This window comes from Musa acuminata, chromosome BXJ2-5 (genome assembly GCF_036884655.1).
Source record: "Musa acuminata AAA Group cultivar baxijiao chromosome BXJ2-5, Cavendish_Baxijiao_AAA, whole genome shotgun sequence".
Classification (NCBI taxonomy): domain Eukaryota; kingdom Viridiplantae; phylum Streptophyta; class Magnoliopsida; order Zingiberales; family Musaceae; genus Musa; species Musa acuminata.
In genome coordinates, this window is record NC_088342.1 from 26,589,692 (window position 1) to 26,878,049 (window position 288,358).

Sequence of the window (288,358 nt, forward strand, 5' to 3'; positions counted from 1 at the left end):
TGGGCGAACCTACCAATAGAAGATGCCACTTGGGAGAACTATGATGACTTGAAGATCAAATTCCCAGAATTCACGAATCATCAGCCTCGAGTACAAGGCTGATTTGAAGAGGGCTGGTCTGTTAGGACTCTAGCTTGGAGAGTCCTAATTGAGAGGGACAGTCATGTAAAACTGTTAGGACTCTAGCTAGGAGAGTCCTAATTGAGAGGGACATTCTGTTAGGACTCTAGCTAGGAGAGTCCTAATTGAGAGGGGCATTCATGTAGGAGTTTTTTTCTTATAAAAGAATTAGGAGTTGTAAGGGAATAGGAGTCTTGAGTAGGAGTCCTATTAGGAGTTGGTTAGAAGTAAGAGTCTTAAGTAGGAGTCCTATTAGGAGTTAGGGTTTAGAAGCCCTATAAATAGCCATGTATTCCTTCTCTTTTCATAAGCAATAGATGAATCTTTTCTGCAGCCTTTGAGCAGCAACTTGGAGGGAGGAACCCCTATAGAGTTCCAAGGAGGCCGATCCCCTAAAGAGATCAACCCCAAGTTTAGAATCTGCAAGGGTTCTAACACAAGAATAGCTAGGATAAGTTTATAAATAAAAATATGATTGGAAATGAATCTGAAAGTGATAACAATAGGGTCAAGACATTTGGATTTGAAAAGGGAAGTCACCACAAAAGACTCAATTATGTGTGATACAAGTTAAATTATGAAACAAGTTTATGTTTGTTGGGTGACTAGAGTCTATTTTGCTTGTGGAAAGTTGGATCATAAAATAAAATACTGCCCTTTGAACTTATCCTCTAAGATTGATTTGAGGTCAGGTTACTATTAGTTGAAGACCGAGGAGGAGGATATTCCAAAAATAGCTTTCAAAACTCGATATGGTCACTATGAATTCTTGGTGATGCCTTTTGGTTTGACTAATGCCCCTGTAGCTTTTATGGAACTAATGAATAAGATATTTCAACCGCTCTTGGATGATTGTGTAATTATATTCATTGATGACATATTGGTGTATTCAAGGAGTAATCAGGAGCATGAGGAACACTTGAGAAATGTATTGTCCATACTAAGGGAAAAGAAGTTGTTTGTAAAGTTTAGCAAATATGAATTTTGGTTGAATGAAGTTGCTTTCTTAGGCCATGTGATTTCACGGAAGGGTATATCTATTGATCCAAAGAAAGTGGAAGCTGTAGTTGAATGGGATGTACCAACAAATGTAACATAAGTTTGAAGCTTCTTGGGCATGATAGATTATTACAGGAGATTTGTGGAGGGATTTTCTCGAATCTCTTAATCTCTCACCAAACCCACTATGAAGAATGTGAAATTTGTATAGGGTGATGATTGTGAGCAAAGTTTTCAAGAGTTAAAAAGAAGATTTACTAGTGCCCCTATTCTCACTATTCCAAGTGGTAGTGAGGGATTTGTAGTTTATACTGATGCTTCAAGAAAGGGCCTTGGATGTGTTTTGATGGAGGAAGAGAGAGTAATTGCTTATGCTTATAGGCAACTAAAAGGTTATGAATTGAATTATCCAACTCATGATTTGGAATTGGCAGCAATTATTTTTGCTCTAAAGATTTGGAGACATTATTTGTATGGTCGACAATTTGAAATCTTTACTGATCACAAGAGTTTAAAATATATTTTCACTTAGAAAGAGTTAAACATGAGGGATAGAACTTCTGAAGGATTATGATTGTGCCATCCGTTATCACCCGGGCAAAGCCAATGTTGTAGTTGATGCACTCAGTAGAAAATCTACAAGTTTTATGGCTAGTCTGGTCGTGAAGCAATGGAAGTTATTAGAAGAAAATTTTGATTTGAAAGCTTTGAGGAAAGAGCAAGACTCGATGATATTGATGGCCTCCATTCAAGTGCAATCTAAACCTATTCAACAAATTAAGGAAGGACAATTACGAGATCCACATTTAATCTACTTGAGGAATGAAGTAGAAAAGGAATTGAAGCCAAAATTTCAAGTTTCAAAGGATGGCCTATTGAGATTTGGGGAGAGAGTATGTGTACCAAATGAACCAGATATCAAGAATCAAATCCTAAAGGAAAGTCATACTTCAAAGTACACCATGCATCCTGGGAGCACTAAGATGTATAGAGATCTTCAAAGTCATTATTGGTGGGAAAGCATGAAGAAGGAAATTGCAATATATGTTTCAAAATATTTGACTTGTCAGCAAATCAAAGTAAAACACCAAAGACCGGGAGGGTTGTTGCAACTTTTAGATATTCCTGAATGGAAATGGGAATGTGTTACCATGGATTTTGTTTCAGGACTACCCAGAACCTCTAGAAAGCATGATGCTATTTGGGTTATCATTGATAGGTTAACAAAATCTGCACATTTCCTACCGATTAATATGACTTATTCGCTTGATAGACTTGCCGATCTATATGTCAATGAAATAGTAAGACTTCATGGTATTCCAAAGGAGATCATCTCTAATAGAGACTCCAGATTTCTCTCTAGATTTTGGAGAAGATTACAAGAATCTATGGGCACTAAAGTCAAGTTTAGTACTGCATATCATCCTCAGACTGATGATCAGTCAGAAAGAACAATTCAAACACTTGAGGATTTGCTTAGAGCCTATATTATGGATTGGAAAGGTGAATGGGATAAAGATATTTCACTTTTTGAGTTCACTTATAATAATATTTATCATTCAAGTATTCAGATGGCTCCTTATGAAGCTTTATATGGGCGAAAGTGCATAACACTTATATGTTGGGAGGAAGTTGTTAGGACTCTAGCTAGGAGAGTCCTAATTGAGAGGGACATCCATGTAAAACTGTTAGGACTCTAGCTAGGAGAGTCCTAATTGAGAGGGACATTCTATTAGGACTCTAACTATGAGAGTCCAAATTGAGAGGGGCATTCATGTAGGAGGTGTTTTCTTAGAGAAGAATTAGGAGTTGTAAGGGAATAGGAGTCTTGACTAGGAGTCCTATTAGGAGTTGGTTAGAAGTAAGAGTCTTAAGTAGGAGTCCTATTAGGAGTTAGGGTTTAGAAGCCCTATAAATAGCCATGTATTCCTTCTCTTTTCATAAGAAATAGATGAATCTTTTCTGCAGCCTTTGAGCAGCAACTTGGAGGGAGGAACCCATATAGAGTTCCAAGGAGGCCGATCCCCTAAAGAGATCAACCCCAAGTTTAGAATCTGCAAGGGTTCTAGCACTGGTATCAGAGCAACGTTCTTGGCAGCCCTTCCAAAGCCATCCATCAACCCTCTACAACCATCCAAAGCAATTCCCACAATTGCTTAAAAGATCGTCACCGAATTCCGCCATCATCTCCACCACCGCGGATCATCCTTTGATCTCCCCGTGAATTGCAACAGGTTCTGGTTTCCTACCTTACTGCTGCTGAAATTTAGTTATCCTTATTTGAAAATCCAAAAAAAAAAAAATTTGTTCCTATATTGCTGCATAAACTTTTCGTCACAAAGTTTTCATCTCTACGATGAAAGATACATTGCAGAATTCTAACCGCATAGCACCATCTGTTTGATCTTGCTACTGTGCTTTTTCTATCCAAATTTCTACGAAATTTTTATGACATCTTTGACACTTCCTAGCAGTGGATTTCCCTTTCGTTTCATCAAAAAATTCTCAATATAAACTACTGATCTTTTATGTCCAATCTGCTGCACTTGATTTGCAAAATTCAAGCCGCATAGCACCATCTGTTTGATCTTGCTACTGTGCTTTTTCTATCCAAATTTCTACGAAATTTTTATGACATCTTTGATACTTCCTAATAGTAGATTTCCCTTTGGTTTCATCGAAAAATTCTCAATATAAACTACTGATCTTTTATGTCAAATCTGCTGCACTTGAAAATCTATGCTACTGAAAATTTCAGCTGCATATCGTTGCCTTAACCCATCTATTTGCAATCTTTTTTGAATGAAATTTCTTATACACTTTATAGATCATCTTGGCTTCCATCTAAGATTGATCTATTAAGAAATTCATCTCTAAAAATGATTTTATGTTGCTGCCAATTTTCATCGTAACCCACTGAAAATTTTTGACGATAATTCTACAATTACAACTTGCACCAATTTCCTTGCTGTTATACTGCCGAAATTTTCTTGATTAAATTAGATATCCTTGCTGTCATATAAACTATGATTTTGCTATCAATTCCCTCCTCAATTCTGTCACGCCCCCCCTGAATTATCACATTCAGGAAGTGTGACCCTGTCTAAAAATCAATAATATTATAATTCATCAATCAATTCAATCCAGGATCCAATCTAACAATTTGAGGATACTAAGAATCATTCAAAAAATCTCTATTCACAATTCATAAACCTGTACATTACATAATCATAATCCACTTCACTCAGAGATTTACAAAATCCAAAGACAACTCAACTAAACATCAACCACACCACAAATCCATAATCATAGAAGTATATACAATCACAAAAAGATAATTGTTTACCATGAGTTCTTATCCTTACACATATTAAACTTATCATTCCATACACATGAGCGGTCCTTTGACATTTTACAACACATAAGTATCAATAGATCCTTAACATTACATCAGAAGTAAAGTTTACTATACAACAAAAACCATCATCTTACAAAGATTAGCTCAAAAATCTTCTAGCCTTTCATTGCTTTAACTCCATTTTTAGCTTTACAGTGCGTGACAAGCTACCCTGAAAAATTTATATAGCAACGGGGTGAGCATAAAGAGCTCAGCAAGCGTCTAACATATCCATGGCGATAGGAGAAGTTCAAGCAAGCTTAGTATCAAGATACAAAAGTAGAAATACAAGTCTTCATTTGAAGTCATCTCATTTGATATAAAATCACAAAGGTTTACCTCGTTCAAAAACAGGCATTAGACATAACAATAGGAGAAAGGAAATTGGAGCATATCATTGGCATAAGGAGCATATCGATGACATATGGTAATTTCAAGGCATAACAAGGACGTAAAGAGCATTTTAGATATCAATGGCATATGAAAATATTCGGAACATATCAATGGTGAATGAAATGCTTCAGAACATATCAATGGCATATGGAAATATTTCGGAAGCATAAGAAGCATTTTAGAATATATCAAAGAACAAATACGAAATAGAAGCTCAGACGTCGTACTCTAGCATACTGCATGTGAGGATTAACTCAGTGGTGGCTCCACGCCGTGATGAGTTCTCGACTCCATCCACGGGTAGCCCTTTCCTACTCGAGCCCTCTCACCCTGCCCAAGTGCTAGGTCGGCTCTGAATTTTATATCAAACAGATAGAAGGTGAAGTGGGATCATAACATAATATGGTCCATCCATTTCTGGATGACCACGCATAAGTCTCCCACGTCTGGGAGCTCCATCCACCCACGTCTGAGTGAAGTCAATGGGGCCGGCAGAGCAATCGCGGGCTCTAAGCATAACTCCCTTTACCATTTCTGGCAAAGGTTCACAATATCCCACAAGACACCAGAGTACAAAAAGGTAGTACGAACAATAACATTGACATATATCAGAAGCACATGCGGAACAACGAAATGTACATATGCCTTTCGAGTCAATACGATACAAACAGAATCTTTCACAAATGTATTCAGATTTAAAAGGAAACAAAAGCAGGAGTGTACAAGGATTTCAAGAAATCACATATGGCTCAATTGAAATAAGAAAGTTAGATGAATTCAATATCCAAAGAAATGAAACTGGAAGAGGCACATATCGAAAGCAAATGCGGAACAATGGGATGCATGTGCCGAATCATTACGCTGAAAACATGAACTTTAGATGATAGCTGCAGACAAATAAATAAAGGACAAAAGTATACAGGAATTTAAGGTAATAATGTAAAGCTTAACTGAAGAGTGTTTGCCGAAATCGATTTCCAAAGAGAAGAAACAAGGAGAGCCGAAATCGACCAAAGCTCGATTCTGGCAGAATTTGATAGGGACATTGTATGAACTATTTAGATAACCAATTATGCTCCAATTTATACAAAATAGGTGTCATTAGAAAGCTTTGTCAATCTAGTTTTATGCAAATCAAGCTTTACAAGATTTGGAATTTACAACCGGGAGTTACAGATAATTTCGTAGCGAAAGGTCAGAAAATATTAGCTCTGTTTTACTGAATCCATAGGGTCGATGAAAGCAGATGTTTCAGTTAGCAATTCTAATCCAAAAATTTCAAATCAGGTATATACAGAAAGCATTTTGAGTCTATCTTCGAATAAATCATACTTTGTATGAATCTGAGTTCATAGCAGAAAGTTATAAGTAGTTAAGCAACAAGAGGTCAGAAATTTCAGTCCCTGTTTTGCAGAATCTGTAGGGTTAATTTAGACAGAAGTTTTAGTAGGCATTTAAACTCCAAATCATTCAATCTTAGTGTCAAAATAAAGATATTTGAGTCTAATTTCAAATGGAATAGGTTTTACCTAATTCAGAGTTTAGTGCTAAAAGTTAGATCGAAAACAATGTACAGAAGTCAGATTACCGAAAAATTTCAGATTCATGGCTTTGTATCAAAAGGAAAGAACGGTTTGGTACTAAGCTGAAATCTTTTGCATTATGAAGAATTAAAAGGAAAACAGAGATTAGGAATTCTGTAGGAAGAGGTTAGAACACTTGCCTTAAACAAATTTGATTCCCAAATGGGGGGAGTTGATGCAAAACCTCAATCAAATCTTCTTCTTCAATTCCTCTTCTTCTTCTTCTTCTTCCCTTCTCTTCTCAAACTCACGTTGGCTGCAACTCTTCAGGTTTGTTTTCTTTAACTTTTCATCTAATTATTTGGGTTTTGGCTAATGCAAAAGTTGCAAGGTGTCATGCATGCATGAAAGGGGCTAGGTGTCATCTTTAGAGCAAAGATAAGTGGCACCAACCTTAGGTTAGCTAGTGACACATGTCCACTATATTTTTTTTTTGTTTTATTTTGTTTTTTATTTACTCAATTCTGAATATTCTATAAATCATATCAAAATTTTAATATTTACTCTTAGGTCCTTAGCCATAAACTTTCATATAATATTATTTAATATAAAATAATTATTAAATAATCCTTATTTTTACAAACAAATATTTTACTAAATTTTCAAAAATGGGGGATGTTACACTCTCCCCTCCTTAGAATAAAATTTAGTCCTCTAAATTTGTCATATCTCTTTCGGCGAAAAGATGAGGATAAACCAGATTTGTTGTCAAGGAATCCCCAACAATAGTAGTTATGTGTAGCAAATAATCTAGTGGTTTAGGTTGAATGCCCAAGTGACAAGCAAAATATTGTGAAACAAAAGACAAGTTGGAGCCAGGATCAAACAAAACTTTTGCATTTCTATTAGAAACATGTAGAATACCTTCAACCACTGATTTAGAGGCTCTGGAATCTTGTTCTGTGATAGCATATACTCTAGCATGGGCTGTAGGCTTAGGGAGTAGTGGCTCTTTCTTCTTGTTTAGTGGGCAGTCTCTGACTTTATGATCTAACTTTCCACAGGCAAAACAGGCTCCAGTCACCCAAAAACACTTACTTGTTTCATGATTACGTCCACATTTTGTACACGATAGAGTTCTTTGCGATAGAGTTCCTTTCTCAAATCTAGGTACCTTTACCTTCTCGTTACTTCTTTCTGCTTCATTTCCTCTCTTACTTTTACCAACAAACTTATCCTTGCTATTCTTGTCCCTGATTTCTTGGATCTCCGCCAAGTCTTTTTCAAGTATGAAAGCTCTTTCTACTACATCAGTGTATACTTGGAGTTTCAAAGCTGATATCCGGCTTCTTATTGCCGGCCTTAATCCTCTTTCAAGTCTTCTTGCTTTCCTATATTCATCATCAATCATATGTGTGGCAAATCTAGAGAGCTCGGTGAATTTAGACTCATATTTGGCTACTGTCAAATTTCCCTGGATGAGATTCAGGAACTCCAATTCTTTCTGCTCTCTGATACAATCCGGAAAATATTTATCATTGAACTTTTCTATAAATACCTTCCAAGTGATTGGCTCTTGTCGAGCTTCAGAAATCCTCTTCATGGTTCGCCACCAGTGCTCAGCCTCTCCTTCTAGCATGAAGGTAGCAAGAGAAACCTTCTTATCATCTGGGCAATTTAAAACATCAAATATTTTCTCCATCCGCATCATCCATTGTTCTGCTACCATTGGATCAGGCTCACCACTAAAACTGGGAGGACTAAGCTTCTTAAACTGTTCAATTCCCAACCCAGTCTAGTTTGAATTCCCCAACTTCATCATTTCTTCCTTGTCGGACTTGTTGTTGCATTACTTGTGTCATCGACTCTAGAGTTTTCATAATTCCACTCAATTGATCAGAAGTAGATGCAACAGGAGTACCAGATGACCTCGTCATCCTTGCTTCCTAAAAATAACAAAAGAAAACTTTTGATCAATCTCTAAATAGAAATCACTAAACCTCAAAATTTATTACACATCTAGCATATCAAAATTCTTAGAAATCCTCAAATCATGCTCTGATACCACTCTGTCACGCCCCCCCTGAATTATCACATTCAGGAAGTGTGACCCTGTCTAAAAATCAATAATATTATAATTCATCAATCAATTCAATCCAGGATCCAATCTAACAATTTGAGGATACTAAGAATCATTCAAAAAATCTCTATTCACAATTCATAAACCTGTACATTACATAATCATAATCCTCTTCACTCAGAGATTTACAAAATCCAAAGACAACTCAACTAAACATCAACCACACCACAAATCCATAATCATAGAAGTATATACAATCACAAAAAGATAATTGTTTACCATGAGTTCTTATCCTTACACATATTAAACTTATCATTCCATACACATGAGCGGTCCTTTGACATTTTACAACACATAAGTATCAATAGATCCTTAACATTACATCAGAAGTAAAGTTTACTATACAACAAAAACCATCATCTTACAAAGATTAGCTCAAAAATCTTCTAGCCTTTCATTGCTTTAACTCCATTTTTAGCTTTACAGTGCGTGACAAGCTACCCTGAAAAATTTATATAGCAACGGGGTGAGCATAAAGAGCTCAGCAAGCGTCTAACATATCCATGGCGATAGGAGAAGTTCAAGCAAGCTTAGTATCAAGATACAAAAGTAGAAATACAAGTCTTCATTTGAAGTCATCTCATTTGATATAAAATCACAAAGGTTTACCTCGTTCAAAAACAGGCATTAGACATAACAATAGGAGAAAGGAAATTGGAGCATATCATTGGCATAAGGAGCATATCGATGACATATGGTAATTTCAAGGCATAACAAGGACGTAAAGAGCATTTTAGATATCAATGGCATATGAAAATATTCGGAACATATCAATGGTGAATGAAATGCTTCAGAACATATCAATGGCATATGGAAATATTTCGGAAGCATAAGAAGCATTTTAGAATATATCAAAGAACAAATACGAAATAGAAGCTCAGACGTCGTACTCTAGCATACTGCATGTGAGGATTAACTCAGTGGTGGCTCCACGCCGTGATGAGTTCTCGACTCCATCCACGGGTAGCCCTTTCCTACTCGAGCCCTCTCACCCTGCCCAAGTGCTAGGTCGGCTCTGAATTTTATATCAAACAGATAGAAGGTGAAGTGGGATCATAACATAATATGGTCCATCCATTTCTGGATGACCACGCATAAGTCTCCCACGTCTGGGAGCTCCATCCACCCACGTCTGAGTGAAGTCAATGGGGCCGGCAGAGCAATCGCGGGCTCTAAGCATAACTCCCTTTACCATTTCTGGCAAAGGTTCACAATATCCCACAAGACACCAGAGTACAAAAAGGTAGTACGAACAATAACATTGACATATATCAGAAGCACATGCGGAACAACGAAATGTACATATGCCTTTCGAGTCAATACGATACAAACAGAATCTTTCACAAATGTATTCAGATTTAAAAGGAAACAAAAGCAGGAGTGTACAAGGATTTCAAGAAATCACATATGGCTCAATTGAAATAAGAAAGTTAGATGAATTCAATATCCAAAGAAATGAAACTGGAAGAGGCACATATCGAAAGCAAATGCGGAACAATGGGATGCATGTGCCGAATCATTACGCTGAAAACATGAACTTTAGATGATAGCTGCAGACAAATAAATAAAGGACAAAAGTATACAGGAATTTAAGGTAATAATGTAAAGCTTAACTGAAGAGTGTTTGCCGAAATTGATTTCCAAAGAGAAGAAACAAGGAGAGCCGAAATCGACCAAAGCTCGATTCTGGCAGAATTTGATAGGGACATTGTATGAACTATTTAGATAACCAATTATGCTCCAATTTATACAAAATAGGTGTCATTAGAAAGCTTTGTCAATCTAGTTTTATGCAAATCAAGCTTTACAAGATTTGGAATTTACAACCGGGAGTTACAGATAATTTCGTAGCGAAAGGTCAGAAAATATTAGCTCTGTTTTACTGAATCCATAGGGTCGATGAAAGCAGATGTTTCAGTTAGCAATTCTAATCCAAAAATTTCAAATCAGGTATATACAGAAAGCATTTTGAGTCTATCTTCGAATAAATCATACTTTGTATGAATCTGAGTTCATAGCAGAAAGTTATAAGTAGTTAAGCAACAAGAGGTCAGAAATTTCAGTCCCTGTTTTGCAGAATCTGTAGGGTTAATTTAGACAGAAGTTTTAGTAGGCATTTAAACTCCAAATCATTCAATCTTAGTGTCAAAATAAAGATATTTGAGTCTAATTTCAAATGGAATAGGTTTTACCTAATTCAGAGTTTAGTGCTAAAAGTTAGATCGAAAACAATGTACAGAAGTCAGATTACCGAAAAATTTCAGATTCATGGCTTTGTATCAAAAGGAAAGAACGGTTTGGTACTAAGCTGAAATCTTTTGTATTATGAAGAATTAAAAGGAAAACAGAGATTAGGAATTCTGTAGGAAGAGGTTAGAACACTTGCCTTAAACAAATTTGATTCCCAAATGGGGGGAGTTGATGCAAAACCTCAATCAAATCTTCTTCTTCAATTCCTCTTCTTCTTCTTCTTCTTCCCTTCTCTTCTCAAACTCACGTTGGCTGCAACTCTTCAGGTTTGTTTTCTTTAACTTTTCATCTAATTATTTGGGTTTTGGCTAATGCAAAAGTTGCAAGGTGTCATGCATGCATGAAAGGGGCTAGGTGTCATCTTTAGAGCAAAGATAAGTGGCACCAACCTTAGGTTAGCTAGTGACACATGTCCACTATATTTTTTTTTTGTTTTATTTTGTTTTTTATTTACTCAATTCTGAATATTCTATAAATCATATCAAAATTTTAATATTTACTCTTAGGTCCTTAGCCATAAACTTTCATATAATATTATTTAATATAAAATAATTATTAAATAATCCTTATTTTTACAAACAAATATTTTACTAAATTTTCAAAAATGGGGGATGTTACAAATTCTCTCAAGTTTTTAGTGGAAATTACGTTAAGCAACCGTTGTTTCTTCGACGACAATTCTACTCTTACAAGTCAGCACATACTTGCTGCAACTTCCACGGATTTCTGTCAAACCTTTGCTACCATCTACCACAGATCCAAAACTTTCATCCACAGCCCTAAAACTCTACTAAACCACACCCTCCAATTGCACCCAAAACAGCCACAAAACAAGCCTAAACCGCAGCCTACATCCATCAATCCACCAACACTTTAGACCATCACTTCTCTCAACCTATACATGCGTTTAACCCAACAGCAAAAGAGAGATCTTAACATCATTGATTTGGGGCCATATACTATGGCATCTAAGGAGGCAATCAATGCTAAATTCGAAGCCTTGGAGGCGCGAATGGAGGATAAGATTCGGACGCTCTTTACCGAACTCAGATTGGGCCGACCACTAAGCCCGAAGAAATCATATCAAGGAGAGAGCTTTGCCCAATCACACCAAGCCCAAAGAGATGACTTCCAAGGGAGGGTAGACTCTATGACCAACCCCAACTATCCATGCATGAGAGTGGACTTCCCTAGATGGGAAGAAGGAGACCCGATTGGTTGGATCTCGCGCGCGGAGCGATATTTTCGGTACCACAAAACCGCGGATGTATCTATGGTGAAAATTGCAGCTATACATCTTGAAGGGGATGCTATATAGTGGTTGGACTGGTTTGAACATACTTATGGAGTCCTTTCATGGCGACAATTCAAAGAAGGACTGCTGATTCGCTTCAGACCAACCGATTACGAGAATATTGACGAACAACTAGCAAAGATCCGACAAACCTCTACCATTCAGGCGTACCAAACTTGGTTTGAAAGGTTATCTAATCAAACTCATGATTGGTCTCAAAAACAGCTATTGAGGACCTTCATTTAGGGCTTGAAGCCGGAGATCCAAGGAGAAGTTAAAGCGCGACAACCGTATACGCTTATGGCAGCCATCTCTTTCGCACAACATCAAGAGGAGCAATTGAACCATGAAGCTCGGAGGACTAGGGTCGCTCCTCAACTAGTAATATTGAAGCCCTTAGCCCCCCCTACTATTGACCAAGTCCCTACACCAAAGAGTTTAACAAGAGAAGAGCTTCGGGAGCGATATGCGAAGGGGTTATGTTGGCATTGTGACGAGCCGTGGAGCCGTGAGCATCGCTGTAGTAAAGGGGGACTTCTTATGATTGAACCGATAGAAGAAGAGGTCATTGAACATCCAAAAGAGAGCCTTGAATATGAAGAACAAGATGTAGAAGAAAGCCACAACCGACCGAAGTTACGGTACATACACTAGCTGGCTACTCAAACCCGCAAACGATGAAAGTTGGAAGCCTTCTCAAACAACAACTGATCACTGTTCTCATCGACACGGGCAGCACTAATAACTTCCTAAATAGTAAGGTTGCTGTCCATATGAACTTACCTATTGAGAATTGCAGCAGGTTTGTCGTTAAGGTCGCCAACAGACGGATTTTGAAGTGTGATCATAGGTGCCGGCAAGTGAAATTATTGCTACAAGACCAAGAGATAATTGCATATTTCTTCCTCCTCCCTCTTGATGATCATGAGGCCATACTCAGAATTAAATGGTTGATGACATTAGGTGATATTTCTTGGAATTTTACGCAACTAATTATAAAATTTTATAATAAGGAGAAACAGGTGATACTGCACGGGAAACATGAGGGCGACGTAACGACGATTTACACACAACAAATGGAGAAGGTTTTGCATAAAGCATGCAGCAGCTTTTTGGTACAACTTGAGCAGCAAACTAAGGGAGAGCCAACAAAATTTGAAGATCCAAATCTACTTCCTTTGCTTGCTGAATTTTCTGATATATTTGACGAACCGCGCAACCTACCTCTTACTCGTCGGCATGATCATTGTATAACAATTCTTCCAGGCAAATCTCCAGCAAATGCTCAGCCATATCAGTATTCACATCTCCAGAAGGATGAAATAGAAAGGATTGTAAATGAGATGCTCAAAACAGGAGTTATTCGGCCATGTTGCAGCCCCTACTCTTCACCGGTGCTCCTCATACGAAAGAAGGATGGAATATGGCGATTATGTGTTGATTACCGAGCTCTCAATGGCATAACCATCAAGGATAAATACCCTATTCTAGTAGTATATGAGTTGCTAAGGGAGCACAAATCTTCACAAAGCTGGACCTTCGATCCGGGTATCATCAAATACGAGTATGCGAAGAAGACATACCGAAAACCACCTTTTGAACACACAACAACCACTATGAATTTTTGCTTTCTTCAAAAGAAGGTGGAATATCTTGGGCATATCATATCAGAGGAAGGTATGGCAGTAGACCCCTTCAAAATTGGAGCAATGCAAAACTGGCTGACCCCGAGGAACATAAAATTGCTACATGGCTTTCTGGGTTTAACAGACTACTACTACAAGTTCATGAAAAACTATGGAGAGATTAGTGCACCAGTTACTTCCTTACTAAAAAAAGATGTCTTCCAATGGTCGGACAGAGCCTCCGCTGTCTTCGACAAACTTAAGATAGCCATGATGACGACGCCGGTGCTAACACTACCAGATTTCAACTGATCCTTCATTATTGAGGCCGACGCATCTGGAGACGGAATTGGAGCCATTCTCATGCAAGATGGTCAACCACTCACATACACTAGCAAGGCATTATATCTCTCCCATCAAAATTGTTGAATCTTGGATTTTGATGATGAAACTAATTGATTGTGTTTAAATGTTTGACTACATTTTGAGTGATACAGGTCTACTCGATCAGGATTAGACAATTAACGCAGGAGGAATTGACGTTGCGTCGGAGGAGATCACGTCAGGATATTGGATGGCAGAAGGCTTCGGGCGTCGGGCATCGGGCCAAGGAGAGCGAAATTGCGCCAAGGATATCGGGGTTGCGGAGGTCAACCGCCGATTGGGCAACAAGCTGCAAGAGAGGACGATGCACCGAAGAATCGGATGAAGCGCCAACCAATGACGTGTCGGGCAACAGAATGTCAATTTGCGTTATAATAATTGTCTAGATCGGAGTAGAGTGTTTGCTTGTGTGTGCAGGATTAACTACGATAACCAAAAAACACAAAGCGAGAATACCGGAGTCAAGTTCGATGGACGTTTAAGAGTCCGAAGAATCGTCGGAGATGCTGCCAGAACCAACCGAGAAGAAATCGGGAACCTGTCGGAATTTTCGGAAGTTCGCCGAAGAGATCGTCGGAGGTTCACGGAGATCACCGAGAAGGCTCGGCTACTCATTAAAGTCATCACAAGTTCGGGAGCTTGCTAGAAGCCCGTCGGCAGAAAGTTCGTCGGAAAGCTCGCCAGAACAAGACTCGACGTTCGCGGTTGAAAATTTGCTTAGGATGTGTTTTGGTTATGTAGTCCACTTGTAATTAGGATTAGGATTAAGAGATAATCCTATATCCTGGTTAGGGGCCAACTGGGCCCAAAGTCAGAGTTGGTTTAGGCTAAACCAGCGAACTAGAGAGCCAAGATTGAAGCCCAACTAGTGGCTGAAAACACTGTAGTCGGGCTGAAAACACTGTAGTCGGGCTGAAAACACTGTAGGCGGTGGCACCGCCTAGCTGGGCGGTGGCACCGCCCACCACCCGAGAGCCAAGCGGTGACACCTCCTGGCTGGGCGGTGGCACCGCCCAGCACCCGAGCCCTGGGCGGTGGCACCGCCTGGCTGGGCGGTGGAACCGCCAGCACCGGGAACCCTAAGATAATTCAAATTTTGGAGCCCAAAATTTGAATCCTCTTGAGGCCTATAAATACCCCTCAAATCTCAGCTGAGGTTACAACTTTTGAGAAGCATTTTGATTGAGAGAAAAGTCTTAGAAAGTCTTAGCAAGTCTTGTTTTCAATTTGCTAGAGAGTTCTCCTCCTTCTTTCTTATTGAAAATTTGTAAGAGGTTGAGCTGCTTGTAAAAGGTTGTAAGAGGGGTGTTTACCCTTCCATTTCAAGAGACTTGCTAGTGGAAGGTGGGAGCCTCATCGAAGAGGGGCCTCGCAAGTGGAGTAGGTCATTTGACCGAACCACTCTAAAAATCGGCGTAATCTCTGGTTTGCTTTTTATTATTGTCATTTACATTACTGCAAATCTTCTTACTGCTTTAGTTCCTTATTACTCTTGCTGCGCAACTTTAAGAATACGCCTTCAAGTTAAATTTCTCAAGTTTCATTCTTAACGTACGAAAGATTTTGTTAAAATCGAAGTTTTAATCCGCTGCACTAATTCACCCCCCCCTCTTAGTGCCGCTCCGATCCTAACAAGTGGTATCAGAGCCACGGTTTTCTACTTTGGTTTAACACCCAAATAGAAATGGCTCTTTATGGCTTTCAAGAGGGTCACTCTCTCATTCGTCCTCCCTTTTTCAATGGGACGGACTACACTTGTTGGAAAACTCGAATGAGAGTTTTCTTACTTTCTTTGGATTTGAATTTATGGGACATAGTCGAAAATGGATTTGAAATGTCTTCTCTCCCAATGAACCATTGGAATGATTTGGAGAAGAAGATGTTTTCTTTAAATGCAAAGGCTATGAATGCCTTATATTGTGCACTTGACAAAAGTGAATTTCATCGCGTTTCGATGTGTGACTCGGCTTTTGATATTTGGAGAACTCTAGAGGTCACTCATGAAGGCACTAGCCGAGTGAAAGAGTCCAAAATCAATATTCTTGTGCATTCTTATGAACTTTTCCGGATGAAACCAAGTGAGTCCATCGGAGACATGTACACCCGGTTCACGGATGTCATCAATGGACTCAAAGCTCTTGGTAAAAGTTTTTCTAATTTTGAACTAGTCACTAAAATCTTAAGATCCCTTCCAAAAAGTTGGGATCCAAAAGTTACGGCCATTCAAGAGGCCAAGGACCTTAAAACATTCCCTCTCGAAGAACTTATTGGGTCTCTAATGACCTACGAAATGAACAATGTGGAAAAAAAGAAACTCGAGAACAACCTTCCAAATGATAGGAAGGATTTGGGACATAGAACACATGAATACCACTCGAGCATAAGCTCAAGTGATGGTGAACTTAAACTACAAATGAAACAAAAATTAAAAAGCAAAAAGAATGGAACTACTTGCTTTGAACGCAAGAAGAACAAAAGTTGGGATGAATTGAGCTCTTCCGAAGACGAGGAGAAAATCAAGAAAGGCGAGGTGGCAAACTATGCCTCACCCTCTTTCAACAATGAGGTAATCAAAATCCCACTAATTCATTTCGAAATTACATAATACTTTCTTGAGTTATTTTTAATTTAGTTTAGGATTAATTTTCTTGAAAATTGCTTGTGTTATGTTAATGCAATAAAATGTTAGATATAAATATAATGCTTATACACCTAGTAAGATTAATCTTATATATGTGCTTGAGAAGCAAGAATTTGTACTTTGACGATTTCCATATTGATTTTCAATGTCGATGCATGACTTTTGAATGGAAGGTTTTATGATTTTTTTTATGAACCTTATCTTTGGTTTTCAAACATGATGTATAGTTTTGACATAAGAACAAAAATTTGAAGCATGCTAATATAAAGTCAATCATATAAAGTAAAACTAAAGAAATTTTAAATATCTATAAGAATCATTCAAAATTATGTTCAATAAAACCTTACTTGATGTTGTAATGAAACTATTGAAAGTTTTGATGCTATGATTTGATGATTTTATGCATGAGATTGTAAAGTTATACATGATGATTTTTTGGTCTTGATGGTTTTTATGACAAAATTCATTTTTCGATCCTAAATGTTGATGCACATTTTTATCTAGCATAAATGACATGAATTTAAATAACTAAAAAGAGAAAAGCATTGTTCTTGAAAATTATTTTTCTCTATCTTGTTGATTTATATGAATCCCTTGAAAATGATTTTGGTTTGATGATTTGAATTACAAATGAGTTATATCAAAATCATGATATTGATTTGACTTGAAGTAATGAGTTGAAATCATTTTTTTTTGGAATTATGTGTTGCACTTTTTTATCTTGATGATCTTTGATTTTTTTTGTTTTAAAACGATGATGCATGGATTTGAAAGAAAAGGAGATGCATGCATGGAATCAATCAATAAGTTGAAACAAAAGGAGGAAAGATTTTTTATTGAAAATTTTCTTTTTCTCTATCTTATTGATTTATACCTAAGAGACCAATAAAATTATTTATGTCATTTTGAATCTCTTGAAAGAAATGTTGAGATTTTGATGATTTAGACGATTTGAATTTGAATGAGTTTTATCTAAAATCATGATCTTGATTCCGTGATATTTACAAATGAAGATTTATTATGAATCAAGATTTTTCATTAATCGATCTCCTAAGATTTTCTTTTGATTATTAATGAGTAGGTTTTTCAAAAAGAAATCATGTCTTCTAGTATTCACATGTTCTAATTCTTCATGATAAAATTTTTATGTAATTCCTTAAATTCATGAAATGTTTATCGCATCACCAATTATTTTCTTCTTGATATTCCTTTTTTGGTGATATAAAATCATGCATGAAATACTCTTGAGATTATTTTGATGCATACAAATGAAAAGTTATGATCATGCATGGTAGGATGCAATTTGACAAATTAATACCATTATGATTTGAAATATTTATAATTTGGAATGATGCATGCAATACTTATGCCTTTTATTATGATAATATATGTGATGTATTGCATATGATGTGAATCATGAATGCTTTAAATGATAAATGTCTTGATATCATGATTGATGATTTTGTTCTATGCATAAGATTTTTAAAATTATGCATAATGAATCTTGTAATTTACAGATTATCGATTTTCTTTTTACCATAATGAAAGTGCCTTATTGATCCTTGTCATAATAAATCTAGCACTTTCGGTTTTAAACATGATACATGTTTTTATTTGACATAAAAAAAAAGGGAGGCATGCTTGAATGAAATAAATTACATGAATTGAAGCAACTAAAAGAGAAGAACATTTTTCTTCTTGAAAATTATTTTTTTCTATATTATTGATTTTGATGAATCTATTTGTATTATTTTTATGAATCTCATAGATTATGAAAATGATTTGAATTTAATGGATTTTATTGAAATCATGATCTTGATTTCTCACAATTTTCTATTGAATGAATCAAGTTTGTTTTCTATTTAAAAGGATATTTATCAAAATTTTCATGGTCTTTTAGTATTCATGATATTGATAATTATATTTTGAAACTCTATGTAAATCAAGATTCTTCATCATGATTCTCTCGTTTTATAAAAGAGGAGATGTTCTATGTGAATCATAAGATTTTATATGCATGAATTGAGATTCTTTTTGCTATTAACTAGCAAGAAACTTGTTTTTGTAAACCATGACATGCTACTTGACATCTTGATAATTTATAACTTGAGTTTTCTTTTTGAATCAAGATTGTTTCCTATCATGTTTTCTATCTACAAAAGAAGAAATTTGTCAAAAATGTTATATGTCTTTTGACATTCATTTTTCATCTTTATTATTTACCCTTATCATGATTTGAATATTATAGTAAAGAGAAATGAATTACATGATTGTATTGTTATTCCCTTCTATTTGACACTGACAAAGGGGGAGCAAAACTTGCTAGATAGCAAATTTGCTAGCTTGCACAATTTGAAAAGAGGCAAAATAGTCCATCTTGCACATCTCAAAAGATGTAAAATTTTGCTAACTTTTTATGTGCAAAAGTTGATAGCTTGTATACTATAAATTTGCATACCAAAAATACAATCTTGTTTATCTCAAGATGCAAAACATACTAACTTGCACTTTGCAACGGAAGCAAAATTGCTAGCTCAAACATTGCAAAGGAAGCAAAAATTTGCTAGCTTACAATTTGCATATTTCAAGAAGCAAGAGTTGCTTTCTTGAACATCTCAATATTGCTAGCTTGCATGATGTAGAACTTGCTATCTTGAACATTACCAAAAGTGCTATCTTATATGCTGTAAAACTTGTATATCTAAAACTTGATAGCTTGAATGTCCCAAGCATGATGCATTACTTGCTAAATTTTCTATCTTCAAAATTGCATGATGATAAAAATTTAATATTATGTTTTTCATGCAATGGTTTGAACCCATATAATAAACACATAAGAGTAGCTACTTCTCCTTTTTGTTGATGACATAGGGGGAGAAGTATATTGATGACTTCATGCATTGAATTAAATATTTTATATATTTGCATGATAGTTTAAATGTTTTTCATAACATGTGATGAATGTTACTTGGATTTGGGATAATCCAAGTGTTCTATCAATGGCATATTGATAGGGGGAGTTTAGTTAAACTCCGGGGAGTTAAGGTTAACTCTGTTAGTCATCAATTAGTTGTCATCATCAAAAAGGGGGAGATTGTTGAATCTCGGATTTTGATGATGAAACTAATTGATTGTGTTTAAATGTTTGACTACATTTTGAGTGATACAGGTCTACTCGATCAGGATTAGACAATTAACGCAGGAGGAATTGACGTTGCGTCGGAGGAGATCACGTCAGGATATTGGATGGCAGAAGGCTTCGGGCGTCGGGCATCGGGCCAAGGAGAGCGAAATTGCGCCAAGGATATCGGGGTTGCGGAGGTCAACCGCCGATTGGGCAACAAGCTGCAAGAGAGGACGATGCACCGAAGAATCGGATGAAGCGCCAACCAATGACGTGCCGGGCAACAGAATGTCAATTTGCGTTATAATAATTGTCTAGATCGGAGTAGAGTGTTTGCTTGTGTGTGCAGGATTAACTACGATAACCAAAAAACACAAAGCGAGAATACCGGAGTCAAGTTCGATGGACGTTTAAGAGTCCGAAGAATCGTCGGAGATGCTGCCAGAACCAACCGAGAAGAAATCGGGAACCTGTCGGAATTTTCGGAAGTTCGCCGAAGAGATCGTCGGAGGTTCACGGAGATCACCGAGAAGGCTCGGCTACTCATTAAAGTCATCACAAGTTCGGGAGCTTGCTAGAAGCCCGTCGGCAGAAAGTTCGTCGGAAAGCTCGCCAGAACAAGACTCGACGTTCGCGGTTGAAAATTTGCTTAGGATGTGTTTTGGTTATGTAGTCCACTTGTAATTAGGATTAGGATTAAGAGATAATCCTATATCCTGGTTAGGGGCCAACTGGGCCCAAAGTCAGAGTTGGTTTAGGCTAAACCAGCGAACTAGAGAGCCAAGATTGAAGCCCAACTAGTGGCTGAAAACACTGTAGTCGGGCTGAAAACACTGTAGTCGGGCTGAAAACACTGTAGGCGGTGGCACCGCCTAGCTGGGCGGTGGCACCGCCCAGCACCCGAGCCCTGGGCGGTGGCACCGCCTGGCTGGGCGGTGGAACCGCCAGCACCGGGAACCCTAAGAGAATTCAAATTTTGGAGCCCAAAATTTGAATCCTCTTGAGGCCTATAAATACCCCTCAAATCTCAGCTGAGGTTACAACTTTTGAGAAGCATTTTGATTGAGAGAAAAGTCTTAGAAAGTCTTAGCAAGTCTTGTTTTCAATTTGCTAGAGAGTTCTCCTCCTTCTTTCTTATTGAAAATTTGTAAGAGGTTGAGCTGCTTGTAAAAGGTTGTAAGAGGGGTGTTTACCCTTCCATTTCAAGAGACTTGCTAGTGGAAGGTGGGAGCCTCATCGAAGAGGGGCCTCGCAAGTGGAGTAGGTCATTTGACCGAACCACTCTAAAAATCGGCGTAATCTCTGGTTTGCTTTTTATTATTGTCATTTACATTACTGCAAATCTTCTTACTGCTTTAGTTCCTTATTACTCTTGCTGCGCAACTTTAAGAATACGCCTTCAAGTTAAATTTCTCAAGTTTCATTCTTAACGTACGATAGATTTTGTTAAAATCGAAGTTTTAATCCGCTGCACTAATTCACCCCCCCTCTTAGTGCCGCTCCGATCCTAACAATTAGGACTCTCCTAGCTAGCGTCCTAACAGTTTTACATGAATGTCCCTCTCAATTAGGACTCTCCAAGCTAGAGTCCTAATATCTTGTCCTTAATCTCCATAAATTCTTTTCATTGTTCCCATTAATAATAAATATTTACTTCCGATATAAGGTGGCAAAAGAAATCTTTTGATCATCAGAATAATTTTGTACATCATATATCTGCTCCGTTTGCATCATCCATTTTTCTACCACCAATAAAATTAGGTCCACCATGCTTTCATTGCGCTACTCTGATTTAATATCCTCGATCAACCCTTTTATCCACCATAATTAATCAGGAACAAATGAAATAGGAGGACCCAAATGTCCTCATAATCCTAGATTCCTAAAATGCATCAAAGAAAATTTCCACCAATTATTAAAGTTTACTAGACCTCATTATATTTTGCACGTCAACATATCAAATATTTCAGTGATCCTCAAACCATGCTCTGATACCACCTCTGACACGCCCCTCAAAATATAGATAATATTAAAATTCAAGAAAACAAATCAATCCAGGATCCAAACTAACATTTGAGGTTACTAAGAAAATATTCAGATTAAAATTTTACCTCTATAATCTATAAAATTTTAAACCCTGTGCAGTTCATAAACATACAACACATCGCTCGATGATTCATAAAATCTGAACCCAACTCACCAAAATAATAACCACAACATAAATTCACAAATTTATAAACCTTATGCAGTTCATAAACATATAACACATCGCTCGATGATTCATAAAATCTGAACCCAACTCACCAAAATAATAATCACAACATAAATTCACAAGTGTGGGAGTTTGTACAATCATAAAACCAACATTTATCATAAGTTCATATCGTTACACGAATTAAACTTAACATTCCATAATCTTAAACATGAGAGGTCCTTTAAACTTTTACAAAATCCACAAGTTTAGATTCATCGTCAACATTTTATTAGATGCAGCGTGTGCTTATACAACAAAAACATATACACTAATAAAGATCTGCCCAAAATCTTTTAGCTTTCCACTGCCTCAGCCCAATCTTAAGATTTAAGCAAGCGACAAGCTATCCTGAAAAATTTATACAACAACGGGGTGAGCATATAAAGCTCAGCAAGTGACCAACATATCCATGTCAAAAGAGGATAATTTCCAAAGAGATAAAGTTTCAAAATGCAAGGCAGAATATAAGAATTCATAGACGTAATATCATTAGGTGCAGAATCAAAATTGTCATTTCAATCAAACATATTTGGTTCATAACAGATAGGGCATAGAGTAATTGGAGCATATCAACCACGAATGAAACGTTTCGGAGCATATCAATAACAAATGAAACATTTCGGAGCTTATCCATGACGTATGAAATGTTCCGGAGCATATCACGGCATATGGAACATTTTGAAGCATATCAACAATAAATGAAACATTTTGGAGCTTATCAATGGCATATGAAATGTTCAGGAGCATATCAACGGCATATGGAACATTTCGAAGCATATCAACAATGAATGAAATATTTCGGAGCTTATCAATGGCGTATGAAATGTTCCGGAGCATATCAACGGCATATGGAACATTTCGAAGCATATCAACAATGAATGAAACATTTCGGAGCTTATCAATGGCGTATGAAATGTTTCGGAGCATATCAACGGCATATGGAACATTTCGAAGCATATCAACAATGAATGAAACATTTCGGAGCATATAAATAACAAATGAAATGATTCGGAGCTTATTAGTGGCATATGAAATGTTCCGGAGCATATCAATGACGTATGGAACATTTCGGAGCATATCAATAACAAATACCAAACAGAAGCTCATACGTCGTCTTTGACGTTGCATTCATATCATTCTTATCCAAAGCATGTATAGAAACACATAACCAAAGCTCTGAATATCATATCAAACATACAGAAGGTGAAGTGGGACCATAACATAATATGGTACATCCATTTCTGAATGACCACCAAACATAAGTCTCCCATGTCTGGGAGGTCTCTCACGTCTGGGAGCTCCATCCACCCACGTCTGAGTGAAGTCATAGGGGCCGGCAGAGCATCTCAAGCTCTATGCATAACTCCCTTCACCATTTCTGGCGAAGGTTCACAATATCCCATAAACACCATAGTACAAAAGGATAGTATGAACAATGAATAGCACATATCGGAAGCACACGCGGAACAACAAAATGTACATGTGCCTTTACGAGTCAATCCGAAGTAAGCAATAATCTTTCACAATTATATTCAGATTTGAAAGGAATTGAAAGCAAGGGCACATATGGAATCCAAGCAATCACATACAACTCAATTCAAATAAGAAGGTTAGATGAATTCGATATCCAAAGAAATGAAACTAGAATAGGCACACATCGAAAGCAAATGCGGAACAATGGGTTATACATGTGCCTATATAAGTCAATGTGATATAGCATAAACGTTACACAATATGTTCAGGAATGGTAATAATTTATAGACAAGAGGAAACGAGAATTCAAACATTAATATAAGCCACAATTGAGTGAAGGGAACTGAACAAAATCTATTTCCAAACGAATGAAAACAGAAGATACGAAATCGATCAAAGCTCGATTTCTGACAGAATTCGAGTGGCTCATTGGATAAATACTTTAGATTGTCAATTATACTCTAATACCCTCAAGAAGGCTATTGTTGAAAGATATATCAATCTATTTTCTGTTGAAACAAGTTTCGTACAAATCATGGTTTCCAACAAGGAGTTACCTTTGATTTGGTAACACAAGGTCAAAAACAAAATCACTGTTTTGTAGAATTCATAGGGTCGGATTCAACAGATAATAGGGTAGGCATTTGAATTCCAAATTTTTCAATCTATATGTCAAAAGAAAGGTCTACAAGTCTAGTTTATAACAAAATCAGTTTGGTACAAAGCAGAATTTCCAACAGGGACTTATTAGTATTTTAGTATCAAAAGGTCAGAAATTTTGATCCCTGTTCTGCAGCATCTATTGGCTCATTTGAAACAGGCCTTTGGGTAATTATTCGGTGTCTAAAATCTACAAAATCAGTGTCAAAAGAAAGATATAGGAGTCTAATTTCATACGAGCTAGGTCTTGCCTGAATCCATATTTGGTGCTAAAAATTATAGCTGAAAGAGTGTATAGGGGTTAGTTTTCCAAAAAAATTTCAGATCATTGGTTTTATGTCCAAAGAGAGACATATCAGGTTCTAAGCATAAATCTTTCAGAATCAATATAGGAACATAGACTAATTGATACCGGAGAGGGTAAAAATGCAGAATGCATTTCCAAATAACACCGATGGAAAATTTGTTCAGATAGAAAATGTCACAGTAGACAAGGAAGAACTTATACCAGAAGCACTAACGAAGCAGCTTAGATAAAAACGAAAAGTAGCTCACCACCAAGTTTAAAATCGCAACGGGATACAGAAAGTTCACCACCCAATGGAAATTAAACGAGGATACAGAACTAGAAAATAAAAGACTCACCACTCAAGGACGCATCCAAGAGATACAGAGTTTAAGGGGGTCTCTAAGAGCTTCTGCCCAAATATCATCAGTTTCTAAAATCCTTTCTAAGTCCTAAACACCAAAATAAATACTAGTGCATGAAACAACCCTTCATGCATAGGAAATTTCGAAATTAAGTGTTTACAGCTACTAACCAACTATTTTAATGCACTCATTGGTAATGAAGAAATGTTCACAGCTGCCAACCAACTCCTTTAATGCATTCCTTTGTCTTGAAGAAAAGCACCTTGAAACAGCGTTAACTTTGTGCAGAGAATATGCTGATGAGCTGTCATATTTGAGTGTGCTGAGATAAAGATTATGAGGCATCATTATTGACTGAAAAAGATACTAGATCATAATCAAGGCTCATATAATCAGATTGTAGTAAATTAGACACTCCCGTGTCAATATCCCCCGGTTGAATGAGACTTGTCCTCAAGTCTTCGTTTGATTCTTTTTTTTGGTAAGTAAAAATAAATTGATTATGTGTAAAGTTTCTACAAATAGCTTTATCTATACAAGTCATAAACAAAGCCAAGTAACTCATAGAGTGCGAATGCGATAGTTATGACTACACATGCTATAGACTATAACTACTTATAGGTACATTATTTGGCAATACAAGTCTTCGTTTGATTCATCAACATGATTATAAAAAGGACTCAAATCAGCCACATTAAATGCTGGGGATACTCCGTAATCTTCAGGTAGCTCTATCTCATAAGCATTTCTGCCAATTCTCTTAAGCACCTTGAATGGACCATCAGACTTTGGTTTCAATTTTCCAAATTTGCCCGGTGGAAACCTCTCCTTCCTTAGATGAATCCAGACCCAATCACCTGCATTAAACCCCACATGTTTTCTATGTTTGTTGGCAGCATGCATGTACCTCTCATTTTGCTTCTCAATGGTTGCTTTCACACCCTCATGCAGCTTCTTTATCTGCTTAGCTCTTTCATCAGCATCTCCACTAAATTGCTTTGTTGTAGAATGAGGGATTAAGTCCAAAGGACTAGCAGGATTAGCACCATAAACAACCTCAAAAGGACTCTTACCGATACCATGATGCATAGAACGATTGTAGGCAAACTCAATTTGTGGAAGAATGACATCCCATTGCTTAATATTCTTGCCAACATAGCTTCTAAGCAAATTTCCCAAGCTTCGGTTTGTTACCTCAGTTTGCCCATCGGTTTGTGGATGATGCGAGCTGCTGAAATTCAAAGAAGTACCCAGCTTCCTCCAAAGAGTTCTCCAAAAATGACTAACAAATTTTGAATCTCGATCAGACACCATAGTTCTTGGAATACCATGCAATTTAATAATCTCCTTAAAATATAAATCAGCAATATGAGATGCATCATTTGATTTATTGCATGGCACAAAGTGAGACATTTTTGAAAATCTGTCAACAACAACCATGATAGAATCCTTGTTCCTTTTAGTTCTTGGCAGTCCCAAAATGAAATCAAGACTCACATCCTCCTAGGGAGCATTTGGCACTGGCAATGGAGTGTACAAACCAGAATTTTGAATTCTTGTTTTTGCCAAATGACACACTCGACATTGCTTTACATGTCTTTCCACATCTCGAAACATCTTAGGCCAATAGAAGTTTGATTGAATAAGAGCTAAAGTTTTATCTCTACCGAAATGTTCACCCAAAACACCACCATGAGCTTCAGCCAGAATTACTTGTCTCCAAGAACAAGATGGAACACATAAAGCATTAGCTCGAAAAAGAAAACCATCAAAGATCGAAAATTGTTGAAAGGTACCTGATTTGCAATTCTGCCATATTGAGCTGAAATCCACATCAATCTCATAGAGATCTTTGAATGTCTCAAATCCAACAACTTTGACTTCCATTGCTGATAATAAAGAATGCTTTCTGCTCAATGCATCAGCAACCACATTTTGAACACCAGATTTGTGCTTAATTGTAAAGTTATAAGATTGCAAAAACTCCTCCCAAGCTGCATGCCTCTTGTTTAGCTTGTATTGGTGATTTATGAACTTTAATGCTTCATGATATGAATATAGCACAAATGGCTTGGCAAGAAGGTACTGACTCCAATGAGATAAAGCTCGATATATGGCATAGAACTCCTTATCATAGGTAGAGTATTTTCTTTTTGTATCATTCAGCTTTTCACTAAAAAATGCAATCGGCTTTTTGTTTTGACTCAAAACAGCACCAATTCCCACATTAGATGCATCACATTCAATCTCAAACACATTGTCAAAATTTGGTAGAACTAAGATAGGAGCTTCGGTCACCTTTCTTTTTAAAAGCTCAAAAGCATCATTAGCCTCATTAGTCCATTTGAATTTATCACATTTCAGACATTCGGTGATTGGAGTGACAATAGAGCTGAAACTCTTGATGAATCTTCTATAAAAAGATGTTAAGCCATGGAAACTCCTCACATCATGTAATGAAGCAGGTGTTGGCCAATTGAGAATAGCTTCAACCTTACTTTGATCCATCATGATTCCATCCTTTGAAACAACATACCCCAAAAACACCACACTAGAAGTAAAGAAATCACATTTCTTTAGATTAGCATAAAGTTTTTGCTGCCTCAAAATAAGAAAGATCTCTTTCAGATGACTCATATGCTTCTCTTCACTCTTGCTGTACACCAATATATCATCAAAATAAACTATAACAAACATTCCAATGCATGGCTTAAGTATGTGATTCATAAATCTCATGAATGTGCTAGGAGCATTAGATAGTCCAAATGACATAACCAACCATTCATATAAGCCTTCTCTAGTTTTAAACGCTGTTTTCCACTCATCTCCGGGCCTCATTCTTATTTGGTGATAGCCACTCCTCAAATCGATTTTAGAGAAAATACAAGCACCACACAATTGATCAACTAATCATCTAACCTTGGAATAGGAAAGCGATAGTCTACTGTGATTTTGTTGATGGTTCGACTGTCCACGCATATTCTCCAAGAACCATCTTTCTTAGGCACCAACAAGGCTGGAACTGTACAAGGACTCATGCTCTCCCGAATTAACCCCTTTTTCACTAATTCATCAACTTGCCTTTGAAGTTCTTCATGTTCTTTAGGACTCATTCTGTACGCAGCCTTATTAGATAGAACAGCCCCCGGAATAAGATCAATGTGATGTTGAATGTCTCTCAAAGGTGGAAGGCCATGTGGAATCTCTTCCGGTATAACATATTGAAATTCTTCTAGGATTGGTTGCATGATTTTTGGTGTCTCCTTATATTGTTCGTTCTCCTCTACTACCATTAGGGCCAAAACATGACCGCCCTTGTCCAATTCATATCTGCATTCTCTATAAGAAATAAAAGCACTAACTTCCTTCTTTGGCGCACTAATTTCGGAAGGTTGTAATGGAGCTAAGATAATATTCTTTTCATTCACTTTAAAAGAATAAGTATGTTTATAACCATCATACAACATTCTTCTATCACAATACCAAGGTCTTCCCAATAGTAAATGACAAGCATCCATAGGGGCAACATCACACCACACTTTATCTTTATAATACTTGCCAATAGAAAATGAAACTAAACATCTTTTAGTTACCTTGATGTCATTTCCTTTTTGCAACCAACATAATTGGTATGGATGTGGATGAGGGATCGTATCCAACTTCAGCTTCTGCACCATCTCCAAAGAAACCACGTTCTCAAAACTGCCACTGTCGATGATCACCAAGCACACCTTGCCAAGAGAAGTGCATTTTGTGTGAAACACATTTTTTCTCACCCAACTTTCATCGTCGGCCACATATGACACTTGTAAACTACGTTGCAATACAATAGACAAACCATGATCAGCATAAGTAATCTCTTCCTCATCATCATCGTATTTTGGTTCGTCGTCAGCTTCATCTTCGTCTCCATCACTATGATCTTCAACCAAAGTTACAATCCTCCTATTTGTACAATCCGAAGCAATATGCCCAAAACCATGACATTTGAAGCATTTTCGGCCACTTGGGGTAGAAGAATTAGGTGTTTTTTTGTTGCCAGCAGACTCTTTACCCTTTTCTTGCACCTTCGATATCACCTTGCTTTGGACAGTAGGCTTGGAACTTCCTCCTTTTGTGTAACCTTCTTTTGAGCCATACCGAAAACTCTTTTCAAACTTCTGTTGCTTTTCAACTTTTAATGCCAGCTTGCTCACATCATTTAAAGACCAATATGGTTGTAGTTGAACAACTTTAGCAATCTCATACTTCAGACCTCCTAAGTATCTTGCAATTGTTTGCTCTTCCGGTTCCACAAGCTCTCCTTTTAACATCAAATTATCAAATTCTACAGTGTACTCCTCCACACTAAGATCTTTTTGCTTGAAATCATGTATTTTGAGAAAGATCTCTTATCTATAATTATCAGGTAAATATTTTCTCTTTAGCTCTCTTTTCATTTTCTCCCATGTCACGACCTTACTCTTTCCCTCACGTTCTCTTTGTTTCTTCAGATTTTCCCACCAAAAAGATGCATTCCGCTTGAGTTTGAGTGCCACAAGTTTGACCTTCTTTTGTTCTGGTGGTTCATGAAAATCGAAGATTCTTTCTACTGTATTAAGCCAATCGATAAAGTCATCAACATTTATTTTCCCTTCAAATTCTGGAATATCAAATCTGGGATTATATTTATTCTGCCACTCGTCTTGGACTTCATTTCTTCTCCGACATCTTCTTGACTCCCTTGGAAGATGAGGTGTTTCATCGTCAAAAGTAAACTCTCGAGCATCATTTTCATGCTGGTTGTGTCTACTTTGAAATTCATCGATTATTTCATTTTTTCTTGTAGGCTACGCAGCAATTTTTGTAGCTACAGCCTGAACGACTCAGCGTCATCTCCATGGTCGCTACCTTCACCAACTACATCTTTTCCATTCCGCCTTTAGCTCTGATACCAAACTGATACCGGGGAGGGTAAAAATGCAGAATGGATTTCCAAATAACACCTATGGAAAATTTGTTCAGATAGAAAATGTCACAGTAGACAAGGAAGAACTGATACCAGAAGCACTAATGAAGCAGCTTAGATAAAAACGAAAAGTAGCTCACCACCAAGTTTAAAATCGCAATGGGATACAGAAAGTTCACCACCCAACGGAAATTAAACGAGGATACAGAACTAGAAAATAAAAGACTCACCACTCAAGGACGCATCCAAAAGATACAGAGTTTAAGGGGTTCTCTAAGAGTTTCTGCCCAGATATCATCAGTTTCTAAAATCCTTTCTAAGTCCTAAACACCAAAATAAATACTAGTGCATGAAACAACCCTTCATGCATAGGAAATTTAGAAATTAAGTGTTTACAGCTACTAACCAACTATTTTAATGCACTCATTGGTAATGAAGAAATGTTCACAGCTGCCAACCAACTCCTTTAATGCATTCCTTTGTCTTGAAGAAAAGCACCTTGAAACAGCTTTAACTTTGTGCAGAGAATATGCTGATGAGCTGTCATATTTGAGTGTGCTGAGATAAAGATTATGAGGCATCATTATTGACTGAAAAAGATAATAGATCATAATCAAGGCTCATATAATCAGATTGTAGTAAATTAGACACTCCCGTGTCACTAATACTTCTGTAGGATGGTGTTAGAATACTTGCCTTTGAGAATTATGACCCCAATTGAGAAGATTTGAATACGAAACCTCAAAGCCCCAATTTTTTCTTCTTCTTCTTCCCCCTTTTTTTTCCTCTTCTTCTTTCTTTCTTTCTCTGTTCATCCACATAGCTGCCTTCTCTGGTTCCTTAAGAACGAAGGCAGAGAGGCTTAAACGGTGGGATTTGTATTTTTGTGCATTTTGCAGTTTAGTCCTTGTATTATTATATTTACGATTAGGTCCTCAGGGTTCACATATTGGTCCTTAGATTTTTTTTTTTGAAGAAATCCTCCAAATCATATGAATAAGTTCTCAGATTCATACTTTGGCTCTTTTATCAAATTTAAAATAGATACTTACATTATAACTAGAAACTTATACGAAAATTCAAAAATGAGGGATGTTACACCAACACCCGAGTCATATCTTGACCAAATCCAGGATCCGAGCCACGCACATTGGCCATCCAATGTTTGAGCTACACATCTCGGCCAAATCCAGCATCCGAGCCACGCACATTAGCCATCCAACGGCCGAGTCGCATCTTGGCCAAATCCAACATCTAAGCCATGCACCTCGGCCATCCAACGCCCGAATCGTATCTCGGCCAAATCCAACATCTGAGCCACACACATCGGCCATCCAATGCCCGAGCCACGCATCTTGGCCAAATCTAGCATCCAAGCCATGCAAATCGGCCATCCAATGCTCGAATCACATCTCGGCCAAATCCAACATCCGAGCCATGCACATCGGCCATCCAACGCTCGAGTCGCACATCTCGACCAATCCAACTCCCGAACTACGCCTCAGTGCACCTTGGCCAATCCAATGCCCGAGCCACAGCCTCAGCGCACTACGGCCAATCCAACATCTGAGCCACGCCCCAGTCGCATCTCGGCAATCGTAACTTGGGCAGTGCCAAACCCATTATCCGACCTACGACACGTTGGTTTCGCCTCGACAAGCCCCTACCATTCGATCGGTAGAGTCAATCCTGCTCGAAGCACGGTGCACCGCCCCTCTAAAACACCCTCCAATGAGTCAATCCAGCTTCACCGCATAGGTCTCGCCTTGTTGGTTTTGACGCTTCGGTTTCGCCTCGACAGGCCCCTACCGTTCGATCGGCAAAGTCAATCCTGCCCGAAGCGCGGGGCACCACCCCTCTAAAACACCCCTCGATGAGTCAATCCAGCCTTGTCGCGTAGGTCTCGCCTCGCCGGTTTCGATGCTTTGGTTTTACCTTGATAGGCCTCTATCGTTCGACCGGTAGGGTCAGTCTTGCCCGAATCATTGGGCACCGCCCCCCTAATTTACCTCCGACAAATCAATTTTTCCTCCCACAAAAATCCTAGCACTGTCATATCCCTCAAACCCAAGCAAGCCTCCCCGGACCATCAGTGATCCGTCGGCATGCCTCGGATGGGGGGGGGGGGGGGGGGGGGGAGTAATAGGGCGTATTTTGGCCCTATGTGAACCACTGACAAATGTTGCAGACCGATGCAACACCGTACGCCTCCAGAACCATGGGGTGCATGCCACGTCAAGCCCAACGGTGTGACTGTGCAGCCTGACCACCTCAAGGGCTGGGGATGGTGCCGTTTGCTATTAGGGCAATGCCTTCTGATGCCGCTCAAGCACTCTCGAAGATGCCACCTCCTTTGAGAGGTTGTTCCGCCCCCAGAGTCAACTACCATGCCGGACCAGGGCCTGACCAATTCCTGCACGCAAGTATAAATACTCCCGACCTGATCCAGGTAGGGAGGGGGGGGGGAGTTGAATCTCGTATTTTGATGTTGAAACTACTTGATATATGTTTATGATTTAATCTACGTTTTGAGTGATGAAGGATGCTTCGATCAAGATGAGACAATTAAAGTAGGAAAATCATGTTGTGCCGGAGGAACATGTCAAAAGATTGGACATCGGGCCGGTGGATCGGTCGACGTATCGACAGAAGGCTTCGGGCCGTGGACTCGAGCATCGGGCCAAGAAGAGCAGGTATTGTGCCAAGGATATTGGAGTTGTAGAGTCAACTGGCCGATTGGGCAATAGGCTGCAGGAAAGGATGATGCGCCGAAGAATCGGACGAAGCGTCGAGGGACCAATGACATGCCGGACAACTTGGTTAATTGCTTAGGATTAATTGTCTCAATCGAAGTTTTGTTTTAAGTGTGCAGGATTAACTACAATGAAAGTAAGACATGCAGCAAGAGTTGCGCCGGAGTCAAGACAATGATCACGTTGGGAGTTCGAGAGTTCGACGGAAGTTCGGACAGTCGTCGGAGGTTCTGCGGGAACAAATCCGAGAAGTCCATGAGCTTGCCAAAGAAGCTCGTCGGAACTCGCCAAGTGGATCGTCGCAAGTCTAGGAGTTTGCCGGAAGTCCACAGGAGCATCACCGAGGGTTCATCGGATGATCGACGGAAGTTCGCCGGAAGCTCACCGGAAGAAGCGATTGACACACCGGAGCAAGTTGTAGTAAATGTCTTAGGAAATATCGTAATTAGCACAATGATTATGTTGGAAATGGGAGGTGATCCCATTAACTTAATCTTGGGGCAATTGGGCCCCTAGAAAACCCAAATTGGGCCGAATGGATCAACCCATTCGGACCCTGATTTCTACCAAGCGGTTGAACCGCCCAAGGCAGGAGGTTGCACCACCTGGGCTCAGTCTTCGAGCGAGACTGGGAGGTGCAACCGCTCCAGCCAGGCGGTGGCACCGCCTAGGCTCAGTCTCCAAGCGAGATTGGGCGGTGCAACCTCCCCTGACAAGAGGTGGCACCGCTTGGGCTCGGTCTCTGAGCACTGGTTGAGCGGTGCAACCGCCTCAGTCAGGAGGTTGCACCACCTGAGCTCGGTCTTCAAGCTCTGGCAGGAGGTGCAACCGCCCCTGACAGGAGGTGGCACCGCCTAGAGGCTCAGTCTTCGAGCTCTGCCAGGCGGTGCAACCACTCTTGTCAGGAGTTGCAACCGCCTGATCCCGTAATTCCGGGAATTGACAGTTTTGAGCTCCAAATTTGAACTGGGTTGGCGCCTATAAATACCCCACCCATTCAGCACTAAAAGAGCACCGAATACACCCTGAAATCTTGATCTTGTTATGTGATTTTTAGAGCTCAAAATTGTTGTAAAGGCCAAAAGTTCTTCTCCCTCTTTTCTTCCAAGTTTTGAGCTGTAAAGAGAGGAGAGAAAATTCTGTAAGGATTGTCTCCTAAGCCTGTCAAAAGGAGTGAAACTGTAAAAGGGTGGTTGGCCTTCGCCTATTGAAGGAAGGCCTCTAGTTAACGTCGGTGGAGGAAGCCAAAAGTGGAGTAGGTCAAGATTGACCGAACCACTAACAATCTCGGTTTGCATTTACTTTGATCATATTATCTTTACTGCAAACCTCCTCTAAAGCTTACTGCTTTCTGCGCATATACGATCGGGTTTCAAGGTTTGCTCTTTCCGAATCAGCGTTTAGACGTAAATCTGTTTTTTCGTACGATCATCATGTTTCAGTTTGCGTTTATGTTTTGATTTCTATCATAACTGCAAACTGCCTTTATATCCTTGCTTAAACTGCATCTCGCCTAATCAAGTGATTTATGAATCAGCATTTAGACGTAAATCAGTTTCTTCGTACGAACGTCGTATTTCAGTTTGCGCTTATATTCTGGTTTTCATCATAACTACAAACTGCCTTCATAGATTGACTTTAACATCATCTCGCTTGATCTTAAGTTAAAGTAATCTTAGAATCGACTTTCACACCGAAATCGTTTTTATCGTTCGAGCGTTTTTTTATCGTTGAAAGATTTCCGCTGCACTAATTCACCCCCCCTCTTAGTGCTCTTGATCCTAACAATTGGTATCAGAGCGGGGTTAACTCTCGAACGGATTAAAACCCAAGAGAGATGGCATACGCCGGAAACCAAGAGAGCCATTCTATTACACGTCCACCCTTGTTCAATGGGACGGACTACACTTATTGGAAAACTCAAATGAGAGTTTTTTTGATTTCTATGAATTTGGATTTCTATGAATTTGGATTTATGGAATATCATTGAAAATGATTTTCAACTTCCCTCTAAACCGATGAACGAATGGTCGGATTTGGAGAAGAAGTATTTTTCTTTATATGCAAAGGTTATGAATGCCTTATTTTGCGCTTTGGACAAAAATGAGTTCAATCGGATTTCTATGTGCGGCTTTTGACATTTGGCGAGCACTTGAAATCACACACGAGGGAACTAGTAGAGTCAAAGACTCGAAAGTTAACATTTTATTGCATGATTTTGAGCTTTTTCGAATGCAACCAAGCGAGGCTATAGGCGACATGTACACCCGTTTCACGGATGTCGTCAATAGTTTAAGAACTCATGGAAAATGTTTTTCGGATTTTGAACTCGTAAACAAGATTTTGCGTTCTCTTTCTAAGAAGTGGGATTCAAAAGTAACTGCAATACAAGAAGCTAAAAACCTAAACAACTTACCACTTGAAGAACTAATTGGTTCGTTGATGACATATGAAATGGTGCACAATGCAAATGATGAACATGATGAACAAAATCACCTTCCAAAGAACAGGAAGGATTTGGAACTCCGGAGAAATGAATACCACTTGAGCGATGACTCAAGTGATGATAACAATGATGAACTTGAACTTCGAACATTAAATCTTAATAAGTTTATTAAACAAAAATCTAAAATAAATAATAAACTTGAATGAAGAAAGAGGCCAAATAAGAAGAACACAAAGTGGGATGAATCGAGCTCCTCCGAAGACGATGAGAAAATCAAGAAAGACAAGGTGGCAAACTATGCCTTAATCGCTTTCAATGATGAGGTAATCGAAATCCCCCTAATTTATTTTGAAATTACTTGATGCTTTCATGATGTATTTTCTCTTTTAGTTTAGAATTAATTTTCTTAAAAATTACATGTTTAAAAAAAAATATATGATCATGCTAAGTAATTTTAAAAATAATAATATTGTAAATAAAAAGATCTTGATTGAAAATATGAAATCATGGTTAAGAAGTAATCATGTGTATTACGTTGATTTTCATTATTATTTCTTGATTTTGATTAAAAAAAAATCATGTTTGATTTGAAGAAATGCATAATGATGAAATTAAATATTTTGATTAACAATTTTATGCATGAGATTTTAAGCTGATGATAAGCATGTGTTATTTTCATGAGTGTATTTGAAAAACTACGGCAAAAATGTGCTCAAATGCATGAACTTGTTAAGATTATTTTTCGGACTTTCCAGATTCAATGTTCAAATCACTTAATTGCCATGATGATTTTACACTATTACATGCCTTAATAACATGTTGAAAATTATATGTTTTGGATACAAAATTTTTATGATCATGAGCATGTTTTATCTTCAAGATTGAACTTGAAAATCTATAGCAAAACCTTGTCCGAATGCATGAAAGTGTTAATTTCATTTTCGGATTCGCTTAACATTTGGTATCCTAACAATCGGATTTTCTCATACACTTATTATATGAAAAATATTTTTCTGAAAGGGATTTGATGAAATGATTCCTGCTTTTAAATTCCATCTTGAAATATGAATGATAGTGTTTTTACTTGCAAAGATTTGTTTCACATACATATCTCCTATGATTATGTGTAGAGAAAGAATTTATAAATCATAATACAATGAGATTTCTTATGCAAAAATAAAGTGCTTTTGTGATTCTTTGATAAAGAAATTAATTATTAAAATCATGATCTTGATAATTATAACATGAAGCTCTTTATAAATCAAGATCGTTCATTATGCTCCCTACATTTATCAAAAAGGAATTCTTCAAATGAAATGTAACTTGTCTTTTGATTTCTCAGAATTCAATGAAGTGTCATATTGATATCTTGATACTTGGAATATTTTAAAATGTGATCTTGATAAGAATGTTTCAAGTTGCTCTTTGTGCTATATCTTTTCAAATGAATCATGAGCCTTGATATCATATATTTCATAATATAGAAATAACAAGATTTCTTTGCCTTGTATGTCTTGTGTGATGATTGTACATCAATTTGCTTTATTAAGAATTATATGAATCTTGATCGTGAACTTGTTAAGAAGAATTTTAATGAACCATGAATCATATCTTTGGTATTCACGAATTGATCCTCATTGATATCTTTCATTGATATGATAAATTATCATCTCATGATATATCGCATAATTATATCATGCTTTGCGATTGTATCATGTGATCTTTGCTGAATTTTCACATTGATATTCTTCATGACATGATTTCTTTGCATTGTTGTCTTGTATGCTTCATGTGATAATATGAATACATGAAATACTTATGATATGATTTTTATGCAATTCCTTGTATTCATGAAAGGTTTATCTCATCACCCAATAATTCTTCTTGATATTCCTTATGTGATGATAAGAATACATGAAATATTCATTAATTTGTTTTGACGTATACAAATAAGAAGTTTCGATCATGCATGATAGGATGTAATGAATTTTGACATTTAGATACCATCATTTGAATAGCTATGATCATGTTGCCAAAATGATATATCATGAATGCTTAAATATCATGTTTGATATGCTCATAATGATGATTGATTTTTCGGTATCGTGCATAAAAAAATAAAATGTTAATGAATTTATGCATTAAAACTATAATGATGAATAAGAATGATTACTTACCTTTGTCATGATTTAGAAATTGATGTAAACGTTTTTTCCTTTTTTTGACAATGACAAAGGGAGAGATAGATTGCTAGCACAATTCAAGAAAAAGACAAAATTTACAAAAGAGAAGAAATTGATATCTTGAACATCACCGATAATTGCTAGCTTGAAATGTCAAGAAAATGCAAAAACTTGTCTATTTTCTTGCACATCTAAAGAGAAGATGTAAATGTAACACTTGCAAAATTATTTGCTTGCCTCATGTAAAATATTATCTCTTGCTAGTTTTGTCACGCCCCTCAAAAAAATATCCATGATTTTAAAATTTTCATCAAAAACCAATTCATCCAGGATCCAATCACACATTTGAGGTCACTAAGAAAACATTCAGATCAAAATTTCACCTCTATAATCTACAAATTTATAAACCCTGTGCAGTTCATAAACATACAACATATCGTTCGATGATTCATAAAATCTGAACCCAACTCACCAAAATAATAACCAAAACATAAATTCACCAGTATGGGAATCTATACAGTCACCAAACCAACATTTACCATAAGTTCATATCATTACACGAATTAAACTTAACATTCCAAAATCCTAGACATAAAAAGGAGTCTTTTAAACTTATACAAAATCCACAAGGTTAGATTCATCGTCAACATTTCATTAGATGCAGAGTGTACTTATACAACAAAAATATATATACTATTAAATATCTGCCCAAAGTCTTTTAGCTCTCCACTGCCTCAGCCCAATCTTAATCATTTAAGCGAGCGACAGGCTATCCTGAAAAATTTATACAGCAACGAAGTGAGCATATAGAGCTCAGCAAGTGACTAACATATCCATGGTAAAAGAGGGAAATTTCCAAACAAATAAGGTTTCATAATGAAAGGCAGAATATAAGAATCCATAAATCTAACCTCATTAGGTTAGAATCACACATATCATTTCAATCGACATTTTTTGTTCTTAACAGACAGATCATAGAGTAATTGGAGCATATCAATAGAGTATAAAATGTTCCGGAGCATATCAACGGCATATGGAACATTTCGGAGCATGCCAATAACAGATGAAATCTTTCGGAGCATATCAACAACGAATGAAACGTTTCAGAGTATAACAACAACAAATGAAACGTTTCGGAGCTTATCAGTGGCGTATAAAATGTTCCGAAGTATATCAACGGCGTATGGAACATTTCGGAGCATATCAATATCAAATACCAAACATAAGCTCAAACGTCGTATTTGACATTGCATTCATATAATTCTTATCCAAAGCATGTACAGAAACATATAACCAAAGCTCTGGATATTATATCAAACATACAGAAGGTGCAGTGGGACCGCAGACAGAATGTGAATCATCCATTTCTGAATGACCACCAGACAGAAGTCTCCCACGTCTGGGAGCTCCATCCACCCACATCTAGGTGAAGTCAGAGGGGGGCCGGCAGAGCATCTCAAGCTCTATGCACATACCATTTACCATTTCTGGCAAAGGTCCAGATAATCCCACAAACACCAGAGTACAAAAGGTAGTATGAACAATAAATAGCACATATCCGATGCATACGCGGAACAACAAAACGTACATGTGCCTTTACGAGTCAGTGTGATATAGCATAAAAGTTACACAATATGTTCAAGAATGGAAATAGTTTATAGACAAGAGCAAATGAGAATTCAAGCATTAGTATAAGCCTCAATTGAGTGACGGGAACTGAATGAAATCTATTCCCAAGCGAATGAAAACAAGAGATGCGAAATCGATCAAAGTTTGATTTATGGCCTAAGGATGGTGGCAGGGCAATCTTATAAGCGACAGAACCAACCCTCTCAAGAACCTCAAAAGGTCCAATAAACCTCGGGCTTAACTTTCCTTTCTTCCCAAACCTTATAATGCCTTTGGAAGGGGAAACCTTTAAAAACACAAAATCTCCAATTTCGAACTCGTTATCTCGCCTTCTATTGTCAACATAACTCTTTTGATGACTTTGAGCAGTTTTTAACCTTTTCCTTATAACTTGAATTTTCTCAGTAGTATCTTGCACTTTGTCTGGTGCTAACATCTTTCTGTCACCAACTTCCTCCCAACATATAGGTGTTATGCATCTTTGCCTATATAAAGCTTCGTAAGGAGCCATTTGAATACTTGAATGATAACTATTATTATAAGTGAACTCAATAAGTGAAATATCTTTATCCCATTCACTCTTCCAATCCATAACATAGGCTCTAAGTAGATCCTCAAGTGTTTGAATTGTTCTTTCTGACTGACCATCAGTCTGAGGATGATATGCAATACTAAACTTAACCTTAGTGCCCATCGACTCCTGCAATCTTCTCCAGAATCTAGAGAGAAATCTGGAGTCTCTATCAGAGATGATCTCCTTTGGAATACCATGAAGTCTTACTATTTCATTGACATATAAATCTGCAAGTCTATCAAGCGAATAAGTCATATTAATCGGTAGGAAATGCGCATATTTTGTTAACCTATCAATGATAACCCAAATAGCATCATGCTTCCTAGAGGTTCTGGGCAGTCCCGAAACAAAATCCATGGTAATACATTCTCATTTCCATTCAGGAATATCTAAAGGTTACAACAACCCTCCAGGTCTTTGGTGTTCTACTTTGATTTGCTGACAAGTCAAGCATTTTGAAACATACATTGCAATTTCCTTCTTCATGCCTTCCCACCAATAATGACTTTGGATATCCCTATACATCTTAGTGCTCCCTGGATGCATGGTGTACTTTGAAGTATGACTTTCCTTTATGATTTGATTCTTGATATCTAGCTCATTTGGCACACATACCCTCTCCCCAAATCTCAATAGGCCATCCTTTGAAACTTGAAATTTTGGCTTCAATTCCTTTTCTACTTCATTCCTCAAGTAGATTAAACGTGGATCTCGTAATTGTCCTTCCTTAATTTGTTGAATAAGATCAGATTGCACTTGAATGGAGGCCATCAATATCATCGAGTCTTGCTCTTTCCCCAAAGCTTTCAAATCAGAATTTTCTTCTAATAACTTCCATTGCTTCACCACCAGACTAGCCATAAAACTTGTAGATTTTCTACTAAGTGCATCAGTAACAACATTGGCTTTGCCCGGGTGATAACGGATGGCACAATCATAATCCTTTAGAAGTTCTATCCATCTTCGCTGCCTCATGTTTAACTCTTTCTGAGTGAAAATATATTTTAAACTCTTGTGATCAGTAAAGATTTCAAATTATCGACCATACAAATAATGTCTCCAAATCTTTAGAGCAAAAACAATTGCTGCCAATTCCAAATCATGAGTTGGATAATTCAATTCATAAGTTTTTAGTTGCCTAGAAGCATAAGCAATCACTCTCCCTTCTTGCATCAAAACACATCCAAGGCCCTTTCTTGAAGCATCAGTATAAACTACAAATCCCTCACTACCACTTGGAATAGTGAGAATAGGGGCACTAGTCAATCTTCTTTTTAACTCTTGAAAACTTTGCTCACAATCATCACCCCATACAAATTTCATATTCCTTTTAGTTAGTAACATTGCTAGCTTGCATGTTCTAAAAGTGATATCTTATATGCTGTAAAACTTGCATATCTAAAACTTGATAGCTTGAATGTTCTAAGCATGATGTAACATTTGCTAAATCTTTTGGCTTCAAAACTACATGATGATAAAACTTGATATTATGTTTTTCATGCAATAAGTCAAACTAATATTCCAAACACAAGAATAGTTGGACTTCTCCTTTTTGTTGATGACAAAGGGGGAGAAGTATGATGTTATGCATAAGTTTATGCATAAGCTCATGATGATATGTTGCAAGTATTCATGATGAATATTGCAATGACTTGAATTCAGTTTGAATTCAAGATTCTATCAATATGGCATATTGATAGGGGGAGTTTGTTTAAACTCCGGGAGTTAAGTTTAACTCTGTCATCAAGTGGTTGTCATCATCAAAAAGGGGGAGATTGTTGAATCTCGTATTTTGATGATGAAACTACTTGATATATGTTTATGATTTAATCTGTGTTTTGAGTGACGCAGGATGAGACAATTAAAGCAGGAAAATCATGTTGTGCAGGAGGAACATGTCAAAAGATTGGACATCGGGCCGATGGATCGGTCGACGTATCGATAAAAGGCTTCGGGCCATGGACTCGGGCATCGGGCCAAGAAGAGCAGGTATTGTGCCAAGGATATCGGAGTTGCGGAGTCAACTGGCCAATTGGGTAATAGGTTGCAGGAAAGGATGATGCGCCGAAGAATCGGACGAAGCGTCGAGGGACCAATGACATGCCGGACAACTTGGTTAATTGCTTAGGATTAATTGTCTCAATCGAAGTTTTGTTTTAAGTGTGCAGGATTAACTACGATGAAAGTAAGACATGCAGTAGGAGTTATGCCGGAGTCAAGACAATGATCAAGTTAGGAGTTCGAGAGTTCGACGGAAGTTCGGACAATCGTCGAAGGTTCTGCGGGAACAAATCCGAGAAGTCCATGAGCTTACCAAAGAAGCTCGTCGGAACTCGCCAAGTGGATCGTCACAAGTCCAAGAGTTTGCCGGAAGTCCACAGGAGCATCACCGAGGGTTCATCGGATGATCGACGGAAGTTCACCGGAAGCTCGCTAGAAGAAGCGATTAATGCACCGGAGCAAGTTGTAGTAAATGTCTTAGGAAATATCGTAATTAGCACAATGATTAAGTTAGAAATGGGAGGTGATCCCATTAACTTAATCTTGGGGCAATTGGGCCCCTGAAAAACTCAAATTGGGCCGAATGGATCAACCCATTCGGACCCTGATTTCTGCCAAGCGGTTGAACCGCCCAAGGCAGGAGGTTGCACTGCCTGGGCTCAATCTCCGAGCGAGACTGGGAGGTGCAACCGCTCCAGCCAGGCGGTGGCACTGCTTGGGCTCAGTCTCCAAACGAGATTGGGCGGTGCAACCTCACCTGACAGGAGGTGGCACCCCTTGGGCTCGGTCTCCGAGCACTGGCTGAGTGGTTCAACCACCTCAGTCAGGAGGTTGCGCCGTCTGAGCTCAATCTTCGAGATCTAGCAGGAGGTGCAACCGCCCTTGACAGGAGGTGGTACCGCCCAGAGGCTCAGTCTTCGAGCTCTGCCAAGCGGTGCATCCGCTCTAGTCAAGAGGTGCAACTGCCTGATCCCGAAATTCCGAGAATTGACAATTTTGAGCTCCAAATTTGAACTGGGTTGGGGTCTATAAATACCCCACCCATTCAGCATTGAAAGAGCACTGAATACACACCGAAATCTTGATCTTGTTCTGTGATTTTTAGAGCTCAAAATTGTTGTAAAGGCCAAAAGTTCTTCTCCCTCTTTTCTTCCAAGTTCTGAGCTGTAAAGAGATGAGAGAAAATTCTGTAAGGGTTGTCTCCTACGCCCGTTAAAAGGAGTGAAACTGTAAAAGGGTGGTTGGCCTTCGCCTATTGAAGGAAGGCCTCTAGTTGACGTCGGTGACCTCATCGGTGGAGGAAGCTAAAAGTGGAGTAGGTCAAGAATGATCGAACCACTCTAAATCTCGGTTTGCATTCTCTTTTAGCATATTATCTTCACTGCAAACCTCCTCTAAAGCTTACTGCTTTCTGCGCATATACGATCGGGTTTCAAGCGTTGCACTTTCTGAATCAGCGTTTAGACGTAAATCTGTTTTTTCGTACGATCATCATATTTCAGTTTGCGTTTACGTTTTGATTTCTATCATAACTGCAAACTGCCTTTATATCCTTGCTTAAACTGCATCTTGCCGAATCAAGTGATTTACGAATCAGCATTTAGACGTAAATCAGTTTCTTCGTACGAACGTCGTATTTCAGTTTGCGCTTATATTCTGGTTTTCATCATAAATGCAAACTGCCTTCATAGATTGACTTTAACGTCATCTCGCTTGATCTTAAGTTAAAGTAATCTTAGTATCGGCTTTCACACCGAAATTGTTTTTATCGTTCGAACGTTTTTTAATCGTTGAAAGATTTCCGCTGCACTAATTCACTCCTCTTAGTGCTCTTGATCCTAATAGGGGAGGGGGGGGGGGAGAAAAATTAATTGATCACTTCACTGACTTGCTCATCGGAGGGGCCTCGTTGGGTGATCCCGACGAGGGCCATTTTTGTAGGAAAACATGGCCATCTCACAAAGACGAGCTGCCAACCACCCTGGAGAAGGAGAGACGTAGCACGGCATATATAGCACCCGTATCAGCACATCAAGGAATGCTGATCAGTACCCCGTCGTGAGGGCCCGGTCGACCTCGGCATCCAGCTCAACTGGTAGAAGACTCCCGACATTGACCCGTGGACCAGGCCATGCTGACTCATTAGCCACAGCACATTTGTTTACTAACACTTCCAAAGAGTTGGGACCCTAAAGTCATAGCCATTCAAGAGGCCAAATATTTAAATAATTTTCCTCTCGAAAAACTAATTGGGTCACTAATGATTTATGAGATGACTTGTAAAGCTCATAAAGAGCTTGAGGACACCCTTCCAAAAAATAGGAAGGATATGGCATTAAGAACCCAAGAAGACCACTTGAAAGAAAACTCAAGTGATGAGAACCTTGATGAAGATTTGACATTTTTAACAAAGAAATTTAAAAAATTCATAAGAATGAATAAATTTAAAAATGACACTAAAAATAAATTTGAACCCAAGAAAGATCAAGTAATATGTTATGAATGCAAGAAACCGGGACACTACAAGAACTTATGTCCCCAAGCCAAGAAGAGGACACCAAAGAAGAAGGCTTTCAAAGCAATATGGAACGACTCAAGTGCATCCGAAGAAGAGGAGCCAACCAACACCGAGGAAGTAGCTCACTATGCACTAATGGCCATTGGAGATGAGATTCCAAGTTCAATTGATGCAAATTTATCATTTGATGAACTATTAAATGCATTTCATGATTTATTTGATGAATGAAAATCATGAATGACTACTATTATGAATGACTTTGGTATGGTTTCTGGACTTCAGTTAAATCATGCGAAAAGTAAAGTATATATGAGCCCTTACGTTGAGGATAAGGTCTTTATTGCACAAATTTTGGGGGTTAGTGAAGGAAGCCTGCCAGTTCCTTATTTGTGTCTCCCGCTCATATCCACAGGCATTCACAAAACCCACTGTCAGCCTATCCTGCAAAAAATAAAGAATAGAATTTCTTCTTGGAAAAATAGGCTTCTATCAAAAGTAGGACGACTCGAACTCATCCGTTCTGTATTGCACTCCTACTCTATATATTGGTGTAATGCATTTCTTTTGCCTGCTGGAGTTCTCCAAGATATTGAACGGTTATTAATGAACTTCTTCTGGAATGGCACAAATGATAAGGCAATGCATATGGTAAATTGGGATAGCATTTGCAAACCGAAAGATGAAGGGGGGCTAAACTTGAGAAATACTAGAGATTGGAATCAAGCATGCCTGGTACAACAATTGTGGGATCTTTTGCAAAACAAATGTTCCTTATGGTCACAATGGGTTTCTGCTAGGTATCTTTCAAAGGAATCAATCTGGGAAATTTCAACAAGAACATACCACTCTGCAGCTTGGAAAGGAATTTTAAAGGCAAGGAATTGGCTAATCAAACACATTTCGTATGCAATCTCTTCTGGAACTAGTACTAATATGTGGTACGATCCTTGGGTGAATGGGAAGAGTATATTTCAATTATATGGCGACAGAATACGAAAAGATCTTGGGGCTCCCAAAGATTGGAAGGTTTCCGAGTTCATTGCTAACGGTACTTGGTGTCTCCCTAATCCTATTTCTCCCGAAATGTTATCACTTTGGCCGACTATCATAGCTATTCCAATCAGGAACAACTCTTCAGATACACTTATTTGGCCTCATGACAATGGCAAATTTAGTGCCACATCCGCATGGAATCAAATTAGGCAAAGAAATAACAAGTGGGTCCCAAGCAGTTGGACATGGGATCGACCGGGATCACAAAGACACTCCTTATGTACATGGCAGGCCCTTCTCAATAAAGTACCTACAATAGATAATATGAAAAGAAGAGGTATCTATCATGTTAACCGATGCTCCCTTTGTTTGCAACAAGAAGAAACTATTGACCACCTCTATTTTGCTTGTGATTATACAAAATGGATATGGAAGGAGATTCTCCAGCGATTTGAACTCAATAGACTGCCGCAACCAAACTTGCACCAAGAACTAGGCGACCTTATGCAATGTTTCTCAAGAAAATGGCCTCTTACACAACTGGCAAAGGTTACTTTCAGATGCGCTATTTGGTGGATGTGGAAGGAGAGATGTAATAGAATCTTTGAATGTCAACACACAAACAATGCTCAGCTCTTGAAAGAGATTATTAGAGACTCAAGATCCTGTATGGAGCATGATCTCAAAACCGAGCACTTCACCCGAAGAGAAAAAGATATTTTTATCAAATTTAATTTTGCTATTAGCTAAAGATCTTGGGAATGATGCCAAATAATGTACCCACAGGTAGTTATAGTCTACAGCATGTGTAGTCAAACTATCGCATTCGCACTCTATGAGTTACTTGGCTTTGTCTATGACTTGTATAGATAAAGCTAGTTGTAGAAACTTTACACATAATCAATTTACTTTTACTTACAAAAAAAAAAAAAATCAATTAGTAAAAAATATAAATTATTAAAAAAGGAGCATGATTCTCTTGTTAGTGATTACAATAGATTAAAAGTTGAGCATAATGATAGTTTAACTCCATGTATGAAATGCCATGAAATAGAAACACTTAGAGAGGAAAACTGGCTACTCAAAGAAACATTAGAAAAATTTGACATTGGTAGTAAGTTCTTGAACTTGATCCTTGCCAATAAGGGTCACATTAATAAAAGAAGTGGAATCCGATTTGTGAGTAGCTCTCACAAAAATCTAACTACCTTTATTAAAGACCCTATCTTGCATATTTCACCCCAAAACAAATGCAACATTTGTTGCAAACTTGGACATATAGTTTATCATTGTCCATTTAAGAAGTATAGTCCACACAAATTGATTTAGGTTCCTAAAGGAACCGTAAAGAATTCTATGCAAAATAATAAGTTAAGCCGATCGATTTTTGGGGCACCCAAGGTCAAATGGGTACCTAAAAATCCTCCTCCTTTGTAGAAACATATGCCATCACAAGCTAGGAGCAAGAGATGGTACCTTGATAGTGGATACTCAAGGCATATGACCGGAGATCCATCTCAATTCTCTAAGCTCACTAGCTTAGACGAAGGATATGCCACTTTCGAAGACAACAATAAGGGTAAAATCATTGGCAAAAGAACTATAGGTAACACATCAAACCTTTTTATTGAAGATGTGTTATTAGTTGATGGCTTAAAGCATAACCTTCCTTTAGAGCATTAGTCAATTGTGTGATAAAGGATATATTGTTAGATTTGAATCTAATGCTTGTATTATAGAAAAATCATACAAAAACATATCTATGATTACTCTAAAATAAAATAATATATACACTATCGATATTAATGATCTTTGTAATAAAATGTGTTTTTTGATTTTAAATAACGATGCTTGGTAAGAGGAATTAAAGAAATTGTAAGAGGAATTCCTCATATTAAGTTCATTAAAGATAATGTGTGTGATGCATATCAACTAGGAAAACAAATAAAAGGTAGCTTAAAACCTAAGAACCAAATAAATACCTCTAGACCTTTGCAATTGATCCATACGGACAAGTTCGGATCAATTTCTATATCAAGCCTAGGAGGTAGCAAATACGCATTTGTCATCATGGATGATTATAGTAGATACATATGGACTTATTTTTTGATATGCAAAAGTGAATACTTTAGGTATTTCTCTAATTTTTATAAACTTGTTCAAAATGAAAAGGGTTTTATGATTTTGTCAATTCGAAGTGATCACGGTGGTGAATTTCAAAATTATGATTTCCAAGAATTTTGCGAATCTAATGGATACAACCACAACTTCTCTACTCCAAGAAATCCTCAACAAAATGGAGTAGTAGAAAGAAATAATAGAAATTTACAAGAAATGGAAAGAACCATGTTGAATGAACATAGCCTACCCAAATATATTTGAGCCGAAGCTGTAAATATGGCATACTATATTATGAATAGGGCTCTAGTAAGACCACTACTTTCCAAGACTCGTCATGAGTTGTGGAACAATAGAAAACCCAATGTTTCATACATAAAATTTTCGGATGTAAATATTTTATTTTGAATGAAAAAGATACCTTAGGTAAATTTGATGCAAAATCCGATGAAGAAATTTTTCCTAGCTATTCTTTTGTTTCTAAAGTATTTCGTATCTTTAACAAAAGAACTTTGATTATAGAAGAATCTATTCATGTTGTTTTTAATAAAATATTTGAAGTTAAGAAAAATAATTTTGATGATGATCTTAATTTTGATACTTTGAATTTAAATGATTCCCCTTCTCCATCGAATAACTTGGATGCATCTTCTTCCGAACCTTCTTTACCGAAAGAATGGAAGTATCTAGATGCTCATCCTAAGGAGCTAATTATAGGAGACATATCGAAAGGTATTCAAAATCGTTTTTCTCTTAAAAATTTTTGTGCAAATGCCGCTTTTCTCTCCCAAATTGAACCTAAATGCATTGATGAGGCCATGAAAGATGATTGATGGGTCATCGCAATGCAAGAATAATTAAATCAATTTGAGAGAAATAAGGTGTAGAAGATTGTTCCAAGGCCAAATGATCATTTAGTCATTGGTACTAAATGGGTCTTCAGAAATAAGCAAGATTAATATGGTATCGTGGTTCGAAACAAGGCTATATTAATGACCAAAGGTTTCAACCAAGAAGAATGTATCGATTTTGAAGAAACCTTTGCTCCCGTGGCATGATTAGAAGCCATAAGGATGCTCCTTGCCTATGCTAGTAGTAATAATTTCAAGTTATTTCAAATGGATGTTAAAAGTACTTTTCTTAATGGCTTTATCTCCGAAGAAGTTTATATTGAACAACCTCTCGGATTTGAAAATGATAATTTTCCTAATCATGTGTTGAATTGACTAAAGCTCTCTATGGATTGAAACAAGCCCCAAGGGCTTGGTATGAGAGACTTAGTTCATTTCTAATTCATAATAATTTCTCTAAAGGTAATGTCGATACTACATTATTTATTAAAAATTTTGAAAATAATTTTCTTATTATTGAAATTTATGTTGATGAAATTATCTTTGGTTCTACAAATGAATCTTTATGTGAATCATTTGCCAAAAGCATGAGTCTAGAATTTGAAATGAGCCTAATGGGGGAACTAACCTTCTTTTTAGGCTTACAAATTAAATAACTTAGCAATGGTATTTTTCTTAATCAAATAAAATATGCTTTAGACTTGCTAAAAAGATTTAACATGGATAGTTAAAAAGCTATCAATACTCCTATGAGTACCTCCACTAAGTTTGACATTGACGAAAGTGGAGAAAGCTTTGATCAAAAAGCTTATAGGGGTATGATAGGTAGTTTTTTTTTTGGTAAGTAAAAGTAAATTGGTTATGTGTAAAGTTTCTACAAATAGCTTTATCTATACAAATCATAGACAAAGCCAAGTAACTCATAGAGTGCGAATGCGATAGTTATGACTACACATGCTGTAGACTATAACTACCTGTGGGTACATTATTTGGCATCATTCCCAAGATCTTTAGCTAATAGCAAAATTAAATTTGATAAAAATATCTTTTTCTCTTCGGGTGAAGTGCTCAGTTTTGAGATAATGCTCCATACAGGATCTTGAATCTCTAATAATCTCTTTCAAAAGCTTAGCATTGTTTGTGTGTTGACATTCAAAGATTCTATTACATCTCTCCTTCCACATCCACCAAATAGCGCATCTGAAAGTAACCTTTGCCGGTTGTGTAAGAGGCCCTTTTCTTAAGAAACATTGCATAAGGTCGCCTAGTTCTTGGTGCAAGTTTGGTTGCGGCAGTCTATTGAGTTCAAAACGCTGGAGAATCTCCTTCCATATCCATTTTGTATAATCACAAGCAAAATAGAGGTGGTCAACAGTTTCTTCTTGTTGCAAACAAAGGGAGCATCGGTTAACATGATAGATACCTCTTCTTTTCATATTGTCTATTGTAGGTACTTTATTGAGAAGGGCCTGCCATGTACATAAGGAGTGTCTTTGTGATCCCGGTCGATCCCATGTCCAACTGCTTGGGACCCACTTGTTATTTCTTTGCCTAATTTGATTCCATGCGGATGTGGCACTAAATTTACCATTGTCATGAAGCCAAATAAGTATATCTGAAGAGTTGTTCCTGATTGGAATAGCTATGATAGTCGGCCAAAGTGATAACATTTCGGGAGAAATAGGATTAGGGAGACACCAGGTACTATTAGCAATGAACTCGGAAACCTTCCAATCTTTGGGAGCCCCAAGATCTTTGGGAGCCCCAAGTATGATAGGTAGTTTGCTTTACCTCACCGCAACTAGACCGGATATCATGTTTAGTATAGGACTTTGTGCTAGATTTCAATCTAACCCTAAGCAATCTCATCTTAAAGCTATTAAAATGATATTTAGATACCTAAAATGAACTCCTAAACTAGGATTATGGTATCTAAAATCTAAGAACTTTGAATTGCTTAGTTATGCTGATGTTGATTTTGCTAGATGTAGTTTAGATAGAAAAAAAGCACAACTGGAACGTGTCAATTTTTAGGACATGCACTCGTTTCTTGGTCTTCCAAGAAACAAAACTCGGTTACATTATCTATACCCGAAGTTGAGTACATAGTTGCAGGTGCATGCTGTGCTCAAGTTATATGGATGAAAAACACTTTAAAGGATTATGAAATTGACCTAAAAAACATACCTACAAAGTGTGATAATACTAGTGCAATATGTTGGGATCAAGAGCATTAAGAGGGGGGGGGGGGGAGGGGGGGGGTGAATTAGTGTAGAGAAAAAACTTTCAACGATTAAAACTGCGTTCGTATGATGAAATCATTTCCGACGTAAAACTATTTTCGGAAACTTAACTTGAAAGCGAGTTCGTAAGGGAGTGTAGCAAAAGTAATAAGGAAGTAAAGCACATATGGAGGTTTGCAATAAGGTAAGCAGCAAGAAGAAATGCAAACCAGAGAGCACCATAATTTTAGAGTGGTTCGGTCAATCTTGACCTACATCCACTTTTGGCTTCCTCCTCCGATGAGGTAACCGACGTCCACTAGAGGCCTACCTTCAATAAGCGAAGGCCAACCACCCTTTTATAGTTTCACTCCTTTTGACGGGCTTAGAGACAAACCTTACAGAATTTTCACTCCTCTCTTAAATGATCGAAACTTGGAAGAAAAGAGGGAGGAGAACTTTTAGCTTATACAACACTTTTGAGCTCTAAAAATCACAGAGTAAGATTGGATTTTCGGTGCCCTTTGATGTAGGAAAGGGTGGGGTATATATTGGCCCTAAACTGGTTTGAATTTGGAGCTAAAAAATGTAATCTCCTGGATTTCCGGGGTCCTGGCGGTACGATTGCTAGACTCTGTAGTACGACCGCCTGATAGAGCTTGGAGATCGAGCTCTAGTGGTGCCATCGCCTGACTGGGGCAGTTCCACCTCCCAATCTTGCTCGGAGACTGAGCTCAAGCGGTGCCACCACCTGACTGGGGCGGTTCCACTATCTAGTTTTCCAGGGAAACTGAGCTCCTAAGCGGTGCCACCGTCGGCCAGGAAATCTGGGTCCGAATGGGCTGATCCATTTGGCCCAATTTGGGTCTATCAAGAGCCCAATTGCCCCGAGATTAAGTTAATGGGATCACCTCCCATTCTTAGCTTAATCTACATGCTAACTACGATATTTCTTAAGACATTTACTGCCACTTGCTCTAGTGTGTCAATCGCTTCTTCCGACGAGCTTCCGGTAAACTTCCGACGAACATCCGACGAACCCTCGGCGATGCTCTAACGGACTTCCGGCAAATCTCTTGGACTTGCAACGATCTACTTGGCGAGTTCCGATGAGCTTCTTTGGTAAACTCCTAGACTTCTCGGGTTTGTTCCCGTAGAACCTCTAACGAATGTCCAGACTTACGTCGAACTCTCGAACCCCCAACGTGATCATGGTCTTGACTCCAGCGCAACTCCTGCTACATGTCTTATTGCCATCGTATGTAATCCTGCACACTTATCTCAACATATGGATTAGGTAAAAAATGATAATTGACTTCATCATTAAAATCTAAGATTTAACAATCTCCCCCTTTTTAATGATGACAATCAATTGATAACGGAGTTAACCTTAACTCCCCTATCTATATGCCATACTTGAGATAAGTCATTCTTGAATTCAAAGCCTTTGAATTCAAGAGATATATTGATAAGTTAATATCATTTATCCTTATCAATACTCCCATCATGATTCCTATCATGATGTATTTCTCTGAAAATGATGTCAAGGCTTGACATCCATTTTCAGGTTTTACATTTCAAAAGTGAAAGATAGCAATTGTAGCAATTCATCATATGACAAGATATCAATATGTAAAATTACGATATAAGTTCATGATATCTTAACATAATGCAAATATTTCAAGTGTTTAGCAATCATAGCATTTCATCACTTGACAAGATATCAATTTGTACAATTACGATGTAAGCTCTAGATATCATAACATAGTACAAATATGATAATCATAGCAATTCTATCACCAATTTATCATATATTTTGATGCAAGCTTTTGATATCTCAACATAATTCAAATTTAAGTATGGCACTCATAGCATCAATTTATATAGCATTAAATTCAAATATGGCACTCGTAACATCAATTCAAATATTTCTTATTCAAATATGGCACTCATAGTATCAATTCATATATTTTTTCCCCTTTGTCATCAACAAAAAGAGAACGATATAGACAAATTTTAACTAGGTTTATGTCATTTTTCAACAATGCGTGATAGGATACCAATTATACAAACATCTCAAGGAAAACATGACATGGAGATAACTTTCATTACTTCTTCCACTTTATTTGTTATTATCTTTTTGCATGAAGGAGGAAAGTCATTTGTGAGCTTACACGAATGAAGTTAAAATTGATAAGATATTAAAGCACGCTTCATTTTTACAAGGATCAAGATATTTGTGTGAATCAAATCCTTGCACGTAAAACTATTTCTCAAAATATATGAGAAGGAATCATCAAATCCATTTCTCGAAAGATATTTTTCACATGATAAGTCTATGAGAGATGCATTCGCTAGTTGATTTCATATGTCAAAAATCAATAATGTGAATCAAACTTGATATGACATATGTTTATTAAGTCCGGAAGAGAATAATGTATTGAAAAAATCTAATTGTTAGGATCAAGAAGGTCCGAAAATAAAATTTAACACTTTCATGCATTCGGATAAGGTTTAGCTATAGATTTTCAAATTCAATCATGAAGATAAAACATGCTTATTATCATGAAAATTTTTGTATCCAAAACACATAATTTCTAACATGTAATTAAGGCATATAATTGTGTAAAATCATCATGGCAATTAAGTGATTTAATCATTAAATAAAAAAAGTCCAAAAAATAATCTTAACAAGTTCATGCATTCGGACATATTAAAATTTCTAATTCTCTTCTAATGTAATCAAATTGTTCTTCACTTAGAGGTTTTGTAAAAATATTAGCTAGTTGATGCTTAGTATCAATGAACTCTATGATTACATCATGATTAGTGACATGATCTTGTATAAAGTGATGTCTAATATCAATATGTTTTGTTCTTGAGTGTTGAATGAGATTTTTTGTTAAACATATTGCACTTGTGTTATCACATTTAATGGAAATATTTTTAAGATGGACTTTATAATCTTCTAAGGTGTTTTTCATCCATACAACTTGTGCACAGCATGCACTAACTACAATATACTCAGCTTCGGTTGTTGATAGTGCAACCGAGTTTTGTTTCTTAGATGACCAGGAAATAAGGGAATGTCCCAAAAATTGGCATGTTCCTGATGTGCTTTTTCTATCTAGTCTACATCCAGCAAAATCCGCATCAGCATAAGCAATTAACTCAAAATTCTCAGTTTTTGGATACCATAATTTTAGATTTGTGGTACCTTTAAGATATCTAAGTATTCTTTTAACCACTTTGAGATGAGATATCTTAGGGTTCGATTGAAACCTAGGCTAGAGTCCTACACTGAACATGATATCTGGTCTAGTTGCAGTAAGGTAAAGTAAACTTCCTATCATACCCCTATAAGTTTTTTGATCGAAGCTTTCTTCACTTTCATCAACTTCTAACTTAGTGGAGGTGCTCATAGGAGTGTTAATAGCTTTTGAGCTATCCATATTAAATCTTTTCAACAGATCTAAAGCATATTTAGTTTGACTAATAAATATGTCATTGCTTAGTTACTTAATTTGTAAGCCTAAAAAAAAGGTTAATTCTCCCATCAAACTCATTTCAAATTCGAGACTCATGGTTTTAGCAAAAGATTCAAAAAGAGATTCATTCGTAGAACCAAAGATAATATCATCAACATAAATCTGAACAATGAGAAAATTATTTTCAAAATTCCTAATAAACAATATAGTATCGACCTTACCTTTTATGAAATTATTATCAATAAGAAAAGTACTAAGTCTCTCATACCAAGCCCTTAGGGCTTGTTTTAAACCATAGAAAGTTTTCGTTAATTTAAATACATGATTAGGGAGGCTATTATTTTCAAATCCAAGAGGTTGGTCAACATAAACTTCTTCAGAAATAAAGCCATTAAGAAAAGCACTTTTAACATCCATTTGAAACAACTTAAAATTATTATATTAGCATAGGCAAGTGTTAGGATCAATAGCACTAAGAGGGGGGGTGGGGGGGGGGGGGGGGGGGGGTGAATTAGTGCAGCGGAAAACTTTCTGCGATTAAAATCGAAAGCTGCGTTTGAACGATAAAAACGATTTACATCTAAATGCCAATTTTGAAGATACTAAACTTTGAGATACGTTTTATAAATGCACAGAAGGCAGTTTGCAGTTATGATTGAAATCAAAATGTAAACGTAAACTGAAATGTAATGATCATACGAAAAAGCCGATTTACATCTAAACGCAGATTCGGAAAGCTCTGAACTTAGAAATTCGTTCGTAAAAGCGTAGAAGGCAGTAGCTATTTAGGAGGTTTGTAGTAAAGATAAAATGCTCAAAGTAAATGTAAACCGAGATTTAGAGTGGTTCGGTCAATCTTGACCTACTCCACTTTTGACTTCCTCCACCGACGTCAACTAGAGGCCTTCCTTCAATAGGCGAAGGACAACCACCCTTTTATAGTTTCAATCCTTTTGACGGGCTTAGGAGACAACCCTTACAAAAATTTTCTCTCCTCTCTTTACAACTCAGAACTTGGAAGAAAAGAGGAAGAAGAACTTTTGGCCTTTACAACAATTTTGAGCTCTAAGAATCATAGAAAGATGTCAAGATTTCGAGTGTTAGTTTATGTTCTTTCAGTGCTGAATGGGTGGGGTATTTATAGGCCCCAACCCAGTTCAAATTTGGAGCTCAAACTTGTCAATTCCCGGAATTCCGGGATCAGGCGGTTGCACCTCCTGACTAGGGCAGTTGCACCGCCTGGCAGAGCTCGAAGACTAAGGCTCTGGGCGGTGCCACCTCTGTCAGGGGTAGTTGTACCTCTCTGCCAGAGCTCGAAGACCGAGCTCAGGCGGTTGCACCGCCTGCCAGAGCTTGAAGACTGAGCTCAAGCGGTGCTACCTCCTGTCAGGAGAGGTTGCACCGCCCAGTCTCGCTCGGAGACTGAGCCCAGGCGGTGCTACCTCCTGGCTGGGGCGATTGCACCGCCCAGTCTCGCTCGGAGACTGCCTCCTGGGCGGTGCTACCTCCTACCCTAGCGGTGCTACCTCCTAGCACTATTTCAAGTCCGATTGGGTTGATTCATTCGACCCAATTTGGGTCTTTCAGGGGCCCGATTGCCCTAAGATTAAGTTAATGGGGTCACCTCCCATTTCTAACTTAATCATTGTGCTAACTACGATTATTTCCTAAGACATTTACTGCAACTTGCTCCGGTACGTCAATCGCTTCTTCCGGCGAACTTTCGTCGATTATCCGATGAACCCTCGGTGATGCTCCTGCGGACTTCCGGTAAACTCCTGGACTTGCGACGATCCACTTGGCGAGTTCCGATGAGCTTCTTTGGCAAGCTCCTGGACTTCTCGGATTTGTTCCCGCAGAACCTCCGACGACCGTCCGAACTTCCGTAGAACTCTCGAACTCCCAACGTGATCATTGTCTTGACTCCGGCGCAACTCCTGCTGCATGTCTTTCTTCCATCGTAGTTAATCCTGCACACTCAAAACAAAAACTTCGATCGAGACAATTAATCCTAAGCAAATAACCAAGTTGTCCGGCATGTCATTGGTCCCTCGACGCTTCGTCCGATTCTTCGGCGCATCATCCTTTCCTGCAACCTATTACCCAATCGGCCAGTTGACTCCGCAACTCCGATATCCTTGGCACAATACCCGCTCTTCTTGGCCCGATGCCCGAGTCCACGGCCCGAAGCCTTCTGTCGATACGTCGACCGATCCACCGGCCCGACGTCCAATCTTCTGACATGTTCCTCCGGCACAACATGATTTCCCTGCTTTAATTGTCTCATTCTGATCGAAGCATCCTGCGTCACTCAAAACACAGATTAAATCATAAACATATATCAAGTAGTGTCATAATCAAAATACGAGATTCAACAATCTCCCCCTTTTTGATGATGACAACTACTTGATGACGGAGTTAACCTTAACTCCCGGAGTTTAAACAAACTCCCCCTATCAATATGCCATATTGATAGAATCTTGAATTCAAACTGAATTCAAGTCATTGCAATATTCATCATGAATACTTGCAACACGTCATCATGAACTTATGCATAAACTTATGCATAACATATCATGTCATCAACATACTTCTCCCCCTTTGTCATCAACAAAAAGGAGAAGTACCACAATCAAGTGTTTGTGATATTGGTTCAACTCATTGCATGAAAAACATAATATCAAGTTTTATCATCATGCACTTTTGAAGCCAGAAAATTTAGCAAATGTTACATTATGCTTAGAACATTCAAGCTATCAAGTTTTAGATATGCAAGTTTTACAGCATACAAGATAGCACTTTTATAACATGCAAGCTAGCAATGTTGCAACATTTTAGAACTTGCAAGCTAGCAATTTTGCAACATTTTAGAACTTGCAAGCTAGCAATTTAGAGATGTTCAAGAAGGCAACTCTTGCTTCTTGAAATATGCAAGTTGCAAGCTAGCAAATTTTTACGATATGCAAGTTTTGCTTCTTCAGATAGGCAAGATAGCACTTTTGTAATTTTTGTTTGGCAAGCTTGTGATGTTCAAGATAACAAGCTCTTTCTTCTCTTTTGAGAAGTGTCATTTTTGCTTTCTTTGCAAAGTGCAAGCTAGCAAAATGCCAAACTAGCAAGAGATAATGTTTTACATGAGGCAAGCAAACAATTTGGCAAGTGTTACATTTGCATCTTCTCTTTAGATGTGCAAGAAAATAAACAAGTTTTTGTATTTTCTTGACATTTCAAGCTAGCAATTATCAGTGATGTTCAAGATAGCAATTTCTTCTCTTTTGTAATTTTTGCCTTTTTCTTGAATTGTGCTAGCAATCTATCTCCCCCTTTGTCATTGTCAAAAAGAAGGGAAAAACCCTTTACATCAATTTCTAAATCATGACAAAGGTAAGTAATCATTCTTATTTGTGCATCATTATAGTTTCAATGCACAAATTCATTAACATTACATTTCATTTTTTTTTATGCATGATACCGAAAAATCAATCAATTTTGTTTTTTTTGTAAGTAAAAGTAAATTGATTATGTGTAAAGTTTCTACAAATAGCTTTGTCTATACAAGTCATAGACAAAGTCAGGTAACTCATTGAGTACACATGTGGTAGTTATGACTACACATGTTGTAGACTTTAACTCCTAACTGTAGAGCATGTTAAGATGTGCCAAGACTACCAGTGGTTACAGCATTTAACATCATTGCCAAGATCTTTAGCTAATAGTAAAATTGAATTTGACAAAAATATCTCTTTCTCTTCGTGTAAAGTGCTCTATTTTGAGATTATGCTTCATGCATGATCTTGAGTCTCTAATAATCTCTGTCAAGAGCTGGGCATTGTTTGTGTGTTGACACTCAAAGATTCTGCTAAATCTCTCCTTCCACATCCACCAAATAGCACATCTGAAAGTAACCTTTGCCAATTGTGTAAGAGGTCCTTTTCTTGAGAAACTTTGCATGAGGTCACCTAATTCTTGATGCAAGTTTGGTTGCGACAACCTATTGAGTTCAAATCGCTGGAGAATCTCCTTCCATATCCATTTAGTATATTCACAAGCAAAATAGAGGTGGTCAATAGTTTCTTCTTGTTGCAAACAAAGGGAGCATCGGTTAACATGATAGATACCTCTTCTCTTAATATTATCTATTGTAGGTAGTTTATTCAGAAGGGCCTACCATGTACATAAGGAATGTCTCTGTGATCTCGGTCGATCCTATGTCCAACTGCTTGAGAGCCACTTGTTATTTCTTTGCCTAATTTGATTCCATGCGGATGTGGCACTAAATTTACCATTGTCATGAAGTCAAATAAGTACATCTGAAGGGTTGTTTCTGATTGGAATAGCTGTGATAGTCGGCCAAAGTGATAACATTTCAGGAGAAATAGGAGTAGGGAGACACCAGGTACCATTAGCAATGAACTCGGAAACCTTCCAATCTTTGGGAGCCCCAAGATCTTTTCGTATTCTGTCACCATATAATTGAAATATTCTTTTCCCATTCACCCAAGGATCGTACCACATAATAGTATTAGTTCCAGTAGAGATTGCATAAGAAATGTGTTTGATTATCCAATTCCTTACCTTTAAAATTCCTTTCCAAGCTGCAGAGTGGTATGTTCTTGTTGAAATTTCCCAAATCGATTCCTTCGAAAGATATCTAGCAGAAACCCATTGTGACCATAAGGAACATTTGTTTTGCAAAAGGTCCCACAATTGTTGTACCAAACATGCATTATTCCACTCTCTAATATTTCTCAAGTTCAGCCCCCCTTCATCTTTCGGTTTACAGATATTGTCCCAATTTACCATATGCATTGCCTTATCATCCGTACCATTCCAGAAGAAGTTCATTAATAGCCGTTCAATATCTTGGATAAGTCCAACAGGCAGAAGAAAAGCATTAGACCAATATATAGAGTAAGAGTACAACACCGAACGGATGAGTTCAAGTCGTCCTGCTTTTGATAGAAGCCTATTTTTCCAGGAAGAAATTCTATTCTTTATTTTTTGCAGGATAGGCTGACAGTGGGTTTTATGAATGCTAGTGGATATGAGTGGGAGACCTAGATAAGGAACTGGCAGACTTCCCTCATTAACCCCCAGAGTGTGTGTAATAAAGTCCTTGTCCTCAATGCAAGGACCCATATAGACTTTACTTTTTGCATGATTTAACTGAAGGCCAGAAACCATATCAAAGTCATTTAGAATAGTAGCTAGGTTCCTAAGTTGAATCATTCTGGAGAAATATAAGTAAATCATCTGCAAATGTTATGTGTGATATGCGAATAGAACCAGCATTGGGTACCTTAATACCGCCATTCAAGACGGTCTGTTCCAACATACAACTAAGTCCTTCCATTGCAATAGTAAAGAGATACGGAGAAAGTGGATCACCTTGTCGGATGTCATTCGTGCTCCCAAAAAAACCAATAAGTGAGCCATTAAAGAGTATCGAAAACTTTGGAGTTTCCAAGCAACTTTGAATCCAATTTACCCATTTCTGTGGGAAATTCATATCGATGAGCATCTTATAGATAAAATTCCTATTAACTGAATCAAAGGCTTTCCGTAAATCAGCTTTAAAACATATTTTCGTCCCTCTCGCATTTGAGTGCAGGTCCTTTATCAAGTCATTGACAAGCAGAATATTATGATGTATACTTCTCCCTTTGATGAAAGCTGCCTGATTTGGACTAATGATCTTGTGTATTACCTTTTGCATTCTATCTGCCAACACTTTGGAGATGATCTTGTAAATAAAGTTGCATAATGATATGGGTCGATAGTTTTCTAGTGAATCAGCCCCTGCATTCTTGGGAATTAAAGAAATAAAAGTGCAGTTCATCTCTCTAATAATATGGCCTGAAGAGAAAAAATGTTGGCAAGCCTTAATCACATCATTTCCAATAATAGACCATGCAGTTTGGTAAAATTCAGCTGGAAATCCATCTGGGCCAGGGCTTTTATCCTTTGGTGTCTTAAAGACAACTCTTGCAATTTCATCATCTGTAACTGGGGCACTGAGGATTGAAATGTCATCCGAATCAAGCTTTCTAGTTGGCTCCACATGAATGTTATTAGGTTGCACCGCTTGATTGAGTAAGGAATAAAAAATTCGCTCAGTATATGCTTTAACTTCATCTAAATTCTCAATAAGATTACTATATTTGTCTTTGCATTTTCTGATGCGATTAACGGCCCTTCGAGTAGCAATGGATGCATAGAAAAACTTAGTATTGGAATCTCCTAGAGTTAGCCAATGCTGTCGAGACTTCTGCTTTGCAAAACTTTCCTCCTGCTTTAAGGCTTGCATGAAGTTACTTATGGCTTCTGTCTCTTTGTAGATAAGATTCTCATCTTGGGGCTGAAGTTGTAGCTCATATTATATCGCCATTAGTTCCTTTCTGTAAATTTGAACCCGAGTGGTAATATTTCCAAAGGTGTTTGTATTCCACTCCTTCAGTGCCGCTTTGCAAACTTTGAGCTTTTGGCATAAGATGTAAAGTGGCGAACCATGTATATTAATATTCCAAGCCGATCTGATAATATCAAGGAACTGAGGATGAGTACTCCACATGTTAAAGAATCTAAATGGTTTCTTGCCTCTAGGTGTTGCTTTCTCTGCGTGTATATACATTAAGGAATGATCAGAAAACAATGGTGCATCATACTCAAGAAGTGAATCAGGGTAAACTGTTAACCATTCTTGGTTAATCAAACACCTGTCTAGTCGAGCCATTATTTTTCTGTTACCATCGCCTTGATTACTCCAGGAGAGCCAATTGCCTACAGATTTCATATCAATCAATGCGGCAGTGTCTATATAATCATTAAATCTTTGAAGCTGACTTTCAGAATGATGTCTACCCCCCACTTTTTCATTGGTGTATCGAACAGTATTAAAGTCACCAAGAACAATCCACGGCATATTAAGACAGTTATTTGCAATGTTAGTCAGATCGGTCCAAAGTATATTTCTTTCTTGCATACTATTTGAAGCATATATACCAATAAAATTGAATTGACAGCCATTCTTTTTGTCCTCCACCTTAAGATGAATGAATTGATCGGTAGCAGAAATAAACCAAGCATTAATGGAGTTAGGATGCTATAAGACCCATATTCTACCAAATGTTTTACTAGAGTCATTGGTAAACAGTTCTGCGTCCGGCCATATTAAATTCTTTTGAGCAAGAACGAGCGATTTTTTAATTTTTGTTTCCATGAGAATAGCAATATCACATGCGGCAGACTTGATTATTCTGTTGAGCTCCCGACATTTTTCAGGCTTATTAAGTCCACGAACATTCCAGCAAATTATCTTCATCAGAAAAAGAAAGTAAGGTATTCATTCTACGACTTTGAATGGATAGTACCATCCTTTTTCTTATCCTTAGGTTTTGCATTTTCCTCCCGCACAATATCTTTACCTTTTAAGGCTTTATTTCTATATTTATCCACTTCATCCACAGCTATCAAATTTTAAACTTTATACCTTGAGTCAAGTAGTCTGATTGTTGAGGCGTAATATCCTGGTTAGTATGATTTATTGAGGCATGAGATAGTTGAGGCAGAATATCCTTACTAACAAGGTTTGTTGGGGCCTGTGTTTGTTGTGGCAGAATATCCTTGCTGGCGATGTTTGTTGGTGCTTGAGTTTGTTGAGTCACAATGTCTTGGTTAGCATGTTGAGTGGATATTGGAATTCCTGTTGTGGATGAATCCGGTAATATAGTAAGAGATGAAGTTTCCAACTTTTGCTTCTCCTATCCATGAGTACCATGGACTATTGTGGAAAGCTCTGACATAATAGGGAGAGATAAAGTTCCTGATTTGTCTTGTCTATGGCGCTGTCCCTGGGAGTCGAAATGCTCACTCGTTTGCATCACCACCGGTTCTACTACCATTAGGGGAGGTTCGCCTTGTTGTTGAGGCATCTCACGTGGCCTGTAGATCTTATTTATTTGTTTCGGGGTTTGTTGACAGGCTCCATTTACATGACCAAAAGATAAGCAACTCTTGCATCGTTGTGGCTTCCAAGAATATGAGACATGTACCTTACGAGTGTTCCCTTCAAGATCGCGATAAAAAACCTCATTAGGGAGATCTTCGTCAGAGGAAACCAGTACACATGCTCGGGCAAATTTTAATCTCGTCTGCGCAGCTGTTGCTTTATCAATATAGAGTGGCTGTCCCAAAGTGCTGCATAACTTTGCAATAAAACGTCGACTCCAAAGATGTAGAGGGAGACATTGAAATGATACCCATAAGGGAATAGACTGTAGACTGTCTAACTCCAAACGGACATCAGGGGACCAGCGTCGTAGAATCATTAGATGGCCACGAATAGTCCAGAACCCTTCAAGGACCCGTTGCAAATCTTCTTCAAAGTATAGCTTGCAAACAAAGAAACCGTTCTCCAGCATATGGAGGTCAAATGCCGATGTTCCCCATCTAGTTTTTATAAATGACGATAGTGGGAAAAAGGATGTTTTGAGACCTACCACATAACCAACAATCGCCATAGACCATGTCTCAATTAACTCTGCGGAATCATCTATCTCATACACAGCAATCTTCTTTTCAGCTTGAACTTCTGGAGCAAAGAATTCCAAACTGAGGTCCGGGCTTCCAATTGGAGCCTTGAAGAGGCTAGTCCATTTGTGTGTCTTGAGATTTGCAAGATAGCACTTCTTGGTGATGTTCAAGATAGTAATTTCTTCTCTTATGAGAAGTGCAATTTTTGCTTTCTTCTTGAATTGTGCAAGCTAGCTATCTCCCCTTTTGTCATTGTCAAAAGGAAGGGAAAAACCCTTTACATCAATTTTTAAATCATGACAAAGGTTAGTATCAATCTTATTTGTGCATCAATATATTTTCAAATTAAAACATGCACATTTTCAAAACATATAAACTCATTATTATATGCATGATTCCAAATCATCATTCATATTATTTCAATCATTGTTTCACTCATCAGTATAGCTTATCATGCATAATATGTAAAACCATCTAACATGATATAAACATTTATTTATTTATTTTTTTTTTAAGCATTCATGATATATCATTTTGGCAACATGATCATAGATATTCAAACGATGGTATCTAAATGTCCGAATTCATTATATCCTATTATGCATGATCATTAACTCCTCATTTGTATTTCATGCATTATTTCATTTCATCTCATAAGGAATATCAAGAAGAGTTATTGGATGATGAGATAAATATTTTATGAATACACGGAATATCATAAGTGTTTCATGTATTCATATTATCACATGAAGCATATTATCATTTTTAAGATTCATAACATGAATAACGTTATTACGATTTCATCAAAGTCAATTTCGAGATTCACACAATATCATGAAATCATTAATCTCAATAAGATGGGAAAAGCATTTTCTTTTTAAGTGATTCTTTTAACACATCATAAAAAAAAACTCATTCATAATTCAAGTAATTTACAAGATATCATAAATGAATTTATCACTTGTATTTCATCAAAATCGAGAACTCTAGAGATAGAAAATGATTGAAGCATTTAATCTGATTGAAGCATGATTCATATTTAAAGTGTATCTTATGTCATAAATACGAATCAAGCATTTGTCAAATCTGAAATCATCCTTAAAATTACATTCAATAAATTCATATATGACAAGCATATATTTATTGAAAAATCAATAAGATAGAGGATTACATTTCAAGTGTTCATCAATTGTAGCATTTCATCACAAGGTAAGATATCAATGCATAAAATTACGATACAAGTTCTTGATATCTTAACGCATGATGCAAACGTGGCATAATGCAAATTTGGCAATCATAGCATCAATTCATATAAGCATTGTAAATATGGCAATCATATCAATTCATATATCTCTTGATGATGCAAGCATGGGATAATCATAGCATAGTGTTTATAGCATCAATTCATATATTTCTCCCCTTTTTTAAGTGTTTCATCTTAAGTGATCGATTTCATGTTAGCATGCCTTTTCATTTATGTAAAATGAAAACATGCATCAACGTTTAGGATCGTAAAATGAATTTTGTCATAAAACTATCAATCACAAAAATCATCATGTATAACTTTAAAATCTCATGCATAAAATCATCAAATTATAGTATCAAAACTTTAATATTTTCGTTGCAACATTAAGCAAGGTTTCATTGAACATAATTTTGAATGATTCTTATAAATGCCTAAAACTTCTTTAGTTTTAATTTATATGATTGACTTTATAATAGCATGCTCAAATCTTTATTCTTATGTCAAAACCATACATCATATTTAACAAACAAAGACAATGAAAAATATCAAGCCTTCCAGACAAAAGCCATGTATCGTCATTGAAAAGCAATATGAAAATCATCAAAATATACATTCTTGCTTCTGAAGCGCATAAATAAGATTAATCTCACTAGGTGTACAATCATTAGATTTCTATTTTGCATTAACATAAGACATGCAATTTTCATTATCATTTTCAAAATTACAAGCATGATCATATTTTTGCATTTTTATTATTAAATTATTAAAAATGTAATTTTTAAGAAAATTTAAAGAAAAAGAAAAATGCATCATGAAAAGCATCATGTAATTTCGAAGTAAATTAAAGGCATTTTGATTACCTCGGCGTCGAAAGGCGTAAAGGCGTAGTTTGCCACCTCGCCTTTGTTGATTTTCTCCTCGTCTTCAGAGAAGCTCGATTCATCCCAATTTTTGTTCTTCTTCTTGCGTTCAAAGCAAGTAGTTCCGTTCTTCTTACTTTTTAATTTTTGTTTCATTTGTAGTTTAAGTTCACCATCACTTGAGCTTATGCTCGAGTGGTCTTCAAATGTTCTATGTTCCGAATCCTTCCTATTTTTTGGAAGGTGGTTCTCAAGTTCTACACATACATTGCACGTCATTTCATATGTGATCAGGGAACCAATTAGTTCTTCAAGTGGAAATTGGTTCAAGTTTTTCGATTCTTGAATAGCAGTTACTTTTGAATCCCAAGGTTTAGAAAGTGAGCGCAAAATCTTGTTTACGAGTTCAAAATCCGAAAAACATTTTCCAAGAGCTCTTAAACTATTGACGACATCCGTGAAACGGGTGTACATGTCGCCTATAGTCTCACTTGGTTGCATTCAAAAAAGCTCAAAATCATGCAATAAAATATTAACTTTCGAGTCTTTGACTCTACTAGTTCCCTCGTGCGTGATTTCAAGTGTTCGCCAAATGTCAAAAGTCGTTTCGCACATAGAAATCCGATTGAACTCATTTTTGTCTAAAGCGCAAAATAAGGCATTCATAGCCTTCGCGTTTAAAGAAAAATACTTCTTCTCCAAATCCGACAATTCGTTCATTGATTTAGAGGGAAGTTAAAAATCATTTTCAACGATATTCCATAAATCCAAATTCATAGAAGTCAAGAAAACTCTCATTCGAGTTTTCCAATAAGTGTAGTCCAATCCGTTAAACAACGGTGGACGAAAAACGATAAACCCTCTTGAAAGCCATGAAGAGCCATTTCTCTCGGGCGTAAATCCGAAATGAGAAATACCGGGCTCTGATACCAATTGTTAGGATCAATAGCACTAAGAGGGGGGGGTGAATTAGTGCAGCGGAAAACTTTCTGCGATTAAAATCGAAAGCTGCGTTCGAACGATAAAAACGATTTACGTCTAAATGCCAATTTTGAAGATACTGAACTTTGAGATACGTTTTATAAATGCGCAGACGGCAGTTTGCAGTTATGATTGAAATCAAAACGTAAACGTAAACTGAAATGTAATGATCGTACGAAAAAGTCGATTTACATCAAAATGCAGATTCGGAAAGCTCTGAACTTACAAACTCGTTCGTAAAAGCGCATAAGGCAGTAGCTATTTAGGAGGTTTGTAGTAAAGATAAAATACTCAAAGTAAATGCAAACTGAGATTTAGAGTGGTTCGGTCAATCTTGACCTACTCCACTTTTGGCTTCCTCCACCAACGAGGTCACCGACGTCAACTAGAGGCCTTCCTTCAATAGACGAAGGCCAACCACCCTTTTATAGTTTCACTCCTTTTGACGGGCTTAGGAGACAACCCTTACAGAAATTTTCTCTCCTCTCTTTACAACTCAGAACTTGGAAGAAAAGAGGAAGAAGAACTTTTGGCCTTTACAACAATTTTGAGTTCTAAGAATCATAGAAAGATGTCAAGATTTCGAGTGTTATTTTATGCTCTTTCAGTGCAGAATGGGTGGGGTATTTATAGGCCCCAACCCAGTTCAAATTTGTAGCTCAAAACTGTCAATTCCCGGAATTTCGGGATCAGGCGGTTGCACCTCCTGACTGGGGCGGTTGCACCGCCTAGCAGAGCTCGAAGACTGAGCCTCTGGGCGGTGCCACCAATGTCAGGGGTAGTTGCACCTCTCTGCCAGAGCTCGAAGACCGAGCTCAGGCAGTTGCACTTCCTGACTGGGGTGGTTGCACCGCCTGCCAGAGCTCAAAGACTGAGCTCAAGCGGTGCTACCTCCTGTCAGGAGAGGTTGCACCGCCCAGTCTCACTCGGAGACTGAGCCCTAGCGGTGCTACCTCCTGGCTGGGGCGGTTGCACTGCCCAGCCTCGCTCGGAGACTGCCTCCTGGGCCGTGCTACCTCCTACCGTGGCAGTGCTACCTCTTAGCACTATTTCAGGTCCGAATGAGTTGATTCATTCGGCCCAATTTGGGTATTTCAAGGGCCCGATTGCCCCAAGATTAAGTTAATGGGATCACCTCTCATTTCTAACTTAATCATTATGCTAACTACGATTATTTCCTAAGAAATTTACTGCAACTTGCTCCGGTACGTCAATCGCTTCTTCCGACGAGCTTCCGGCGAACTTCCGTCGATCATCCGATGAACCCTCGGTGATGCTCCTGCGGACTTCCGGCAAACTCCTGGACTTGTGACGATCCACTTGGCGAGTTCCGACGAGCTTCTTTGGCAAGCTCCTGGACTTCTCGGATTTGTTCTCGCATAACCTCCGACGACCATCCGAACTTCCGTAGAACTCTCGAACTCCCAACGTGATCTTCGTCTTGACTCTGGCGCAACTCCTGCTGCATGTCTTTCTTCCATCGTAGTTATTCATACACACTCAAAACAAAAACTTCGATCGAGACAATTAATCCTAAGCAATTAACCAAGTTGTTTGGCATGTCATTGGTCCCTCGACGCTTCGTCCGATTCTTCGGCGCATCATCCTTTCCTGCAGCCTATTGCCCAATCGGCCAGTTGACTCCACAACTCCAATATCCTTGGCACAATACCCGCTCTTCTTAGCCCGATGCCCGAGTCCACGGCCTGAAGCCTTCTATCGACACGTCGACCGATCCACTGGCCCGACGTCCAATCTTCTGACATGTTCCTCCGGCACAACATGATTTTCCTGCTTTAATTGTCTCATCCTGATCGAAGCATCCTGCGTCACTCAAAACGCAGATTAAATCATAAACATATATCAAGTAGTTTCATCATTAAAATACGAGATTCAACAGCAAGGAGCATTCTTATGGCTTCTAATCTAGCCACAAGAGCGAAGGTTTCTTCGTAATGGATACCTTCTTCTTGGTTGAAACCTTTGGCCACTAATCTAGCTTTGTTTCTAACCATGATGCCATATTCATCTTGCTTATTTCTAAAGACCCATTTAGTACCAATAACTAAATAGTCATTTGGCCTAGGAACAAGCTTCCACATCTCATTTCTCTCAAATTGATTTAACTCATCTTGCATTGCGATAATCCATGAATCATCTTTCATTGCTTCGTCAATACATTTAGGTTCAATTTGGGAGAGAAAAGCGGTGTTGGCACAAAAATTTTTAAGAGAATAACGTGTTTGAACCCCCTTAGATGTGTCTCCTAGAAATAGCTCCCTAGGATTAGCATCTACATACTTCCAATCTATGGGTAAGGATATTTCGGAAGTAGATGTATCCAAGTTGCTAGTTGGAGAAGGGGTTTCATTTAAATTCAAAGAATTGAAATTAACATCCTCATCAAAATCATTTTTCATGATTTTGAAAATCTCATTGAAAACAACATGAATGGATTCTTCTATAATTAAAGTTCTTTTGTTGAAGATACAAAAGGCTTTAGAAATTAAAGAATAACCAAGAAAAATTCCTTCATCGAATTTAGCATCAAATTTTCCTAAGGCATATTTTTCATTCAAGATAAAACACTTACACCCAAAAACTTTAAAATATGAAACATTGGGTTTTTTATTGTTCCACAACTCATAGGGAGTTTTGGTGAGTAAGAGTCTTACTAGAACTCTATTCAATATATAGCATGTAGTGTTTACGGCTTCGGCCCAAAAATATTTGAGTAAGCAATGTTCATTCAACATGGTTCTTGCCATTTCTTATAAATTTCTATTCTTTCTTTCTACTACATTTTGTTGAGGATTTCTTGGAGTAGAGAAGTTGTGGTTGTATCCATTAGATTTACAAAATTCTTAGAAATCATGGTTTTGAAATTCACCACCATGATCACTTCGAATTGATGAAATCATAAAACCCTTTTCATTTTGAACAAGTTTACAAAACATGGTGAAATATCTAAAGCATTCATTTTTGTGTTTCAAGAAATAAGCCCATGTGTATTGATACCGGGGAGGGTAAAAATGCAGAATGGATTTCCAAATAACACTGATGGAAAATTTGTTCAAATAGAAAATGTCACAGTAGACAATGAAGAACTGATACTAGAAGCACTAACGAAACAGCTTAGATAAAAATGAAAAGTAGCTCACCACCAAGTTTAAAATCGCAATGGGATACAGAAAGTTCACCACCCAACGGAAATTAAACGAGGATACAGAACTAGAAAATAAAAGACTCACCACTCAAGGATGCATCCAAGAGATACAGAGTTTAAGGGGTTCTCTAAGAGCTTCTGCCCAGATATCATCAGTTTCTAAAATCATTTCTAAGTCCTAAACACCAAAATAAATACTAGTGCATGAAATAACCCTTCATGCATAGGGAATTTCGAAATTAAGTGTTTACAGCTACTAACCAACTATTTTAATGCACTCATTGGTAATGAAGAAATGTTCACAGCTGCCAACCAACTCCTTTAATGCATTCCTTTGTCTTAAAGAAAAGCACCTTGAAACAGCTTTAACTTTGTGCAGAGAATATGCTGATGAGCTGTCATATTTGAGTGTGCTGAGATAAAGATTATGAGGCATCATTATTAATTGAAAAAGATACTAGATCATAATCAAGGCTCATATAATCAGATTGTAGTAAATTAGACACTCCCGTGTCAATATCCCCCGGTTGAATGAGACTTGTCCTCAAGTCTTCGTTTGATTCTTTTTTTTGGTAAGTAAAAGTAAATTGATTATGTGTAAAATTTCTACAAATAGTTTTATCTATACAAGTAATAAACAAAGCCAAGTAACTCATAGAGTGCGAATGCGATAGTTATGACTACACATGCTGTAGACTATAACTACCTGTGGGTACATTATTTGGCTATACAAGTCTTCGTTTGATTCATCAACATGATTATAAAAAAGACTCAAATAAGCCACATTAAATATTGGGGATACTCCGTAATCTTCAGGTAGCTCTATCTCATAAGCATTTCTGCCAATTCTCTTAAGCACCTTGAATGGACCATCAGCCTTTGGTTTCAATTTTCCAAATTTGCTCGGTGGAAACCTCTCCTTCCTTAGATGAATCCAGACCCAATCACCTACATTAAACTCCACATGTTTTCTGTGTTTGTTGGCAGCATGCATGTACCTCTCATTTTGCTTCTCAATGGTTGCTTTCACACCCTCATGCAGCTTCTTTATCTACTTAGCTCTTTCATCAGCATCTCCACTAAATTGCTTTGTTATAGAATGAGGGATTAAGTCCAAAGGACTAGCAGGATTAGCACCATAAACAACCTCAAAAGGACTCTTACCGATACCATGATGCATAGAACGATTGTAGGCAAACTCAATTTGTGGAAGAATGACATCCCATTGCTTAATATTCTTGCCAACATAGCTTCTAAGCAAATTTCCCAAGCTTCAGTTTGTTACCTCAGTTTGCCCATCGGTTTGTGGATGATGCGAGTTGCTGAAATTCAAAGAAGTACCCAGCTTCCTCCAAAGAGTTCTCCAAAAATGACTAACAAATTATGAATCTCGATCAGACACCATAGTTCTTGGAATACCATGCAATTTAATAATCTCCTTAAAATATAAATCAGCAATATGAGATGCATCATTTGATTTATTGCATGGAATAAAGTGAGACATTTTTGAAAATCTGTCAACAACAACCATGATAGAATCCTTGTTCCTTTGAATTCTTGGCAGTCCCAAAATGAAATCAAGACTTACATCCTCCCAAGAAGCATTTGGCACTGGCAATGGAGTGTACAAACCAGAATTTTGAGTTCTTGTTTTTGCCAAATGACACACTCGACATTGCTTTACATGTCTTTCCACATCTCTAAACATCTTAGGCCAATAGAAGTTTGATTGAATAAGAGCTAAAGTTTTATCTCTACCGAAATGTCCACCCAAAACACCACCATGAGCTTCAGCCAGAATTACTTGTCTCAAAGAACAAGATGGAACACATAAAGCATTAGCTCGAAAAAGAAAACCATCAAAGATCGAAAATTATTGAAAGGAACCTGATTTGTAATTCTGCCATATTGAGCCGAAATCCACATCAATCTCATAGAGATCTTTGAATGTCTCAAATCCAACAACTTTGACTTCCATTGCTGATAATAAAGAATGCTTTCTGCTCAATGCATCAGCAACCACATTTTGAACACCAGATTTGTGCTTAATTGTAAAGTTATAAGATTGCAAAAACTCCACCCAAGCTGCATGCCTCTTGTTTAGCTTGTATTGGTAATTTATGAACTTTAATGCTTCATGATCTGAATATAGCACAAATGGCTTAGCAAGAAGGTACTGACTCCAATGAGATAAAGCTCGATATATGGCATAGAACTCCTTATCATAGGTAGAGTATTTTCTTTTTGTATGATTCAGCTTTTCACTAAAAAATGCAATCGGCTTTTTGTCTTGACTCAAAACAGCACCAATTCCCACATTAGATGCATCACATTCAATCTCAAATACATTGTCAAAATTTGGTAGAACTAAGATAGGAGCTTCGGTCACCTTTCTTTTCAAAAGCTCAAAAGCATCATTAGTCTCATTAGTCCATTTGAATTTATTACATTTCAGACATTCGGTGATTGGAGCGACAATAGAGCTGAAACTCTTGATGAATCTTCTATAAAAAGATGTTAAGCCATGGAAACTCCTCACATCATGTAATGAAGCAAGTGATGGCCAATTGAGAATAGCTTCAACCTTACTTTGATCCATCATGATTCCATCTTTTGAAACAACATACCCCAAAAACACCACACTAGAAGTAAAGAAATCACATTTCTTTAGATTAGCATAAAGTTTTTGCTGCCTCAAAATAAGAAAGATCTCTTTCAGATGACTCATATGCTCCTCTTCACTCTTGTTGTACACCAATACATCGTCAAAATAAACTACAACAAATATTCCAATGCATGGCTTAAGTATGTGATTCATAAATCTCATGAATGTGCTAGGAGCATTAGATAGTCCAAATGGCATAACTAACCATTCATATAAGCCTTCTCTAGTTTTAAACGCTGTTTTCCACTCATCTCCGGGCCTCATTCTTATTTGGTGATAGCCACTCCTCAAATCGATTTTAGAGAAAATATAAGCACCACACAATTGATCAAGTAAATCATCTAACCTTGGAATAGGAAAGCGATAGTCTACTGTGATTTTGTTGATGGTTCGACTGTCCACGCACATTCTCCAAGAACCATCTTTCTTAGGCACCAACAAGGCTGGAACTGCACAAGGACTCATGCTCTCCCGAATTAACCCCTTTTTCACTAATTCATCAACTTGCCTTTGAAGTTCTTCATGTTCTTTAGGACTCATTCTGTATGCAGCCTTATTAGATAGAACAGCCCCTGGAATAAGATCAATGTGATGTTGAATGTCTCTCAAAGGTGGAAGGCCATATGGAATCTCTTCCGGTATAACATCTTGAAATTCTTCTAGGATTGGTTGCATGATTTTTGGTGTCTCCTTATGTTGTTCGTTCTCCTCTACTACCATTAGGGCCAAAACATGACCGCCCTTGTCCAATTCATATCTGCATTCTCTATAAGAAATAAAAGCACTAACTTCCTTCTTTGGCGCACTGATTTCGGAAGGTTGTAATGGAGCTAAGATAATCTTCTTTTCATTCACTTTAAAAGAATAAGTATGTTTATAACCATCATACATCACTCTTCTATCATAATGCCAAGGTCTTCCCAATAGTAAATGACAAGCATCCATAGGGGCAACATCACACCACACTTTATCTTTATAATACTTGCCAATAGAAAATGAAACTAAACATCTTTTAGTTACCTTGACGTCATTTCCTTTTTGCAACCAACATAATTGGTATGGATGTGGACGAGGGATCGTATCCAACTTCAGCTTCTGCACCATCTCCAAAGAAACCACGTTCTCAAAACTGCCACTGTCGATGATCACCAAGCACACCTTGCCAAGAGAAGTGCATTTAGTCTGAAACACATTTTTTCTCACCCAACTTTCATCGTCGGCCACATATGACACTTGTAAACTCCGTTGCAATACAATAGACAAACCATGATCAGCATAAGTAATCTCTTCCTCATCATCATCGTATTTTGGTTCGTCGTCAGCTTCATCTTCGCCTCCATCATTATGATCTTCAACCAAAGTTACAATCCTCCTATTTGGACAATCCAAAGCAATATGCCCAAAACCATGACATTTGAAGCATTTTCGGCCACTTGGGGTAGAAGAATTAGGTGTTTTTTTGTTGCCAGCAGACTCTTCACCCTTTTCTTGCACCTTCGATATCACCTTGCTTTGGACAGTAGGCTTGGAACTTCCTCCTTTTGTGTAGCCTTCTTTTGAGCCATACCGAAAACTCTTTTCAAACTTCTGTTGCTTTTCAACTTTTAATGCCAGCTTGCTCACATCATTTAAAGACCAATATGGCTATAGCTGAACAACTTTAGCAATCTCATACTTCAGACCTCCTAAGTATCTTGCAATTGTTTGCTCTTCCGGTTCCACAAGCTCTCCTTTTAACATCAAATTATCAAATTCTGTAGTGTACTCCCTTTTCAGTTTCTCCCATGTAACGATCTTACTCTTCCCCTCACGTTCTCTTTGTTTCTTTAGATTTTCCCACCAAAAAGATGCATTCCGCCTGAGTTTGAGTGCCACAAGTTTGACCTTCTTTTGTTCTGGTGATTCATGAAAATCGAAGATTCTTTCTACTGTATTAAGCCAATCGATAAAGTCATCAACATTTATTTTCCCTTCAAATTCTGGAATATCAAATATGGGATTATATTTATTCTATCACTCGTCTTGGACTTCATTTCTTCTCCGACATCTTCTTGACTCCCTTGGAAGATGAGGTGTTTCATCGTCAGAAGTAAACTCTCGAGCGTCATTTTCATGCTGGTTGTGTCTACTTTGAAGTTCGTCGATTATTTCATTTTTTTCTTGTAGGCTACGCAGCAATTTTTGTAGCTGCAGCCTCAACGACTCAGCGTCATCTCCATGGTCGCTACCTTCACCAACTACATCTTTTCCATTCCGCCTTGCCATGATCTCTAGCCTTTAGCTCTGATACCAAACTGATACCGGGGAGGGTAAAAATGCAGAATGGATTTTCAAATACAACCGATGGAAAATTTGTTCAGATAGAAAATGTCACAGTAGACAAGGAAGAACTGATACCAGAAGCACTAACGAAGCAGCTTAGATAAAAACAAAAAGTAGCTCAGCACCAAGTTTAAAATCGCAATGGGATACAGAAAGTTCACCACCCAACGGAAATTAAACGAGGATACAGAACTAGAAAATAAAAGACTCACCACTTAAGGATGCATCCAAGAGATACAGAGTTTAAGGGGTTCTCTAAGAGCTTCTACCCAGATATCATCAGTTTCTAAAATCCTTTCTAAGTCCTAAACACCAAAATAAATACTAGTGCATGAAACAACCCTTCATGCATAGGGAATTTCGAAATTAAGTGTTTACAGCTACTAACCAACTATTTTAATGCACTCATTGGTAATGAAGAAATGTTCACAGCCGCCAACCAACTCCTTTAATGCATTCCTTTGTCTTGAAGAAAGGCACCTTGAAATAGCTTTAACTTTGTGCAGAGAATATGCTGATAAGCTATCATATTTGAGTATACTAAGATAAAGATTATGAGGCATCATTATTGACTGAAAAAGATACTAGATCATAATCAAGGCTCATATAATCAGATTGTAGTAAATTAGACACTCCCGTGTCATGTATCTACTATAGTCATCTATAATGACGAAGGCATATTTGCTATCTTTTAGGCTTGATGTAGAGATTCGTCCGAACCAGTCCATATGGATCAATTGTAAGGGTCTAGATGTGCTTATTTGATTCTTAGATTTGAAACTACCCTTAATTTGTTTTCCTAATTGACAAGCATCACACACATTATCTTTAATGAACTTGATACGAGGAATTCCTCGTACAAGTTCTTTGGATGATATTTGAGTGATTAGTTTCATACTAGCATGACCTAATCTCCTATGCCAAAGCCAAGAATCCTCATTCAAAACCGAGAAACACATTTCATTGTAAAGATCATTAATGTCAATGGTGTATATGTTATTCTGCTTTAATACAATCATAGATGTGTTTTTGTGTAGTTTTTCAATGATGCAAGCATTAGATTCGAATTTGATGATATATCCTTTATCACATAATTGACTAATGCTCAAGAGGTTATGTTTTAAACCATCAACTAACAAAACATCTTCAATAAAGAAGTTGGATTTGTTACCTATGGTTCCTTTGCCAATGATTTTACCCTTGTTGTTGTCTCCGAATGTGACATAGCATTCGTCTATGCTAGTGAGCTTAGAGAATTGAGATGGATCTCCGGTCATATGCCTTGAGCATCCACTATCAAGGTACCATCCCTTACTCCTAGCTTGTAATGGTGTATGTCTCTACAAGAAAGGATAATTTTTAGGTACCCATTTATTTTTGGGTGCCTCAAAAATTGATCTATATTATTTATTATGTTACATAGAGTTTATCATGGTTCCTTTAGGAACCCAAATCAGTTTGTTCGGACTAATTTTCTTGAATGGACAATGATACGTTTTATGTCCATGTTTACAACAAAAGTTGCATTTGCTTTGGTGCTGAACATGTAAGATAGGGCCTTTTATAAAGGTGGTTGGATTTTGGTGAGGACTTCTAACAAATCCGATTCCACTTCTTTTGGAAATGTGACCCTTATTTGTGAGGATCATGTTTAAAGACTTGCTACCAACCTCAAATTTCTTCAAGGCGTCCTTAAGTAGCAAATTCTCCTTTTGGAGAGTTTCTAGATCATGACATTTTTCATATTGAGCTAAGCTATCATGATATTCAGTTTTTAATTTATCAAAATTACTAACAATACTATCACGCTTATTTTTCAGCAATTTATATTTTCTACTGATTGTTTTACATTCATCAACTAAGTCATGGAAGGCATTTAATAATTCATCAAATGATAAATATGCATCAATTAAATTTGTTACCTCCTCTCCAATGGCCATTAGGGCATAATGAGCAACTTGCTTGGTGTTGGACTCATCTTCTTCGGACGCACTTGAGTCATCCCATGTTGCTTTGAGCGCCTTCTTCTTTGATGTTTCTTCTTGGCTTGGGAACAATCACTTTTGTATTGTCCCGACTTTTTGCACTCGTAGCAAATGACTTGGTCCTTTTAGGGTTCAAATTTATTTTTTATGTCATTTTTAAACTTGTTTCTCTTAATGAATTTTTTGAATTTCCGTATTAGAAGTGCCAAGTCATCGTCATAGTCCTCATCACTTGAGTTTTCTCTCAAGTGGTCATCTAAAGTTCTAAGTATCATATCCTTCCTATTCTTTGGAAGGATGTCTTCTTGCTCTTCATGAGCCTTACAAGTCATTTCATAGGTCATTAATGAACCGATTAGTTCTTTAAAAGGAAAGTTGTTTAAATCTTTAGCCTCTTGAATAGTAGTGACTTTAGGGTCCCAACTCTTAGGAAGGGATCTTAGAATCTTATTTACGAGCTCAAAATCCGAATAACTTTTGCTGAGTCCTTTTAGACCATTGACAACATCCGTGAAACGGGTATACATGTCGTCAATAGTCTCGCTCAGTTTCATTCGGAAAAGTTCAAAAAAATGTATCAAAAGATTAATTTTTTACTCTTTCACTCTACTTGTGCCTTCGTAAGTCACTTTGAGTGTATGCCAAATATCAAACATGGTTTTACAAACCAAAACACGATTGAACTCATTTTTATCAAGTGCACAAAATAAGGCATTCATAACCTTTGCATTAAGAGCGAAAGTCTTCTTCTCCAATTCATTCCAATCGATCATTGGAAGAGAAGACTTTGAAAATCCATTTTTGACAAGATTCCAAAGTTCAAAATCCATTGAAATAATGAAGATCCTCATTCGGGTCTTCCAATAGGTGTAGTCCATCCCATTGAACATGGGTGGACGTGTAATAGAGTGGCCCTCTTGGTTTCCGGCGTATGCCATCTCTCTTAGGTTTTAATCCATTTGAGAGTTAACCCCACTCTGATATCAATTGTTAGGATTAAGAGCACTAAGAGGGGGTGGGGGGGGGGGGGAATTAGTGTAGCGAAAAAACTTTCGACGATTAAAACTGTGTTCGTACGTTGAAATCGTTTCTGACATAAAACCGTTTTCGGAAACTTAACTTGAAAGAGAGTTCGTAAGGGAGTGCAGCAAATGCAATATGGAAGTAAAGCACATATGGAGGTATGCAGTAAGGTAAGCAGCAAGAAGAAATGCAAACCAGAGAGCACCGTAATTTTAGAGTGGTTCGGTCAATCTTGACCTACATCCACTTTTAGCTTCCTCCTCTAATGAGGTCACCGACGTCTACTAGAGGCCTTCTTTCAATAGGCAAAGGCCAACTACCCTTTTACAGTTTCACTCCTTTTGATGGGCTCAGGAGACAACCCTTATAGAATTTTCACTCGTTTCTTAAATGATCAAAACTTGGAAGAAAAGAGGGAGGAGAACTTTTAGCTTATATAACACTTTTGAGCTCTAAAAATCACAGAGTAAGATTGGATTTTCGGTGCACTTTCATGTAGGAAAGGTATTAGGACTCTAGCTAGGAGAGTCCTAATTGAGAGGGACATTCATGTAAAACCTACCTAAGCCAACCCCTATTAAAGAGGTGAAGAGGCCGGCTAGGGTTAGGAGGTTGTTTCTTAGAGATGAATTAAGAGTTGTAAAAGAATAGGAGTCTTGAGTAGAAGTCCTATTAGGAGTTGGTTAGAAGTAGGAGTCTTGAGTAGGAGTCCTATTAGGAGTTAGGGTTTAGAAACCCTATAAATAGCCATGTATTCCTACTCTTTTGATAAGTAATAGATGAATCTTTTCTGTAGCCTTTGAGCAGCAACTTGGAGGGAGGAACCCCTTTAGAGTTCCAAGGAGGCCGATCCCCTAAAGAGATCAACCCCAAGTTTCGAATCTGCAAGGGTTCTAACACCTGGTATCAGAGCAACGTTCTTGGCATCTCGCTGCCCTTGCACAGCCATCCATCAACCCTCCACAGCCGCCCAAAGCAATTCCCACAATTGCTTAAGAGATCGTTGCCAAATTCCGCCATCATCTCCACCACCACGGATCATCCTTTGATCTCCCCGTGAATTACAATAGGTTCTGGTTTTCTACCTTACTGCTGCTATAATTTAGTTATCCTTATTTGAAAATCCCAAAAAAATTATTCCTATATTGCTGCATAAACTTTTCGTCATAAAGTTTTCATCTCTACGACGAAAAATACATTGCAGAATTACAACCATATAGCACTATCTTTTTGATCATGCTACTTTATTTTTTTTGTCCAAATCTCTATAAAATTTTTATAATATCTTTGACATTTCCTAACATCAGATTTCCTTTAGTTTTGTCAAAAAATTCTCAATATAAACCATTGATATTTTACGGCAATCTGCTATACTTGAACATCTGCACTGTAAAATTTTAGCCACATAGCACTGTTTGTTTGATCTTGATACTATGTTGTTTCTATCTAACTCTCTACAAAATTTTTATGATAGCTTTGACACTTCCTAATAGTAGAATTCCCTTTGGTTTCATCAAAAAATTCTCAATATAAACCACTGATCTTTTATGTCCAATCTGCTATACTTAAAAATCTGTGCTGCAGAAAATTTCAACCGCATATTGTTGCCTTAACCCATCTGTTTGCAATCTATTTTGAATGAAATTTCTTATACACTTCATATATCATCTTGGCTTCCATCTATGATTGATCTATTAAGAAATTCATCTCTAAAAACGATTTTGTGTTGCTGCAAATTTTCGTCATAACCTGTTGAAATTTCTTGACGAGAATTCTGCAATCGCAACTTGCACCAATTTCCTTGCTGTTATACTGCCAAAATTTTCTTGATTAAATTAGATATCCTTACTGTCATATAAACTGTGATTTTGCTATCAATTCCCTCCTCAATTCTCTCAAGTTTTTCGTGGAAATTATGTCGAGAAACCGTTGTTTCTTTGACGATAATTCTACTCTTACAAGACAGCACATATTTGCTGCAACTTCCACTTATAAACCTTTGCTACCATCTACCAAAGATCCAAAACTTTCATCTACAGCCCTAAAACTCCACCAGACCACACCCTCAAACTGCACCCAAAATAGCCACAAAACAAGCCTAAACCGTAGCCTACATCCACCAATCTACCAACCCTTTCGACAATCACCTCTCTCAACCAATATATGCCTTTAACCCGACAACAAAAGAGAGATTTTAACATCACAGATTTGGCGGCATATACTATGGCATCTGAGGGAGGAGGTAATCAATGCTAAATTTGAAGCCTTCGAGGTGCGAATGGAGGATAAGATTCGGACGCTCTTTACCGAACTCAGATTGGGCCGACAACTAAGCCCGAAGAAATCACATCAAGGAGAGAGCTTTGCCCAATCGCACCAAGCCCAAAGATATGACTTCCAAGAGAGGGGAAACTCTATGACCAACCCTAACTATCCATGCATTAGAGTGGACTTCCCTAGATGGGAAGAAGGAGACCTGATTGGTTGGATCTCGGGCGTAGAGCGATATTTTCGGTACCATAAAACCGCGGATGCATCTATGGTGAAAATTATAGCTATACATCTTGAAGGGGATGCTATATAGTAGTTTGACTGGTTTAAACATACTTATGGAGTCATTTGAATCCTCTTGAGGCCTATAAATACCCCTCGAATCTCAACTGAGATAACAACTTTTTGAGAAGCAATTGATTGAGAGAAAGGTCTTAGAAAAGTCTTTGCTAGTCTTGTTTTTAATTTGCTAGTGTTCACCTCCTTCTTTCTTGTTGAAAATCTGTAAGAGAGTGAACCGCTTGTAAAAAGTTGTAAGAGGGGTATTTACCCTTCCCCTTCAAGAGATTTGCTAGTGGAAGGTGGGAGCCTCATCGAAGAGGAGCCTCGCAAGTGGATGTAGGTCATTTGACCGAACCACTGTAAAATCGGCGTGATCTCTGGTTTGCATTTACTTATTGTCATTTACATTACTGCAAACCATTTGCACTTTAATGCTCTACTTCTTTGTCTCCGTCATACTTATCCCTTCAAGTTAAAACGCAATCGAAACAGTTTGAAACGAAAACATTACTTTTATCGTACGAAGTTTCCGAAAGTGTTTAAATCGTCAAAAGTTTATCGCACTTTACCACTGCACTAATTCACCCCCCCTTCTTAGTGCCGCTCCGATCCTAACAATTGGTATCGGAGCTAGGCTCACTCTCGTATTTGGTTTAATACCCAAGAGAGATGGCTTACTCCGGCATGCATGAGGGTCATTCTATCACACGTCCACCCTTGTTTAATGGGTCGGATTATACTTATTGGAAGACTCGTATGAGGATCTTCCTCATTTCTATGGATTTCGAGCTTTGGACTATTGTTGAAAATGGATTTCAAAAATCTTTTCTTCCGATGAGCGAATGGTATGAATCGGAGAAGAAGATTTTTGCTTTAAACGCAAAGGCTATGAATGCCTTGTTTTGTGCACTAGACAAAAATAAATTTAATCGTGTTTCAATTTATGATTCGGCTTTTGATATTTGGAGAACTCTTGAGGTCACTCATGAAGGCACTAGCCGAGTGAAAGAGTCCAAAATCAACATCCTTGTGCACACTTACGAACTTTTTCGAATGAAACCAAGTGAGTCCATCGGAGACATGTACACCCGATTCACGGATGTCATCAATGGACTCAAAGCTCTTGGTAAAGATTTTACTAACTTTGAACTAGTAACTAAAATCTTAAGATCCCTCCCTAAAAGTTGGGATCCAAAAGTTACGGCAATTCAATAGGCCAAAGACCTTAAAACATTCCCTCATGAAGAACTTATTGGGTCTCTAATGACCTATGAAATGACATGTCAAGCTCATGACGAGCTCGAGAACCTCCTTCCAATGAACAGGAAGGATATGGCACTCACATCACAAGAAGACCACTTGAAAGGAACATCAAGTGATGAGGACAGTGACAATGACAATGCACTTTTGACTGAATAAGTTCGAACACAAGTTCGAACTTTAAAAAATATTTAAGAAAGAACAAATTTAAAAATAATACAAAAAATAAGTTCGAACACAAGAACGACCAAGTGATTTGCTATGAATGCAAAAAACCGGGACACTACAAGAACGATTGTCCTCAAGCCAAAAAGTGAACATCAAAGAAGAAGGCGCTCAAGGCAACGTGGGATGATTCAAGCGCGTCCAAAGAAGAGGAGTCCAACACCGAGCAAGTTTCTCATTACGCCCTAATGGCCATCGGAGAAGAAGTAACATATTTAATTGATGCAGATTTAACTTATCATGAATTATTAAATGCTTTTCATGAGTTATTTGATGAATGTAAGACAATTAGTAGAAAATACAAATTGCTAAAAAAGGAGCATGATAGTCTCACTTGTGATATCGATAAATTAAAAACTGAATATCATGATAGTTTAGCTCCATGTATAAAATGCCATGATCTAGAATCTCTCCAAAAAGAGAACTTGCTACTTAAGGACACCTTGAAGAAATTCGAGATTGGTAGCAAATCTTTGAACATGATCCTTATAAATAAGGGTCATGTTCCTAAAAGAAGTGGAATCGGATTTGTGAGAAGTCCTCACCAAAATCCAACCACTTTCATTAAAGGCCCTTCTTACATGTTCGACACCAAAGCAATTGCAACTTTTGTTGCAAATATGGACATAAAACTTATAAATGTCCATTCAAGAAAATTAGTCCAAACAAACTAATTTGGGTTCCTAAAGGAACCATGATCAATTCTATGCAATATGATGAACAAGTTAAATCAGTTTTTAAGGCACCCAAAAGAAAATGAGTACCTAAAAATAATCCCTTCTTGATGATGATCTTGGTTTTGATAATTTGAATTTAAATGAACCCCCTCCTCAAAATAGCAACTTGGATGCACCTTCTTCCGAATTTTCCTTACCTAAGGAATGGAAGTATATAGATGCTCATCCAAAGGAGCTAATTATAGGAGATACATCAAAAGGGGTTCAAACTCATTCCTCTTTTAAGAATTTTTGTGCTAACGCCGCCTTCCTTTCTCAAATCGAACCTAAATGCATTGACGAGACCATAAAAGATGATTTTTGGATTATTGCAATGCAAGAGGAAGTGAATCAATTTGAAAGGAATAAGGTATGGAAGCTTGTTCCTAGACCTAGTGACAATTTAGTCATTGGTACTAAATGGGTCTTTAGAAACAAGCAAGACGAAAATGGTATCGTGGTTAGAAACAAGGCTAGATTAGTGGCCAAAGGTTTCAACCAAGAAGAAGGTATCGATTACGAAGAAACCTTCGCTCCCGTGGCTCGATTAGAAGCCATAAGGATGCTCCTTGCCTATGCTAGTAGTAATAATTTTAAACTATTTCAAATGGATGTCAAAAGTGCCTTCTTGAATGGTTTTATTTCCAAAAAAGCATATGTCGAACAACCTCCCGGATTTGAAAATTCTCTTCTTCCTAATCATGTATTCAAATTGACTAAGGCTCTCTATGGCTTGAAACAAGCTCCTAGAGCTTGATATTAAAGGCTTAGTTCATTTCTTATTTTAAATAATTTTACCAAAGGCAAGGTTGATACTACATTGTTTATTAAACATTTTGAAAATAATTTTCTTATTATGCAAATTTATGTTGACGATATTATTTTTGGCTCTTCTGATGAATCACTATGTGAATCATTTGGCAAATGTATGAGTCATGAATTTGAAATGAGTTTAATGGGTGAATTAACTTTCTTTTTAGGATTAGAAATCAAACAACTTAGGGATGGTATATTTCTTAACCAATCTAAATATACATTAGAATTGTTAAAACGATTTAACATGGATAATTCAAAAGCAATAAACACCCCTATGAGTACTGCGACTAAGTTAGATATGGATGAAAATAGTAAAAATTTCGATCAAAAAACATATAGGGGAATGATAGGTAGTCTACTCTACCTCACCGTAACTAGACCAGATATTATGTTTAGTGTAGGACTTTGCACTAGGTTTCAATCAAATCCTAAATTATCTCATCTTAAAAGTGTTAAAAGAATATTTAGGTATCTTAAAGGAACTCTAAATTTAGGATTATGGTATCCAAAATCTGAAAAATTCGATTTAATAGCTTATGCAGATGCCGATTTTGGCGGATGTAGGATAGATAGAAAAAGTACATCCAGAACATACCAATTTTTAGGACATGCACTTGTTTCTTGGACTTCCAATAAACAAAATTCAGTTGCACTATCTACGGCGGAAGCCGAATACATTGCTGCAAGTGCATGCTATGCACAAGTTGTTTGGATGAAAAATACATTAGAAGACTATGGAATTCACTTTAAAAACATTCCCATAAAATGTGATAATACTATTGCCATATGTCTTACTAAAAATCCAATTCAGCACTCTAGAACTAAGCACATCGATGTTATGTATCATTTCATACGCGATCATGTCCTTAACAATGATGTTGTTCTAGAATTCATTAACACAAAGCATCAATTAGCAGATATATTTACAAAAGCTTTGAATGAAGACCAATTTGAATTCATTAGAAGGGAATTAGGTATGTTAAATTGTCCCTAAGAATAAACTTGTTTGAATGAATTTTCCGTAAAGTTTTTCATCCTCTCTCCGTTCCTCGGTGAATCTGATCCTCCTCTTTCAATTCTAAATGACATGTTAAATTATCTTATCCTATCTTGAGTCAAACACCGCTCCCATTTGATCAAGATTAATGATTTTATGATATTTTATAAATCTCGAAATTGATTTTGATGGCTTGATTATGAGTTTCAAGTTGACGAATTGAATTTGAATGGATTTGTATTCGAATTATGATCTTGACTTATTGGAGTTACTACTTGAATTTTTTTTTTATCACTATCTCTTCCTTGTACATCTACAATTTTTATTATTTATAGAAAGAAGAGATTTGATAAAATGGATGAATGCTGAATTTTCCTTTAAGATGAACTCTGCGTAATTATTTTAGCATACTTACTTTTGAATGATAAAATTTTTATGATCAATGCTGAATTCCAGATGTTATAATCATAAATTATGTGCTTCAAGTCTCATTCCCTTTTTATTGAGGACAAAGGGGGAGAAAAGTGATGACTTGTACCATTTTAATAGCATGACTTATATGAATTGCAAAAGCTTGTGTGATATGAATGTTTTATATGCCTTGCAAAATCTTTGAGAATATCGCAAGAATGATTATATTGAAAGCATGTCTAACATGTATATCATGAAATTCATGTTAAAAATCTTTATCTCTTGTCGTAGTAAAAATTGACTCTTATCATTCGACTTGAAAATGATTTTCATCAAAGTTTCGCATTTACTTATGCTTAATGAGAATAACGATAAGTTCTATGGTTAGAACTTATCAGTTTATGCTTGAATTCAATGGGATGGAATTCAAGTGTTTTTATCTTCTCATAATATGGCATATAGATAGGGGGAGTTATGTTTAACTCTGTCATCAATTAATTTTCATCATAAAAAAGGAGGAGATTGTTGAATCTCGGATTTTGATGATAAAATCAATTGATGGGTTAATTGTTCTAATCCATATTATTGAGTTAAGTGTGCAGGATTAACTACGATAACCAGAAAACACAAAACAAGAATACTGGAGTCAAGTTCGATGGATGTTTAAGAGTCCGAAGAATCGTCGGAGATGCTGCCGGAACCAACCGAGAAGAAATCGGGAACTTGTCGGAATTTTAGAAAGTTCGCTGAAGAGATCGTCGGAGGTTCACGGAGATCACCGAGAAGGCTCGGCTACTCGTTAAAGTCATCACAAGTTCGGGAGCTTGCTGAGAGTCTGTCGGAAGAAGTTCGTTGGAAAGCTCGCCGGAACAAGACTCGACGTTCGCGGTTGAAAACTTGCTTAGGAGGTTTTTTTGTTCTGTAGTTCACTTGTAATTAGGATTAGGATTAAGAGATAATCCTATATCCTGGTTAGGGGCCAACTAGGCCCAAACTTAGACTTGGTTTGGGCTAAATTTGAAGCCCAACCAATGAACCGAAGGGTATGACGGTGGCACCACCCAACACCCAAGAGCCAGGCGGTGGCACCGCTTGGCTAGGCGGTGGCACCGCTCGTCCACTATCAGTGTCTGACACTGACAGGCGGTGGCACCGTCAGCATCGGGAACCCAAAGAGAATTCAAAATTTGGAGCCCAAATTTGAATCCTCTTGAGGCTTATAAATACCCCTCAAATCTCAACTGAGATAACAACTTTTTGAGAAGCAATTGATTAAGAGAAAAGTTTTAGAAAAGTCTTTGATAGTCTTGTTTTCAATTTGCTAGTGTTCACCTCCTTCTTTCTTGCTGAAAATCTGTAAGAGAGTGAACCGCTTGTAAAAAGTTGTAAGAGGGGTATTTACCCTTCCCCTTCAAGAGATTTGCTAGTGGAAGGTGGTAGCCTCATCGAAGAGGAGCCTCGCAAGTGGATGTAGGTCATTTGACCGAACCACTATAAAATCGGGGTGATCTCTGGTTTGCATTTACTTATTGTCATTTACATTACTGTGAACCATTTGCACTTTAATGCTCTACTTCTTTGTCTCCATCATACTCATCCCTTCAAGTTAAAATGCAATCGAAACAGTTTCAAACGAAAACGTTACTTTTATCGTACGAAGTTTTCAAAAGTGTTTAAATCGTCAAAAGTTTATCGAACTTTACCGCTGCACTAATTCACCCCCCCTCTTAGTGCCGCTCCGATCCTAACACTAATAACTTTCTAAATAGTAAGGTTACTATCCAGATGGCCTTACCTATCGAGAATTGCAATAGGTTTGACGTTAAGGTCACCGATGGATGGATTTTGAAGTATGATCATAGGCGTCCGCAAGTGAAACTGTTGCTGATCATAAGGCCTTACCACGAGATAATTGCATATTTCTTCCTTCTCCCTCTTGATGATCATGAGGCCATGCTCATAATTAAATGGTTGACAACATTATGTGATATTTCTTGGAATTTTATGCAACTAATTATGAAATTTTACAGTAAGGAGAAACAGGTGATACTGAACGGGAAACGTGGGGGCGACGTAACGACGATTTACACACAACAAATGGAGAAGGTTTTGCATAAAGCATGTAGTAGATTTTTGGTACAACTTGAGCATCAAACTAAGGGAGAGCCAATAGAATTTGAAGATCCAAACCTACTTCCTTTGCTTGCTGAATTTTCAGATATATTTGATGAACCGTACAACCTACCTCTTATCCGTCGGCATGATCATTATATAATGATTCTTTCAGACAAACCTCCAGAAAACACTTGGCCATATCAATATCTATATCTTCAGAAGGATGAAATAGAAACGATTGTAAAAGAGATGCTCGAAACAGGAGTTATTCGGCCAAGTTGCAACCTCTACTCTTCACCGGTGCTACTTGTACGCAAGAAGGACGGAACATGACGAATATGCATTTATTACCGTGCTCTCAATGGCATAACCATCAAGGACAAATACCTTATTCCAATAGCAGATGAATTACTAGATGAAAGGGAGCACAAATCTTCACAAAGCTAGACCTTTGATCCGGGTATCATCAAATATGAGTGTGCAAAGAAGACATATACCGAAAACCATCTTTTGAACACACAACAACCACTATGAATTTTTGCTTTCTTCAACAGAAGGTGGAATATCTTGGGCATATCATATCAGAGGAAGGTATGGCAGTGGACCTCTTTAAAATTGAAGCAATGCAAAACTGGCCTACCCCGAGGAACATAAAATTGCTACATGGCTTTTTGGGTTTAACAGGCTACTATCGTAAGTTCGTGAAAAACTATGGAAAGATCAATGCACCACTTACTTTCTTACTAGAAAAAGATGCCTTTCAATGGTTAGACAGAGCCTCCGCTGCCTTCGATAAACTTAAGGCAATCATGACGACGACGCTGGTGCTAACACTATCAGATTTCAATCGACCCTTCATTATTGAGGCCGACGCATCTGGAGTCAGAATTGGAGCCATTCTCATGCAAGATGGTCGACCACTCACATATACTAGTAAGGCATTATCTCCCTCCCATCAAAATAAGTCAATATATGATAAGGAGATGCTCGTCATTGTGCGCGCAACAACGAGGTGGAGACCCTACTTGATTGGTCGACGATTTCAAATTAAAACCAATCATAAAAGCCTCAAGTACTTTTTGGAGCGAAAGATATCATCTCCTGAGCAGCAAAAATGGGTAACAAAACTTCTTGGATTTGATTATGAAATAACTTACAAAAAGGGGAAAGAGAATGTTCTTGTAGATGCGCTTTCGCAGCTACTCGAGCAAGCTGAAGTTTCGGCCATTTCACTTCCGACCAGTGACTTCCTTGAGGATATTAAGATGGAATGGCAGGAAGATTTAGAGACTAGTAATATTATAAAAAAAATTGGAGGAAGCACCAAGCTCCATGGCTCATTATAATTGGGACTCAAAAGAATTACATTATAAGGGACGCATTGTGCTTATGATAAATTCTACTTGCATCTTCACGAGCAGATTTTGGACAAAGTTATTCCATATGTAGGGTACTAAATTGAAAAGGAGTATGGCATATCACTCATAAATCAACGACCAGACAAAAGTTGTAAATAGGTGCTTGGAGACATCCCAAAGCCACCCACCAAATATGACTATCCAAGAAGAACTCCAGACCCAGCCAAGTGCCATTATTGATCGACGGATCGTGACTCCACGACGACAACCCACTAATAAAGTGCTAATACAGTGGGTGAACCTACCAACAGAAGATGCCGCTTGGGAGAACTATGATGACTTGAAGATCAAATTCCCAAAATTCATAAATCGTCAGCCTCGAGGACAAGGCTGATTTGAAGAGGACGGGTCTGTTAGGACTCTAGCTAAGAGAGTCCTAATTGAGAGGGACATTCATGTAAAACCTACCTAAGCCGACCCCTATTAAAGAGGTGAAGAGGTCGGCTAGGGTTAGGAGGTTGTTTCTTAGAGATGAATTAGGAGTTGTAAAAGAATAGGAGTCTTGAGTAGAAGTCCTATTAGGAGTTGGTTAGAAGTAGGAGTCTTGAGTAGGAGTCCTATTAGGAGTTAGGGTTTAGAAACCCTATAAATAGCCATGTATCCCTCCTCTTTTGATAAGCGATAGATGAATCTTTTCTACAGCCTTTGAGCAGCAACTTGGAGGGAGGAACCCCTATAGAGTTCCAAGGAGGCCGATCCTCTAAAGAGATCAACCCCAAGTTTAGAATCTGCAAGGGTTCTATTAGTCCTACCTGTCAGAACTCCTTCTAACTCAGTGAATTATTATCTTTGTAATAATTCACTCGACTCATCGACTACGGATGTACTAGGCCACTATGCCGTCGTCCCCAGATGATACAGGGGAATCCAATCTATTGGACCTGTCTATCCTCAGTTACCGTATACCTATAGTCCCTCATCCATCTAATATCCCAGAGACTGTATATCGAGCATGGTGCTATAAGACCCATACAGTTTCTACTCAAGTCTCGCTCTAATCGGATTCTCCCGGAGAACTCTTTTCTCTCAACCCGAATAACCTTGGCCAGGGATTTGTCTCAGTAACAACACATGGGATATTCCTCTCATGACGCCGAGAGTGGATGATCCTCTATTGACACTCAATAGCCCTCGTAAGGTCGACTACCACTCCCAATGACTAGCTATATTAGATTTGGGACAGCCAAACCTATAAGTCTAGTATCAAAGAGTGGAGCACTCATACAGGACATCCTTGATGTTTTAAGTCTAAGGACCAGATACACTACTAGGTCTATGGAATCGCTGTTTGACAATAAGGCATCATCAACCTTCCAGCATTCTATAAGTGGATCAATCAGTGAACTCATTCTCCAATGAGCACTTGTACCGTATCCCTAGTGTCCCTACACGAGCAGCTATGAGACCAGCTGCATCCATCATATGGACAAGTATACAGCACACCAGTCTGTCCGGTTATCACGATGTCCCTCTCGAGTAATCTATGACTGAGATTATTTAGGATCTATGTTTAAAGTTGAATCGATCTCATTATCGTGATCTCATCACGATCTGATTCCCATTGCACAAATCCAAGGACATCACAATATATATATATATATATATATATATATATATATATATATATATATATATATATATATATATATATATATATATATATATATATATATATGTAATACTTATAAAGCGATCTATGCCAAAATATAATAAGTAAAAAGATTTTGTATCAAGTCACACATGCCATCACTCACGTGATTGGCTTACTGGGCACCTATGACTAGCAATCTCCCACTTGACCTAAAGCCAATCACTTATGTGTCTGATCCCATCAGGCTCTTGTGACGCTCAAAGACAATCTAAGACAACAACTTTGTTAGTGGATCTGCAATGTTATCTTCGGATGGAACTCTTTCCACTGCTACATCTCCTCGGGTTACGATCTCTCTAATAAGGCGGAACCTCCTCAGAACATGCTTAAATTTCTGATGAGACCTAGGTTCCTTCGCTTGAGCAATCGCCCCATTGTTGTCGCAATATAAGGAGATCGGCTCCTCGCTACCTGGCATGACTCCCAAATCTGTGATGAACTTCTTCAACCAGACTCCCTCCTTTGCTGCATCTGATGTAGCAATGTACTCCGCCTCTGTGGTTGAGTCAGCAATAGTATATTTCTTGGAACTCTTCCAACACACTACTCCTCCATTCAAGGTGTACACATACCCTGAATTCGACTTGCTATCATTGACATCAGACTGAAAACTTGAGTCTATGTAGCCTTCAACCTTAAGGCTACTACCTCCATATACTAGTAAAAGATCCTTAGGCTCAAGTACTTAAGATACACTTTACTGCTTTCTAGTGCTTCAAGCCTAGATCCGCCTAATACATGCTCGTGACACTCAAAGCATGTGCTATATCAGGACTAGTACAATGCTTGGCATACATGATAGACCCTATTGCTGAGGCATAAGATATCATATCCATGTTCGCCCTTTCTTCTTGAGTCTTTGGGGACATACTCGTAGAAAGCGATATCCCATGTCTCATCGGTATAAGACCTCTCTTGGAATTTTCCATGCCAAACCTTTTGACAATGGTTTCTATATACCTGGACTGGGACAAGCCAAGCATCCTCTTGGATCTATCTCTATAGATTCTAATCTCCAAGATATATGATGCTTCCCCTAAGTCCTTCATTGAGAAGTGTCTGGATAACCAAGTCGTTACTGTGGATAGCATTCCTACATCATTCCCAATGATCAGGATGTCATCCACAAATAACACCAAAAAGGTGATAGCGCTCCCACTTACCTTCTTGTACACACAAGGCTCATCTTCATTCTTAACGAAGTCATAAGATCTGATTGCCACATCAAATCTTATGTTCCAACTTCGGGAAACTTGCTTTAGTCCATAAATAGATCTAAGCAACCTACGCACCTTATCTGGGTAGTTCTTGGACACGAATCCCTCAGGTTGCATCATATACACCTCCTCCTCGAGGTTCCCATTGAGGAATGCGGTTTTCACATCCATCTGCCAGATCTCATAATCATAGTGTGCTGCAATAGCCAATAGACTTCTGATGGATTTTAGTATTGCTACGGGTGAGAAGGTTTCGTCGTAGTCAACACCTTGCCTTTGACGATACCCCTTAGCCACTAGCCTTGCTTTATAGGTCTCTACCTTTCTATCTACTCTGATCTTTTTCTTAAAGATCCACTTGCAACCGATGGGTACAATACCTTCGGGCGCATCAACTAGGTTCCAAACCTTGTTGGAGTACATAGAATCCATCTCAGAATTCATGGCTTCTTGCCACTTCCCGAAGTCTATACTCATAATAGTCTCCTTGTAGGTCTGAGGATCAATATCCTCAACATCTTCTCCTCTAATATGTCCCACATATATCTCAGGAGGATGGGATACTCTATCAGACCTACGTAAAGTTGAAACTTGTGTATTAGGTACCTGAACAGACTCGGGTTGTAGAGTGATGCTTGAGTTTGGTTCTCCAACCTCGCTCAACTTTATCATTCTCCCACTATCTCCGTCAAGAATGTGTTCCTTCTCAAGGAACACTGCTCTCTTAGCTACAAAGACCTTTTTGGTCCTTGAGATGATAGAAATAATACCCACAAGTTTCCTTGGGGTATCCCACAAATTTGCATCGCTCTATCCTCGATTCTAACTTATCGGGGTTGTGTCTTTTAACATGGGCAGGGCAGCCCCAAATCTTAACAACCTTAAGATCAGGCTTTTTCCCTTTCCATATCTCATATGGTGTAGACATTACTGACTTAGTTGGAGCTCTGTTCAAAAGGTAAGCTACGGTTTCCAGGGCATATCCCTAGAATGAGATGGGTAGGTCAGCAAAACTCATCATAGACCGTACCATGTCTAATAGCCTACGATTTCTCCTTTCAAAAACACCATTGAGCTGAGGTGTATAAGGAGGTGTCCATTGGCATAATATCCCATGGTCATTGAGGAACCGAGTAAACTCTGTACTTAAGTACTCACCTCCTCGATCTGATCGAAGAGTTTTGATACTCTTTCCAGTCTGGTTCTCCACCTCATTTTTATATACTCTGAATTTCTTAAAGGCCTCGGACTTGTACTTCATTAAGTACACATATCCATACCTTGAGAAATCATCAGTAAAGGTAATGAAGTAGGAGTATCCACCAATGACATGAGTTGACATGGGTCCACATACATCAATATGTATGAGTTCCAATAGATCAATGACTCTCTCTCCAGTTCCACTAAATGGAGAGTTGGTCAGTTTTCCACGAAGGCAAGACTTACAAGTTGCATATGACACATAGTCGAATGGATCTAGATATCTATCATTTAGCAACTTTTGAATCGTTCTTTCATGGATGTGACCTAGCCTACAATGCCACAGGTATGCACTGTTCATCTCTTCTCGTTTCCTCTTGGACACATTTACATTCATGATATGTGGAGTAGTGTCTAGCATAAACAAACCTTTATGCAATATTTCTCTTGCTAATCTCCCCTCGGCTTTGATAAAATTTACAATAAATTGTAAAAGTTATAAGCAATACTGGTATCCAATACCAATGCACTATCACAAAAATCTGACAATTGGAGATTGATCATGAATGTACTTGAAGTTTCTCCAAGCTTCTATTTCGCCCTCTCTGTAAGGTACTCTTTGCAGTTCCTCTTCCAGTGCCCATCTTTGCCATAGTGGAAGCACTGGTCTTTGTCCTTTGCTAAGTCTTTCTTAGCAACCTTTCCTTTACCTGGTCTGCCCTTGCCCTTTCCTTTCTTAAGGGATCTTTTTGCTTTCCTTTTCTTTCTGGTCTCACCAGTATAGAGAACTGGCTTCTCTTTCTTAATAGTACTCTCTAACTCCCTCAACATATTGAGGAGTTCTGTGAGAGTCACCTCAAGCTTGTTCATATTAAAATTTATTATGAACTGTGAAAAGAAATATAGTAGGGACTGAAGCACAATGTCCACACACAAGTTATCCTCTAGGACCATTCTTAGACCTGTGAGTTTCTCTATCCACTCAATTATCTTTAGGACATGGTTCTGAACCGGTGTCCCCTCAGTCATCCTAGCGCGGAAGAGACTCTTGGATATCTCATTTCGCTAAGTCCTTCCCTATTCCTCAAACAATTTATGGGCATATAGGAGAATGGATCTGGTATATATCTTTTCATGTTGTCTCTACAACTCAGGAGTCATAGAGCTCAATATATAGCACTGAGCAAGAGTGGAGTCATCAATGTACTTCACGTAGCAAGTGATCTCATCCTCGCTTGCCCCTTCTTCGAGTGTAGGCATCACTATATCAAGGACGTACACGATTTTCTCCACTGTGAGAAAAATTCTCAAGTTACAGAGCCAATCCATATAATTTGGATTAGTGAGGCGGTTAACATCAAGTATGCCACGTAAGGGATTTGAAAGCAACATTTTCTAAAAATAAAGATGCAGCAGAAATGAATAACATGCAGATTTTGTAAGAAATAAACTATCAAGATATGAACTTCTATCTTAATATTCTCCCACTATTTTACTAACAAGTCACACCCTCAGCACGTGAAACGGAAGTCTCCGGTAGACTTCTAGTGGGGATGAGGATCCAATCAGTGTCTTAGTGTAACCTCGAGGGACTCGACCAATCACACTAAGCCTAAAAGGTAGTCAACTCTTGCTGATCACAAGTCCTTGTGATTCCTGTCCTATTCGGTCTCCGAATCACCATGGTCTTAAGGGACTCGACCAACTATGATGATCGGTTAAGTCAATACCTTCGTTACAAGATGAGTCTGATTTAATGATATACCCTTGAGAGACTTGACCAAGCATACCATGTCCTCAGGTCACCGTTGACATCTCTATGTCATAAGCAAGATAGCGAATTGTGATATAGGTGAGTCTCGAGGGACTCTATCAACTCAACCTATACTAGGAATCGGTTTCTACTTATAACGATGGAAGGCCACGTGGGTCAATCTAATTGCCTCACATTTACCGACTTAATATTATCGAGAGAGATGTTTCTATGATTTGGTCTCCTAATATGACATGTCACACATATACATATTTAATATATATCTACATCGCATGCAAATATATATACATATCTAGTATTTGTATAAGCAATCACACCAGATGATCATGGACCACAACTTAATGTGATTAGGCCCGAGCCAGTAGGCCTAATCAATCACATCAAGATCTATGTGTGCAACGGTACATCTCCATGCCCTGTGATCGTCCATCTCTTCCTCATCGGTTCCGTCGACATCTTGATGTATCTTCAAGCATCGCGATCGTCCATCTTGTGGGTCCCGCTATCGCATCCACGCTCTCGTTGCGCCTCCTTATGTGATTACAACTTAATCATAGGCATATAGGCCTGACAATAAACAAGAAATATAATGGAGGCTCGCAGACTCCAATAATAATAATCACAAGTACACACATCACACGGTCCATGATCATCCGTTCACACATCAAACATCACATGTATAAATAATCATCATCATATAGGACTACTAGATAATGATAAAAATAATAATCAACTAAACCTTTTAATTAATTAGTATTTAATGAAATCAGGGACATATAGGGAATTTCTAAATTCATAGGGGTATTTCCATAATTTGGATAAAAGGACATAATTTAAATTTCTGAAATTCATAGGGGTAAAACTACCTTTTTGCCCAAGAATGCCCTAATGCCCTACTCCCTTATTATTGCCGCCGTCGCCACCCTGTTGGCGGTGGCTTGTGCGGCGAGGCGAGGGCGCTGTCCTCGCCTACAGGCGGCACGCCCACTAGCGGCGCTACCACTGTAGGTGGGCGCTCCTACGGGCGGTTCTATCGGAGAGGCAACGCCCGCCGGTGGTGCTGCCCCTACAGGTGGGCGTCCCTACGGGCGCCGCCGCCTCCGCGGGTGGTTCTGCCCTCGGGGCAACGCCCGTAGGCGGTGCTGTCCCGCCGAACGACCGCGCCCTACAGGGGGGTTTCACCCATGGGAGCAGCGGTGGCAAGCGCCGCTGCCCTGCGGTGCCTCACCCCGCGGGAGAAGCGACCACAAGCGCCTCTGCCCACGGGCTGCCAACCTTGTCGGCCGCAAGCCTGCTACAAGCAGGCCGCGGGCCGGCTGCTGTAGACGCAGCCCCTGTACGACCTACTTGCGGCTGTGCTGAACGCATGCAGATCAAGGGCTGCAACTGTTGCTGCCCTTTCTCGCTTTTGCGTTAACGATTTTGACGTCAAAAGTTTCTTAAAAAAACAACACACTCTGTTCAAAACCAATCTATCGCACGAACAATCCGGTTCTGAGACCACTGTCGGGAAATCTTGGGAGCGACATCACATACGCAGCGGAAGAACAAGAAAACAAAATCCCCGATTCCCAAAGAGATGTTCGTCGTCATGCGAAGATTGGTGCGCAAAATCCGCGAAACTGAAAAAACTGCGTATAGAGTAGATTGTGTTACCTAGGGAGATCGTATATCTCTGTTTCCTTACAGATCTTTAGGAGAGGGTGAAGGAGATCAAGCGTCCTCCTCTCTAGTAGTGATCCACACAACAGGGCTGTGATGACGCTCCTCAAAACTCCAAGCCTACTCTGAGGTGGAGAGGGGAAGGAGAATAGGAGAGGCAAGCAAAGGCTCTAGCCTATCAGGCTCTAAAACCCTCCTATTTATAGAGGTCCCCTGTCAAACCCTAATGGATCCTCCCTTAGTAGGTATTGGATCTACGTCCAATAACCTAAGCCTTTTAGATTAGTGAATCTCTATCCAATAATCTCTCATGGGCTCTTATTGGATATCGTCCAAGGGATCCAATAATTCAAGGGCTTATTGGATATCCAATAAGACAAGGGTTCCATCGGATATCTTATATCCGAACCTCTACTCATCGCAATGCCTACCACATTTGTGTGACCCTCTAGGCCCAATATCAAGCTGGCTGTGAGTCATACCTGTTAGAACTCCTTCTAACTCAATGAATTATTATCTCTGTAATAATTCACTCGACTCATTGACTACGGATGTAGTAGGCTACTACGCCGTAGTCCCCAGACGATACAGAGGAATCCAATCCATTGGACCTGTCTGTCCTCAATTACCGTGTACCTATAGTCTCTCATCCATCTAATATCCCAGAGACTGTATATCGAGCATGGTGCTATAAGACGCATACAGTTTCTACTCAAGTCTCGCTCTAATCGGATTCTCCCGGAGAACTCTTTTCTCTCAACCCGAATGACCTTGGCCAGGGATTTGTCTTAGTAAGAACACATGGGATATTCCTCTCATGACGCCGAGAGTGGATGATCCTCTATTGATACTCAATAGCCCTCGTAAGGTCGACTACCACTCCCAATGACCAGTTGTACTAGATCTGGGACAACTAAACCTATAAGTTTGGTATCAAAAAGTGGAGCACTCATACAGGACATCCTTGATGTCTTAAGTCTAAGGACTAGATACACCACTAGGACTACGGAATTGCTGTCTGACAATAAGGCATCATCAACCATCCAGCATTTCGTAAGTGGATCAATCAGTGAACTCATTCTCCAATGAGCGCTTGTATTGTATCCCTAGTGTCCCTACACGAGCAGCTATGAGACCAGCTGCATCCATCATATGGACGGGTATACAGCACACTAGTCTGTCCGGTTATCACGATGTCCCTCTTGAGGAACCTATGACCGGGATTATTTAGGATATGTGTTTAAAGGTGAATCAATCTCATTATCATGATCTTATCACGATCCGATTCCCATTGCATAAATCCAAGAACATCACAATATATATATGCATATATGCAATAGTTATAAAGTGATATATGCCAAAATATAATAAGCAAAAAGATTCTGTATCAAGTCACATGTGCCATTACTCACGTGATTGGCTTGCTGGGCACCTATGACTAGCAAGCGGTGGTACCGCCCGTGCCCAGGGAACCCAAGATTGGAAAGTTTTATTGAATCTCGTATTTTTATGATAAAACCACTTGATATGTGTTTATGATTTAATCTATGTTTTGAGTGGCATAGGATGCTTCGATAAGGATGAGATAATTAAAGCAAGAAAATCATGTTGGGTCGGAGGAACATGTCAGAAGATCGGACATCGGGCCGGTGGATCGGTCGACGTATCGATAGAAGGCTTCGAGCCGTGGATTCGGGCATTGGACGAAGAAGAGCAGACATTGTGCCAACTATATTGGAGTTGCGGAGTCAACTGGCCGATTGGGTAATACACCATAGGAGAGGATGATTCGCCGAAGAATCGGACGAAGCGTCGAGGGACCAATGACATGCCGGACAACTTGATTAGATGCTTAGGATTAATTATCTAGATCAAATTATGTTTTACATATGTAGGATTAACTACGATAGCATGAAGACATAAAGCAAGTTTACTAGAGTCAAGTTCGATGGGTGTTCGAGAGTCCGTCGAAAGTCCGAAGAATCGTCGGAAGTGCTGCCAGAACCAACCGAGAAAGAATCGGGGACTTGCTGAAGTTTTCGAAAGTCCGCCGAAAATATCATCGAAGGTTCGTGGAGATCATCGAGAAGGTTCGGATACTTGCCAAAGACTCGTTGAACTTGCCACAAGACTGGGAGCCTGTTGGGAGTCCGTTGGAAGTTCGTCGGAAGGAAACTCGACGTTGCTAGTTAAAATTTGTTTAGGGCTATGTCTTAATTGTGTACTTTACATATAATTTGGGTTCAGATTAAGGGTTAATCCTATAAACCGGTTAGGGGCCAATTGGGCCTGAGTTTGGACTGGTTTGGGCCAAGTTTGGAGTGGGCTAGGCGATGGCATTGCCGGACTGGGCGGTGGCACTGCCCAGAACCTAAGAGGTCCGGTGGTGGTACCGCCAGTACACTACCAGACTGGGTGGTGGTACCACCCAGAACCCGAGAGGTACGGCGGTGACACCGGTAGTAAACTATTGGACTAGGCGATGGCACCGCCCAGAACTAGAGAGGTCTGGTGGTGGCACCGCTAATACATTGTTAGTGTTAGACATTGACAGGCGGTGGCACCGCCACTGACAGGTGGTGGCACCATCACTGATAGGCGGTGGCACTGTTAGGATCAAGAGCACTAAGAGGGGGAGGTGAATTAGTGCAGCGAAAAACCTTCTACGATTAAAAGAGAAACTGCATTCGTTCGTTAAAAGTGATTTTGGTATGAAAGCCGATTCGTAAATCACTTTAACTTTTGTTTAAGCGAGATGCAGCAAAGATGTAAATGCAGTTTGTAGTTATGATTCTAATCAGATAGTAGGCGCAAACTAAAATATGATATTCGTATGAAAAAACTGATTTACGTCTAGATGCTGATTCGTAAATCGCTTGACTAAGTGAGTTTCAGTTTAAGCAAGGATATAATGGTAGTTTGCAGTTATGATAGAAATCAAAACGTAAACGCAAACCGAAATATGATGATCGTACGATGAAACTGATTTATGTCTAAACGCCGATTCGGAAAGTGCAAAGCTTGAAACCCGATCGTATATGTGCAGAAATCAGTAAGCTTTTGAGGAGGTTTGCAGTAAAGATAATATGCTCAAAGTAAATGCAAACTGAGATTTAGAGTGGTTCGGTCAATCTTGACCTACTCCACTTTTGGCTTCCTCCACCGACGAAGTCACTGATGTCAACTAGAGGCCTTCCTTCAATAGGCGAAGGCCAACCACCCTTTTATAGTTTCACTCCTTTTGACGGGCTTAGGAGACAACCCTTATAGAATTTTCTCTCCTCTCTTTAAAGCTCAGAACTTGGAAGAAAAGAGGGAGAAGAACTTTTGGCCTTTACAACAATTTTGAGCTCTAAAAATCACAAAACAAGATCAGGATTTCGGTGTATATGAGTGCCCTTTCAGTGCTGAATGGGTGGGGTATTTATAGGCCCCAACCCAGTTTGAATTTGGAGCTCAAAACTGTCAATTCCCGGAATTCCGAGATCTAGCGGTTGCACCTCCTGACTAAGGCGGTTGCACCGCCTAGCAGAGCTCGAAGACTAAGCCTCTAGGCGGTGCCACCTTCTGTCAGGGGTGGTTGCACCTCCTGCTAGAGCTCGAAGACCGAGCTCAGGCAGTGCCACCGCTTGACTGAGGCGGTTGCACCTCCTGGCAAAGCTCGAAGACCGAGCTCAAGCGGTGCCACCTCCTATCAGGGGAGGTTGCACCGCCCAGTCTCGCTCGGAGACTGAGCCCAGGCAGTGCCACCTCCTGGCTAGGGTAGTTGCACCGCCCAACCTCGCTCGGAGACTAAGCCCAGGCGGTGCCACCTCCTGGCTTGGGCAGTTCAATAGCCTGGCAGAAATCAGGGTCCGAATGGGTAGATCCATTCGGCACAATTTGGGTTTTTCAGGGGCCCAATTGCCCCAAGATTAAGTTAATGGGATCACCTCCCATTTCCAACTTAATCATTGTGCGAACTACGATATTTCCTAAGACATTTACTGCAACTTGATCCGATGTGTCAATCGCTTCTTCCTGGGAGCTTCCAGCGAACTTTCGTCGATCATCCGATGAACCCTCGGTGATGCTCCTGCGAACTTCCAGCAAACTCATGGACTTGCGACGATCCACTTGGCGAGTTCTGATGAGCTTCTTTGGCAAGCTCATGGACTTCTCGGATTTGTTCCCGCAGAACCCCCGACGTCTGTCCGAACTTCCGTCGAACTCTCGAACTCCCAACGTGATCATTGTCTTGACTCCGGCGCAACTCCTGCTGCATATCTTACTTTCATTGTTGTTAATCCTGCACACTTATCTCAACATATAGATGAGATAACAAATGACAATTGACTTCATCATCAAAATCCGAGATTCAACAATCTCCCCCTTTTTGATGATGACAATCAATTGATAATGGAGTTAACCTTAACTCCCCCTGTCTATATGCCATACTTGAGATAAGTCATTTTTGAATTAAAAACCTTTGAATTCAAGAGACATATTGATAAGTTAATATCATTTAAACTTATCAATACTCCCATCATTATTCCCATCATGATGTTTCTTTCTGAAGATGATGTCAAGGCTTGACATTCATTTTCAAATTTTACATAACAAGTTTGAATGATGGTAATAGTAGCAATTCATCAGATTGTAAGATATCAACATGTAAAACTGCGAAGTAAGATTTTGATATCATTACATGATACAAACAAGGCATAATGCAAATTATAGCAATCATAGCATCAATTCATATATCTCTTAGTGATGCAAGCATGGCATTAATACTCTTATATTTCTCCCCCTTTGTCATCAACAAAAACCATGGTAATTGTGATACCAGGAGAACAATATAAGCGAATTTTCAGCATAAGTGTGATAGTCGTTCATGCCTTTACTAGATTCAAGTTATTTTTCAATAGTAAGTGATAGGAAATCAATTGTACAAGCATGATATGTAGATCACTTTGAATACTTCTTCCTTTTTATTAGTTATAATCTTTTTGCATGAAGGAGGAAGGCCATTTGTGATACCAGCTATTTGTGAGTTTACTTTGAGTGAAGTTAAAACCGACGAGAGATTAAATCATGCTTCATTTTTACAGGTATCAAGATATGTATGAGAAACAAATCCTTGCAAGTAAAAACACTATCTTCCATATTTCAAGATGAAATTCTTAAGCAGGAATCATTTCATCAAATCCATTTCTGAAAAATATTTTTCATAAGTGTTTGAGAAAATCCGATTTTTAGGATACCAATTGTTAAGTCAATCCGAAAATGAAATTAACACTTTCATGCATTTGTACAAGACTATGCTATACAATCATGAAGACAAAACATGCTTATTGTTATGAAAATTTTTATATTCAACACATAATTTCCAATATGTTATTTAGGCATGTAATGGCAGTCAAGTGATTTGTGTTGAATCTCGGATTTTGATGATGAAACTAATTGATTGTGTTTAAATGTTTGACTACATTTTGAGTGATACAGGTCTACTCGATCAGGATTAGACAATTAACGCAGGAGGAATTGACGTTGCGTCGGAGGAGATCACGTCAGGATATTGGATGGCAGAAGGCTTCGGGCGTCGGGCATCGGGCCAAGGAGAGCGAAATTGCGCCAAGGATATCGGGGTTGCGGAGGTCAACCGCCGATTGGGCAACAAGCTGCAAGAGAGGACGATGCACCGAAGAATCGGATGAAGCGCCAACCAATGACGTGCCGGGCAACAGAATGTCAATTTGCGTTATAATAATTGTCTAGATCGGAGTAGAGTGTTTGCTTGTGTGTGCAGGATTAACTACGATAACCAAAAAACACAAAGCGAGAATACCGGAGTCAAGTTCGATGGACGTTTAAGAGTCCGAAGAATCGTCGGAGATGCTGCCAGAACCAACCGAGAAGAAATCGGGAACCTGTCGGAATTTTCGGAAGTTCGCCGAAGAGATCGTCGGAGGTTCACGGAGATCACCGAGAAGGCTCGGCTACTCATTAAAGTCATCACAAGTTCGGGAGCTTGCTAGAAGCCCGTCAGCAGAAAGTTCGTCGGAAAGCTCGCCGGAACAAGACTCGACGTTCGCGGTTGAAAATTTGCTTAGGGTGTGTTTTGGTTATGTAGTCCACTTGTAATTAGGATTAGGATTAAGAGATAATCCTATATCCTGGTTAGGGGCCAACTGGGCCCAAAGTCAGAGTTGGTTTAGGCTAAAAATTAAGCTAAACCAGCGAACTAGAGAGCCAAGATTGAAGCCCAACTAGTGGCTGAAAACACTGTAGTCGGGCTGAAAACACTGTAGGCGGTGGCACCGCCTAGCTGGGCGGTGGCACCGCCCACCACCCGAGAGCTGGGCGGTGACACCTCCTGGCTGGGCGGTGGCACCGCCCAGCACCCGAGCCCTGGGCGGTGGCACCGCTTGGCTGGGCGGTGGCACCTCCAACAGCGGGAACCCAAAGAGAATTCAAATTTTGAAGCCCAAATTTGAATCCTCTTGAGGCCTATAAATACCCCTCAAATCTCAGCTGAGAGAACAACTTTTTGAGCAGCAAGTGTTTGAGAGAAAAGCCTTAGAAAAGTGTTAGCTTGTCTTGTTTTCAATTTGCTAGTGTTCACCTCCTTCTTTCTTGTTGAAAATCTGTAAGAGAGTGAACCGCTTGTAAAAGTTGTAAGAGGGGTATTCACCCTTCACATTTCAAGAGACTTGCTAGTGGAAGGTGGGAGCCTCATCGAAGAGGGGCCTCGCAAGTGGAGTAGGTCATTTGACCGAACCACTCTAAAATCGGCGTGATTCTTGGTTTGCATTTCATTATTGCTATTTACATTATTGCAAACCTTCTTATATGCTTTAAGTTCCTTATTACTTTTGCTGCACATATTTAAGAATACGTTTTCAAGATTAAAGCTTTTCAAGTTCCGTTCTTATTGTACGAAAGATTTTACTAAAACCGAAGTTTTAATCCGCTGCACTAATTCACCCCCCCCTCTTAGTGCCACTCCGATCCTAACAATTGGTATCAGAGCCACGGTTTTCTACTTTGGTTTAACACCCAAATAGAAATGGCTCTTTATGGCTTTCAAGAGGGTCATTCTCTCATTCGTCCTCCCTTTTTCAATGGGACGGACTACACTTGTTGGAAAACTCAAATGAGAGTTTTCTTACTTTCTTTGGATTTGAATTTATGGCACATAGTCGAAAATGGATTTGAAATGTCTTCTCTCCCAATGAACCATTGGAATGATTTGGAGAAGAAGATGTTTTCTCTAAATGCAAAGGTTATGAATGCCTTATATTGTGCACTTGACAAAAATGAATTTAATCGTGTTTCGATGTGTGACTCGGCTTTTGATATTTGGAGAACTCTAGAGGTCACTCATGAAGGCACTAGCCGAGTGAAAGAGTCCAAAATCAATATTCTTGTGCATTCTTACGAACTTTTCCGGATGAAACCAAGTGAGTCCATCGGAGACATGTACACCCGGTTCACGGATGTCATCAATGGACTCAAAGCTCTTGGTAAAAGTTTTTCTAATTTTGAACTAGTCACTAAAATCTTAAGATCCCTTCCAAAAAGTTGGGATCCAAAAGTTACGGCCATTCAAGAGGCCAAGGACCTTAAAACATTCCCTCTCGAAGAACTTATTGGGTCTCTAATGACCTACGAAATGAACAATGTGACAAAAAAGAAACTCGAGAACAACCTTCCAAATGATAGGAAGGATTTGGGACATAGAACACATGAAGACCACTCGAGCATAAGCTCAAGTGATGGTGAACTTAAACTACTAATGAAACAAAAATTAAAAAGCAAAAAGAATGGAACTACTTGCTTTGAACGCAAGAAGAACAAAAGTTGGGATGAATTGAGCTCTTCCGAAGACGAGGAGAAAATCAAGAAAGGCGAGGTGGCAAACTATGCCTCACCCTCTTTCAACAATGAGGTAATCAAAATCCCACTAATTTATTTCGAAATTACATAATACTTTCTTGAGTTATTTTTAATTTAGTTTAGGATTAATTTTCTTGAAAATTGCTTGTGTTATGTTAATGCAATAAAATGTTAGATATAAATATAATGCTTATACACCTAGTAAGATTAATCTTATATATGTGCTTGAGAAGCAAGAATTTGTACTTTGACGATTTCCATATTGATTTTCAATGACGATGCATGACTTTTGAATGGAAGGTTTGATGATTTTTTTATGAACCTTATCTTTGGTTTTCAAACATGCTGTATAGTTTTGACATAAGAACAAAAATTTGAAGCATGCTAATATAAAGTCAATCATATAAAGTAAAACTAAAGAAATTTTAAATATCTATAAGAATCATTCAAAATTATGTTCAATAAAACCTTACTTGATGTTGTAATGAAACTATTGAAAGTTTTGATGCTATGATTTGATGATTTTATGCACGAGATTGTAAAGTTATACATGATGATTTTTTGGTCTTGATGGTTTTTATGACAAAATTCATTTTTCGATCCTAAATGTTGATGCACATTTTTATCTAGCATAAATGACATGAATTTAAATAACTAAAAAGAGAAAAGCATTGTTCTTGAAAATTATTTTTCTCTATCTTGTTGATTTATATGAATCCCTTGAAAATGATTTTGGTTTGATGATTTGAATTACAAATGAGTTATATCAAAATCATGATATTGATTTGACTTGAAGTAATGAGTTGAAATCATTTTTTTTGGAATTATGTGTTGCACTTTTTTATCTTGATGATCTTTGATTTTTTTTTTTTTTGTTTTAAAACGATGATGCATGGATTTGAAAGAAAAGGAGATGCATGCATGGAATCAATCAATAAGTTGAAACAAAAGAAGGAAAGATTTTTTATTGAAAATTTTCTTTTTCTCTATCTTATTGATTTATACCTAAGAGACCAATAAAATTATTTATGTCATTTTGAATCTCTTGAAAGAAATGTTGAGATTTTGATGATTTAGACGATTTGAATTTGAATGAGTTTTATCTAAAATCATGATCTTGATTCCGTGATATTTACAAATTAAGATTTATTATGAATCAAGATTTTTCATTAATCGATCTCCTAAGATTTTCTTTTGATTATTAATGAGTAGGTTTTTCAAAAAGAAATCATGTCTTCTGGTATTCACATGTTCTAATCCTTCATGATAAAATTTTTATGTAATTCCTTATATTCATGAAATGTTTATCTCATCACCAATTATTTTCTTCTTGATATTCCTTATTTGGTGATATAAAATCATGCATGAAATACTCTTGAGATTATTTTGATGCATACAAATGAAAAGTTATGATCATGCATGGTAGGATGCAATTTGACAAATTAATACCATTATGATTTGAAATATTTATAATTTGGAATGATGCATGCAATACTTATGCCTTTTATTATGATAATATATGTGATGTATTGCATATGATGTGAATCATGAATGCTTTAAATGATAAATGTCTTGATATCATGATTGATGATTTTGTTCTATGCATAAGATTTTTAAAATTATGCATAATGAATCTTGTAATTTACAGATTATCGATTTTCTTTTTACCATAATGAAAGTGCCTTATTGATCCTTGTCATAATAAATCGAGCACTTTCGGTTTTAAACATGATACATGTTTTTATTTGACATAAAAAAAAAAAGGGAGGCATGCTTGAATGAAATAAATCACATGAATTGAAGCAACTAAAAGAGAAGAACATTTTTCTTCTTGAAAATTATTTTTTCTATATTATTGATTTTGATGAATCTATTTGTTTTATTTTTATGAATCTCATGGATTATGAAAATGATTTGAATTTAATGGATTTTATTGAAATCATGATTCTCTCGTTTTATAAAAGAGGAGATGTTCTATGTGAATCATAAGATTTTATATGCATGAATTGAGATTCTTTTTGCTATTAACTAGCAAGAAACTTGTTTTTGTAAACCATGATATGCTACTTGACATCTTGATAATTTATAACTTGAGTTTTCTTTTTGAATCAAGATTGTTTCCTATCATGTTTTCTATCTACAAAAGAAGAAATTTGTCAAAAATGATATATGTCTTTTGACATTCATTTTTCATCTTTATTATTTACCCTTATCATGATTTGAATATTATAGTAAAGAGAAATGAATTACATGATTGTATTGTTATTCCCTTCTATTTGACACTGACAAAGGGGGAGCAAAACTTGCTAGATAGCAAATTTGCTAGCTTGCACAATTTGAAAAGAGGCAAAATAGTCCATCTTGCACATCTCAAAAGATGTAAAATTTTGCTAACTTTTTATGTGCAAAAGTTGATAGCTTGTATACTATAAATTTGCATACCAAAAATACAATCTTGTTTATCTCAAGATGCAAAACATACTAACTTGCACTTTGCAACGGAAGCAAAATTGCTAGCTCAAACATTGCAAAGGAAGCAAAAATTTGCTAGCTTACAATTTGCATATTTCAAGAAGCAAGAGTTGCTTTCTTGAACATCTCAATATTGCTAGCTTGCATGATGTAGAACTTGCTATCTTGAACATTACCAAAAGTGCTATCTTATATGCTATAAAACTTGTATATCTAAAACTTGATAGCTTGAATGTCCCAAGCATGATGCATTACTTGCTAAATTTTCTATCTTCAAAATTGCATGATGATAAAAATTTAATATTATGTTTTTCATGCAATGGTTTGAACCCATATAATAAACACATAAGAGTAGCTACTTCTCCTTTTTGTTGATGACATAGGGGGAGAAGTATATTGATGACTTCATGCATTGAATTAAATATTTTATATATTTGCATGATAGTTTAAATGTTTTTCATAACATGTGATGAATGTTACTTGGATTTGGGATAATCCAAGTGTTCTATCAATGGCATATTGATAGGGGGAGTTTAGTTAAACTCCGGGGAGTTAAGGTTAACTCCGTTAGTCATCAATTAGTTGTCATCATCAAAAAGGGGGAGATTGTTGAATCTCGGATTTTGATGATGAAACTAATTGATTGTGTTTAAATGTTTGACTACATTTTGAGTGATACAGGTCTACTCGATCAGGATTAGACAATTAACGCAGGAGGAATTGACGTTGCGTCGGAGGAGATCACGTCAGGATATTGGATGGCAGAAGGCTTCGGGCGTCGGGCATCGGGCCAAGGAGAGCGAAATTGCGCCAAGGATATCGGGGTTGCGGAGGTCAACCGCCGATTGGGCAACAAGCTGCAAGAGAGGACGATGCACCGAAGAATCGGATGAAGCGCCAACCAATGACGTGCCGGGCAACAGAATGTCAATTTGCGTTATAATAATTGTCTAGATCGGAGTAGAGTGTTTGCTTGTGTGTGCAGGATTAACTACGATAACCAAAAAACACAAAGCGAGAATACCGGAGTCAAGTTCGATGGACGTTTAAGAGTCCGAAGAATCGTCGGAGATGCTGCCAGAACCAACCGAGAAGAAATCGGGAACCTGTCGGAATTTTCGGAAGTTCGCCGAAGAGATCGTCGGAGGTTCACGGAGATCACCGAGAAGGCTCGGCTACTCATTAAAGTCATCACAAGTTCGGGAGCTTGCTAGAAGCCCGTCAGCAGAAAGTTCGTCGGAAAGCTCGCCGGAACAAGACTCGACGTTCGCGGTTGAAAATTTGCTTAGGGTGTGTTTTGGTTATGTAGTCCACTTGTAATTAGGATTAGGATTAAGAGATAATCCTATATCCTGGTTAGGGGCCAACTGGGCCCAAAGTCAGAGTTGGTTTAGGCTAAAAATTAAGCTAAACCAGCGAACTAGAGAGCCAAGATTGAAGCCCAACTAGTGGCTGAAAACACTGTAGTCGGGCTGAAAACACTGTAGGCGGTGGCACCGCCCACCACCCGAGAGCTGGGCGGTGACACCTCCTGGCTGGGCGGTGGCACCGCCCAGCACCCGAGCCCTGGGCGGTGGCACCGCTTGGCTGGGCGGTGGCACCTCCAACAGCGGGAACCCAAAGAGAATTCAAATTTTGAAGCCCAAATTTGAATCCTCTTGAGGCCTATAAATACCCCTCAAATCTCAGCTGAGAGAACAACTTTTTGAGCAGCAAGTGTTTGAGAGAAAAGCCTTAGAAAAGTGTTAGCTTGTCTTGTTTTCAATTTGCTAGTGTTCACCTCCTTCTTTCTTGTTGAAAATCTGTAAGAGAGTGAACCGCTTGTAAAAGTTGTAAGAGGGGTATTCACCCTTCACATTTCAAGAGACTTGCTAGTGGAAGGTGGGAGCCTCATCGAAGAGGGGCCTCGCAAGTGGAGTAGGTCATTTGACCGAACCACTCTAAAATCGGCGTGATTCTTGGTTTGCATTTCATTATTGCTATTTACATTATTGCAAACCTTCTTATATGCTTTAAGTTCCTTATTACTTTTGCTGCACATATTTAAGAATACGTTTTCAAGATTAAAGCTTTTCAAGTTCCGTTCTTATTGTACGAAAGATTTTACTAAAACCGAAGTTTTAATCCGCTGCACTAATTCACCCCCCCCTCTTAGTGCCACTCCGATCCTAACAATTTGATCATTCAATAAAGTCCGAAAAATAATTTTGACTAGTTTATGTATTCGGACACATAAACATTCCTAATTCTCTTCTTATGAAATCAAATTGTTCTTCACTTAGAGGTTTTGTAAAAATATCAGCTAGTTGATGTTTATTATTATGGCAATAACATGACGCATCAACTGCATTGGTATATCATTTTCACAAATCATATTTATCATGGAAACCAAGACATAAGGTTTTCAAAAACATTTAGTTTTGATGTAAAATCCGACAGTGAGTAACAAGATTAAACAATGAGTGATGTTTGTAACTCTGCTCACAAATAAATACATCAGGTAACCATATCAAAGATCAAGGCACAAGGCATTGTGATCATAGTGAGTAACATAAAGAGTTTACAATACACATATAAGCTCATTCAGGAGGTGGAAAATTAAAATGCCTAAATAAAGAGTCAAATTGTCGATGAATTTGCTGCAGCTCAAATAGGATTTGATCTTGTCGATGTTCAAGTCGTTCTTGTCTTTGTTCAAATCGGTCCATCCGAATCCCAATATCTTTGACAGATGATGCAGGAGCTTGCTCAAATGAATGTGTTTCCTCAAAGGGACAAATCGGAGGAGCTTGAGTACCCCTAAAGACTGGTGTTTCCGCTTCAGGTTCAGGTTGAGGGGGATCGGTTCTTCTAGGCATTCTAACCCAGTTACTGTTTCTATACACACATCTTAATCGGTGAAGTAGATTTTTATTTATTATGCTAAACCTATCTACTTTTATTACTTCTTCTTCCGGTGGTATTGGAATATCATAGGCTTTCAGTATTCTAGTGATTATACCACCATATGGAAGCATCATGTCTTTCTTAGATAGTTCTAAGATGTTTTGCTGGATAAGATAACCAAGACAGATGTCATGTCCTTTCATGATCCAATACATAGTTCCTAATTCTAATTGGCTTACTTCATCATGATGGTATTGTTTAGGGAGAATGATGCTAGTAAGGATATTATGAAGTACCTTAGTGTTTAGTGGCAGTAGATGTTCACAACTTTTAGGAACAAATGCTAAGTTAGGATGGGCGAAAATTATTGCTCAGGCTTCAACATATGTTGTCCCAATAGTTTCATCATCCCATGATCCTCTAAAGCAGAGTCCTCTATTTTTTAAGGGAATGCCTATCATATCGCAAATGAATTTATCTGTAATGGAGATGTGTTTGTTGAATCTCGGATTTTGATGATAAAATCAATTGATCTAATCCATATTATTAAGTGTGCAGGATTAACTACGATAACAAGAAAACACAAAGCAAGAATACCGGAGTCAAGCTTGATGGACGTTTAAAAGTCCGAAGAATTGTCGGAGATGCTGCCGGAACCAACCGAGAAGAAATCGGGAACCTGTCGGAATTTTCAGAAGTTCGCCGAAGAGATCATCGGAGGTTCACGGAGATCACTGAGAAGGCTCGGCTACTCGTTAAAGTCATCACAAGATCGTGAGCTTGCTGGGAGTCCGTCGGAAGAAGTTCGTCGGAAAGCTTGCTGGAACAAGACTCGACGCTAGCGGTTGAAAACTTGCTTAGGATGTTTTTTTGTTATGTAGTTCACTTGTAATTAGGATTAGGATTAAGAGATAATCCTATATCCTGGTTAGGGGCCAATTGGGCCCAAAATTAGACTTGGTTTGGGCTAAATTTGAATCCCAACCAGTGAACCGAAGGGTTTGGCGGTGGCACTGCCAGACTGGGCAGTTGCACCGCCCAGCACCCGAGAGCTGGGCGGTGGCACCGCCCGTCCACTATCAGTGTCTGACATTGACAGGCGGTGGCACCGCCAGCATCGGGAACCCAAAGAGAATTAAAATTTTGGAGCCCAAATTTGAATCCTCTTGAGGCCTATAAATACCCCTCAAATCTCAACTGAGATTACAACTTTTTGAGAATCAATTATTTGAGAGAAAGGCCTTAGAAAAGTCTTAGCTAGTCTTGTTTTCAATTTGCTAGTGTTCACCTCCTTCTTTCTTGCTGAAAATCTATAAGAGAGTGAACCACTTGTAAAAAGTTGTAAGAGGGGTATTTACCCTTCCATTTCAAGAGATTTGCTAGTGGAAGGTGGGAGCTGTTGAATCTCGGATTTTGATGATGAAATCAATTGATGGGTTAATTGATCTAATCCATATTATTGAGTTAAGTGTGCAGGATTAACTACGATAACCAGAAAACACAAAGCAAGAATACCGGAGTCAAGATCGATGGACGTTTAAGAGTCCGAAGAATCGTCGGAGATGCTGCCGGAACCAACCGAGAAGAAATCGGGAACCTATCGAAATTTTCGGAAGTTCACTGAAGATATCGTCGGAGGTTCACGGAGATCACCGAGAAGGCTCGGCTACTCGTTAAAGTCATCACAAGATCGAGAGATTGATGGGAGTCCGTCGGAAGAAGCTCGTCGGAAAGCTCGCCGAAACAAGACTCGACGTTCGCGGTTGAAAGCTTGCTTAGGATGTGTTTTTGTTATGTAGTTCACTTGTAATTAGGATTAGGATTAAGAGATAATCCTATATCCTGGTTAGGGGCCAACTGGGCCCAAAGTCAGATATGGTTTGGGCTTAAATTAAGCCAAACCAGTGAAATCGGAGAGCCAGGCGGTGCCTCTGCCCAGCTGGGCAGTTGCATCGTCCAGCACCCGAGCGCTGGGCGGTGGCACCTCCAGCATTCGGGAACCTAAAGAGAATTCAAATTTTGGAGCCCAAATTTGAATCCTCTTGAGGCCTATAAATACCCCTCAAATCTCAGCTGAGGTTACAACTTTTGAGAAGCATTTTGATTGAGAGAAAAGTCTTAGAAAGTCTTAGCAAGTCTTGTTTTCAATTTGCTAGATAGTTCTCCTCCTTCTTTCTTACTGAAAATTTGTAAGAGTTTGAGCTATTTGTAAAAAGTTGTAAGAGGGGTATTGACCCTTCCATTTCAAGAGATTTGCTAGTGGAAGGTGGGAGCCTCATCGAAGAGGGGCCTCGCAAGTGGATGTAGGTCATTTGACCGAACGACTCTAAAATCGGCGTAATCTCTGGTTTGCATTTCAATATTACCATTTACATTACTGCAAATCTTCTTACTGCTTTAGTTCCTTATTACCCTTGCTGCGCAACTTCAAGAATACGCCTTCAAGTTAAGCTTTTCAAGTTCCGTTCTTATCGTACGAAAGATTTTTCTAAAACCGAAGTTTTAATCCGCTGCACTAATTCACCCCCCCCTCTTAGTGCCGCTCCGATCCTAACAAGTGGTATCAAAGTGAGGTTATCTCTCATATTTGGTTTAATACCCAAGAGAGATGGCTTACTCCGGCATGCAAGAGGGCCACTCTATTGCACGACCACCTTTGTTTAATGGGTTAGATTACACATATTGGAAGACTCGCATGAGAATCTTCCTCATTTCTATGGACTTTGAGCTTTGGTCTATTGTTGAAAACGGATTTCAAAAATCCTCTCTTCCGATGAGTGAATGGAATGAATCGGAGAAGAAGGTTTTTGCTTTAAATGCAAAGGCTATGAATGCCTTGTTTTGTGCACTAGACAAAAATGAATTTAATCGTGTTTCAATTTGTGATTCGGCCTTTGATATTTGGAGAACTCTTGAGATCACTCATGAAGGCATTAGCCGAGTGAAAGAGTCCAAAATCAACATCCTTGTGCACTCTTATGAACTTTTCCGAATGAAACCAAGTGAGTCCATCGGAGACATGTACACCCGATTTACGGATGTCATTAATGGACTCAAAGCTCTTGGTAAAGATTTTACTAACTTTGAACTAGTAACTAAAATCTTAAGATCTCTCCCTAAAAGTTGGGATCCAAAAGTTACGGTCATTCAAGAGGCCAAAGACCTTAAAGCATTCCCTCTTGAAGAACTCATTGGGTCTCTAATGACCTACGAAATGACATATCAAGCTCATGATGAGCTCGAGAACCCCCTTCCAAAGAACAGGAAGGATATGGCACTCAAATCACAAGAAGACCACTTGAAAGGAGCATCAAGTGATGAGGACAGTGACAATGACATTGCACTTTTGACTCAAAAATTTAAGAAATACTTAAGAAAGAACAAATTTAAAAACAAATTTGAACAAAAGAAGGACCAAGTGATTTGCTATGAATGCAAAAAACCGGGACACTACAAGAACGATTGTCCTCAAGCCAAAAAGAGAACATCAAAGAAGAAGGCGCTCAAGGCAACGTGGGATGATTCAAGCGCGTCCGAAGAAGAGGAGTCCAACACCGAGCAAGTTGCTCATTACGCGCTAATGGCTTTAGGAGAAGAGGTATGTGATTTATTTAATGAAGATTTATCTTTTGAAGAACTCTCTATCGCTTTTCATGAATTATTTGATGAATGTAGAATTGTTAGCAAGAAGTTAAGTATCTTAAAGAAAGAGCATGCTTTGCTACAAGATATGTTTGAGAATCTTCAAATTCCTCCATGCTCTAAGTGTGAGCATTTAGAAGCAATAAAAAATAAAAATTTGCTTCTTAAAGAAACCTTAAACAAGTTTAAGGTTGGTAGCAAAGGATTAGATATAATCCTTGCACACAAGGGTCACATCGCAAATAGAAATGGAATTGGATTTGTAAAAGGATTACATCAAAATCCTACCACTTTCATAAAAGGACCTACATTACATATTTCCTCTTATATGAAATGCAACTTCTGTTGCAAATCCGGACATATTGCCTACAAATGTCCATTTAGGAAAATTAGTTCACGAAAATTAATATGGGTTCCTAAAGGAACTATAAAGGATTCAATAATAAATAACAAAATTAGTGGGTCAATTTTTGAGGCACCCAAAATCAAATGGGTACCTAAAAATCATCCTCTTTTGTAGACAAACCCACAAGCTAGGAGCAAGAGATGGTATCTCGATAGTGGATGCTCAAGACATATGACTGGAGATCCATCTCATTTCTCTATGCTCACTAGCAAAGAAGAAGGGTACGTCACCTTCGGAGACAACAACAAAGGCAAAATCATTGGCAAGGGAACTATTGGTAACAAATTTAGTTTTTCCATTGATGATGTTTTACTAGTTGATGGATTGAAACACAATCTCTTAAGTATTAGTCAACTATGCGATAAAGGTTATATCGTTAGATTTGAATCAAATATGTGCATTATTGAAAAACCAAATCATAACATGACTATGATTGCTTTAAAACAAAATAATGTCTATACCATCAATCTTGATGAACTAGGTAATGAAATGTGTTTCTCCGTCGTAAATAATGATGCTTGGCTTTCGCATAGGAGATTAGGTCACGCAAGCATGAAAACAATATCTAAAATCTCATCTCAAGAATTAGTACGAGGGATTCCAAATATGAAGTTTATTAAGGATAAGGTATGCGATGCATGTCAACTAGGCAAACAAATAAAAACAAGCTTCAAACCAAAAAATCAAATTAGCACCACTAGACCATTACAATTGATCCATTTTGACTTATTTGGACCAATTGATACAACAAGTCTAGGTGGAAGCAAATATGCTTTTGTGATTGTGGATGACTACTCTAGATACACTTGGACATATTTCTTAGCTCACAAAAGTGATTGCTTCAAGTGTTTCTCTAAGTTTTGTAAACTCACTCAAAACGAAAAAGGCTTCATGATTTCATCAATTCGGAGTGATCACGATGGTGAATTCCAAAATCGTGACTTTCAAAATTTTTCCGAAGTTAATGGGTACAATCATAACTTCTCAACTCCAAGAAATCCTCAACAAAATGGAGTAGTTTAAAGGAAAAATAGAAACCTACAAGAAATGGCAAGAACTATGTTAAATGAACATAGTTTACCCAAATATTTTTGGGCCAAAGCCGTAAATACGGCTTGTTACATCATGAATAGGGTCCTAATAAGACCATCTCTATCAAAAACTCCCTATGAATTATGGAATAACAAAAAATCAAATATTTTTTATTTTAAAGTTTTTGGTTGTAAATGCTTCATTTTAAATGAAAAGGATGCCCTAGGTAAATTTGATGCTAAATCCGATGAAGGCATTTTTCTTGGTTACTCCTCCGTTTCTAAGGCCTTTCGTGTCTTTAACAAAAGGACCTTAGTAATAGAAGAGTCTATTCATGTAGTTTTTAATGAAATTTCTGATTTAAAGAAAAATGATTTTGATGATGATCTTGGTTTTGATAATTTCAATTTAAACGAACCCCCTCCTCAAAATAGCCATTTGAATGCATCTTCTTCCGAAATTTCTTTACCCAAAGAATAGAAGTATGTAGATGCTCATCCAAAGGAGCTAATTATAGGAGATACAACAAAAGGGGTTCAAACTCGTTCTTCTTTCAAGAATTTTTGTGCTAACGCCGCTTTCCTTTCTTAAATTGAACCTAAATGCATTTACGAAGCCTTAAAAGATGATTTTTGGGTCATTGCAATGCAAGAAGAATTGAACCAATTTGAGAGGAATGAGGTATGGAAGCTTATTCCTAGACCAAGTGAATTGCAACAGGTTCTGGTATGATCAATGATAAAATCTTTGTATGATAAATTATGTGCTTCAAGTCTCATTCTCTTTTTGTTGATGACAAAGGGGGAGAAAATTGATGACTTGTATTATTTTAATAGCATGACTTATATGAATTGCAAAAGCTTGTGTGATATGAATGTCTTATATGCCTTGCAAAATCCTTGAGAATATCACAAGATTGATTGATCATATTGAAAGCATGCCTTACATCGATATCATGAAATTCATGTTGAAAATCTTTATCTCCTATCGTAGTAAAAATTGTCCCATATCATTTGACTTATGATTTTCATCGAAGTTTCGCATTTACTATTGCTTAATGAGAATAACGATAAGCTCTACGGTTAGAACTTATCGGTTTATGCTTGAATTCAATAGATGAAATTCAAGTGTTTTCATCTTCTCATAATATGGCATATAGATAGGGGGAGTTATGTTTAACTCCGTCATCAATTGATTGTCATCATCAAAAAGGGGGAGATTGTTGAATCTCAGATTTTGATGATGAAATCAATTAATGGGTTAATTGATCTAATCCATATTATTGAGTTAAGTGTGCAGGATTCACTACGATAACCAGAAAACACAAAGCAAGAATACCGGAGTCAAGATCGATGGACGTTTAAGAGTCCGAAGAATCGTCGGAGATACTACCGGAACCAACCGAGAAGAAATCGGGAACCTATCGGAATTTTCGGAAGTTCGCCGAAGAGATCGTCGGAGGTTCACGGAGATCACCGAGAAGGCTCGGCTACTCGTTAAAGTCATCACAAGATCGGGAGCTTGATGGGAGTCCGTCGGAAGAAGCTCGTCGGAAAGCTCGCCGAAACAAGACTCGACGTTCGCGGTTGAAAGCTTGCTTAGGATGTGTTTTTGTTATGTAGTTCACTTGTAATTAGGATTATGATTAAGAGATAATCCTATATCCTGGTTATGGGCCAACTGGGCCCAAAGTCAGATATGGTTTGGGCTTAAATTAAGCCAAACCAGTGAAATCGGAGAGCCAGGCGGTGGCACCGCCCAGCACCCGAGAGCTGGGCGGTGACACCTCCTTGGCTGGGCGGTTGCACCGTCCAGCACCCGAGCGCTGGGCGGTGGCACGTCCAGCATTCGGGAACCTAAAGAGAATTCAAAATTTGGAGCCCAAATTTGAATCCTCTTGAGGCCTATAAATACCCCTCAAATCTCAACTGAGGTTACAACTTTTGAGAAGCATTTTGATTGAGAGAAAAGTCTTAGAAAGTCTTAGCAAGTCTTGTTTTCAATTTGCTAGAGAGTTCTCCTCCTTCTTTCTTATTGAAAATTTGTAAGAGGTTGAGCTGTTTGTAAAAAGTTGTAAGAGGGGTATTGACCCTTCCATTTCAAGAGATTTGCTAGTGGAAGGTGGGAGCCTCATCGAAGAGGGGCCTCGTAAGTGGATGTAGGTCATTTGACCGAACCACTCTAAAATCGGCGTAATCTCTGGTTTGTATTTCAATATTGCTATTTACATTACTGCAAATCTTCTTACTACTTTAGTTCCTTATTACCCTTGCTGCGCAACTTCAAGAATACGCCTTCAAGTTAAGCTTTTCAAGTTCCGTTCTTATCGTACGAAAGATTTTTCTAAAACCGAAGTTTTAATCCGCTGCACTAATTCACCCCCCCCTCTTAGTGCCGCTCTGATCCTAACAGGAGCCTCATTGAAGAGGGGCCTCGCAAGTGGATGTAGGTCATTTGACCGAACTACTTTAAAATCGGCGCAATCTCTGGTTTGCATTTCATTACTACTATTTACATTACTGCAAACCTTCTTACTTGCTTTATTTCATTACTGCTATTTCCTCATTTCCTATTTACATTACTGGAAGGTGGGAGCCTCATGATGTAGGTCATTTGACCGAACCACTTTCCTCTATTTTCAGTACAACTTTGCGAATACGCTTTCAGGTTAAGCACTTCGGATTCCGATTTTTATCGTACGAAAGATTTGTCGAAACCAACGTTTTAATCCACTTCACAAATTCACCCTCCCCCTCTTAGTGCCGCTCCGATCCTAACAGTGTTGTCCTAAGAGATAGGTAGACATTCTTTCTTCTTCATCTACTTATATATTGTTGTAAAATAATCTAACAAGTCTTGGATAGATGGGTTCACTAATTTGTAAAATAAAGAGTAGATCTAAGTTTGCAAACCATTGGATTGTCTCTAAGTCTCTTAGTTCATTTAAATCTACATGTTTTCCCTTATTGACACCCCTAAGTTCGAAAGAGGAAAACTTTTCAGCATAATATTTTGAATCAAAAAGGGTAAGATCAAAATCCTCCACTAATCTCCTCTTCCCTTTGTCCCTTGAGGATCTTCTAGACCCCATAACTACTGCTATTTAAGAGGATAGTAAGGAGCAAGAGTAAATGAATCAAAAACAGAATTTAAGGGGTTCTTAGAGAATACCTTAGTGAGATCTTCAATAGAAGGAGAGATTGTTGATATTTTGCTTAAAAATAAGGAGTATTTGGGATGCTATAAGGGGTGAAATGGAGGTGGCGAAGCTTTGGAAGAGTAAAGAGGGGAAGGGAGTGAGTTGGGGTCCGTTCCACCACCGGCCCTAGCTCGGGTTAAAAAGAGGCAGAGTTGCGGGCGGTTGCACCTCTTGCTGGGGCGGTGCAACCGCTTGCAACACATGACAGCCGGAGGTGCTACCTCCAGTTGGGGCGGTGCCACTGCTTACAGGCGGTGAGCACTTGTTCTGACTACAGTGTGATATGATTTGAATGTTTTTGATTTGAGAAGAATTTTTATTTACAGCAATCAACTTTACTTACGTAATTACGTAAGAATTTTTCATTGTAAGATAAGAAATTTTGCATGATCAAGATAGATCTTGTGACGTGCATACTCTAAATGTTGTACACATGTTTGTGACAGATTGTTCAGGTCTTGCAAGTTCATGACAAACTTAGTAAGTTCATGATATAGTTGGATTTGAAAGTAACGAACGGATGAAATCAATGAGTTCGAAAATCTAGAGGATATGTGAAGTGAGAATCATGGGTTTCCAATTTTGAGAGATCGAATAGGATTGTATCTATATCACATTTGTAATTTTAATTTTCTAATCCTCTTCTGTTATTTAGGCTAGAGAGCATCGCAAGTTCTTTTTGGATCTCGGGTCATGAATATCGATAATCCAAAGAGCAGGATATTATTTCTTGCTCCCAGCTTAAAATGTTTTATGTCTTTACAAGAAAGGATGATCTTTAGGTATCCATATGCTTTTTGGTGCCTCACAAATAGATCTACATTGTTTATCATGTTGCATAGAATTTATCATGGTTCCTTTAGGAACCCAAATTAATTTGTTCGGACTAATTTTCTTGAATGGACAATAATGCGTCTTGTGTCCAAGTTTGCAACAAAAGTTGCATTTGCTTTAGTGTCGAACATGTAAGATGGGGCCTTTTATGAAGGTGGTTGGATTTTGGTGAGGACTTCTCACAAATCCGATTCCACTTCTTTTGGGAACGTGACCCTTGTTTGCAAGGATCATGTTCAAGGACTTGCTACCAACCTCGAATTTCTTCAAGGTGTCCTTAAGTAGCAAGTTTTCCTTTTGGATAGTTTCTATATCATGGCATTTTATGTATGAACCTAAACTATCATGATATTCAGCTTTTAACTTATCGAAATTACAAGTAAGACTATCATGCTCCTTTTTTAGCAATTTGTATTTTCTACTAATAATCTTGCATTCATCAAATAAGTCATGGAAGACATTTAATAATTCATCAAATGATAAATCTGCATCTATTAAATTCGTTACCTCCTCTCCGATGGCTGTTAAGGCGTAATGAGCAACTTGCTCAGTGTTGGACTCCTCTTCTTCGGACACGCTCGAGTCATCCCATGTTGCTTTGAGCGCCTTCTTCTTTGATGTTCTCTTTTTGACTTGGGGACAATCACTCTTGTAGTGTCCCAGCTTTTTGCACTCATAGCAAATAACTTGGTCCTTTTTGGGTTCAAGTTTATTTTTTGTGTAATTCTTAAACTTGTTTCTTTTAATGAATTTTTTAAATTTTCTTGTTAGAAGTGTCAAGTCATCGTCACAGTCCTCTTCACTTGAGTTTTCTCTCAAGTGGTCTTCTGAAGTTCTAAGTGCCATATCCTTCCTGTTCTTTGGAAGGATGTCTTCTTGCTCTTCATGAGTTTTGCAAGTCATCTCGTAGGTCATTAATGACCCGATTAGTTCTTCAAGAGGGAAGTTGTTTAGATCTTTCGCCTCTTGAATAGCAGTGACTTTAGGATCCCAACTTTTAGGAAGATATCTTAGAATCTTATTTACGAGCTCAAAATCCGAAAAACTTTTTCCGAGTCCTTTTAGACCGTTGACTACATCCGTGAAACGGGTAAACATATCGCCAATGGTTTCACTCGGCTTCATCCGGAAAAGTTCGAAAGAATGTAACAGAAGATTGATTTTTGACTCTTTCACTCTACTTGTGCCGTCGTGAGTCACTTCGAGTGTGTGCCAAATATCAAATGCGATTTCACAAGTTGAAACATGGTTAAACTCGTTTTTATCAAGTACACAAAATAAGGCATTCATGGCCTTTGCATTAAGAGCGAAAGCCTTTTTCTCCAAATCATTCCAATCGATCATTGGAAGAGAAGACTTCGAAAAACCGTTTTTGACAAGATTCCAAAGTTCAAAATCCATAGAAATAAGAACCTCATTCGGGTCTTCCAATAGGTATAGTCCGTCCCACTGAACATGGGTGGACGTGTAATAGAATGGCCCTCTTGGTTTCCGGCGTATGCCATCTCTCTTGAGTTTTAATCCGTTTGATAGTTAACCCCGCTCTGATACCAATTGTTAGGATTAAGAGCACTAAGAGGGGGGGGGGGAGTGAATTAGTGCAGCGGAAAACCTTCTACGATTAAAAGAGAAACTGCGTTCGTTCGTTAAAAGTGATTTTGGTAAGAAAACCGATTCGTAAATCACTTTAACTTTTGTTTAAGCGAGATGCAGCAAAGATGTAAATACAATTTGCAGTTATGATTCTAATCAGATAGTAGGCGAAACTGAAATATGATATTCATACGAAAAAACTGATTTACGTCTAGATGCTGATTCGTAAATCACTTGATTAAGCGAGATGCAGTTTAAGCAAGGATATAATGGTAGTTTGCAGTTATGATAGAAATCAAAACGTAAACGCAAACCGAAATATGATGATCGTACGATGAAACTGATTTAAGTCTAAACGCCGATTCGGAAAGTGCAAAGCTTGAAACCCGATCGTATATGCGCAGAAAGCAGTAAGCTTTTGAGGAGGTTTGCAGTAAAGATTATATGCTCAAAGTAAATGCAAACCGAGATTTAGAGTGGTTCGGTCAATCTTAACCTACTCCACTTTTGGCTTCCTCCACCGACGAGGTCACCGATGTCAACTAGAGGCCTTCCTTCAATAAGCGAAGGCCAACCACCCTTTTATAGTTTCACTCCTTTTGACGGGCTTAAGAGACAACCCTTACAGAATTTTCTCTCCTCTCTTTAAAGCTCAGAACTTGGAAGAAAAGAGGGAGAAGAACTTTTGGCCTTTACAACAATTTTGAGCTCTAAAAATCACAGAACAAGATTAGGATTTCGGTGTATATGAGTGCCCTTTCAGTGCTCAATGGGTGGGGTATTTATAGGCCCCAACCCAGTTTGAATTTGGATCTCAAAACTATCAATTCCCAAAATTTCGGGATCTAGCGGTTGCACCTCCTGATTGAGGCGGTTGCACCGCATGGCAGAGCTCGAAGACTGAGCCTTTGGGCGTTGTCACCTCCTGTCAAGGGCGGTTGCACCTCCTGCCAGAGCTCGAAGACCGAGCTCAAGCGGTGCCACCGCCTGACTGAGGTGGTTGCACCTCCTGGTAGAGCTCGAAGACTGAGCTCAGGCGGTGCCACCTCCTATCAGGGGAGGTTGCACCGCCCAATCTCTCTCGGAGACTGAGCTCAGGTGGTGCCACCTCCTGGCTGGGGCGGTTGCACCGCCCAGTCTCGCTCAGAGACTCAGCCCAAGCAGTGCCTCCTCCTGGCTTGGGCGGTTCAACCGCTTGGCAGAAATCAGGGTCCGAATGGGTTGATCCATTCGACCCAATTTGGATTTTTCAGGGGCCCAATTGCCCCAAGATTAAGTTAATGGGATCACCTCCCATTTCCAACTTAATCATTGTGCTAACTACGATATTTCCTAAGACATTTACTGCAACTTGCTCTGGTGCGTCAATCGCTTCTTCCGGCGAGCTTCCGGCGAACTTCCGTCGATCATCCGATGAACCCTCGGTGATGCTCCTGCGGACTTCCGACAAACTCCTGGACTTGCGACGATCCACTTGGCGAGTTCCGACGAGCTTCTTTGGCAAGCTCATGGACTTCTCGGATTTGTTCCCGTAGAACCTCTAACGACTATCCGAACTTCCGTCGAACTCTCGAACTCCCAACGTGATCATTGTCTTGACTCCGGCGCAACTCCTGCTGCATATCTTACTTTCATCATAGTTAATCCTGCACACTTATCTCAACATATAGATTAGATAACAAATGACAATTGACTTCATCATCAAAATCCGAGATTCAACAGGCACCACAACACCGGGTAACCCAAAAGCAATTCAAATTTGGAGCCTAAATTTGAATCCTCTTGGGGCCTATAAATACCCCTCAATTCTCGTTAGAGACAACACCTTTTTGACAAGTTAGAAAGTGAGAAAAAGCTCTAGCAAAGTCCTGTTTCCAATAACTTAAGTACTCCCTCCCTCTTTCTCTTTGAAAAATCTATAAGAGTGTGAACCACTTGTAAGAAGATTGTAAGAGGGGTATTTGGTCCTTCCCCTTTAAAGTGATTTGCTAGTGGAAGTTAGGAGCCTCATCGAAAAAGGCTTCGAAAGTGGATGTAGGTCATTTGACCGAACCACTATACATCGTGGTATTCCTTGAATGTGTGTATTTAATTTTCTGAACCATTTCTTTACTTAGCTACAAATCATTTGGTTTTCATATCCCTACTCTTGATTACCTTTACTCGAGCTATTTTAGCTAAGTCATCATTCATCAAATCGAAATCTCTACATATTTATGAAATCGATTCAAAATTATAAGTTTTAATCTGCTACACTAATTCACCCCCCCCTTTTAGTGCCACTCCAATCCTAACAATTGGTATCAAAGCAAGGCTCACCCTCATATTTAGTTTAATCCCCAAGAGAAATGGCTTACTTCAGCATGCAAGAGAGTCACTCTATTACACGTCCGCCTATGTTTAATGGGTTGGATTACATGTATTAGAAGACTCGTATGAGGATCTTCCTTATATCCATGAATTTTGAGCTTTGGAATATTATTAAAAATGGATTTAAAAAATCTTCTCTTCCGATGAGCGAATGGGATAAATCTGAGAAGAAGGTTTTTGCTTTAAATGCAAAGGCTATGAATGCCTTGTTTTGTGCACTTGACAAAAATGAATTTAATCGCATTTCGATTTGTGATTTGGCTTTTGATATTTAGAAAACTCTTGAGGTCACTCATGAAGGCACTAGCCGAGTGAAAGAGTCCAAAATCAAGATTCTTGTGCATTCTTATGAACTTTTCCGGATGAAACCAAGTGAGTCCATCGGAGACATGAACACTCATTTCACGGATGTCATCAATGGACTCAAAGCTCTTGGTAAAGGTTTTTCTAACTTTAAACTAGTAACTAAAATTTTAAGATCCGTTCTAAAGAGTTGGGATCCAAAGTTTATGGTCATTCAAGAGGCCAAGGACCTTAAAACATTTTCTCTCGAAGAACTTATTTGATCTCTAATGACCTACAAAATAAACAATATGGCAAAAAGGGAACTTGAGAATAACTTTCCAAAGAACAGGAAGGATTTGGGACATAGAACATTTGAAGACCACTCGAGCATAAGCTCAAGTGATGGTGAACTTCAATTACAATTGAAACAAAAATTAAAAAACAAAAAAAACGAAATTACTTGCTTTGAATGCAAGAAGAAGAACAAAAATTGGGATGAATCAAGCTCCTCTGAAGACGAGGAGAAAATAAAAAAAGGCGAGGTGGCAAACTACGCCTTAACCACTTTCAATGAAGAGGTAATCGAAACCCCCTTAATTTATTTTGAAATTACTTGATGTTTTCCATGATGTATTTTCTTTTTTTTAGAATAATTATTTTTCTTAAAAATTATATGTTTAAAAAATTAAAAATGTAAAAATATGATCATGATCGTAATTTTAAAAAAAATAATAATAATTGCATATTTTATGTTAATGGTATAAAATATTAGATTTAAATCTAATGATCATATGTTTGTTTTCTTAAGAAGAAAAAATATGTATATTGATGATTTCCGATTTTGATTGAAACGATACTTGATGTCTTAATGAAAATATTAAGAAGTTTAATATCATGCTTAATGATGATACATGACTTTTGTATGGAAAACTAAGTATGAAAAGATAGATTCACCTAAAAAGAAAAATGCATGACTACAACAAATAACAAAATTATTTTGGTTGAAAATACTGTTAGGATCGAGAGCACTAAGAGGGGGGGGGGGGGGGGGTGAATTAGTGCAGCGGAAAACTTTCTGCGATTAAAATCGAAAGCTGCGTTCGAACGATAAAAATAACTTCTATATGAAAGTTGATACTAATCAAGGTTAAAGTCAAACTAAGCAGGCAGTTTGCAGCTATGGTGAAAACCAGAATATCGGCGTAAACTGAAATCCGGCGTTCGTACGAAGAAACTGATTTACGTCTAAATGCTGATTCGTAAATCACTTGATTAGATAAGATGCAGTTTAAGCAGGAGTATAAAGGCAGTGTGCAGTGTTGGTAAAGCTCAAAACGTAAATGCAATCTACAATATGATGATCATGCGAAAAAGCAGATTTATGTCTAAACGCAGATTTACGTCTAAACGTAGATTTACGTCTAAACATTGAAACTTGTTCGTAAAATCACATAGGGCAGTAGCTATTGAGAAGTTTGCAGTGAAGGTAAAATGCTCAAAGGAAATGCAAACCAAGATTTAGAGTGGTTCGGTCAATCTTGACCTACTCCACTTTTGGCTTCCTCCACCGACGAGGTCACCGACGTCAACTAGAGGCCTTCCTTCAATAGGCAAAGGCCAACCACCTTCTTACAGATTCACTCCTTTTGACGGGCTTAGGAGACAACCCTTACAGAAGTTTTCTCTCCTCTCTTTACAACTCAAACTTTGAAGAACAGAAAGAGGAGAACTAGCAGATTTGAGCTCTAAGAACCACAGAAAGACAGTAAGATTTCGAGTGTGTGTTCTGTGCTTTCAGTGCTAAATGGGTGGGGTATTTATAGGCCCTAACCCAGTTCAAATTTGGAGCTCAAATCTGTCAATTCCCGGAATTCCGGGATCAGGCGGTTGCACCTCCTGACTGGGGCGGTTGCACCGCTTGGCAGAGCTCGAAGACTGAGCCTTTGGGCGGTGCCACCTCTGTCAGGGGCAGTTGCACCTCTCTGCCATAGCTCGAAGACCGAGCTCAGGCGGTTGCACCGCCTGACTGGGGAGGTTGCACCGCCTGGCAGAGCTCGAAACTTGAGCTCTGACGGTGCTACCTCTTGACAGAAGAGGTTGCACCGCCCAGTCTCGCTCGGAGACTGAGCCCGGGGCGGTGCCACCTCTTGGCTAGGGCAGTTGCACCACCCAGTCTCACTGGGAGACATAGCCTGGGCGGTGCTACCTCCTGGCTTGGACGGTTGCACCTCCCACAGCACTCAGGGTCCGAATGGGTTAATCCATTCGGCCCAATTTGATTCTTTCAGGGGCCCAATTGACACGGGAGTGTCTAATTTGCTACAATCTGCTCATATGGATTATACTGATAATATGATATTTTTTTCAGCCAACAATATTGCTACATAATCTTCAACTCAGCCTACTCAGATAAGACAGCTCATCAGCATATCCCCAACACAAAGGAATACATTAATGGAGTTGGTTGGCAGTTGTAAAGCTGTATCATGGTACTTTTCTTCATGGCTAAGGAATTCATTAATGGAGTTGGTTGGCAGCTGTAAAGCACTTAATTTCGAAATTTCCTATGCCTGAAGGGTTGTTTCATGCACTAGTATTTATTTTGGGGTTTAGGGCTTAGAAAAGAATTTAGAAAACTGAGGATATTGGCAGAAGCTCTCTTGGAGTGCTCTTTTGAACTCTGTATCTCTTGGATGCGTCCTTGAGTGGTGAGTCTTTCGCTTTCAGTTCTGTATCCTTGTTTATTATCATTAGGGTGGTGATCTTCTATATCCCTTTTGATTTTTAAACTTGGTGGTGAGCTATATATCGTTTTATCAAAGTTTCTTCAAAAGTGCGTTCCTTGCCTTTTGTGACATTTTCTATCTGAACAACTGTTATATCGGTTTTCTATCGACATCCATTCTGCATTTTTTCCCTCCCCGGTATCACGGTGCCACCTCTTGGCTGGGGCGGTTGCACCGCCCAGTCTCGCTGGGAGACATAGCCTGGGCGGTGCTACCTCCTGGCTTGGGCGGTTGCACCTCCCACAGCAATCAGGGTCTGAATGGGTTAATCCATTCGGCCCAATTTGATTCTTTCAGGGGCCCAATTGCCCCAAGATTAAGCTAATGGGATCACCTCCCATTTCTAACTTAATTAATGTGCTAACTACAATTATTTCCTAAGACATATTCTGCAGATTGCTTCGGTGCGTCAATCGCTTCTTCCGACGAGTTTCCGGCGAACTTCCGTCGATCATTCGACGAACCCTCGGTGATCCTCCTGCGGACTTCCGGCAAACTCCTGGACTTGTGACGATCCACTTGGCAGGTTCCGACGAGCTCCTTTGGCAGGTTTCGACGAGCTCTTTTGGCAAGCTTCTGGACTTCTCGGATTTGTTCCCGCAGAACCTCCGACGACTGTCCAAACTTCCGTCGAGCTCTTGAACTCCCAACGATCATTGTCATGACTCTAGCGCAACTCCTGCTGCATGTCTTACTTTCATCGTAGTTAATCCTGCACACTTATCTCAACACACAGATTAGACAAACAATTGACAATTGATTTCATCATCAAAATCCGAGATTCAACAAATACCTTATGCTCAATGAAACCATGATTGATGAATACGCTTTATGTTTAATGATTTCTTTGTTTTGAATGTCCTATCATGATGAATATTTTGAAAATAAATGAAATCATATTTGATTTGAAGTAATGCATAATGATCATGCTTAATGAGTTTTCTTTCGAAATAATGCATAATGAGCTTTGTGATTTATGGATTATCGATTTCCATGATAATAAAAGTGGCTTTTTTGGTTAAAAAATTATGCATGTTTTAATTTGACATAAATGAAATAGGCATGCTTATATGAAATAGTGTAAGTGTCATGCTTGACGATTGTACACTTAATGACGCATAAAGTTATAATGAAAATATTAAAATTTTGATACCAAGATTTTACGATTTTATGCATGAGATTTTAAAGTTATACATGATGATTTTTGTGGTTTATTGATCATGATGATTTTCATGACAAAATTTATTTTTCGATCCTAAACGTTGATGCATGGTTTGAACATAAGAACAAATATTTGAGCATGCTAATATAAAATCAATCATATAAATTGAAACAACTAAAAACAGGAAAGTATTTTTCTTAAAAAAAAATTTTCTCTATCTTATTGACTTTAATGAATCTATTTGATCATCTTAAAAGTGATTTTGATGATTTGAATGAGTTTCATCTAACCATGGTTTTTATGTTGATTTTTGAAAAATATAACTTGAAAATTTATTTTATAAATCAAGATTGTCTATTATGATTCTTTCTTTTCACTATTTGAGTTATTCAAAAAGAATCATAATATGTCTCTTGATATTTAAAATTTATGTTCACTATTTATGCATCTTATCACCAAAATTCTTTTTGATATTCTTCATGTGATGATACGAATGCATGAAACACTTATGACATGATTTTTATACAATTCCGTGTATTCATGAAATATATATCTCATCACCCAATTAATTCTTCTTGATGTTTCTAATGTGATGAAATGAAATTATGCATGAAATACATATGAGAAGTTAATGATCATGCATGATAGGATGTAATGAACTTTGACATTTAGATACCATCAATTGAAAAGCTATGATCACGTTGCCAAAATGATGTATCATGAATGCTTGAATTTCATGTATGATATGCTCATAATGATGATTGATTGATTTGTATCATGCATGAAAAATGAAATATATGGTTTTGAAATTGTGCATGTTTGACTTTGAAAATATGATGATGCATAATGATGATATTATGTAATGAAAATATTAAACATTTTGAAACCATGTTTTAATGTCATGCATAATGATCATGCTTAATAAATTTCAAAATTATGCAAAGTGATTTTTAAGTAATTTATGGATTATCGATTTTTATCATGATAAAATGTTACATTTTCGGTTTTAAGTATGATGTATGTTTTCACACAAAAAACTTGAGCATATTGATTTGAAATCATGTTTAATGGTTTTATAATTTAAAATTATGCATGATGAATCTTGCGATTTACGGATTAATGATATTTACTATAATGAAAGTGCCTTATTGATCTTTGTCATAATAAATCTTACACTTTTGGTTTTAAACATTATACATGTTTTTATTTGACATAAATAAAATAAAATCATATGATTTGAAACAACTAAAAAAAGGAAACTATTTTTTTTGAAAATTATTTTTCTCTATCTTATTGATCTTGATGATTATTATGATAAATATATGTATACCATTTTGAATCTCTTGAAAGTAATGTTGAGATTTTGATGAATTTGATGATTTGAATTTGAATGAGTTTGTATTCAAATCATGATCTTGATTTCTTGGATTTACTACTTGAGATTTATTTTTAATCACGATCTCTTCTTTGTATACCTACAATTTTTGTTATTTATAAAAAGAAGAGAATTGATAAAATGAATCAGGTCTTTTGTAATTCAAGAGGTTTTATCTTTTATGACATGATGCCATTGGATTTATGGCTTGTATGCCTTGAAATAATCGAAATATTTTGCACTATTTTTGTTCTTCCCTTATTCTTTCTTGTTTATAAGATAAAATGGAGAAAAGTTATGATCATATATGGCAGGATGCAATTTGATAGATTAAAACAATGATGATTTGAAATATTTATAATTTAATATGATGCATATTTTTTTATTATGATGATGTATGTGATGTATTACATATGATGTGTCTCATGAATGCTTTAAATGATAAATGTTTGGTACCAACAATTATGAAGTGGTAAATACTTAAAAATATTGATTTAATGTTCGGTATCATGAATACTTTATTACCATACATGAAAATAGTGATAAATATTTTGAAAATAAATATTTGTATCATATTAGATGATTTTATATTTTGTGCATGATGAGTTATAGCGATAATTGAAACAATGATTGAAATAATATGAATGATGATTTGAAATTATGCATATAATAATGAGTTTATATGTTTTGAAAATATATATGATGATTTAGTATTATGCATGCAATACTTTAACGTATGATAATGATGCACGCAATGATGAAATATTTACGATAAAATAATTATTTTGACATTCAAGACTTGAATTTTCATCTATGCTATTTACCTTTGTCATAATTTAGAAATTAATATAAAGCATCTTTCCTTCTTTTTGACAATGACAAATGGGGAGCAAAACATGCTAGAAAGCTAATTTGCTCGCTCGCACAATTCAAGAAAAAAACAAAAATTACACTTCTCAAAAGAGAATAAATTGCTATCTTGAACATCACCAAGGAGCGCTATCTTGCCTATCTCAAGAAGCAAAAAGTTAACTTGCACATCTAGCAAAACTTATATTTCAAGAAGAAGAGTTACTTTCTTGAACATCTCAAAATTGCTAGCTTGCGTGTCTTAAAATGTTAAAAAAATTTTGCTAGCTTGTATATTGTAAACTTGCTATCATACTACCATATATATCTATGATGATAGCAAACTTGCATGATAATAAAAATGGATATTATGTTTTTCATGCAATGAGTTGAACTTGTATTTCCAAACACATGATAGTGGAACTTCTCCTTTTTGTTGATGACAAAGGGGGAGAAGTATGATCATGTTATGCATGATGATGTGTTATAAATATTCATGATCAATAATTGCAATGACTTGAATTCTGTTTGAATTCAAGGTTTTATCAATATGGCATGCTGATAGGGGGAGTTTGTTTAAACTCCGAGAGTTAAGGTTAACTCTGTCATCAAGTGGTTGTCATCATAAAAAAGGGAGAGATTGTTGAATCTCGTATTTTGATGATGAAACCACTTGATATGTATTTATGATTTAATCTACGTTTTGAGTGACGCAAGATGCTTTGATCAGGATGAGACAATTAAAGCAGAAAAATCATGGTGGGCCGGAGGAACATGTCAGAAGAATGGATGTCGGGTCGGTGGATCGGTCGACGTATCGACATAAGGCTTCGAGCCGTGGATTCGGGCATTGGGCCAAGAAGAGTAAACATTGCACCAAGGATATTGGAGTTGCGGAGTCAACTGGCCGATTGAGCAATAGGCTGCAGGAGAGGACGATGCGCCGAAGAATCGGATGAAGCGTCGAGGGACCAATGACATGTTAGACAACTTGTTTAGATGCTTAGGATTAATTTTTTATTCCTTACTCAATCAAGCTGGGAAAACTAATAACATTCATGTGGAGCCGACTAGAAAACTTGATTCGGAAGCTATTTCAATCCTCAATGCCCCAATCACAGACGACGAAATTGTATGTGTTGTCTTTAAGTCACAAAAGCACAAAAGCCCAGGTCCAGATGGATTTCCAACTGAATTTTACCAAACTGCTTGGTCTATTATTGGAATTGATGTGATCAAGGCTTGCCAACATTTTTTCTCTTCAGGTCATATTCTTAGAGAGATGAATTGTACTTTTATTTCTTTAATTCCGAAGAATGCAAGGGCTGATTCACTAGAGAACTATCGACCCATATCATTATGCAACTTTATTTACAAGATCATCTCCAAAGTATTGGCAAATAGAATGCAAAAGGTAATACATAAGATCATTAGCCCAAATCAAGCTGCTTTCATCAAAGGGAGAAGTATACATCATAACATTTTGCTTGCCAATGACTTGGTCAAAGATTTGCATTCAAAAGCAAGAGGGACAAAAATATGTTTTAAAGCTGATTTACGGAAAGCCTTTGATTCAGTTAATAGGAAATTTATCTATAAGATGCTCCTTGATATGAACTTCCCACAACAATGGGTTAATTGGATTCAATCTTGCCTGGAAACTCCAAAGTTTTCGATACTCTTTAATGGCTCACCTATTGGTTTTTTTGAGAGCACGAATGGCATCCGACAAGGTGATCCACTCTCTCCGTATCTCTTTACTATTGCGATGGAAGGACTTAGCTGTATGTTGGAACATGCAGTCTTAAATGGCAGCATTAAGGTACCCAATGCTAGCTCTATTCATATATCACATATAACATTTGCAGATGATTTACTTATCTTTCTCCAAAATGATCCAACTTCAGTAAAGAACCTGGCTACTATTATGAATGACTTTAGTATGGTTTCTGGACTTCAGTTAAATCATGCGAAAAGTAAAGTATATATGAGCCCTTACGTTGAGGATAAGGTCTTTATTGCACAAACTTTGGGGGTTAGTGAGGGAAGCCTGCCAGTTCCTTATTTGGATCTCCCGCTCATATCCACAAGCATTCACAAAACCCACTATCAGCCTATCCTACAAAAAATAAAGAATAGAATTTCTTCTTGGAAAAATAGGCTTCTATCAAAAGCAGGACGACTCGAACTCATCCGTTCTGTATTGCACTCCTACTCTATATATTGGTGTAATGCATTTCTTCTGCCTGCTGGACTTCTCCAAGATATTGAACGGTTATTAATGAACTTCTTCTGGAATGGCACAAATGATAAGGCAATGCATATGGTAAATTGGGATAGCATTTGCAAACCGAAAGATGAAGGGGGGCTAAACTTGAGAAATACTAGAGATTGGAATCAAGCATGCCTGGTACAACAATTATGGGATCTTTTGCAAAACAAATGTTCCTTATGGTCACAATGGGTTTCTACTATGTATCTTTCAAAGGAATCAATCTGGAAAATTTCAACAAGAACATACCACTCTGCAGCTTGGAAAAGAATTTTAAAGGCAAGGAATTGGCTAATCAAACACATTTCGTATGCAATCTCTTCTGGAACTAGTACTAATATGTGGTACGATCCTTGGGTGAATGGGAAGAGTATATTTCAATTATATGGCGACAAAATACGAAAAGATCTTGGGGCTCCCAAAGATTGGAAGGTTTCCGAGTTCATTGCTAACGGTACTTGGTGTCTCCCTAATCCTATTTCTCCCGAAATGTTATCACTTTGGCCGACTATCATAGCTATTCCAATCAGGAACAACTCTTCAGATATACTTATTTGGCCTCATAACAATGGCAAATTTAGTGCCACATCCGCATGGAATCAAATTAGGCAAAGAAATAACAAGTGGGTCCCAAGCAGTTGGACATGGGATCGATCGGGATCACAAAGACACTCCTTATGTACATGGCAGGCCCTTCTCAATAAACTACCAACAATACACAATATGAAAAGAAGAGGTATCTATCATGTTAACCGATGCTCCCTTTGTTTGCAACAAGAAGAAACTGTAGACCACCTCTATTTTGCTTGTGATTATACAAAATGGATATGGAAGGAGATTCTCCAGCGATTTGAACTCAATAGACTGTCGCAACCAAAAAACTAGGCGACCTTATGCAATGTTTCTCAAGAAAAGGGCCGCTTACACAACTGGCAAAGGTTACTTTCAGATGCGCTATTTGGTGGATGTGGAAGGAGAGATGTAATAGAATCTTTGAATGTCAACACACAAACAATGCTCAGCTCTTGAAAGAGATTATTAGAGACTCAAGATCCTTTATGGAACATGATCTCAAAACCGAGCACTTCACCCGAAGAGAAAAAGATATTTTTATCAAATTTAATTTTGCTATTAGCTAAAGATCTTGGGAATGATGCCAAATAATGTACCCACAGGTAGTTATAGTCTACAGCATGTGTAGTCATAACTATCGCATTCGTACTCTATGAGTTACTTGGATTTGTCTATGACTTGTATAGATAAAGCTATTTGTAGAAACTTTACATATAATCAATTTACTTTTACTTACAAAAAAAAAAGGATTAATTGTCTAGATAGAAGTGTGTTTTACATGTGCAGGATTAACTACGATAGCATGAAGACATAAAGCAAGTTTACTGGAGTCAAGTTCGATGGGTGTTCGAAAGTTTATCGAAAGTCCAAAGAATCGTCGGAAGTGCTACCAGAACCAACCGAGAAAGAATCGAGGACTTGCCGAAGTTTTCGGAAGTCTACTGGAAAGATCGCCGGAGGTTCGTAGAGATCACCGAGAAGGTTTAGATACTTGCCAAAGACTCATTGAACTTGCCACAAGACCGGGATCCTATTGGGAGTCTGTTGGAAGAAATCCGAGGGTGTATCAGAAGTCCGCTAGAAGTTCGCTCGAAGGAAACTCGACATTACCGGTTAAAATTTTCTTAGGGCTATGTCTTAATTTCATAGTTTATATATAATTTGGGTTAGGATTAAGGGTTAATCCTATAACCCAGTTAGGGGCCAATTGGGACCAAGTTTGGATTGGTTTGGGTCAAGTTTGGAGCCCAACCAGTAAGTTGGAATAGTCCAAGCGATGGCACCACTGGACTGGGCGGTGGCACTGCTAGTACACTATCGGACTAGGTGGTGGTATCACCCAGAACCCGAGAGATCCGGTGGTGGCACCGCTAGTACACTGTTGGACTGGGCGATGGCACTGCCCAGAACCCGAGAGGTCTGGCGGTGGCATCGCTAGTACACTGTCAGTGCTAGACACTGACAGGCGGTAGCACCGCTAGTACCGGGAAACCCAAAAGGAATTCAAATTTAGAGCCCAAATTTAAATCCTCTTGGGGCCTATAAATACCCCTCAATTCTCAATAGAGACAACACCTTTTGGACAAGTTAGAAAGTGAGAAAAAGCTCCAGCAAAGTATTGTTTTAAATAGCTTAAGTGTTCACCTCCCTCTTTCTCTTTGAAAAATCTATAAGAGTGTGAACCATTTATAAGAAGGTTGTAAGAGGGGTATTTGGTCCTTCCCCTTCAAAGTGATTTGCTAGTGGAATTGGGAGCCTCATCGAAGAAGGCTTCGAAAGTGGATGTAGGTTATTTAACTGAACCACTATACATCGTGGTGTTCCTTGAATGTGAGAGTGTTTAATTTTCTAAACCATTTCTTTATTTAGCTACAAATCATTCGGTTTTCATCTCCCTACTCTTGACTACCTTTACTCGAGCTATTTTGGCTAAGTCATCTTTCGTCAAATCAAAATCTCTAAATATTTATGAAATTGATTTAAACTTATGAGTTTTAATCCGCTGCTCTAATTCACCCCCCCCCCCCCCCCCCCCCTCTTAGTGCCGCTCCGATCCTAACAAGTTTTAGGCTCTAAGTTTGAATCAACTTAAAGGCTATAAATACCCCTCTCATCCCTGGTTAAATCACATAAGCACAAAGAGTCTAAAAGCAAAGAAACGCTATAGAAATCACTTGAGAGATCCCTCCTCTAGCCTTAAAATTAGAATTCTATTTAGAGAGAAGTGAGTGCTTGTAAAGGTTGTCTCCTAAACCTGGTAAAAGGAGAAGAGGGGTGTAAAAGGTGATTGACCTTCGCCTATTGAAGGAAGGCCTCTAGTGGATGCTAATGATCTCATCGGAGGAGGAAGCCGAAAGTGGATGTAGGTCACGTTGACCGAACCACTTTAAAATCTGGTTTGCATGTACATTTGTGTAATATATCTTTACTGCAAACCTCTTGAAGTGCTTACTGCCTTTAATACTTTTACAAACTCGCTTTCAAGTTAAGCTTTCGAAAATGATTTTACGTGGGAAACGGTTTTATCGTACGAAAGTTTTTAGACCATCGTTATCTTACCACTGCATTAATTCACACCCCCCCCCCCCCCCCCACTTTCTAAGTGCCAACTCTTGATCCTAACAATTGGTATCAGAGCCTTGTGATTTCTCATTTGGTTTAACACCTAAGAGAAATGGCTCATTTTGGCTTTCAAGAGGGTCATTCTCTTATTCGTTCTCCCTTCTTTAATGGAACGAACTACACTTATTGGAAAACTCGAATGAAAGTTTTCTTGCTTTCGTTGGATTTAAATTTATGGAACAATGTTGAAAATGGTTTTCGAATGTCTTCTCTTCCAATGAACCATTGGAATGATTTGGAGAAGAAGACATTTTCTTTAAATGCTAGAGCTATGAATGCTCTATTTTGTACTTTAGATAAAACCGAGTTTAATCGAATTTCTATGTGCGAAACGACTTTTAACATATAGCGCACTCTGGAAATTACACACGAAGGCACTAGCAAAGTTAAGGATTCTAAAGTCAACTTTTTAATGCATGATTTTGAACTTTTTCATATGAAACCAAACGAAACCGTTGTTGACATGTACACCCATTTTACGGATGTCATCAATAATTTAAAAGCACTTGGTAGAAGTTTTTCGGATTTTGAACTTGTAAACAAGATTTTGCGTTCTCTTAATAAAAGTTGGGATTCAAAAGTAACGGCAATTCAAGAATCAAAAAATTTGAATATCTTTCCGATTGAAGAACTATTAGGGTCTTTAATGACCTATGAAATGACGTGCAAAGCATGTAGATAACTCAAGATCAACCTTCCAAAGAACAGAAAAGATTTGGGATATGGAACAATTGAAGACCACTAGAGTATAAGCTCAAGTGATGGTGAATTTGAACTACTTATGAAATTAAAAAAGTTCATTAAACAAAAATTAAAGAACAAAAAGAATGGAACTACTTACTTTGAACGCAAGAAGAAGAACATAAATTAGGATGAATCGAGCTCCTCCTAAGACAGAGGAGAAAATGAACAAAGGCGAGGTGACAAACTACGCCTTAATGGTTTTCGATGATGAGGTAATCAAAATGTCTTTAATTTATTTCAAAATTACATAATGCTTTACATGATATTTTTTTTTTCCATTTAGAAAATTTATTTATTTTTTAATTACATGTTTAAAAATATAATGAAAATGCAAAAATTAGGATCATGATAGTAATTTCAAAATGATAATAAAAATTACATGTTTAATAACAAAATAATTTTGGTTGAAAATGTCTTATGCTCAATTAAACCATGATTGATGAATATGCTTTATGTTTAATGATTTCTTTGGCTTGTATGCCTTATCATAATGAATGTTTGTATCATGTTTGATGATTTTTATGCATGAGGACTTGAAGTAATAATTTGAAATCATATGTCTTGGAATTGTGTTACACTTTTTGATCTTGATGATTTTTTATCTTTCCGTTTTAAACGTTGATGCATAGTTTTAACATAAGAACAAATATTTGAGCATACTAATATAAAATCTATCACACAAATTAAAACTAAAGAAGTTTAGATATCTTTAAGAATCATTCTGTTAGTATCAAGAGCACTAAGAGTGGGGGGTGAATTAATGCAGCGAAAAAACTTTCAACGATTAAAACTGCATTCGTACGATGAAATCATTTCTGACGTAAAACCATTTTTGGAAACTTAACTCGAAAGCGAGTTTGTAAGGGAGTGCATCAAAAGTAATAAGGAAGTAAAGCACATATGGAGGTTTGCAGTAAGAAAAAATGCAAACCATAGAGCACCGTAATTTTAGAGTGGTTCGGTCAATCTTGACCTACATCCACTTTTGGCTTCCTCCTCTGACGAGGTCACTGACGTCCACTAGAGGCCTTCCTTCAGTAGGTGAAGGCCAACCATCCTTTTACAGTTTCACTCCTTTTGACGGGCTTAAGAGACAACCCATATAGAATTTTCACTCCTCTCTTGAATGATCGAAACTTGGAAGAAAAGAGGGAGGAGAACTTTTAACTTATACAACATGTTTGAGCTCTAAAAATCACAGAGTAAGATTGGATTTTCGATGCCCTTTCATATAGGAAAGGGTGAGATTTATATAGGCCCCAAACTGGTTTGAATTTGGAGCTCAAAAATGTCAACTCCCATATTTCTTGGGTCCTGGCAATACTACCGCCATAATTGGACGGTACTACCTCTCGGAGACCGAGCTCAGGCGGTACCACCGCCTGATAGGGGCAGTACCACCGCCTAGTCTTGCTCAGAGACTGAGCTTAGGCAGTACCACTACCTGACAATGGTGGTACCAACGCCCAACCTCGCTCGGAGACAGAACCCAGGCGGTACCACCGACTAACCTGGGCAGTTGCACCGCCCAGCATTCTTAGCTCTTGGACAGTGCCACCGCCAGCCAAAAAATATGGGTCCGAATGGGCTGATCCATTCGGCCCAATTTGGGTCTGTCAAGGGCCCAATTGCCCGCAGATCAAGTTAATGGGATCACCTCCAATTCCTAGCTTAATCTACATGCTAACTCTGATATTTCTTAAGACATTTACTACAACTTGCTCTGGTGCATCAATCACTTCTTCTGGCGAGCTTCCAGCGAACTTCCGACGAACATTCGACGAACCCTCGGCGATGCTCCGACGGACTTCCAACAAACTCATGGACTTACGACGATCCACTTAGCGAGTTCCGACGAGCTTCTTTGGCAAACTCCTAGACTTCTTAGATTTGTTCCCGCAGAACCTCCGATGACCATCCAGATTTCCGTCGAACTCTCGAACCCCCAACGTGATCATGGTCTTGACTCCAGTGTAACTCCTACTGCATGTCTTACTGCCATCATAGTTAATCTTGCATACTTATCTCAACATATGGATTAGATAATAAATGACAATTGACTTCATCAACAAAATCCGAGATTCAACAATCTTCCCCTTTTTGATGATGGCAATCAAATTTTTAATAGAGTTAACCTCAACTCCCCCTATCTGTATGCTATACTTGAGATAAGTCATTCTTGAATTCAAAGCCTTTGAATTCAAGAGACATATTGATTAATGAAGATCGTTTAACCTTATCAATACTCCCATCATGATTCCTATCATGATGTATTTCTCTGAAAATGATGTCAAGGCTTGACATCCATTTTTAGGTTTTACGTTTCAAATATGAAAGATAATAATCATAGCAATTCATCATATGGTAAGATATCAACATGTAAAATTACGATGTAAATTCTTGATAGCTTAATATAATGTAAATATTTTAAGTGTTTAGCAATCATAACATTTCATCAAATGACAAGATATCAATTTATAGAATTACGATGTAAGCTCTAGATATCTTAACATAGTTCAAATATGGCAATAACATAGTGCAAATATGGCATAGTGCAAATATGGCAATCATAGCAATTCGATCGCCAATTTATCATATATTTCGATGCAAGCTTTTGATATCTCAACATAAGTTTTAAATTTAAGTATTGCACTCATAGCATCAATTCATATAGCATTAAATTCAAATATGGCACTCATAGCATCAATTCATATATATCTCATTCAAATATGGCACTCATAGTATCAATTCATATATTTCTCCCCCTTTGTCATCAACAAAAAGGAGAACGATATAAGCAAATTTTAACTTGGTTTATGTCATTTTTCAACAATGAGGGATAGGATACCAATTATACAAATATCTCAAGGAAAACATGACATGGAGATAACTTTCATTACTTCTTCCTCTTTATTTGTCATTATCTTTTTGCATGAAGGAGGAAAGTCATTTGTGAGCTTACCCGAAGTTAAAATTGATAAGATATTAAAGCACATTTTATTTTTACAATGATCAAGATATATGTGTGAATCAAATCCTTGCACGTAAAACTATTTCTCAAAAGATATAAGAAGGAATCATCAAATCCATTTCTCGAAAGATATTTTTCACATGATAAGTCTATGAGAGATGCATTTGCTAGTTGATTCCATTTGTCAAAAATCAATAATGTGAATCAAACTCGATATGACATATGTTTATTAAGTCTGGAAGTGAATAATGTATTGAGAATATCCGATTGTTAGGATTAAGAAGATCCGAAAATAAAATTTAACACTTTCATGTATTCGGATAAGGTTTTGCTATAGATTTTCAAATTCAATCATGAAGATAAAACATGCTTATTATCATGAAAATTTTTGTATCCAAAACACATAATTTTCAACATGTATTTAAGGCATGTAATTGTGTAAAATCATCATAGCAATTAAGTGATTTGATCATTAAATCAAGAAAATCTGAAAAATAATCTTAACAAGTTCATACATTTGGACATATTAACATTCCTAATTCTCTTCTAATGAAATCAAATTATTCTTTACTTAGAGGATTTGTAAAAATATCAGCTAGTTGATGCTTAGTATCAATGAACTCTATGATTATATAATGATTAGTGACATGATCTCGTATAAAGTTGTTGAATCTCGGATTTTGATGATGACGACAATTGTCATTTGTTATCTAATCCATATGTTGAGATAAGTGTACAGGATTAACTACGATGAAAGTAAGACATGCAGTAGAAGTTACGCCTGAGTCAAGACTATGATCACGTTGGGGGTTCGAGAGTTCGACGGAAGTCCGGACGGTCATCGGAGGTTCTGTGAGAATAAATTCGAGAAGTCTAAGAGCTTGCCAAAGAAGCTCATTGGAACTCGCCAAGTGGATCGTCGCAAGTTCAGGAGTTTGCCGGAAGTCCACCGGAGCATCGCCGAAGGTTCGTCGGATGTTCGCCGGAAGTTCGGTAGAGCTCGCCGGAAGAAGCGATTGATGTACCAGAGCAAGTTGCAGTAAATGCCTTAAGAAATTCGTAGTTAGCACGATGATTAAGTTAGAAATAGGAGGTGATCCCATTAACTTAATCTTGGGGCAATTGGGCCCTTGAAAGACCCAAATTGGGTCGAATTGATTAGCCCATTCGGACCCAGATTATTTGGCTAGAGGTGGCACCGCTTGGGTCGGCAGTGGCACCGCCCAGGGCTCAGTCTCCGAGCTCTAGCTGGGCGGTGCAACTGCCTCTGACAGAGGTGCAACCGCTTGAGCTCGGTCTCCGAGCTCTGGCTGGGCGATGCAACCGCCCCAGTCAGGCGGTGGCACCGCCTGAGCTCGGTCTCCGAGCTCTGGCAGGAGGTGCAACCGCCCATGACAGGAGGTGGCACCACCCAGAGGCTCAGTCTTCGAGCTCTGCCAAGCGGTGCAACCGCCAGACCCCGAATTTTCGGGAATTGACAATTTTGAGCTCGGAATTCAAACTGGGTTGGGGCCTATAAATATCCCACCCTTTCAGCAATGACAGAGTAACTAAAAACCACCAAAATCCTGATCTTACTCTGTGTTTTTGAGAGCTCAAAAAGTGTTGTATGAGTTAAAAGTTCTCCTTCCTCTTTTCTTCCAAGTTTTGATCGGTCAATAGAGGAAAGAAAATTATGTAAGGGTTGTCTTCTAAGCCCATCAAAAGGAGTGAAACTGTAAAAGGGTTGTTGGCCTTTGCTTATTGAAGGAAGGCCTCTAGTGGACGTCGGTGACCTCATCGGTGGAGGAAGCCAGAAGTGGATGTAGGTCAAGATTGACCGAACTACTCTAAATCTTGGTTTGCATTTACTTTGAGCATATTATCTTTACTACAAACCTCCTCAATAGCTTACTACCTTCTGCGGATTTACGATCGTGTTTCAAGTTTCGTATTTTCCGAATCGACGTTTAGACGTAAATCAGTTTTATCGTACGAACATCATATTTCAATTTATGCTTACATTCTAATTTCCATCACAACTGCAAACTGCCATCATAGACTTGCTTTAACTGCCTCTTGCTTGATTACAAGTTAAAGTGATTTACGAATCGGATTTTCTATCGAAATCGCTCTTATCGTACGAACGTGATTTTAATCGTCGAAAGTTTTCCACTGCACTAATTCACCCCCCCCCCTCTTAGTGCTCTTGTTCCTAACAATTGGTATCAGAGCGAGGTTAACTCTCAAACGGATTAAAACCCAAGAGAGATGGCATATGCCAGAAACCAAGAGGGTCATTCTATTACACGTCCACCCATGTTCAATGGGATGGACTACACCTATTGGAAGACCCGAATGAGGATCTTCCTTATTTCAATTGATTTTGAACTTTAGAATCTTGTCAAAAATGGATTTTCGAAGTCTTCTCTTCCAATGATCGATTGGAATGAATTGGAGAATAAGACTTTCACTCTAAATGCAAAGGCTATGAATGCCATATTTTGTGCGCTTGATAAAAATGAGTTTAATCGTGTTTCGGTTTGCTAAACCGCGTTTGATATTTGGCATACACTCGAAGTGACTCACGAAGGCACAAGTAGAGTGAAAGAGTCAAAAATCAATCTTTTGATACATTCTTTCGAACTTTTTCGAATGAAACCGAGTGAGACTATTGGCGACATGTACACCCATTTCACGGATGTCGTCAATGGTCTAAAAGAACTCGGCAAAATTTTTTCGGATTTTGAGCTAGTAAATAAGATTCTAAGATCCCTTCCTAAGAGTTGGGACCCTAAAGTCACTACTATTCAAGAGACTAAAGATTTAAACAAATTCCCTCTTGAAGAATTAATCGGGTCATTAATGACCTATGAAATGACATGCAAGGCTCATGAAGAGCAAGAAGACATCCTTCCAAAGAACAGGAAGGATATGACACTTAGAACTTTAAATGACCACTTGAGAGAAAACTCAAGTGATGAGGACTGCGACGATGACTTGGCACTTCTAACAAGGAAATTCAAAAAATTCATTAAGAGAAACAAGTTTAAAAATGACACAACAAATAAACTTGAACCCAAAAAGGACCAAGTTATTTGCTATGAGTGCAAAAAGCCGGGACACTACAAAAGTGATTGTCCCCAAGCCAAGAAGAGAACATCAAAGAAGAAGGCGCTCAAAGCAACGTGAGATGACTCGAGCGCATCCGAAGAAGAAGAGTCCAACACCGAGCAAGTTGCTCATTACGCCATAATGGCCATCGGAGAGGAGGTAACAAATTTAATTGATGTAGATTTATCATTTGATGAGTTATTAAATGCCTTCAATGATTTATTTGATGAATGTAAGATTATTAGTAGAAAATACAAATTGCTAAAAAAGGAGCACGATAGTCTTACTTGTAATTTCGATAAGTTAAAAACTGAATATCATGATATTTTAGGTTCTTGTATAAAATGCCATGATCTAGAAACTATCCAAAAGGAAAACTTGCTACTTAAGGACACCTTGAAGAAGTTTGAGGTTAGTAGCAAGTCTTTGAATATGATCCTTACAAACAAGGGTCACGTTCCCAAAAGAAGTGGAATCAGATTTGTGAGAAATCCTCACCAAAATCCAACAATCTTCATAAAAGGCCCGATCCTACATGTTCGACACCAAAGCAAATGCAACTTTTGTTGCAACCATGGACACAAAACGCATTATTGTCCATTCAAGAAAATTAGTCTGAACAAATTAATTTGGGTTCCTAAAGGAACCATGATAAACTATATGCAACATGTTAGGATCGGAGTGGCACTAAGAGGGGGGGGTGAATTAGTGCAACGGATTAAAACTTCGGTTTTAGTAAAATCTTTCGTACGATAAGAACGAAACTTGAAAAGCTTAACTTGAAAGCGTATTCTTAAAGTTGTGCAGCAAAGGTAATGATGAAACAAAGCAAGTAAGAAGATTTGCAGTAATGTAAATGACAATAAGAAATGCAAACCAGAGATTACGCCGTTTTTAAAGTGGTTCGGTCAAGTGACCTACATCCACTTGCGAGGCCCCTCTTCGATGAGGCTTCCACCTTCCACTAGCAAATTTCTTGAAAGTGAAGGGTGAATACCCCTCTTACAACTTTTACAAGCGGTTCACTCTCTTACAGATTTTCAACAAGAAAGAAGGAGGTGAACACTAGCAAATTAAAAACAAGACAAGCTAACACTTTTCTAAGGCTTTTCTCTCAAACACTTGCTGCTCAAAAAGTTGTTCACTCAGCTGAGATTTGAGGGGTATTTATAGGCCTCAAGAGGATTCAAATTTGGGCTTCAAAATTTGAATTCTCTTTGGGTTCCCGCTGCTGGAGGTGCCACCGCCTAGCCAAGCGGTGCCACCGCCCAGCCAGGAGGTGTCACCGCCCAGCCCAGGCAGTGCCACCGCCTAGGCTAAATCAGCTCACTGGTTGGGCTCCAAACTTGGCCCAAACCAGTCCGAACTCGGGTCCAATTGGCCCCTACTTGGTTATAGGATTAACACCTAATCCTAACCCTAATTAACATGCTAACTACGAATTTAAAGACATTTTCTAAGCTATTACAAGTCCGTAAGTCAAGACTTCTTCCGGCGAGCTTCTGGCGAACTTCCGGCGGTCTTCCGATAAACTCTCGGAAACCATTCTGCGGACTCCCGGCAAGCTCCTAGACTTCACGATTTGATCTTGGCGAGTTCCGATGAGCTTCTTCGGCAAGCTCCGATCTTTCTCGGCGAGCTTCGCGAACTTCCAACGAACCTTCTGGCGAGCTTCCGAAAAACCCTTCGGCAAGCTCCCTACTCATTCTCGGTTAGTTCCGGCAGCATTCCCGACGAACCTTCGGACTTCCGTCGAACTCTCGAACTCCTAACGAATCCTTCGCGCTTGACTCCGGCACTTTGTTTTGCTTTATGTCTTTGTCGTTATCGTAGTTAATCCTGCACACACAAGCAAACACTCTACTCCGATCTAGACAATTATTATAACGCAAATTGACATTCTGTTGCCCGGCACGTCATTGGTTGGCGCTTCATCCGATTCTTCGGTGCATCGTCCTCTCTTGCGGCTTGTTGCCTAATTGGCGGTTGACCTCCGCAACCCCGATATCCTTGGCGCAATTTCGCTCTCCTTGGCCCGATGCCCGACGCCCGAAGCCTTCTGCCATCCAATATCCTGACGTGATCTCCTCCGACGCAACGTCAATTCCTCCTGCGTTAATTGTCTAATCCTAATCGAGTAGACCTATATCACTCAAAATGTAGTCAAACATTTAAACACAATCAATTAGTTTCATCATCAAAATCCGAGATTCAACACAACATGATAAACGATGTAGATCAGTTTTTAAGGCACCCAAAAGTAGTTTACAAAATTTAAGTGAGTTTACAAAATTTAAGAACCATGATAAACTATATGTAACATTATTGTCCATTCAAGAAACCTTTTTCGTTTTGAGTGAGTTTACAAAATTTAGAGAAACACTTGAAGCAATCACTTTTGTGAGCTAAGAAATAGGTCCAAGTGTATCTAGTATAGTCATCCACAATTACAAACGCATATTTGCTTCCTCCTAGACTTATCATGTCAATTGGTCCAAATAAGTCCAAATGAATCAATTGTAATGGTCTAATGGTGCTAATTTGAGTTTTTGGTTTGAAACTAGTTTTTATTTGTTTACCTAGTTGACATGCATCGCATACTTTGTCTTTAATAAAATTTATATTTGGAATTCCTCACACTAATTCTCTATATGAGATCTTAGATATTAGTTTCATGCTTGCATGGCCTAGTCTCATATGCCAAAGCCAAGCATCATCATTTAAAGCGGAGAAGCACATTTTATTACTTAGTTCATCAAGGTTGATGGTGTAGACATTATTTTGTTTTAATGCAATCATAGTTATGTTATGGTTTGGTTTTTCAATAATACACACATTTGATTCAAATCTAACGATATAACCTTTATCGCATAATTGACTAACACTCAAGAGATTATATTTCAATCCATCAACTAGTAAGACATCATCAATAGAAAATTTTAATTTGTTACCTATGGTTCCCTTGCCAATGATTTTGCCTTGGTTGTTGTCTCCGAAGGTGATATACCCTTCTTCTTTGCTAGTGAGCATAAAGAAATGAGATGGATCTCCAGTCATATGTCTTGAGCATCCACTATCTAGATACCATCTCTTGCTCCTTGCTTGTGATGGTGTATGTTTCTACAAGAAGGGATTATTTTTAGGTACCCATTTTCTTTTGGGTGCCTTAAAAACTGATTTAACTTGTTCATCATATTGCATAGAATTGATCATAGTTCCTTTAGAAACCCAAATTAGTTTATTCGGACTAATTTTCTTGAATGGACATTTATAAGTTTTATGTCCATATTTGCAACAAAAGTTACAATTGCTTTGGTGCCAAACATGTAAGATGGGGCCTTTAATGAAGGTGGTTGGATTTTGGTGAGGACTTCTCACAAATCCGATTCCACTTCTTTTAGGAACGTGACCCTTATTTGTAAGGATCATGTTCAAAGATTTGCTACCAACCTCAAATTTCTTCAAGGTGTCCTTAAGTAGCAAGTTCTCCTTTTGGAGAAATTATAGATCATGGCATTTTATACATGGAGCTAAACTATCATGATATTCAGTTTTTAATTTATAGATATCACAAGTGAGATTATCATGCTCCTTTTTTAGCAATTTGTATTTTTTACTAATTGTCTTATATTCATCAAATAACTCATGGAAAGCATTTAATAATTCATGATAAGGTAAATCTGCATCAATTAAATCCATTACCTCTTCTCCGATGGCTATTAGGGCGTAATGAGCAACTTGCTCGGTGTTGGACTCCTCTTCTTCGGACGCGCTTGAATCATCCCACGTTGCCTTGAGCGCCTTCTTCTTTGATGTTCTCTTTTTGGCTTGAGGACAATCGTTCTTGTAGTGTCCCAATTTTTTACACTCATAGCAAATCACTTGGTCCTCCTTGTGTTCGAATTTTTTTTTTGTATTATTTTTAAATTTGTTCTTTCTTAAATATTTTTTAAATTTTTGAGTCAAAAGTGCAATGTCATTGTCACTGTCCTCATCACTTGATGTTCCTTTCAAGTGGTCTTCTTGTGATGTGAGTGTCATATCCTTCCTATTCTTTGGAAGGGGGTTCTCGAGCTCGTCATGAGCTTGACATGTCATTTCGTAGGTCATTAGAGATCCAATAAGTTCTTCAAGAGGGAATGTTTAAAGGTCTTTAGCCTCTTGAATTGCCGTAACTTTTGGATCCCAACTTTTAGGGAGGGATCTTAAGATTTTAGTTACTAGTTCAAAGTTAGTAAAATCTTTACCAAGAGCTTTGAGTCCATTGATGACATCCGTGAACCGGGTGTATATGTCTCCGATGGACTCACTTGGTTTCATTCGGAAAAGTTCGTAAGAGTGCACAAGGATGTTGATTTTGGACTCTTTCACTCGGCTAGTGCCTTCATGAGTGACCTCAAAAGTTCTCCAAATATCAAAAGCCGAATCACAAATTGAAACACGATTAAATTCATTTTTGTCTAGTGCACAAAACAAGGCATTCATAGCCTTTGCGTTTAAAGCAAAAACCTTCTTCTCCGATTCATTCCATTCGCTCATCGGAAGAGAAGATTTTTGAAATCCATTTTCAACAATAGTCCAAAGCTCGAAATCCATAGAAATGAGGAAGATCCTCATATGAGTCTTCCAATAAGTATAATCCGACCCATTAAACAAGGGTGAACGTGTGATAGAATGACCCTCATGTATGTCGGAGTAAACCATCTCTCTTGGGTATCAAACCAAATATGAGAGTGAGCCTAGCTCTGATACCAATTGTTAGGATCGGAGCGGCACTAAGAGGAGGGGGTGAATTAGTGCAGCGGATTAAAACATCGGTTTTGACAAATCTTTCATACGATAAAAATCGAACTCAGAAGTACTTAACTTATAAGCGTATTCGCAAAGTTGTGCAGCAAAGGTAATGAGGAAATAAATCAAGTAAGAAGGTTTGCAGTAATGTAAATAGTAGTAATGAAATGCAAACTAGAGATTACGCCGATTTTAAAGTGCTTCGGTCAAATGACCTACATCCACTTGCGAGGCCCCTCTTCGATGAGGCTCCCACCTTCCACTAGCCAATCTCTTGAAAGGGAAGTGTAAATACCCCTCTTACAACTTTTTACAAGCGGTTTACTCTCTTACAGATTTTCAGCAAGAAAGAAGGAGGTAAACACTAGCAAATTGAAAACAAGACTAGCTAAGACTTTTCTAAGGCCTTTCTCTCAATTAATTGCTTCTCCAAAAGTTGTAATCTCAGTTGAGATTTGAGGGGTATTTATAGGCCTCAAGAGGATTCAAATTTGGGCTCCAAAATTTGAATTCTCTTTGGTTCCCGATGCTGGCGGTGCCACCGCCTGTCAGTGGCGGTGCCACCGCTGTCAGTGTCAGACACTAACTGTGGACTGGCGGTGCCACCGCCTGGCTCTCGGGTGCTGGGCGGTGCCACCGCCCAGCCCAAGCGGTGCCACCGCTAGACCCTTCGGTTCACTGGTTAGGCTTCATGTTTAGCCCAAACCAAGTCTAATTTTGGGACCAATTGGCCCCTAACCAGGATATAGGATTATCTCTTAATCCTAATCCTAATTACAAGTGAACTACATAACAAAAAAAAATCCTAAGCAAGTTTTCAACCGCGAACGTCGAGTCTTGTTCCGGCGAGCTTTTCGACGAACATCTTCCGACGGACCCCAGCAAGCTCCCGATCTTGTGATGACTTTAACAAGTAGCCAAGCCTTCTCGGTGATCTCCGTGAACCTTCGACAATCTCTTCGGCGAACTTCCAAAAATTCCGACAGGTTCCCGATTTCTTCTCGGTTGGTTCCGGCAGCATCTCTGACGATTCTTCAGACTCTTAAACGTCCATCGAACTTGACTCCGGTATTCTTGCTTTGTGTTTTCTGGTTATAGTAGTTAATCCTACACACTTAACTCAATAATATAGATTAGATCAATTAACCCATCAATTGATTTTATCATCAAATTCCGAGATTCAACAAAAATAATGTTCTCTGACCTTTGGTTACTAAATTATTTATAACTCCTTGCTGGAAACTCCGATTCATACAAAACTTAAGTATCAAAAACTAGATTGATATAGCTTTCGAATTACCACTATTTTTTGTAAATTGGAGTATAATTGATCATCCAAACAATTCATGCAATGTGTCTCTCAAATTCTGTCAGAATTGAGCTTTGATCGATTTCACCTATTCTTGTTTCGTATCTTTGGAAATCGATTTCAGCTATAATCCTTACTTCAGTTGAAACCTAGCACAAAGAGCTACACGAAATATGATATCCGGTCTAGTTGCGATGAGGTATAGTAAACTTCCTATCATACCCCTATAAGCTTTTTGATCAAAGCATTCTCCACTTTCATCAATGTCTAACTCAGTGGAGGTACTCATGGGTGTATTGATAGCTTTTGAGCTATCCATATTAAACCTTTTTAGCAAATCTAAAGCGTATTTTGTTTGACTAAGAAAGATACAATTACTTAGTTGTTTGATTTTTAAGCCTAAAAAGAAGGTTAATTCTCCCATCAAGCTCATTTCAAATTCAAAACTCATACTTTTAGCAAATGATTCATATAGAGATTCATTCATGGAATCGAAAATGATATCATCAACATAAATTTGAATAATAAGAAAATTATTTTCAAAATTTTTTAGAAACAATATAGTATCGACCTTGTCTTTAGAGGAATTATTTAGAATAAGAAAAGAGCTAAGTCTCTCATACCAAGCCCTTGGAGTTTGTTTTAAACCATAGAGAGCTTTAGTCAATTTAAACACATGATTAGGGAGATTATCATTTTCAAATCCAGGAAGTTGTTCAACATAAACTTCTTCAGAACTAAAGCCATTAAGAAAAGCACTTTTAACATCCATTTGAAATAACTTAAAATTATTACTACTGGCATAGGTAAGAAGCATCTTTATGACTTCTAATCGTGCTATAGGAGCGAAAGTCTCTTCATAATTGATCCCTTCTTCTTGGTTGAAACCTTTGGTCACTAATCTAGCCTTGTTTCTAACTACGATACTAAGTTCATCTTGCTTGTTTCTAAAGACCCATTTAGTACCAATAACAAAATGGTCATTTGGCATCGGAACAAGCTTCCACACCTCATTTATCTCAAATTGATTTAACTCATTTTGCATTGCGATGACCCATGAATCATCTTTCAAGGTCTCGTCAATGCATTTAGGTTAAATTTGGGAGAGAAAAGTAGCGTTTGCACAAAAATACTTAAGAGAGGAACAAGTTTGAACCCCTTTAGATGTGTCTCCTATGATTAGCTCCTTCGAATAAATCTCTACATCAAGCCTAGGAGATAGCAAATATGCCTTTGTCATTGTAGATGACTATAGTAGATACACATGGACTTATTTCTTGAAATACAAAAATGAATGCTTTAAATATTTCACCAAGTTTTATAAACTTGTTCAAAATGAAAAGGGTTTTATGATTTCATCAATTTGAAGTGATCACGGTGGTGAATTTCAAAATTATGATTTCCAAGAATTTTGTGAATCTAATGGATATAACCACAACTTCTCTACTCCAAGAAATCCTCAATAAAATGTAGTAAAAAGAAAGAATAAAAATTTGTAAGAAATGGCAAGAACCATGTTGATTGAACATAGCCTACCAAAATATTTTTGGGCCGAAGCCGTAAACACTACATGCTATATATTGAATAGAGTTCTAGTAAGACCCTTACTCACCAAAACTCCCTATGAGTTGTGGAATAATAAAAAACTCAATGTTTCATATTTTAAAGTTTTTGGGTTTAAGTGTTTTTATCTTGAATGAAAAAGATGCCTTAGGAAAATTTGATGCTAACTCCGATGACGGAATTTTTCTTCGTTATTCTTCGGTTTTTAAAGCTTTTCGTATCTTCAATAAAAAAACTTTAATTATAGAAGAATCTATTCATGTTAGTTTCAATAAGATTTTCGAAATCAAGAAAAATGATTTTGATGATGTTGTTAATTTTGATTTTTTGAATTTAAATGAAACCCCTTCTCCAACTAGCAACATGGATGCATCCACTTCTAAAACATCCTTACCCAATGATTGAAAGTATGTAGATGCTCATCCTAAGGAGCTAATTCTAGGAGACACATCTAAGGGGGTTCAAACACATTCTTCTTTTAAAAATTTTTGTACCAACGCCACTTTTCTCTCCCAAATTGAACCTAAATGTATTAACGAAGCCATGAAAGATGATTCATGGATTATCACAATGCAAGATGAGTTAAATCAATTTGAGAGAAATGAGGTGTGGAAGCTTGTTCCTAGGCCAAATGACCATTTAGTTATAGGTACTAAATGGGTCTTTAGAAACAAGCAAGATGAATATGGTATCGTGGTTAGAAACAAGGCTAGATTAGTGGCCAAAGGTTTTAACCAAGAAGAAGGTATCGATTATGAAGAAACATTCGCTCCTGTGGCTAGATTAGAAGCCATAAGGATGCTCTTTGCCTATGCTAGTAATAATAATTTTAAGTTGTTTCAAATGGATGTTAAAAGTACTTTTCTTAATGGCTTTATTTCTGAAAAAATTTATGTTGAACAACCTCCCGGATTTGAAAATAATAGCCTCTCTAATCATGTATTTAAATTAAATACAGCTCTTTATGGTTTAAAACAATCTCCAAGGGCTTGTTATGAGAGACTTAGTACTTTTCTTATTGAAAATAATTTCACAAAAGGCATGGTTAGCAGATATGAGTGGATATGTACAAAACCGGTGTAGCATATATGTACAGAAATCTCTATAAATCTATTTTCCAATAAATCATACTTTGTATGAATCTGATTTCCTAGCAGAATGTTATAACCAGTTAAGAAATAGGAGGTCAGAAATTACAGTCCCTATTTTACAGAATCTATAGGGTTAATTGAAACAGAAGTCTTAGTAGGTATTTAAACTCTAAATCATTCAATCTCAGTATTAAAATAAAAATTTTGAGTCTACTTTCAAATGGATTAGGATTTGCCTAAATCAAAGTTTATTTCTAAAAGTTAGGTCCAAAACAGTGCATAGAAGTCAGATTACCGAAAAATTATAGATTCATAGCTTTGTATCAAAACGAAAGAAAGGTTTAGTGCTAAGATGAAATTTTTTAAATTATGAAAAATAAAATGAAGAAAGAGATTAGAATTTCTATAGGAAGGGGTTAGAATACTTGTCTTAAATAAAATTGAGTCTCAAAGGTGTGGAATTGATGCAAAACCTCAAGCAACACTTCTTCTTCTTCTTCTTCTTCTTCTTCTTCTTCTTCTTCTTCTTCTTCTTCTCAAACCAACGTTGGCTACAGCTTCTTAAGTTTTCATCCTTTTTTTTCTCATCTAATACATTAGATTTAGCTAATATAAGGGTTGTAAGGTGGCAATCATATATGAAAGGGGCTTAGATGTCATCCATAGAATAAATATAGGTGGTACCATTAGGTTAGCTAGTGACACATGTCCACTATTATTTTTTTCTTTAACTTAAATCTGAATCTTCTGTACATTTCTGTACATATCCACTCATATATGCTAACCTTGCCTTTTGTGAAATTTTTTTCAATAAGAAAAGTATTAAGTCTCTCATACCAAGCCCTTGGGGCTTATTTAAACCATAGAGAGCTTTAGTTAATTTAAATACATGAATAGGGAGGCTATTATTTTCAAATCCGGGAGGTTGTTCAACATAAACTTCTCCAGAAATAAAGTCATTAAAAAAATCACTTTTAACATCCATTTGAAATAACTTAAAATTATTATTACTAGCATAGGCAAGGAGCATCCTTATGACTTCTAATATAGCCAAAGGAGCAAAGGTTTCTTCGTAATCGATACCTTCATCTTGGTTGAAACCCTTAGCCACTAATCCAGCCTTGTTTCTACCCATGATACCATATTCATCTTGCTTGTTTCTAAAGACCCATTTAGTACCAATAACTAAATGGTCATTTGGCCTAGGAATAAGCTTCCACACCTCATTTCTCTCAAATTGATTTAACTCATCTTGCATTGCGATAATCCATGAATCATATTTCATGGCTTTATCAATATATTTAGGTTCAATTTAGGAGAGAAAAGTGACATTGGTACAAAAATTTTTAAGAGAAGAAAGTGTTTGAACCACGTTAGATGTGTCTCCTAGAATTAGCTCTTTAGGATGAGCATCTACATACTTCCAATCCTTAGCAGAACTATTAGGGTCTCCAAGTTGTTAGTTGGAGAAGGGGTTTTATTTAAATTCAAAGAATCAAAATTAACATCGTCATCAAAATCATTTTTCTTGATTTTGGAAATCTCATTAAAAACAACATTAATGGATTTTTCTATAATTAAAGTTCTTTTATTGAAGATATGAAAAGCTTTAGAAACCGAAGAATAACCAATAGATTCTATTACATCTCTCCTTCCACACAAACAATGCTCAGCTCTTGAAAGAGATTATTAGAGACTCAAGATTCTGTATGGAGCATGATCTCAAAACCGAGCACTTCACCCAAAGAGAAAAAGATATTTTTATCAAATTTAATTTTGCTATTAGCTAAAGATCTTGGGAATGATGCCAAATAATGTACCCACAGGTAGTTATAGTCTACAGCATGCGTAGTCATAACTATCGCATTCGCACTCTATGAGTTACTTGGCTTTGTCTATGACTTGTATAGATAAAGCTATTTGTAGAAACTTTACACATAATCAATTTACTTTTACTTACGAAAAAAAAAAAAAGAATAACCAATAAAAATTCCTTCATCGGATTTCGCATCAAATTTTTCTAAGGCATCTTTTTCATTCAAGATAAAACACTTACACCCAAAAACTTTAAAATATGAAACATTGGGTTTTTTATTGTTCCACAACTCATAGGGAGTTTTGGTGAGTAAGGGTCTTACTAGAACTCTATTTAATATATAGCATGCAGTGTTTACGGCTTCGGCCTAAAAATATTTGGGTAGGCTATGTTCATTCAACATGGTTCCTACCATTTCTTGCAAATTTCTATTCTTTCTTTCTACTACTCCATTTTGTTGAGGATTTCTTGGAGTAGAGAAGTTGTGGTTGTATCCATTAGATTCACAAAATTCTTAGAAATCACGGTTTGAAAATTCACCACCATGATCACTTCGAATTGATGAAATCATAAAACCTTTTTCATTTTGAACAAGTTTACAAAACTTGGTGAAATATCTAAAGCATTCATTTTTGTATTTCAAGAAATAAGTCCATGTGTATCTACTATAGTCATCTACAATGACGAAGGCGTATTTGCTATCTCCTAGGCTTAATATAGAGATTGGTCCAAATAAGTCCATACGGATCAATTGTAAGGGCCTAGAGGTGCTTATTTGATTCTTAGATTTGAAACTACCCTTAATTTGTTTTCCTAATTGATAAGCATCACACACATTATCTTTGATGAACTTGATATGAGGAATTCCTCGTACAAGTTCTTTGGATGATATTTGAGTGATTAGTTTCATGCTAGCATGACCTAATCTCCTATGCCAAAGCCAAGCATCCTCATTCAAAACCGAGAAACACATTTCATTGCAAAGATCATTGATGTCAATGGTGTATACGTTATTCTATTTTAATGCAATCATAGATGTGTTTTTGTATGGTTTTTCAATGATGCAAGCATTAGATTCGAATTTGACGATATATTCTTTATCACATAATTGACTAATGCTCAAAAGGTTATGTTTTAAACCATCAACTAACAAAACATCTTCAATAAAGAAGTTGGATTTGTTACCTATGGTTCCTTGGCCAATGATTTTACCCTTGTTGTTGTCTCCGAAGGTGACAGAGCCTTCGTCTATGCTAGTGAGCTTAGAGAATTGAGATGGATCTCCGGCCATATACCTTGAGCAACCACTATCTAAGTACCATCTCTTCCTTCTAGCTTGTGATGGTGTATGTCTCTATAAGAAAGGATAATTTTTAGGTACCCATTTACTTTTGGGTGCCTCAAAAACTGATCTACATTGTTTATTATGTTGCATAGAGTTTATCATGGTTCCTTTAGGAATCCAAATCAGTTTGTTCGGGCTAATTTTCTTGAATGGACAATGATACGTTTTATGTCTATGTTTACAACAAAAGTTGCATTTGCTTTGGTGCCAAACATGTAAGATAGGGCCTTTTATGATGGTGGTTGGATTTTAGTGAGGACTTCTCACAAATCTCATTCCACTTCTTTTGGGAATGTGACCCTTATTTGTAAGGATCATGTTCAAAGACTTGCTACTGTTAGGATCGAAGCGGCACTAAGAGGGGGGGGTGAATTAGTGCAGCGGATTAAAACGTTGGTTTTGACAAATCTTTCGAACGATAAAAAATGAACTTGAAAAGCTTAACTTGAACGTGTGTTCTTAAAGGTATGCAGCAAAGGTGTTAGGATCGGAGCGGCACTAAGAGGGGGGGGTGAATTAGTGCAGCGGATTAAAACGTTGATTTCGACAAATTTTTCGTACGATAAGAACGGAACTTGAAAAGTTTAACTTGAAAGCGTATTCTTAAAGTTGCGCAGCAAGGGTAATAAGGAACTAAAGCAGTAAGAAGATTTGCAGTAATGTAAATGACAATAATGAAATGCAAACCAGAGATTACGCCGATTTAGAGTGGTTCGGTCAAATGACCTACATCCACTTGCGAGGCCCCTCTTCGATGAGGCTCCCACCTTCCACTAGCAAATCTCTTGAAAGGGAAGGGTAAATACCCCTCTTACAACTCTTTACAAGCGGTTCACTCTCTTACAAATTTTTAGCAAGAATCAAGGAGGTGAACACTAGCAAAATGAAAACAAGATTAGCTAGGACTTTTCTAATGCCTTTCTCTCAAACACTTGCTGCTCAAAAAGTTGTTCTCTCAGCTGAGATTTGAGGGGTATTTATAGGCCTCAAGAGGATTCAAATTTGGGCTTCAAAATTTGAATTCTCTTTGGGTTCCCGCTGCTGGAGGTGCCACCGCCCAGCCAAGCGGTGCCACCGCCCAGGGCTCGGGTGCTGGGCGGTGCCACCGCCCAGCCAGGAGGTGTCACCGCCCAGCTCTCGGGTGGTGGGCGGTGCCACCGCCCAGCTAGGCGGTGCCACCGCCTACAGTGTTTTCAGCCCGACTACAGTGTTTTCAGCCACTAGTTGGGCTTCAATCTTGGCTCTCTAGTTCGCTGGTTTAGCTTAATTTTTAGCCTAAACCAACTCTGACTTTGGGCCCAGTTGGCCCCTAACCAGGATATAGGATTATCTCTTAATCCTAATCCTAATTACAAGTGGACTACATAACCAAAACACATCCTAAGCAAATTTTCAACCGCGAACGTCGAGTCTTGTTCTGGCGAGCTTTCCGACGAACTTTCTGCTGACGGGCTTCTAGCAAGCTCCCGAACTTGTGATGACTTTAATGAGTAGCCGAGCCTTCTCGGTGATCTCCGTGAACCTCCGACGATCTCTTCGGCGAACTTCCGAAAATTCCGACAGGTTCCCGATTTCTTCTCGGTTGGTTCTGGCAGCATCTCCGACGATTCTTCGGACTCTTAAACGTCCATCGAACTTGACTCCGGTATTCTCGCTTTGTGTTTTTTGGTTATCGTAGTTAATCCTGCACACACAAGCAAACACTCTACTCCGATCTAGACAATTATTATAACGCAAATTGACATTCTGTTGCCCGGCACGTCATTGGTTGGCGCTTCATCCGATTCTTCGGTGCATCGTCCTCTCTTGCAGCTTGTTGCCCAATCGGCGGTTGACCTCCGCAACCCCGATATCCTTGGCGCAATTTCGCTCTCCTTGGCCCGATGCCCGACGCCAGAAGCCTTCTGCCATCCAATATCCTGACGTGATCTCCTCCGACGCAACGTCAATTCCTCCTGCGTTAATTGTCTAATCCTGATCGTGTAGACCTGTATCACTCAAAATGTAGTCAAACATTTAAACACAATCAATTAGTTTCATCATCAAAATCCGAGATTCAACAATCTCCCCCTTTTTGATGATGACAACTAATTGATGACTAACGGAGTTAACCTTAACTCCCCGGAGTTTAACTAAACTCCCCCTATCAATATGCCATTGATAGAACACTTGGATTATCCCAAATCCAAGTAACATTCATCACATGTTATGAAAAACATTTAAACTATCATGCAAATATATAAAATATTTAATTCAATGCATGAAGTCATCAATATACTTCTCCCCCTATGTCATCAACAAAAAGGAGAAGTAGCTACTCTTATGTGTTTATTATATGGGTTCAAACCATTGCATGAAAAACATAATATTATATTTTTATCATCATGCAATTTTGAAGATAGAAAATTTAGCAAGTAATGCATCATGCTTGGGACATTCAAGCTATCAAGTTTTAGATATACAAGTTTTACAGCATATAAGATAGCACTTTTGGTAATGTTCAAGATAGCAAGTTCTACATCATGCAAGCTAGCAATATTGAGATGTTCAAGAAAGCAACTCTTGCTTCTTGAAATATGCAAATTGTAAGCTAGCAAATTTTTGCTTCCTTTGCAATGTTTGAGCTAGCAATTTTGCTTCCGTTGCAAAGTGCAAGTTAGTATGTTTTGCATCTTGAGATAAACAAGATTGTATTTTTGGTATGCAAATTTATAGTATACAAGCTATCAACTTTTGCACATAAAAAGTTAGCAAAATTTTACATCTTTTGAGATGTGCAAGATGGACTATTTTGCCTCTTTTCAAATTGTGCAAGCTAGCAAATTTGCTATCTAGCAAGTTTTGCTCCCCCTTTGTCAGTGTCAAATAGAAGGGAATAACAATACAATCATGTAATTCATTTCTCTTTACTATAATATTCAAATCATGATAAGGGTAAATAATAAAGATGAAAAATGAATGTCAAAAGACATATATCATTTTTGACAAATTTCTTCTTTTGTAGATAGAAAACATGATAGGAAACAATCTTGATTCAAAAAGAAAACTCAAGTTATAAATTATCAAGATGTCAAGTAGCATGTCATGGTTTACAAAAACAAGTTTCTTGCTAGTTAATAGCAAAAAGAATCTCAATTCATGCATATAAAATCTTATGATTCACATAGAACATCTCCTCTTTTATAAAACGAGAGAATCATGATGAAGAATCTTGATTTACATAGAGTTTCAAAATATAATTATCAATATCATGAATACTAAAAGACCATGAAAATTTTGATAAATATCCTTTTAAATAGAAAACAAACTTGATTCATTCAATAGAAAATTGTGAGAAATCAAGATCATGATTTCAATAAAATCCATTAAATTCAAATCATTTTCATAATCCATGAGATTCATAAAAATAATACAAATAGATTCATCAAAATCAATAATATAGAAAAAATAATTTTCAAGAAGAAAAATGTTCTTCTCTTTTAGTTACTTCAATTCATGTGATTTATTTCATTCAAGCATGCCTCCCTTTTTTTTATATGTCAAATAAAAACATGTATCATGTTTAAAACCGAAAGTGCTAGATTTATTATGACAAGGATCAATAAGGCACTTTCATTATGATAAAAAGAAAATCGATAATCTGTAAATTACAAGATTCATTATGCATAATTTTAAAAATCTTATGCATAGAACAGAATCATCAATCATGATATCAAGACATTTATCATTTAAAGCATTCATGATTCACATCATATGCAATACATCACATATATTATCATAATAAAAGGCATAAGTATTGCATGCATCATTCCAAATTATAAATATTTCAAATCATAATGGTATTAATTTGTCAAATTGCATCCTACCATGCATGATCATAACTTTTCATTTGTATGCATCAAAATAATCTCAAGAGTATTTCATGCATGATTTTATATCACCAAATAAGGAATATCAAGAAGAAAATAATTGGTGATGAGATAAACATTTCATGAATATAAGGAATTACATAAAAATTTTATCATGAAGGATTCGAACATGTGAATACCAGAAGACATGATTTCTTTTTGAAAAACCTACTCATTAATAATCAAAAGAAAATCTTAGGAGATCGATTAATGAAAAATCTTGATTCATAATAAATCTTAATTTGTAAATATCACGGAATCAAGATCATGATTTTAGATAAAACTCATTCAAATTCAAATCGTCTAAATCATCAAAATCTCAACATTTCTTTCAAGAGATTCAAAATGACATAAATAATTTTATTGGTCTCTTAGGTATAAATCAATAAGATAGAGAAAAAGAAAATTTTCAATAAAAAATCTTTCCTCCTTTTGTTTCAACTTATTGATTGATTCCATGCATGCATCTCCTTTTCTTTCAAATCCATGCATCATCGTTTTAAAACAAAAAAAATCAAAGATCATCAAGATCAAAAAGTGCAACACATAATTCCAAAAAAAATGATTTCAACTCATTACTTCAAGTCAAATCAATATCATGATTTTGATATAACTCATTTGTAATTCAAATCATCAAACCAAAATCATTTTCAAGGGATTCATATAAATCAACAAGATAGAGAAAAATAATTTTCAAGAACAATGCTTTTCTCTTTTTAGTTATTTAAATTCATGTCATTTATGCTAGATAAAAATGTGCATCAACATTTAGGATCGAAAAATGAATTTTGTCATAAAAACCATCAAGACCAAAAAATCATCATGTATAACTTTACAATCTCATGCATAAAATCATCAAATCATAGCATCAAAACTTTCAATAGTTTCATTACAACATCAAGTAAGGTTTTATTGAACATAATTTTGAATGATTCTTATAGATATTTAAAATTTCTTTAGTTTTACTTTATATGATTGACTTTATATTAGCATGCTTCAAATTTTTGTTCTTATGTCAAAACTATACATCATGTTTGAAAACCAAAGATAAGGTTCATAAAAAAATCATAAAACCTTCCATTCAAAAGTCATGCATCGACATTGAAAATCAATATGGAAATCGTCAAAGTACAAATTCTTGCTTCTCAAGCACATATATAAGATTAATCTTACTAGGTGTATAAGCATTATATTTATATCTAACATTTTATTGCATTAACATAACACAAGCAATTTTCAAGAAAATTAATCCTAAACTAAATTAAAAATAACTCAAGAAAGTATTATGTAATTTCGAAATGAATTAGTGGGATTTTGATTACCTCATTGTTGAAAGAGGGTGAGGCATAGTTTGCCACCTCGCCTTTCTTGATTTTCTCCTCGTCTTCGGAAGAGCTCAATTCATCCCAACTTTTGTTCTTCATGCGTTCAAAGCAAGTAGTTCCATTCTTTTTGCTTTTTAATTTTTGTTTCATTTGTAGTTTAAGTTCACCATCACTTGAGCTTATGCTCGAGTGGTATTCATGTGTTCTATGTCCCAAATCCTTCCTATCATTTGGAAGGTTGTTCTCGAGTTTCTTTTTTGCCACATTGTTCATTTCGTAGGTCATTAGAGACCCAATAAGTTCTTCGAGAGGGAATGTTTTAAGGTCCTTGGCCTCTTGAATGGCCGTAACTTTTGGATCCCAACTTTTTGGAAGGGATCTTAAGATTTTAGTGACTAGTTCAAAATTAGAAAAACTTTTACCAAGAGCTTTGAGTCCATTGATGACATCCGTGAACCGGGTGTACATGTCTCCGATGGACTCACTTGGTTTCATCCGGAAAAGTTCATAAGAATGCACAAGAATATTGATTTTGGACTCTTTCACTCGGCTAGTGCCTTCATGAGTGACCTCTAGAGTTCTCCAAATATCAAAAGCCGAGTCACACATCGAAACGCGATTAAATTCACTTTTGTCAAGTGCACAATATAAGGCATTCATAGCCTTTGCATTTAAAGAAAACATCTTCTTCTCCAAATCATTCCAATGGTTCATTGGGAGAGAAGACATTTCAAATCCATTTTCGACTATGTCCCATAAATTCAAATCCAAAGAAAGTAAGAAAACTCTCATTCGAGTTTTCCAACAAGTGTAGTCCGTCCCATTGAAAAAGGGAGGACAAATGAGAGAGTGACCCTCTTGAAAGCCGTAAAGAGCCATTTCTATTTGGGTGTTAAACCAAGGTAGAAAAACGTGGCTCTGATACCAATTGTTAGGATCGGAGCGGCACTAAGAGGGGGGGGTGAATTAGTGCAGCGGATTAAAACGTTGATTTCGACAAATTTTTCGTACGATAAGAACGGAACTTGAAAAGTTTAACTTGAAAGCGTATTCTTAAAGTTGCGCAGCAAGGGTAATAAGGAACTAAAGCCGTAAGAAGATTTGCAGTAATGTAAATGACAATAATGAAATGCAAACCAGAGATTACGCCGATTTAGAGTGGTTCGGTCAAATGACCTACATCCACTTGCGAGGCCCCTCTTCGATGAGGCTCCCACCTTCCACTAGCAAATCTCTTGAAAGGGAAGGGTAAATACCCCTCTTACAACTCTTTACAAGCGGTTCACTCTCTTACAAATTTTTAGCAAGAATCAAGGAGGTGAACACTAGCAAAATGAAAACAAGATTAGCTAGGACTTTTCTAATGCCTTTCTCTCAAACACTTGCTGCTCAAAAAGTTGTTCTCTCAGCTGAGATTTGAGGGGTATTTATAGGCCTCAAGAGGATTCAAATTTGGGCTTCAAAATTTGAATTCTCTTTGGGTTCCCGCTGCTGGAGGTGCCACCGCCCAGCCAAGCGGTGCCACCGCCCAGGGCTCGGGTGCTGGGCGGTGCCACCGCCCAGCCAGGAGGTGTCACCGCCCAGCTCTCGGGTGGTGGGCGGTGCCACCGCCCAGCTAGGCGGTGCCACCGCCTACAGTGTTTTCAGCCCGACTACAGTGTTTTCAGCCACTAGTTGGGCTTCAATCTTGGCTCTCTAGTTCGCTGGTTTAGCTTAATTTTTAGCCTAAACCAACTCTGACTTTGGGCCCAGTTGGCCCCTAACCAGGATATAGGATTATCTCTTAATCCTAATCCTAATTACAAGTGGACTACATAACCAAAACACATCCTAAGCAAATTTTCAACCGCGAACGTCGAGTCTTGTTCTGGCGAGCTTTCCGACGAACTTTCTACTGACGGGCTTCTAGCAAGCTCCCGAACTTGTGATGACTTTAATGAGTAGCCGAGCCTTCTCGGTGATCTCCGTGAACCTCCGACGATCTCTTCGGCGAACTTCCGAAAATTCCGACAGGTTCCCGATTTCTTCTCGGTTGGTTCTGGCAGCATCTCCGACGATTCTTCGGACTCTTAAACGTCCATCGAACTTGACTCCGGTATTCTCGCTTTGTGTTTTTTGGTTATCGTAGTTAATCCTGCACACACAAGCAAACACTCTACTCTGATCTAGACAATTATTATAACGCAAATTGACATTCTGTTGCCCGGCACGTCATTGGTTGGCGCTTCATCCGATTCTTCGGTGCATCGTCCTCTCTTGCAGCTTGTTGCCCAATCGGCGGTTGACCTCCGCAACCCCGATATCCTTGGCGCAATTTCGCTCTCCTTGGCCCGATGCCCGACGCCAGAAGCCTTCTGCCATCCAATATCCTGACGTGATCTCCTCCGACACAACGTCAATTCCTCCTGCGTTAATTGTCTAATCCTGATCGTGTAGACCTGTATCACTCAAAATGTAGTCAAACATTTAAACACAATCAATTAGTTTCATCATCAAAATCCGAGATTCAACATGTAATGAACGTGTGTTCTTAAAGGTATGCAGCAAAGGTAATGAGGAAATAAAGCATGTAAGAAGGTTTGCAGTAATGTAAATAGCAATAATGAAATGCAAACCAGAGATCATGCCGATTTTAAAGTGGTTCGGTCAAATGACCTACATCCACTTGCGAGGCCCCTCTTCGATGAGGCTCCCACCTTCCACTAGCAAATCTCTTGAAAGGGAAGGGTAAATATCTCTCTTACAACTTTTTACAAGCGGTTCACTCTTACAGATTTTCAGCAATAAAGAAGGAGGTGAACACTAGCAAATTGAAAACAAGACATGCTAAGACTTTTCTAAGACCTTTCTCTCAATCAATTGCTTCTCAAAAAGTTGTAATCTCATCTGAGATTTGAGGGGTATTTATAGGCCTCAAGAGGATTCAAATTTGGGCTCCAAAATTTGAATTCTCTTTGGGTTCCCGATGCTGGCGGTGCCACCGCTTGTCAGTGTCAAACATTGACAGTGGACGGGCGGTGCCACCGCCCAGCCAAGCGGTGCCACCGCCTGTCAGTGTCAGACACTGACAGTGGACGGGCGGTGCCACCGCCCAGTCCAGGCGGTGCAACCGCCCAGTCTGGCGGTGCCACCGTCAGACCCTTCGGTTCACTGGTTGGGCTTCAAATTTAGCCCAAACCAAGTCTAATTTTGGGCCCAGTTGGCCCCTAACCAAGATATAGGATTATCTCTTAATCTTAATCCTAATTACAAGTGAACTACATAACAAAAAAAACATCCTAAGCAAGTTTTCAATCATGAACGTCGAGTCTTGTTCCGGCGAGCTTTCCGACGAACTTCTTCTGATGGACTCTCAGCAAGCTCCCGATCATGTGATGACTTTAACGAGTAGCCGAGCCTTCTCGGTGATCTCCGTGAACCTCCAACGATCTCTTTGACGAACTTCCGAAAATTTCGACAGGTTCCCGATTTATTCTCGGTTGGTTCCGGCAGCATCTCCGACGATTTTTCAGACTCTTAAACGTCCATCGAACTTGACTCCGGTATTCTTGCTTTGTGTTTTCTGGTTATCGTAGTTAATCCTGCACACTTAACTCAATAATATGGATTATATCAATTAACCCATCAATTATTTTATCATCAAAATCCGAGATTCAACAGCTACCAACCTCGAATTTCTTCAAGATGTCCCTAAGTAGCAAGTTCTCTTTTTGGAGAGTTTCTATATCATACCATTTTATACATGGAGCTAAACTATCATGATATTCAGTTTTTAATTTATCAAAATTACTAATAAGACTATCATGCTCTTTTTTCAACAATTTATATTTTCTACTAATTTTTTTGCATTCGTGAAATAAGTCATGGAAGACTTTTAATAATTCATCAAATGATATATCTGCATCAATTAAATTCGTTACCTCCTCTTCGATGGCCATTAGGGCATAATGAGCAACTTACTCGGTGTTGGACTCCTCTTCTTCGGACGCACTTGAGTTATCTCACGTTACTTTGATTGCCTTCTTCTTTGATGTTCTCTTCTTGGATTGGGGACAATCACTTTTGTAGTGTCCCGCTTTTTGCACTCGTAGCAAATAACTTGGTCCTTTTTGGGTTCAAATTTATTTTTTGTGTCATTTTTAAGCTTGTTTCTCTTAATGAATTTTTTGAATTTCCTTGTTAGAAGTGCCAAGTTATCGTCATAGTCCTCATCACTTGAGTTTTCTCTCAAGTGGTCATCTAAAGTTCTAATTGTCATTTCATTCCTGTTCTTTGGAAGGATGTTTTCTTGCTCTTCATGAGCCTTGCAAGTCATTTCATAGGTCATTAATGACCCGATTAGTTCTTCAAGAGGGAAGTTGTTTAAATATTTAGCCTCTTAAAGAGCAGTGACTTTAGGGTCCCAACTCTTTGGAAGGGATCTTAGAATCTTATTTACGAGCTCAAAATCTGAAAAACTTTTGCCGAGTCCTTTTAGACCATTGACGACATCCGTGAAACAGGTATACATATCGCCAATAGTCTCAGTTGGTTTCATTCAGAAAAGTTCAAAAGAATATATCAAAAGATTGATTTTTGACTCTTTCTCTCTATTTATGCCTTCGTGAGTCACTTCGAGTGTATGCCAAATATCAAACTTGGTTTCACAAACTGAAACACGATTGAACTCATTTTTATCAAGCACACAAAATAAGGCATTCATAGCCTTTGCATTAAGAGTGAAAGTCTTCTTCTCCAATTCATTCCAATCGATCATTGGAAGAGAAGACTTCGAAAATCCATTTTCGATAATATTCCAAAGTTCAAAATCCATTGAAATAAGGAAGATTCTCATTCGGGTCTTCTAATAGGTGTAGTCCATCCCATTAAACATGGGTGGACGTGTAATAGAGTGGCCCTCTTGGTTTCCGACGTATACCATCTCTCTTGGGTTTTAATCCATTTGAGAGTTAACCCCGCTCTGATACCAATTGTTAGGATCAAGAGCACTAAGAGGGGGGGGGGGTGAATTAGTGCAGCGAAAAAACTTCTGACGATTAAAACTGTGTTCATACGTTGAAATCGTTTCCGACATAAAACCGTTTTTGGAAACTTAACTTGAAAGCGAGTTTATAAGGGAGTGCAGCAAAAGTAATAAGGAAGTAAAGCACATATAAAGGTTTACAGTAAAGTAAGCAGCAAGAGGAAATGCAATCCGACGAGGTCACTGACGTCCACTAGAGACCTTCCTTCAATAGGCGAAGGCCAACCACCCTTTTACAGTTTCACTCCTTTTGACAGGCTTAGGAGAAAACCCTTATAGAATTTTCATTCCTCTCTTGAATGATTGAAACTTGGAAGAAAAGAGGGAGGAGAACTTTTAGCTTATACAACACTTTTGAGCTCTAAAAATCATAGAGTAAGATTGGATTTTCGGTGCCCTTTCATGCAGGAAAGGGTGGGGTTTATATAGGCCCCAAACTGGTTTGAATTTGGAGCTCAAAAATGTCATCTCCCAGATTTCCAAGGTCCTGGCAATACAATCGCCATAACTGGGCAGTACTACCTCTCAAAGACCAAGCTCAGGTGGTACCACCGCCTGATAGGGGCGGTACCACTACCCAGTCTCGCTAGGAGACTGAGCCCAGGCGGTACCAATGCCTAGTCTTGCTCGGAGACTGAACCCAGGCGATACCACCGCCTGACTTGGGCGGTTGCACCGCTTAGCTTTCCTGAGCTCTTGGGCGGTGCCACCGCCGACCCAAGCGGTGCCACCGTCGGCCAGGAAATCTGGGTCCGAATGGGCTGATATATTCGGCCCAATTTGGGTCTATCAAGGGCCCAATTGCCCCTAGATTAAGTTAATGAGATTACCTCCCATTCCTAGCTTAATCTACTTGCTAACGACGATATTTCTTAAGACATTTACTATAACTTGCTCCGGTGCGTCAATCGCTTCTTTCGGCGAGCTTCCGACGAACTTTCGGCGAACATCCGACGAACCCTCGGCAATACTCCGACGGACTTCCGGCAAACTCCTGGACTTGCGATGATGCACTTGGCGAGTTCCGACAAGCTTCTTTGGCAAAATCCTGGACTTCTCGAATTTGTTCCCGCAAAACCTTCGACGACCATCCGAACTTCCGTCAAACTCTCGAATCCCCAACTTGATCATGGTCTTGACTCTGGCGCAACGCCTGCTGCATGTCTTACTGCAATCGTAGTTAATCCTGCACACTTATCTCAACATATGGATTAGATAACAAATGACAATTGACTTCATCATCAAAATCTGAGATTCAACACATTCAACATTTTATTCAACGAAAACAAGCTTGATGTCTTAATGAAAATGTAATGATGATTTGAAAGCATGCTTAACGAGTTTATATTTTCAGCTTATGCATGATAGTTTTTGCAATCTTTGAAAGTTCTTTTTATTTGGTGTTAATGAATGATGCCTGGATTTGAAAGAAAAGAACATGCTTATATGAAATCAATCACTTAAAATGTATGACATAAAAAGGAAAATATATTATTGGATTTAAAATCATGAATCTATTTATGTTATGAATTTTGTGAACTATGAAATTGATGGTTTGAATTTAGTGGGTTTTATCAAAATCATGATCTTGATTTCTCGAGATTTATAACTTGAAATCTTTAATGAATCAAGATTCCTTACTATTTATTCTTCTGCATTTTGAGAAAATTTTCAATATGAATCATAAGAGTTCTTATGCATGAATTGAAATCTTTTTCTCCTACGTTTCCTTTTATGATTTACTAAAGAGAATATCTTTTTCAAAATTCATGACTTAAAATTTCATTTGAATATCTTTTATTATTTAATCTCCTAAGATCTCTCTTTGGATATTTAAAGAGTTGAATTTTCTAGATGAATCATGATTTTGATGATTGAAGGTTGGATATGCATGAATTGAGATCTTGCTCTCCCACTATTCTTTTTTCTATTCCCTAAAAAGAAGACTATTCTAATAAACCATGATATGCTATTTGACATCTTTTAAGGTTTATGACTTGAATTTTATTATGTAAAATTCCTTTATTTATGAAGTAATATCTCATCACCAAGTTCTTCTTGATATTCTTCATGTGATAATATGAATTAATGCAATACTTTAACTCATGAAAATAATGCATGCAATGATGAAATATTCATGATAAAATAATTATTTTGAAATTCATGACTTGAATTTTCATCTATGCTATTTACCTTTGTTATAATTTGAAAATTGAGCTAAAGGGTCTTCTCTTCTTTTTGACAATGATAAAGGGGGAGCAAACGTGCTTGAAAGCAAAATTAAAGTAGGAAGAATCATATTGTGCTAGGGGAAAACATGTCAGAAGATTGGACGTCGAGCCGAAGGAACAGTCGACGTATCGACAGAAGGCTTAGGGCTATAGATTCGGGCATTGGGATAATAAGAGCGGATATTGCGCCAAGAATATCGGAGTTGCAGAGTCAACTAGCCAATTGGGCAATATGGCGCAAGAGAGGACGATGCGCCAAAGAATCAGACGAAGCGTTGAGGGACCAATGATATGCCAGACAACTTGATTAATGCATAGTATTAATTATCTAGATCGAAGCATATTTTACTTGTGTAGGATTAACTATGATAGCAAGGTATGAAACAAAATGAAGTCCTAGGGTCAAGGATGCGACTATGTTGGGAGTTTGAGAGTTCATCGAAAGTCTAGACGTTCGTCGAAAGTTCTGGAAGAACCAGCCGAGAAGTCTCAGAGCTTGCTAGAGAAGCTCATCGGAACTCACCAAAAAGATCGTCGTGAAATCCAGGAGCTTGCCGGGAGTCCGCCGGAACATTGCCGAGAGATCATCGGAAGTTCGCCGGAAGATCGCTAGAAGCTTGCCGGAAGAATAGACTTATGGAATTTGTTTAGCTTAGAATATATCTTAGGAATCGTAGTTAGCACGTAATTGGGATTGGATTTGGGCCAACCCAATTAGGGGCTAGCTAGGCCCATGTAAGAACTGTGTTGGGCCCAATAAGAAACCCAAACAGTGCCCCAAGAAGTTTCATCATTGTGGCACAGTATTTGAGACTGTGTCAGGCAGTGGTACCACTAGTCTGGGCGGTTGTACCGCCCCTGGTAGGGTGTTGGGCGGTGGTACCACTAGTATGGGTAGTGGTACTGCCCAACACTACCCCCAGGCGGTGGTACTGCCAGACCTGGGAGGTGGTACCATCTAGGGCAGTGTCAGCCAAACTAACACTGGGCGATACGTAGGCAGTGGTACCGCCCGTGCTTGGGGAACCCGGGATGGAAAAGTTTTAGGCTCCAAGTTTGAATCAACTTGAAGGCTATAAATGCCCCTCTCATCCTTGGTTAAAGCACACAAGCACAGAGAGTCGAAAAGCAAAGAAACGATGTAGAAATCACTTGAGAGATCCCTCCTCTAGCCTTAAACTTAGAATTCTATTTAGAGAGGAGTAAGTGAGTGCTTGTAAGGGTTGTCTCTTAAACCTGGTAAAAAGAGAAGAGGGGTGTAAAAGGTGATTGGCCTTCGCCTATTGAAGGAAGGCCTCTAGTGGATGCCGGTGACCTTGTCGGAGGAGGAAGCCGAAAGTGGATGTAGGTCACATTGACTGAACCACTCTAAAATCTGGTTTGCATTTACATTTATGTAATTTATCTTTACTGCAAACCTCTTGAAGTGCTTACTGCCTTTAATACTTTTACAAACTCGCTTTAAAGTTAAGCTTTCGAAAACGGTTTTACGTGGGAAACAGTTTTATCGTACGAAAGTTTTTAAACCGTCGTTATCTTACCACTGCACTAATTCACTCCCCCCTCTTAGTGTCGACTCTTGATCCTAATAGACTAATGCTCAAGAGGTTATGCTTTAAGCCATCAACCAACAACACTTCTTCAACAAAGAGGTTGGATTTGTTACCTATGGTTCCTTTGCCAATAATTTTGCCCTTGTTATTGTCTTTAAAGGTGACATATCCTTCGTCTAGACTAGTCGGCTTAGAGAATTGAGATGGATCTCTGGTCATATGCCTTGAGCATCCACTATCAAGGTACCATCTCTTGCTTCTAGCTTGTGATAGTATATTTTTCTATAAAAAATGATGATTTTTAGGTACCCATTTGACCTTGGGTGCTTCAAAAATCGATCTACATATCTTATTATGTTACATTGAGTCATTTGAGGTTCTTTTAGGAATTCAAATCAATCTATGTGGACTGCATCTTTTAAGTGGACATTTGTAGGCAATATGTCTGAGTTTGCAACAAAAGTTGCATTTGGTGTGAAGTAAAACATGCAATGTCGGGCATTTAACAAAGGTAGTTGGATTTTGGTGAGAGCTACTCACAAATCCGATTCCACTTTCCTATGAACATGACCCTTATTGGCACGGATCATGTACAAAGACTTGCTACCAACCTCAAATTTTTCTAAGGTTTCTTTGAATAGCAAGTTTTCCTTTTTAAGTATTTCTAGTTCATCACATTTCGTACAAGGAGTTAAACCACTATTATGCTCAACCTTTAATATATGTAAATCACTAACAAGAGAAGCATGCTCTTTTTTTAATAATTTATATTTTTTATTAATTAATTTGTATTCATCAAACAAATCATGAAAATCACTTAATAATTCATCAAAAGATAAATTTGCTTCAATTGAATTACTTACCTTATCTCCGATAGCCATTAACACATAGTGAGCAACTTGCTCGGTGTTGGTTGGCGCCTCTTCTTCGGAGGCACTTAAATCGTCCCATGTTACTTTGAGAGCCTTCTTCTTTGGTTGCCTCTTCTTGGCTAGGGGACATTCACTCTTGTAATTTCCCAGCTTTTTGCATTCGTAGTATATTACTTGATCTTTCTTAGGTTCAAATTTATTTTTAGTGTTATTTTTAAATATATTCCTTTTTATGAATTTTATGAATTTTCTTGTTAAGAGTGCCGAATCTTCATCATGGTCCTCATCAATTAGAGTTTTCTTTCAAGTGGTATTCTTGGGTTCTTAGTGTCATATCCTTCCTGTTCTTTAGAAGGATGTCCTCAAGCTCTTCATGAGCTTTACAAGTCATCTCATAGGTCATTAGTGACCCAATTAGTTCTTCGAGAGGAAAATTATTTAAATCTTTAGCCTCTTGAATGACCATTACTTTAGGGTCCCAACTCTTTGGAAGAGACCTTAAAATTTTATTAACAAGTTCAAAATTCAAGGAACTTTTACCAAGTCCTTTTAGACCATTGACGACATCCGTAAATCGGGTATACATGTCTCTAATGGTCTTACTCGGTTTCATCCGAAATAACTCATAAGTGTGCACTAAAAGATTAATTTTTGACTCCTTCACTCTACTAGTGCCTTCATGATTCACTTCGAGTGTATGCCAAATATCAAAAGTCATTTCACAAATTGACACTCGATTAAACTCGTTTTTATCTAATTCATAAAACAAAACATTCATAGCCTTAGCATTTAAAGTGAAAGTCTTCTTCTTTAACTCATTCCAATCGTTCATTGGAAGAGAAGACTTTTGAAAACCATTTTCGACAATGTTCCATAGTTCAAAATCCATTGAAATTAGGAAGATCTTCATTCTAGTCTTCCAATATATGTAATCTGTCCCATTGAACATGGGCAGACGTGTAATTGAATGACCCTCTTAGTTACTGGCGAATGCCATCTCTATTGAGTTTTAAACCAAACGAGAGTGAACCTCGCATTGATACCAATTGTAAGGATCAAGAGTGGCACTATGGGGGGGGGGCTGGTTGAATTAGTGCAGTAGAAAATTCTTCGATTTCATAAAATAATTTGTACATTCGATGGTAATCGATTCGGAAAGATAGCACTTTGAAACGTAAGAGAGCGTAAGCATAGTGAAAGCAATATGAGGAGGAGAAGCAGTTTGCTATGAAATGATTTGCAGTTTAAAGTAAATTGCTCAAAACGAAATGCAAACTAGAATTTAGAGTGGTTCGGTCAATGTGACCTATATCTAGTTTCGGATTCCTCCTCTGTCAAGGTTACTAGTGTCCACTAAAGGCCTTCCTTCAATAGGTGAAGACCAACCACCTTTTACAGCTCTTCCTCTTTTTGTTAGGTTTAGGAGAGAAACCTTACAAGCATTACTCCTCTTTCTTGAATGGTTACAAAGCAAAGAGAGGGAGGAGAAAAACTATAGTACTTTTACACCCCAAAGATTCAAGATTATAATCACACTTTTGGTACCCTTTCATGCAGAAAATGGTGGGGTATTTATAGCCCCCAATGGCTTTAGAAATGGAGTCAAAAAGTGTCTTGTCTCAGTTTTTTGGGGTACTGGCGGTACTACCATATGCAGTCTGACACTGGGTGGTACTACCGCTCAATCTGGGTTGTACTACCGCTTGACAGAGCTCGAAGACCGTGCTCTAGTGGTACCACTACCTAACAAGGGTGGTACCACCACTGTCAGCATTAATTGCTGGTGGTACCACCGCCTAGACCACCTAGGAGACTGGGTCTTCCAAGTGGTGCCACCTCCGGTCCTAGCGGTGCCACCACTAGTCAGAGTCCAGCAACCGGGTTGGGCCTTGTATTCGGCCCAAACCATCCTAGCTCCGAGCCCAGTTGGCCCCTAACAGAGTTGATGGGATTACCTCCCAAATCAAACTCTAATTATCATTCTAACTATGATTAAGGCAAGCATGGTCCGGTAAATCGATTCTTTCACTTGGCGATCCTTCGGCGAACTTCTCGGTGAGTCTTCCAGCAAACTCCCGACCAACTCTCGAATAGTCTTCCGACGATCTCCCGATGAGCTTTCGGCGAGTCTTCTAGCGTGCTTCCGATGATCTCATGATGAACTCTCGGCAAGCTCCCGGTATATCATCCGAGTTTTTGACTCCGGCCCATCATCTACTTTTCGCCTTACTACTATCGTAGTTAATCCTACACACTTATCTCAACACATAGATTAGATCAAATAATTTACCAATCGATTTTATCATCAAAATTCGAGATTCAACAAATTCAATAGGCATTTATACTCCAAATCTTTCAAATCAGATATACATAGAAAGGTTTATGAGTCTAGATTCTAATAAATCATATTTCATATAAATCAAAGTTTACAATAGAGCATTATAAGCAAGAGAGTACTAAACGATCAAAAGCAATAGTCTCTGTTTTACATATTTCATAAAGTCAATTGAAATAACAGTTTCGGTAGGTAAATAGATTCCAAATTTATTAATCTTAGTATCTAAAAAAGAGCTATGAGCTTATTTTTGGATGCATTTAGTTTTTCTAAAATTAAGAATCTACGTAGAAAGTTATGGCCAGAACAATACATAAATGTCAAATCTAAAAAAATTTCAAATTCATAGTTTTATTCCCAAATAATAGAAATATTAAGTATGAAGCCAAAATCTTCCAAACTTTTCAGAATTAAGATGAAATTAGAGATTAATATTTCTATAGGAAGGGGTTGGAACATTTTCCTTAGAAAAGTTTGATTCCCAAATGTGGGGAATTGATGCAAAACCTCAAGCACAACAAAGCTTCTTCTTCTTCTTCTACTTCAATTCCTCTTCCCTTCTCCTCTCAAACCCATGTTGGTTGCAACAAGTATCCCTCCTTTGTTAAGTTTTCCTTTAATCTCTCATCTAGTTACTTAGGTTTAGCTAACACAAGAATTGCAAGGTGGCAAGCATGCATGAAAGAAGCCTATGTGTCATTCTTAGAACAAACATAGATGGCACTAACCTTAAGTTAGTTAGTGACGATGTCCACCATTTTTATTTAAAAAAAAAACCTAATATGAATCTTTCATAAATCATATCACATTTCTAGTATTTACATTTAGGTCCCTACATTACAAATAGATCCTTACAAAATTTTCAAAAATGAGGGATGTTACATACTTCAAGAGAGCTTTTGTGAAATATCATCGGTTTCTAAAGTCCTTTCTAAACCTTAAACATCAAAATAAATACTAGTGCATGAAACAACCCTTTATGTATAGGGAATTTCAAAATTAAATATTTTACAACTGTCAACCAACTCCTTTAATGCATTCCTTGGTTACGAAGAAAAGCAACTTGAAACAACTTTAACTTTGTGCAAGAAATATGCTAATGAGCTATCATATTTCAGTAGGCGAAGTTAAATATTATGAGACAATATTGTTGGCTAAAAAAAATATCATATCATTAGCAAGGTCCATATGAGCAGATTATAGTAAATTAGACACTCCTGTATCAAAGAGAGTCTATTTTATTTGATTTATTATGCTTGCGCAATCCTACTCTTAAGCTTTATCCTTGGATTCCCTTATTGGTTGTTGTTCTTTTAATGTACAGATCTGTTAGGACTCTAGCTTGGAGAGTCCAAATTGAGAGAGACATTCATGTAAAACTGTTAGGACTCTAGCTAAGAGAGTCCTAATTGAGAGGGACATTCTGTTAGGACTCTAGCAAGGAGAGTCCTAATTGAGAGGGGCATTCATGTAGGAGGTGTTTTTTTAGAGAAGAATTAGGAGTTGTAAGGGAATAAAAGTCTTGACTAGGAGTCCTACTAGGAGTTGGTTAGAAGTAAGAGTCTTAAGTAGGAGTCCTATTAGGAGTTAGGGTTAGAAGTCCTATAAATAGCCATGTATTCCTTCTCTTTTCATAAGCAATAGATGAATCTTTTCTGCAACCTTTGAGCAACAACTTGAAGGGAGGAACCCCTATAGAGTTCCAAGGAGGCCGATCCCCTAAAGAGATCAACCCCAAGTTTAGAATCTGCAAGGGTTCTAACACTTGGTATCAGAGCAGCGTTCTTGGCATCTCGCGGCCCTTCCACAGCCATCCATCAACCATCCACAACCATCCAAAGCAATTCTCACAATTGCTTAAAAGATCGTCACCGAATTTCGCCATCATCTCCACCACCGCGGATCATCCTTTGATCTCCCCGTGAATTGCAACAGGTTCTGGTTTCCTACCTTACTACTGCTGCAATTTAGTTATCCTTATTCGAAAATCAAAAAAAAAAAATTTGTTCCTATATTGCTGCATAAACTTTTCGTCACAAAGTTTTCATCTCTACGACGAAAGATACATTGCAGAATTCCAACCGCATAGCACCATCTGTTTGATATTGCTACTATGCTTTTTCTATCCAAATTTTTACGAAATTTTTATGACATCTTTGACACTTCCTAACAGTGGATTTTCCTTTGGTTTCATCAAAAAATTCTCAATATACACTACTGGTCTTTTATGTCCAATCTGTTGGGAAATCATTGGGGGTGACATCATATGCGCAGCGAAAGAACAAGAAAACAAAATCCCCGATTCCCAAAAAGATGTTCGTCGTCGTGCGAAGATTGGTGCGCAAAAAATCCGCAAAACACAAAACTGCATATAGAGATTGTGTTCCCTAGGGAGATCGTATATCCCTGTTTCCTTGCAGATCCTTAGGAGAGGGTGAAGGAGGTCAAGCATCCTCCTCTCTAGCGGTGATCCACACAGCAGGGTTGCGATGACGCTCCTCAAAACTCCAGGCCTACTCTGAGGTGGAGAGGGAGAGGAGAATAGGAAAGGCAAGCAAAGACTCTAGCCTATGAGGCTATGAATCCCTCCTATTTATAGAGATCCCGTGTCAAACCCTAATGGGTCCTTCCCTAGTGGGTATTGGATCTGCATCCGATAAGACAAGGGCTCCGTCGGATATCTCATTTCCGAACCTCTACTCATCGCAATGCCTACCATATGTGTGTGACCCTCTAGGCCCAATATCAAGCTGGCCGTGAGTCATACCTGTCAAAACTCCTTCTAACTCAGTGAATTATTATCTCTGTAATAATTCACTCGACTCATCGACTACGAACGTACTAGGCTACTACGTCGTAGTCCCCAGACGATATAGGGGAATCCAATCCATTGGACCTGTCTGTCCTCAGTTACCATGTACCTATAGTCTCTCATCCATCTAATATCCCAGAGACCGTATATCGAGCATGGTGTTGTCAGACTCATACGGTTTCTACTCGAGTCTCGCTCTAATCGGATTCTCCCGGAGAACTCTTTCTCTCTCAACCCGAATGACCCTGGCCAGGGATTTGTCTGAGCAAGAACACATAGGATATTCCTCTCATGACGCCGAGAGTGGATGATCCTCTATTAACACTCAATAGCCCCCGTAAGGTCGACTACCACTCCCAATGACTAGTTGTACTAGATCTGGGAACAGCCTAACCTATAAGTCTGGTATCAAAGAGTGGAGCACTCATACAGGACATCCTTGGTGTCTCAAGTCTAAGGACCAGATACACCACTAGGACTACGGAATCGCTGTCTGACAATAAGGCATCATCAACCATCCAGCATTTCATAAGCGGATCAATCAGTGAACTCATTCTCCAATGAGCACTTGTACTGTATCCCTAGTGTCCCTACACGAGCAGCTATGAGACCAACTGCATCCATCATATGGACGGGTATACAGCACACCAGTCTATCCGGTTATCACGATGTCCCTCTCGAGTAACCTATGACCGGGATTATTTAGGATATGTGTTTAAAGGTAAATCGATCTCATTATCGTGATCTCATCACGATCCGATTCCCATTGCACAAATCCAAGGACATCACAATATATATATGCATTTATGCAATAGTTATAAAGTGATATACGCCAAAATATAATAAGCAAAAAGATTCTATATCAAGTCACATGTGCCATCACTCACGTGATTGGCTTGCTGGGCACCTATGACTAGCAATCTCCCACTTGACCTAAAGCCAATCACCTATGTGTCTGATCCCCATCAGACTCCTGTGACGCTCAAAGACAATCTGAGACAACGACTTTGTCAATGGATCTGCAATGTTATCTTCGGATGGAACTCTTTCCACTACTACATCTCCTCGGGTTACGATCTCTCTTATAAGCTGGAACCTCCTCAGAACACTTCTGATGAGACCCGGGTTCCCTTATTTGAGTAATCACCCCATAGTTGTCGCAATATAAGGAAGTCGACTTGTCGCTATGTGCATCGACTCCGAAATCTGTGATGAACTTCTTCACCCAGACTCCCTCCTTTGCTACATCTAATGCAGCAATGTACTCCGCCTCTGTGGTCGAGTCAGCAGTAGTATTTTGTTTGGAACTCTTCCAGCACACTGCTCCTCCATTCAAGGTGTACACATACCCTGAATTCGACTTGCTATCATCGACATCAGACTGAAAACTTGAGTCTGTGTAGCCTTCAACCTTAAGGCTATTACCTCCATATACTAGTAAAAGATCCTTAGTCCTTCTCAAGTACTTAAGGATACACTTTACTGCTTTCCAATGCTCCAAGCCTGGATCCGCCTGATACCTGCTCGTGACACTCAAAGCATGCGTTATATCAGGCCTAGTACATAGCATGGCATACATGATAGACCCTATTGCTGAGGCATAAGGTATCATATTCATGTTTGCCCTTTCTTCTGGTAGTTTTCCATGTCAAACCTTTTGACAATGGTTTCTATGTACCTGGACTGGGACAAGCCAAGCATCCTCTTAGATCTATCTCTATAGATTCTAATCCCCAAGATATAGGATGCTTCCCCTTAGTCCTTCATGGAGAAGTGTCTAGATAACCAAGCCTTTACTGTGGACAGCATTCCTACGTCATTCCCAATGATGAGGATGTCATCCACATATAACACCAAAAAGGTGATAGCGCTCCCACTTACCTTCCTGTACACACAAGGCTCATCTTCGTTCTTAACGAAGTCATAAGATCTGATTGACTCATCAAATCTTACGTTCCAACTTCGGGAAGCTTGCTTTAGTCCATAAATGGATTTAAGCAACCTACACACTTTATCTGGGCAGTTCTTGGACACGAATCCCTCAAGTTGCATCATATACACCTCCTCCTCGAGGTTCCCATTGAGGAATGCGGTTTTCACATCCATCTGCTAGATCTCATAATCATAGTGTGCTGCAATAGCCAATAGAATTCTGATGGATTTTAACATTGCTACGGGTGAGAAGGTTTCGTCGTAGTCAACACCTTGCCTTTGACGATACCCTTTAGCCACTAGCCTTGCTTTATAGGACTCTATCTTTTCATCTACTCCGATCTTTTTCTTAAAGATCCATTTGCAACCGATGGGTACAATACCTTCGGGCGCATCAACTAGGTTCCAAACCTTATTGGAGTACATAGAATCCATCTCAGAATTCATGGCTTCTTGCCACTTCCCGGAGTCTATACTCATAATAGCCTCCTCGTAGGTCTGAGGATCAATATCCTCAACATCCTCTCCTCTAATATGTCCCACATATCTCTCAGGAGGATGGGATACTCTATCAGACCTGCGTAAAGTTGAAACCTCGCTCAACTCTATCATTCTCCTGCTATCTCCACCAAGAATGTGTTCCTTCTCAAGGAACACTGCTCTCTTAGCTACAAAGACCTTTTTGTCCTCGAGATGATAGAAATAATACCCACAAGTTTCCTTGGGGTATCCCACAAATATGCATCGCTCTGTCCTTGATTCTAACTTATCAGGGTTGTGTCTTTTAACGTGGGCAGGGCAGCCCCAAATCTTAAAAACCTTAAGATCAGGCTTCTTCCCTTTCCATATCTCATATGGTGTAGACACTACCGACTTAGTTGGAACTCTGTTCAGAAGGTAAGCTGCGGTTTCTAGGACATATCTCCAGAATTAGATGGGTAGGTCAGCGAAACTCATCATGGACCATACCATATCTAATAAAGTACGATTTCTCTTTTCAGAGACACCATTGAGCTTAGGTGTGTAAGGAGGTGTCTATTAGGATAATATCCCATGGTCCTTGAGGAACTGAGTAAACTCTGTACTTAAGTACTCACCTCCTCGATATGATCGAAGAGTTTTGATACTTTTTCCAGTTTGGTTCTCCACCTCATTCCTATACTCTCTGAATTTCTCAAAGGCCTCGGACTTGTACTTCATTAAGTACACATATCCATACCTTGAGAAATCATCAGTAAATGTAATGAAATAGGAGTAACCTCCAATGGCATGAGTTCACATACATCACTATGTATGAGTTCCAACAACTCAGTGGCTCTCTCTCCAGTTCTACTAAATGGAGAGTTGGTCAATTTTCCACGAATGCAAGGCTCACAAGTTGCATAAGACATATAGTCGACTGGATCTAGATATCTATCATTTAGCAACTTTTGAATCCTTCTTTCATGGATGTGACCTAGCCTACAATGCCACAGGTATGCACTGTTCAACTCATCTCGTTTCCTTTTGGGCACATTTACATTCATGATATGTGGAGTGGTGTCTAACATAAATAAACCATTATGCAATGTTCCTTTCGTGATGATCTTATCATCTAATAATATCGAACAACCATTGTTCTCAAAAACAAATTTATATCCACTAACTGTTAAACACGAAATGGAGATAATGTTTTTGATAATAGAAGGAACAAAATAACATGCATCTAATGCAATAAAAGCTCCACTAGGCAGATGTAAGGCGACCTCGCCAACAGCTACTACAGCAACTTTTGCTCTATTACCCATCTTGAGGTCCATCTCGCCTCTTTCAAGTCTCCTAGGCCTTGTCAGAACCTGCAACGAATTGCATATATGATAAGCACTACCGGTATCCAATACCCATGTGTTATCATAAGATTCTGACAAATGGAGACTGATCATGAATGTACCTGAAGCTTCATCAAGGTTTTGTTTCGCCCTTTCTGCAAGGTACTCTTTGCAGTTTCTCTTCTAGTGCCCATCTTTACCACAGTGGAAGCACTGGCCTTTGTCCTTTGTTGGGTCTTTCTTAGCAACCTTTGCTTTACCTTGTTTGCCCTTGCCTTTTCCCTTCTTAAGGGACCTTTCTGCTTTCCTTTTCTTTCTGGTCTCACCAATGTAGAGAACTGGCTTCTCTTTCTTAATAGTACTCTCTGCCTCCCTCAACATATTGAGGAGCCCTGGGAGAGTCACCTCAAACTTGTTCATATTAAAATTCATTATGAACTGTGAAAAGGAATCTGGTAGGGACTGGAGCACAATGTCCACACACAAGTTATCCTCTAGGACCATTCCTAGACCTGTGAGTTTCTCTATCCACTCATTCATCTTTAGGACATGGTTCTGAACCGGTGTCCCCTCAGTCATCCTAGCGTGGAAAAGGCTCTTGGATATCTCATATCATTGAGTCCTTCCCTGTTCCTCAAACAATTTGCGGACATGTAGAAGAATGGATCTGGCATCCATCTTTTCATGTTGTCTCTGTAACTCTGGAGTCATAGAGCCCAACATATAGCACTGAGCAAGAGTGGAGTCATCAATGTACTTCACGTAGCGAGCGATCTCATCCTCGCTTGCCCCTTCTTCGGGCGTAGGTATCACTATATCAAGGACGTACACGATTTTCTCTACTGTGAGAACAATTCTCAAGTTACGGAGCCAATCCGTATAATTTGGACCAGTGAGGCGGTTGACATCAAGTATGCCACGTAAGGGATTTGAAAGCGACATTTTCTGAAAATAAAGATGTAGCAGAAATGAATAACATGCAGATTTTGCAAGAAATAAACTATCAAGATATGGACTTCTATCTTAATATGCTCCCACTATTTTACTATCGAGTCACGCGACACCCTTAGCACATGAAACGGAAGTCTCCGACAGACTTCTAATGGGGATCAGGATCCAATCAGCGTCTTAGTGTAACCTCGAGGGACTCGACCAATCACACTAAGCCTAAAAGGTAGGCAACTCTTGCCGATCACAACTCCTTGTGATTCCCGTCCTGTTCGGCCTCCGAATCACCATGGCCTCGAGGGACTCGACCAACCATGATGCTCGGTTAAGTCAACACCTTCGTTACAAGATGAGTCTGATTTGATGATATACCCTCGAGGGACTCGACCAAGTATACCATGCCCTCAGGTCACCGGTGACATCGCTATGTCGTAAGCAAGATAGCGAATCGCGATATAGGTGAGTCTCGAGGGACTCGACCAACTCAACCTACACCGGGATTCGGTTCCTACTCATAACGATGGAAGGCCTCGTGGGTCAATCTAATTGCCTCACGTTTACCGACTTAATATTATCGAGAGATGTTTCTATAATTTGGTCTCCTAATATGACATGTCACACATATAAATATTTAATGTATATCTACATCGCATGCAAATATATATACATATCTAGTATGTATATAAGCAATCACACCAGATGATCATGGACCACAACCTAATATGATTAGGCCCGAGCCAGTAGGCCTAATCACTCACATCAAGATCTATGTGTGCAACGGTGCATCTCCATGCCCTGTGATCGTCCATCTCGTCCTCGTCGACATCTTGATGCATCTCCATGCATCACAATCGTCCATCTCGTGGGTCCCGCTGTCGCATCCACGCTCCCGCTGCACATCCTCATGTGATTACAACTTAATCATAGGCACGCAGGCCCGACAATAAACGAGAAATATAATGGAGGTTCGCAGACCTCAATAATAATAATCACAAGTACACACATCACACGGTCCATGATCATCCGTCCACACATCATACATCACATGTATAAATAATCATCATCATGTAGGACTACTAGATAATAATAAAAATAATAATCAACTAAACCTTTTAATTAATTAATATTTTTCTGAAATCAGGGACATGTAGAGAATTTCTCAATTCCTAAGGGTATTTTCGTAATTTGGACAAAAGACAGAAACTGGAATTTCTCAAATTCATAGGGGCAAAACTTTCTTTTTGCCCAAAACCCTAATTCCCTCTTTCTGCTGCCGCTGCCGCCGCCGCCACCCTGCTGGCGGCGGCCTGTGCGGCGGGGCGAGGGCACTGCCCTCGCCTGCAGGCGGCACGCCTGCTGGCGGCGTTGCCGCTGCGGGTGGGCTCCCCCTTCGGGCATCGCTGCCTCCGCAGGCGGTGCTGTCCCGCCGGGCGGCCCAGCGGCGCCTCTGCCCGTGGGTTGCCAGCAGCAATCCTGCTGCAAGAAGACCGCCGGCCGGCTGTTGTAGGCACAGCGCTTGCGCATGCGCCGACGCTGTGCTGCCTGGCTACGGCTGCGGCTGCCGCTGCAGGTGGCTGCAGGCATGCAGATCGAGGGCAGCAACTGTTGCTGCCCTTCCTCGCTTTTGTGTCAACGATTTTGACGTCAAAATTCTTCCTAAACACCATACACGCAGTTCAAAACTAATCATTCGCACGAACAACCTGGCTCTGATACCACTGTTGGGAAATCATTGGGGGCGACATCATATGCGCAGCGGAAGAACAAGAAAACAAAATCCCCGATTCCCAAAAAGATGTTCGTCGTCGTGCGAAGATTGATGCGCAAAAAATCCGCAAAACACAAAACTGCGTATAGAGATTGTATTACCTAGGGAGATCGTATATCCCTGTTTCCTTGCAGATCCTTAGGAGAGGGTGAAGGAGGTCAAGCGTCCTCCTCTCTAGCGGTGATCCACACAGTAGAGTTGCGACGACGCTCCTCAAAACTCCAGGCCTACTCTAAGGTGGAGAGGGAGAGGAGAATAGGAAAGGCAAGCAAAGACTCTAGCCTATGAGGTTGTGAATCCCTCCTATTTATAGAGATCCCGTGTCAAACCCTAATGGGTCCTTCCCTAGTGGGTATTGGATCTGCATCCAATAAGACAAGGGCTCCGTCGGATATCTCATATCCGAACCTCTACTCATCGCAATGCCTACCATATGTGTGTGACCCTCTAGGCCCAATATCGAGCTGGCCGTGAGTCATACCAATCAGAACTCCTTCTAACTCAGTGAATTATTATCTCTGTAATAATTCACTCGACTCATCGACTACGAACGTACTAGGCCACTACGTCGTAGTCCCCAGACGATACAGGGGAATCCAATCCATTGGACCTGTCTGTCCTCAGTTACCATGTACCTATAGTCCCTCATTCATCTAATATCCCAGAGACCGTATATCGAGCATGTTGTTATCAGACTCATACGGTTTCTACTCGAGTCTCGCTCTAATCGGATTCTCCCGGAGAACTCTTTCTCTCTCAACCCGAATGACCCTGGCTAGGGATTTGTCTGAGCAAGAACACATAGGATATTCCTCTCATGACGCCGAGAGTGGATGATCCTCTATTGACACTCAATAGCCCTCGTAAGGTCGACTACCACTCCCAATGACCAGTTGTACTAGATCTGGGAACAGCCAAACCTATAAGTCTGGTATCAAAGAGTGGAGCACTTATACAGGACATCCTTGGTGTCTCAAGTCTAAGGACCAGATACACCATTAGGACTACGGAATCGCTGTCTGACAATAAGGCATCATCAACCATCCAGCATTCCGTAAGCGGATCAATCAGTGAACTCATTCTCCAATGAGCACCTGTACTGTATCCCTAGTGTCCCTACACGAGCAGCTATGAGACCAGCTGCATCCATCATATGGACGGGTATACAGCACACCAGTCTATCCGGTTATCACGATGTCCCTCTCGAGTAACCTATGACCGGGATTATTTAGGATATGTGTTTAAAGGTAAATCGATCTCATTATCGTGATCTCATCACGATCCGATTCCCATTGCACAAATCCAAGGTCATCACAATATATATATATGCATTTATGCAATAGTTATAAAGTGATATACGCCGAAATATAATAAGCAAAAAGATTCTGTATCAAGTCACACGTGCCATCACTCACGTGATTGGCTTGCTGGGCACCTATGACTAGCACAATCTGCTGCACTTGAATTGCAAAATTCAAGCCGCATAGCACCATCTGTTTAATCTTGTTACTATGCTTTTTCTATCCAAATTTCTACAAAATTTTTATGACATCTTTGACACTTCCTAACAGTGGATTTCTCTTTGGTTTCATCGAAAAATTCTCAATATAAACTACTGATCTTTTATGTCCAATCTGCTGCACTTGAAAATCTATGCTGCAGAAAATTTCAACTGCATATTGTTGCCTTAACCCATCTATTTGCAATCCTTTTTGAATGAAATTTCTTATACACTTCATAGATCATCTTGGCTTCCATCTAAGATTGATCTATTAAGAATTCATATCTAAAAACGATTTTATATTGCTGTAAATTTTCGTCGTAACCCGTTGAAATTTCTCGACGAGAATTCTGCAATCGCAACTTGCACCAATTTCCTTGCTGTTATACTGCTGAAATTTTCTTGATTAAATTAGATATCCTTGCTGTTATATAAACTGTGATTTTGCTATTAATTCCCTCCTCAATTTTCTCAAGTTTTTGGTGGAAATTACGTCGAGAAACCATTGTTTCTTCGACGACAATTTTACTCTTACAAGACAGCACATACTTGCTGCAACTGCCACAGATTTTTGTCAAACCTTTGCTACCATCTACCATAGATCCAAAACTTTCATCCACAACCCTAAAACTCTGCCAAACCACACCCTCAAACTGCACCCAAAACAGCCACAAAACAAAGCCTAAACCGCAGCCTACATCCACCAATCCACCAACCCTTTCAACCATCACTTCTCTCAACCTATACATACCTTTAACCCAACAACAAAAGAGAGATCTTAACATCATAGATTTGGGGGCATATACTATGATATCTAAGGAGGCAATCAATGCTAAATTCGAAGCCTTGGAGGTGCGAATGGAGGATAAGATTCGGATGCTCTTTACCGAACTCAGATTGGGCCGACCACTAAGCCCGAAGAAATCATATCAAGGAGAGAGCTTTGCCCAATCACACCAAGCCCGAAGAGATGACTTCCAAGGGAGGGGAGGCTATATGAATGACCCCAACTATCCATGCATGAGAGTGGACTTCCCTAGATGGGAAGAAGGAGACCCGATTGGTTGGATCTCGCGCGCGGAGCGATATTTTCTGTACCACAAAACCGCGGATGTATCTATGGTGAAAATTGCAGCTATACATCTTGAAGGGGATGCTATACAGTGGTTTGACTAGTTTGAACATACTTATGGAGTCCTTTCATGGTGACAATTCAAAGAAGGACTGCTGATTCGCTTCAGACCAACCGATTATGAGAATATTGACGAACAACTAGCAAAGATCCGACAAACCTCCACCATTCAGGAGTACCAAACCAGGTTTGAAAGGTTATCTAATCAAACTCATGATTGGTCTCAAAAACAGCTATTGAGGACCTTCATTGAAGGCTTGAAGCCGGAGATCCGAGGAGAAGTTAAAGCGTGACAACCGTATACGCTTATGGCAGCCATCTCTTTTGCACGACATCAAGAGGAGCAATTGAACCATGAAGCTCAGAGGACTAGGGTCGCTTCTCAACCAGTAATATTGAATCCCTCAGCTCCCACTACTGTCAACCAAGTCCGTACACCAAAGAGGTTAACAAGAGAAGAGCTTCGGGAGCAATATGCGAAGGTGTTATATTGGCATTGTGACGAGCCGTGGAGCCGTGAGCATCGCTGTAGTAAAGGGAGACTTCTTATGATTGAACCAATAGAAGAAGAGGTCATTGAACATCCAGAAGAAAGCCTTGAACATGAAGAAGAAGATGCAGAAGAAGAGCCACAACCGACTGAAGTTACGGTACATGCACTAGCCGGCTACTCAAACCCGGAAACGATGAAAGTTGGAGGCCTTCTCAAACAACAATCGATCACTGTTCTCATCGACACGGGCAGTTCTAATAACTTTCTAAACAGTAAGGTTACTATCCAGATGGCCTTACTTATTGAGAATTGCAGCAGGTTTGACGTTAAGGTCGTCGACGGACGGATTTTGAATTGTGATCGTAGGCGCCCGCAGGAGAAACTATTGTTGCAGGACCAAGAGATAATTGCAGATTTCTTCCTTCTCCCTCTTGATGATCATGAGGCCATGCTCATAACTAAATGGTTGATGACATTATGTGATATTTCTTGGAATTTTATGCAACTAATAATGAAATTTTACAGTAAGGACAAACAGGTGATATTGAACGGGAAACGTGAGGGCGACATAACGACGATTTGCACACAACAAATGAACAAGGTTTTGCATAAAGCATGCAGCCGCCTTTTGGTACAACTTAAGCAGCAAACTAAGGGAGAGCCAACAAAATTTGAAGATCCAAATCTACTTCCTTTGCTTGCTGAATTTTCAGATATATTTGACGAACCGTGCAACCTACCTCTTACCCGTCGGCATGATCATTGTATAACGATTCTGCCTAGCAAATCTGCAGCAAATGCTCAGCCATATCAGTATCCACATCTCCAGAAGGATGAAATAGAAAGGATTATAAAAGAGATGCTCAAAACAGGAGTTATTCGGCCATGTTGCAGCCCTTACTCTTCACCGGTGCTCATCATAAGAAAGAAGGATGGAATATGGCGATTATGTGTTGATTACCGAGCTCTCAATGGCATAACCATCAAGGATAAATACCCTATTCCAGTAGTAGATGAGTTGCTAAGGGAGCACAAATCTTCACAAAGCTGGACCTTCGATCCGGGTATCATCAAATACGAGTATGCGAAGAAGACATACCGAAAACCACCTTTTGAACACACAACAACCACTATGAATTTTTGCTTTCTTCAAAAGAAGGTGGAATATCTTGGGCATATCATATCAGAGAAAGGTGTGGCAGTAGACCCCTTCAAAATTGGAGCAATGCAAAACTGGTCGACCCCGAGAAACATAAAATTGCTACATGGCTTTCTGGGTTTAACAGGCTACTACCGCAAGTTCGTGAAAAACTATGGAAAGATCAGTGCACCACTTACTTCCTTACTGGAAAAAGATGTCTTCTAATGGTTGGACAGAGCCTCCGCTACCTTCGATAAACTTAAGGCAGCCATGACGACGACGCCGGTGCTAACACTACCAGATTTCAACCGACCCTTCATTATTGAGGCCGACACATCTGGAGTCAGAATTGGAGCCATTCTCATGCAAGATGGTCGACCACTCGCATACACTAGCAAGGCATTATCTCCCTCCTATCAAAATAAGTCAACATATGATAAGAAGATGCTCGCCATTGTGCGCACAGCAACGAGGTGGAGATTGTACTTGATCAGGCGATACTTTCAAATCAAGACCGACCATAAAAGCCTAAAATATCTCTTGGAGCAGAAGATATCTTCCCCCGAGCAGCAAAAATGGGTAACAAAACTTCTTGGATTTAATTATAAAATAACTTACAAAATATGGAAAGAGAATGTTGTTGCAGTTGCGCTTTCGCAGCTACCTGAGCAAGCTGAATTTTTGGTCGTTTTAATTCCAACCAGCGACTTCCTTGAGGATATTAAGATGAAATGACATGAAGATTCGGAGACTAGTAAGAAAAAAAAAAAAATTGGAGGAAGCACCAAGCTCCGTGTCTCATTACAATCGGGACTCAAAAGAATTATGCTATAAGGGACGCATTGTGCTTGTGACAAATTCTACTTGCATCTTCAAGAGCAGATTTTGGATAAAGTTATTCCATATGCAGGGTACTAAATTAAAAAGGAGTATGACATATCACCCACAAACCAACAGCCAGACAGAAGTTTTAAATATGTGCTTGGAGATAGCCCAAAGCCATCCACCAAATATGACTACCCAAAGAGAACTCCAGACCCTGCCAAGTGCCATTATTGATCGACGGATCGTGACTCGACGACAACGACCCACTAATGAAGTGCTAATACAGTGGGCGAACCTACCAATAGAAGATGCCACTTGGGAGAACTATGACGACATGAAGATCAAATTTCTAGAATTCATGAATCATCAGCCTCGAGGACAAGGCTGATTTGAATAGGGCTGGTATGTTAGGACAATAGCTTGGAGAGTCGTAATTGAGAGGGACATTCATGTAAAACTGTTAGGACTCTAGCTAAGAGAGTCCTAATTGAGAGGGTGATAGAACCCTTGCGGATTCTAAACTTGGGGTTGATCTCTTTAGGGGATCGGCCTCCTTCGAACTCTATAGGGGTTCCTCCCTCCAAGTTGCTGCTCAAAGGCTGTAGAAAAGATTCATCTATTGCTTAAGAAAAGAGAAGGAATACATGGCTATTTATAGGGCTTCTAAACCCTAACTCCTAATAGGACTCCTACTTAAGACTCTTACTTCTAACCAACTCCTAATAGGACTTCTACTCAAGACTCCTATTCCCTTACAACTCCTAATTCTTCTCTAAGAAAAAACCTCCTACATGAATGCTCCTCTCAATTAGGACTCTCCTAGCTAGAGTCCTAACAGTTTTATATAAATGTCCCTCTCAATTAGGACTCTCCAAGCTAGAGTCCTAACAGACCCGCCCTCTTCAAATCAGCCTTGTCCTCGAGGCTGATGATTCGTGAATTCTGAGAATTTGATCTTCAAGTCGTCATAGTTCTCTGAAGTGGCATCTTCTGTTAGTAGGTTTGCCCACTGTATTAGCAATTCAGTAGTGGATCGTCGTCGTTGAGTCACGATCCGTCGATAAATAATGGCACTTGGTTGAGTCTGAAGTTCTCCTTGGGTAGTCATATTTGGTGGGTGGCTTTAGGCTGTCTCCAAGCACCTATTTACAACTTCCGTCTGGCCGTCGGTTTGTGGGTGATATGCCATACACCTTTTTAATTTAGTACCCTGCATATGGAATAACGTTGTCCAAAATCTGCTCATGAAGATGCAAATAGAATTTATCATAAGCATAATGCGTCCCTTATAGTGTAATTCTTTTGAGTCCCAATTATAATGAGCCACGGAGCTTGGTGCTTCCTCCATTTTTTTTTTTTTTTTCTTACTAATCTCCGAATCTTCCTGTCATTCCATCTTAATATCCTCAAGGAAGTCGCTGGTTGGAAGTAAAACGACCAAAAATTCAGCTTGCTCAGGTAGCTGCGAAAGCGCATCTGCAACAACATTTTCTTTCCACATTTTGTAAGTTATTTCATAATCAAATCCAAGAAGTTTTGTTACCCATTTTTGCTGCTCGGGGGAAGATATCTTCTGCTCCAAGAGATATTTTAGGCTTTTATGGTCGGTCTTGATTTGAAAGTATCACCTGATCAAGTACTATCTCCACCTCGTTGCTGCGCGCACAATGGCGAGCATCTCCTTATCATATGTTGACATATTTTGATAGGAGGGAGATAATGCCTTGCTAGTGTATGCGATGGTCGACCATCTTGCATGAGAATGACTCCAATTCTGACTCCAGATGTGTCGGCCTCAATAATGAAGGGTCGGTTGAAATCTGGTAGTGTTAGCACCGGCGTCGTCGTCATGGCTGCCTTAAGTTTGTCGAAGGCAGTGGAGGCTCTGTCCAACCATTGGAAGACATCTTTTTCTAGTAAGGAAATAAGTGGTGCACTGATCTTTCCATAGTTTTTCACGAACTTGCGGTAGTAGCCTGTTAAACCCAGAAAGCCATGTAGCAATTTTATGTTTCTCGAGGTCGGCCAGTTTTGCATTGCTCCAATTTTGAAGGGGTCCACTGCCACACCTTCCTCTGATATGATATGCCCAAGATATTCCACCTTTTGTTGAAGAAAGCAAAAATTCATGGTTGTTGTGTGTTCAAAAGGTGATTTTCCGTATGTCTTCTTCGCATGCTCGTATTTGATGATACCCGGATCAAAGGTCCAGCTTTGTAAAGATTTGTGCTCCCTTTCATCTAGCAATTCATCTACTATTGGAATAAAGTATTTGTCCTTGATGATTATGCTATTGAGAGCTCGGTAATCAACGCATATTTGCCATGTTCCGTCCTTCTTGTGTACAAGTAGCATCGGTGAAAAGTAGAGGTTGCAACTTGGCTGAATAACTCCTGTTTCAAGCATCTCTTTTAAAATCCTTTCTATTTCATCATTCTGGAGATGTGGATACCGATATGGCTGAGTATTTGCTGGAGATTTGATTGGAAAAATCATTATACAATTATCATGCCAACGAGTAAGAGGTATATTGTGCGGCTCGTCAAATATATCTGAAAATTCAGCAAGCAAAGGAAATAGGTTTGGATCTTCAAATTCTATTGGCTCTCCTTTAATTTTCTGCTCAAGTTTTACCAAAAATCCCTTGCATGCTTTATGCAAAACCTTCTCCATTTGTTGTGTCCAAATCATCGTTACGTCGCCCTCACGTTTCCCATGCAATATCACCTGTTTCTCCTTACTGTAAAATTTTATAAATAGTTGCATAAAATTCCAAGAAATATCACCTAATGTCATCAACCATTTAATTTTGAGTATGGCCTCATAATCATCAAGAGGGAGGAGGAAGAAATCTGCAATTATCTCTTGGTCCTGCAGCAACAGTTTCACCTGCGGGCACCTATGATCACACTTCAAAATCCGTCCGTTGGCGACCTTAACGACAAACCTGCTGCAATTCTCAATAGGTAAGTTCATATGGACAGCAACCTTACTGTTTAGGAAGTTATTAGTGCTGCCCGTCTCGATGAGAACAGTGATCGGTTGTTGTTTGAGAAGGCCTCCAACTTTCATCGTTTGCGGGTTTGAGTAGCCAGCTAGTGTTTGTACCATAACTTCGGTCGGTTGTGGCTCTTCTTCTGCATCTTTTTTTTCATATTCAAGGCTCTCTTCTGAATGTTCAATGACCTCTTCTTCTATCAGTTCAATCATAAGAAGTCCTCCTTTACTACAGCGATGCTCACGGCTCCACGGCTCGTCACAATGCCAACATAACCCCTTCGCATATCGCTCCCGAAGCTCTTCTCCTGTTAACCTCTTTGGTGCAGAGACTTGGTCGACAGTAGGGGGGCTGAGGGCTTCAATATTACTGGTTGAGGAGCGACCCTAGTCCTCCGAGCTTCATGGTTCAATTGCTCCTCTTGATGTCGTGCGAAAGAGATGGCTGCCATAAGCGTATACGATTGTCGCGCTTTAACTTCTCCTCGGATCTCCGGCTTCAAGCCCTCAATGAAGGTCCTCAATAGCTGTTTTTTAGACCAATCATAAGTTGGATTAAATAACCTTTCAAACCTGGTTTGGTACTCCTGAATGGTGGATGTTTGTTGGATCTTTGCTAGTTGTTCGTCAATATTCTCGTAATCGGTTGGTCTGAAGCGAATCAGCAGTCCTTCTTTGAATTGTCGCCATGAAAGGACTCCATAAGTATGTTCAAACCAGTCAAACCACTATATACCATCCCCTTCAAGATGTATACCTACAATTTTCACCATAGATACATCCGCGGTTTTGTTGTACCGAAAATATCGCTCCGCGCGCGAGATCCAACCAATCGGGTCTCCTTCTTCCCATCTAGGGAAGTCCACTCTCATGCATGGATAGTTGGGGTTGGTCATAGAGCCTACCCTCCCTTGGAAGTCATCTCTTCAGGCTTGGTGTGATTGGGCAAAGCTCTCTCCTTGATATGATTTCTTCGGGCTTAGTGGTCGGCCCAATCTGAGTTCGGCAAAGAGCGTCCGAATCTTATCCTCCATTCGCGCCTCCAAGGCTTCGAATTTATCATTGATTGCCTCCTTAGATGCCATAGTATATGGCCCCAAATCAATGATGTTTAGATCTCTCTTTTGCTGTTGCGTTAAAGGCATGTATAGGTTGAGAGAAGTGATGGTCGAAAGTGTTGGTGGATTGGTGGATGTAGGCTGCGGTTTAGGCTTATTTTGTGGCTGTTTTGGGTGCAGTTTGAGGGTGTGGTTTGGTAGAGTTTTAGGGCTATGGATGAAAGTTTTGGATCTGTGGTAGATGGTAGCAAAGGTTTGACAGAAATCCGTGGAAGTTGCAGCAAGTATGTGCTGTCTTGTAAGAGTAGAATTGTCGTCGAAGAAACAACGGTTTCTTGACGTAATTTCCACCAAAAACTTGAGAGAATTGAGGAGGGAATTGATAGCAAAATCACAGTTTATATGACAGCAAGGATATCTAATTTAATCAAGAAAATTTCGGTAGTATAACAGCAAGGAAATTGGTGCAAGTTGCAATTGTAGAATTATCGTCGAAAAAATTTGAGCGGGTTACGATGAAAATTTGCAGCAACATAAAATCGTTTTTAGAGATGAATTTCTTAATAGATCAATCTTAGATGGAAGCTAAGATGATCTATGAAGTGTATAAGAAATTTCTTTCAAAAAGGATTGCAACTAGATGGGTTAAGGCAACGATATGCAGCTGAAATTTTCTGCAGCATAGATTTTCAAGTGCAGCAGATTGGACATAAAAGATCAGTAGTTTATATTGAGAATTTTTCGATAAAACCAAAGGGAAATCTACTGTTAGGAAGTGTCAAAGATGTCATAAAAATTTTGTAGGAATTTGGATAGAAAAAGTACAATAGTAAGATCAAACAGATGGTGCTATGCGGCTTGAATTCTGCAATTCAAGTGCAGCAGATTGGAAATAAAAGATCAATAGTTTATATTGAGAATTTTTTGATGAAACCAAAGGGAAATCCACTGTCAAGAAGTGTCAAAGATGTCATAAAAATTTCGTAAAAATTTGGATAGAAAAAGCACAGTAGTAAGATCAAACAGATGGTGCTATGCGGTTGGAATTCTGCAATGTATCTTTCGTCGTAGAGATGAATACTTTGTGACGAAAAGTTTATGCAGCAATATAGGAACGATTTTTTTGAGATTTTTGAATAAGGATAACTAAATTGCAGCAGCAGTAAGGTAGGAAACCAGAACCTGTTGCAATTCACGGGAAGATCAAAGGATGATCCGCTGTGGTCGAGATGATGGCGGAATTCGGTGACGATCTTTTAAGCAATTGTGGGAATTGCTTTGGGCGGTTGTGGAGGGTTGATGGATGGCTGTGGAAGGGCAGTGAGACGCCAATAACGCTGCTCTGATACCAGGTGATAGAACCCTTGCGGATTCTAAACTTGGGGTTGATCTCTTTAGGGGATCGACCTCCTTGGAAATCTATAGGGGTTCCTCCCTCCAAGTTGCTGCTCAAAGGCTGCAGAAAAGATTCATCTATTGCTTAAGAAAAGAGAAAGAATACATGGCTATTTATAGGTCTTCTAAACCCTAACTCCTAATAGGACTCCTACTTAAGACTTTTACTTCTAACCAACTCCTAATAGGACTCCTACTCAAGACTCCTATTCCCTTACAACTCCTAATTCTTCTCTAAGAAAAAACCTCCTACATGAATGCCCCTCTCAATTAGGACTCTTGACATGGGAGTGTCTAATTTACTACAATCTGATTATATGAGCCTTGATTATGATCTAGTATCTTTTTCAGTCAATAATGATGCCTCATAATCTTTATCTCAGCACACTCAAATATGACAGCTCATCAGCATATTCTCTGCACAAAGTTAAAGCTGTTTCAAGGTGCTTTTCTTCAAGACAAAGGAATGCATTAAAGGAGTTGGTTGGCAGCTGTGAACATTTCTTCATTACCAATGAGTGCATTAAAATAGTTGGTTAGTAGCTGTAAACACTTAATTTCGAAATTCCCTATGCATGAAGGGTTGTTTCATGCACTATTATTTATTTTGGTGTTTAGGACTCAGAAAGGATTTTTTAGAAACTGACGATATCTGGCCAGAAGCTCTTAGAGAACCCCTTAAACTCTGTATCTCTTGGATGTGTCACGCCCCCCCCTGAATTATCACATTCAGGAAGTGTGACCCTGTCTCAAAATCAATAATATTATAATTCATCAATCAATTCAATCCAGGATCCAATCTAACAATTTGAGGATACTAAGAATCATTCAAAAATCTCTATTCACAATTCATAAACCTGTACATTACATAATCATAATCCACTTCACTCAGAGATTCACAAAATCCAAAGACAACTCAACTAAACATCAACCACACCACAAATCCATAATCATAGAAGTATATACAATCACAAAAAGATAATTATTTACCATGAGTTCTTATCCTTACACATATTAAACTTATCATTCCATACACATGAGCGGTCCTTTGACATTTTACAACACATAAGTATCAATAGATCCTTAACATTACATCAGAAGTAAAGTTTACTATACAACAAAAACCATCATCCAACAAAGATTAGCTCAAAAATCTTCTAGCCTTTCATTGCTTTAACCCAATTTTAGCTTTTCAGTGCGTGACAAGCTACCCTGAAAAATTTATATAGCAACGGGGTGAGCATAAAGAGCTCAGCAAGCGTCTAACATATCCATGGCGATAGGAGAAGTTCAAGCAAGCTTAGTATCAAGATACAAAAGTAGAAATACAAGTCTTCATTTGAAGTCATCTCATTTGATATAAAATCACAAAGGTTTACCTCGTTCAAAAACAGGCATTAGACATAACAATAGGAGAAAGGAAATTGGAGCATATCATTGGCATAAGGAGCATATCGATGACATATGGTAATTTCAAGGCATAACAAGGACGTAAAGAGCATTTTAGATATCAATGGCATATGAAAATATTCGGAACATATCAATGGTGAATGAAATGCTTCAGAACGTATCAATGGCATATGGAAATATTTCGGAAGCATAAGAAGCATTTTAGAATATATCAAAGAACAAATATGAAATAGAAGCTCAAACGTCGTACTCTAGCATACTGCATGTGAGGATTAACTCAGTGGTGGCTCCACGCCGTGATGAGTTCTCGACTCCATCCACGGGTAGCCCTTTCCTACTCGAGCCCTCTCACCCTGCCCAAGTGCTAGGTCGGCTCTGAATTTTATATCAAACAGATAGAAGGTGAAGTGGGATCATAACATAATATGGTCCATCCATTTCTGGATGACCACGCATAAGTCTCCCACGTCTGGGAGCTCCATCCACCCACGTCTGAGTGAAGTCAATGGGGCCGGCAGAGCAATCGCGGGCTCTAAGCAAAACTCCCTTTACCATTTCTGGCAAAGGTTCACAATATCCCACAAGACACCAGAGTACAAAAAGGGAGTACGAACAATAACATTGACATATATCAGAAGCACATGCGGAACAACGAAATGTACATATACCTTTCGAGTCAATACGATACAAACAGAATCTTTCACAAATGTATTCAGATTTAAAAGGAAACAAAAGCAGGAGTGTATAAGGATTTCAAGAAATCACATATGGCTCAATTGAAATAAGAAAGTTAGATGAATTCAATATCCAAAGAAATGAAACCGGAAGAGGCACATATCGAAAGCAAATGCGGAACAATGGGATGCATGTGCCGAATCATTACGCTGAAAACATGAACTTTAGATGATAGCTGCAGACAAATAAATAAAGGACAAAAGTATACAGGAATTTAAGGTAATAATGTAAAGCTTAACTGAAGAGTGTTTGCCGAAATCGATTTCCAAAGAGAAGAAACAAGGAGAGCCGAAATCGACCAAAGCTCGATTCTGGCAGAATTTGATAGGGACATTGTATGAACTATTTAGATAACCAATTATGCTCCAATTTATACAAAATAGGTATCATTAGAAAGCTTTGTCAATCTAGGCTTTATGCAAATCAAGCTTTACAAGATTTGGAATTTACAACCGGGAGTTACAGATAATTTCGTAGCGAAAGGTCAGAAAATATTAGCTCTGTTTTACTGAATCCATAGGGTCGATGAAAGCAGATGTTTCAGTTAGCAATTCTAATCCAAAAATTTCAAATCAGGTATATACAGAAAGCATTTTGAGTCTATCTTCGAATAAATCATACTTTGTATGAATCTGAGTTCATAGCAGAAAGTTATAAGTAGTTAAGCAACAAGAGGTCAGAAATTTCAGTCCCTGTTTTGCAGAATCTGTAGGGTTAATTTAGACAGAAGTTTTAGTAGGCATTTAAACTCCAAATCATTCAATCTTAGTGTCAAAATAAAGATATTTGAGTCTACTTTCAAATGGAATAGGTTTTACCTAATTCAGAGTTTAGTGCTAAAAGTTAGATCGAAAACAATGTACAGAAGTCAGATTACCGAAAAATTTCAGATTCATGGCTTTGTATCAAAAGGAAAGAACGGTTTGGTACTAAGCTGAAATCTTTTGCATTATGAAGAATTAAAAGGAAAACAGAGATTAGGAATTCTGTAGGAAGAGGTTAGAACACTTGTCTTAAACAAATTTGATTCCCAAATGGGGGGAGTTGATGCAAAACCTCAATCAAATCTTCTTCTTCAATTCCTCTTCTTCTTCTTCTTCTTCCCTTCTCTTCTCAAACTCACATTGGCTGCAACTCTTCCGGTTTGTTTTCTTTAACTTTTCATCTAATTATTTGGGTTTTGGCTAATGCAAAAGTTGCAAGGTGTCATGCATGCATGAAAGGGGCTAGGTGTCATCTTTAGAGCAAAGATAAGTGGCACCAACCTTATGTTAGCTAGTGACACATGTCCACTATATTTTTTATTTTTTTTTTATTTTGTTTTTTATTTACTCAATTCTGAATATTCTATAAATCATATCAAAATTTTAATATTTACTCTTAGGTCCTTAGCCATAAACTTTCATATAATATTATTTAATATAAAATAATTATTAAATAATCCTTATTTTTACAAACAAATATTTTACTAAATTTTCAAAAATGGGGGATGTTACACTCTCCCCTCCTTAGAATAAAATTTAGTCCTCTAAATTTGTCATATCTCTTTCGGCGAAAAGATGAGGATAAACCAGATTTGTTGTCAAGGAATCCCCAACAATAGTAGTTATGTGTAGCAAATAATCTAGTGGTTTAGGTTGAATGCCCAAGTGACAAGCAAAATATTGTGAAACAAAAGACAAGTTGGAGCCAGGATCAAACAAAACTTTTGCATTTCTATTAGAAACATGTAGAATACCTTCAACCACTGATTTAGAGGCTCTGGAATCTTGTTCTGTGATAGCATATACTCTAGCATGGGCTGTAGGCTTAGGGAGTAGTGGCTCTTTCTTCTTGTTTAGTGGGCAGTCTCTGACTTTATGATCTAACTTTCCACAGGCAAAACAGGCTCCAGTCACCCAAAAACACTCACTTGTTTCATGATTACGTCCACATTTTGTACACGATAGAGTTCTTTGCGATAGAGTTCCTTTCTCAAATCTAGGTACCTTTACCTTCTCGTTACTTCTTTCTGCTTCATTTCCTCTCTTACTTTTACCAACAAACTTATCCTTGCTATTCTTGTCCCTGATTTCTTGGATCTCCGCCAAGTCTTTTTCAAGTATGAAAGCTCTTTCTACTACATCAGTGTATACTTGGAGTTTCAAAGCTGATATCCGGCTTCTTATTGCCGGCCTTAATCCTCTTTCAAGTCTTCTTGCTTTCCTATATTCATCATCAATCATATGTGTGGCAAATCTAGAGAGCTCGGTGAATTTAGACTCATATTTGGCTACTGTCAAATTTCCCTGGATGAGATTCAGGAACTCCAATTCTTTCTGCTCTCTGATACAATCCGGAAAATATTTATCATTGAACTTTTCTATAAATACCTTCCAAGTGATTGGCTCTTGTCGAGCTTCAGAAATCCTCTTCATGGTTCGCCACCAGTGCTCAGCCTCTCCTTCTAGCATGAAGGTAGCAAGAGAAACCTTCTTATCATCTGGGCAATTTAAAACATCAAATATTTTCTCCATCCGCATCATCCATTGTTCTGCTACCATTGGATCAGGCTCACCACTAAAACTGGGAGGACTAAGCTTCTTAAACTGTTCAATTCCCAACCCAGTCTAGTTTGAATTCCCCAACTTCATCATTTCTTCCTTGTCGGACTTGTTGTTGCATTACTTGTGTCATCGACTCTAGAGTTTTCATAATTCCACTCAATTGATCAGAAGTAGATGCAACAGGAGTACCAGATGACCTCGTCATCCTTGCTTCCTAAAAATAACAAAAGAAAACTTTTGATCAATCTCTAAATAGAAATCACTAAACCTCAAAATTTATTACACATCTAGCATATCAAAATTCTTAGAAATCCTCAAATCATGCTCTGATACCACTCTGTCACGCCCCCCCCTGAATTATCACATTCAGGAAGTGTGACCCTGTCTCAAAATCAATAATATTATAATTCATCAATCAATTCAATCCAGGATCCAATCTAACAATTTGAGGATACTAAGAATCATTCAAAAATCTCTATTCACAATTCATAAACCTGTACATTACATAATCATAATCCACTTCACTCAGAGATTCACAAAATCCAAAGACAACTCAACTAAACATCAACCACACCACAAATCCATAATCATAGAAGTATATACAATCACAAAAAGATAATTATTTACCATGAGTTCTTATCCTTACACATATTAAACTTATCATTCCATACACATGAGCGGTCCTTTGACATTTTACAACACATAAGTATCAATAGATCCTTAACATTACATCAGAAGTAAAGTTTACTATACAACAAAAACCATCATCCAACAAAGATTAGCTCAAAAATCTTCTAGCCTTTCATTGCTTTAACCCAATTTTAGCTTTTCAGTGCGTGACAAGCTACCCTGAAAAATTTATATAGCAACGGGGTGAGCATAAAGAGCTCAGCAAGCGTCTAACATATCCATGGCGATAGGAGAAGTTCAAGCAAGCTTAGTATCAAGATACAAAAGTAGAAATACAAGTCTTCATTTGAAGTCATCTCATTTGATATAAAATCACAAAGGTTTACCTCGTTCAAAAACAGGCATTAGACATAACAATAGGAGAAAGGAAATTGGAGCATATCATTGGCATAAGGAGCATATCGATGACATATGGTAATTTCAAGGCATAACAAGGACGTAAAGAGCATTTTAGATATCAATGGCATATGAAAATATTCGGAACATATCAATGGTGAATGAAATGCTTCAGAACGTATCAATGGCATATGGAAATATTTCGGAAGCATAAGAAGCATTTTAGAATATATCAAAGAACAAATATGAAATAGAAGCTCAAACGTCGTACTCTAGCATACTGCATGTGAGGATTAACTCAGTGGTGGCTCCACGCCGTGATGAGTTCTCGACTCCATCCACGGGTAGCCCTTTCCTACTCGAGCCCTCTCACCCTGCCCAAGTGCTAGGTCGGCTCTGAATTTTATATCAAACAGATAGAAGGTGAAGTGGGATCATAACATAATATGGTCCATCCATTTCTGGATGACCACGCATAAGTCTCCCACGTCTGGGAGCTCCATCCACCCACGTCTGAGTGAAGTCAATGGGGCCGGCAGAGCAATCGCGGGCTCTAAGCATAACTCCCTTTACCATTTCTGGCAAAGGTTCACAATATCCCACAAGACACCAGAGTACAAAAAGGTAGTACGAACAATAACATTGACATATATCAGAAGCACATGCGGAACAACGAAATGTACATATGCCTTTCGAGTCAATACGATACAAACAGAATCTTTCACAAATGTATTCAGATTTAAAAGGAAACAAAAGCAGGAGTGTATAAGGATTTCAAGAAATCACATATGGCTCAATTGAAATAAGAAAGTTAGATGAATTCAATATCCAAAGAAATGAAACCGGAAGAGGCACATATCGAAAGCAAATGCGGAACAATGGGATGCATGTGCCGAATCATTACGCTGAAAACATGAACTTTAGATGATAGCTGCAGACAAATAAATAAAGGACAAAAGTATACAGGAATTTAAGGTAATAATGTAAAGCTTAACTGAAGAGTGTTTGCCGAAATCGATTTCCAAAGAGAAGAAACAAGGAGAGCCGAAATCGACCAAAGCTCGATTCTGGCAGAATTTGATAGGGACATTGTATGAACTATTTAGATAACCAATTATGCTCCAATTTATACAAAATAGGTGTCATTAGAAAGCTTTGTCAATCTAGTTTTATGCAAATCAAGCTTTACAAGATTTGGAATTTACAACCGGGAGTTACAGATAATTTCGTAGCGAAAGGTCAGAAAATATTAGCTCTGTTTTACTGAATCCATAGGGTCGATGAAAGCAGATGTTTCAGTTAGCAATTCTAATCCAAAAATTTCAAATCAGGTATATACAGAAAGAATTTTGAGTCTATCTTCGAATAAATCATACTTTGTATGAATCTGAGTTCATAGCAGAAAGTTATAAGTAGTTAAGCAACAAGAGGTCAGAAATTTCAGTCCCTGTTTTGCAGAATCTGTAGGGTTAATTTAGACAGAAGTTTTAGTAGGCATTTAAACTCCAAATCATTCAATCTTAGTGTCAAAATAAAGATATTTGAGTCTACTTTCAAATGGAATAGGTTTTACCTAATTCAGAGTTTAGTGCTAAAAGTTAGATCGAAAACAATGTACAGAAGTCAGATTACCGAAAAATTTCAGATTCATGGCTTTGTATCAAAAGGAAAGAACGGTTTGGTACTAAGCTGAAATCTTTTGCATTATGAAGAATTAAAAGGAAAACAGAGATTAGGAATTCTGTAGGAAGAGGTTAGAACACTTGCCTTAAACAAATTTGATTCCCAAATGGGGGGAGTTATGCAAAACCTCAATCAAATCTTCTTCTTCAATTCCTCTTCTTCTTCTTCTTCTTCCCTTCTCTTCTCAAACTCACGTTGGCTGCAACTCTTCCGGTTTGTTTTCTTTAACTTTTCATCTAATTATTTGGGTTTTGGCTAATGCAAAAGTTGCAAGGTGTCATGCATGCATGAAAGGGGCTAGGTGTCATCTTTAGAGCAAAGATAAGTGGCACCAACCTTAGGTTAGCTAGTGACACATGTCCACTATATTTTTTTTTTTTGTTTTATTTTGTTTTTTATTTACTCAATTCTGAATATTCTATAAATCATATCAAAATTTTAATATTTACTCTTAGGTCCTTAGCCATAAACTTTCATATAATATTATTTAATATAAAATAATTATTAAATAATCCTTATTTTTACAAACAAATATTTTACTAAATTTTCAAAAATGGTGGATGTTACAGGATGCGTCCTTGAGTGGTGAGTCTTTTATTTTCTAGTTCTGTATCCTTGTTTAATTTCCGTTGGGTGGTGAACTTTCTGTATCCCATTGCGATTTTAAACTTGGTGGTGAGCTACTTTTCGTTTTTATCGAAGCTGCTTCGTTAGTGCTTCTGGTATCAGTTCTTCCTTGTCTACTGTGACATTTTCTATCTGAACAAATTTTCCATCGGTGTTATTTGAAAATCCATTCTGCATTTTTACCCTCCCCGGTATCAGTTTGGTATCAGAGCTAAAGGCTAGAGATCATGGCAAGGCGGAATGGAAAAGGTGTAGTTAGTGAAGGTAGCGACCATGGAGATGACGCTGAGTCGTTGAGGCTGCAGCTACAAAAATTGCTGCGTAGCCTATAAGAAAAAAATGAAATAATCGACGAACTTCAAAGTAGACACAACCAGCATGAAAATAACGCTCGAGAGTTTACTTCTGATGATGAAACACCTCATCTTCCAAGGGAGTCAAGAAGATGTCGGAGAAGAAATGAAGTCCAAGACGAGTGGCAGAATAAATATAATCCCAGATTTGATATTCCAAAATTTGAAGGGAAAATAAATGTTGATGACTTTATCGATTGGCTTAATACAGTAGAAAGAATCTTCGATTTTCATGAACCACCAAAACAAAAGAAGGTCAAACTTGTGACACTCAAACTCAGGCGGAATGCATCTTTTTGGTGGGAAAATCTGAAGAAACAAAGAGAACGTGAGGGGAAGAGTAAGATCGTTACATGGGAGAAAATGAAAAGGGAGCTAAAGAGAAAATGTTTACCTGATAATTATAGACAAGAGATCTTTCTTAAAATACATGATTTCAAGCAAAAAGATCTTAGTGTGGAGGAGTACACTACAGAATTTGATAATTTGATGTTAAAAGGAGAGCTTGTGGAACCGGAAGAGCAAACAATTGCAAGATACTTAGGAGGTCTGAAGTATGAGATTGCTAAAGTTGTTCAGTTACAGCCATATTGGTCTTTAAATGATGTGAGCAAGCTGGCATTAAAAGTTGAAAAGCAACAGAAGTTTGAAAAGAGTTTTCGGTATGGCTCAAAAGAAGGCTACACAAAAGGAGGAAGTTCAAAGCCTACTATCCAAAGCAAGGTGATATCAAAGGTGCAAGAAAAGGGTGAAGAGTCTGCTGGCAACAAAAAAACACCTAATTCTTCTATCCCAAGTGGCCGAAAATGCTTCAAATGTCATGGTTTTGGGCATATTGCTTCGGATTGTCCAAATAGGAGGATTGTAACTTTGGTTGAAGATCATAGCGATGGAGGCGAAGATGAAGCTGACGACGAACCAAAATACGATGATGATGAGGAAGATGTTGAATCTCGGATTTTGATGATGACAACTAATTGATTGTGTTTAAATGTTTGACTACATTTTGAGTGATACAGGTCTACTCGATCAGGATTAGACAATTAACGCAGGAGGAATTGACGTTGCGTCGGAGGAGATCACGTCAGGATATTGGATGGCAGAAGGCTTCGGGCGTCGGGCATCGAGCCAAGGAGAGCGAAATTGCGCCAAGGATATCGGGGTTGCGGAGGTCAACCGCCGATTGGGGAACAAGCCGCAAGAGAGGACGATGCACCGAAGAATCGGACGAAGCGCCAACCAATGACGTGCCGGGCAACAGAATGTCAATTTGCGTTATAATAATTGTCTAGATCAGAGTAGAGTGTTTGCTTGTGTGTGCAGGATTAACTACGATAACGACAAAGACATAAAGCAAAACAAAGTGCCGGAGTCAAGCGCGAAGGATTCGTTGGGAGTTCGAGAGTTCGACGGAAGTCCGAAGGTTCGTCGGGAATGCTGCCGGAACTAGCCGAGAATGAGTAGGGAGCTTGCCGAAGGGTTTTTCGGAAGCTTGCCGGAAGGTTCGTTGGAAGTTCGCGGAGCTCGCCGAGAAAGATCGGAGCTTACCAAAGAAGCTCGTTGGAACTCGCCAAGATCAAATCGTGAAGTCTAGGAGCTTGCCGGGAGTCCGCAGAATGGTTTCCGAGAGTTTATCGGAAGACCGTCGGAAGTTCGCTGGAAGCTCGCCGGAAGAAGTCTTGACTTGCGGACTTTGTAATAGCTTAGAAAATGTCTTTAAATTCGTAGTTAGCACGTTAATTAGGGTTAGGATTAGGTGTTAATCCTATAACCCAAGTAGGGGCCAATTGGGCCCAAGTTCGGACTAGTTTGGGGCAAGATTGAAGCCCAACTAGTGGCTGAAAACACTGTAGTTGGGCTGAAAACACTGTAGGCGGTGGCACCGCCTAGCTGGGCGGTGGCACCGCCCACCACCCGAGAGCTGGGCGGTGACACCTCCTGGCTGGGCGGTGGCACCGCCCAGCACCCGAGCCCTGGGCGGTGGCACCGCTTGGCTGGGCGGTGGCACCTCCAACAGCGGGAACCCAAAGAGAATTCAAATTTTGAAGCCCAAATTTGAATCCTCTTGAGGCCTATAAATACCCCTCAAATCTCAGCTGAGAGAACAACTTTTTGAGCAGCAAGTGTTTGAGAGAAAAGCCTTAGAAAAGTGTTAGCTTGTCTTGTTTTCAATTTGCTAGTGTTCACCTCCTTCTTTCTTATTGAAAATCTGTAAGAGAGTGAACCGCTTGTAAAAGTTGTAAGAGGGGTATTCACCCTTCACTTTCAAGAGACTTGCTAGTGGAAGGTGGGAGCCTCATCGAAGAGGGGCCTCGCAAGTGGAGTAGGTCATTTGACCGAACCACTCTAAAAATCGGCGTAATCTCTGGTTTGCTTTTTATTATTGTCATTTACATTACTGCAAATCTTCTTACTGCTTTAGTTCCTTATTACTCTTGCTGCGCAACTTTAAGAACACGCCTTCAAGTTAAATTTCTCAAGTTTTGTTCTTAACATACGAAAGATTTTTTTTTATTAAAACCGAAGTTTTAATCCGCTGCACTAATTCACCCCCCCTCTTAGTGCCGCTCCGATCCTAACAATTGGTATCAGAGCCACGGTTTTCTACTTTGGTTTAACACCCAAATAGAAATGGCTCTTTATGGCTTTCAAGAGGGTCACTCTCTCATTCGTCCTCCCTTTTTCAATGGGACGGACTACACTTGTTGGAAAACTCGAATGAGAGTTTTCTTACTTTCTTTGGATTTGAATTTATGGGACATAGTCGAAAATGGATTTGAAATGTCTTCTCTCCCAATGAACCATTGGAATGATTTGGAGAAGAAGATGTTTTCTTTAAATGCAAAGGCTATGAATGCCTTATATTGTGCACTTGACAAAAGTGAATTTAATCGCGTTTCGATGTGTGACTCGGCTTTTGATATTTGGAGAACTCTAGAGGTCACTCATGAAGGCACTAGCCGAGTGAAAGAGTTCAAAATCAATATTCTTGTGCATTCTTATGAACTTTTCCGGATGAAACCAAGTGAGTCCATCGGAGACATGTACACCCGGTTCACGGATGTCATCAATGGACTCAAAGCTCTTGGTAAAAGTTTTTCTAATTTTGAACTAGTCACTAAAATCTTAAGATCCCTTCCAAAAAGTTGGGATCCAAAAGTTACGGCCATTCAAGAGGCCAAGGACCTTAAAACATTCCCTCTCGAAGAACTTATTGGGTCTCTAATGACCTACGAAATGAACAATGTGGCAAAAAAGAAACTCGAGAACAACCTTCCAAATGATAGGAAGGATTTGGGACATAGAACACATGAATACCACTCGAGCATAAGCTCAAGTGATGGTGAACTTAAACTACAAATGAAACAAAAATTAAAAAGCAAAAAGAATGGAACTACTTGCTTTGAACGCAAGAAGAACAAAAGTTGGGATGAATTGAGCTCTTCCGAAGACAAGGAGAAAATCAAGAAAGGCGAGGTGGCAAACTATGCCTCACCCTCTTTCAACAATGAGGTAATCAAAATCCCACTAATTCATTTCGAAATTACATAATACTTTCTTGGGTTATTTTTAATTTAGTTTAGGATTAATTTTCTTGAAAATTGCTTGTGTTATGTTAATGCAATAAAATGTTAGATATAAATATAATGCTTATACACCTAGTAAGATTAATCTTATATATGTGCTTGAGAAGCAAGAATTTGTACTTTGACGATTTCCATATTGATTTTCAATGTCGATGCATGACTTTTGAATGGAAGGTTTTATGATTTTTTTATGAACCTTATCTTTGGTTTTCAAACATGATGTATAGTTTTGACATAAGAACAAAAATTTGAAGCATGCTAATATAAAGTCAATCATATAAAGTAAAACTAAAGAAATTTTAAATATCTATAAGAATCATTCAAAATTATGTTCAATAAAACCTTACTTGATGTTGTAATGAAACTATTGAAAGTTTTGATGCTATGATTTGATGATTTTATGCATGAGATTGTAAAGTTATACATGATGATTTTTTGGTCTTGATGGTTTTTATGACAAAATTCATTTTTCGATCCTAAATGTTGATGCACATTTTTATCTAGCATAAATGACATGAATTTAAATAACTAAAAAGAGAAAAGCATTGTTCTTGAAAATTATTTTTCTCTATCTTGTTGATTTATATGAATCCCTTGAAAATGATTTTGGTTTGATGATTTGAATTACAAATGAGTTATATCAAAATCATGATATTGATTTGACTTGAAGTAATGAGTTGAAATCTTTTTTTTTGGAATTATGTGTTGCACTTTTTTATCTTGATGATCTTTGATTTTTTTTTGTTTTAAAACGATGATGCATGGATTTGAAAGAAAAGGAGATGCATGCATGGAATCAATCAATAAGTTGAAACAAAAGGAGGAAAGATTTTTTATTGAAAATTTTCTTTTTCTCTATCTTATTGATTTATACCTAAGAGACCAATAAAATTATTTATGTCATTTTGAATCTCTTGAAAGAAATGTTGAGATTTTGATGATTTAGACGATTTGAATTTGAATGAGTTTTATCTAAAATCATGATCTTGATTCCGTGATATTTACAAATTAAGATTTATTATGAATCAAGATTTTTCATTAATCGATCTCCTAAGATTTTCTTTTGATTATTAATGAGTAGGTTTTTCAAAAAGAAATCATGTCTTCTGGTATTCACATGTTCTAATCCTTCATGATAAAATTTTTATGTAATTCCTTATATTCATGAAATGTTTATCTCATCACCAATTATTTTCTTCTTGATATTCCTTATTTGGTGATATAAAATCATGCATGAAATACTCTTGAGATTATTTTGATGCATACAAATGAAAAGTTATGATCATGCATGGTAGGATGCAATTTGACAAATTAATACCATTATGATTTGAAATACTTATAATTTGGAATGATGCATGCAATACTTATGCCTTTTATTATGATAATATATGTGATGTATTGCATATGATGTGAATCATGAATGCTTTAAATGATAAATGTCTTGATATCATGATTGATGATTTTGTTCTATGCATAAGATTTTTAAAATTATGCATAATGAATCTTGTAATTTACAGATTATCGATTTTCTTTTTACCATAATGAAAGTGCCTTATTGATCCTTGTCATAATAAATCTAGCACTTTCGGTTTTAAACATGATACATGTTTTTATTTGACATAAAAAAAAATGGGAGGCATGCTTGAATGAAATAAATCACATGAATTGAAGTAACTAAAAGAGAAGAACATTTTTCTTCTTGAAAATTATTTTTTCTATATTATTGATTTTGATGAATCTATTTGTATTATTTTTATGAATCTCATGGATTATGAAAATGATTTGAATTTAATGGATTTTATTGAAATCATGATCTTGATTTCTCACAATTTTCTATTGAATGAATCAAGTTTGTTTTCTATTTAAAAGGATATTTATCAAAATTTTCATGGTCTTTTAGTATTCATGATATTGATAATTATATTTTGAAACTCTATGTAAATCAAGATTCTTCATCATGATTCTCTCGTTTTATAAAAGAGGAGATGTTCTATGTGAATCATAAGATTTTATATGCATGAATTGAGATTCTTTTTGCTATTAACTAGCAAGAAACTTGTTTTTGTAAACCATGACATGCTACTTGACATCTTGATAATTTATAACTTGAGTTTTCTTTTTGAATCAAGATTGTTTCCTATCATGTTTTCTATCTACAAAAGAAGAAATTTGTCAAAAATGATATATGTCTTTTGACATTCATTTTTCATCTTTATTATTTACCCTTATCATGATTTGAATATTATAGTAAAGAGAAATGAATTACATGATTGTATTGTTATTCCCTTCTATTTGACACTGACAAAGGGGGAGCAAAACTTGCTAGATAGCAAATTTGCTAGCTTGCACAATTTGAAAAGAGGCAAAATAGTCCATCTTGCACATCTCAAAAGATGTAAAATTTTGCTAACTTTTTATGTGCAAAAGTTGATAGCTTGTATACTATAAATTTGCATACCAAAAATACAATCTTGTTTATCTCAAGATGCAAAACATACTAACTTGCACTTTGCAACGGAAGCAAAATTGCTAGCTCAAACATTGCAAAGGAAGCAAAAATTTGCTAGCTTACAATTTGCATATTTCAAGAAGCAAGAGTTGCTTTCTTGAACATCTCAATATTGCTAGCTTGCATGATGTAGAACTTGCTATCTTGAACATTACCAAAAGTGCTATCTTATATGCTGTAAAACTTGTATATCTAAAACTTGATAGCTTGAATGTCCCAAGCATGATGCATTACTTGCTAAATTTTCTATCTTCAAAATTGCATGATGATAAAAATTTAATATTATGTTTTTCATGCAATGGTTTGAACCCATATAATAAACACATAAGAGTAGCTACTTCTCCTTTTTGTTGATGACATAGGGGGAGAAGTATATTGATGACTTCATGCATTGAATTAAATATTTTATATATTTGCATGATGGTTTAAATGGTTATCAGAACTAGTGATGAATGTTACTTGGATTTTGGATAATCCAAGTGTTCTATCAATGGCATATTGATAGGGGGAGTTTAGTTAAACTCCGGAGAGTTAAGGTTAACTCCTTTAGTCATCAATTAGTTGTCATCATCAAAAAGGGGGAGATTGTTGAATCTCGGATTTTGATGATGACAACTAATTGATTGTGTTTAAATGTTTGACTACATTTTGAGTGATACAGGTCTACTCGATCAGGATTAGACAATTAACGCAGGAGGAATTGACGTTGCGTCGGAGGAGATCACGTCAGGATATTGGATGGCAGAAGGCTTCGGGCGTCGGGCATCGAGCCAAGGAGAGCGAAATTGCGCCAAGGATATCGGGGTTGCGGAGGTCAACCGCCGATTGGGGAACAAGCCGCAAGAGAGGACGATGCACCGAAGAATCGGACGAAGCGCCAACCAATGACGTGCCGGGCAACAGAATGTCAATTTGCGTTATAATAATTGTCTAGATCAGAGTAGAGTGTTTGCTTGTGTGTGCAGGATTAACTACGATAACGACAAAGACATAAAGCAAAACAAAGTGCCGGAGTCAAGCGCGAAGGATTCGTTGGGAGTTCGAGAGTTCGACGGAAGTCCGAAGGTTCGTCGGGAATGCTGCCGGAACTAGCCGAGAATGAGTAGGGAGCTTGCCGAAGGGTTTTTCGGAAGCTTGCCGGAAGGTTCGTTGGAAGTTCGCGGAGCTCGCCGAGAAAGATCGGAGCTTACCAAAGAAGCTCGTTGGAACTCGCCAAGATCAAATCGTGAAGTCTAGGAGCTTGCCGGGAGTCCGCAGAATGGTTTCCGAGAGTTTATCGGAAGACCGTCGGAAGTTCGCTGGAAGCTCGCCGGAAGAAGTCTTGACTTGCGGACTTTGTAATAGCTTAGAAAATGTCTTTAAATTCGTAGTTAGCACGTTAATTAGGGTTAGGATTAGGTGTTAATCCTATAACCCAAGTAGGGGCCAATTGGGCCCAAGTTCGGACTAGTTTGGGGCAAGATTGAAGCCTAACTAGTGGCTGAAAACACTGTAGTTGGGCTGAAAACACTGTAGGCGGTGGCACCGCCTAGCTGGGCGGTGGCACCGCCCACCACCCGAGAGCTGGGCGGTGACACCTCCTGGCTGGGCGGTGGCACCGCTTGGCTGGGCGGTGGCACCTCCAACAGCGGGAACCCAAAGAGAATTCAAATTTTGAAGCCCAAATTTGAATCCTCTTGAGGCCTATAAATACCCCTCAAATCTCAGCTGAGAGAACAACTTTTTGAGCAGCAAGTGTTTGAGAGAAAAGCCTTAGAAAAGTGTTAGCTTGTCTTGTTTTCAATTTGCTAGTGTTCACCTCCTTCTTTCTTATTGAAAATCTGTAAGAGAGTGAACCGCTTGTAAAAGTTGTAAGAGGGGTATTCACCCTTCACTTTCAAGAGACTTGCTAGTGGAAGGTGGGAGCCTCATCGAAGAGGGGCCTCGCAAGTGGAGTAGGTCATTTGACCGAACCACTCTAAAAATCGGCGTAATCTCTGGTTTGCTTTTTATTATTGTCATTTACATTACTGCAAATCTTCTTACTGCTTTAGTTCCTTATTACTCTTGCTGCGCAACTTTAAGAACACGCCTTCAAGTTAAATTTCTCAAGTTTTGTTCTTAACATACGAAAGATTTTTTTTATTAAAACCGAAGTTTTAATCCGCTGCACTAATTCACCCCCCCTCTTAGTGCCGCTCCGATCCTAACAGAAGAGATTACTTATGCTGATCATGGTTTGTCTATTGTATTGCAGCGTAGTTTACAAGTGTCATATGTGGCCGACGATGAAAGTTGGGTGAGAAAAAATGTGTTTCACAATAAATGCACTTCTCTTGGCAAGGTGTGCTTGGTGATCATCGACAGTGGCAGTTTTGAGAACGTGGTTTCTTTGGAGATGGTGCAGAAGCTGAAGTTGGATACGATCCCTCATCCACATCCATACCAATTATGTTGGTTGCAAAAAGGAAATGACATCAAGGTAACTAAAAGATGTTTAGTTTCATTTTCTATTGGCAAGTATTATAAAGATAAAGTGTGGTGTGATGTTGCCCCTATGGATGCTTGTCATTTACTATTGGGAAGACCTTGGCATTATGATAGAAGAGTGTTGTATGATGGTTATAAACATACTTATTCTTTTAAAGTGAATGAAAAGAAGATTATCTTAGCTCCATTACAACCTTCCAAAATCAGTGCGCCAAAGAAGGAAGTTAGTGCTTTTATTTCTTATAGAGAATGCAGATATGAATTGGACAAGGGCAGTCATGTTTTGGCCCTAATGGTAGTAGAGGAGAACGAACAACATAAGGAGACACCGAAAATCATGCAACCAATCCTAAAAGAATTTCAAGATGTTATACCGGAAGAGATTCCACATGGCCTTCCACCTTTGAGAGACATTCAACATCACATTGATCTTATTCCGGGGGCTGTTCTACCTAATAAGGCTGCGTACAGAATGAGTCCTAAAGAACATGAAGAACTTCAAAGGCAAGTTGATGAATTAGTGAAAAAGGGGTTAATTCGGGAGAGCATGAGTCCTTGTGCAGTTCCAGCCTTGTTGGTGCCTAAGAAAGATGGTTCTTGGAGAATGTGTGTGGACAGTCGCACCATCAACAAAATCACAGTGGACTATCGCTTTCCTATTCCAAGGTTAGATGACTTACTTGATCAATTGTGTGGTGCTTGTATTTTCTCAAAAATTGATTTGAGGAGTGGCTATCACCAAATAAGAATGAGGCCCGGAGATGAGTGGAAAACAGCGTTTAAAACTAGAGAAGGCTTATATGAATGGTTGGTTATGCCATTTGGACTATCTAATGCTCCTAGCACATTCATGAGATTTATGAATCACATACTTAAGCCATGCATTGGAATATTTGTTGTAGTTTATTTTGACGATATATTGGTGTACAGCAAGTGTGAAGAGGAGCATATGAGTCATCTGAAAGAAATCTTTCTTATTTTGAGGCAGCAAAAACTTTATGCTAATCTAAAGAAATGTGATTTTTTTACTTCTAGTGTGGTGTTTTTGGGGTATGTTGTTTCAAAAGATGGAATCATGATGGATCAAAGTAAGGTTGAAGCTATTCTCAATTGGCCAACACCTGCTTCATTACATGATGTGAGGAGTTTCCATGGCTTAACATCTTTTTATAGAAGATTCATCAACAGTTTCAGCTCTATTGTCGCTCCAAACACCGAATGTCTGAAATGTGACAAATTCAAATGGACTAGTGAGGCTAACGATGCTTTTGAGCTTTTGAGCTTTTGAAAAGAAAGGTTACTGAGGCTCCTATCTTAGTTCTACCAAATTTTGATAATGTGTTTGAAGTTGAATGTGATGCATCTAATGTGGGAATTGGTGCTGTTTTGAGTTAAGATGGAAGGCCCATTGCATTTTTTAGTGAAAAGCTGAATGATACAAGAAAGAAATACTCTACTTATGATAAGGAGTTTTATGCGATTTATCGAGCTTTGTCTCATTGGAGTCAATATCTTCTCTCCAAGCCATTTGTTCTATATTCTGATCACGAGGCATTAAAGTTCATTAATCATCAACACAAGCTAAACAAGAGGCATGCAGCTTGGGTGGAGTTCTTACAATCTTACAACTTTACAATCAAACACAAATCTGGTGTTCAAAATGTAGTTGCTGACGCATTGAGCAGAAAGCATTCTTTATTATCAGCAATGGAAGTCAAAGTGGTTGGATTTGAAACATTCAAAGATCTATATGAGAATGATGTGGATTTTGGCTTGATATGGCAGAATTGCAAATTAGGTTCCTTTCAACAATTTTCGATCTTTGATGGTTTTCTTTTTCGAGCTAATGCTTTATGTATTCCAACTTGTTCTTTGAGACAAGTAATTCTAGCTGAAGCTCATGGTGGTGTTTTGGGAGGACATTTCGGTAGGGACAAGACTCTAGCTCTTGTTCAATCAAATTTCTATTGGCCTAAAATGTTCAGAGATGTGGATAGACATGTGAAGCAATGCCGATTATGTCATTTGGCAAAAACAAGAAGTCAAAATTTTGGGTTGTACACTCCATTGCCAGTGCCAAATGCTCCATGGGAGGATGTGAGTCTTGATTTCGGTTTGGGACTGCCAAGAACTCAAAGGAACAAGGATTCTATCATGGTTGTTGTTGATAGATTTTCAAAAATGTCTCACTTTGTTCCATGCAATAAATCAAATGATGCATCTCATATTGCTGATTTATATTTTAAGGAGATTGTTAAATTGCATGGTATTCCAAGAACTATGGTGTCTGATCGAGATTCAAAATTTGTTAGTTATTTTTTGAGAACTCATTGGAGGAAGCTGGGTACTTCTTTGAATTTCAGTAGCTCGCATCATCCACAAACCGATGGGCAAACTGAGGTAACAAACCAAAGCTTGGGAAATTTACTTAGAAGCTATGTTGGCAAGAATATTAAGCAATGGGATGTCATTCTTCCACAAATTGAGTTTGCTTACAATCGTTCTATGCATCATAGTATTGGTAAGAGTCCTTTTGAGGTAGTTTATGGTGCTAATCCTGCTGGTCCTTTGGACTTAATCCCTCACTCTATAACAAAGCAATTTAGTGGAGATGCTGATGAAAGAGCTAAGCAGATAAAGAAGCTGCATAAGGGTGTGAAAGCAACCATTGAGAAGCAAAATGAGAGGTACATGCATGCTGCCAACAAACACAGAAAACATATGGAGTTTAATGCAGGTAATTTGGTCTGGATTCATCTAAGGAAGGAGAGGTTTCTACCGGGCAAATTTGGAAAATTGAAACCGAAGGCTGATGGTCCATTCAAGGTGCTTAAGAGAATTGGCAGAAATGCTTATGAGATAGAGCTACTTGAAGATTACAGAGTATCCCCAACATTTAATGTGGCTGATTTGAGTCCTTTTTATAATCATGTTGATGAATCAAACGAAGATTTGAGGACAAGTCTCATTCAACCGGGGGAGATTGACACGGGAGTGTCTAATTTACTACAATCTGATTATTTGAGCCTTGATTATGATCTAGTATCTTTTTCAGTCAATAATGATGCCTCATAATCTTTATCTCAGCACACTCAAATATGACAGCTCATCAGCATATTCTTTGCACAAAATTAAAGCTGTTTCAAGGTGCTTTTCTTCAAGACAAAGGAATGCATTTAAGGAGTTGGTTGGCAGTTGTGAACATTTCTTCATTGCCAATGAGTGCATTAAAATAGTTGGTTAGCAGTTGTAAACACTTAATTTCGAAATTCCCTATGCATGAAGGGTTGTTTCATGCACTAGTATTTATTTTGGTGTTTAGGACTTAGAAAGGATTTTTTAGAAATTGATGATATCTGGGCAGAAGCTCTTAGAGAACCCCTTAAACTCTGTATCTCTTGGATGCGTCCTTGAGTGGTGAGTCTTTTATTTTCTAGTTCTGTATCCTCGTTTAATTTCCGTTGGGTGGTGAACTTTCTATATCCCATTGCGATTTTAAACTTGGTGGTGAGCTACTTTTCGTTTTTATCTAAGCTGCTTCATTAGTGCTTTTGGTATCAGTTCTTCCTTGTCTACTGTGACATTTTCTATCTGAACAAATTTTCCATCGGTGTTATTTGAAAATCCATTCTGCATTTTTACCCCCCCCGGTATCAACTCTCCTAGCTAGAGTCCTAACAGTTTTATATGAATGCTCCTCTCAATTAGGACTCTCCAAGCTAGAGTCCTAACAGAGGGACATTCTGTTAGGACTCTAGCTAGGAGAGTCATAATTGAGAGGGGCATTCATGTAGGAGGTGTTTTCTTATAGAAGAATTAGGAGTTGTAAGGGAATAGAAGTCTTGACTAGCAGTCCTACTAGGAGTTGGTTAGAAGTAAGAGTCTTAAATAGGAGTCCTATTAGGAGTTAGGGTTTAGAAGCCCTATAAATAACCATGTATTCCTTCTCTTTTCATAAGCAATAGATGAATCTTTTCTGCAGCCTTTGAGCAGCAACTTGGAGGGAGGAACCCCTATAGAGTTCCAAGGAGGCCGATCCCCTAAAGAGATCAACCCCAAGTTTAGAATCTGCAAGGGTTCTAACAAGATCATACAGAATTGCCTAGAGGTTAGAGAAAGATTAATCCTTTGCGAGCATATCTTCCACTTATTTGACCATGGATCATATAGAAAGATTAATCCTTTATAAGCAGGTGTCACAAGGGTTTCCTATAATCAATTTATTATGTATAAGATAAGATGAAGAATCATATAAAAAAACACAAAAACTACATATTGTTCGATATTTATGGGTTGGAACATCGACAACAGACATATCATTATATATATTGTTTGATATACCGCCTATTTTTTATTTGCTTGTTAGTGATACCGGAGAATATAGATCAATATACCACTTGGTATCTTGATATCATACCGGTACTTGAGAACTTTCTCTAAATACCCAACTTATCAAAGACAGATTGTCTCTCGTCATTTTTCCAACCTGCTTGATCAAGAACTAGATTCCAAACATGATGACCATTGCACTGAAAAATCAAGATTTGGCAACTCAATAGGCCATCAACATTTGTGGTCAAAAAAGCCTACTGTCCGTAATATAATTCTGTGACATTACTCAAAACATATTAGCAAGGTTTTTTTCAGATATTAATCGGATGATCTGATAAATATTTACTTGTTCGTCAGATACCAATGATCGTAGATGACAGAAAAAAAAAAGAGTGGATGCCATGCACAAGACTCCCGGCTGTGCAAGTCCAGAAAGGATAATATTCACAACCTTAGCTCTGAATTCAGAGAGATTATTTTCATGAATGCAACTCTATTTTCTCATGCCCCGAAAGAACAATTTATTACCATTAGATGATAACCGATGATATTGTAAAGAATTAAACGAAGAAGATAGAAAGATAAAAATTATAGAAGAAACTATTAAATGTATGAAATGTAATTGCATAGTTCATTTTGATAGTAAGCTCTTGATAGTTATTTATACATACTCAGCAGGGAGGATTTTTCTCAATTGCTTAGAGATTTACTCAATTGCTTAGAGATTTCCTTAACTGCCTTGAGGAAATCTTAATTGCTATCATGGCCCCATAAGATTGAGCTTCTATCAAAGATGTCGATCTTGGACCGATGAGATGAAAATAGTTTGCGGGCAAGAGGCTTTGTAAGTGAGTCTGCTAGTTGATCAACCATATGTACGTGAGAAAAACGGAGTTGATGTCTAATAACTTGATCTCGCACGAAGTGGAAGTCGATGGCAATGTGTTTCATGCGGGAATGGAACACTGGATTGGCACATAAGTAGGTAGCTCCAATATTATAACAATATATTGTAGGAGTAACTGTGGAGTTGACATTGAGTTCATTAAGTACATTTATGACCCAATTGAGTTCAGTAGTGGCGGTGGCGATGACACGGTATTCAGCTTCAGTTGTAGATCGTGCAACCATCTTTTATTTTTTAGAACTCCAACTGATTGAAGCATCTCCAAGGAAGACAATGTACCATGATGTGGATGTTCAATCATTAAAGTTCCCTGCTCAATCAGCATCAGTAAAGGCATGGAGATAGAGTGAAGCATTTTTGTGAAGAAAATTACCATGATTAAGAGTCCCTTTAAGATACCGCAAAATTTGTTTGACCGCAGACCAATGCGTAGTAGATGGTCGATACATGAATTGCGATAATTTATTGACGGCAAATGAGATATCTGGATGGGTGGGAGACAAGTACTATAAGGAGCGAAGGACTTGTCGATATTGAGTCAAATCTGTAACAGGGGTTCCATCATATAATTTAAGTGATTCACTAGTAGAGAGAGGAGTTGTAACCTCTTTCATATCTTGTATGTTTATCTTTGATAATAAATCTTGAATGTACTTTCTTTGTGATAGGAAGAGACCTGAAAATGTAAATGTTACTTCCACTCCCAAAAAGTAGCTTAAAGTTCCTAGATCTTTGAGGGAGAATCGATCGGCCAAGTGCTTTAGAAATGCTTGAGTCTTCAAAGGATCATTGCCTGTGACAATAATATCATCCACATACACCAAAAGATATAGTGTGCTTCTATTATGTTGGCAAATAAATAATGAGGCATCAAACTTGAAATTGATGAAGCCAATTGAGGTAAAAAATGAGCTAAACTCTATATACCAAGCCCTTGGAGCTTGACAAATCCATAAATAGCTTTTTGAAGTTTGCAGACATGCCTCGGATACTGAGGATGAACGAAACCAGGAGGTTACTTCATAAAGAAATCTTCAGTAAGCGACCCCTGTAAAAAGGCATTGTTAACATCTAATTGTCGTATGTGCCAACCCTTTGAGATGGCCAAACTCAAGATAAGATGGATTGTTGTGGGTTGAATAACGAGACTAAATGTCTTTGTGAAGTCGACACTAGGTTATTGATGAAATCCTTTGGCGACTAGATGTGCTTTATATCTGGCAACGGATCTGTCTAGGTTCCGCTTAATTCAAAAGACCCATTTATACCCGATGATATTTTGTGTGTGATGAAATAGTACTAAAGTCCATGTAGAGTTATGGAGGAGAGCATCATATTCGTCACACATGGTTTTACGCCAGTGAGAAGATTTTTTAGCTTGAGTAATTGTAGTGGGTTCATTGGCCTCAGTGGAGGAATTTATTATAGCATATAAGTCAAGGACTTGACGTGGTTTAAAAATACCACTTTTGGAGCGTGTTGTCATTGGATGTCTAGGGGCAATGGAAGTGGTAGATTGTGTTGGTGGTATAGTCAAGGGTGAGTCACTGTCATGGACCGGGCCAACCGTTAGCATGTCAATGTCACTAGGTCTAGGAGAAGGTAAAGCTAGTGGTAATGTTGCCGATGGTATTACTTCATTAATAGGGGAAACTTGTGAGGAAGGGAGTGGAGAAATAGAGGGAGTGAGAAGCTATTGAACTCGAGTAATAGTAGTATGCGGATCTTGAGGGTAAGGACTGGATGGTGTCGTGGGAGGTTTATGTGATGAGATCGGAGGGATACTCCAGTGATGTATGTTTATCGGAGTAGCCTGCATAGTAGGATTATTTTGAAAAGAAAAGACAGACTCCTCAAAAATAACATGATGTGATATAAAGACTTTTTTAGTTTGGGATTCATAGCATCGAAAAGCATTATGTTCAAGAGAGTAGCCTATAAAAATGCAAGGCTTAGATCGTAGTGTTAGCTTATGTAAGGCATAGGGATGAAACCATAGATAACATAAACAGCCAAAAACTTTGAGTTTATGAAGGTTTGGAAGCTTGTGAAATAATTTTTCAAATGGTGACTAGTATTGTAAGACTGGAGTGAGCATATGATTAATGAGATAAACTACAGTTTGAAAAGCTACTGACCAAAAAGGTGGTGGCATGGATGCTTAATGTAGAAGGGAGATACTAGTTTCAATGATATGCCTATGTTTGCGTTCAGTAGAGCCAACCAATTGGGGAGTATGTGGGGGTGACTTGAGGTATTGTATACCATAAGCAGAGAGATAGGATATGTGGGCTTGATATTCGCCTCCGCCATCAGAGTAAACTATTCTAATGGAAGATTGATAAAAAATTCTCGACCAACTTTCGAAAGTTAGTAAATACTATAAAAACATCATACTTATGATGGAGAGGATAGAACCATATGTACTTAGTGAAAATAGTCTACAAAAATGACATAAAAGTGAAATTTATCAAAAGAAGGAATTGGGGCAGGGCCCCACACGTCGGTATAAATGATTTCAAATGGTTTAGAGCAAGAAATGGAGTTTGACCCAAAAGGTAGTTTATGACTTTTATTACAAAGACAAGCGTCGCAATGAGTGATAGTACTATTGATTTTCAAAGTAGGAAGAGAATAACAAAAAAGTAATTATTGCTGGATAACAGAGGAGGGATGACCAAGACGACGATGCCATACATCAAATGGAGTTGCGATTGAAGAGTGAGCAATAGGAAGGGTAATTTGCGATGTGGATGGCCACTCATAAATGTTATCTTTGTTCTGGCCCTAGACTAAAGATGCCCCCATGCTCAAATCCTTAACAAGAAAAGAGTTAGGAAAGAATTTAATGGAGCTATTATTTTGTTTACAGAATTGAGAAACGGAAATGAGGTTTCTTTTAATGTTAGATGCACACAGAACATCATATAGTACTATCACATAGTTGGCAAATGACTTGTTGATGGCTTGTGAAGTTAGGACGTGACAACTAAGGATTATGAAAGTTACCACCTTGATAGGGATAAGGGGGGTTTGGTTTGGGCCCTATAGGGCTAGGAGGCAACTTAGCCAGACCCTGGTTGCTCTTCCTCTTGGATTTTTTATTGACCTAAGCTGTAATAGGTGGTCCGAGCAATCTATCATCACACTTCAAGTATGTCTCATAGTCGATCAACTTATCATAGAGTTCTTCGAATGATATTGATGAGTCACGTATCCGAAGTGCTACTATCAGTTCTTTGTACTCGCCTCCTATGCCATTGAGGGTATGGATTAGGACTTCTTCATCACTAAGAGAATGACCTATTAAAGCCAAGTCATCAATGATAACTTTGATATTTTGTAGATAATCAGCAATAGTACTTCCCTCTCGTTTCGTTTTCATCAGATTGGAGAGAAGTTCGAGCATGCGAGTACACGAGAGATTTGCCAAAGTTGTTTGTAACTTGCACCATGCTTCTACAGTAGTCGTACATGAGGATATCAGTGGGGCAACGAATCCAGCAACTGAGGCTTGAATAGCTTGAAGGATGAGGCGATCTTGACGTAACCATAGTTTGTGGGCTGGATTTGGCACTGGACTGGGTTCTCCTAGGATGTTGACCATTTCAGGTGGACACTAGAGAGAGTCATCAATATAACCTAGGAGATCATAGACAAATAGAAAGATTAGAAAGTTGTGCCCGCCAAGATGCGAAGTTGCCGCCTTTGGATAATTTGAAGGGAATGAGTGCTGCAGCATTGATGGTGATAAGACTTTGAGAAGTGTTATGGTTCCCTGTAGGGATAATCAATAGAATGGTAGAGATAGACGATGAAAACATTTGAGGATATATATCTGAGGGAGTCGTCAGCTATAGAGGGGTCACTATATGCAATGCTGAAGAGAGCTGCTGCTTCTTCCAAAGGTACTAGTAGAGCTTGGTGGTTGGGATTTGAGGTTGGGATTTGAGGGCTTTAAGGGTGTTCCCTCTTCTAAGCGTTGACGTATGGTGGCAGCAGTGTTAGCGGCAAAAGGCTACACCAATGCTGCACCGATGCTAGAGAAGGTTGCACCGATTTCTGTAGCGATGCAGAATGCAGGAGAGATTTCGCAGCGATGCAGGAGAGATTGTTGTAGCGAGGCGGGAGAAATCTCTGCAGCTTGCAGCGATTTCTGCAGCGATGCTGGAGAAATCTACAAGGTTGGAGATAGTTGCAGTAATGCAGTGTTGGAGTTTTGGTGGCCGGAAGAGTGGCGGAGTTTTCAGCGGAAGACTTTGGTTAGCAAGGGAGCAGTAGCCAGCAGTAGAAACAAAGGTCGTGACTGTGCTTCCTTTAGGAGCGTTGCCCACGAAAGAAGTGTCGATGCAGTGGGCGTAGCGACAATGACTACAGCAGCGGTGGCACCACCGTCATCTCAATCTCTGCTACTACGGCGGGTGTGATCTGATACTAGCAGTCGCAAGTGCTGCAGTAGGCTATAGTGAATGGTTGCGGCTGAGGGGCGGAGACGTCACCACGAGAGGGATGGTCAAGAAGCTACAGCTACAACCCAAGGGGAGGCGGTGGACTCCGGTCGGGAAGCGGTCACAGGGTTGTGGCGGGAGGTGACTGCTTTGTTGCTTTAATGTTGTCGAGGTGCACCGAGGTAGAGGAAATGACAGGCGGCTGACAGCTCAAGTAGGAGAACACAGCGAAACAGGGTAAGCAGCGTCAGTGTCAAGCACCTCTACTGACGAGTTTGCGAGAAGAAAGCTTGCTTTAAGCAAGCGGCTCTGATACCATGTAAAGAATTAAACGAAGAAGATAGAAAGATATAAATTGTATAAGAAACTATGAAATATATAAAATGTAATTGCATAGTTCATTTCGATAGTAAGCTATTGATAGCTATTTATACACAGAGATTTCCTAAGCTATGTATGAAATGAAATTGTAGAGGAGGATTTTCCTCAACTACTCAGAGATTTCCTCAATTGCTTAGAGATTTCCTCAACTACCTTGAGAAAATCTTATCTGCTATTAGATACAAATCATTTTTTACTATATACTGCCTACCACTAGTCTAATAGGTTACCAAGATCAATATTAGACCTGAATTTAATTCCTTGAGCAGTAATAGACAAATGAAATAAAAATTACCAATTGAAATACCAATGTTCGACTGACCAGCCAAAGTAACCAAAATCAAGAAGCACTTGAGAACACCAAATTCACTCAATCCATAGAGGTAGCACTTTACAGCAGAGTCACAGTATGAACACACCAAAAGAGGTGAGAATCACTGAAGCACGAACCAGAGAAGGGTAACATTCCTAAAGAGCAGCAAGTCAAACTCATAAGAACACAGAAATTTGAACCATCCTGTGAAGTTTTTGAGACAGCTTTCACTTTACATCTACAAGACCTCCAGAAGAAAAACCATGGACCTCAATCACAAAACTAACTGGCAATCATCACAGAGAACACTTGATATTTAGTATAACATAGTGGCTCTGTAAGCCTGGAATGGCTTTGGCTACATTTTTCGGCTTACTGAGAAGCTTACTGGACAATATATCGAAGCACGATAAACATTAATGCACAAAATTTTGTAACAAAAGAAGTATATTAGCTAATTAAACACTAGCTTTCAAGTATCAGTTGTATCAGATTTGGATCCCATCTCATTTTCCTTTTGAAAGCTACCACTGTTGCATCTACATGATGTCCAAGGGATTGGTCCACAGTCTCTAATCATCCAGGGATGATCAGCTGCAGCACGTAGTGTCATCTTCTTTGCTGGTTCTGCAAAGAAGATTTTTTAAAATATAGTATTGAATCAGAACTGATTCTAAAAAGGCAAAAAAAAAAATTTAGACTCAACATTCACATGCAGTGGATCAAGGAGCAGATTCTCTGTACTTTGAAGAGTCATAAGTCACAAGTACTCCGATAGAAACATTTATATATGCCAGGATCACAAACGTAGCTAACATATACAAAAGTGGATGCTAACCTTTACATAGAAGTCCTTGTTGTAAATCCTTCAGCTCAGAGTCTAATTCCTTGGGCAGATTTAATGGATTATGAACTATCTGAAATGAATTATAAAATTTTTATTGAGAAAATTACAATGTTTGCGTAAGTTAACTGCAGAAGTTATATGTTGTTACCTTGTCATAGGTATCCTTGAGAGAGTCTCCAACAAATGGACAACAACCTAGTATCATACAGTATAATGTAACACCAACAGCCCAAATGTCAGCAACTCTACCATGGTAACTTGATCCTGTTGGAATGTATGACAAAGCTGCGGATTAACAGTTGCCTGAACTGGGGGAATGACTAACTTGGAACTTTAAAATGATATGGGAGTGGTATTTTACCTAAACAGCATTCGGGTGCAGTAAAAACAGGGGAGACCTGCAAAGCTCATCATTGCCATCCTACAAAATATTAATAAAGTCAAGCTAATCTGAACAAGATTGCTGTTGAAGCGAAGATGACATCAAATTTGACAAAGACAACCAAAAGGAAATGTGTCCAATGTTGATGAGCAAATATAGATAATCACAAGAGATTTCATTTAGCCAATACATCCCTAGAACCTCTAGTCCTAAGATAATTGGCATGTCTTAGAATTTGTTGGCAATATTGCAAGCAGGCAATCAGGTTACTGCATATCACATATGCAATAAGCTGGGACATGTATAAATGCAAACGAGGTCTTTCTTCTAGATTATCTTCAAAAATAACTAAAATTAGAAAATATTGTGAAACGAGCATCTATTGATAGAACCAGTATAATATAAATAATAAAGAAACATGGGCAACAACCAGTGGTGAACAAATATAAGTGGATGTAGGAAGATGCAAGGGTGTACCCAGTACACAAGGCTCCCACTAATGCAGAGTCTCGGAAGTGTCAATATACCATTAGTCAGTGGATGTAGGAGGATGTAGCAAGATTGGATCGTCAAAAATTGCAGCAGCTTAGGAAAGACAATGGGGAAACATGAAGATGATGAAGAAAAAATGGGGGCATGCCATTGCTTGTAATTGGCCATTCATTGTCTACTAGCCACCAGCAGAGGACAGGGAGAACAGGAGTGAAGAAACAGAATCATGAAACAGATGGAAGTATACTGGCATTAGTCTATCCACATTCTGGCACCAAATATATTCAGTGTGATCTTACATGATGGAACCATGTTACTTGAACTGCAATATACTTTAGAATTAAGAATGTGTGATACCATAATAGGACCCAGTGTGATCTTACCTGATGGAACCATGTTACTTGAACTGCAATATACTTAAGACTTAAGAATGTGTGATACCATAATAGGGCCCCAATAGTCCTATAGATCCACTGATAATTTTAGCAGATAATCTATAATACACTTGAACAAATGCAAATAGTCAGATACAAAACATGTTCGAGTGATAGGTCATGAAAAATGAAAGCCGTGATAGGTCAACATCTGAAAAATCATGTTCGAGTGTTTGAGTGTTAGACTAAAGTAATGTAGTCTCCTAACATTGAAATGAAAAATGAATTTAAAGAAAGTTTGTAAAGCCGTGATAGGTCGACATCTGATACTATTATTATTGAGGGTTTAATCAGAGAAGGGTCATAACCTTATTTAGCTGTAGCTTGCATGAAGTTTTAGAACAGCACAACATATAGATATGCATCCAACAAGCAAAAACTCGAATGGAGGTGATTCATTGAGTTGATATTGAAAATCCAGGTAAAGATACTGGAATCAGTAACAATCGATGTTACATAGGTTTGACAACACATTCTGAAAAAATATGAGAAATAACTATGCAGCGAAGATGAAGGAACATATTTCCAACAATGGATAATTCAAACATGTTTCTGTTACAGGAAGCCATCACAAACTTATAAAACAATAAATTACTTAGACTAAAATTCAAGTATTTAACAATTCAAAATAGAGGGAGCAACATATTCAAATATATGGAATAAACTACCAAAGGTTTTTAATTTTAATTTTGTACTGTATAGGTGTAACAAGCTTTGCTCAGTATGATATGATACAATGTATCGAGCTGTCACGGACAAAACTGTAAACGGGATGTTTGATGTAATGCTCATATATGTCCGTGTCTTTTAGTTTTGTTTATGCTTAACATAACATATAAAGGGCTGGCAGTAAGCTTAGCAGTCCCATTTTATTTGGTTTTGGTGGTCGTTCTAAGCTTGCAAATAAAAATTGTATCATGTGGGCACTTGTGAGCATTTCGGTCTGTAGTAGATCATTTTGGACCCTTTGTTGTGCGACCATTCAGGGCTTGTGAAGTTTGTTTGTAATTTGCATTGGCTATGAAGTGTTTACTGAAATGATTACTTATGGATCCTGAGTGAGACACTTTCTCCAACCCGTTTTCTCTTTTGTAGGTCCTAAGAGACCATAGGATGTTTTGGGGAGGCTGACTTTTATGGACAGACACGCAAGAATGCCGTATGACTTAGGCAAAACCAACTAAGTATGTGATATATGCTATTAGAGCAGGACAAGCACTCATAAAAACACTTGTCATGTAAACGTCAGGGATCTAGCGGGGCTACGTCAAGGGTAGCCAGAATGCGCGATCGTTTGGGGAAATGGGCATAAAGATATAGGGAAAAAGAGTTGCTAAGAGGAGTGGACATTTGAGATTGACATTCAGAGGAATGACCAACCCTTCGTGCAAGAGGCACTATGAGAATAAGCAAGCTTGAAAGAATACATAGCACACAAAGGTTGGGATGATTGAGTTCGAGCTACGACTCGATGTTGGCAATCATACTTAATGGTGTTCAAGGCAAGCGAGGCACTTGGTAAAAGATGAGACTATGTAAGGCAGAATGAGTTTTTCAATGACCAAAAGAATTGTGCAAAGCTTATAGAGGTGAGGGGAATTGCTAACTTGAAGAATATAGTACTCATGCAAGGGCTTGTTTGCAGACAATAGAATATTCGTGGCCATCCCAAGGCGATTGAAACTCAGCGCCCTGAAGCATTAAAACTTTCTCTTCAACATGAGAAGGATATGTTCGTAAGAGGCTGAAGTGTGCAGCGAGTTTAGAATATTGCTAGGCCTTGAGGGGTCCAAGGGGCTGTAGTGAAGTGGAGTTGCAATCTAGCAAGTGCGTTTGCGGGGGTAGAATAATGCATAGTTTGTTCAACAAGGTGGAGTAGTCCAAGGGGATGGTGGTCTCCAAAACTTCGAAAGGGAATGATGAGAAGAGAGAAGTTGCGCCAACGGGACGGATACCTTAGAAGGACAAGTCCCGGTTCTCTAGAGGGAGAATCGTGTGCAACGAATCGCACATGTTGAGGAGGAGTACCTCAAGACAATAATCCCACAAAGCTTAACGAATCAAGCGAGTGGCGAGGGGTTATCGCATGATCTCACATGAGGTAATTAATTGATGGATTCATTGCGAGACCAAGTGGGGGAGCGACCCAAGGAAATACAAAATAAAGGCACACTTGGAGCCGATATGGATATCGGACTCAATGGAGAGCTGACCCGTGGAATAGTGGGTATGAGGGCACCATCAACTCAATGCAAATTAAGGAGCAGAGCCACTTGGGTGTAACACGGTGAATGTCCCAAGTTGCAAGAAGGAAGTTGGCATAGATGATGAAACATAGAGCGGGGCATGAAGTTTTCCTTAGATAGAGGTCAAGGACATGAACTCTTGCAGAGGCAAGAGCAGGATCATATAAGAAATAGATGAATCGGCGACGACACTGTAGCGGCGGCCAGATCTAGGGCGACCACTGTAGCGGCGACGACACTGTAGCGGCGACCAGATCTAGGGCGACCACTATAGCGGCGGCCAGATCTCCCTAGGGCGATCTGACTCCTGCAGCGTCAGCTTTCTCCCACGGGCGACGGGCGACGACACTGTAGCGGCGATCTGATTTCCTGCAGCGTCGGTTGTTTCCCAAGGGCGACGGTACTGTAGCGGCGGCGACGACACTGTAGCAGCGACGGTACTGTAGCGACGACGACACTATAGCGACGACGAGATCTCCCTAGGGTGATCTGACTCCTACAGCGTTGGCTTTCTCCCACGGGCGACGATACTATAGCAACGATCTGATCTCCCTTATTGTAGTGGTGATCGGATCTCCTGCAGCGTCGGCTTCTCCCCAAGGGCGACGATACTATAGCGGCGACCAGATCTCCGTAGGGTGACAGTACTGTATCGGCGATCTGATATACTGCGACGGTGGCTTTTCCCTATGGAGACGATTCTATAGCCACGACCAGAAGAGGGATCAAACATGGCAGCGACGGCCCCTAGGGCTGGCGACGGTGGCGGGAGGGTTGATACGATGGTAAGACTCCCTACCGTTACCCCTCAAATGGCTCATCCTCCATATCCTCTCTAGAGAGAAACTCCTTCGACGAAACAACATCGAAGTAGGTCGCGCTCTAGATCGCGGCAGCCTGCCCTCATTTCCAGTGACCCTAGGCCTTGGACTAGCCTCTTCAAGGCTCCGGTTGGAAGTCCGGATCTAAGCTTGGAATTTTTTACTCCAGAAGTTCAGGCTGATAAGAAGATTGCTGTATACGAGACTGCTGATTCAGCAGAGCTTATTGAGACATGGTCTATGGCGATTGTTGGCTATGTGGTAGGTCTCAAAACATCTTATTTCCCACTATCATCATTTATCAAAACACGATGGAGAATATCATCATTTGATCTTCATATGCTGGAGAACGGATTCTTTGTTTGCAAGCTATACTCTGAAGAAGATTTACAACGGGTCCTCGAAGGATTCTGGACTATTCGCGGCCATCCAATGATTCTACGACGCTGGTCTCCTGATGTCCGTTTGGAGTTAGATAGCCTTGTAGTCTATTCCATTATGGGTATCCTTTCAAGGTCTTCCTCTACATCTTTGGAGTCGACGTTTTATTGTAAAGCTATGCAGCACTCTGGGACAGCCACTCTACATCGACAAAGCAACAGCTGCTCAGACGAGATTAGCATTTGCACGAGCATGTGTACTGGTTTCTTCCGATGAAGATCTTCCAAATGAGGTTTTCTATCGTGATCTTGACGGGAACACTCGGAAGGTACATGTCTCATATTCCTGGAAGCCACAACGATGTCAGCATTGCTTATCTTTTGGTCATGTAAATGGAGCTTGTCAGCAAACTCCAAAACAAATCACAAAGGTCTATCGACCACGTCAAGCACCTCAGCAACAAAGCGAGTCTTCTCTAATGGCAGTAGCACCGATGGTGGCGAAGGCTATTGAGCATTCCGACTCACAAGGACAGCACCGTAGACAGAAGGACAAATCCAAAACTGTATCTCTTCCTATAATGTCGGAACCTTCCACAACAGAGGTTTCCCTTGGTACTAGTGGATAGGAGAAACATAAGTCAGGAACTTCATCTCTTCCAATATCATTGGATCCGTCCACAGTAACTCAACAAACTTAGGCCCAAACAAATCTCGCCAGCAAGGATATTCTTCCTCAACAAACTCAGGCCACAACAAACATCGCCAACAAGGATATTCTGTCTCAACAAACTCATGCCCCAACAAACCTCTCTAGCCAGGCTACTCCAACAAGTACTATCTAGGATATTGTACTGCAACAATCTTATCGTGCTTCAACAAACCCTGCCAATCAAGACCACATGATTCAAGGTATTTTAAAGTTTAAAAATCTGCAAGCTGTAGATGAAGTAAATAAATATAGGAATAAAGCCATAAAAGGTAAGGATATTATGCGGGAGGAAAATACAAAACCGAAGGATAAGAAAAAGGATGGTACAGTCCATCCAAAGTCGTAAGATGAATACCTTACCACATTTTCATTTCTTTATTACTGATGAAGATAATATGTTGGAATGTTCGCGGACTTAATAAGCCGGAGAAATGTCGGGAGCTCAACAGAATAATCAAGTCTGCCGCATGTGATATTGTTATTCTAGTAGAAACGAAAATTAAACAATCGCGCGTTCAAGCTCAAAAGAATTTAATATGGCCGGACGCAGAACTGTTTACCAATGACTCAAATGAAACTTTTGGTAGAATATGGGTCTTATGGCATCCTAACTCTATTAATGCTTGGTTTATTTCTACTACTGATCAATTCATTCATCTTCGGGTAGAGGACAAAAAGAATGGCTGTCAATTCAATTTCACTGGTATATATGCTTCAAATAGTATGCAAGAAAGAAATAATCTTTGGTTTGACCTGACTAATATTGCAAATGGCTATCTCAATGTACCTTGGATTGTTCTTGGAGACTTTAATACTGTTCGGTACACAAATGAAAAAGAGGGGGGTAGACAACTTTCAGAAAGCCAGCTTCAAAATTTTAATGATTACATTGACACTATAGCTTTGTTTGATATGAAATCTGTGGGTAATTGGCTCTCCTGGAGTAATCAAGGTGCAGCTAACAGAAAAATAATGGCTCGACTTGATAGGTATTTGATTAATCATGAATGGTTAACAGTTTACCCAGATTCACTTCTTGAGTATGGTGCTCCTTTGTTTTCTAATCATTCTTTAATGTATATACATGCAGACAAAGCGACACGAATAGGCAAGAAACCGTTTAGATTCTTTAACATGTGGAGTACTCATCCTCAATTTCTTGATGTTATCAGATCTGCTTGGAATGTTAACGTGCATGGATCCCCCCCCTTACATCTTATGTCAAAAGCTCAAAGCCTGTAAAGCAATACTAAAGGAGTGGAATACAAATACCTTTGGCAATATTACCACCACAGTTCAATTTTGCAGGAAGGAACTAATGTCATTGCAACGTGAGCTGCAACTTCAACCAAATGATGAGAATATTATCTACAAAGAGACAGAAGCTAGAAATAACTTCATGCAAGCCTTAAAACAGGAGAAAAGTTTTGCAAAGCAAAAGTCTCGACAGCATTGGCTTACACTAGGAGATTCCAATACTAAATTTTTCTATGCTTCAATTGCTACTCGAAGGGCTGTTAACCGTATCAGCAAATGCAGAGACAGATGATAATCTTATTGAGAATTTAGATGAGGTTAAAGCACACACAGAGCAATTTTTTTATTCCTTACTCAATCAAGCTGGGAAAACTAATAACATTCATGTGGAGCCGACTAGAAAACTTGATTCGGAAGGTATTTCAATCCTCAATGCCCCAATTACATACGACGAAATTGTATGTGTTGTCTTTAAGTCATCAAAGCACAATAGCCCAAGTCCAGATGGATTTCCAACTGAATTTTAACAAACTGCTTGGTCTATTATTGGAAATGATGTGATCAAGGCTTGCCAACATTTTTTCTCTTCAGGTCATATTCTTAGAGAGATGAATTGTACTTTTATTTCTTTAATTCCGAAGAATGCAGGGGCTGATTCACTAGAGAACTATCGACCCATATCATTATGTAACTTTATTTATAAGATAATCTCCAAAGTATTGGCAAATAGAATGCAAAAGGTAATACACAAGATCATTAGCCCAAATCAAGCTGCTTTCATCAAAGGGAGAAGTATACATCATAACATTTTGCTTGCTAATGACTTGGTCAAAGATTTGCATTCAAAAGCAAGAGGGACAAAAATATGTTTTAAAGCTGATTTACAAAAAGCCTTTGATTCAGTTAATAGGAAATTTATCTATAAGATGCTCCTCGATATGAACTTCCCACAGCAATGGGTTAATTGGATTAAATCTTGCCTAGAAACTCCAAAGTTTTCGATACTCTTTAATGGCTCACTTATTGTTTTTTTGGGAGCACGAATGGCATTCGACAAGGTGATCCACTCTCTCCGTATCTCTTTACTATTGCGATGGAAGGACTTAGCTGTATGTTGGAAAATGCAGTCTTAAATGGCAGCATTAAGGTACCCAATGTTGGCTCTATTCATATATCATATATAACATTTGCAGATGATTTACTTATCTTTCTCCAAAATGATCCAACTTCAGTAAAGAACCTAGCTACTATTATGAATGACTTTGGAATGGTTTCTAGACTTCAGTTAAATCAAGAGAAAAGTAAAGTATATATGAGCCCTTACGTTGAGGATAAGGTCTTTATTGCACAAACTTTGGGGGTTAGTGAGGGAAGCCTACCAGTTCCTTATTTGGGTCTCCTGCTCATATCCACAGGCATTCACAAAACCCACTGTCAGCCTATCCTGCAAAAAATAAAGAATAGAATTTCTTCTTGGAAAAATAGGCTTCTATCAAAAGCAGGACCACTCGAACTCATCCGTTCTGTATTGCACTCCTACTCTATATATTGGTATAATGCATTTCTTCTGCCTGCTGGACTTCTCCAAGATATTGAACGGTTATTAATGAACTTCTTCTGGAATGACACAAATAATAAGGCAATACATATGGTAAATTGGGATAGCATTTGCAAACCGAAAGATGAAGGGGGGCTAAACTTGAGAAATACTAGAGATTGGAATCAAGCATTCCTGGTACAACAATTGTGGGATCTTTTGCAAAACAAATGTTCCTTATGGTCACAATGAGTTTCTGCTAGATATCTTTCAAAGGAATCAATCTGGGAAATTTCAACGAGAACATACCACTCTGCAGCTTGGAAAGGAATTTTAAAGGCAAGGAATTGGCTAATCAAACACATTTCGTATACAATCTCTTCTGGAACTAGTACTAATATGTGGTACGATCCTTGGGTGAATGGGAAGAGTATATTTCAATTATATGGCGACAGAATACGAAAAGATCTTGGGGCTCCCAAAGATTGGAAGGTTTCCGAGTTCATTGCTAACGGTACCTAGTGTCTCCCTAATCCTATTTCTCCCGAAATGTTATCACTTTGGCTGACTATCATAGCTATTCCAATCAGGAACAACTCTTCAGATATACTTATTTGGCCTCATGACAATGGCAAATTTAGTGCCACATCCGCATGGAATCAAATTAGGCAAAGAAATAACAAGTGGGTCCCAAGCAGTTGGACATGGGATCGACCGGGATCACAAAGACACTCCTTATGTACATGGGAGGCCCTTTTCAATAAACTACCTACAATAGACAATATGAAAAGAAGAGGTATCTATCATGTTAACCGATGCTCCCTTTGTTTGCAACAAGAAGAAACTGTTGACCACCTCTATTTTGCTTGTGATTATACAAAATGGATATGGAAGGAGATTCTCCAGCGGTTTCAACTCAATAGACTACCGCAACCAAACTTGCACTAAGAACTAGACGACCTTATGCAATGTTTCTCAAGAAAAGGGCCTCTTGCACAACTAGCAAAGGTTACTTTCAGATGCGCTATTTGGTGGATGTGGAAGGAGAGATGTAATAGAATCTTTGAATGTCAACACACAAACAATGCTCAGCTCTTGAAAGAGATTATTAGAGACTCAAGATCTTGTATGGAGTATGATCTCAAAACCGAGCACTTCACCCGAAGAGAAAAAGATATTTTTATCAAATTTAATTTTGCTATTAGCTAAAGATCTTGGGAATGATGCCAAATAATGTACCCACAGGTAGTTATAGTCTACAGCATGTGTAGTCATAACTATCGCATTCGCACTCTATGAGTTACTTGGCTTTGTCTATGACTTGTATAGATAAAGCTATTTGTAGAAACTTTACACATAATCAATTTACTTTTACTTACAAAAAAAAAGAGCAGGATCATATTGTTCCATGGGTCCTTCATTCTGATGGAGCGAACTCATCCTGCATGGTGCTAAAGATGAAGGGAGCTTCTAGGCACATACACCTTATCTTGAAGAAGCATTTGACAGAGGAACCAAGGTGGCTCAACTTACGAAGGCGAAGTTGGGTTCAAAAGGCCTTGGCATGGGGCAAGAGGACACAGAGGTGGGGGCAGACGCCCAAGATCCAGATAATGGTGCACCATTTTTAGCGAAGTTGGTGGACTTCAGGAGCTACTAGGTGATGGACTGTTCTAGAACGGTGCTTCGTTTGGGTGTGACACAAGAGTAGGTGGACGAAGGTCGATTGCCAAATGAGAGAACACATTCGAAGGTGGAAGAAGCCCTACGATGTGTTGACAAAGGCTATACTTGAAAGGATCACAATCCGAGTTCATCTCACAATGATCAGAATACAATAGAGATGCCACCAAGAGACGACAAGGTGCAGTGGATAATGGTGGAACAGTTTATGACAATGCGATACACACAAAACTAGTCCCGCAAGAGACTAGATCATACAGAGGTATAATCAGGAGCTACTAGGAGCTCCACTTTGGTGAACAACACAATGGCAAGAAAGGCTATAGATTCAAAGAGCGAATGCCATGGTATCGCAGAGGCGGGTCTTCCATGCGTGAATCAAATTTTGCATCGAATAAAAGCCTTGGTCATCAGTATACGAGGGTTGTGTACCACCGAGGGAGTATACCAAATGCAAGTACCAATGAGTCTCATAGGGGGAGAATTGATTATGCAAAAGTATGATTAGAGTAGTTGGAGAGTTGGACTGCTCCAGAGCTCAATTCACTTAAGGGAGCTCGGCAAGTTAAAGGACAAGGCCGAGTAAGCGAATGTTGCTACTAAGGAAGTTAAGAAGAATAGAATCGATGCAAACCCTACAATATGATGGCGGAGGCCATGCACAGGAGTTGTAGTATGTATTTCCATCGACCAAGGGGAACCGCTCGGAGAACACTGAGATGTTGAAGCAGGTGGTCGAAAGGGGTGAAGAAGCGATAACGAGTCCAAAGGGACTTAACTACCCAAAAACCAATAAGTCCCATAGGGGGGGAGACTTGATCATGTAGAGCTATGATCAGAGCGATTGAAGAGTTAGACTGCTTCAAAGCTCATATTCGCTTAAGGGAGCCTGGTAAGTCAGAGGACAAGGCCGAGTAAGCAAACATTGCTACCAAGGAAGCTAAAGAGAACAGAATCAGTGCGAACCCTATAACATGATGGCAGAGGCCATGTATAGGAGTCGTAGTCTGTCTTTCCATCATCGACTAAGGGAAACTGCTCGAAGAACATAGAGGTATTTTAGTAGAGGGTCAAAAGGGGCGAGGAAGCGACGACGAGTCCAAAGGGGCTTAGCTACCCAAAACCAAGCGTTAGTTAAAATGGAGGTGGACGTAGAGGAGTGCCACCATACCATAGAGGTATATCTATCGATTATGAAGAAAGAGATGTAGATGCAAGGCAACTGATAGTAGGGCCATGGGCATGGTAGTGCTATGGTACCGTAGAGGTGGTACTTCCATGAAGTTATCGATCCCTTCATTCTCCTTGAGGGAGAATGCTTGGTTGTAAAAGGGATCGAGGAGGTGGAGAATGTAGAGGCAAACTCTAAGTACCAAGACAAGATTGAAGGGAAGAGGCTAGGGAACTTCATAAGATCAGTATCAATGAGCTTCTCATTAAGATAGTTGAAAGTGAAGGACTTCGGGTTGATGTAAGACTGCTCGACCAAGGAACAAAGTAGACAGTACGCGATGTTGTACCTTTGCAACTCAAAGGAGTGGGTGACAAAGATGATGAATAAGATGGTACAATCCCAAAGGCAACCAAAACTACTAGAGACTTGCTCCAAGTTGGGGTGAAAACTTCTTGCATTCTAAAAGTTCGATGGCATTGAAAAGGTGAATCACAATAGCTAACTCAACACAAAGAGTGCAAACACTTCGAGTGCTTCAGAAGTGTGAGCAAAGAGTAGGCGAAGGCTAGTAACCAGCTCGATGCATGGAGTACAACCCTTAAGGAGGCGAACAAAGTTAAGTAACCTTTGCCTTTGCAACTCTTAAGAGAATGGACGAAATCGAGTACCTCAATTATCTTATCTATCTAGTAGAGGAGCTTTGCATAGGTTCCAAGACCCTTCGAAGAAACTGAATAGAAAATAATAGTTGTCAAATCCTCACCAATGGTGATCAGTAATGATATCGGGGAGGGTAAAAATGCAGAATGGATTTCGAAAGAACACCGATAGAATAGTTGTTCAGATAGAAAATGTCACAGAAGGCAAGTAATAAACTCTTGAAGAAACTTCGGTAAAACGAAAAATAACTCACCACCAAGTTTAAAATCAAAAGAGATACAGAAAGATCACCACCCTAATGACAATAAACAAAGATACAAAATTGAAGCAAAAAACTCACCACTCAAGGACACATCCAAGAGATACAGAGTTCAAAAGAACACTCCAAGAGAGCTTCTGTCACGCCCCTCAAAATATCCATGATTTTTAAAATTTTCGTCACAGACCAATCCAGGATCCAAACTAACGTTTGAGGACACTGAAAACATTCTATTCATATTCACATCCATAAAACCTGTGCAGTTTATAATCATATATCACATTACTCGATAATTCACATTTATGGCAACCCAAGCCAACTTGACAAACATGAACAACATTTATAAATCCACAAGCTAAATAAATTATACAATCAGAACTCCAACTATTCACCACAAGTTCATATCACCATAAATTAGACTTAACATTCTGAAATTCCAAATAAGAGAGATCTCCTAACACTTGGACACAGTATATCTATTTCGGTTCATCGACAATATTTCATTATATACAAGACATACTTATACAACAATATCGTAATAACCAACCAGACTTGCCCATTATTCTGAATAGCTATCCACTGCCTCAGCCCAAATCAAACATCTCGAAGAGTGACAAGCTGACCTGAAAGTTTTATATAACAACGGAGTGAGCCAAAAACGGCTCAGTAAGTGACAAAGCATATTCAGAACAAAAGGAACGGTTTCAAACGAGTAAGGTATCATAATGCAAGGCAGAATACAAGAATTCTCAAGGATACCATCTCAATAGATACCAAATCATACGTATCATGTCATTCAAAACATATTTGATCCATAACGAATGGGGCATAGAGTAATTGGAACATATCAATGGCAGATAGGACATTTCAGAACATATCAGTTCATAGCAAATGGAGCACAGAGTAATTGGAACATATCAATGGCAGATAGGACATTTCAGAACATATCTGTTCATAGCAAATGGAGCACAGAGTAATTGGAGCATATCAATGGCATATGAAATGTTCCGGAGCATATCAACGGCATATGGAACATTTCGAAGCATATCATCAGTGAATGAAGCATTTCAGAGCATATCGAAAACAAATATCGTACAGAAGCTCAAACGTCGTCTTTGACGTTGCAAACATATCAATCTTATCCAAAGCATGTACAGAAACACATAACCAAAGCTCTGGATATCATATCAAATATACAGAAGGTGTAGTGGGATCTCAGTCAGAATGTGATTCATCCATTTCTGAATGACCACCTGACAAAAGTCTCCCACGTCTGGGAGCTCCATCCACCCACGTCTAGGTGAAGTCAAAGGGGCCGGCAGAGCATCGCAGGCTCTAAGCCATATCCCACAAAGCGGGACCCCACAAAGCGGGCAAATAAGCGCATACCAGAATATCCCACAAAGCGGGACCCCACAAAGCGGGCAAATCAGCGCATACCCTTTACCATTTCTGGCAAAGGTCCAGACAATCCCACAAACACCAGAGTACAAAAGGGCAGTACGAACAATAAATAGCATATATCGGAAGCACACGCGGAACAACAAACGTACATGTGCCTTTACGAGTCAAATATGATGCAAGGAACAAATCTCTCACAAATGTATTCAGATTTGGAAACGAAATGAAAGCAAGAGCATTCAAGGATTCCAAACAATCATATATAGCTCAATTCAAATAAGAAGGTTAGATAAATTCAATGTCAAATGAATGAACTGAAATAGGCACATATCGGGAGCAAATGCGGAACAATGGAATATACATGTGCCTATATGGGTCAATACGATATAGCATAAACGTTCCACAATGGTTTTCAAGAATGCAATAATTTTAAGGACAAGAGTATACAAGAACTCAAAGCAGTAATATAAAGCTCAATTGAATAAGAAAGCTAAAGGATATCAACTTCCAAAGGAATGAAACCAGAATATGAGAAATCGACCAAAGCTCGATTTCTGGCAGAATACAAGAGGCACATTGAACAAATGATTCAAACTATCAATCGTGCTCCAATTTACTCAGAAATAATCATTGGATAATACTTTCAGATAAGACAGGCTTCATAGGAATTGAACTGTCCAACAGAGAGAGTTACAAATAATTTGGTAAGCAAGTGTCGTAGAACAAAATCTCTGTTGGCAGAATTCATAATGTCAGATTCAACAGATAACTGGGCAGGTGTTTGGATTCCAAATCTTTCAATCCATATATCAAAGAAAGGTCTACGAGTCTAGTTTCCAATGAAATCAGTTTTGAACAAATCAGAGTTTCCAACAAAGACTTATAGGTAGCTCGGTATCAAAAGGTCAGAATCTCAAAAGTTGCACAGATTTGAATCGTTACGTTTAAACAGGAGATATAACAAATGCAAGGCTAGAACAATTCAAAGTTCCTCATATTCAAAGCAAATATAGAGATAAAAATGGCAGTGAGGAAGATCAGGATACTTGCAATAAGACATATCAGAGCAATTATAGGAGAAACGAAAAGGGAACTTGCAATAGAAAGGATCGAAACAAGTGGGAAACTTGCCTTTCAAAGATTTCGATCCGAAGATCCAAAGAAGGTGCCAGCCCAAATCCTTCTACTTTTCCTCCGTGTCCTCTCTCTGTTTCGTTTTGTGCTCCCGTTTTCTTCCTTTCTTCGCAACTACACCACGTGTCGAACATCGAGGCACAGTCACCTGCTCTCTCTTACTCTCATTCCTTCTTTTTCTTTCCCAAACGCAGCTGCCACAGCCGCCGCCGCTGCCGCTGCCACAATCGCAACTGCGGTCACAACCGCAGCCCCCTTCCACTGCAATATTTCCTTCTTCCCTTCTCTCGTTCCTACTCTTTCTCTTTCCCAAAAGCAGCTACTGCAGCCACCACCGCTGCCGCAGCTACCGCAGCCAACGTCGCAGCCGCAGCCGGAGTCGCAGCCACGGCCGCAGCCACCACACTCGCAGCCTCTTCTTCCTCCCCTGCTCTATTTCCTCCTCCTCTTCCAGCTGCAGCTGCCACTGCCGCAGCTGCCACCCCTTCTCCTCTTCCTCTCTTCTTCCTCTCCTTCCCTTTCTCTTCTTCTTCCTTTCCCTTTTTCTCTTTCCCTGCCACAGCTGCAGCTGCCATCGCCGCAGCGGCAGCCCCTTCTCCTCTTCCTCTCTTCTTCCTCTCCTTCCCTTTCTCTTCTTCTTCCTTTCCTTTTTCTCTTTCCCTGCCACAGCTGCAGCTGCCATCGCCGCAGCCGCAGCCCCTTCTCCTCTTCCTCTCTTCTTCCTCTCCTTCCCTTTCTCTTCTTCTTCCTTTCCTTTTTCTCTTCCTCTTTCCCTGCCATAGCTGCAGCTGCCACAACCGCAGCCGCAGCTACTTCTTTCCCTTCTCCTCTTCCTTCTCCTTCCTTTCTTCTTCTTCTCTCCCCGCTGCAACTGCTGCAGTCGCGGCCGCAGCCACGGCCGCAACCTCTCCCTCCTCCCCTGCTCATCTTCCTCTTCTTCTTCTCTTCCAGCTGCAGCTGCCATCGCCGCAGCTGCAGCCCCTTCTTCCCCGACGTCACACACACCCTCTCCTCTGTTTCCTCTGCAGGAAACAGAGGTATCACACCTCTTTCTCTTCCTCTTCTTCTTCTTCTCCTCTTCCCCTCTTCCCTTTTCCTCCCCAAGGCCACACATCTCCTCGCTGCAGCCTTGCCACAGCTATCTTCTTCTTCTTCTTCTTCTTCTTCTTCTTCTTCTTCTTCCCTTTTCATCCTCAACGCCCCACACATCCTCTCCTCTGTTTCCACCTGCGGGAAACAGAGTTGCTGCAGCCCTGGCTGCTACAGCTGCCTCTCTTTTCCCTCTTCTTCTCCTCTTCCCTTTTCCTCCCCAAAGCCACACACCTCCTCGCTGCAGCCTTGCCGCAGCTATCCTCCTCTCTTCTTCTTCTTCTTCTTCTTCTTCTTCTCTTCTCCCTCTTCTTCCTCTCTTCTTCTCCCCACGCCCCACAGCTCCTCGCTGCAGCCCTCGCTGCAGCCACCTCCTCTTCTTCTTCTTCTTCTCTTCTCCCTCTTCTTCCTCTCTCCTTCCTCCTCTCTTCTTTTCCCTCTTCTTCTTCTTTTCTTCACTCCTCATGCCCCACCGCTCCTCTCTGTTTCTCGAAGAAACAGAGAGTGCGTGGGAGGCGGTGGGATAAAACCGAAATTTTCGGTTTTTCTTTATTTACTTCTTTTTACAACTTAACAGTTTAGTCTTTGAAATTTCTATATTTACATATAGGTCCCCCAATTTACATATAAATCCTTATTAATACATTTTTAAAAGTGGGGGATATTACAGCTTCTGCCAATATCCTCAGTTTTCTAAAGTCCTTTCTAAGACCTAAACCCCAAAATAAATACTATTGCATGAAACAACCCTTCATGCATAGGGAATTTCGAAATTAAGTGTTTTACAGCTGCCAACCAACTCCATTAATGTATTCCTTAGCCATGAAGAAAAGCACAATGATGCAGCTTTACAACTGCCAACCAACTCCATTAATGTATTCCTTTGTGCAGGGAATATCCTGATGAGCTGTTGTATCTGAGTAGGCTGAGTTAAAGATTATGTGGCAATATTATTGGCTGAAGAAAAATATCATATTATCAGCATGGTCCATATGAACAGATTGTAGCAAATTAGACACTCCCGTGTCAATCTCCCTTAGTTGAAAAAGACTTGTCCTCAAGTCCGTGTTTGTTTCGTCATCATGATTATAAAAAGGACTTAAATCAGCCACATTAAATGTTGGGATACTCCGTAATCTTTAGGTAGCTCAATCTCATAAGCATTTTTGTCAATTTTCTTAAGCACCTTAAATGGACCATCAGCCTTTGGTTTCAGTTTTTCAAATTTGCCCGGTGGAAACCTCTCCTTCCTTAAATGAATCCAGACCAAATCACCTGCATTAAACTCCACATGTTTTCTGTGTTTGTTAGCAGCTTTCATGTACCTCTCATTTTGTTTCTCAATGGTTGCTTTCCCACCCTCATGCAGCTTCCTTATCTGCTTAGCTCTTTCATCAACATCTCCACTAAATTGTTTTGTTGTAGAATGAGAGATTAAGTCCAAACGACCAGTAGGATTAGTACCATAAACTACCTCAAAAGGACTCTTACCAATACTATGATGTATAGAACGATTATAGGCAAACTCAATTTGTGGAAGAATGACATCCCACTGCTTAATATTCTTGCCAACATAGCTTCTAAGCAAATTTCCCAAGCTTCTATTTGTTACCTCAGTTTGCCCATCGGTTTGTGGATGATGCGAGCTGATGAAATTCAAAGAAGTACCCAGCTTCCTCTAAAGAGTTCTCCAAAAATGACTAACAAATTTTGAATCTCTATCAGACACCATAGTTCTTGGAATACCATGCAATCTAACAATCTCCTTAAAATATAAATCAGCAATATGAGATGCATCATTTGATTTATTGCATGGAACAAAGTGAGACATTTTTGAAAATCTGTCAACAACAACCATGATAGAATCCTTGTTTCTTTGAGTTCTTGGCAGTCCCAAAATGAAATCAAGACTCACATCCTCCCATGGAGCATTTGGAACTGGCAATGGAGTGTACAAACCAGAATTTTGACTTCTTATTTTTGCCAGATGACACAATCGACATTGCTTTACATGTCTATTCACATCTCTTAACATTTTAGGCCAGTAGAAATTTGATTGAACAAGAGCTAGAGTCTTGTCCCTACCGAAATATCCTCCCAAAACACCACCATGAGCTTCAGCTAGAATTACTTATCTCAAAGAACAAGATGGAACACACAAAGCATTAGCTTGAAAAAGAAAACCATCAAATATAAAAAATTATTGAAAGGAACCTGATTTACAATTATGCCATATCGAGCTGAAATCCACATCGTTCTCATATAGATCTTTGAATGTTTCAAATCCAACCACTTTGACTTCCATTGCTGATAATAAAGAATGCTTTCTGCTCAATGCGTCAGCAACTACATTTTGAACACCAGATTTTTGCTTGATTGTAAAGTTGTAAGATTGTAAAAACTCCACCCAAGCTGCATGCCTCTTGTTTAGCTTGTGCTGGTGATTAATGAACTTTAATGCCTCATGATCAGAATATAGAACAAATGGCTTGGCAAGAAGGTATTGACTCCAATGAGACAAAGCTCGATAAATTGCATAAAACTCCTTATCACAAGTAGAGTATTTCTTTCTCGTATCATTCAACTTTTCACTAAAAAATACAATGGGCTTTCCGTCTTGGCTCAAAACAGCACCAATTCCCACATTAGATTCATCACATTCAACTTCAAACACATTATCAAAATTTGGTAGAACTAATATAGGAGCTTCAGTCACTTTTCTTTTCAAAAGTTCAAAAGCATCATTAGCTTCACTAGTCCATTTGAATTTATCACATTTCAGACATTCGTTGACTGGAGCGACAATAGAGCTGTAACCCTTGATAAATCTTCTATAAAATGAAGTTAAGCCATGAAAACTCCTCACATCATGTAATGAAGCAAGTGTTGGCCAACTGAGAATAGCCTCTACCTTACTTTGATCCATCATGATTCCATCTTTTGAAATAACGTACCCCAGAAATACTACACTAAAAGTAAAGAAATCACACTTCTTTAGATTAGCATAAAGTTTTTGATGCCTCAAAATAAGAAAGATCTCTTTCAGATGATTCATATGCTCCTCTTCACTCTTGTTGTATACCAATATATCGTCAAAATAAACTACAACAAATATTCCAATGCATGGCTTAAGTATGTGATTCATAAATCTCATGAAGGTGCTAGGAGCATTAGATAGCCCAAATGGCATAACCAACCATTCATATAAACTTTCTCTAGTTTTAAATGTTGTTTTCCACTCATCTCCGGGCCTCATTCTTATTTGGTGATAGCCACTCCTCAAATCAATTTTTGAGAAAATACAAGCACCACACAATTGATCAAGTAAATCATCTAACCTTAGAATAGGAAAGTGATAGTCCACTGTGATTTTGTTGATGGTGCGACTGTCCACGCACATTCTCCAAGAACCATCCTTCTTAGGCACTAAAAAGGCAGGAACCACACAAGGACTCATACTCTCCCAGATTAACTCTTTTTTAACCAATTTATCAACTTGCCTTTGAAGCTCTTCATGCTCCTTGGGACTCATTCTATATGCTGCCTTATTAGGTAGAACAGCCCCCGGAATAAGATCAATGTGATGTTGGATATCTCTCTAGGGTGGAAGGCCATGTGGAATCTCTTCCGGTATAACATCTTCAAACTCTTCCAACATTTGTTTCATGATTACGGGTGTCTCCTTGTGTTGCTCATTTTCTTCTACTATTAGTAAAGCTATAACATGACCACCCTTGTCTAATTCACCTTTGCATTCACCATACAACATAAAAGCGTTAACTTTCTTCTTTAGTGTAGTGATTTCGGATGGTTGTAATAGAGCTAAAATAATCTTCTTTTCATTCATCTTAAAAGAATAAGTATGTTTGTAGCCGTCATACAACACCCTTCTATCATAATGCCAAGGTCTTCCCAACAGCAAATGACAAGCATCCATAGGAGCAACATCACACCATACTTCATCTTTATAATACTTGCCAATAGAAAATGAAACTAAACATCTTTTAGTTACATTGATGTCATTTCCTTTTTGCAGCCAACATAACTAGTATGGATGTGGATGAGGGATGGTATCCAACTTTAGCTTCTGCACCATCTCCAAAGATACCACATTCTCAAAGCTATCGCTGTCGATGATCACCAATCGCACTTTGCCAAGAGAAGTGCATTTAGTGTGAAACACATTTTTTCTCACCCAACTTTCATCGTCGGCCACATATGATACTTGTAAACTATGTTGCAATACAATAGACAAACCATGATCAATATAAGTAATCTCTTCCTCATCATCATCGTATTTTGGTTTGTCGTTAGCTTCATCTTCTCCTCCATCACTATGATCTTCAACCAAAGTTACAATCCTCCTATTTGGACAATCCGAAGCAATATGCCCAAAACCATGACATTTGAAGCATTTTTGGCCACTTGGGGTAGAAGAATTAGGTGTTTTTTTACTACCAGCAGATTCTTCACCCTTTTCTTGCACCTTCGATATCACCTTGCTTTGGACAGTAGGCTTGGAACTTCCTCCTTTTGTGTAGCCTTCTTTTGAGCCATACCGAAAACTCTTTTCAAACTTCTGTTGCTTTTCAACTTTTAATGCCAGCTTGCTCACATCATTTAAAGACCAATATGGCTGTAGCTGAACAACTTTAGCAATCTCATACTTTAGACCTCTTAAGTATCTTGCAATTGTTTGCTCTTCCGGTTCCACAAGTTCTCCTTTTAACATCAAATTATCAAATTCTGCAGTGTACTCCTCCACACTAAGATCTTTTTGTTTGAAATCATGTATTTTAAGAAAGATCTTTTGCCTATAATTATGAGGTAAATATTTTCTCTTTAGCTCCCTTTTCATTTTCTCCCATGTAACGATCTTACTCTTCCCCTCACGTTTTCTTTGTTTCTTTAGATTTTTCCACTAAAAAGATGCATTCCGCCTGAGTTTGAGTGTCACAAGTTTGACCTTCTTTTGTTCTGGTGGTTCATGAAAATAAAAAATTCTTTCTACTGTGCTAAGCCAGTCGATAAAGTCATCAACATCTATTTTACCTTCAAATTCTAGAATATCTAATCTGGGGTTATATTTATTCTGCCACTCATCTTGGACTCCATTTTTTCTCCGACATCTTCTCGACTCCCTTGGAAGAGGTGTATCATCATCAGAAGTAAACTCTCGAGCTTCATTTTCATGTTGGTTATGTCTACTTTGAAGTTCGTCGATTATTTCATTTTTTTCTTGTAGGCTACGCAGCAATTTTCTTAGCTGCAGCCTCAACAACTCAGCGTCATCTTCATGGTCGCTATCTTCACCAACTACATCTTTCCATTCCGCCTTGACATGATCTCTAGCCTTTAGCTCTGATACCAAACTGATATTGGGGAGGGTAAAAATATAGAATGGATTTCGAAAGAACACCAATAAAATAGTTGTTCAGATAGAAAATGTCACAGAAGGCAAGGAATAAACTCTTGAAGAAACTTTGGTAAAACGAAAAATAGCTCACCACCAAGTTTAAAATCAAAAGGGATATAGAAAGATCACCACCCTAATGATAATAAACAAGAATACAGAACTGAAAGCAAAAGACTCACCACTCAATGACACATCCAAGAGATACAAAGTTCAAAAGAGCACTCCAAGAAAGCTTCTACCAATATCCTCAGTTTTCTAAAGTCCTTTCTAAGACCTAAACCTCAAAATAAATACTATTGCATGAAACAACCCTTCATGCATAGGGAATTTTGAAATTAAGTTTTTTACAGCTGCCAACCAACTGCATTAATGTATTCCTTTGTGCAGGGAATATCCTGATGAGCTATTGTATCTAAGTAGGCTGAGTTGAAGATTATGTGCTAATATTATTGGCTGAAGAAAAATATCATATTATCAGCATGGTCCATATGAACAGATTGTAGCAAATTAGACACTCCCGTGTCAAGTACTACTAAGAGTATATTATCCGTTTTATTTCCCAACAGAATGTCAATCGAAAGCGAAAGTGATGCAAAACTACTTAGAAGTGATGACTAAGTGGAAGAAGAGTCGATGAGCAAATTTTACGAAGGAAGGAATAGAATGTCAATTGAAAGCGAATGTGATGCAAATTTTGTAGATTTTGGACACCGAATACTTACCCAAACATCTGTTTCAAATGAGCCTATAGATGCTGCAGAACAGGGATCAAAATTTCTGACCTTTCGATACTAAAATACCTATAAGTTTCTATTGGAAATTCTGATTTGTACCATACTGACTTCGTTCGAAACTAGACTTATAGACCTTTCTTTTGACATATTGATTGAAAAATTTGGAATTCAAATTCCTACCATATTATCTATTGAATCTGACCCTATGAATTCTGCAAAACAGTGATTTTGTTTTTGACCTTGTGTTACCAAATCAAAGGTAACTCCTTGTTGGAAACCATGATTCATACGAAACTTGTTTCAACAGAAAATAGATTGATATATCTTTCAACAGTAGCTTTTTTAAGGGTATTGGAGCATAATTGATAATCTAAAGTATTTGTTCAATGTGCCTCTTGAATTCTGTCAGAAATCGAGCTTTGGTCGATTTCGTGTATTCTGTTTCATTTGTTTGGAAATAGATTCCATTCAGTCCCCTTCACTCAATTGAGGCTTATGTTGGTGCTTGAATTCTGGTTTGATCTTGTCTGTAAATTATTTACATTCTTGAAACATTTTGTGTAACTTTTAAGCTATATCGCATTGACACATATAGGCACATGTATATCCCATTGTTCCGCATTTGCTTTCGATATGTACCTATTCTAGTTTCATTCCTTTGGATATTGAATTTATCTAACCTTCTTATTTGAATTGAGCTATATATGATTGCTTGGAATTCGTTTATACTTTTGCTTTCATTTCATTCCAATCTGAATACATTTGTGAGAGATTGTTACTTGCATCGTATTGACTCGTAAAGGCACATGTACATTTTGTTGTTCCGCGTGTGCTTCTGATATATGCTATTTATTGTTCATATTGCCTTTTGTACTCTGGTGTTGTGGGATAATGTGAACCTTTACCAGAAATGGTAAAGGGAGTTATGCATAGAGCCTGCGATGCTCTGCCGGCCCCCTCTGACTTCACCTAGACGTGGGTGGATGGAGCTCCCAGACATGGGAGACTTCTGTCTGGTGGTCATTCAGAAATGGATGAATCACATTCTGTCTGTGGTCCCACTACACCTTCTGTATGTTTGATATGATATCCAGAGCTTTGGTTATGTGTTTCTATACATGCTTTGGATAAGAATGATATGAATGCAACGTCAAAGACGACGTTTGAGCTTCTGTTTGGTATTTGTTATTGATATGCTCTGAAATGTTCCTTACGCCATTGATATGCTCCGGAACATTTCATACGCCACTGATAAGCTCCGAAACATTTCATTTGTTATTTATATGCTCCGAAATGTTTCATTCATTGTTGATATGCTTCAAAATGTTCCATATGCCATTGATATGCTCCGGAACATTTCATACGCCATTGATAAGCTCCGAAATGTTTCATTCATTGTTGATATGCTTCGAAATGTTCCATATGCCATTGATATGCTCCGGAACATTTAATACGTCATTGATAAACTCTGAAATGTTTCATTTATTATTGATATGCTCCGAAACGTTTCATTCGTTGCTGATATGCTCCAATTACTCTATGCCCCATCTGTTATGAACCAACTATGTATGATTGAAATGACAATTGTGATTCTGCACCTAATGATATTATGTCTATGAATTCTTATATTCTGCCTTGTATTTTGAAACTTTATCTCTTTGGAAATTGTCCTCTTTTGACATGGATATGTTTGTCACTTGCTGAGCTTTATATGCTCACCCCGTTGTTGTATAAAGTTTTCAGGAAAGCTTGTCGCTTGCTTAAATGTTAAGATTGGGCTGAGGCAGTGGAAAGCTAAAAGATTTTGGGCAGATCTTTATTAGTATATATGTTTTTGTTGTATAAGCACACGCTGCATCTAATGAAATGTTGACGATGAATCTAAACTTGTGGATTTTGTATAAGTTTAAAGGACCTCTCATGTTTAAGATTCTGCAATGTTAAGTTTAATTCGTGTAACGATATGAAAACACTTATGAATTTATGTTGTGGTTATTATTTTGGTGAGTTGGGTTCAGATTTTATGAATCATCGAGCGATGTGTTATATGTTGATGAACTGCACAGGGTTTATAAATTTGTGAATTTATGTTGTGGTTATTATTTTGGTGAGTTGGGTTCAGATTATAGAGGTGAAATTTTGATCTGAATGTTTTTTTAGTGACCTCAAATGTGTGTTTGGATCCTGGATGGATTTGTGTTGAAAATTTTAATATTATCGATATTTTGAGGGGCGTGACAGTGAGCTTCCGACGTACTTCCAGGGAATATCCGATGAACTCTCGACAATGTTCCGGCGAACTCCCGGCAAGCTCTTGGACTTTACAATGATCTTCTTGGCGAGTTCCGACGAGCTTTAATGGCAAGCTTCTGGACTTCTCGGTTGGTTCCCGCAGAACTTCCGACGAACGTCTGGACTTCCGACGAACTCTCGAACTCCCAACGTGATCTTGATCTTGACTCCGGTACAATACCAATTTATGTCTTACTGCCGTCATAGTTAATCCTACACACTTTTCTCAACATGTAGATTTGATCAAACAAATTACAATTGACTTCATCATCAAAACATGAGATTCAACACATATTATATAGGCATGAAACATCAATCTCTCAATAGCCCTCAATCAACCAAAATCGTAGTTAGAATAGCTCAATTAACTTAAACTAAACTTAATTCAATTATTATCTAATGGAACTAACCTTAAAACCTTAAAAAACTAGTCTGGAATCACCCTAGACCGGTCTAATTTAGATTTGATTGATCGTGATTAGGTAAAGTAGGTTTGAATTAGTTAAGTTAGTTTGGAATCACCCAAAACTAGTTTTAACTGATCAAACCTATCTCATTTAGTCCATTAAAGAGATCAAACTAATAAAGAGAGAGGAAATTGGACTAGGCTATTCTAAGTAGGTTGAGTTACATGCGATGCATATGCCTATTCTAAGTAGGTTGAGTTAAGTACAATGGGCTAGATAGAAGAGCGACGATGTGTCTAATGCCAATCGCATAGCTGGGTAGGCTTAACTTTATGGACTAGGCTAAGTCACACTTATAAGTTGGGCTGAACCTTACTATTGAACTATGTCATGCTTAGCTCACGAGTTGATCATTCTAGACATATCAATTGGAGTCGTATCTGGCCATATGGACTGAGTCGTACCTAATCGTATGAACTAGCCTATGCTTGGCCACATGGTTGGATCGTACCTTACCACATGGGTTGAGTCAAAAATGACTACATGAACTGGATCATACCTAGCCACATGGGTTGGGTCATACCTTGTGTAACATCCCCCATTTTTTAAAATTTAGTAAATTCTTATTTATAAATATGTTTTTTTTTTTGTAAGTAAAAGTAAATTGATTATGTGTAAAGTTTCTACAAATAGCTTTATCTATACAAGTCATAGACAAAGCCAAGTAACTCATAGAGTGCGAATGCGATAGTTATGACTACACATGCTATAGACTATAACTACTTGTGGGTACATTATTTGGCATCATTCCCAAGATCTTTAGCTAATAGCAAAATTAAATTTGATAAAAATATTTTTTTCTCTTCGGGTGAAGTGCTCGATTTTGAGATCATGCTCGGATCTTGAGTCTCTAATAATCTCTTTCAAGAGCTGAGCATTGTTTGTGTGTTGACATTCAAAGATTCTATTACATCTCTCCTTTCACATCCACCAAATAGCGCATCTGAAAGTAAACTTTACTAGTTGTGTAAGAGGCCCTTTTCTTGAGAAACATTGCATAAGGTCGCCTAGTTTTTGGTTCAAGTTTGGTTGCGGCAGTCTATTGAGTTCAAATCGTTGGAGATTCTCCTTCCATATCCATTTTGTATAATCCCAAGCAAAATAGAGGTGGTCAACAGTTTCTTCTTGTTGCAAACAAAGGGAGCATCGGTTAACATGATAGATACCTCTTCTTTTCATATTGTCTATTGTAGGTAGTTTATTGAGAAGGGCCTGCCATGTACATAAGGAGTGTCTTTGTGATACCGGTCGATCCCATGTCCAACTGCTAGGGACCCACTTGTTATTTCTTTGCCTAATTTGATTCCATCCGGATGTGGCACTAAATTTCCCATTGTCATGAGGCCAAATAAGTATATCTGAAGAGTTGTTCCTGATTAGAATAGCTATGATAGTCGGCCAAAGTGATAACATTTCGGGAGAAATAGGATTAGGGAGACACCAGGTACCGTTAGCAATGAACTCGGAAACCTTCCAATCTTTGGGAGCCCCAAGATCTTTTCGTATTCTGTCGCCATATAATCGAAATATACTCTTCCCATTCACCCAAGGATCGTACCACATATTAGTACTAGTTCCAGAAGAGATTGTATATGAAATGTGTTTGATTAGCCAATTCCTTGCCTTTAAAATTCCATTCCAAGCTGCAGAGTGGTATGTTCTTGTTGAAATTTCCCAGATTGATTCCTTTGAAAGATACCTAGCAGAAACCCATTGTGACCATAAGGAACATTTGTTTTGCAAAAGATCCCACAATTGTTGTACCAGGCATGCTTGATTCCAATCTCTAGTATTTCTCAAGTTTAGCCCCCCTTCATCTTTCGGTTTGCAAATCCTATCCCAATTTACCATATGCATTGCCTTATCATTTGTGCCATTCCAGAAGAAGTTCATTAGTAACCGTTCAATATCTTGGAGATGTCCAGCAGGCAGAAGAAATGCATTACACCAATATATAGAGTAGGAGTGCAATACAGAATGGATGAGTTCGAGTCGTCCTGCTTTTGATAGAAGCCTATTTTTCCAAGAAGAAATTCTATTATTTATTTTTTGCAGGATAGGCTGACAGTGGGTTTTGTGAATGCCTGTGGATATGAGCGGGAGACCCAAATAAGGAACTGGTAGGCTTCCCTCACTAACCCCCAAAGTTTGTGCAATAAAGACCTTATCCTCAATGTAAGGGCTCATATATACTTTACTTTTCGCATGATTTAACTGAAGTCTAGAAACCATACCAAAGTCATTCATAATAGTAGCCAGGTTCTTTACTAAAGTTGGATCATTTTGGAGAAAGATAAGTAAATCATCTGCAAATGTTATATGTGATATATGAATAGAGTCAGCATTGGGTACCTTAATGCTGCCATTTAAGACTGTATATTCCAACATACAGCTAAGTCATTCCATCGCAATAGTAAAGAGATACGAAGAGAGTGGATCACCTTGTCGGATGCCATTCGAGCTCCCAAAAAAACCAATAGGTGAGCCATTAAAGAGTATCGAAAACTTTGGAGTTTCCAAGCAAGATTGAATCCAATTAACCCATTGCTGTGGGAAGTTCATATCGAGGAGCATCTTATAGATAAATTTCCTATTAACTGAATCAAAGGTTTTCCGTAAATCAGCTTTAAAACATATTTTTGTCCCTCTTGCTTTTGAATGCAAATCTTTGACCAAGTCATTAGCAAGCAAAATGTTATGATGTATACTTCTCCCTTTGATGAAAGCAGCTTGATTTGGGCTAATGATCTTGTGTATTACCTTTTGCATTCTATTTACCAATACTTTGGAGATGATCTTGTAAATAAAGTTGCATAATGATATGAGTCGGTAGTTCTCTAGTGAATCAGCCCTTGCATTCTTTGGAATTAAAGAAATAAAAGTACAATTCATCTCTCTAAGAATATGACCTGAAGAGAAAAAATGTTGGCAAGCCTTGATCACATAATTTCCAATAATAGACCAAGCAGTTTGGTAAAATTCAGCTGGAAATCCATCTGGACTTGGGCTTTTGTGCTTTGGTGACTTAAAGACAACACATACAATTTCGTCGTCTGTAATTGGGGCATTGAGGATTGAAATAGCTTCCGAATCAAGTTTTCTAGTCAGCTCCACATGAATGTTATTAGTTTTCCCAGCTTGATTGAGTAAGGAATAAAAAAATTGCTCTGTGTGTGCTTTAACCTCATCTAAATTCTCAATAAGATTATCATCTTTGTCTCTGCATTTGCTGATACGGTTAACAGCCCTTCGAGTAGCAATTGAAGCATAGAAAAATTTAGTATTGGAATCTCCTAGTGTAAGCCAATGCTGTCGAGACTTCTGCTTTGCAAAACTTTCCTCCTGTTTTAAGGCTTGCATGAAGTTATTTCTAGCTTCTGTCTCTTTGTAGATAATATTCTCATCATTTGGCTGAAGTTGCAGCTCATGTTGCAATGACATTAGTTCCTTCCTGTAAAATTGAACTGTGGTGGTAATATTGCCAAAGGTATTTGTATTCCACTCCTTTAGTGCTGCTTTACAGGCTTTGAGCTTTTGACATAAGATGTAAGGGGGGGATCCATGCACGTTAACATTCCAAGTAGATCTGATAACATCAAGAAATTGAGGATGAGTACTGCACATGTTAAAGAATCTAAACGGTTTGTTGCCTCTTGGTGTCGCTTTGTCTGCGTGTATATACATTAAAGAATGGTCAGAAAACAAAGGAGCACCATACTCAAGAAGTGAATCTGGGTAAACTGTTAACCATTCATGATTAATCAAACACCTATTAAGTCGAGCCATTATTTTTCTGTTAGCTGCACCTTGATTACTCCAGGAGAGCCAATTACCCACAGATTTCATATCAAACAAAGTTGCAGTGTCAATGTAATCATTAAAACTTTGAAGCTGGCTTCTGAAAGTTATCTACCCCCCTCTTTTTCATTTGTGTACCGAATAGTATTAAAGTCTCCAAGAACAATCCAAGGTATATTGAGACAGCCATTTGCAATATTAGTCAGGTCAAACCAAAGAGTATTTCTTTCTTGCATACTATTTGAAGCATATATACCAGTGAAATTGAATTGACAGTCATTCTTTTTGTCCTCTACCTTAAGATGAATGAATTGATCAGTAGCAGAAATAAACCAAGCATTGAGTTAGGATGCCATAAGACCCATATTCTACCAAAAGTTTCATTTGAGTCATTGGTAAACAGTTCTGCGTCCGGCCATATTAAATTCTTTTGAGCTTGAACGTGCGATTGTTTAATTTTCGTTTCTACTAGAATAGCAATATCACATGCGGCATACTTGATTATTCTGTTGAGCTCCCGACATTTCTCCAGCTTATTAAGTCCGCGAATATTCCAACATGTTATCTTCATTAGTAATAAAGAAATGAAAAGGTGGTAAGGTATTCATCTTACAACTTTGGATGGACTGTACCATCCTTTTTCTTATCCTTCGGTTTTGTATTTTCCTCCCGCACAATATCCTTACCTTTTATGGCTTTATTTCTATATTTATCCACTTCATCTACAGCTTGCAGATTTTTAAACTTTAAAATACCTTGAATCATGTGGTCTTGATTGGCAGGGTTTGTTGAAGCACGATAAGATTGTTGCAGCACAATATCTTGGATAGTACTTGTTGGAGTAGCCTGGCTAGAGAGGTTTGTTGGGGCATGAGTTTGTTGAGACAGAATATCCTTGTTGGTGATGTTTGTTGTGGCCAGAGTTTGTTGAGGAAGAATATCCTTGCTGGTGAGATTGTCGGTTGTTTCCCAATGGCGACGGTATTGTAGCAGCGACGACGACACTGTAGCAGCGACGGTACTGTTGCGACGACGACACTGTAGCGGTGACGAGATCTCCCTAGGGCAATCTTACTCCTGTAGCATTGGCTTTCTCCCACGGGCGACGATACTATAGCAACAATCTGATCTCCCTTACTGTAGTGGTGATCGGATCTCCTGCAGCGTCGGCTTCTCCCCAAGGGCGACGATACTATAGCGGCGACCAGATCTCCCTAGGGCGACAGTACTGTATCGGCGATCTGATATACTGTGACAGTGGCTTTTCCCTATGGAGACGATTCTATAGCCGCGACCAGAAGAGGGATCAAACATGGCAGCGATGGCCCCTAGGGCTGGCGACGGTAGCGGGAGGGTTGATACGATGGTAAGACTCCCTACCGTTACCCCTCAATTGGCTCCTCCTCCATATCCTCTCCAGAGAGAAATGCCTTCGACGAAACAGCATCGAAGTAGGTCGCGCTCTAGATCGCGACAGCCTGCCCTCATTTCCAGTGACCCTAGGCCTTGGACTAGCCTCTTCAAGGCTCCGATTGGAAGTCCGGATCTAAGCTTGGAATTCTTTACTCTGGAAGTTCAGGCTGATAAGAAGATTGCTGTATACGAGACTACTGATTCAGCAGAGCTTATTGAGACATGGTCTATGGCGATTATTGGCTATGTGGTAGGTCTCAAAACTTCTTATTTCCCACTATCATCATTTATCAAAACTCGATGGGGAATATCGTCATTTGATCTTCATATGCTGGAGAACGAATTCTTTATTTGCAAGCTATACTCTGAAGAAGATTTACAACGGGTCCTCGAAGGATTCTGGACTATTCGCGGCCATCCAATGATTCTACGACGCTGGTCTCCTGATGTCTGTTTGGAGTTAGATAGCCTATAGTCTATTCCATTATGGGTATCCTTTCAAGGTCTTCCTCTACATCTTTGGAGTCGACGTTTTATTGCAAAGTTATGCAGCACTCTGGGACAATCACTCTACATCGACAAAGCAACAGCTGCTCAGACGAGATTAGCATTTGCACGCGCTTGCGTACTGGTTTCTTCCGACGAAGATCTTCCAAATGAGGTTTTCTATCGTGATCTTGACGGGAACACTCGGAAGGTACATGTCTCATATTCCTAGAAGCCACAACGATGTCAGCATTGCTTATCTTTTGGTCATGCAAATGGAGCTTGTCAGCAAACTCCAAAACAAATCACAAAGGTCTATCGACCACGTCAAGCACCTCAGCAACAAAGCGAGTCTTCTCTATTGGCAGTAGCACCGATGGTTGCGAAGACTATTGAGCATTCCGACTCACAAGGATAGCACTGCGGACAGAAGGACAAATCCAAAACTATATAGCTTCCTATAATGTCGGAGCCTTCCATAATAGAGGTTTCCCTTGGTACTAGTGGACAGGAGAAACATAAGTCAGGAACTTCATCTCTTCCAATATCATTGGATCCGTCCACAATAACTCAACAAACTCAGGCCCAAACAAATCTCGCCAGCAAATCTTGTTTATAAATATGAGGATTATTTAATAATTATTTTTGTATTAAATAATATTATATTAAAAGTTTATAGCTAGGGACCTAAGAGTACATATTAGAAATTTGATATGATTTTTGAAAGATTCAAATTGAAGTTAAAGAAAAAAAAATGGTGGACATTTGTCACTAGCTAACCTAAGGTTGGTGTCACTTATATTTGCTCTGAGGATGAAACCTAGCTCCTTTCATGCTTGCTTGCTACCTTGCAACCCTTGTGTTAGCCAAAAGTAATTAAATGAGAGATTAAAGAAAACTTAACAAAAGAAGGATAGTTGGTGCAATGTGGGTTTAAGAAGAAGAAGAAGAAAAAGCATTGTCTTGCTTGAGGTTTTGCATCAATTTTCTCACATTTAAAAATCAAACTTTTCTAAGGCAAGTGTTCTAACTCTATCCTATTGAATCTCGGATTTTGATGATGAAACCAGTTAATAGTGTTTATGATTTGATCTGTATTTTGAGTGACGCAGGATGCTTCGATCAGGAAGAGACAACTAAAGCAGGAAGAATCATGTTGGGCCAGAGGAAAACATGTCAGAAGATTGGACATCGAGTCGGAGGATCGATCGACATATCGACAGAAAGCTTCAGGCCAGAGATTCGGGCATCGGGCCAAGAAAGCGGATATTATGCTAAGGATATCGGAGTTGTAGAGGTCAACTAACCGATTGGACAATAGGCCACAAGAGAGGACGATGCATCGAAGAATCAGACGAAGTTTCGATTGACCAATGACATGCCGGACAACATGATTCATGCTTAGTAATAATTGTCTAGATCGAAGTGTGTTTTTATGTGTGCAGGATTAACTATGATAGCAAGGCATAAAGCAAAATGAAGTTCTAGAGTCAAGAACGTGATTTCATTGGGAGTTCGAGAGTTCGTCGGAAGTTCGAATATTCGTCGGAAGTTCTACCAGAACCAATTGAGCAGTCCAAGAGCTTGCCAAAGAAGCTCATCGAAACTCACCAAGAAGATCATCGTGAAGTCCATGAGCTTGCCGGGAGTCCGTTAGAACATTACCGAGAGATCATCGGAAGTTTATCGGAAGAAACCAGACTTATTTTGCTTAGAATATGTCTTAGGAATCGTAGTTATTACATAATTAGAGTTTGATTTGGGAGGTAATCCCATCAACACTATTAGGGGGCTAATTGGGCCCGAAGTTGGACTGGTTTGGATTGGATTTAAGGCCTAACCAGGGTGTTGAAAGCCTGGCTGACGGTGGCAGTGCTTGGGGAACAACACCCTAGGAATTCTGGGTGGTGGTACCACCCAGACTTGGCGGTGGTACTGCTGGCAGTGAATGCTGCCAGCCATGGTACCGCCCCTGTCAGGCGGTGGTACCGCCTAGTGGCAAATCCTATAGTGGTGGTACCACTAATACCCAAGAAACCTGTGATGAGACCTTTATAGGCTTTAAGTTTGAATTAACTTAAAGCCTATAAATACCCCTCTCATCCCTGGTTTACTAAAGCAAGCACGTAGAGTTTAAAAGTGAGAAAACGCTGTAGAAATCTCTTGAGAAATCCCCTCCTCTAGCTTAAACATAGAATTCTGTTATAAAGGAGTGTGTGCTTGTAAAGGTTGTCTCCTGAACCTGTGAAAATGAGGAGAGGGGTGTAAGAAGGAGGTTAATCTTTGCTTATTAAAGGAAGATCGATAGTGGATGCCAGTGGCCTCGACGGAAAAGGAATTAACAGAGTGGATGTAGGTCACGACGACCGAACCACTATAAAAATCTAGTTTGCATTTCCTTTGTGCACTTTACTTTAACTGCAAGCCTCCTTCTTATTGCTTTCAAAGTTAAGCATTTCCGAAATCGATTTTATCGTATGAAATGAAATTTCTTAAGCCGACATTTTTATCGCTGCACTAATTCACCCCCCCCCCCCCCTAGTGCCGACTCGTTCGTAACAGTTGGTATCAGAGCCTCATATTTCTCATTTGGTTTAACACCGAAGAGAAATGGCTCATTTCGGCTTTCAAGAGGGTCACACTCTTATTCATCCTACCATTCAATGGGACGTACTACACATATTAGAAAACTTGAATGAGAGTTTTCTTGCTTTCATTGGATTTGAATTTATGGAATATCATTGAAAACGAATTTCAAAAGTCTTCTACTCCAATGATAGAATGGAATTATTTGGAGAAGAAAACTTTTTCTTTAAATGCTAGAGCTATGAATGCTCTATTTTGCACCTTAGACAAAAATAAGTTTAATCGGGTTTCTAGTTGTGAAACGGCTTTCGACATTTGGCACATTCTTGAAACTACTGACGAAGGCACTAGTAGATTAAAAGTTTTGAAGGTTAATCTTTTAATGCATGATTTTGAACTATTCAAATGAAGCGGAGTGAAACCATTGTTGACATGTATACCCGTTTTATGGATGTCGTCAATGGTTTAAAAGCTCTTGGTAAAACTTTTTCGGATTTTGAACTTGTAAATAAAATTTTACGTTCTTTTAATAAGAGTTGGGATTCAAAAGTAATGACTATTCAAGAATAAAAAAACTTGAACCATTTACCAATTGAAGAATTTGTAGGGTCTTTGATGACCTATGAAATGACATGCAATACATATAAAGAACTTGAGAATCACTTTCCTGAGAACATGAAGGATTTTAGACTTAAAATAATGGAAGACTACTCAAGCATAAGCTCAAGTGATAGTAAACTTGAACTCCTCATGAGATTTTTAAAACAAGAATCGAAAATTAAAAATGAACTTAAAAAGAAGAAGATGATGACTTTGGACAAATCGAGCTTATCCGAAGACAAGGAGAAAATCAACAAAGGCGAGGTGGCAAACTATGCCTTAACGGCATTCGACAATGAGGTAAACAACTTCAACAAAACTCCTTTAATTTACTTCAAAATTACATGATGTTCTTCATGAGTTATTTTTAATTAGTTTAAAAAATTATATAAATCTCTTTTTGAAAATTACATATTTAATGATGTAATGAAAATACAAAAATTAGGATCGTAATTTTGAAAATGATCATGAAAATTGTATGTTTTATGATAAAGGAATAAAATGTTAGATTTAAATCTAATGATAATCCTATATATGTTTTTCAAGGAGAAATAATGTGTATCTTGATGATTTCTGATTTTGATTGAAACCATGCTTGATGTCTTAATGAAAATGATGAATTGAAAGCATGCTTAACGAGTTTATATTTCTAACTTATGCATGATGATTTTTTTGATTCATAGCCTATTGATCTTTGTCACAATGAAAATTAACTTTTCGATTATAAACAAGATGGATGGTTTTTATGATGAATTTATTTTTCAATCCTAAATATTGATATATGTTTTCATTTGGCATAAATTAAAAAGAAATGCTTCTATGAAATCAATCTTATAAATTGAATCACCAAAAAGAAGAAAGCTTTCTCCTTGAAAAATTTTCCTACTTTATCAACATTTCAAAAAGGAGAGACCAATGAGCCCATCTTTTTTTTGGAATCTCTTGAAAATGATTTTTATTTGACGATTTGAATTTGAATGAGCTTTATCTTGATTTTTTGGAATTACTTAAGATTTTTTTTTATCAAGATCTCTTCTTTGTACTCCTATGATTATTCTTGGTATTTACTTAAGAGGAGATTTTCTATGTGAATCATAAGTTTTTATATGCATGAATTGGGATCTTGTTCTCCTATAAGATTAAATAAATTTTATCTATATCATGATCTCCTAAAAATTCTTTTTGTTAATTATTTAAGAGGAGATTTGTTAAAATGGATCATGGTTTCTCTTGATTTCTCAAATTTTAGACTTGATCTTTTATTTTTTATGATTGAAATAATGATTGAAACATTGATGATATGAATGCATGAAATACTCATGATATTGTTTTGATGCTCTAAAATGATATAAATTTGCTAGCTTTTGAGTATCATGGATGAAATGATAATTGATTTATTTTTAGTATCATGCATAGAGTAAGGATGATATATAAAGTTTTAAAATTGTGCATGTTGTAAATTGAAACTATAATGATGCACAAACATATTGAAATAATGATTGAAATATTGATGTAATTATGAATGATGATTTGATATTATGCATGCAATGCTTCAACTTATGATAATGATGCATGCAATGATGAAATATTCATAATGAAATTTTTTTTTCACATTCATAACTTGATTTTTCATCTTTGTTATTTATCCTTTGTTATGATTTGAAAATTGTTGTAAAGGGAAAAAGAGATACAAAACTATATTCTTCCCTTCTTTTTTACAATGACAAAGGGGAAGATAGCTAGCTTGCTACCTAGCTTGCACAAGTCAAGAAGATGCAAAAACTTGCTTGCTTGCTTGCACATCTAAAGAGAAGACACAAACGTACTTAATGTTTTTTTTTTTTTGGTAAGTAAAAGTAAATTGATTATGTGTAAAGTTTCTACAAATAGCTTTATCTATACAAGTCATAGACAAAGCTAAGTAACTCATAGAGTGCGAATGCGATAGTTATGACTACACATGCTGTAGACTATAACTATTTGTGGGTACATTATTTGGCATCATTCCCAAGATCTTTAGCTAATAGCAAAATTAAATTTGATAAAAATATCTTTTTCTCTTCGGGTGAAGTGCTTGGTTTTGAGATCATGCTCCATACAGGATCTTGAGTCTCTAATAATCTCTTTCAAGAGCTGAGCATTGTTTGTGCGTTGACATTCAAAGATTCTATTACATCTCTCCTTCCACATCCACCAAATAGCGCATATGAAAGTAACCTTTGCCAGTTGTGTAAAAGGCCCTTTTCTTGAGAAACATTGCATAAGGTCGCCTAGTTCTTGGTGCAAGTTTGGTTGCGGCAGTATATTGAGTTCAAATCGCTGGAGAATCTCCTTCCATATCCATTTTATATAATCACAAGCAAAATAGAGGTGGTCAACAGTTTCTTCTTGTTGCAAACAAAGGGAGCATCGGTTAACATGATAGATACCTCTTCTTTTCATATTGTCTATCGTAGGTAGTTTATTGAGAAGGGCTTGCCATGTACATAAGGAGTGTCATTGCGATCCCGGTCGATCCCATGTCCAACTGCTTGGGACCCACTTGTTATTTCTTTGCCTAATTTGATTCCATGCGGATGTGGCACTAAATTTGCCATTGTCATGAGGCCAAATATGTATATCTGAAGAGTTGTTCCTGATTGGAATAGCTATGATAGTCGGCCAAAGTGATAACATTTCGGGAGAAATAGGATTAGGGAGACACCAGGTACCGTTAGCAATGAACTCGGAAACCTTCCAATCTTTGGGAGCCCTAAGATCTTTTCGTATTCTGTCGCCATATAATTGAAATATACTCTTCCCATTCACCCAAGGATCGTACCACATATTAGTACTAGTTCCAAAAGAGATTGCATACGAAATGTGTTTGATTAGCCAATTCCTTGCCTTTAAAATTCCTTTCCAAGCTGTAGAGTGGTATGTTCTTGTTGAAATTTCCCAGATTGATTCCTTTGAAAGATACCTAGCAGAAACCCATTGTGACCATAAGGAACATTTGTTTTGCAAAAGATCCCACAATTATTGTACCAGGCATGCTTGATTCAAATCTCTAGTATTTCTCAAGTTTAGCCCCCCTTCATCTTTCAGTTTACAAATGCTATCCCAATTTACCATATGCATTGACTTATCATTTGTGCCATTCCAGAAGAAGTTCATTAATAACCGTTCAATATCTTGGAGAAGTCCAGCAGGCAGAAGAAATGCATTACATGTTAGGACTCTAGCATGGAGAGTCCTAATTGAGAGGGACATTCATGTAAAACTGTTAGGACTCTAGCTAGGAGAGTCCTAATTGAGAGGGACATTATGTTAGGACTCTAGCTAGGAGAGTCCTAATTGAGAGGGGCATTCATGTAGGAAGTTTTTTTTAGAGAAGAATTAGGAGTTGTAAGGGAATAGGAGTCTTGTGTAGGAGTCCTATTAGGAGTTGGTTAGAAGTAAGAGTCTTAAGTAGGAGTCCTATTAGGAGTTAGGGTTTAGAAGCCCTATAAATAGCCATGTATTCCATCTCTTTTCATAAGCAATAGATGAATCTTTTCTGCAGCCTTTGAGCAGCAACTTGGAGGGAGGAACCCCTATAGAGTTCCAAGGAGGCCGATCCCCGAAAGAGATCAACCCCAAGTTTAGAATCTGCAAGGGTTCTAACACTTGGTATCAGAGCAGCATTCTTGGTGTCTCGCTGCCCTTCCATAGCCATCCAGCAACCCTCCACAACCATCCAAAGCAATTCCCACAATTGCTTAAAAGATCGTCACGGAATTCCGCCATCATCTCCACCACCGCGGATCATCCTTTGATCTCCCCGTGAATTGCAACAGGTTCTGGTTTCCTACCTTACTACTGCTGCAATTTAGTTATCCTTATTCAAAAATCCAAAAAAAAAAAAAAAAATTGTTCCTATATTGCTGCATAAACTTTTCGTCACAAAGTTTTCATCTCTACGACGAAAGATACATTGCAGAATTCCAGCCGCATAGCACCATCTGTTTGATCTTGCTACTGTGCTTTTTCAATCCAAATTTCTACGAAATTTTTATGATATCTTTGACACTTCCTAACAGTGGATTTCCCATTTGTTTCATCAAAAAATTCTCAATATAAACTACTGATCTTTTATGTCCAATCTACTGCACTTGAATTGCAGAATTCAAGCCGCATAGCACCATCTATTTGATCTTGCTACTATGCTTTTTCTATCCAAATTTCTACGAAATTTTTATGACATCTTTGACACTTCCTAACAGTGGATTTCCCTTTGGTTTCATCGAAAAATTCTCAATATAAATTACTGATCTTTTATGTCCAATCTGCTGCACTTGAAAATCTATGCTGTAGAAAATTTCAGCTGCATATCGTTGCCTTAACCCATCTATTTGTAATCTTTTTTGAATGAAATTTCTTATACACTTCATAGATCATGTTGGCTTCCGTCTAATATTGATCTATTAAGAAATTCATCTCTAAAAATGATTTTATGTTGCTGCAAATTTTCATCGTAACCCGCTGAAATTTTTCGACGATAATTCGGCAATTGCAAATTGCACCAATTTCCTTGCTGTTATACTGTCGAAATTTTCTTGATTAAATTAGATATCCTTGCTGTCATATAAACTGTGATTTTGCTATCAATTCCCTCCTCAATTCTCTCAAGTTTTTGGTGGAAATTACGTCAAGAAACCATTGTTTCTTCGACGACAATTCTACTCTTACAAGACAGCACATACTTGCTACAACTTCCACGGATTTCTGTCAAACCTTTCCTGCCATTTACCACAGATCCAAAACTTTCATGCACAGCCCTAAAACTCCACTAAATCACACCCTCAAACTGCACCCAAAACTGCCACAAAACAAGCCTAAATCGTAGCCTACATCCACCGATCCACCAACCCTTTTGACCATCACTTCTCTCAACCTATACATGCCTTTAACCTAACAACAAAAGAGAGATCTTAACATCATAGATTTGGAGGCATATACTATGGTATCTAAGGAGGCAATCAATGCTAAATTCGAAGCCTTGGAGGCGCGAATGGAGGATAAGATTCGGACGCTCTTTACCGAACTCAGATTGGGCCGCCGACTAAGCCCGAAGAAATCATATCAAGGAGAGAGCTTTGCCCAATCACACCAAGCCCAAAGATATGACTTCCAAGAGAGGGGAGGCTCTATGACCGACCCCAACTATCAATGCATGAGAGCGGACTTCCCTAGATGGGAAGAAGGAGAACCGATTGGTTGGATCTCACGCGCGGAGCGATATTTTCGGTACCACAAAATCGCAGATGCATCTATGGTGAAAATTGCAGCTATACATCTTGAAGGGGATTCTATACAATGGTTTGACTGGTTTGAACATACTTATGGAGTCCTTTCATGGCAACAATTCAAAGAAGGATTGCTGATCCGCTTCAGACCAACCGATTACGAGAATATTGACGAACAACTGGCAAAGATTCGACAAACCTCCACCATTCAGGAGTACCAAACCAGGTTTGAAAGGTTATCTAATCAAAATCATGATTGGTCTCAAAAACAGCTATTGAGGACTTTGATTGAGGGCTTGAAGCCGGAGATCCGAGGAGAAGTTAAAGCGCGACAACCGTACACGCTTATGGCAGCTATCTCTTTCGCACGACATCAAGAGGAGCAATGGAACCATGAAGCTCGGAGGACTAGGGTCGCTCCTCAACCAGTAATATTGAAGCCCTCAGCCCCCCCTACCATCGACCAAGTCCCTGCACCAAAGAGGTTAACAGGAGAAGAGCTTCGGGAGCGATATGCGAAGGGGTTATGTTGGCATTGTGACGAGCCGTGGAGCCGTGAGTATCGCTGTAGTAAAGGAGGACTTCTTATGATTGAACCAATAGAAGAAGAGGTCATTGAACATTCAGAAGAGAGCCTTGAACATGAAGAAAAAGATGCAGAAGAAGAGCCACAACCGACTGACGTTACAGTACACGCACTAGCCAGCTACTCAAACTCGCAAACGATAAAAGTTGGAGGCCTTCTCAAACAACAACCGATCACTATTCTCATCGACATGGGCAGTACTACTAACTTCCTAAATACTAAGCTTGTTGTTCGGATAGCATTACCTATCGAGAATCGCTGCAGGTTTGATGTTAAGGTCATCGACGGACGGATTTTGAATTGTGATCGTAGGCGCCCGCAAGAGAAACTATTGCTGAAGGACCAAGAGATAATTGCAGATTTCTTCCTTCTCACTCTTAACAATCATGAGGCCATGCTCAGAATTAAATTGTTGACGACATTAGGTGATATTTTCTGGAATTTTATGAAACTAATTATGAAATTTTATAGTAAGGAGAAACATGTGACATTGCACGGGAAACGTGGGGGCGACATAACAACAATTTGCACACAACAAATGGAGAATGTTTTGCATAAAGCATGCAGCGGCTTTTTGGTACAACTTGAGCAGCAAACTAAGGAAGAGCCAATAGAATTTGAAGATCCAAATCTACTTCCTTTGCTTGCTGAATTTTCAAATATATTTGACGAACCGTGCAACCTACCTCTCACCCGTCGGCATGATCATTGTATAACGATTCTTCCAGGCAAATCTTCAGCAAATACTTGGCCATATCAGTATCTACATCTCCAGAAGGATGAAATAGAAAGGATTATAAAAGAGATGCTCGAAACAGGAGTTATTCAGCCGAGTTGCAACCTCTACTCTTCACCGGTGCTACTTGTACACAAGAAGGACGGAACATGGCGAATATGCATTGATTACCGAGCTCTAAATGACATAACCATCAAGAATAAATACCCTATTCCAGTACTAGATGAATTGCTATATGAAAGGGAGCACAAATCTTCAAAAAGATGGACCTTTGATCCGGGTATTATCAAATACGAGTGTACGAAGAAGTCATAACAAAAGGTGGGATATCTTGGGCATATCATATCAGAGGAAGGTGTGATGGTGGACCCCTTCAAAATTGGAGCAATGCAAAACTGGCCGACCCCGAGAAACATAAAATTGCTATATGACTTTTTGGGTTTAATAGGCTACTACCGCAAGTTCGTGAAAAACTATGGAAAGATCAGTGTACCACTTACTTCCTTACTGGAAAAAGATGTCCTCCAATGGTTGGACAGAGCCTCCACTGCCTTCGACAAACTTAAGGCAGCCATGACGATGACGTCGGTGCTAACACTACCAGATTTCAACCGACCCTTCATTATTGAGGCCGACACATCTGGAGTCAGAATTGGAGCCATTCTCATACAAGATGGTCGACCACTTGCATACACTAGCAAGGAATTATCTCCCTCCTATCAAAATAAGTCAACATATGATAAGGAGATGCTCGCCATTGTGCGTGCAGCAACGCGGTGGAGACCTTACTTGATTGGTCGACGATTTCAAATTAAAACCAACTATAAAAGCCTCAAGTACTTTTTGGAGCAAAAGATATCATCCCTTGAGCAGCAAAAATGGGTAACAAAACTTCTTGGATTTGATTATGAAATAACTTACAAAATGTGGAAAGAGAATATTGTTGCAGATGTGCTTTCGCAGATACTTGAGCAAGCTGAATTTTCGGTCGTTTTACTTCCAACCAACGACTTCCTTGAGGATATTAAGATGGAATGGCAGGAAGATTCGGAGACCAATAAGATACAAAAAAAATTAGAGGAAGCACCAAGCTCCGTGGCTCATTACAATCGGGACTCAAAAGAATTATGCTATAAGGGACGCATTGTGCTTGTGACAAATTCTACTTGCAATTTCAAGAGCAGATTTTGGACAAAATTATTCTATATGCAGGGTACTAAATTAGAAAGGAGTACGACATATCACCCACAAACCAACAGCTAGACGGAAGTTTTAAATAGGTGCTTGGAGACAGCCCAAAGCCACCCACCAAATATGACTAGCCAAAGAGAACTCCAGACCCAGCCAAGTGCCATTATTGATCGACGGATCGTGACTCGACGACGACGACCCACTAATGAAGTGCTAATACAGTGGATGAACCTACCAATAGAAGATGCCACTTGGGAGAACTATGACGACTTGAAGATCAAATTCCCAGAATTCACGAATCATCAGCCTCGAGGACAAGGCTAATTTGAAGAGGGCAGGTCTGTTAGGACTCTAGCTTGGAAAGTCCTAATTGAGAGGGACATTCATGTAAAACTGTTAGGAATCTAGCTAGGAGAGTCCTAATTGAGAGGGACATTATGTTAGGACTCTAGCTAGGAGAGTCCTAATTGAGAGGGGCATTCATGTAGGAGGTTTTTCTTAGAGAAGAATTAGGAGTTGTAAGGGAATAGGAGTCTTGAGTAGGAGTCCTATTAGGAGTTGGTTAGAAGTAAGAGTCTTAAGTAGGAGTCCTATTAGGAGTTAGGGTTTAGAAGCCCTATAAATAGCCATGTATTCCATCTCTTTTCATAAGCAATAGATGAATCTTTTCTGCAGCCTTTGAGCAGCAACTTGGAGGGAGGAACCCCTATAGAGTTCCAAGGAGGCCGATCCCCTAAAGAGATCAACCCCAAGTTTAGAATCTGCAAGGGTTCTAACATTACACCAATATATAGAGTAGGAGTGCAATACAGAACGGATGAGTTCGAGTTGTCCTGCTTTTGATAGAAGCCTATTTTTCCAAGAAGAAATTCTATTCTTTATTTTTTACAGGATAGGCTGACAGTGGGTTTTGTGAATACCTGTGGATATGAGCGGGAGACCCAAATAAGGAACTGGCAGGCTTCCCTCACTAACCCCCAAAGTTTATGCAATAATGACCTTATCCTCAATGTAAGGGCTCATATATACTTTACTTTTCGTATGATTTAATTGAAGTCCAGAAACCATACCAAAGTCATTCATAATACAAGCCAGGTTCTTTACTAAAGTTGGATCATTTTGGAGAAAGATAAGTAAATCATCTGCAAATGTTTTATGTGATATATGAATAGAGCCAGCATTGGGTACCTTAATGCTGCCATTTAAGACTGCATGTTCCAACATACAGCTAAGTCCTTCCAACGCAATAGTAAATAGATACGGAGAGAGTGGATCACCTTGTCGGATGCCATTCGTGCTCCCAAAAAAACCAATAGGTGAGCCATTAAAGAGTATCGAAAACTTTGGAGTTTCCAAGCAAGATTGAATCCAATTAACCCATTGATGTGGGAAGTTCATATCGAGGAGCATCTTATAGATAAATTTCCTATTAACTGAATCAAAGGTTTTCCGTAAATCAGCTTTAAAACATATTTTTGTCCCTCTTGGTTTTGAATGCAAATATTTGACCAAGTCATTAGCAAGCAAAATGTTATGATGTATACTTCTCCCTTTGATGAAAGCAGCTTGATTTGGGCTAATGATCTTGTGTATTATCTTTTGCATTCTATTTGCCAATACTTTGGAGATGATCTTGTAAATAAAGTTGCATAATGATATGGGTCGATAGTTCTCTAGTGAATCAGCCCTTGCATTCTTCGGAATTAAAGAAATAAAAGTACAATTCATCTCTCTAAGAATATGACCTGAAGAGAAAAAATGTTGGCAAGCCTTGATCATATCATTTCCAATAATAGACCAAGCAGTTTGGTAAAATTCAGTTGGAAATCCATCTGGACTTTGGCTTTTGTGCTTTGGTGACTTAAAGACAACACATACAATTTCGTCGTCTGTAATTGGGGCATTGAGGATTGAAATAGCTTCCGAATCAAGTTTTCTAGTCGGCTCCACATGAATGTTATTAGTTTTCCCATCTTGATTGAGTAAGGAATAAAAAAATTACTCTATGTGTGCTTTAACCTCATCTAAATTCTCAATAAGATTATCATCTTTGTCTCTACATTTGCTGATACGGTTAACAGCCCTTCGAGTAGCAATTGAAGCATAGAAAAATTTAGTATTGGAATCTCCTAGTGTAAGCCAATGCTGTCGAGACTTCTGCTTTGCAAAACTTTCCTCCTGTTTTAAGGCTTGCATGAAGTTATTTCTTGCTTCTGTCTCTTTGTAGATAATATTCTCATCATTTGGCTGAAGTTGCAGCTCATGTTGCAATGACATTAGTTCCTTCCTGTAAAATTGAATTGTGGTGGTAATATTGCCAAAGGTATTTGTATTCCACTCCTTTAGTGCTTCTTTACAAGCTTTGAGCTTTTGACATAAGATGTAAGGGGGGAATCCATGCACGTTAACATTCCAAGCAGATCTGATAACATCAAGAAATTGAGGATGAGTACTCCACATGTTAAAGAATCTAAACGGTTTGTTGCCTCCTGGTGTCGCTTTGTCTGCGTGTATATACATTAAAGAATGGTCAGAAAACAAAGGAGCACCATACTCAAGAAGTGAATCTGGGTAAACTGTTAACCATTCATGATTAATCAAACACCTATTAAGTCGAGCCATTATTTTTCTGTTAGCTGCACCTTGATTACTCCAGGAGAGCCAATTACCCACAGATTTCATATCAAACAAAGTTGCAGTGTCAATGTAATCATTAAAACTTTGAAGCTGGCTTTCTGAAAGTTATCTACCCCCCTCTTTTTCATTTGTGTACCGAACAGTATTAAAGTCTCCAAGAACAATCCAAGGTACATTGAGACAGCCATTTGCAATATTAGTCAGGTCAAACCAAAGAGTATCTCTTTCTTGCATACTATTTGAAGCATATATACCAGTGAAATTGAATTGACAGCCATTCATTTTGTCCTCTACCTTAAGATGAATGAATTGATCAGTAGAAGAAATAAACCAAGCATTAATAGAGTTAGGATGCCATAAGACCCATATTCTACCAAAAGTTTCATTTGAGTCATTGGTAAACAGTTCTGCGTCCGGCCATATTAAATTCTTTTGAGCTTGAACGCGCGATTGTTTAATTTTCGTTTCTACTAGAATAGCAATATCACATGCGGCAGACTTGATTATTCTGTTGAGCTCCCGACATTTCTCCGACTTATTAAGTCTGCGAACATTCCAACATGTTATCTTCATCAGTAATAAAGAAATGAAAAGGTGGTAAGGTATTCATCTTACGACTTTGGATGGACTGTACCATCCTTTTTACACAAACGTACTTAATGTAGCTTGCTTCATGTAAAACATTGTATCTTGCTAGCTTGTTATCTTGCATTATTTTTCGAAAAACTTACTAGCCTTCATACTTTAAAGAGAAGTAACATTTGCCAAATTGCTAGCTTGCATATTGTAAAATAATGTAAAATTTTGCTAGCTTGAACTTTGCAAAGGAAGCAAAAATGACACTCTCAAAAGAGAAGAAAGAGTTTGCTATCTTGAACATCACCAAAAAATTGATAGATTGCCTATCTTAAGAAGCAAAAATGCAAACTTGCATAATTTACAATCTTGCACATCTTTAAAATTAATGATGATTTGGTGATTATGCATGTTGTAAAGTGATGAAAAATTTACTAACTTGCATGATGTAAAACTTGCTAAATTTTCTAGCTTACGAATTGCATGATGATAAAACTTGATATTATGTTTTTTTTTAAGCAATGATTTGAACTTATATGTATAAATACTTGATAGTGGCACTTCTCCTTTTTGTTGATGACAAAGGGGGAGAAGTATGATGTTACGCATAAATTTATGATAACATATTGCTTGGATCTTTGAATCCAAGAGTTCTATCAATATGCCATATTGATAGGGGGAGTTTGTTTAAACTCTGAGAGTTAAAGTTAACTCCGTCATCAATTGGTTGTCATCATAAAAAAGGGAGAGATTGTTGAATTTCATATTTTGATTATGAAATCAATTGATAGTATTTATGATTTGATCTGCTTTTTGAGTGATGCAGGATGCTTCAATCGGGGAGAGATAATTAAAGTAGGAAGAATCATGTTGGCCAGAGGAAAATATGTCAGAAGATTGGACATCGGGCTAAAGGATCGATCGACATATCGACAAAAAGATTCGGGCCATAGATTCAGGCATCAAGCAAGAAAGCGGATATTGTGCCAAGGATATTAGAGTTACGGAGGTCAACTGGCCGATTAGGCAATAGGCCACAAGAGTGGACGATGCGCTGAAGAATCGGACGAAGCGTCGATGGACCAATGACATGTCGAACAATATGATTCATACTTAGTAATAATTGTCTAGATCAAAGTGTGTTTTTATATATGCAGGATTAACTACAATAGCAAGGCATAAAGCAAAATGAAGTTCCGGAGTCAAGAACGCGATTTCGTTGGGAGTTCTATAGTTCATCAGAAGTACGGACGTTTGTCGAAAGTTCTGTCGGAACCAACCGAGAAGTCTAGGAGCTTACCAAAAAAGCTCGTCAGAACTCACCAAGAAGATCATCGTGAAGTCCAAGAGCTTGCCGGGAGTTTGTTGGAACATTGCCAAGATATCTTCGGAAGTTCGCCGGAAGATCGCCGGAAGAAACTAGACTTATTTTGCTTAGAATATGTTTTAGGAATTATAGTTAGTACATAATTAGAGTTTGATTTGGGAGGTAATCCCATCAACTATGTTAGGGGCCAATTGGACCCGAAGTTGGGCTGGTTTGGGCCGGATTCAAGGCCCAACTAGGGTGCTGAAAGCCTGGCCGACGATAGCACCGCCTAGGGAACATCATCCCAGGAATTTTGGGTGGAGGTACCGCCCAAGCTAGGTATTGGTACCGTCGATAGTGAATGCTGCTAGTAGTGGTACCGCCCTTGTCATGCGGTGGTACTACCCTGTGGCAGATCATACGACGGTGGTACCACCCAAGAACGATGGTGGTACCGCCAATACCCAAGAAACCTAGGATGAGACCTTTTTAGGCTCCAAGCTTGAATCAACTTGAAGCCTATAAATACCCCTCTCATCCTTGGTTAACTAAAGCAAGCATAGAGAGTTTAAAAGTGATAAAACGTTATAGAAATCTCTTGAGAAATCCTCTCCTCTAGCTTAAACTTAGAATTCTGTTTAGAGAGGAGTATGTGCTTGTAAAGGTTGTCTCCTAAACCTATGAAAAGGAGAAGAGAGGTGTAAGAAGGAGGTTGATCTTCACCTATTAAAGGAAGATCGATAGTGGATGCTAATGACCTCGATAGAAGAGGAATCGACGGAGTGAATGTAGGTTACGACGATCGAACCACTATAAAAATATAGTTTGCATTTCCTTTGTGCACTTTACTTTAACTACAAGCCTCCTTATTATTGCTTTCAAAGTTAAGCATTTCCGAAATTGGTTTTATCGTACGAAACAAAATTTCTTAAACCGACATTTTTACCACTGCACTAATTCACCCCCCCCTCTTAGTGCCGACTCATTCCTAACACATCCAATAGAAATCATAATCTTTGTTTTCACCTTAAATTTTACATAATTCAAAAGATTTCAGCTTAACACTAGACATTTCTTTCGTTTTGATATAAAGCCATGAATTTATAATTTTTTGGTAATCCGACCTCTATGTATTGTTTCAAACATAACTTTTAGTAATAAATTCTGATTTTGGAAAAACCTAATTCATTTGAAAGTAGACTCAAAGATCTTTATTTTGGTACCTAGATTGATTGATTTGGTATTTAAATGCCTACTAAGACTTCTATTTCATTTAATCCTACAGATTCTACAAAATATGGAATGTAATTTCTAATCTCTTATTGCTTAACTGCCTATAACTTTATGCTGCGAACTCAGATTCATGCAAAGTATGATTTATTGGAAAATAGACTCAAAATTATTTTTCATCTTATCTGATTTGAAATTTTTAGAGTATAACTACAAACTGAAACATATGTTTTCATCGACCCTATGGATTCAGTAAAACAGAGCTGATGTTTTCAAACCTTTTGCTACAAAATTATTTGTAACTCCGTGTGGTAAACTCCAATTCATGCAACACTTAATTTACCTAAAACTAAATTAACACATCTTTCGAATGACACTATTTGTATAAATTGGAGCATAATTGGTTATCTAAATACTTCATACAATGTGCCTCTTAAATTCTACTAGAATTGAGCTTTGGTCGATTTCGCCTCTTCTTGTTTCTTCTCTTTGGAAATCAATTTCGAAAAAAAACCCTTACTTTAGTTGAGCTTTAAATTACTGCTTTAAATTCCTATATACGCTTGTCCTTTAATTATTTGTATACCTGATTTCATTATGTAAAGTTCATGTTTGTATCATAATGTTTCGTATAGGCACATGTATTCCGTTGTTCCACGTGTTTTTTGATATGTCCCAATTTTATTGTTCACTATCCTTTTGTACTTTATTTTTTGTTAGATATATGTGAATTTTTGCTAGAAATGATAAAGGGAGTTATGTTTAGAGCCCGCGATGCACTACCGGCCCCCTATGACTTCACTCAGATGTGGGTAGATGGATCTCCCAAACGTGGGAGACTTATGTTTGGTGGTCATTCAAAAATAGATGGACCATATTATGTTATGATCCCACTATTGAATCTCGTATTTTGATGATGAAACTACTTGATATATGTTTATGATTTAATCTGCGTTTTGAGTGACGTAGGATGCTTTGATCAGGATGAGACAATTAAAGCAGGAAAATCATGTTGTGCCGGAGGAACATGTCAGAAGATTGGACGTCGGGCCCGTGGATCGGTCGACGTATCGACAGAAGGCTTCGAGTCGTGGACTCGGGCATCGGGCCAAGAAGAGCAGGTATTATGCCAAGGATATCGGAGTTGCGGAGTCAACTGGCCGATTGGGCAATAGGCTGCAGGAAAGGACGATGCGCCGAAGAATCGGACGAAGCGTCGAGGGACCAATGACATGCCGGACAACTTGGTTAATTGCTTAGGATTAATTGTCTTGATCGAAGTTTTATTTTAAGTGTGCAGGATTAACTACGATGAAAGTAAGACATGCAGCAGGAGTTGCGCCGGAGTCATGACAATGATCACGTTGGGAGTTCGAGAGCTCAACGGAAGTTCGGACAATCGTCGGAGGTTCTGCGGGAACAAATCCGAGAAGTCCATAAGCTTGCTAAAGAAGCTCGTCGGAACTCGCCAAGTGTTTCGTTGCAAGTCCAGGAGTTTGCCGGAAGTCCACAAGAGCATCACCGAGGGTTCATCGGATGATCGACGGAAGTTCGCCAGAAACTCGCCGGAAGAAGCGATTGACGCACCGGAGTAAGCTGCAGAAATTGTCTTAGGATTTATCGTAGTTAGCATAATGATTAAGTTGGAAATGGGAGGTGATCCCATTAGCTTAATCTTGGGGCAATTGGGCCCCTGAAAGGCCCAAATTGGGCCGAATGGATCAACCCATTCGGACCCTGATTGTTGTGGGAGGTGCAACCGCCCAAGCTAGGAGGTAGCACCTCCTAGGCTAAGTCTCCGAGCGAGACTGGGCGGTGCAACCGCCCTAGCCAGGAGGTAGCACCGCTTGGGCTCAGTCTCCGAGCGAGACTGGGCGGTGCAACCGCCCCTGACAAGAGGTGGAACCGCCTGAGCTCGGTCTTCGAGCTCTGGCAGGCGGTGCAACCGCCCCAGTCAGGAGGTGCAACCCCTTGAGCTCAGTCTTCGAGCTCCGGCAGGAGGTGCAATCGCCCCTGACAGGAGGTGGCACCGCCTAGAGGCTTAGTCTTCGAGCTCTACCAGGCTGACACGGACTTAGCTGGTTTTGCCTAAGTCGTGCGGCACCCTTGCGCGTCCGTCCGCAAAGGTCAGCCTCCCCGAAGCCTCCCATTGTCCCTTAGGACCAACAAAAGAGAGAACGGGTTAAAGAGAACGCCTCAAACGGGATCCACAAGCAAACATGTCTGAAAAACACTTCATAGACAAAGCAAATTACAAACAGACTTTACAAGCTCTGAACAGTGGCACAACAAAGGGTAAAATGGTCCATTACAAACCGAAAAGCTCTCGCACGTGTCTACATGACACAACCTTTATTTACAAGCCTAAAGAGGCCACCAACCCAACTAAAATGGGACTATTAAGCCTTCGGCCGCCCCTTTACATTCTGTACAAGGCATGAACATGCCAAACGATACGGACATACATAAGCATTACATCAAACACCTTGTTTAGAAGTTTGTCCGTGACATTCTCCCCCACTTATCCCTTCGACGTCCTCGTCGAAGCCTTTGTGAACACTGCAACTCTTCGCCTTTGCTGAGTCTTCAATCTTCTGCTCCAGCTGCAATGCGCCTCCTGGCTCCCAGCCGCTCTCCGCTGCTGTTTCTGAGTAGTCGAACCTTTGATCCGCCATGCTGCTTCAACTCGCCAATGACTCTGACTCTGGTGTGGGGTTGGCTGAGTTGTGTTGATCCTCGTTGATTCCTACGGATCCACCAAAATGCAGGAAAAGACCATCCTTACTGCGTCAGTCTCTTAAAAATTCCACATGCTGCTTGAACTGGGTGGATGCTTGTTGGAGCTTTAACGAGCATCGCCTCGCAAACTTTTGAAGTTTTGGGTCCTTCCTCCACAACATCTGCTCATTGACTCTTCTTTCAGTTAGTTGTCACATCCAAGTAGGTTCGCATCACTTCCGCTTTCGATTGGCATTTCGTTGTGAAATGAAGCGGACAATCTACTCTCAGTAGCACTGATCACCGTTGGTGAGGATTTGACAACTATTGTCTTCCATTATCTTCGAAGGGTCTTTGAACTTGTGCATAGCTCCTCTGCTGGATAGATAAGAGAATTGGGGTACTCGGTTTCACCCATTCTCCTAAGAGTTGAGAAGGCAAAGGTTACTGGACTTCGCCCGCCTCCTCGAGGTTGTACTTCATGCATCGAGCTGGTTACTGGCCTTCGCCTGCTCTTTGCTCACACTTCTGAAGCACTTGAAGTGTTTGCACTCCTTGCATTGAGTTAGCTACTGTGATTCACCTTCTCAATGCCGTTGAACTTCTGGAATGCAGGAAGTTTTCACCCCAACTTGGAGTAATTCTCTGATAGATGAGGTCGCCTCTAGGATTGTACCGTCTTCTCCATCAACCCTACCACCTACTCCACTGAGTAGCAAAGGTACAGCACCGCGTACTGCTTGCTTCGTTCCTTGGTCGTGCACTCTTACATGACCCGAAGTCCTTCACTAACGGCTATCTTGATGAGAAACTTGTTAACACCGGTCTTACGAAGTTTCTTGGCCTCTGCCCTTCAGCCTTGTCTCGGTACTTGGAGATTGCCTCTGCATGCTCCACCTCCTCGGCCCCTTTCACGACCAAACACTCTCCCTCTATGAGAGTAAGGGATCAATGACCTTCACGGAAGTCCTGCCTCTGCGGTACCATGGCGCTGCCATGCCCATGGCACTACTATCCGTCGCCTCGCATCTCCATCCCTTTTCTTCACAATCAGTAGATATGCCTCCGTGACACTCCTCCAAGTCCACCTCCATTCTAACTGATTGCTTGATTTTGGGTAGCTAAGTCTCTCTGGACTCGTCGTCGCTTCCTCGCCCCTTTCGACCCCCTGCTTCAACACCTCTGTGTTCTCTAAGAAGTCTGTTTGGTCGATGGAAAGACAGACTGCAACTCCCATGCCTGGCCTCTGCCATCATGTTGTAGAGTTTGCACCGATTCTGTTCTCCTTAGCTTCCTTGGTAGCAACGTTCGCTTACTCGACCTTGTCCTCTGACTTGTCGGGCTCCCTTAAGCGAATATGAGCTCTGGAGCAGTCCAACTCTCCAGCTGCTTCGATCATACCTCTGCATGATCAAGTCCCTCCCATGGAACTCACTGGTACTTGCCTTCGAACTTTTCCCTTAGTGGAACACAGCCCCCATATGCTGATGACCAAGGTTTTCGTCCGATGCAAAATTCGATGCACGCACGGAAGACCAGCCTCTGCGGTACCATGGCCTTCACTCTTTGAATCCATAGCCCTTCTTGCCATCGTGTTGTTCACCAAAGCGGAGCTCCCAGTAGCTCCCGATCATACCTCCATATGATCTCATCCCTCAAGGGACTTTGTCGTGTGTGTCGCATTGCCACGAACTGTTCCACCACGATCCGCTGCACCATGTCGCCTCCTGGTGACATCTCCATTGCATTCTGATCCTTGTGGAATAAACTCGAATTGTGAACCCTCCATGTGTGGCCTCTGCCAATACATCGCAGGGTCTCCTCCACCTTCGATTTTGTTCGCTCCTTTGGCAATCGACCTTCATCCACCCACTCTTGGGTCACACCGAGATGAAGCACCACTCTAGGACAGTCCGTCGCCTAGTAGCTCCCGAAGTCCACCGACTTCGCTGTAATTTGTGCACCATTGCCTGGAACCTGGGCCTCTGCCCCTACCAGCACAATCTCCGCTGCGCACTGCTTCCTTCATGGCAACTTAAATGGCAACACTGTGGCATATTCTTCAAGAGTACCCGCCTCTGCGTCCTCTTGCCCTGTGCTAAGGCCTTCTGAACCCAACTTCGCCTCCGCAAATTGAGTCGCCTTAGTTCCTCCATCAAATGCTCCTCCGAGATAAGGTGCATGTGTCCAAAAGCTCCCTTCGTCTTTGGCACCATGCAAGATGAGTCCACTCCGTCAGAATGGAGGACCCATGGAACAACATGATCCTGCTCTTGCCTCTACAAGAGTTCATGTCCTTGACCTCTGTCTAAGGAAAGCACTGTGCCTCTGCTCCATGTTCCAACTTCTCTGCTGGCTCCCTTCATGCGGCTTGGGTACTTCGCCAAGTTACACCCAAGTTGCTCCGCTCCTCGTTTTTGCATTGAGTCGATGGTGGCCCTCGCGCCCACCATTGCACGGGTCAGCCCTCCCTTGAGTCCAATCTCCATATCGACTCTAAGTGTGCCTTCATTTAAGTTGCTTCAGGTCGCTCCCCCACTTGATCTCGCAATGCATCCACCCATGCATTCTCTCGAGCGAGATCATGTGACAACTCCTCGCTGCTTGCTCGGTCCATTGAGCTTCGTGGAGTTGTTGTTTGTGAGGTACTCCTCCTCAACATGTGAAGTCCGTCTCACATGATTCTCCCTCTGGAGAGCCGAGACTTATCCCTCCTGGATAACTGTCCCGTTAGAGCAATATCTCTCTTCGTTTCGGAGACCACCATCCCCTTGGACTACTCCGATCTGCTGAACAAACTGTGCATTGTTCTGCCTCTTGCAAACGCACTTGCTAGATTGCGCCTTCACGTCAATACAGCCACCGCTGCACCCCTCAAGGCTTAGCAACATGCTGAACTCGTTGCACACTTCAGCCTCCTCCGGACGTATCCTTCGCATGCCGAAGAGAAAGTTTCAATGCTCCATGGTGCCGAGTCTCGACCGCCTTGGGATGGCCACGAACAATCCATCGTCCGCATACAAGCCCATGCATGAGTACCAAATTCTTCGAGTTAGCAATTCCCCTCACCTCTGTGAGCTTTGCACAACTCTTTCGGTCGCTGAGCAACTCATTCCACTTTGCATGGTCTTGTCCTTTTGCCAAGCGCCTCGCTTGCCATGAGCACCATCAAGTAAAGTTGTCAACGTTGAGCCGAAGCTCAAACTCAGCCTTCCCAACCTTTGTACGCTCCACATTCTTCCAAGCTTGCCTGTTCTCGTGGTGCCTCTTGCGCGAAGGGTTGGCCATTCCTCTGAATGCCAATGTTAGATGCCCGCTCCTCTGAGCGACTCTTTTCCCTACATCTCCATGCCCGTTTTCCCTCAAACGGTCGCGCGTTGCTGACTGCCCTCAACGCAGCCCCGCTAGGTCCCCCACGTTTGCATGTCAAGTGTTTCTATGAGTGCTTGTCCCGCTCTGATACCATATGACATGGACTTAGCTGGTTTTGCCTAAGTCGTGCGGCACCCTTGCGCGTTCGTCCGCAAAGGTCAGCCTCCCCGAAGCCTCCCATTGTCCCTTAGGACCAACAAAAGAGAGAACGGGTTAAAGAGAACGCCTCAAACGGGATCCACAAGCAAACATGTCCGAAAAACACTTCATAGACAAAGCAAATTACAAACAGACTTTACAAGCTCTGAACAGTGGCACAACAAAGGGTAAAATGGTCTATTATAGACCGAAAAGCTCTCGCACGTGTCTACATGACACAACCTTTATTTACAAGCCTAAAGAGGCCACCAACCCAACTAAAATAGGACTATTAAGCCTTCGGCCGCCCCTTTACATTCTGTACAAGGCATGAACATGCCAAACGACACGGACATACATAAGCATTACATCAAACACCTTGTTTAGAAGTTTGTCCGTGACAAGGCGGTGCAACCGCTCCAGTCAAGAGGTGCAACCGCCTGATCCCGGAATTCCGGGAATTGACAGTTTTGAGCTACAAATTTGAACTGGGTTGGGGCCTATAAATACCCCACCCATTCAGCACTGAAAGGGCAAAGACATACACCGAAATCTTGATCCTTTTCTGTGATTCTTAGAGCTCAAAATTGTTGTAAAGGTCAAAAGTTATCCTCCCTTTGTTCTTCAAAGTTTTGAGTTGTAAAGAGAGGAGAGAAAATTTCTATAAGGGTTGTCTCCTAAGCCTGTCAAAAGGAGTGATACTGTAAAAGGGTGGTTGTCCTTCGCCTATTGAAGGAAGGCCTCTAGTTGACGTTAGTGACCTCGTCGGTGGAGGAAGCTAAAAGTGGAGTAGGTCAAGATTGACCGAACAACTCTAAATCTCGGTTTGCATTTAGTTTGAGCATTTTATCTTTACTGCAAACCTCCTAAATAGCTACTGCCTTCTGCGCTTTTACGAACGAGTTTCTAAGTTCAGAGCTTTCCGAATCTGTGTTTAGACGTAAATCGGCTTTTTCGTACGATCATTACATTTCAGTTTACGTTTACGTTTTGATTTCAATCATAACTGCAAACTGCCTTCTGCGCATTTATAAAATATATCTCAAAGTTCAGTATCCTCAAAATTGGCCTTTAGACGTAAACCGGTTTTATCGTACGAACGTCGCATTTCAGTTTGCGCTTGCATTCTGATTTTCATCATAAACTGCAAACTGCCTTCATAGATTTACTTTAATGTCATCTCGCTTAATCTTAAGTTAAAGTAATCTTAGAATCGGCTTTTACATCGAAATCGTTTTTATCAAACGAATGCAGTTTCGTTTTAATCGCAGAAAGTTTTCTGCTGCACTAATTCACCCCCCCCTCTTAGTGCTCTTGATCCTAACACCCACTTCACCTTTTATGTGTTTGACATGATATCCAAAGCTTTTACTGTGTTTTTATGCATGCTTTGGATAAGAATAAAATGAATGCAATGTCATGTGACATTTGAGCTTCTGTTTATGTTTTGTTCTTTGATATGTTCTGAAATGTTTATATGTCTTTGTTATACCTTAGAAAATATCATATGCTATGGATATGCTCCTTATGCCAATGATATGCTCTAATTACCTTTCCTTGATTATATGAACAAAACATGCTTCGAACGATACGACATTATAATTCTGCATTCAGACAAAACATGCTTATGTTTCATCTTGTATCTCTACTTTGTATTTTGATACCTTATTTGTTTAAAAATTATCCTCTTTACGATAGATATATATTAGTCACTTCACCCTATTTTTATATAAATTTTCCAAGATAGCTTATCGCTCACTAAAATGTGCAAATTGGATTGAGGCAGTGGAAAACTAGAAGATTTCGGTGCAAATCTTTCGTATTTTATAAGTTGATGTTATATAAGTTCCTTTTGTGTGTATCAACAACAAATTTAGATTAATGTATCTTATAAAAATTTGAAAAGTACCCCTCATATCGGGATTTTGGGAATGTTTAAGTTTAAACTGTGTAATGATATAAACATATGGTACATGTTAGTTTTATGATTGTATAGATTTCCATGCTTATGTATTTATGATATGGTTAGGGTTTAGTTGAGTTGGCTTTGAATTTTATGAATTATTAAGTGATATGATGATATGATGATAAACTGCATAGGATTTATAAATTATGGATTATAGAGATGAATTTTGACTTGAATGTATTCTTAGTGGCCTCAAATGTTCGTTTAGATCCTGGATTATTGTTGAATTATAATATTATTGATTTTGAGTTAAGTTCACACCTCCCGAATGAGGAGTAAATTCCGGGGGCATGATAGAGTTGGTATCAGAGTATGATTTGAGAATGACAAAATTTTTGATATGCTAGGAGAGCAATAAAATTTGCGGGGTTTAGTGACTTTTATTTAGAGATTAATAAAAAAAATTTCTTTTGTTGTTTTTTTTTTTTTGGTAAGTAAAAGTAAATTGATTATGTGTAAAGTTTCTACAAATAGCTTTGTCTATACAAGTCATAGACAAAGTCAGGTAACTCATTCAGTACACATGTGGTAGTTATGACTACACATGTCGTAGACTTTAACTCCTAACTGTAGCGAGCATGTTAAAATGTGCCAAGACTACCAGTGGTTACAGCATTTAACATCATTGCCAAGATCTTTAGCTAATAGTAAAATTGAATTTGACAAAAATATCTCTTTCTCTTCGTGTAAAGTGCTCCATTTTGAGATTATGCTCCATGCATGATCTTGAGTCTCTAATAATCTCTGTCAAGAGCTGAGCATTGTTTGTGTGTTGACACTCAAAGATTCTGCTACATCTCTCCTTCCACATCCACCAAATAGCACATATGAAAGTAACCTTTGCCAATTGTGTAAGAGGTCCTTTTCTTGAGAAACTTTGTATGAGGTCACCTAATTCTTGATGCAAGTTTGGTTGCGGCAGCCTATTGAGTTCAAATCGCTAGAGAATCTCCTTCCATATCCATTTAGTATATTCAGAAGCAAAATAGAGGTGGTCAATAGTTTCTTCTTGTTGCAAACAAAGGGAGCATCGGTTAACGTGATAGATACCTCTTCTCTTAATATTATCTATTGTAGGTAGTTTATTCAGAAGGGCCTACCATGTACATAAGGAATGTCTCTGTGATCCCGGTCGATCCCATGTCCAACTGCTTGGGAGCCACTTGTTATTTCTTTGCCTAATTTGATTCCATGCGGATGTGGCACTAAATTTACCACTGTCATAAAGCCAAATAAGTACATCTGAAAGGTTGTTCCTGATTGGAATAGCTATGATTGTCGGCCAAAGTGATAACATTTCAGGAGAAATAGGAGTAGGGAGACACCAGGTACCATTAGAAATGAACTCGGAAACCTTCCAATCTTTGGGAGCCCCAAGATCTTTTCGTATTCTATCACCATATAATTGAAATATACTTTTCCCATTCACCCAAGGATCGTACCACATATTAGTATTAGTTCCAGTAGAGATTGCATAAGAAATATGTTTGATTATCCAATTCCTTGCCTTTAAAATTCCTTTCCAAGCTGCAGAGTGGTATGTTCTTGTTGAAATTTTCCAAATCGATTCCTTCGAAAGATATCTAGCAGAAACCCATTGTGACCATAAGGAACATTTGTTTTGCAAAAGGTCCCACAATTATTGTACCAAACATGCTTTATTCCACTCTCTAATATTTCTCAAGTTCAGCCCCCCTTCATCTTTCGGTTTACAGATGTTGTCCCAATTTACCATATGCATTGCCTTATCATTTGTACCATTCCAGAAGAAGTTCATTAATAGCCATTCAATATCTTGGATAAGTCCAACAGGCAGAAGAAAAGCATTAGACCAATATATAGAGTAAGGGTTCAACACCGAACGGATGAGTTCAAGTCGTCTTGCTTTTTATAGAAGCCTATTTTTCCAGGAAGAAATTATATTCTTTATTTTTTGCAGGATAGGCTGACAGTGGGTTTTATGAATGCCAGTGGATATGAGTGGGAGACCCAGATAAGGAACTGGCAGACTTCCCTCATTAACCCCCAGAGTGTGTGTAATAAAGTCCTTGTCCTCAATGCAAGGACCCATATAGACTTTACTTTTTGCATGATTTAACTGAAGGCCAGAAACCATACCAAAGTCATTTAGAATAGTAGCTAGGTTCCTCACTGAAGTTGGATCATTCTGGAGAAATATAAGTAAATCATTTGCAAATGTTATGTGTGATATGTGAATAGAACCAGCATTTGGTACCTTAATACCGCCATTCAAGACTGCTTGTTCCAACATACAGCTAAGCCCTTCCATTGCAATAGTAAAGAGATATGGAGAAAGTGGATCACCTTGTCGGATGCCATTCGTGCTTCCAAAAAAACCAATAGGTGAGCCATTAAAAAGTATCGAAAACTTTGGAGTTTCCAAGCAACTTTGAATCCAATTTACCCATTTCTGTGGGAAGTTCATATCGATGAGTATCTTATAGATAAAACTCCTATTAATTGAATCAAAGCCTTTCCGTAAATCAGCTTTAAAACATCTTTTCGTCCCTCTCGCATTTGAGTGCAGGTCCTTTATCAAGTCATTAGCAAGCAGAATATTATGATGTATACTTCTCCCTTTGATGAAAGTTGCCTGATTTGGACTAATGATCTTGTGTATTACCTTTTGCATTCTATCTGCCAACACTTTGGATATGATCTTGTAAATAAAGTTGCATAATGATATGGGTCGATAGTTTTCTAGTGAATCAGCCCCTGCATTCTTGGGAATTAAAGAAATAAAAATACAGTTCATCTCTCTAAGAATACGACCTGAAGAGAAAAAATGTTGGCAAGCCTTAATCACATCATTTCCAATAATAGACCATGCAGTTTGGTAAAATTCAGTTGGAAATCCATTTGGGCCAGGGCTTTTATCCTTCAGTGGCTTAAAGACAACTCTTGCAATTTCATCATCTGTAACTGGGGCACTGAGGATTGAAATGTCATCCGAATCAACCTTTCTAGTTGGCTCCACATGAATGTTATTAGGTTGCACCGCTTGATTGAGTAAGGAATAAAAAAATCGCTTAGTGTATGCTTTAACTTCATCTAAATTCTCAATAAGATTACCATATTTGTCTTTGCATTTTCTGATGCGATTAACGGCCCTTCGAGTAGCAATGGATGCATAGAAAAACTTAGTATTGGAATCTCCTAGAGTTAGCCAATGCTGTCGAGACTTCTGCTTTGCAAAACTTTCCTCCTGCTTTAAGGCTTGCATGAAGTTACTTCTGGCTTCTGTCTCTTTGTAGATAAGATTCTCATCTTGGGGCTGAAGTTGTAGCTCATATTGTATCGCCATTAGTTCCTTTCTGTAAATTTGAACCCGAGTGGTAATATTTCCAAAGGTGTTTGTATTCCACTCCTTCAGTGCTGCTTTGCAAACTTTGAGCTTTTGGCATAAGATGTAAAGTGGCGAATCATGTATATTAATATTCCAAGCTGATCTGATAATATCAAGGAACTGAGGATGAGTACTCCACATGTTAAAGAATCTAAATGGTTTCTTGCCTCTAGGTGTTACTTTCTCTGCGTGTATATACATTAAGGAATGATCAGAAAATAATGGTGCATCATACTCAAGAAGTGAATCAAGGTAAACTGTTAACCATTCTTGGTTAATCAAACACCTGTCTAGTCGAGCCATTATTTTTCTGTTACCATCGCCTTGATTACTCCAGGAGAGCCAATTGCCCACAGATTTCATATCAATCAATGCAGCAGTGTTTATATAATCATTAAATCTTTGAAGCTGACTTTCAGAATGATGTCTACCCCCCACTTTTTCATTTGTGTATCGAACAATATTAAAGTCATCAAGAATAATCCACGGCATATTAAGACAGTTATTTGCAATGTTAGTCAGATCGGTCCAAAGTATATTTCTTTCTTGCATACTATTTGAAGCATATATACCAATAAAATTGAATTGACAACCATTCTTTTTGTCCTCCACCTTAAGATGAATGAATTGATCGGTAGCAGAAATAAACCAAACATTAATGGAGTTAGGATGCCATAAGACCCATATTCTACCAAATGTTTTACTAGAGTCATTGGTAAACAGTTCTGCGTCCGGCCATATTAAATTCTTTTGAGCAAGAACGAGCGATTTTTTAATTTTTGTTTCCACGAGAATAGCAATATCACATGCGGCAGACTTGATTATTCTGTTGAGCTCCCGACATTTTTCAGGCTTATTAAGTCCATGAACATTCCAGCAAATTATCTTCATTAGAAAAAGAAAGTAAGGTATTCATTCTACGACTTTGAATGGATAGTACCATCCTTTTTCTTATCCTTAGGTTTTGCATTTTCCTCCCGCACAATATCTTTACCTTTTAAGGCTTTATTTCTATATTTATCTACTTCATCCACAGCTATCAAATTTTTAAACTTTATACCTTGTGTCAAGTAGTCTGATTGTTGAGGCGCAATATCCTGGTTAGTATGATTTATTGAGGCATGAGATAGTTGAGGCAGAATATCCTTACTAACAAGGTTTGTTGGGGCCTGTGTTTGTTGTGGCAGAATATCCTTGCTGGCGATGTTTGTTGGTGCTTGAGTTTGTTGAGTCACAATGTCTTGGTTAGCATGTTGAGTGGATATTGGAATTCCTGTTATGGATGGATCCAGTAATATAGTAAGAGATGAAGTTTCCAACTTCTGCTTCTCCTGTCCATGAGTACCATGGGCTATTGTGGAAAGCTCCGACATAATAGGGAGAGATAAAGTTCCTGATTTGTCTTGTCTATGGCGCTGTCCCTGGGAGTCGAAATGCTCACTCGTCTGCATCACCACCGGTTCTACTACCATTAGGGGAGGTTCGCCTTGTTGTTGAGGCATCTGACGTGGCCTGTAGATCTTATTTATTGGTTTCGGGGTTTGTTGACAGGCTCCATTTGCATGACCAAAAGATAAGCAACTCTTGCATCGTTGTGGCTTCCAAGAATATGAGACATGTACCTTACGAGTGTTCCCTTCAAGATCGCGATAAAAAACCTCATTAGGGAGATCTTCGTCAGAGGAAACCAGTACACATGCTCGGGCAAATGTTAATCTCGTCTGCGCAGCTGTTGCTTTATCAATATAGAGTGGCTGTCCCAAAGTGCTGCATAACTTTGCAATAAAACGTCGACTCCAAAGATGTAGAGGGAGACCTTGAAACGATACCCATAAGGGAATAGACTTTAGACTGTCTAACTCCAAATGGACATCAAGGGACCAGCATCGTAGAATCATTGGATGGCCACGAATAGTCCAGAACCCTTCAAGGACCCGTTGCAAATCTTCTTCAGAGTATAGCTTGCAAACAAAGAAACCGTTCTCCAGCATATGGAGGTCAAATGCCGATGTTCCCCATCTAGTTTTTATAAATGATGATAATGGGAAAAAGGATGTTTTGAGACCTACCACATAGCCAACAATCACCATAGACCATGTCTCAATTAACTCTGCGGAATCATCTATCTCATACACAGCAATCTTCTTTTCAGCTTTAACTTCTGGAGCAAAGAATTCCAAACTGAGGTCCGGGCTTCCAATTGGAGCCTTGAAGAGGCTAGTCCATGGCCGAGGTTCATTGGAAATAAGAGCAAGAGGCCGCGATCTAAAGCGCGACCTACTTTGATGCTGCTTCGTCAAAGGAACTGGACGAGCAACTTGAGAAGGGAGCCTCGCCGTCGAATCTACTGCTGTTTTTAGAAAGCAAGGATGATGAGATCATCTGATTCTCCTATTGCATCTACTACTGATCAATTGAGTGGAATTATGAGAACTCTGGAGACTATGACACAAGTGATGCAATAACAAGTCTGACAAGGAAGAAATGATGGAACGGGGACATCAAACCGGACTGGGTTGAGAATTGAACAATTTAAGAAGCTTAGTCCTCCCAGATTTAGTGGTGAGCCTGATCCAATGGTAGCAGAACGATGGACGATGCAGATAGAGAAAATATTTGATGTCTTAAATTGTCCTGATAATCAGAAGGTTTCTCTTGTAGCCTTTACGTTAGAAGAAGGGGCTGAGCACTGTTGGAGAATGATTAAAAAGATTTCTGAAATCAAACATGAGCCAATCACATGGAAGGTATTCGTAGAAAATTTCAACAATAAATATTTTCCAAATTGCATTAGAGAGCAGAAAGAATTAGAGTTCTTGGATCTCATCCAGAGAAATTTGATGGTTGCAAAGTATGAATCTAAATTCACTGAGCTCTCTAAATTTGCCACTCATATAATTGATGATGAAATTAAAAAAGTAAAAAATTTTGAAAGAGGCCTAAGGCCAACTATAAGAAGTTGGATAATAGCATTAAAACTCCAAGCTTATGCCAATGTAGTCGAAAGGGCTTTGATAATTAAAAGAGACTTGGAGGATATTTAGGAAATCAGGGATAAGAAAGATAAGAAGTTTATCAGCAAAAATAAGAGAGGGAATGAATCCGAAACAAGTTATAAGAGGGTCAAGATGTCCAGATTTGAGAATAGAAAACCACCATAGAAGACTCAGTCATGTGCTAAATGCAGATTAAATCATGAAATGAATTAATGTTTCGGACGACTAGAGCTTGTTTTGTTTGTGGGAAGTTAGATTATAAAGTAAGAGATTGCCCACTGAATAAGAAGAAAGAGCCACTACCTCCTAAGTCAACAGCCCATGCTAGAGTATATGCAAAAGTTTCTAAATTAGTGGTTGAAGGTATTCTTCATGTTTCTAAAAGAAATGCAAAAGTTTTGTTTCATCCTGATTCTAACTTATCTTTTGTTTCACAATACTTTGCTTGTTATTTGGGCATTCAACCTAGACCCTTGGATTATATGTTATATATAACTACTGCTATTGGGGATTCTTTAACAACAAACTTGGTTTATCTATCTTGTTTGATTTCTATCGGAGAATATGAACTTCTTACTGATTTGATTCTCCTATAGATCCAGGGTTTTGATATTATACTTGGCATGGATTAGCTATCTTCATATCATGCTAGTTTTGATTGCTATACAAAAATAATTGTTTTCTGCATACCAGATTAGCCTATATTTTACTTTGAGGGTATTAGGCATGATTTGCCTCCTTGCTTGATATCAACACTTCAAGCTTATTGTCTTATGCAGAAGGGTTGGTTTTATTATATTATGTGTGTAAAGGAGCATTCAAATAAAGAACTCAGTTAAATGAAATTTCAGTGGTCAAAGAGTTCCCTGATGTATTTTCAGATGACTTGCTTGGTTTACCTCCAGACAGAGAAGGTGAATTTGCTATTGATTTGGTCCCTAGGACAACCCCAATATCTAAGCCTCCATATAGAATGGCACCACTCGAGCTAAAGGAATTGAAGAAGCAACTACAAAAACTATTAGATAAGGGTTTGATTCGACCTAGTGTTTCACCATAGGGTGCTCCGGTACTATTAGTTAAAAAGAAGGATAGAACGTTAAGGCTTTGTATTGATTAAAATAGTTGAATCAGGTGATCATAAAAAATAAGTATCCCCTACCTAGAATGGATGATTTGTTTAATCAATTGTAGGGTGCACAAGTATTCTCCAATATTTATCTGATGTCAGGTTACTATTAGTTGAAGATCAATAAGGAGGATATTCCAAAAATAGCTTTTAGAACTCGATATGGTCACTATGAATTCTTAATAATGCCTTTTGGTTTAACTAATGCCCCTATAGCTTTTATGGAACTGATGAATAGGATATTTCAGCTACTCTTAGATGACTGTGTAATTGTATTCATTGATGACATATTAGTGTATACAAGGAGTAATCAGGAGCATGAGGAACACTTGAGAAATGTATTATCCATACTAAGAGAAAAGAAGTTGCATGCAAAGTTCAGCAAATGTGAATTTTGGTTGAATGAAATTGCTTTCTTAGGCCATGTGATTTCAAGGAAAGGCATATCTGTTGATCCAAAGAAAGTGGAAGCTGTAGTTAAGTGGGAAGTACCAACAAATGTGATGGAAGTTAGAAGCTTTTTGGGCATAGCGGGTTATTATAGGAGATTTGTGGAGGGATTCTCGCGAATTGCTCAACCTCTCACGAAACTTACTAAAAAGAATATGAAATTTATATGGGGTGATGATTGTGAGCAAAGTTTTCAAGAGTTAAAAAGAAGATTGACTAGTGCCCCGATTCTCACTATTCTAAGTGGTAACGAGGGATTTATAGTTTATACCGATGTTTCAAGAAAGGGCCTTGGGTGTGTTTTGATGCAATAAGGGAAAGTGATTGCTTATGCTTCTAGGCAACTAAAGAGCTATGAACTGAATTATCCAACTAATGATTTGGAATTGGCAACAATTGTTTTTGCTCTATACTGAATCTCGTATTTTGATGATGAAACCGATTGATAATTATTATGATTTAATCTGTGTTTTGAGTGACACAGGATGCTTCGATCAGGACGAGACAATTAAAGCAGGAAGAATCATGTTGGGTTGGAGGAACATGTCAGAAGATTGGACGTCGGGCCAAAGGATCGGTTGACGTATCGACAGAAGGCTTCCAGCCATGGATTCGGGCATCGGGCCAAGAAGAGCGGATATTATACCAAAGATATCAGAGTTGTGGAGTCAATTAGTCGATTGGGCAATAGGCCGCAAGAGAGGATGATGCGCTGAAGAATCAAACGAAGCGTCGAGGGACCAATGACATGCCGGACAACATGATTAATGCTTAGTATTAATTGTCTTGATTGAAATATGTTTTTACATGTGCAGGATTAACTACAATAGCAAAGCATAAAGTAAAATGAAGTCCCGGAGTCAAGGACGCAATTTCGATCAGAGTTCGAGAGTTCGCCAGAAGTTCAGACGTTCGTCAAAAGTTCTAGTGGAACCAACCGAGAAGTCTTGGAGCTTACCAGAGAATCTTGTCGGAACTCACTAAGAAGATCATCATGAAGTCCAGGAGCTTTCCGGGAGTCCACTGGAAAATTTCCGGAAGCTCGCTGGAAGCTCGCCAGAAGAATAGACTTACAGACTTGTTTAGCTCAGATTATGCCTTAGATTTCGTAGTTAGCACATAATTGGGTTTGGATTTGGGCTAACCCAATTAGAGGCTAGCAAGGCCTATGTAAGGACTGTGTTGGGCCTAATGAGAGGCCCAAACAATGCCCCAAGAAGTCTCACCATCGTGGCATAGTCTTCGATACTATGTTAGGCGGTGGTTCTGCTAGTCTGGGCAATAGTACAGCCAAGCACTGCCCCCTAGGTGGTGGTACCAACAAACCTGGGCGGTGGTACCGCCCAAGGCAGTGTCAGTGTTAGACTAACACTGGGCGGTGGTACCACCCATGCCCGAGGAACTTGGGATGGGAAAGTTTTAGGCTCCAAGTTTGAATCAACTTAAAGTCTATAAATACCCCTCTCATCCTTGGTTAACACACACAAGTATTGAGAGTAAAAAAGTATAAAAATGCTGCTGCAATCTTGTGTGAGCTCCTCTCAAAGTTCTAAGTGTTAGAATAGTGTTAGGACTCTAGCTAGGAGAGTCCTAATTGAGAGGGACATTCATGTAAAACCTACCTAAGCCGACCCCTATTAAAGAGATGAAGAGGCCGGCTAGGGTTAGGAGGTTTTTTCTTAGAGAAGAATTAAGAGTTATAAGTGAATAGGAGTCCTATTAGGAGTTGGTTAGAAGTAAGAGTCTTAAGTAGGAGTCCTATTATGAGTTAGGGTTTAGAAGCCCTATAAATAGCCATGTATTCCTCCTCTTTTCTTAAGCAATAGATGAATCTTTTCTGCAGCCTTTGAGCAGCAACTTGGAGGGAGGAACCCTTATAGAGTTCCATGGAGGCCGATCCCCTAAAGAGATCAACCCCAAGTTTAGAATCTGTAAGGGTTCTAACACCTGGTATCAGAGCAGCGTTCTTGGCATCTCGCTACTCTTCCATAGCTATCCATCAGCCCTCCACAGCCGCCCAAAGCAATTCCCACAATTGCTTAAAAGATCGTCGCCAAATTCTGCCATCATCTCCACCACCGCGGATCATCCTTTGATCTCCCCGTGAATTGCAACAGGTTCTGGTTTCCTACCTTATTGTTGCTGCAATTTAGTTATCCCTATCCAAAGATCCAAAAAAAAATAAAATTGTTCCTATATTGCTGCATAAACTTTTCATCACAAAGTTTTCATCTCTACAACGAAAGATACATTGCAGAATTTCAGCCGCATAGCACTGTTTGTTTGATCTAGATACTATATTTTCTCTGTCCAGACCTCTACAAAATTTTCATAATTAAATTGGACATCCTTGTTGTCATATAAACTAAGATATTACTGTTAATTCCCCCCTCAAAGCTCTCAAATTTTTTGTGGAGATTTCATCGAGAAACCACTATTTCTTCGACGACAATTCTGCTCTTACAAGACAACATAATTCTGCAGCAAACTTTCATTGATTTCTATCAAACCTTTGCTGCCATCCACCATAGATCGAAAACTTTCATCCACAGCCCTAAAACTCCACCAAACCACACCCTTAAATTGCACCCAAAAAAGCCACAAAACAAACCTAAACTGTAGCCTATATATACCAATCCACCAACCCTTTCAACCATCACTTCTCTCAACCTATACATGCCTTTAACCCGTCAACAAAAGAGAGATCTTAACATCACAGATTTGGAGTCATATACTATGGCACCTGAGGAGGCAATCAATGCTAAATTTGAAGCATTCGAGGCACGAATGGAGGATAAGATTCAGACTCTCCTTACCGAATTCAGTTTGGGCCGATCACCAAGCCCAAAGAAATCACATCAAGGAGAGAGCTGTAACCAATCACATTATGCCCAAAGAGATGACTTCCAAGAAAGGGGAGGCTCTATGACCGACCCCAACTATTCGCGCATGAGAGTGGACTTCCCTAGATGGGAAGAAGGAGACCCAATTGGTTGGATCTCGCGCGCGGAGTGATATTTTCGGTATCATAAAATTATGGATGCATCCATGGTGGAAATTGCAGCTATACATCTTGAAGGGGATGCCATATAGTGGTTTGACTGGTTTTAACACACTTATGGAGTCCTTTCATGGTGACAATTCAAAGAAGGACTGCTGATCTGCTTTGGACCAACTTATTACGAGAACATTGATGGATAACTAGCAAAGATCCGACAAACCTCCACCATTCAGGAGTACCAAACCAAGTTTGAAAGGTTATCTAATCAAACTCATGATTGATATGACAAACAGCAATTAGGGACCTTTATTGAGGGCTTAAAGCCAGAGATCCGGGGTGAAGTTAAGGTGCGACAACCATACACGCTAATGGCAGCCATCTCTTTTGCATGACTTCAAGAGGAGCGATTGAACCATGAAGCCCGGAGGACTATGATCACTCCTCAACCTACAATACTAAAGCCCTCAGCCCCCCCTACTATCAACCAAGTCCCTACACTGAAAAGGTTAACAAGAGAAGAAATTTAGGAGCGATCTGCGAAGGGGTTAGGTTAGCATTGCGACGAGCCGTGGAGCCACGAGCATCGTTGTAGAAAAGGGAGACTTCTTATGATTGAACCAGTAGAAGAAGAGGTCATTGAACATCCAGAAGAGAGCCTTGAATATGAAATAGAAGATATGGAAGAAGAGCCACAACCGACCGACATTACTGTACACGCACTAACCGGCTACTCAAACCCGCAAACGATGAAAGTTGAAGGCGTTCTCAAACAACAGCCGATTACTATTCTCATCGACACAGGCAGCACTAATAACTTCCTGAATAGTAAGGTTGCTGCTCGGATGGCACTGCATATTGAAGGTTGCGGCAAGTTCGATGTAAAGGTGGCCGACGGCAGAATCCTAAAGTGCGACCAAAGATGCCCGCAAGTGAAACTATTACTACAAGACCAAGAAATTATCACCGATTTCTTCCTCCTACCACTTGATGACTATGAGGCAGTGCTTGGTATAGAATGGCTGACTACACTAGGTGATATCTTTTGGAACTTTTATAAATTCATTATGAAATTCTATTGTAAGGGCAAACAGATTATACTACGTGGGAAGTGCGAAAGCAACGTTACCACTATTTCAACCCAATGAATAGAGAAAGTTTTACACAAGGTAAATGGTGGCTTTTTGATGCACCTCCAACAGCAACCAGAGGGGAAGAAAATAGAAATTGAAGATCAAAATCTTGCCCAATTGCTTACTGAATTTGCCGACATTTTTGTTGAACCATGCGGTCTTCCTCCTCGACAACATGACCATCGAATTCCAATCCTTCCGGGCAAGCCACCAGTGAACACTCGACCGTACTGATATTCTCACCTCCAAAAAGATGAAATTGAAAAGATCGTAAAGGAGATGCTTGAAACAAGGGTGATTTGGCCAAGTTGCAGCCCCTATTCCTCACCAGTGCTACTTGTACGCAAGAAGGATGGAACTTGGTGGATATGCATTGACTACCGAGATTTAAATGGCATCACCGTCAAGGACAAGTACCCAATACCAGTGGTGGATGAACTTCTTGATGAATAAAAAGGAGCTCGAGTCTTCACGAAGTTGGACCCCCGATCCGGTTACCACCAAATTCGGGTATGTGAAGATGACATTCCAAAAATTGCATTCCGCACACATGATGGTCATTATGAATTCTTGGGAATGCCTTTTGGACTCACTAATGCTCCTTCAACCTTTCAAAGTCTCATGAATGATATTTTTCGGAGCTTTCTTCGCAAATTTGTGCTGGTATTTTTCGATGATATTCTCATTTATAGCCCTTCTCTTGAGACTCACTTTCAGCATTTACGGATTGTTCTGACGATCCTTCGGGAGAATACTCTTTTTGTAAAGCAACTGAAGTGTAGCTTTCTCTAGCAAAAAGTAGAGTACCTTGGGCACATAATATCAAAAGAATGAGTGGCGGTAGACCCAACAAAAATTAAGACAATGCAAGGCTGGCCGAAACCTACAAACGTGAAATTACTACGCGGGTTTCTTGGACTAACAGGCTATGACTGAAAATTTGTTAAGGACTCTGGGAAGATCAGTGCATCACTCACTTCTCTACTAAAAAAAGATGCTTTCCAATGGTCGAACAAAGCCTCTGCTACCTTCGACAAACTTAAGGTAGCCATGATAACGACGCCGGTGCTAGCGCTACCAAATTTCAGCCGACCCTTCATCATTGAGACCGACGCATTTGGAGTTGGAATTGGAGCCGTTTTCATGCAAGATGGTCGACCAATCGCATACACTAGCAAGGCATTATCTCCCTCCCATCAAAACATGTCAGTATATGATAAGAAGATGCTCGCCATTGTACACGCAGTAATGAGGTGGAGACCCTACCTAATCGGCTGGCGATTTCAAATTAAAACCGACCATAGAAGCCTCAAGTATTTTTTGGAGCAAAAGATATCATCCCCTGAGCAACAAAAATGGGTAACCAAACTTCTTAGATTTGATTATGAAATTATTTACAAAAAGGGGAAAGAAAACGTTGTTGTAGATGCACTCTCACGACTACCTGAGTAAGCTAAGGTTTCAGCCATCTCCCTTCCTACCACTAGTCTCCTCGTGGACATTAGGAAAGAATGGAAGAAGGATCCAGAGATCAGCAACATTATAAAAAAATTGGAGGATCCAAGTGCAATAGCCCACTACACTTGGGATTCGGGGGATCTACGCTACAAAGGTCGTATTGTGCTTATACATGACTCCCCTTGTATCACAATCATCCTGCATGAAATGCACTCCATACCTTCAGCAAAGCACTCTGGATTCCTAAGAACCTACAAAAGAGTGAAGCAAATTTTTTATTGGAGAGGGATGAAAAAAAAATATTGCTGAATATGTGGCACAATGTGATATATGTCAACAGCACAAGGGTGAAACTGTGGTAAATCCAGGGAAACTACAACCACTACCTATATCGGGCTGCCACCTGCCAAAGGTAAAAGCACAATTCTCGTGGTGGTTGATCGACTTACGAAATATGCTCATTTTTGTGCTGTGAGAAGTCCCTACACTACTACTAGTATTGCCCAAGTTTTCATAGAAAATATTATTAAACTGCACGTGATGCCAAGGTCCATTGTAAGTGATCATGATACGATCTTCACTAGTAAATTTTGGACCGAGTTATTCCAATTACAAGGCACCAAACTCAAGATGAGCACAGCATATCATCCACAAACTGACGGCCAAACAGAGGTGGTAAACAGGTGTTTAGAGACGTACCTTCGGTGGTTCGCTAGCGACTGACCAAAAGAGTGGGCAAAATGGCTTCCCTAGGCCAAATGGTGGTATAATACTACATATCATTCATCTACAAAATGTGCCCCTTATGAAGCATTGTATGGTCGACCGGCCCCTATGATTCCAAAGTATGTAATTGGCTCGGCCAAGGTAGATCAGGTTGAATAATAATTGATTGATAGGGACAAACTTCTACCACTGTTAAAAGATAATCTCTCTACAGCTCAAGCTAGAATGAAGCAGCAAGCCGACACACGACGAAGCGAAAGAGAATTATCAGTAGGAGATTGGGTTTATCTTCACCTACAACTATACAAGCAACTCTCCATTAACACTCGAGCCTCCATGAAGCTATCTCCATGATTTTTTGGGCCCTATCAGATCACAGAGCGTATTGGAGCAGTGGCGTATAGACTTAAATTACTTGAGGATACCAAAATTCAACTTGTCTTCCACATGTCATGCCTGAAGCCCAAGTTGGGAGAACACGAGTCACCCCAGATCCAACTGCCCAACACCACAGAGGATGGAGTTATTAAAGCTAAACCACAAGCCATCCTCGATCGTAGGATCGTGATGTGTTGCCGACGTCCCTCTACTGAAGTACTATAGTGCATTGGAATAATTTACCACTTGAAGACGCCACATGGGAACCATATGAGGAGTGTTGAATCTCAGATTTTGATGCTAAAATCAATTGATTGGTTAATTGATCTAATCCATATTTTTGAGTTAAGTGTGCAGGATTAACTACGATAACCAAAAAATACAAAGCAAGAATACCGGAGTCAAGTTCGATGGACGTTTAAGAGTCCGAAGAATCGTCGGAGAAGCTGCCGGAACCAATCGAGAAGAAATCGGGAACCTATCGGAATTTTCGGAAGTTCGCCGAAGAGATTGTTGGAGGTTCACAGAGATCACCGAGAAGGCTCGGCTACTCGTTAAAGTCATCACAGGTTTGGGAGCTTGCTGGGAGTCCACCGGAAGAAGTTCGTCGGAAAGCTTGTCGGAACAAGACTCGACGTTCGCGGTTGAAAACTTGCTTAGGATGTTTTTATGTTATGTAGTTCACTTGTAATTAGGATTAGGATTCAGAGATAATCCTATTTCCTGGTTAGGGTCCAGTTGGGCCCAAAATTAGACCTGGTTTGGGCTAAATTTGAAGCCCAACCAGTGAACCAAAGGGTCTAGCGGTGGCACCGCCGGACTGGGCGGTTGCACCGCCCAGCACTCGAGAGCTCGGCGGTGGCATCGCTTGGCTGGGCGGTGGCACCGCCCGTCCCCTATCAGTGTCTGACATTGACAGGCGGTGGCACCACCACTGATAGGCGGTGGCACCGCCAGCATCGGGAACCCAAAGAGAATTCAAATTTTGGAGCCCAAATTTGAATCCTCTTGAGGCCTATAAATACCCCTCAAATCTCAGCTGAGATTACAACTTTTTGAGAAGTAATTGATTGAGAGAAAGGTCTTAGAAAAGTCTTTGCTAGTCTTGTTTTCAATTAGCTAGTGTTCACCTCCTTTCTTGCTGAAAATTTGTAAGAGAGTGAATCGCTTGTAAAAAGTTGTAAGAGGGGTATTTACACTTCCCCTTCAAGAGATTTGCTAGTGGAAGGTGGGAGCCTCATCGAAGAGGGGCCTCGCAAGTGGATGTAGGTCATTTGACCGAACCACTGTAAAATCGGCGTGATCTCTGGTTTGCATTTACTTATTGTCATTTACATTACTGCAAACCATTAGCACTTTAATGCTCAACTTCTTTGTCTTCGTCTTACTTATCCCTTCAAGTTAAAACGCAATCGAAACGGTTTCAAACGAAGATGTTACTTTTATCGTACGAAGTTTCCGAAAGTGTTTAAATCGTCAAAAGTTTATCGCACTTTACCGCTGCACTAATTCACCCCCCCCCCCCCCCCCCCTTAGTGTTGCTCCGATCCTAACAATTGGTATCAAAGCTAGGCTCACTCTCATATTTGGTTTAATACCCAAGAGAGATGGCTTACTCCGGCATGCATGAGGGTCATTCTATCACACGTCCACCCTTGTTTAATGGGTCGGATTATACTTATTGGAAGACTCGTATGAGGATCTTCCTCATTTCCATGGATTTCGAGCTTTGGACTATTGTTGAAAACGGATTTCAAAAATCTTCTTTTCCGATGAGCGAATGGAATGAATCGGAGAAGAAGGTTTTTTCTTTAAACGCAAAGGCTATGAATACCTTGTTTTGTGCACTAGACAAAAATGAATTTAATCGTGTTTCAATTTGTGATTCGGCTTTTGATATTTGGATAA